General features: G+C 41.8%; 4 protein-coding genes and 1 long non-coding RNA gene across 7 annotated transcripts; 3 read left to right on the forward strand and 2 right to left on the reverse strand.

Moving 5' to 3' along the window:
• The first annotated feature begins 4088 nt into the window (after window positions 1-4088).
• LOC118939554 lies at window positions 4089-10480 on the forward strand. The gene is made up of 5 exons (XR_005036540.1): window positions 4089-4168; window positions 4763-4838; window positions 5209-5276; window positions 9898-9985; window positions 10371-10480. It is a non-coding gene; the product is annotated as an uncharacterized LOC118939554 (long non-coding RNA).
• Window positions 10481-17770: 7290 nt separating this feature from the next.
• Window positions 17771-19921, reverse strand: LOC110492214 (UDP-GlcNAc:betaGal beta-1,3-N-acetylglucosaminyltransferase 7). Its single transcript, XM_021566315.2, has one exon. It carries the CDS (start codon window positions 19543-19545, stop codon window positions 18298-18300), a length of 1248 nt encoding a protein of 415 aa, XP_021421990.1. The 5' UTR covers window positions 19546-19921; the 3' UTR covers window positions 17771-18297.
• A 6174-nt stretch (window positions 19922-26095) lies between these two features.
• On the forward strand, window positions 26096-29455 carry c16h1orf174 (chromosome 16 C1orf174 homolog). Its single transcript, XM_021566318.2, has 4 exons — window positions 26096-26522; window positions 26813-26905; window positions 27541-27912; window positions 28962-29455. The coding sequence occupies exons 2-4, from the start codon at window positions 26813-26815 to the stop codon at window positions 29094-29096; spliced, it is 600 nt and encodes a 199-aa protein (XP_021421993.2). The 5' UTR covers window positions 26096-26522; the 3' UTR covers window positions 29097-29455.
• A 123-nt stretch (window positions 29456-29578) lies between these two features.
• dffb (DNA fragmentation factor, beta polypeptide (caspase-activated DNase)) lies at window positions 29579-33838 on the reverse strand. Of its 2 annotated transcripts, XM_021566317.2 has the most exons (7): window positions 33615-33831; window positions 33338-33464; window positions 32701-32886; window positions 32468-32547; window positions 30861-31034; window positions 30658-30758; window positions 29579-30498 (listed from the first exon to the last, which is right to left on the reverse strand). In XM_021566317.2, the coding sequence occupies exons 1-7, from the start codon at window positions 33735-33737 to the stop codon at window positions 30294-30296; spliced, it is 996 nt and encodes a 331-aa protein (XP_021421992.1). In that variant the 5' UTR covers window positions 33738-33831; the 3' UTR covers window positions 29579-30293. The 2 variants fall into 2 exon arrangements, with proteins under 2 accessions (XP_021421992.1, XP_021421991.2); XM_021566316.2 differs by having other exon boundaries at window positions 32468-32886; window positions 33615-33838.
• A 1127-nt stretch (window positions 33839-34965) lies between these two features.
• On the forward strand, window positions 34966-226827 carry nphp4 (nephronophthisis 4). Of its 2 annotated transcripts, XM_036947178.1 has the most exons (30): window positions 34966-35047; window positions 35535-35702; window positions 35889-36050; window positions 71619-71788; window positions 75455-75519; window positions 82942-83091; window positions 95068-95204; window positions 107849-108039; window positions 115062-115191; window positions 142907-143098; window positions 143264-143399; window positions 151606-151661; window positions 157001-157138; window positions 163013-163194; window positions 167065-167256; window positions 170214-170401; window positions 172649-172809; window positions 174812-174980; window positions 195091-195228; window positions 197223-197446; window positions 203122-203348; window positions 205160-205349; window positions 205723-205806; window positions 207197-207353; window positions 207680-207756; window positions 208180-208265; window positions 211297-211468; window positions 211916-212095; window positions 213676-213819; window positions 225207-226827. In XM_036947178.1, the coding sequence occupies exons 2-30, from the start codon at window positions 35553-35555 to the stop codon at window positions 225345-225347; spliced, it is 4389 nt and encodes a 1462-aa protein (XP_036803073.1). In that variant the 5' UTR covers window positions 34966-35047; window positions 35535-35552; the 3' UTR covers window positions 225348-226827. The 2 variants fall into 2 exon arrangements, with proteins under 2 accessions (XP_036803073.1, XP_036803074.1); XM_036947179.1 differs by lacking the exon at window positions 34966-35047 and having other exon boundaries at window positions 35088-35702; window positions 115065-115191.
• Window positions 226828-288358: the final 61531 nt, after the last annotated feature.

The following is a 288358-nucleotide window of genomic DNA, read 5'->3' on the forward strand; positions in this document are numbered from 1 at the left end:
CACAGCAACTCGCCCAAGCCTTCCCCATTTCTCCTTCTCCCAAATCCAGTCAGCTGATGTTCTGAAAAAGCGGCAAAATCTGGATCCTTACAAATCAGCCGGGCTAGACAATCTGGACCCTTTCTTTCTAAAATTATCTGCCGAAATTGTTGCAACCCCTAATACTAGCCTGTTCAACCTCTTTCGTGTTGTCTGAGATTCCCAAAGATTGGAAAGCAGCTGCGGTCATCCCCCTCTTCAAAGGGGGGATACTCTTGGCGCAAACTGCTACCGACCTATATCTATCCTACCCTGCCATTCTAAGGTCTTCGAAAGCCAAATCAACAAACAGATTACCAACCACTTCGAATCCCATCCGCACCTTCTCCGCTATGCAATCTGGTTTCAGAGCTGGTCATGGGTGCACCTCAGCCACGCTCAAGGTCCTAAACAATATCTTAACCGCCATTGATAAAAAACAATACTGTGCAGCCGTATTCATTGACCTGGCCAAGGCTTTCGACTCTGTCACCACATCACCACATCCTCATCGGCAGACTCGATAGCCTTGGTTTCTCAAATGATTGCCTTTCCTGGTTCACCCACTACTTCTCTGATAGAGTTCAGTGTGTCAAATTGGAGGGCCTGTTGTCCTGGCCTCTGGCAGTCTCTGTGGGGGTGCCACAGGGTTCAATTCTTGGGCCAACTCTCTTCTCTGTATACATCAATGATGTCACTCTTGCTGCTGGTGATTCTCTGATCCACCTCTACGCAGACGACACGATTCTGTATACTTCTGGCCCTTTTTTGGACACTGTGTTAACAACCCTCCAGACGAGCTTCAATGCCATACAACTCTCCTTCCGTGGCCTCCAACTGCTCTTAAATACATGCCAAACTAAATGTATGCTCTTCAACCGATCACTGCCTGCACCTGCCCGCCTGTCCAGCATCACTACTCTGGACGGTTCTGACTTAGAATATGTGGACAACTACAAATACCTAGGTGTCTGGTTAGACTGTAAACTCTCCTTCCAGACTCACATCAAACATCTCCAATCCAAAGTTACATCTAGAATTGGCTTCCTATTTCGCAACAAAGCATCCTTTACCCATGCTGCCAAACATACCCTCGTAAAACTGACCAACCTACCGATCCTCGACTTTGGATGCAGTCTATCACAGTGCCATTTGTTTTGTCACCAAAGCCCCAAATACTACCCACCACTGCTACCTGTACACTCTCGTTGGCTGGCCCTCGCTTCATACTCGTCACCAAACCCACTGGCTCCAGGTCATCTACAAGACCCTGCTAGGTAAAGTCCCCCCTTATCTCAGCTCGCTGGTCACCATAGCAGCACCCACCTGTAGCACGCGCTGCAGCAGGTATATCTCTCTGGTCACCCCCAAAAACAATTCTTCCTTTGGCTGCCAATGACTGGAACGAACTACAACAATCTCTGAAACTGGAAACACTTATCTCCCTCGCTAGCTTTAAGCACCAGCTGTCAGAGCAGCTCACAGATTACTGCACCTGAACATAGCCCATCTATAATTTAGCCCAAACCACTACCTCTTCTCATACTGTATTTATTTATTTAGCTCCTTTGCACCCCATTATTTTTATTTCTACATTGCACATTCTTCCACTGCAAATCTACCATTCCAGTGTTTTACTTGCTATATTGTATTTACTTCGCCACCATGGCCTTTTTTGCCTTTACCTCCCTTATCTCACCTCATTTGCTCACATCGTATATAGACTTGTTTATACTGTATTATTGACTGTATGTTTGTTTTACTCCATGTGTAACGCCGTGTTGTATGTGTTGCACTGCTTTGCTTTATCTTGGCCAGGTCGCAATTGTAAATGAGAACTTGTTCTCGACTTGCCTACCTGGTTAAATAAAGGTGAAATGAATAAATAAAGCAACATTCTGAGAAGTGACAGCGCATCGCTCCGGCAGCTCTAACGTTACACTCCTGTAGCAGTAGCCTATGTGGTGTTCTGAAAGAGGGACTCCAAGAAGCTCTTCATTTAAACATATAGTGTTTGTAATCTTCATTTAAGGTTTTGGATGCAATTCGCTTTGGAACACACTGCCAAAATAAATGTAATTCCCCCTGGGATCTCCCCTGGGATTCGAACTTGCCGCAAACGGCATAAAGTACCAGGAGCCAGGCTCACAACACTGTAATCTAAACATCCAGTTGAAATTGTTGCCGCGTTTTAGTAACTTTGAATAGCAGATCGTGCTGTTTGACTTCTGTTAAGGACACTCTACTGAAAAAGTGTTCTATCACATCCACAAGTTGAAGATCTTTGATAGACTGATGAGAAACTTGCTACAGTAAATAATCACTGCCACCTGGGAAGTATGGTCCCCGTGTGTTCAGTCAGTGAGGTGTTGGATCAGAATCAGTGTTTCGGTCAAAAAAGGGAATTCCCAGACCCAGTTTTCCGGTTTGGTCAACACCTGATTGCTATTGTGAGGTGAAGGCTTCCTGTCCATCCTCAGGCCTATGCCGTCTCAATGAACAATGGTGTATTATGCAACTGAGCCGCAGTGCTTGAGTTTCACACCTTCCTCATTGGGCTCCCTCTTACATCGAACAAAGACTATGATGGGTACTGCAAGGCAGCTTGGGACTAGTGTAGAATCTATAACAATAGTCTATAACTAGTAGGAACAAACCTAAAGAGGTCTGGATTGTGCATCTGTTGTCGTCTGACTCAAGTCATATTTGTTTAACATAACCTATAGCATGATTTCCTAGTTTAATGCCTGCATCATTGACCACCATGACATGAGCCCTGATTTTGACTGAAATTCAAACAATGGTCCTCAATGGGAGTTGAGCCTACCATTTTCCCATTCTCTTTTGTGAGTATAATGAGCTTGCACCTAGCTTGCTCTTGGCTCAGTGCAGGGCTAGCCGGGTTAGCCCCCCTTGGTCCGAGGACTGATACATTTCTCCCTTTCCCCTCCTGTTACCTGGGAGATGGGCCGGGAGCCGGAGCAAAGAGGTGATTGAATTTCCTGTAATTAAAATGAGAAGCAGAGAGAGACAACAGAGAATAATGGATGCCTGTCCCCAGCCCATTGACTCAGGGAGAGGAGAGGTGCCCTTTGTACACAGTTTACCTTTTGAGGTAAATGCTCTCTAGCAGATATGCTATGACGGCTATTGGGCTATCAATCTCATCAGACTATAGTAATATAATACTGTTGGTTTAAACAATCACATATGCAGGCTTTTTCGGGTGCTTATACGCTATCCTCTTTCTGCCATGCAATCTCCTTTCGTATTTCATCCTCTGTGTAGAGAGGTGCATCATGCTAAATTCAGTGTGTTATAGTTTTTTTAGCAAGCTATCCTTGTTTTATTTTTTTTATTATTTCTGTTAAGGCTGTTAAAGGCGGTTTCCCAGATACAAATAAAGATTCTCCATTGAGCATGATTTTTTTTGTCCAGTATTAGAAGTAATCTGTGTCTGGTAAACCAGCCCTTAGTCTTTTTGTTTCGGTTTCAGCTCTCTAAAGGCTCTTGTTCTCTCTCTGCCTCTCTGTCAGTTCTGTACAGGTGCACTGAAGCACAGCTCGGCGGAGGTGAGAGAGGCGGCCGTGCGCATCGTCCTGGCCATTTACCGCCTGCACAAGAACGCCATCCCCTACTACCTCCTGGCCAACGACACGCGCAAGAACATCCTCCACGAGAACATCTCTGACGGCTTCGCCAGGATCGACGGGCAGCCGGTAGAATCCAAGGCGAGGCCCGCCTGTTTGAATGAGTCATGACGTAACGTTGGACATGCTCAATTGTTGAGGGATGGGTGACGAGCTGTTTCTTTTCCGTCGCTTGTGTTCCCTTACCTCATTAGAGAGCAGGGTATCCCAGTCCCATTAAGTAACGACCGTGCTGCTATTAAGTAATGTTCCACTGAGTAACGTCTGGCCATGTCTCACTGGGTGAGTTAAGGACACATTGTCATCATTGCAGTGGAGTCTATCTGCAAGGCTCCCAGACATGACTGGGCTGTTAGAGAAGGACGGACGGACGTATACCGTGGCATTAAGTGTTTCAATATGCTTCTTTCATTTTGTTTCAGAAGTCAAAGAAGGGAGGCGCACAGCAGGAGGGGAAGAAAGAGGAGATGGAACAGCTGGCTGCCTTGAAGGAGATCAGTGTAGGTGGAGCTGTCATCACTGCACCTATTACCTCATTTCCTTCAACAGGCCAGCGTGTCTGTGTCACTCCTCCTTGTTGTGCCCTCATTCCACTCCCCATATTCCACTGTACTGGATTTCCATTGTATAGGCCACTGTATAATCACACACATAATAGTCTCCATGGTTTTGATTGAATATTTTCAAAAGACAATTCATCACATGTACCATTGCTTGGTAAAATGCATTGGGATATAAGCACAGTTATATGGTGTTAGAAAACGTTTTAGACCGTATGTACTGTATTTCTGCAAGAAGTTGAATTTGCAGGGGGGTTTTGCATAAAGGAGAAGAGAAACACCAAAGGACAGGAAAAGGAGGCTGTAAAAGCTATAAAAATAGGTCTGTATGGAGGTTGAAAGAGCCCTATCCTCAACCACTGTTCAAACGTACACGAACCAGGTTTCATTTTGGCCAAAACCCATTGTGGATCACATTCTTTGTTCTTATGGTAGAATGCTGGTTGCACCACTATGTGAGGCATTCTTTTAGGGACTACAGTACACTGTCCCTTTACATTTGTAGTGACAGCTGAGAAATGTGTTGCTTTGCAGGTATCAAAAAGGCTCCCCAAAACAACCTGGCAGATGCAGGAGATGACAAGTCTTCAGTTGTCAACCACTTAGACAAGTGAGTGTTGATGCACAGCAACATCTGAAAGCTTTCAAGCTATGAAGCTGAATGAAATTCTGTTTAAATTGCCTAATGCATCTAATAATGCAAAACACCTGATGGGGAACATAGAATGCCTTTCTGTAGAATGCCTGTGTATATTCTGTATGTTTCAGCCTGAATACATTCATATTGTGTTTCAGCATGTGTACATTCTTAATATGTTTCAGCGTGTGTATATTCTGAATTGGTATCAACCTGTGTATATTATTGTTTCAGCATGTGTGTGTATATTCTCATTGTGTTTCAGCCAGTGTGTATTTCTTAATGCGTTTCAGCGTATATATATTCTAAATGTGTTTGTCTCTGTATATTCTGTGGTGTTAAGGATGAGTCCTTCACTGAAGATGGACTGGACCTGCACTATTGCTGCGCCGCTGTGGCCAATGTAGACAGGTAGGCAAATGCCAGCATGGCTCCAAACTGGATTTAAATAGGTAACTTCCAAGGCCACTTTCAAGTAACTTCTATCTATGAAATGACAAAGTGTCCCATGATTGATGAAATACCATGAGGATGATGGGGAACCAGGAGGAGCTTTGGATGGAGTGAGGATGTGACCGTGCAGTGTAGACACATTGACGTGTGGTTTTGTGTGTCCTTGTTTTGGAGGCTGAAGTGTTTATTTGTGGAGGATGTTGTGTGTCTCAGGTGGTTGAGATAATCAGCCTCACAGAGCACCTGTTGGGGGAGTGTGAGAACAGGGCTGGGTTCAGCCAGTGCCCCCGGTGCCCAGAGCTCACGGACAAGCTCACCCGCCACACCCAGAGTCCTGTCTGCAACCATGAGTCTCAACGCTCCTCTAGCACCGTCTAACTATGCTAACGGCTAACTATGCTAATAGCAAAACCTGCTAGATCCTAACCCTGCTAACAGCTTTATTTAACCTTTATTTAACTAGACAAGTCAGTTAAGAACAAATTCTTATTTACAATGATGACCTACCCCGGCCAAACCCTCCCCTAACCTGGCCATCGCTGGTCAAATTGTGCGCCGCCCTATGGAACTTCCGATCACAGCTGGTTGTGATACAGCCTGGAATCGAACCAGTAAAGAGTCTGAGTGGGGAGGGGAAAAAAGGGGTCAGCTTTGGCCTTCAGGCTCAAAGGGGGCGGGGGGATATAACTGTCAAACAAAACATCTTTCAAAGAAATCAAAGTACAAAGTACATTTTCAAACAAACAAAAAGTAAGCAAAAAGCTGTGCCCTGCTAACTATGCTAACCCTGCTAACTGCTAACCTTGCCAACAGCTAACCCTGCCAAACCCTTGATCCAGCATTAGTCCATGCTTGCCAGAATCCCTTCCCTTCTTTTAGTCTTTGTAAACAAGTGTATTCTCACAGCCAAAGGTATTGAGTCTTTTGTGCTTGACTCTTGTACGCTTTTGTTATTCTTTCATTCATGTCTGCCTATTAACCCTCAAGGGCTCTTAACAGTGAAGCCAGTTGGGGTGTCAAGTAAGCTCATTAAAACAGTACTGTGTAAAGAGAGAGCTAACATCACTCCACGGAGGTGATATTGTGGAATTCAACCTATGTGTCCAATCGCTTGAATCTACAGCTTGAATATTGCTGAATAATATGTATAGACAACATCCTTTCGGTTTGAGAGCAAATGGGAACATATAAAACAATACCATGGTAATGTTATAATAAATAGAAACCACAACATCAACTAGGAAATCAACTCTGAACATGTTTGTTTTGCCAGGCCAACTCCAGAGACATTCAACATATACTAAATGACTAAAAGTATGTGGACACCTGCTCGTCGTACATCTCATTCCAAAATCATGGGCATTAATATGGAGTTGGTCCCCCCTATGCTGCTACAACAGCCTCCACAGATGTTGGAACATTGCTGCAGGGACTTGCTTCCATTCAGCCACAAGAGCATTAGTGAGGTCAGGCACTGATGTTGGGTGATTAGACCTGGTTCACAGTTGGCGTTCTAATTCATCCCAAAGGCGTTCAATAGGGTTGAGGTTAGGGCTCTGTGCAGGCCAGTCAAGTTCTTCCACACCGATCTCGACAAACCATTTTTGTATAGACCTCACTTTGTGCACGGGGGCATTGTCATGCTGAAACAGGAAAGGGCCTTCCCCAAACTGTTGCCACAAAGTTTGAAGCACAGAATCGTCGCTGTATGCTGTAGCGTTAAGATTTCCCTTCACTGGAACAAAGGGGCCACTAATCCACAAATTTGAAGTGGTGTACACATACATTTGTGTATATATAGTGTATATCCTTACTTCTCCGTTGTACACCTGCCATGTTTCAGATGAAGCTCTTACAGGGATTTCATCTGTCATTTTCTGTGGGCATTTTGGGGTTCTGTGCTGGGCAATGCATATTTCTCTTTTCTTTCAGCCAAGGCTTTAACCATTGTCTGTTGTGTCACAACAACTTCATGCCCGGACAGGAGCTGAGATTCTGTTGCACTCCCACAGATTACACAATAAAAGGACCACTGATGCTGGCCTTGGTCCTTTTCACTGGAGCAAGTCACTGTTAGACTAACTGCATGTAAGATATGAAATGATTTATAGTACTTCTCGTCAAATCAAGAAATATGCCAGCATTACATTCAATTGTATTAAAATGATCACTTGGGACCAGTTTTCTTAATATTTAGCAATTTCCAGTAAGGCATGTTGTTTTAGGCCGGGATTCAATCCGATCGTGCTTTGTCGGCTATGCACCTTTTAAAGGCATTCGCAGAGACCACATTCACGGTAAACGCTGCATGTGGCGTTTAGTTTTGCCTGCGTCTCCATTTAAGGTGAGAAAAAAAAACTGATACAGGCCTAAGGTGAACGAGGCAGTAGGCTAAAATGCTAAGTATGTAGATAGACATAAAGGTGGTTTAGAAAATCTAAGGACATTCACAACCACTGGCACAAACCTAGGTATACCTTGCCTTTTTATTTTCCTGCCTCTGTTATTGGGCTGCCTGTCGATCTCCCACCACTCCGAGTGCTGCGAATGTTTTAGGCTTGAGGACCAAACAGCTGTGTGGAAACCATTGTCTGTCACGCCGGACTCCAAAGCCCTCGGGTCAAAAGAGCAATTTTATTCATCCAAAGCAAAAGAAAATGTGACAACTCTTTTGTATTCTGATTTATTATGGAGGGATAAAAAAAAAGAACTATTATTAAAGAGATGGCCATTTGACATAGAGATGTGAACTTAAAATGTCATATGTACTTATAATGGCCTGTGTATTCAATGTCTTAAATGTGACAACCTCCACAACCCTATCCATTTTCCAAATTCTCCCACATGGTAAAGTGACCATGAGAGTATTAAATATCAATAACAGCATTTAGAATATATGGACACTGGAGTCCCTGTACAGAAAAAACACATGGATTTCACATGATCACATGTGAAGTGTTTCAGAAATGTGAAGTTAATGTGATAAGATGTGACATGTAAAGAACATGAAACTACAGATCTGAAAACATGTGATCACTATGAAGGGTTCCAAAAACACATTTTCATGTGGTCACGTGAAGTTAATGTGATAACGTGTCAATATGTAAAGCAGCATGAAACTACACATCTTAAAAACGTGATTATTGTGAAGAGTTCTAAAAACATGATTTCATATGTTAAATTTGACATGAAATCATGTGATTTTCCACATGTGAAATCATGTGTTTTTTTCTGTAAGGGTCAGTCCGAACTAATCCGTTCAGCCCATTCACCTCCCTGTGATTGGAAAGGTCAAGATGGATTTTGGATGCACTTGACTGTTATGCTGTGAAAACGGTGATCGCGGTGTCGCCTTTCGGTTTTCTTCTCTGCTGTTTTTTGCCTTTGTTTTCCCTCGTCAATCATGCAGCTTGGTGTTACGGCCAAGCGCCTCCTTCCGTACTCAATCCCTCCATCTGATACTGACACGTTGCCTGTCCACTTAAGTAATGAAATGCCTTCGTGTTCAAGGGGCAAAATAAACACCTTCAGCTGCTGAAATAGCCCAAAGCATGGCCGACATGTACATAGTCATAGTTCACATACAAAGGGCATTTCAGATTTCAGATTGAAGTAATCATGTGTCCCTGCTGTAGTAGAAAGACCTATAAAAACAGCAACCTTAAAATAGTAAATCATTCATTTGAGAGTGTAGTATTTCCCATGTTCGATATGGTTTGACTATGAATGACCAAATTTGATTTCTTTATGAAAATTGTATTTAACTAGGCAAGTCAGTTAAGAACAAATTCTTATTTACAATGATGGCCTAACCCGGACGACGCTGAGCCAATTGTGCGCTGCCCTATGGGACTCCCAATCACAGCCAGTTGTGATGCAGTCTGAAATCGAACCAGGGTCTACAGTGACGCCTCTAGCACTGAGATGCAGTGCCTTAGACTGCTGCGCCACTCATGGTTTTCAAATAGGTAGGCAGTAGATTGTCAAGTGCATATGGACATAAAACAAAAAAAGCGTAAATAGTAAGAAAGATGCTGTTTAATGAAGGATATTTGAAAAGAACATTTGAGCTGCATGCTCAATGCATGTTCTACACTAAGCCTCCTTTTTGGGGAAATTTGACAGTGAGCGACTCTTCTCTATATAACATTTGGAACTTGTTTGGTGACATCCATCTACTGTTGTCATGTGTATCAGACAGTCAAGCAAAGATTGAAACTGTGTCTTTCAACGACGATGACTCTCTTCACACAAGGACAGTGTCCTCCTCACACACGGACATTGTCCTCAGATTTTTTAAGAAGCACTGAAGCTCTCAAGCAGCTCTGCCCCATTCATTCTCCCTCACCTCTCACACACTTCTTCTTACTTTCGGCAAGGAAAACTCTCAGTAGCAGTTTAACCTCTGCAGCCCAGGCCCTCGCCTGGTGTGCCAGATGAAAAGCCCCAGTGTTGAAGCCAAGTTGGCCATTAGGGGTCTGACACCGGCCCACAGTGCTGCTGCACAGGGGAGGGACAGAGGGAGAGAGTCAGGGGACTCGCAGGTCAACAGCAGACTGACTTGCCCTTTGTCCTCCAGGCCTGGAAGGCTCACCTCATGGGCAGAGAGGGCTGTAAACAGAACTCACGGAGGACTGTGGTATCGCAGTAAGCTCAGCAGGCACAAGGTAAGCCATTCATACACCCATTTACCCCCCCCCCCCCCCCCCCCCCCCCCCCCCCTGCTCTTCCACCCAAAAGCCTGGGCTAGTGTTAGACCCATGGAATGGGCCCATGCTACCTGTTGGTCAAATATAGAGCGGTGTTCCTGTCTCATACCAAGTGGTGCATTGAAATGGTGACTTATGTCAATTTGGAGTGTAGTCAATAATGTGTGTTTGCATTTTCGGGAGTTCATAAAAACTGGAAAGGCCAGCAATGCTTTCAAAATGCAAAACTAATGAGTGCATGTGAATGATCAGTATGTGCTCAAGTAACATGCATGCATGACTGCATTTAATCTGTTAACACTCTTTCACTGAACATTTCTGTTGTCCTTTCATGTTCTTTCAGATGTCCTTTGTGTCCAATCAAACATGCATATGTTGACCAATGGGTAAAATTGTATGTTTATTGTGTAGATCCTCCTCTAAATAAACAATGGTCAAACCTCATGTCTCTATGATAATCTGTTCAAATGTTTTTTGGAGTTTTTACCCTTGTAGGATAGCCAAAATTAGGAAGACTAAATCAATGGAGGCCAGAGGGGAAAAAAGTGGTCAAAAATAAGGGAGCATTGCTTCAGCTCGTCTGGATGCTGTGCGAGAATTAACTACCTGACGGGCTCACTTTCCTCTTGAACTCGTCATCTTTCTTATCGAATCCACAAGACATATAACAATATAGAAGTAAGATGGATATAGATTTTGAGACATGACATGTAGTATTTTAATATTTTAGTAAACACTTTTCATTTACAAAATTCCTGTTATTTTTCTAAATTCTCACAAAAACAAGTTCATCTCTGAAATGTAAACGGAACAATGAGCATACCGCAAGCTTTTTTTCAAAGACTTTTACATTGAATTCAGCTCGTTGTGCTAATTTTGCGACCCGTGGAAACAACTTTGAAGACAACCACCACAACAGGTAAAATCCTCAGTTGCTGCGAGAAAGCTGCACGCTCTGTCAACTGAGCTCTGTGCTTATTTTCGGATGTAATATATTACGAAATCGAACTTTTTCGATATACTATTCATGAAATGTTAGAGAAAGGCCTCACTGAACGATTCAGAGTGTGAGTAATCATATTTATCTTGGTCAAATGTATTTTACAACACAAGGAAGTGAAATGTCATCACCAAAGAGCATTGTCACCCACTCTGGAAAGAATGAGTGGACACCATACATATGCCCATACTCCAAACATGTGCCCACACACAGCCAGCATTCAAACACTGTACAACCTGCTTGCCTTGCAGTTTACCTGTATACAATCAAATGTATTTTATAAAGCCCTTCTTACATCAGCTGATGTCACAAAGTGCTGTACAGAAACCCAGCCTAAAACCCCAAACAGCAAGCAATGCAGGTGTAGTAGCACGGTGGCTAGGAAAAACTCCCTAGAAAGGCCGGAACCTAGGAAGAAACCTAAAGAGGAACCAGGCTCTGAGGGGTGGCCAGTCCTCTTCTGGCTGTGCTGGGTGGAGATTGTAACAGAACATGGCCAAGATGTTCAAATGTTCATAGATGACCAGCAGGGTCAAATAATAATAATCACAGTGGTTGTAGAGGGTGCAACAAGTCAGCACCTCAGGAGTAAATATCAGTTGGCTTTTCATAGCCTCTCTACCGCTCCTGCTGTCTCTAGAGAGTTGAAAACAGCAGGTCTGGGACAGGTAGCACGTCCGGTGAACATAGCCGCAGGCAGAACATTTGAAACTGGAGCAGCAGCACGACTAGGTGGACTGGGGACAGCAAGGAGTCATCATGCCAGGTAGTCCCGAGGCATGGTCATAGGGCTCAGGTCCTCTGAGAGAGTGAAAGAAAGAGAAAAAGAGAGAGCATACTTAAATTCACACAGGACACCGGATAAGACAGGAGAAATACTCCAGATATAACAGATTGACCCTAGCCCCCCGAAACAAACTATTACAGCATAAATACTAGAGGCTGAGACAGGAGGGGTCGGGAGACACTGTGGCCCCGTCCGATGATACCCCCGGACAGGGCCAAACAGGCAGGATGTAACCCCACCCACTTTGCCAAAGCACAGCCCCCACACCACTAGAGGGATATCTTCAACCACCAATTTACCATCCTGAGACAAGGCCGAGTATAGCCCACAAAGATCTCCCCCACGGCACGCGACAGGAAGATCACGTCATTGACTCAACCCACTCAAGTGACGCACCCCTCCTACGGACGGTATGGAAGAGCACCAGTAAGCCAGTGACTCAGCCCCTGTAATAGGGTTTGAGGCAGAGAATCCCATGAACACACTCAGTATTTCCTCATGGTGGTGGTGGGTCATTCTCTTCTCTTTCTCCTGTGCACTGGGAAGCCTGGCAGTGTGGCTAAGCTGAAGCAGGCGTGGTGGGTGGGGGGTAGGAGCAAGGCCATGGGCAAAGGGAGGAGGATTCCTTTGAAACTGTGAACCCACACCCAATCGTCCCTGCCCCAGTCTTCTCACACAAGGGCCTGCACAAGGGGACCCTAGATTGTCCAGGAGCCAGGAATTAGGATGGACCACAGTACCATCCCAACAGTATGAAATACCTTTCTTTCTATGTCTCCTTTCCTTTACAATCACTAATCTGAAATGACATGATAGGTTTCAATCAAATGGCTTTAACCCAAACTATGTAGTCACCCTACACCAGTAGGAGAGGAAATTAGGGAAGGAGATGTTAGAGTTTTGGGCCACAGCTCTATGTTGACATCCTGACTAGGGAGGGATGGATTCATTTCCCTTCCGTCTGTGTCTGTCAAATGGAGGGACACTGAATATTATTGCAATATATTACTACATTATTATACTCAAATATATGAGTATACTGTATACTAAATTATTATATTATAATACAAATTCTAATGTATTTATCTATTACTCCAAAGTCAATGACTACCTGAGTGTAGCATTACATTACAACTAGCTCTATGCATGGTATCTGTTTACATTTCACGTCTTATCTAATCAAATCCATTTTTGAAAACTTTGATAGTAGATTTGTCTTTTTTGTTTCATACTGCTTTTAAAAAATGTTGTCAAACTATTTATAGTCTCAAAATAAGAGTTTATATTTTAGAAGTGTCTAGAGACAATTAACACACAGCACAGATACATTTGGAAAGTATTCGGACCCCTTCACTTGTTTTTCTTTAGGAGTAATGTAAATTCAAGCCGTAATTTACCAAACAGCTAAGATTTGAGAATGGTCCCACTTGATGACACATTTTAGGCACCTAGTTCACTGTAAGACTTTCTAAATACAGGGTAAGATGCACCTTTATAGAGCCCTATAAAATCGGTTTCATGTTTTGCCTGATTTCGTAATTTTTTTCCCTAAATTCTCTGTTTTGTTTTTCAAACATTTTTATGTCTGGGATTCTCTAAATGTCGATTTTGGGGGTTTTCCCTTTAATGCAAGTGTGTACCAGGAAAATACCTTGTTTGGTTAAGTGGTGTTGATGTGGCGCTCATTTGATTGCAGAGTTTGCCAAACAACTGGCCACTGGATTGATGTAAATAATCAAGATATAATTCTGCCAGGTAGGCATAGGCTACTTTGTAGTTAACGTTTAATTAAGAAGACTTTTGGGAAAGCCTTTCCATCTCTACCTCATCGCTAACAGCTACAAAGTGTAGACTTAAGCACGCACCAGACACACACACACAGACAGGGGCATTCCTGTGTCGTTTCAAAAAGTTGCATGAAAATAGGAATCACTAGCTATGTTTCCATCCAACTGACGGCAGATTTTCATGTGAATATTCTCAAATCTGCATAAAAACAATATGCTCATTTTCTCACCGGAGATGTTTCCATCAACTGTAGGGTACTAGGGGGTAACTATTCCCCTGGGGTAACTGCCCCCCCTCAAATTCACATTAAGACCACAAGATGTCACCAAATGATTTTCCCAACACTCCTTGCTCAACAAAACATTTCCTCTGTGCCATCACAACTTTGAGATATTTCAACAAAATGATTTTGTGGTAAGTTGATCAAATGTTTTGAAAAAAAACAAAAAAACTTGTAGATATATTCCAATGAAGATCTATATATATATATATTTAAATATACAAGGAAAGCCTTAAGAAAAATATTCCACTTGTTTAGAGAGAACATTTTGATAATTTGAGTAAAGTAGTAATATGTTGTTACTAGGGGGTAACTGGACCATGGGGGCTAGTTACCCCTTCATGGTTATGTGTTTCTACCAGTCATTTAGACAATGACTAGCCCAGTTAGCACTAGTTTATGCTAACTTTCTAGCTAGCAACTTGACTTGCAGTAAATACTAGCCAGTTAGCTAGTTAGCATAAGTGCTAGCTAGCAACCTTACTAGCAGATCGTCTGAATTAAAATACATAAAAAATATAACGTAACTTAATTGAAGTTGTAAATGTTTCCAATAGTGACTGAGAGCTTAACAGTTAATGTTACTTTATAGCCTTTTAGCTATTTAACACAGCATTTTATGTCATATACAGTGCATTTGAAAAGTGCTCAGACCCCTTCACTTTTTCCAAATGTTGTTACATTACAGCCTTATTCTAAAATGGATTCAATTTTAAAAAAAATATGTTCTCAATATACACAATATATAACCCATAATGACAAAGAGAAAACAGGTTTTTAGAAATGTTTGCAAATGTTTTAAAAATAAACAGATATCACATTTACATAGGTATTCAGACCCTTTACTATGAGACTTGAAATTGAGCTCAGGTGCATCCTGTTTCCATTGATCATCATTGAGATGTTTCTACAACTTGATTGGAGTCTACCTGTGGTAAATTCAATTGATTGGACATGATTTAGAAAGGCACACGTGTCTATTTAAGGTCCCATAGTTAACAGTGCATGTCAGAGCAAAAAACCAAGCCATGAGATCGAAGGAATTGTCTGTAGAGCTGCGAGGCAGGATTGTGTCGAGGCACAGATCCAGGGAAGGGTACCAAAAAATGTCTGCAACATTGAAGGTCCCAAAGAACACAGTGGCCATCATTATTAAATGGAAGAAGTTTGGAACCACCAAGACAATTCTTAGAGCTGGCTGCCCGGCCAAACTGCGCCATCGGGGGAGAAGGTACTTGGGAGGTGACCAAGAACCCGATGGCCACTCTGACAGAGCTCCAGAGTTCCTCTGTGGAGATGGTTATTCTTCTGGAAGGTTCTCCCATCTCTGCAGCACTCTACCAATCAGGCCTTTATGGTAGAGTGGCCAGACGAAAGCCACTCCTTAGTAAAAGACACAACTCCTGCTTTTAGTTTTCCAAAAGCCACCTAAAGGACTCTCGGACCATGAGAAACAAGATTCTCTGGTTTGATGAAACCAACATTGAACTTTTTGGCCTGAATGCCAAGCGTCACGTCTGGAGGAAACTGGCACCATCCTTGGCGGTGGCAGCATCATGCTGTGGGGATGTTTTTCAGCGGCAGGGACTGGGAGACTGGTCAGGATCGAGGGAAAGATGAACAGATAGATCCTTGATGAAAACCTGCTCCAGAGTGCTCAGGACCTTAGACTGGGGTGAAAGTTCACCTTCCAACAGGACAATAACCCTAAGCACACAGCCAAGACAACGCAGGAGTGGCTTCAGGACAAGTCTCTGAATGTTCTTGAGTGGCTCAGCAGGACCCCGGACTTGAACCCGATCTAACATCTCTTTTTTTATTTTTTTATTTTACCTTTATTTAACTAGACAAGTCAGTTAAGAACAAATTCTTATTTTGAATGACGGCCAAGGGTTAACTGGGTTAACTGTCTGTTCAGGGGCAGAACAGCAGATGTGTACCTTGTCAGCTCGGGGATTTGAACTTGCAACCTTTCGGTTACTAGTCCAACACTCTAACCACTAGGCTACCCTGCCGTCACAGGAGACCTGACAATAGCTGTGCAGCGACGCTCCCCATCCAACCTGAAGAATGGGAGAAACTCCCCAAATACAGATGTGCCAAGCTTGTAGCGTCATACTCAAGAAGACTCAAGGTTGTAATTGCTGCCAAAGGTGCTTCAACAAAGTACTGAGTAAAGGGTCTGAATATTTACTTAAATGTGTTATTTCAGGGTTTAAAAAAAAATCATTTTTGAAATTTTTGAAAAACCTGTTTTTGCTTAGTCATTATGTGGTATTGTGTGGGCTCATGAGCTGTGCTCCAATTTTACTGTGGATAGATTTATTTTAGACCTAAGTACAAATTAGAATTGTGCATAAGAGTTGCCACATCAATGTTACACTGAATTAATTATTTAAGGTATTGTTATTAAATGTTCAATACCAATGTTATTAGTTATGTTACATTCCAATATTATATTGTTATTAATATTTGTTTTAATTCATTAAAAACAACTATTGAAAACCTTTTGCTCCCGAATGTCATTTCAAAGACTGCTGGGATTTAAAATCTTGCATAATTCAAATCATGTTTAGTTCAGTTGTACATAATGGATTGTATGGAAAAGGAACAACAAAGACAGAACAAAGAAAACTAATGTGCAGGTCAGTTAAAAAGGACTTTACATCAAATCTCCTCATAGTGAGGTATATTAATGGTGACGTGCTACACCTTTCCCCCCCATATTTCATTCAAATAATTAAAATAAGACAACTAGACCAAGCTTCTTAAGTATTACTTACTAAAGAATTTCTAAATAAATGTACCGGGCCAATTACCCCGGTACTTTAAAAAACGCCACTTTTCTAAAAACAACATTTCATGAAATCACTGAAGAAGTGTAGACTGTAGACATTTATTTAGCTTTAAAGTTGATGACCTTCATCCACATGCCATTTTTATTTCTCCAAACATTGCTTTTTTGGGTCAGCAATTGGACATTGTTCTTAGGGGAGCTGGTTACCCCCTCCTACCCTACTTGTTATGGATAAAGGTATGCTTTTGCGTTTACATTCCCATGTACCGAATAAAATATCCAAGTTAAATGGGGTTCCATTGCATTTTCAACTCTACTGATGGTTTTGTCACACAAAAGAAAAATGCATTATAGCGAATGTGCCCATTCTGGTCTTGGTACCGCGCTCTATCCAACAGCTCAACAGCTCACAGATATGGAAACATTTTTTATTTGTAAAATGCCAGCCAAACATCGATCATCATGTCACCCTGTGACAACAATTTTGGACCCCCTTGTGGCCCCCCTAAACGTGGAGTATTAAATAACTTTCACATAACTTTTTTTATATCCATTATAAGACAGTGGCAACGATGGTGATTATGAACATGGTCTTTTGCCTGCAATGCAGTGAAGGAAACGATGACAACAATAACGTCTAATGTAGCTGGCCCTTCTAACAGTACAACTGTCCCAGCTTGGCCCCCCCCAGTTGAAATGGTCTAGAACCGCCACTGGTTCTCCACAACACGGAATAGGGTCCTAAACCTTTATAATGTTGCATTAGTGACTTAGGTTTGTCTCTTATTTATTCAATTACGTAGGTGTATATATTGTCCTTGTGTATTTTGAGTACATATCCATCAGTATTGACTGTAGATTTACAACCATTTTGTGCACAGATTGAAACATCCATGTTTGATTAAATGAAGCTAAATGAAGCTGGACAGTGCTGATGTTGCTCTTTTTCTGGTTTGTTTGAGATGTCAAAGATGTATTTTAGAGGCACCTGTTGCAATCTTCTACACCAACACTTCTACACCAACAATTAGTGTTTGATATCCACCTAGCAGCCCTCAACTCTTACCCAGCACTACAGTAAAACACTGATATAACAAATACATATTTATTGAATCTGTTACAAACATCAAACCAAAAACAAGTTTTGACTCTTAAAATATAATTCAATGTGTTATAGATTTTGTACCTAATTCTATTTTCATGTAATCTCCACCTTTTCAGTGTTACAAACACATCCATCATCTCAAAAGCACTAAAACTGTAGCATGAAAAGGGTTTTTCAGTGTCAAAGGCTGCCATTTATTTACAGATTTGGCTGAAAAAGTGGTTCATCTTGTAGACCTAAGGAATGTGCATTTACTTTTTTGGTTTTCCTGTTGGGATTTGGGTCTACCCATCTACATTAGAAAAAACATTACAAACAGGGAGGTGAGAATGAAAGAATGTCATTCATAAACATTTGTTTAAAAAAAATCACTGCATGATTGTTCTCACATTCTTTCTTAGTTGGATATTTTTAGTGCCCTACTAGGCCTACATACAAATATTACAATTCAATTATAAAATCTTACAATATTTCTGCATAACCTTTGAGTCCTTTTGAGCTGTAGGTTGACACTCATGGTGCAGTCCTTTTGGCGCAAACCAGCTCCTTATTTTCTACTACGCTCCACATCATGAGTAGCTCCTGAGGGCTCAGTTTATGGACTACGATTAGGTTTTTGAAAAAGCACGGTTCGCTGTTCATTGGGCTCACTCTGCGTTTCATGATGCCAAAGGTCCTAAATCCCGGGTGCATCTCAGGTGCCAAGTGAAGCTTCTGGAGGCACATTCCCAAAAAGACATCATCAATCGGATAGAGCTCCAAGTCCTCTGAAACCACGAACAGTCTCCGAGCTAATTGTGAGGACATTAAAAACCCACCACCACCAACATAAGGTGGGTACGGTCTGTCAAACAGCTCTTTGGGGATGTAGTATTTACTCTGGCGGTTTCTGATGGGGATGGCTTTGGAGATGGTGTCCCCAACAAATACATTTACAACTTTGCGGTCCTCAGTCTTGAAACGAATAAGTTCCAGCAAGTTATTTGTATTCACGAAAACGTCATCATCCCCTTTGAATATAAACTTGGCACTGCAGCAGTGAATATCAAACCATTTCAGAAAATTTACCTCTTTCAAGGTGAGGTTGAAAAATGTGTCCATAAAATCCCATTGGAGAATGTCTCCATATATCATGTCCTCATACTCAATCAACTTTTGAAGGTTTTTAGTGTCTTTGCCATTTGTAGCGCTTCCAAGGAGAAACAGCGTTTTTATTCTCTTACCATCAATAGTTTGTTCCCTACCCCAGGTATTGCGCACTGCCTCTCGCCTATCGTGCTGTTCTATAACGGATTTCACCACCATAAGCAAGTGCACGTCTCCATTCCTGCACTTATCCGGATGGTTTATCAACATTGGGAAATATCGACAATGTCTATGCAACACAAACTGGTGGAACCTCGTGTCCAAACGTCGAAACCAATCGTTTTCCCTTACGGCTGAATCTTCACTGCAGTTCATAACGTGTACATCCCAAGTAGAAGCAGTAGTGTTGGAGACGGTCATCCGTGGCGCATCCAAATCATCACCAATAACTGGCGGCGAGTAGTTTCCCAAACTGCTTTTCAATATGCGTTTTCCTTTGTATAAATCACACTCAGGTCCACACCAACCGGCGTGTCCCATGCTTTTAACCTCCATATCGTCCTTGATGCTGTTATCCACAAGCTTGAACTTTGAAATCATCACTAAAGACGCAAAAACGAGAGACAAGCTCAGGAGAGTTTTCAATATCCTCTTTCTCCTGAAAAAATTATCCATAATTATAGCGCCAAACGCGTATGAATGAATGAGAAATACTTCAACTGAATAGGCACCCCTATTTTCATAGCATTTAATTACTCATTAGTGTCCATTTGAAGTCCATCATTATCCTTTGAAAAATGGAGAGCTGCGTGTAAAATATAGGCTGGCTACAGAGTCAACAGAGCAACTATTCCGTGTCCAGCTACATTGAAAATAAACTGGCTACGCCACCGTGCTATTCCCTTACAATTACTTTATTTTCGTTGAGAAAACAATCTTTGTTACATCATGCAAAAAAAAATAAAAAATATTCGATGAGAGATAGTCTACCACCTGCAGACTGGTTTGAAAAGTGACTGTCGCCTACGAGCTTCTCCCCTTACTCACTTTTAATTCTCCCCTCCCCACTACACTTTTCTGTGACCAAATGCAGGTTTCTTATTTCACATCACAGGTGGCTCACTAGACTGCGCGTCCTGTTGGTTCACCAGACTTTGAACATCGACAAGGCTAGATATCTAATGTCATAGGATACTTAAAAAAAACGAAGTCTAAGGTAGAGGCTATATTGTTCATTTGATTGCACCTATGCTATTTATTTTTCAAGCATTGTAATGTATTGTCATATTATAATGATCATAACGTTATACTGTATTATATAATATTGTGAATTGCCCATCAAAGTAGCTTCAGAAAACTTGATTAGAATCTACTGGGGAAATGTGTTTTGCGGCAATCTCCATTAACACAAATATGTATATATATAAATGTGTGTGTGTGAGAATAGCCCCCGGGGCCAAAACAGTGTAACTCCAGGGGAGGTGTGAGGAAAATCAAGCTTTTAGCACCCCTGTGTGTAGGTTTGGGGGAATTGTCTAACGTCTGTTGAGAGGTGTGTGCAGTGCGCACATTGGGTCAAACTTGTGTCTTTTTTTTTTAAATCATAAACTACCACGCTGTTTTGCCAAGTATCTTGGCCTATAAAGTGCATTCAAAGTAAGACACGATACTCAAGTAGTTAGCTAGCACAACGGTGTCGCTAACGCCTGCTGTGTACCAGACTAGCTGGCTAAAAAGTGTATTCTGTGGGGTTTATCGGCGGCTGACTTCCAGCGTCTTTAACTTCTTTATTAACTGTACTGAAGCGCCCCTGCCTCCCGCCTGTCCTAGCTTCTTCTTCCACGAGGTTTAAGGGCGGTTGGCATCCAATAAATGTTGCATTACCGCCACCTACTAGGCTGGAGTATAACTCCCTTATACCTTCCTTGATAAAATAAAATAAACACATACCCTACCATCTACTACACTCACCCTACTCCACTATTTTAATCTATTAAGTCCTTCAAAATTCAAAAGGCACTCGCACATCTGAGCAATCATTTTTACAGGTGCATGGCAACTTTTCCGATGTCAAGTCACGCACACGCAAATACCTCTTTGTAGCTGCCACCACAACCTCTATTTTCTGTGACCTACATTCCACCCCTGCAGGACTGTTGATAACCATTGCTATAAATGTTAAAACACAATCTTACTGAAACATATTACTTGTTGGCCTACCCCTCTGTACTGGTACAGATCTACTACTCACACCACTCCTCTCAGGATCCCTCCCCCTTGACCCATATTCCTCTACTTTCTTCACTGCCTCAGCATATGACAACTTCTGTTCTACTCTAACCCTGGAAACCTTTCTTCTTCTGTGGATTTTATATGGCGGTTGCCAAACAACTTTAAGTTTCAAGTTTTAATGCCACATGCACAAGTACAGTGAAATGCCTTTCTTGCAAACTAAAAACCCAACAATGGAATAATTAATAACAATGTATTACTAGAAAAAAAATAAGAAAAGGAAATATTTAAAAAGTCAGATTCAATACCAAATGTACATGTGCAGGGATACTGGACTGGTGGAGGTAGATATGTATAGGGGTAAGAGGACTAGGCAATAAGATAAACAGAGTAGCAGCAGCTTGCATGTGAGTGGGTGTACGGGTGTGTAGAGTCTGTATAAATGTATGTGCATATTATGTGTGAGTGAGAAAATAATGAAGTGTTTGTGTGTGTTGGAGTGACAATGTGTGTGGGTGGGTGGGGGGGCTGTGAGTGTGCATAGAGACAGTGCAAAGATTGAAATAAAAGGTCAATAAAGATACAAGGTAAACTCATAGTCCATGTAGTTATTTTGTTAGCTATTTGTCAGTCGTATTTCTTGGGGATAGAAGCTGTTCAAGCGCCTGTTGGTGTCAGACTTGATGCAGCGGTACCTCTTGCCATGCTGCAGCAGAGAAAATAGTCTATGGACTGGGCGCTTGGAGTCTTTGACGATTTTCCCGGGCCTTCTTTTCACACTACCTGATACAGATGTCCTGGATGGCAGGAAGCTCGGCCCCAGTGATGTACTGGGCTATCCGCACAACCATTTGTAGCGCCATGCGATCGAGTGCAGTGCTATTGCCATACCAAGCAGTAAGGTGCATTACCTCCACCAACTGGACTGGAGTGTGGACCATAGACAAGGCCTAAATCCTACCCAATATTCTCATCTCTAAGGAGAAGGAATACATCATTAAATATTACATCCTCTGAAGATTTATTTAGCAGTTCACTTAATCCTATCTTTTCAACCCCATTACTCCTCAAAACTAATAACGGTCGCTCCCTTTCCTTCACATATTCCTGGAACTGAAATAAAACATGTCCCACTGCCTCCATCTCCTCCTGACTACGATCACACCTCCCAGTCGGATGTTTCCCCACCAATTTCAATGTACTATTGAGCCTTGGGTGTCCCAGTCTCAGCCTTGTGACTACACTTTCCTCCCTTCTCTCTCGGCCTGAGGACCTCCCTGCCCCCACCTTTTCCTAGATCTTATACAGGAGTCTTCCCTTTCTCTCCCTGTTCCACAACTCTTGCCATTTGTTTTTAACCACTGTTCTTATTAACCCCTTGGCAAATTAATTCTACATTTGCAAACATTTCTAAAAATGTGTTTTGCTTTGTCATTATGGGGTATTGTGTGTAGATTGATGGGGGGGGACTATTGAATCCATTTTAGAATAAGGGTATAACTTAACAAAATGTGGGAAAAGTGAAGGGGTCTGAATACCTTCCGAAAGCACTGTACATACAGTGACTTGCTAAATTATTCAGAACCCTTGAATTTCTTAACATTTTATGTTACAAAGTGGGATTAAAATGGATTTAATTGTAATTTTTGTCAAAAATCTATGCAAAATATTAATGTCAAAGTGGAAGATTTTTTTTTATTTTAAAGATATATAAAAATTCTACTCTAAAATATATGCCTAGTCGTTGCATATGTATTCAGCCCCTTTGTTCAGTTCTGGAGTCAAATTTGGCTTAACAAATCCCATAAATGACATGGACTCACTGTGTGAAATAATAAGGGTTGAAGTGATTTTTGAATGATTAGCTCTTCCTCTGTCCCCCATACATACAATAAATGTAAGGTCAAGTATTGAATTTCAAGCACAAATTCAACTGCAAAGACCAGGGAGCCTTTCGAAAGCCTCATAAAGAAGGGCCGTGATTGGTAGATGGGTAACAATAACAAATGAGACATTTAATATATATTTAAGTACGGTCAAGTTAATAATTATGCTGTGGATTATGTATTAAACCACCCAGACACATACAAGTTACTTGTCCTTCTGAACTGCAGGACAGGAATGAAACTGCTCAGACACATTACCATGACACCATTGGTGATTTTTAAACAGCTACAGAGTTCAATGGCTGTAATGGGAGAACTGAGGATGGATCAACAACATTGTAGTGTTGACCTAAATGACAGAGTGAAAAGGAATACAAATATACATCTTGTATGGCACTAAAGTAATACTGCAAAGGAACACACTTTTTGGCCTAAATGCAAAGCCTTATGTTTGGGGTAAATCCAACACATCACTGAGCCTCTTTATTTTCAAGGATGGTGGTGGCTGCATCATGGTATGGGTATGCTTGACACTGGCAAACACTCAAGTTTTTGAGGATCAAAAGAAACAGGCAAAATACTAGAGGAAAACCAATTTTCAGCAGGACAATAACCTACAACACAAGGCCAAATCTACACTAAAGTTGCTTACCAAGAAGACAGTGAATGTCTTTGTGAAATGAAACACACCACATCCATTTATGTATATAGCGGAGATACTATTTAAAGACACCAATCACCCACCTCACTTATCCCTTACCAGTCCTTGCAGAGTGATTAGTGGCTACCAGACTTGGACAAAGTGGTTGCAATTTATGATTGTATAGTCCAATATGAATGTTCAATACGGGTGAGCAAATGTGGCTCATTTCACAGTGGTTTCAGAGGCCTGCAATAAGAGATATGACGCTAATATTGGTGTAAACTCTACATAGTTGTGTTCTGTTTGTGTCACTGGGTAGGCTGATACCCCATTTCATGGGTGCCCACTCCATAGGTAAGGCTGAACAGTGCATATACACTCAGTGGCCACCCTGTGGTTCGATCCAACAGGCAGTGAGTCACATGTCCGTGGCTTGCTATATAAAGCAGGCAGACAGGCATCGAGGCATTCAGTTATTGTTCGATTGAATGTTAGAATGTGTAAAACGAGTGATCTAAGCGACTTAGTGTGGTATGATCGTAGGTGCCAGACTCACCGGTTCCAGTATCTCAGAGACGTCCGGCCTCCTGGGCTTTTCACTCACGACAGTGTCTAGGGTTTCCCGAGAATGGTGCAACAAACAAAAAACATCCAGTCAGAGGCAGTCCTGTGGGAAAAAAACAGCTTGTTGATGAGAAAGGTTGAAGGAGAATGGCAAGAATTGTGCAAGCTAACAGACGGGCCACAAACAGACAAATAACGGACAAGTACAACAGTGGTGTGTAGAACGGCATCTCAGAACTCGTCGGTCCTTGTCACGGGTGGGCTATTACATTTTTACAATCTAGCCAATTTTGATCCTCAATAGGGTCCAGCTACGACGTCATCTCTCAGAGCAGTCATCCCTCAGGGTCTCTATGCTGCCACCTACTGATCAAATCAAATTGTATTTGTCACATGCGCCGAATATAACGAAGACCTTACTGTGAAATGCTTACTTACAAGCTCTTAACCAACAATGCAATGTAGTTCAAGAGATAGAGTTAATAAAATATTTACTAAATGAACTCCAGCTAAAAAAAAATCTATGAATCAATCAAAAAGTAACACAAGAAATGTACATAACAATAACGAGGCTATTACAGGGGTTACCGGTACCGAGTCAATGTGCGGGGGGACAGGTTAGTCAAAGTGACTTGTAAAGTGACTATGCATAGATAAACTGCTGCTACTTGCTGTTTATTATGTAAATAGGGTCAATGTAAATAGTCCAGCTGGCCACTTCAGTCCCCGTCAACTTTAATGGGGGCTTGTTTGGCCCTCCTTTTCCTATAGTCCACGATCAACTCCTTTGTCTTGCTCACATTGAGAGAGAGGTTGTTGTCCTGGTACCACACTGCCAGGTCTCTGACCTCCTCCCTATAGGGTGTCTCATCGTTGTCGGTGATCAGGCCTACAACTGCTGTGTCGTAAGCAAACTTATTGATGGTGTTGGAGTCGTACTTGGCCACGCAGTCATGAGTGAACAGGGAATACAGGAGAGGAATAATCACGCAACCCTGACGGGCCCCAGTGTTGAGGATCAGTGTGGCAGATGTGTTGTTACCTACCCTCACCACCTGGGGGCGGCCCGTCAGGAAGTCCAGGATCCAGTTACAGAGGGAGGTGTTTAGTCCCAGGGTCCTTAGCTTAGTGATGAGCTTTGAGGGCACTATGGTGTTGAACGCTGAGCTGTAATCAATGAACAGCATCCTCACATAGGTGTTCCTTTTGTCCAGGTGGGAAAGGGCAGTGTGGAGTGCGATTGAGATTCCATCATCTGTGGATCTGTTGGGGCAGTATGCAAATTGGAGTGGTTTTAGGGTTTCTGGCATGATGGTGTTGATGTGAGCCATGACCAGCCTTTCAAAGCACTTCATGGCTAACGGGCGGTAATAATTTAGGCAGGTTACCTTAGCTGCCTAATATGTTATCTCTCAGTGCAGTGCATCTCTCAGATAAAGTGGGGGTTTCGAAAGGAACCAATAAGGAGAAGTGGGGGTTTTGAAATATGCCACTCAAGACGCCGTTTGGGTTATCGGACGTCAGTCATGGTCTGCAGAAATTAAATGAAGGAATTTAATTTATGCAACAACAACAAAAAAGATGAACTCACTGTGAGTTGTCTTTGAACAATACCTACAGGTAGCCGTGTACGTAATGTTATGTTTTTCGTAAATGTAAATGCTAGCTAACGTTAGCTACATTAACTTATTTCACATTCACTTTACAATCTATGTATTATTGAATATTTGAAATAATAATCATAATAATAATAATAATAATAATTGAAATATCAAGTCATGGCGGTCCTAGTAGTATTGGAATTCCAGCGCTTCTAGTGTTAAAATACTCTTTCGAAATCCCCACTTCTCCTTTTATGGTTCATTTTGAAACCCCCCCACTATTCCTGAGTGATGCACTGCACTGAGCGTAGGTGGCAGCATAGAGACCCTGGTGGATGACTGAGATAATGTCGCAACTGGCCCCCTCTCAATTTTGACTTTGTGGCTGTGCTAACTAGTGGAAGCCAGCATATCACCTCAATCAGCATTGAGCCCGGTGTAAGGTCGAGGTAACCCTACTGACGCATATGCTGTTTTGTTCTCCAAAACTGGAAACGGAAAATAATTACTTGCACGTGACTTCTATACAGAAACATTTAGTCGGGTTCGGAAGCTTTCTCGGTTCACCACGGCGGCGCTTTATCAGAACCACGATTTTACAGTTTGCTGACTACCTGTATTTACAACACAATTACTGGATTTTATTAGCTAATTTGGCTACATCCACTGACTGAAAAAAGTGACTGTTTACAAGATTGCAAGCCAGCGACCGACATAGTTATCCAGGTAACGTTAAGCTTGTCAGAGTTGGCTAGTTACTGCAGCTACTAACGTTAAGTTAGCTAGTTAACCTCCCACAACAGTATTTATATTATTTTTAACACTTCGGGTAGTTATTTATTACATTTTCCATTGTCTTTGGGAATTGTTTATAGTCTTTTATCAGCTAGTGGGGCAGTAACATCAGTTTAGTCGGCTAAAAGTGGGGCAGTAACAGTTGGTTAGCCAGCTCGAAGTGTTAGCTAATGTCCAGTTTTCCAACTGAGTTAACAACATGTGTGAACTCCTCATTTCAGATGCCGAGTCGAGTTAGCAACTTGAAGCGGCGAAAGGGGATGTGCGCTGTTTCCTCAAGCAGGGTCCATCTCGAGGTGAAGAGTTCAGATAAGGTCGGTGAACGTTTAGTTCTTCTGTTTTCATTTTACATTATGGATTACGCAAGAGTATAAAGTACTACTTAGTTTTTTTGGGTATCCGTACTTTACTATGTAGTATTTTTACTTTACTACATTCCTAAAGAAAATAATGTACTTTTCACTTCATATATTTTCCCTGAAACCCAAAAGTACTCGTTACATTTTGAATGCTTAGCAGGACAGAAAATGGTTCAATTCAGTTACCAAGAAAACATCCCTACTGCCTATGATCTGGCGGACTAATAAGGAATTAGAAATTATCCATACTTGTACTTTTGATATTTAAGTAGATTTTAGCAATTCAAATCGAACTTTGTCACGTGTTGAATACCACAAGTGTAGACTTTACAGTGAATGCTTACTTACAAGCCCTTAACCAACAGTGCAATTAAATATACTTAAGTATCAAAAGTAAAATGTAAAACCAAATACTTTTACTCGAGTAGTATTTTACTGGGTAACTTTTATTTGAGTCATTTTCTGTTAAGATATCTTTACTTTTATACCAGTTTGACAGTTGGGTACTTTTTCCACCACTGGGATTGTCATTAATAGTGTCATGGAAGCCTGTTTATTATTTTTAATAAGTTGGTGTTTTGACTTTATAGAGTTCAGGGAAGAGGAGGCATGATAAAAAAATGAAAATTGAAGACTCAAAAACAGAAATGGCCCTGAATGACTGGATGGTTGGTGGTTGTAGGGAGTCAACAACCATTTCTGAGAGGCTCAGCTGCGATGGTTGCGAGAGGCCTGAAAAGACAAGTTGTGGAGCACCACCAGACCTGGAGGAATTGTGGGAGGGTAAAGAGAACGGTGTGCGATTAGAGTTAATTTACTGTCGAACAAACGGGTTGCCAGAGAAGACGGAGGATGACGAAACAGAAGCGGGTGTTGTGATTGACAAGAGCGTCTTCCTTGATGATGACAGTAACCAGGTTCTTCCTGTGGAAAAGTTCTTCGGAAATATGGAAGTTGTGCAGGTGAGATGAGATTTTATAACAAGTGCTAGGTGTGATAAACAAGATCCTGGTCTGATGTTGAGCACAATGGCTGCGTTTTACACAGGCAGCCAAATTATTTATTTTTCTTCAAAAATGTGTCTCTTGACCAATCAGTACAGTTCAGAAAAGCTATTTTTTGGTGGGAAAAAGATCAGAATTGGGCAGCCTGTGTAAACACAACAAATAAAGGTTTCCATCCAACCTTTTATTATGCGAGTAATTCTGCTTTCATGTACTAGTCGGAACAAGAAAGCATGTGGGAAATGTCACAGTTAACTGGTTGAATGCGGCACGTGTATCACTATAACAGGTTAGCAAGTTGGACATTTCCGACTTTCCTATTTCCGACAAGCGCGTGAAAAAGTCACAACAGGCCTGATGGAAACATTTGTCGGTAAACTTTCCAAATGTCGACAAAACTAAATACGCTAGACAAGTTGGGATCTTTTTGTCTGTAAAATGAATTGTGAGAAATGGCAGCAGAAACTAATGTGTTGTACCTACTCTGGTCTTGGCACATGAGCTCTAGCCAACAGCTCAGATACAGTGGGGGTAAGCTAGTCTATATGATGAGATTATTATGGATAAGTGCGAGAATATTTTTTTATTTGTCAAGCATCGATCATGCCACCAGAATCCGACCCATCTATATTTATTGGAAAGGAGCATCAAGATCACTGCACTTTCATCACCTTGTGACGTTCATAACTTATTTAATCTGTAGCCTAAAACTGCATGGTTTCCAGAGTTGTAGTGGGAGGATCACATACCATAACATCGTGTGACTCCCAAGTTTACTTCGATATGATAGTTATTCTATCAATATTTCCACGGGCAATTCTTGCATAATTAATTTTACTGACAAAGATCCCACCATGTCAAACGAACAAATTCTGTCTGTATTTATAAAATTGTACCAAAACGTTTCCATCACAGCTGTCGTGATTGTCTTTTTATATGATATTACTTTTTTCGCATAAAAACTGGATGGAAACATGGTTATTGACATGCTGTTATTTGCCTTGTAGGATTGTCCACGGAGATCTACGGCCACTTCGACCTTCAGCAGGAGGGAGCACAGGAGACGACAGTACTATGCCAAAGAGGACAGTGATGAAGAGGGCTACACAGAAATGCAGCAAGATGAAATAGTTGGCACTTAATTTACAGAAATAACTCATTCCTATCAATAGGATGGAATAAAACTTGTCCTTAAACGACCTTAACAAGCCTAACGTCACAGTTGAGCCCAATAAAGTGGATTCGTTCAACAGAACCAGGGTATCAAGTTAATGTTTTGCCAGCATATACCCTAAAGTTATACATCTTTGTATTAATATTTGCACTAACAAAACTTCACTTTTCAATTATCTATACTGTATATTGTTTAAATGGCACAGGTTAAGTGCTCAGATTGTTTTATTTATATTGTATCTTTTACAATATTGTTACTGAATGCCTTATGTATGCACAATATTTGTAGTCAAAGTTGCATTGCCAATACAAGAACTTAAATGTTCAATTACCTGTGTCTGCTGTTTTGTATTGTGCTATTGAAACTAAGCAGAACTTTATCACATAATTATCTAATTACACTTACAGGCCATGGAGCTGCGCTCAAATCAGCTGTAATCATCAAATCTGCTTGACTCCAACAATAGTCAAACCTTTAATATTTCAACCCCCCCACCCTATACTCTACTGGAGTTCAGAGGATTTGACAGATGTAATCAATATGGTAATAGCTCCACCGATAGGCTGGGTGGAAGTTTCACCATTTGCTTATACCAATCAAATCTCCAGGGGTGCATTCAGTAGTATAGAACAATGTTAAGCATTTCATTTCAATGGAAGCAGTATTGTTCTGAGCAAATAGTTGAACGGTGTCATTATGGTGGCCCAGAGAGCGACTGTATGGCGTGTGCGACACACATTTTGCCATTTGAAATGGTCACATCCATATTGATCACGCCACACCCACCAAACGTACCTCAAAGGCTATTGAAGACTGGTGTGTGCTGTATTGGGGGGAACGTGTTGTTCAGTACAAACTGACACGCGACGTAGCAAACGTTGAATCGAACGGAACATACCCGTGTGTAGGGCTTGGGACGATTTGCAATTGGTCCATTGACTATTACCCAAACAATAGCTCATGATGGAGTGCTTTAAAATCACTAGCACAAAATGATCAATAAATAAGCTGTACTGATAGTAGCAGAAATGTTCCCTGCCCATAATTACATTTAGTTATTTACCAGTTATCATGCATCTTGCACTTCATCCGTTAGCTAGTTAATAAAGAAATACAAAATTCAAGAATAAACAGTAGAAAAACATATACCCTTCACTTTAGAGAATCATTTTCGTTTGCCCTGTTTGTAAATTTTCCTTTTGTCACAGAGCAAGTCATGGGCACCTTTCTTATGGCATACAATATGTACCAGCTTCAGATTCTCCCGAGTAAACAGCAGTTTGTAAAAATAGTCCAGGTTTATGTTGCTGCTCTTGTGTTTCTGCAGTGCTTCCACCAGGGTAGGAATGACTGTCCTCTTCTTTTCAATCCTGGGACAGAAACAGATTTCAGTCTAGATTTGATAAAACTTGTCCTTAAACGACCTTAACAATTGCAATTGATAATCAAGCAAGCTTTTTTGTTACTGTTTACAAACAATTTTGAGCTTAACATTCTGAATATTTATAACCTTTATTCACTAAACCCACCCGTGGTCCAAGTTCCAGGTGCTAAAGAGAATCCTGCTCTCTCGGTTTCCATAGGGGTTGATTGAGTGAAGGGACTTGCATTCATCATGGTCAAAAGCACCCTGAGGAAAGGAGAGAGATGGGAAAGGACACAGGATGCTACTGAGCCAAACATAATCTGGTCCTGTTAGTTACCATTATAATATCTATGCTATCAATGTTACCTGACAGGAGAACCATCCTTCCTGGGTGCATAGTCGATTTTGTTCCTTTTCTTTCCTGTTGAAGTAGCAACCATTGTACTTGTCAGATTTCAGCTGCATCACTAAGCACTCTGCAGTCTTCTTGTATTCGTCCTTGAGTTTAGGTTTTTGGATGGTTTGAGCATAACTATGCACCTGTGAATAAGAGAATAAAGTCTGTCACGTGTATTCTTTCCTCAGAAAATAGGGCAGATTACAATTGACAGTATGTATGGAGTAGGCTTGTTATGAGGTACGGCTTTTGAGGATCACTTCTTGACAGTGCCAACCACTTTCAGCGTGAAACCAAAGCATCAGTAATATACAGTGCCACCAGAAAGTATTCACACCCTTTTTTCCACATTGTCTTACAGCCGGAATTTAAAACGGATTAAATTGAGATTGTTGCTGTCACACTGAAGCTGAAATGTCTTGAGTCAAGAATTCAACCCCTTTCTTTCGGAAAGCCTAAAGTTCAGGAGTAAAAATGTCCTTAAGTCACATGAGTTGCATGGACTAACTCTGTGCAATAAGTGTTTAACATGATTTTTGAATGACTGCCTCATCTCTACCCCACACGTAAAATGATCTAAGGTCCCTCAGCGGAGCAGTGAATTTCAAACAGATTAAACCACAAAGACCTGGGAGGTTTTCCAATGCCTCGAAAAGAAGGGCACCTACTGGTAGATATATATATTTTGAAAGCAGACATTGAATATCCCATGAGCCAGAGTTTAATGGCATAGACGACTGAGGATGGATCAACAACATTGTAGTTATTCCACAATACTAACCTAAATGACAGAGTGAAAAGGAAGCCTGTACAGAATACAAAAATATTCCAAAACATGCAACAAGGCACCAAAGTAACACTGCAAACAATGTGGCAAAACAATTAACTTTTTGTCCTGAATTCAAAGTGTTATGTTTGGGGCAAATACAATACATTCTCCATATTTTCAAGCATGGTGGTGGCTGCATCATGTGGGTATGCTTGTAAGGACTGGGGAGTTTTTCAGGATAAAAAAGAAATGGAGTTAAGCAAAGGCAAAATCCTAGAGGAAAGCCTGGTTCAGTCTGCTTTCCACCAGACACTAGGAGATTAAAAATCACCTTTCAGCAGGACAATAATGTAAAACACAAGGTCAAATCTACACGATTTGCTAACCAAAAAGCCAAATGTTCCTGAGTGGCCGAGTTACAGTTTGTACTTAAATCTATGGCAAGACCTGAAAATGGTTTTCTAGCAATGATCAACAACCAACTTGACAGAGCTTGAAGAATTTTGAAAAGAACAATGAGCAAATGCTGCACAATCCATGTGTGGAATGCTCTTAAAGACTTGCCAGCTGGAATCTCTACCAAAGGTGCTTCTACAAAGTATTGACTTAGGGGTGTGAATACTTATGTAAATTTGATATTTCTGTATTACATTTGCCAACATTTCTAAAAACATGTTTTCACTTTGTCATTATAGGGTATAGGTGTAGATGTATAAAAAAAATATTTAATCAATTTTGAATTCAAGCTGTAACACAACGTGTAATAAGTCAAGTGGTATGAATACTTTGAAGGCACTGTAGCTTCACCTCCTTCATGTATCCACGAATCCTGCTCTCACAGTTGTACTTCATGTAGGCTGATTTGGTCTTAAATCTGTCATCAATTCCTGAAAGCCCAAAAATAGAACGGTATAACCGTAAAGAGACAGTTTGTTTCAGATTAAAAAATAAAAATGTCCTTGTTTTTCTCCATCTTTCTTTTGGCTGCCACATCGTTTCCTGCAGGATTTCTATCCATCCCAAGATTGAAGACTTGTTACCTTGGAACCAGTCTTCATCGTCTTCTCTGTTTTCAGCCTCAGAGCTGTCCTTCAAGTGCAGGAGCAGGTCCCCCAGGAGTCTGCGTCTCTTTGGAGACCGCTCGTTTGAGAGAAGCCCCTTAGCCGCATCAATCAGAAGATCTGAGTTCCTGTCGGTGTCCAGCAACCGGCCTATGTCGCAGACAACTGAAATAATCACAAATCATAACAGTTATTTCAATTGGTTCACAGAACAGCCTCTGTTAACCTAAACATCAGAGTCATGGCACCCATGTAACCGACTGTATTTGAAGCCCAGACAGCCTCACTGGCAAGTATCACTGGCAGGCATGGTTAAGCTACTCAATACATGAGCCTGGTTAACCGCTCTTCCTACGAGTGAAAGCAAGGCTATATTTCTATTACTTTTACCAATGCATCCCTTTCAAATCAATCACCACAAGGTTATGCATATTTGTATAAGTGCATATTTAAGTTAGTATTGTTATCATTTATTTACCATGCACAGCTACATAAAGTAGGTCCTAAACCCTATATGAATGTGCATTGTGCATGCCACATAGTCTTAGGTTGTTAGTTGGCTAGTTACTATGTTTCTTTTTTACAGTCTTTTAGTTACTTTTAATGTTTCACTCACAGCCGCTCCATCTCTCATCCATGGCAAGAAGGACAAGTTCAGCATTGTCTGGAAGACTTCGGAAATAGTCCTCTGTCAATTCTGTTCCATCTTCATACATGGAAATATGCGAACCGACGAGTGGAACCTAGAAGAAAATTATTCACATAATAATTTAAACAAAATAATGTAACTTTCATTATCGCCACTTCCTGGTTGCAAGTCTAGACCCGCTGTTATGGTCTGGTAGTAGCAGTAGAATGTGCTAAACATAGCAAGCTACTGGACGAAATCGTACCTGTAGAAGTTTACTCCCCTTTTTGAGAAGCTCTTTCAGACTTGTTGCAGCCACCCCATATTTTTTTGTTTCATTCAGGCTTCTTATTTTGACAACTTGTTTTTTTCTTTGAAGTCCAAACATTGCGTCTTTTCTTCTATGAAGACCAATGTGCAGAAACACACAAAGAAACGATGCATGCTGCCAGCTACAGGACAGGTTGGAAAATTATCCAATATACTGCCATCTAGCGTTTTAGAACTGCACGTGCACACAGTTGACAGTGTCACTCAGCTGCTTCTAGAATATCCAGTAGCAGATGCAGATAAAAAGATGAAGAGGATCTCAATTGTTATAGTACTTATATTCTGTATGTCAGGGGCCTGATTTTATAGGTAACGGTATCCTACTTGATTCTATTGTGTGGCCACATTATCCGTCTTACAAATGTGCTCTCTAGGATGCAAGTTTTGGTCCAGAGCAAAGACATATTTAGACCAGAGTTCACAGACCATCAAGCTAAGCTTAGGCCTCACCCCCCATCTGAGATATCTACTGCAGCCCTCACCCTCCACATACAACACCCATCCTGTCAGTCATTCTGTTAAAGGTCGCTCGTCTTTTCAGTTCGCTGCAGCTAGCGACTGGAATGAGCTGCAATAAACACTCAAAGTGGACAGTTTTATCTCAATCTCTTCATTTAAAAACTCAATCATGGACACTCTTACTGACAGTTGTGGCTGCTTTGCGTGATGTATTGTTGTCTCTACCTTCTTGCCCTTTTTGCTGTTGTCTGTGCCCAATAATGTTTGTTCCATGTTGTGTTGCTACCGTGTTGTGTTGTCATGTGTTGCTGCTTTGCTATGTTGTTGTCATAGGTGTCTCTTTATGTAGTGTTGTCTCTTGTTGTGATGTGTGTTTTGTCCTATATTAAATCAAATAAAATAAAGAAATCCCAGTCCCCGTCCCCGCAGTAGGCCTTTTGCCTTTTGGTAGGCCATCATTGTACAAAATAATTTGTTCTTAACTGACTTGCCTAGTTAAATAAAGATTAAATAAAACAGCTGGTGAGTGTGCTATGCAAGTTCTCCCCATTTCTCCTAGTGGTGGCATTGGCCAATGTATTTTAACAGTCAATCCCTAGGAAGATAGAATATGATGTCCAAATTATTAGGATTTGTTATGGTCCTCCTCACCCTGACCACTACAGTATACACAAGGCTGTATTTAAATGCAAATGAATCTGTGGATGAGGATCGTTTTGCATAGAGAATATGCAATGTCCAACAGTATGTATCCTTCCCAAACCAGAGGGTGGCGATATGGACACGTGCTGGTCTCCCGCTCTCTTTAGTACATTTTGAACGAATAAGAAGAAAAGGCATAGCAACGTTAATATCACCGTAGTAACCGATGCCAAGTGACGGGAGAAACCAATTTAAAGGGAACATAGGGTAATAGAACAATTTCATTCAGGTCATTTGGTAATCCTTCATTTACATAATCCATTTTAAAATGAACATCTTTCATCTTTAAATATATCAGTCGATTTGATAAAATATATATTTTTACTATTCGTACCTTCATTTATTTATCTTTTAAATCTTTACCCCCTTTTGAAAGTCAGCTATTATTGCTTCCCCTGTTGCCAACATGCATGGATAGCTAGGATTTCAAATAAGCGAGGGTAAACAGTGATTTTTATACAACTGCGCGACATTTTACTTGCTACAATTACAAGCATAGCTAGTTTGGGTAACAATCTTATTTTCTGAGGTTTGAGAATAGTGCAAAGTTCGCTTTGGTATCTTAATGAACAAGTCCTAATGTTAGCTAACGTTACTTACTGATAGCAAACACACCAAACAAAACCCACTAACTAGCAAGCTAGGTGTTGTTGTTTTAGCTAAATATAGCTAGCGAAATTTGACTTTGCTGCAGACTCGAAATATCCTCTCAATGACCGACGACTGGAAAGGACTGTTTGAGAGAGGACGGGTGATTCCTCCACACAGCCAGACTGTTCGACTGGCACAGGACTCATCCCACACCCATTCTCAAGGCTTCCAAATCATCCTGAAGCATCTTGATGGACCTCACATTCAACAGGTAGGCCTACGCCTTATTTGCATAAACCTGGCATCCGAAGAGTTAGCTAGCTAATGCCATTCGCAAGTTTGATTTTAGCCCAGCCTGGTAGGTAGACAAACGTTAGTAGAGTTGCCAATGTTTAGCTAGGGACCCGTTTCTAATTGACTTCCAGTTACAAACATTTCTACTCCCCTCATCACTTAGGAGAAGAAGGAAGGGGAGTCAGAAGGGAATCGAAAGAGGGAACCAGTCAAGTACCAGCTGAGTGTTTCCCTGTTTGATACCAGCCACCAGCACTTCTTCGGGAGAACGTTGAAGAGCTTACCCCAACAGATGAGTGGTGTCCACAGGGCAATGTTTAATGAGGTATACAACTGTTCTAGGGAAACACACAGTTAACATTGTCAACCACATTATCCTGAGTGGTTTTAGTATTATAAAGGAGCGGTTTACGCTGATACGCCCTGTTAAGAAGCAAACAACAAGCGATTGCTGACTTCTCTGCGAATTACCAACAAAGCTGACTGCAGAACTGAAGGCATTTGGGTAACATGTCAAAAAGTTAACTTTTTGCCTCATCTCTGGTACGAGAGCCTTAGTTTTTGAGCAGTTTGTAGTTGCCAATTGTTGTTTTTGGACAGGGCTAGAATGTCCAAGGAAAATGGAAGTGTCAAAAAAGGCTTCCATTGGTCAGTATTTACACCAGTTATAAGGAGTTTGTTCAAGGGAGAGCTGGCCCACAATTAGCTGAATTGCTAATAAGAAAAATTTTCACAACTTTAGAGAAGGTTCCTTTAGGACACATATGTCAGAGTCAAGGCCCGCGGGCCACATCCGGCCCGCAAGAAGGTTTTTTACGGCCCCTGGGATGATCTTGATTTATTATTAGAACCGGCCCGCAGCAAGCCGGCAGCCCGCAGATCTTTTACACGCACCAATACTACATTTCCCACAATGCAAAGGTGACGCACCGAGCAGTAGGCTGCTTCATTTCAATATTTATTGGCACAGCAGTCGTCAGCATCACAGTAAAATTAACTTTCAGATACCCATCAAAAATGGCAAAACGGAAGGTGGATACTGAGAACCGGGGGTTTCAAACAAGGTGGGAGTCGGAGTATATGTTCACGAAGGTAGCTGGAAAACCTGTGTGTCTTCTGTGTGGAGAAAGTGTGGCGGTACTGAAAGAGTATAATCTGAGACGACATTATGAAACGAAACACGCGGACAAAAACAAGAATATGGACATGGAACAAAGGCTACAAAAGGCAGAGGAATTAAAACGAGGCCTCAAATCTCGACAGGCTCTGTTCAAAAAAGCCAAATCACAAGGCCAGGCTGCTGTCAAGGCCAGTTTTATTTTGGCAGAAGAGATCGCTAAATCAGCCCGGCCATTTACGGAGGGGGATTTCATCAAAAACTGCATGATTAAAGTTTGTGACGAAGTTTGCCCAGAAAAAAGGCAACTCTTTTTAAATGTGAGTCTGAGCAGAAACACCATTGCCGAGAGAGTAGACCAGTTGTCCATCAATCTAAAAGAGCAGCTTGTGAAAAAGGGAAAATATTTTATTGCATATTCCTTGGCTGTGGATGAGAGCACCGACATTTCTGACATTGCCCAGTTGTCAATTTTCATCCGCGGAGTGGACTCCAACCTAAGCGTGACAGAGGAGTTTTTGGCTTTACGTCCTATGCATGGCACAACTACGGGGCATGATTTGTATGAAGAGGTGTCAAGATGTGTAAATGAGATGGAGCTGCCTTGGGAAAAACTCGTGGGTTTGACAACCGACGGAGCACCTGCGATGTGTGGACACAGGAGCGGACTGGTGGCGAAGATACGGGAAAAGATGCAAGAGGAAAACGCGACAGGTGAGCTGACAGCTTATCATTGTATCATACACCAGGAAGCGTTGTGCGGTAAAGCCTTGAAAATGGAGCATGTAATGAGCATCATCACGCGCACAGTTAACTTTATCAGAGCCAAAGGTTTGAATCACCGCCAGTTCAAGGCATTTCTGACGGAGTTAGAAACGGAGCATGGTGATTTGCCTTATCACACAGAGGTGCGATGGCTAAGCCAGGGAAAGGTGCTTCAAAGATGTTTCGAGCTTCGTGAGGAGATTTGTCTGTTCTTGGACAGCAAAGGGAAAGACACAACACAACTCCGAGACGAAATGTTTCTGTGTGAAATGGCTTTTCTGTGTGACATTACGAGTCATCTGAATGCAATAAACTTGCAGCTGCAGGGTCGGGATCGTGTCATCTCTGATATGTACAGTACAGTGAAGGCATTTAAAACCAAACTGACTCTGTGGGAGACGCAGATGCGGAAAGAAAATTTGAGCCACTTTCCCAGCTGCCAGACCATGAAAGAGAAGCTCTCTACCAGTGCGTTCCCGAGCACACAGTTGGCTGATAAAATAGGTATGCTTGCCGCTGACTTTCGACGCCGATTTGCTGACTTTGAAGCACAAAAAAGCAGGTTGGAACTGCTCGGTAACCCATTTGCTGTTGACGTGGAAAGCTCACCACCAAACCTCCAAATGGAGTTGATTGACCTCCAATGCAATGATGCACTGAGGGCAAAATATGCGGCAGTGGGTGCTGCGGAGTTCGCCCGTTTCCTCCCCGGCACAATGCCCCAGCTGCGCATCCAGGCTGCTCAAACGTTGTCTATGTTTGGCAGCACATACCTGTGTGAACAACTGTTTTCTTTGATGAACCTGAACAAAACATCACACAGAAGTCGACTTACTGCTGAACACCTCCACTCAATTCTGAGGATTTCTTCAGCTCAGAGCCTTACCCCGAACATTGATGAACTTGTGGAAAAGATGGGACACCACCAAGTATCACCCTCAACCTCAAACAAGTGAACATTACTGTGCAATCACATATTTAGAGTTTTTACTCAGTTCAAGTTTAAAAGTTAAAATTTAATATTTGTTTTCACTGCATGTTACTTCTCCTTAAACAAAGTGTTGTTTTTGATTAATAGATTTTTGCACTTTATTTTTTTGTATTTCAATCCAATTATATTTTAAAAATATTTCAGTTGAGTGGATGATAGAAAATTGCTATTATTGTTTTTTCTTTGAAGTAAATTTAGCCCACTTTTGCTAAAATAGAAAATATAGTCTACTGATGGTGCCTTGAATACCGGTTTCTTTCATTTAATGTTCATGTTATGGGGATATTTATATAAAGGAAATTTGTCTTTTGTGTCTGTTGAAAATTAAAGATTACTGACAGAGCCATAAGAAAATATTGCTTTATTTATCTGATCATATTGTAATATATTTGTTAGGTTTTCAGTAGGTTCAATTAGGTTCACTAGACTATATGCGTCATTTAAAAATTTTTCAATGAACATTCGAACAGTCCGGCCCTCGTCTTGTAGCTGATTTTTTTATTTGGCCCTCCGTCCATTTGACTTTGACACCCCTGCTTTAGGAGTCTCATGTGGAGAGGCTACCCTCTTCATGTGAAATGGAGAGGCTACCCTCACGTATCTGAAAATACATGATGAATTGATGTTTACTGAAAAGCATACAGTATGTTCTCTGAATATTCAACTCTGATGATAGAGCTAAATGTGGAATATTCGGAAATGTGTAGCTCAGACTAGGCTCTTCAAGAGGTGATGATATTAAAACCAAATAGTTAAAATGTATTTAACAATCCCTTGAAAACGACAATGTTTTAGCAGAGCTGAGGGTCTCCTTGCCCCCCAGCAGCCAAATCGAACACTCTGCACCGTATTGTGATGTTTTATTGACAAGGACTGTTTCCAAGAGACCGTTCCCTTAATGTCAAACACAACTTACCCAGAACGTGTTTACCATGCTCTCAGAATATTCAATAACAATGTTCTAGACACGTTTCCTTGGAACGTTGCAAGAATATGCCAGTGTCCATTTTTCGGAGGGTTAGGAAAATATAGGTAATTATCAGAGAAATGAAAGGGGAGGCGGCCAAAGGAAGAATTGGCTTTGGGGGTGACCAGTGAGATATACCTGCTGGAGCGCGTGCTACGGGTGGGTGCTGCTATGGTGACCAGTGAGCTGAGATAAGGCGGGGCTTTATCTAGCAGAGATTTGTAGATGACCTGGAGCCAGTGGCGACGAGTATGAAGCGAGGGCCAGCCAACGAGAGCGTACAGGTCGCAGTGGTGGGTAGTATATTGGGCTTTGGTGACAAAACGGATGGCACTGTGATAGACTGCATCCAATTTGTTGAGTAGAGTGTTGGAGGCTATTTTGTAAATGACATCGTCGAGGAGCGGTAGGATGGTCAGTTTTACGAGGGTATGTTTGGCAGCGTGAGTGAAGGATGCTCTGTTGTGAAATAGGAAGCCGATTCTAGATTTAATTTTAGATTGGAGATGCTTAATGTGAGTCTGGAAGGAGAGTTTACAGTCTAACCAGACACCTAGGTATTTGTAGTTGTCCACATATTCTAAGTCAGAACCGTCCAGAGTAGTGATGCTGGACGGGCGGGCAGGTGCGGGCAGAGATCGGTTGAAGAGCATGCATTTAGTTTTACTTGCATTTAAGAGCAGTTGGAGGCCACGGAAGGAGAGTTGTATGGCATTGAAGCTCGTCTGGAGGGTTGTTAACACAGTGTCCAACGAAGGGCCAGAGGTGTACAGTATGGTGTCGTCTGCGTAAGGAAAGTTGCTAGCTAGCATTAAACTTATCTTATAAAAAACAATCAATCAATCAATCATAATCACTAGTTAACTACACATGGTTGATGATATTACTAGTTTATCTAGCGTGTCCTGCATTGCATATAATCGATGCGGTGCGTATCGTTGCTCCAATGTGTACCTAACCATAAACATCAATGCCTTTCTTAAAATCAATACACAGAAGTATATATTTTGAAACCTGCATATTTAGCGAAAAGAAATCCAGGTTAGCAGGCATTATTAACCAGGTGAAATTGTGTCACTTCTCTTGCGTTCATTGCACGCAGAGTCAGGGTATATGCAACAGTTTGGGCCGCCTAATTTGCCAGAATGTTATGTAATTATGACATAACATTGAGGGTTGTGCAATGTAACAGGAATATTTAGACTTAAGGATGCCACCCGTTAGTGAAATACGGAACCGTTCCGTATTTTATCTGAAAGAATAAATGTCTTGTTTTCGAGATGATAGTTTCCGGATTCGACCATATTAATGACCTAAGGCTCGTATTTCTGTGTGTTATTATGTTATAATTAAGTGTATGATTTGATAGAGCAGTCTGACTGAGCGATGGTAGGCAGCAGGCCGGGGATAGCAAGCTAGCATACCGGCCATAGAGGGACGTCACGATGGGGGAAAAGTCTGTTTTTGCCTCCTCGTAAGCATTCATTCAAACAGCACTTTCGTGCGTTTTGCCAGCAGCTCTTCGCTGTGCTTAAAGCATTGCACTGTTTATGACTTCAAGCCTATCAACTCCCGAGATTAGGCTGGTGTAACCGATGTGAAATGGCTAGCTAGTTAGCGGGGTGCGCGCTAATAACGTTTCAAACGTCACTCGCTCTGAGACTTGGAGTGGTTGTTTCCCTTGCTCTGCATGGGTAACGATGCTTCGAGGGTGGCTGTTGTCGATGTGTTCCTGGTTCGAGCCCAGGTAAGAGCGAGGAGAGGGATGGAAGCTATACTGTTACACTGGCAATACTAAAGTGCCTATGAGAACATCCAATAGTCAAAGGTTAATGAAATACAAATGGTAAAGAGAGAAATAGTCCTATAATAACTACAACCTAAAACTTCTTACCTGGGAATATTGAAGAGTCATGTTAAAAGGAACCACCAGCTTTCATATGTTCTCATGTTCTGAGCAAGAAACTTAAACGTTAGCTTTCTTACATGGCACATATTGCCAGGAGAGTATTTTGAAGTTGATTTTTAGGGAAAATATAAAAAAGATTGCGAAGAAAAATATATATACATGGGACAAGACAAAGACGTCTGATTGCTACGCCATCTTGGATTTAAGACTTAACGTTACAGCATACAGTAACATTCTAGATGATTCTGTGCTTCCAACTTTTTTGCAACAGTTTGGGGAAGGACCTTTCCTGTTTCAGCATGAGAATGCCCCCATGCACAGAGGGATGTCCATACAGAAATGGTTTCTCGAGATTGGTGTGGAAGAACTTGACTGGCCTGCACAGGGCCCTGACCTCAACCCCATCAAACACCATTGGGATGAATTGGAACGCTGACTGCGAGCCTAATTGCCCAACATCAGTGCCCAACCTGATGTCCCCACAGCAATGTTCCAACATCTAGTGGAAAGCCTTCCCAGAAGAGTGGATGCTGTTATAAATCAAATCAAATTTATTTATATAGCCCTTCGTACATCAGCTGATATCTCAAAGTGCTGTACAGAAACCCAGCCTAAAACCCCAAACAGCAAGCAATGCAGGTGTAGAAGCACGGTGGCTAGGAAAAACTCCCTAGAAAGGCCAAAACCTAGGAAGAAACCTAGAGGAACCAGGCTATGTAGGGTGGCCAGTCCTCTTCTGGCTATGCCGGGTGGAGATTATAACAGAACATTGCCTAAGATGTACAAATGTTCATAAATGACCAGCATGGTCGAATAATAATAAGGCAGAACAGTTATAGCAGCAAGGGGGGACTAACTCCGTATTTATGCCCATGATTTTGAAATGAGATGTTCAACGAGCAGGTGTCCACATACACTACATGACCAAAAGTATCTCAAAATCATTGTCATGTGGTTAATCAAAATGATATCCAAATCTGAATTAAAATTATAAACCTAAAAAGTAACTTCCATTGCCAACTATGTGAAAATAGCCTACATAAAACCAACAAATAAAAACATTGCAGCCTGCAGGTAGAAAATATCCTGATAAAAATAAATATCAAATGAATTACATTGGCTAGGTTGGCCTCTCTGCAATTAACTTGAAGCGTATCAACTATTAACTTGGGTCTGGCCTGAAGCTTGCATTAGCAAACTTGCAACATTGTATAACATTTTCTGGGCCCTCAAAGCTCGGGACAGACACAGCTGTAGGCTATTTGTGCAAGGGATAAGAAGTAATCAGGCAGGCCTGTTTTATGACGTTTCCACTGGATCAGAGCATTACATTTTTCCCTTTCATACTGAGTGGTAATCCTCAAGGGAGAGAGCTGGAAAGATTTTTCAAAGACATTAAGCAACTATTGTCATTCTCAATGGATGTAAAAACAGACTTTGTTTGCTTGCTGTTTGAGGTGAAGGAAAAATTACTTTGAGATGTTCAAAAGCGCATTAAGGTGGTGCGTTAAGCCAAAGAGAAATACTATCGGATCCCCAAATGGGCACATTTATTTGCCTATATTTGCGCTTAGGCCAGGTAGCCTATAGGCCTACTTCTATGCATAATCAGGTGCGTGTTCTTGCTCAACATTGACAGGTGCGCTCCAAACAAAAGACAATGACTAAATTGACAAAATTCGTAAATGGAATGAGATAAACCAAAACTTGTTTCTCAGAAGCATTGCATAGGTCGTGCACTCTGCAAACAACGTGTCCACTCAGACAATGAGAATGGTAAGAGAATGGTAAAAGACTGGAATAATAATATATTTGATGCATTAACATAAATAAATAACCTTTTTTTATTTAACTAGGCAAGTCAGTTAAGAACAAATTCTTATTTACAATGATGGCCTAGGAACAGTGGGTTAACTGCCTTGTTCAGGGGCAGAACGACCGGTTTTTAACCTTGTCAGCTCGGGGAATCAAACTAGCAACTTTTTTCGGTTACTTGCCCAATGCTCTAACCACTAGGCTACCTGTCGCCCCAACCATAACCAAACAAATATTGTAGATTAGGAATTAATGGTAAATTAACTACTGGTGATATATGTAATGGGGAATTGATATACGCAAACAATTCATAAAATTAAGTTCTAAAACAATGAATGTGCACAAATTGTCGGGAGAGGGCACACTGGAGAAAGACATCTTAGCCACACCCCCTTTCTTCTTGGACTGGTCCATCCCCTGTTCTCTGCAATGGATTAGTTCACTGAGATGGGCGTGAAATCAGACGGGTGTCTCGTGCCATCAAAAATAATAAATTTGCTACTGGTCGACAAAAAGAAAATCTCTGTCGATCAACACCCTATTGACCAAACAATCGACCAGTCATCACTAGACAATAGCAAGTCTATCGGCTCTTATTATTGAACATACTGAACTACTGGAAGCAGACAATGTAATACATACACTACATGACCAAAAGTATGTGAAGACCTGCTCGTCAAACATCTCATTCCAAAATCATGGGTATTAATATAGAGTTGGTCCCCCCATTGCTGCTATAATTACCTTGAATTTCACTGGCCTGCACAGAGGAACTTGACTGGCCTGCATCAAGGTCAGAGCTCTGTGCAGGCCAGTTAAGTTCTTCCACACCAATCTCGACAATCCATTTCTGTATAGACCTTGCTTTGGGCACGAGGGCATTGTCATGCTAAAACAGGAAAGGGCCTTCCCCAAACTGTTGCCATGAAGTTGGAAGCAGAGAATTTTCTAGAATGTCATTGTATGTTGTAGCGTTAAGATTTCCCTTCACTGGAACTAAGGGGCCAAGCCTGAACCATGAAAAACATCCCCAGACGATTATTCATCCTCCACCTAACTGTACAGTTGGCACTATGCATTGGGGCTGGTAGCGTTCTCCTGGCATCTGCCAAACCCAGATTCGCCCTGTCGGACTGCCAGATGGTGAAGCGTGATTCATCACTCCAGAGAACGTTTCCACTTCTCCAGAGTCCAATGGCGGCGAGCTTTACACCACTCCAGCTGACGCTTGGCATTGCGCATGGTGATCTTAGGCTTGTGTGCTGCTGTTCGGCCATGGAAACCCATTTCATGAAGCTTCCGACAAACAGTTCTTGTGCTGACGTTGCTTCCAGAGGCAGTTTGGAACTCAGTAGTGAGTGTTGCAAATGAGGACAGCACACTGCGGTCCCGTTCTGTGAGCTTGTGTGGCCTACCACTTCGCTGAGCAGTTGTTGCTCCTAGACGTTTCCCCTTCACAATAACAACACCTCCAGTTGACCGGGGCAGCTTTAGCAGGGCAGAAATTTGACGAAGTAACTTGTGAAAAGTGAAAGTGCCACGTTGAAAGTCACTGAGCTCTTCAGTAAGGCCATTCTACTGCCAATATTTGTCTATGGAGATTGCATGGCTGTGTGCTCGATTTTATACACCTGTCAGCAACAGGTGTAGCTGAAATAGCCGAATCCACTAATTTGAAGGGGTGTCCACATACTTTTGCAATATAGTGTAATTGTTTTACATTTGCCAAAATGCAATTTGCGGGAAAACACTGTTCTAAAAGACCCATCTGATGCGAGCTGTGTCATAAAACAGATATGAACATCTAAATATTCAACAACTACCATGGGTTGTCGATATGACTCGGATAATGCATTTAGCTTTTGGACAACGACAGAAAGTTGATATAAAAACCAATAGAACAGGAGAGAAACATTTTTTTTGGTTGCTAGCTTAGCTGTTGTTGTAGCTGCTGCATGTATGCTGCACCTCTCTGTCTCTCCCTCTGCGCTGCTGCTCCCTGTGCTACAGCCTGCATCTGAGTTGCCTAGCAACGAGTCTTCTCTGGTTTGCTCATGGCTCACTCTGACTAGAGACAGAGCCGTTATCTGGTAGACTCTTACAGTGTTCCGGTTTTATGATAAAAATCTGACTCCAATGTCATTCCACGGAATTATGCAAATTTAACCTATAGACCGATAGGCATGAAACAGTTGCATACATTAGTTTTATTGACAAATGTCAATTAAAAAATAAGTTCCGCCAAGGCAAAAGCCTGTAAAAATGAATGTGTATGAATGTTGTAAGTACAGAAATGGTTTGCTCAGTGGGAAATGAATATCCAACTAGTCAGTGACAACTGTGTGGCATTTTTAGAGTTTGACAGCAACTATGTGAGCTTATTACAGTATTATAGGCACTATGTCCTGCGATTTCCTGGGATCTTCTATGTAGAAGAACTCCTTACCTTCTAACGACTCGTGTAGCTTGTGAGCATCACAGAGCAAAGAGTCTCAGCTTTTCATAGATGGCTTGTAATTGTTTGTAGCTCAAACCTTCATACATTTTTGTAAAAGGACCTGGCCCATGGCCCCTACACCCATGTCTCACAAACACCACTCTAACTCAGCCCCTGTTAATCACACTGTTTAAAGGGTTTAAAAATCCTTAATCACGCCGATGGGACTCATTGGGTTAATGTCTTTATTCTGAGAACATGGCCACCATGTTCTGTGTATGTTTGGTGTGACATTGATGGAATATTCTCCTAACTCTCATTACTGGAGACATGAATGTTCTTGCAACGTCCTATGAAACGTGTCTAGAACATTATCCTCAATTACCTCGACTAATCGCTTCCACTGCACATCGACTCTGTACAGGTACCCCCTGTATATAGCCATGCTATTGTTATTTTACTGCTGCTGTTTAATTATTTGTTACTTTTATTTTCAATTTTATTACTTATCTATTTTTTTTTGCAAAACTTTTTCATAAAACTGCATTGTTGGTTAAGGGCTTGTAAGTAAGCAGCTCAATTTAATCTACACCTGTTATATTCAAGGCATGTGACAAATGACATTTCATTTGATTTTAAATTCAGAGAACATGGCAACCGTGTTCTGTGTTTTCTTTGGTGTGACGTTGATGGAATATTCTCCTAACTCATTACTGGGCACATGAATGTTTTTGCGATGTACCATGAAACGTGTCTAGAACATTAATATTGGGTTTTCTGAGAACATGGTAACCACGTTCTGGGTATGTTTTAGTTTGACACGAAGGAAACGTTTTCCTAACTCTAATGCCAAAACATTCTAAATAGGTTCTCAGTGTTTTTTTGTTGTAACATATTGTAAAATGTTCCCCCTAACTAAAGTAAAACTGGACACTCAAACATCAAGTGAACATTACACGTGACATTATAAAAACGTTCTCTCCCTAGAAATGTTAGCTGGGTAACTGGGCTAGCTGTTGGCCAATGCTGTTTTGACTCAATATGCCATATGTATTTCACATTAGAACCCTCAGACGACAAGCTATTAAGAATGTGACAATGTTTTAGCACTCAATGTTTTTAATCTATTTGCTCTGCTGAAGGGCTATTTTACGACTGGGCCTGTGTTCCCCTTGCAAAAACCAATCTAGAAGTTTTGCTGGTGCCATCAACGTTTATGAGTAGCCCAACCTTTGTTAGGATTGAATAGCTGGCCTTATATGATGTTAACCCTGAAGGCATGTTCACAGACTGAATTTGTCAGCTGCTTGATAATAAAACTAAACAGTCGCTTGATAATAACACGATAATAGAAGTGATGTAAATAGATTTCTTCACCAAGGTTGGGGTCAATTTAGGATGATGTGCTCATTGAATTGATGAGTTGAACGGCCATTTTCAGTTAATAAATTAAGCAAATTTTCTGTTATTCGTGAATTGAATAAAATTGAATTAACCCCATGCCTATTGTTCAAACACCAGTTAAGTGGCAAAAATACTGCATTCAACAGTCAGACACATACTTCTATAATTTCACCTTTCTTTTACATGCCTTGGTTTATGAATGTTTTGTTCATATTGTTCAAACATTTCAAGTCATGATGATAAGGAGCAAAAAACGTGCCACTTTAATGCAAAAATTGTAGAATGCACTTTGAATGTTATTTGATGAAATTTGGAATGACTTGAAAAAGGAAATCATTACTATGGATGTTGAGACATTTGACAATAGATGCTCTGAAATAATTGACCATGTTTCAGAACTCCTGGTATATTAACCAAAAATATTGTAGGTTACTCTACTGCAAAAGGCATAGTTTAGGTCTGACCTGAATGGTCAGAAACAATTAACAAATCGCATTTCAGATCACATCAGCCCCAAACAGTCGTAACACATATCACATCCTATCAGGATTATAAAGTGGCCTAGGTCTGGTTGTTTCAGGCTGCATGAGGCACTTTCATTTTCATTTGATTTGGGCTGCTGCACTGCATTCATGTTGGTGTTTATGAGTGGCAAATTGCTGTTTGATATCCAAATAAAGTCTCGGCATTCTAGCTGAGCAGCGGGGGAGCTCTGTGAAATTGCATAGGTCCTGTCAGCCATGATGGATTGGTTTTAATATCAGGCAAGGAGAATGACTCAAACAATCAGAGGGATTAAAGGCAGAAGGAAAAAGCTCCTATTAAATCTCTCCTCTCTGTCTCGCTCGCTCTTTCTCCAGACATAAGTGAGGCATTATCATCATGTCAATGAGGATGTTCATGTTTATGGACACAGAATTGACCTAAAAGGAACTTTTAATCACATAATAACTACTTTTATTTCAGTGTTTAACTTTCCATGTTTAGATTTGAGATGTAGACTATTGTTGCTAAATTGCCTATTCATGAGCAGAGAAAACAGAAATAATGTTTTGTTGAATGCTATCATTAAAAGATTGTAGTGATCATAAGGTTTGCAATTGCATTTGCAACCATAGAATACAATGATGCATACAGTGAGCTCCAAAAGTATTGGGACAGTGACACTTTTTTCCCCCTCCAATGACTGAGGTTAAAGTGCAGACTGTCAGCTTTCATTTGAGGATATTTTTTATCCATTTCAGGTGAACCGTTTCAAAATTACAACACTTTTTGTCATAGTCTCCCCATTTTAGGGGACCAAAAGTATTGGGACAAATTCATTTATGTGTATTAAAGTAGTCAAAAGTTTTAGTATTTGGCCACATATTCCTAGCACGCAATGATTACATCAAGTGACTCTCTATAAACTTGTTGGATGCATTTGCTGTTTGTTTTGGTTGCATTTCAGATTATTTTTGTGCCCAATAGAAATGAGTGGTAAATAATGTAGTGTGTCATTTTGGAGTCACTTTTAGTGTAAATGAGAATAGAATGTTTCTGAACACTTCTACATTAATGTGGATGCTGCCATGATTACAGATAATCCTGAATGAATCGGGAATAATATCATACCCCCCAAGACATACAAACCTCTCACCATTACAATAAAAGGGGAGGTTAGAATTTTTGTGGGGGTATGATATTTATACTTTTAATTCATGATTAACTGGTTCCTCAAGTGTCCCAGTTATGTAAACCAGCTCCTTCACTCATTTTGTCTGTCGGCCTTGTTAATAGTACCTGGTGAGCTTATTGGTGAAACATGACATTTTAAGTTGTTTTGGTGATATCAGAGATGCTGTATATAATGACAAGATGGTCTTGTCTCCTTCCTAACAATGTGAGTCGAAGGCTGGAAGGCAGACGGTCTGCTTATCGCAGTATTCCCACGTGGACAGATTCTGATGGGTGTGGGCTCTCTCGCTTCGCCTCTTCCTCTGGCGATATTAACAGTTTTCATTCTCCACCTCAAGTAAGTTTGAGACTATCAGTTTTGGGCAGTAGATGGCACTGTTGTGCCATAGATGGCCTGAGGATTGAGCTAGGCTAATGGAGTTGGAAGCTCTGTTCCGTAGTTCATCCTCTCATTCTGATCACTCCATTTTATTCCATCTTTTTCCAAAAACAAGCACAATTCAATAGTGTAGAAATTGTACCTGGAAGGACGCACAGCTTTGATGCACTGTACTTTATGTTTGAGTGATATAGGAGTTTTTGTTCTGAACACACACCATTACATAGCTTCAAAACGGTACGTATTGAAAGGCAGTGAGTCACTGAGAACATTTGAACATCAGTGAGTAGAATAATTTTGTTTTTGCGTTCGAGCTCTCAAAAGAGCACAGTGGTTTCTTAAGGAGAAATCCCCACTGAGCTTAGAGCACATAATAGCAGGTGTGCGGTAATGGTAGACATCACACATTTGTCCATTTAACTAAACTTAACCCCCGGACCAAAATGGATCAGATAAAACCAGTGCAACCAGTTGTCGAAAACCACCCAAATTCCTCACTTCCCAAGTTCTCGTCAACATGTTACATCCCTTTGTACTCTTCTCTCACCTCTGCTCTCCCCCAATCCAAGCAGGACGACTGATCAAAGCACACATATCTGAAATTCCATATGATTTATGTACATCAAAAAGGGAACTGGTGGGACTTTGGGTTTCTCTGGTTAACTCCTCTTCTCCCTTTTTGACTGCTGTGCTCATGAGAGATCCCACTTCAATTATACATGGAGCTGGTTGGGGCCTGTGCTTTGCCTGGCTGGGAGTGATCAATATTTCAGCTCCTGTGGGAGTAAACATCCCGTGGAGCAGCTGCTCCTTAAAGGCTTTCCACACTCCAGTGCCATGCTCCATAATCTACCGCTGTGTGACCACAGAGAGCATTTCAGACCCTGCCATCGTCACCAGAGCAGCCAGGACAGAGGGGCGATGAGAGGAGAGGTCTTTCTCGCTCTTGTTTTGTACTCTCTCTCCCTCTCACTGACATACGTGCGTACACACACACACAAACACAATGCAGTGTGCTTGGCCCATTATTCTGCTATCACTCCCCAGGGGTCTGCTCTGACTGTGTGTGGGGATAAAGGGAGACCGCGAAATAGAGATGGAACAGAGGAACGAGCGAGATTCGGGAGGGAGGGAAGATGAGACTCCTCCTAGTACAGAGTGGCTTGGGGCTTTGACATGTAAATGTCCTCCCTGGGCTGAGTTGGAGAGGTAGCATTAGTAGCCCCTTCTCATCATTGTTTCCATGCCTCTGCATGCAACAGAAGCCTGTTGTCCCTGTCAGAGATTAAGAGGGCAGTTCTTTGCCGGGGACTAAAGTGTCAGGGCCGACCCGGTGACATATTGACACCGTCATATTATCACCTCATCCATGAGTATGAGATTCTGTCATTGTGACATAGCTGCGGGCATTTAAAGTCCTAGTTGTTGTTGTTGTCTGGGAATGACAGCCAGCAGAGGAGATGTATGGGGCACAGGTGACAAGAACTTTGCTGATTGAGAGGACTAGGTTGCTTCAGTTTGTTTAATGGAATATACTGTAGGCCTACCCCACAGGATTCATTTTTGGTCATGATTTTAATTTGCAATTATGTCCTTCATTTGTCAGACTATGTGGACAGCTAGGATGTCTCCTCGAGCACAACATGAAACAAAGATGATGAAAGTCGCTTTTCTCCCCCCAAAATTATATTGTCATCTCAAGGATGAGTGTGTGTATGTATGTGTATATATGTATATATGTATACACATGTGCATGTGTGTGTCCTTTGAGTCACACGTGCCAGAACTCATGCTCTCCCAAATGAAGGTTAGCCATTTTTACAGTACATTAAACCCATCCTTGCTCCTGATACTGGACCTAAAATGCATGATTGCTTGCAATTTACGGTCACTAATAGGGCGAGCAAGACACTAAATGAGGAGATGCAACTTAAAGCAAGGCAGTAATTATGAGGTATGGGTCACCTAGGAAATCATTTAGCAGCCACTGCTTGTTAACGATGTTCTTTTGACCCATCAACACTTTAGATTCCTTCCCTAATGTAGCCTCTGATAAATAGATTTTGTTCCCATGTCTTGGGTTCAGTAGTGGTTACATGTGAGATAAGTAGGTCTAATGAACCTTTGTGTAATGCTTAAACACACAATTAAGAAATCTAATCACCATACCTGATGGTTGTACAAGTGACGGTAACATCAAACACAGCTGAGCACATGTCTTAGTGCAGGATTTCATGCACCGAGTGACAAGTTCTTGTTTTATTCACTTTAACAAGCAGCCATAGGCACAGTCTCATGGCAGGAGGTTGCCTTGAGGTACAGTGTATTCGGACCCCTTGACTTTTTTCACATTTTGTTTTGTTACAGCCTTTATAATACAATTGATTAAATAATATTTTTCTTCATCAATCTACACACAATACCCCATAATGACAAAGCAAAAAAAAACAGGTAAAAGAAAAAAAAAAAAAAACTATTTACATAAATATTCAGATCCTTTCCTATGAGACTCGAAATTGAGCTCAGGTACATCCTGTTTCCATTGAGCATCCTTGAGATTTTTCTACAACTTCATTGGAGTCCAATTGTAAATTAAATTAATTGGACATGATTTGGAAAGGCACACACCTGTCTATATAATGTCCCACATTTGACAGTGCATGTCAGAGTAAAAACCAAGCCATGAGGTCAAAGGAACTTTCCGTAGAGCTCACAGAGCTCAGATCTGAGGCACAGATCCGTGGAAGGGTACAAAAAATGTCTGCATCATTGAAGGTCCCCAGTTTGTAACCACCAAGACTCTTCCTAGAGCTGGCCGCCCAGCCAACCTGAGCAATCGGGGGAGAAGGGCCTTGGTCAAAGAGTTGACCAAGAATCCGATGGTCACTCTGACAAAGCTCCAGAGTTCCTCGGTGGAGATGGGAGGACCTTCCAGAAGGACAACCATCTCTGCAGCACTCCACAGTCAGGCCTTTATAGTGGAGTGGCCAGATGGAAGCCACTCCAAAGTAAAAAGCTCATGAAAGCTTGCTTCTGTCATGAGAAGTAAGTTCTATTGGCTGATGAAACCAAGATTGAATTTAGCCTGAATGCCAAGCTTCATGTCTGGAGGAAACCTGGCACCATCTCTACGGTGAAGCATGGTGGTGGCAGCATGGACAATGACCCTAAGAACACAGCCAAGAGAACGCAGCAGTGGCTTCGGGACAAGTCTCTGAATGTCCTTGAGTGGCCCAGCTAGAGCCCGGACTTGAACCCGATCGAACATCTCTGGAGAGACCTGACAGAGCTTGAGAAGATCTGCAGAGAAGAATGGGAGAAACTCCCCAAATGTTGGTGTGCCATGTAGAGGTCGACCGATTAATCGGAATGGCCGATTTTCAAGTTTTCATAACAATCGGAAATCTATATTTTTGGACACAGATTTTACCGATTATAAAAATAATAATAAAAATCTACACCTTTTTTATTCAATATTTTTATTTAACTAGGCAATTATTTTATTATTTTCAATGACAGCCTAGGAACGTATTTCTGTGTTATTATGTTATACTTAAGTGTATGATTTGATAGAGCAGTCTGACTGAGCGTTGGTAGGCACCAGCAGGCTTGTAAACATTAATTCAAACAGCACTTTTGTGCGTTTTGCCAGCAGCCCTTTACTGTGTTTCAAGCGTTGCGCTGTTTATGACTTCAAGCCCATCAACTCCCGAGATTAGGCTGGTATAACCGATGTGAAATGGCTAGCTAGTTAGCGGGGTGCGCGCTAATAGCGTTTCAAACATCACTCGCTCTGAGACTTGGAGTGGTTGTTCCCCTTGCTCTGCAAGGGCCGCGGCTTTTGTGGAGCGATGGGTAACGCTGCTTCGAGGGTGGCTGTTGTCGTTGTGTTCCTGGTTCGAGCCCAGGTAGGAGCGAGGAGAGGGACAGAAGCTATACTGTTACACTGGCAATACTAAAGTGCCTATAAGAACATCCAATAGTCAAAGGTTAATGAAATACAAATGGTATAGAGAGAAATAGTCCTATAATTCCTATAATAACTACAACCTAACACTTCTTACCTGGGAATATTGAAGACTCATGTTAAAAGGAACCACCAGCTTTCATATGTTCTCATGTTCTGAGCAAGGAACTTAAACGTTAGCTTTCTTACATGGCACATATTGCACTTTTACTTTCTTCTCTAACACTTTGTTTTTGCATTTTTTAAACCAAATTGAACATTTTTCATTATTTATTTGAGGCTAAATTGATTTTATTGATGTATTATATTAAGGTAAAATAGTGTTCATTCAGTATTGTTGTAATTGTCATTATTACACATAAATGAAAAAAATTGGTCGATTTAATCGGTATCAGCTTTTTTTGGTCCCCCAATAATCGGTATCGGTGTTGAAAAATCATAATCAGTCGACCTCTAGTGCCAAGCTTGTAGCTGTAATCGCTGCCAAAGGTACTTCAACAAAGTACTGAGTAAAGAGTCTGAATATTTATATAGTGTGATATCAGTAAATGTTTTATTTTTTTATGAGTTAGTAAATTCTAAACCTGTTTTTGGTTTGTTATTATGCGGTATTGATATTGATAAGGGGAAAAAACAATTGAATCCCTTTTAGAATAAGGCTGTAACGTAACAAAATGTGGAGAACGTCAAGGGGTCTGATTGCTTTCTGAACGCACTGTATAGTCTAAGCAGCAATGAGCAAGTGAATAATGTAAAACCCTATGTTACCACACAGACCGACATATGTGGACTAAATCACAGAATAAAGTATTGGTTGTATTCATTCGGGCTCACTGTACCTTAGCAAAAAAAAATTAATGGAAAACAAAAACAAGCATTTCTTATTGGACAGGTTCAGCTAGTCCCTCCCTGTTTCAGTCAATTTGCTGGCCTAATGAATATAACCCAGCTCTTGCATATTTAAATATTCTCTGGAAGCAACTGGAGCTCACTCAGGTTACATAGCAGTGTTTTAGTGCCATATGTTCAAAGGGCAGCGTGTGTACATGTTCGGCCCAAATTAACAGATGATTCCTGCTCTGCTCATTACGGCTTTGCTATTGTATGACGCTCAGGTAGCTGACTCGTGTTACCTGTGCCTGTCTCCGCATCCTGCATGTAAATGCCCTGTGTTCGCCCCATCTCCGGCTCTGTCTCTCTCTTTCACTTTCTCATGGGGAATCTCCTTGGTTTGACGACCAGCCTCTGTTAATTAGAGCGTCCTTACAAAGAACCCTCCATTCTAAAATACATTTACAAGGGCTTTGTTTACTGTATTTTGAGTATGAGTGAAGTCCCTTGTGTGCTCAGCCTAGGTTGTATTCATTTGGTACCAAATGGAACAGAATGGACTGGAACGGGGAAAGACAAAAAATATACACTACCGTTCAAAAGTTTGGGGTCACTTAGAAATGTCCTTAAAAAAAAAAAAAAAAAAACTTTTTCCCCTCCATTTAAAATAACAGCAAATTGATCAGAAATACAGTGTAGACATTGTTAATGTTGTAAATGACTATTGTAGCTGTAAACAGCAATTTTTTTTAATGGAATATCTACATAGGTGTACAGAGGCCCATTATCAGCAACCATCACTCCTGTGTTCCAATGGCATGTTGTTAGCTAATCCAAGTTTATCATTTTAAAAGGCTAATTGATCATCATAAAACCCTTTTGCAATTATGTTGGCACAGCTGAAAACTGTTGCCTTGATTAAAGAGCAATAAAACTGGCCGTCTTTATACTAGTTGTGTATCTGAAGCATCAGCATTTGTGGGTTCGATTACAGGCTCAAAATGGCCTGAAACCAAGTCCTTTCTTCTGAAACTCATCAGTCTATTCTTGTTATGAGAAATGAAGACTATTCCATGTGAGGAATAGCCAAGAAACTGAAGATCTCGTACAAGGCTGTGTACTACTTCCTTCACAGAACAGCACAAACTGTCTGTAAACAGAATAGAAAGAGGAGTGGGAGGCCCCGGTGCACAACTGAGCAAGAGGACAAGTACATTAGAGTGTCTAGTTTGAGAAACAGACGCCTCACAATTCCTCAACTGGCAGCTTCATTAAATAGTACCCGCAAAACACCAGTCTCAATGTCAACAGTGAAGAGGCGACTCCGGGATGCTGGCCTTCTAGGCAGAGTTCCTCTGTCCAGTGTCTGTGTTCTTTTGCCCATCTTAATATTTTATTTTTATTGGTCAGTCTGAGATATGGCTTTTTCTTTGCAACTCTGCTTAGAAGGCCAGCATCCCGGAGTTGCCTCTTCACTGTTGACATTGAAACTGGTGTTTTGCGGGTACTATTTAAAGAAGTGCCCAGTTGAGGACTTGTGAGGCAACTTGGCAATTTCTCGCATAGAATAGTCTTCATTTCTCAGAACAAGAATAGACTGACGAGTTTCAGAAGAAAGGTCTTTGTTTCGGGCCATTTTGACCCTGTAATCGTTCCCACATGCTGATGCTCCGGATACTCAACTAGTCTAAAAAAAGGCCCGTTTTATTCCTTCTTTAATCAGGACAACAGTTTTCAGCTGCGCTAACATAATTGCAAAAGGGTTTCCTAATGATCAATTAGCCTTTTAAAATTATAAACTTGGATTAGCTAACACAACGTGCCATTGGAACACAGGAGTGATGGTTGCTGATAATGGGCCTCTGTACGCCTATGTAGATATTCCATTAAAAGAATATGCTTCCAGCTACAATAGTCATTTACAACATTAACAATGTCTACACTGTTTTTCTGATAAATTTGATGTTATTTTAATGGACAAAATAATTGCTTTTCTTTCAAAAACAAGACATTTCTAAGTGACCCCAAACTTTTGAACGGTAGTGTACATTTTCCAATTTGTCGGTTCGGGTATTTGAACCAGCAACCTTTCAGTTACTGGCCCAAAGCTATAACCGCTACCTTAACTTGTTAGGTCTTATAATAACAATGACATTCTGAACAATAATACGAAGGGGATAGGACGTCTACCCCAAAATCCAAGAGGGAATACGCAGGTGATGAATTTGAAATGTCAGTGAGGCAGTAGTTTAGGGCCCACTCCTATCACATCCATGTTGGTCTGGGATTAATTCTCTCCAAACACTACACATTTACAACGATGGCAGTCAGATGCCATATAACATTGTCCCACAAAACAGTAAAAAGCTCTGGTTTGTTATAACACGGAGAGCCCCGATGATATGTACTCAATGTTGTATAACAAACCCCCTCTCACACATAGTTAATTTATCTGTCACCCACAACACAGCGGCTGACTATAATCCCCTATATGCTGACACTGACAGGCTACTGCTGCTGCTTCTGCCTTTGCTGGTGCTGCCTGGGCTTTAGAGCTATAGTCTAGATGATGATGTTTGAATCCAGCCCTATTACAGTTATTTTTTGCCTTTGTCATATTCACAGGAATATTTACCCCTGTGACACTCGATTAATGGTTTTGTTGACTAAGTTGCTTGAGAATAACCTCTCATTAGGTAAAACATATGTTATCCCTGGCATTGCCGGCGCGCAAGCTGTTTTCTCATTGACATCCTCGCACTCCTGTGGCGACGGGAAGGGGCAAGATGTCAAACAGCATTTCTGCAAGGTTCGGAGTGTGTGACGGTGCGGTGCTAGTAGGCCTATTTGGAATGAGTTGCCTCTGCTTGTTGCCTAGACAATGTTGGTGACATAGATCCTATCAATTTTCTGTAATGTATAAATAGCCTCTAAAATAAAGTGCCTTTACAATGTATTCACATCCCTTGACTTTTTCCACATTTTGTGGTGTTACAGCCTGAATTTAAAATGGATTAAACTGATATTTTTGGTCCCTGGCCTACACACAATAGCTCATAATGTCAGTGGAATCATGTATTTTAATAGTTTTTTTAACAATTTAATAAAACAATTTAAGCTAAAATGATTTGAGCCAATAAGTATTCAACCCCTTTTGTTATGGCAAGCCTATGTTCAGGAGTAACAAGTCCCATAATAAGTTGCATGGACTCGCTGTGTGCTATAATAGTGTTTAACATGATTTTTTTAATGACTACCTCTTCTCTGTACCCCACACAATTATCTGTAAGGTCCCTCAGTCGAGCTGTAAATTTCAAACACAGATTCAACCACAAAGACCAGGGAGGTTTTCCAATGCCTCGCAAAGTAGGGAACCTATTGGTAGAAGCAGAGATTGAATAGCCCTTTGAGCTTGGTGAAGTTATTAGTTACACTTGTATGGTGTATCAATACACCCAGTTACTACAAAGATACCTTAACTCTTAATAGCCAGTATGGCTGTGGATTGACTGCATTGTTTGAATGGTATGTTCGCATATTGGTAGTTAATTGGAAAAAATGTATTTCTCTAAAACTGTGTGGCTGCCCAGATAACAAACATGCAATGCAGATAAATTCTTTATTAATGGGGCTTGCGAAGCAGGAGTCCCCACATTTAATCTTCTGCATACTTCTTAATATTTTGAATGCTACTCCTCTACCGTTTTAAGCTAGAAACGCAGTTCAAACTTTTTAAAACGTGTAGACTGGTCTGGATTGAGTTGCTTGTATACAACTTGTTGATATCTTTTTATACTTTTTTGTGCTTATTTTTGTCTTCCATCCACATTCATGGGAGTTCTTCAGCATTCTAAAGGTCCCATTGTGACAGCTTCTCTCCCAACATTCTATTCTATTCACTGTAAACAATGCAACCTTTGCAGTTGTTTGCCAACAACCTAGACAACAAGTTAGGTGGTATGACATCTTTGACTACTTCCCTGCTATTCAAATCTGAAGTCGTAACAAAATGATCTGGTACTGATCAAACGTTACAGCTGTTTTAGTAACCGCATTGACGACATTTTCTCTGAACTTTTGGAAACAACTGCCATTTTGACCACTCCCCCAACAAGTTAGACAAGTTCGAGCATATGAAATCTTTGTCTACTTCTCTGCCATTTAAATCTCAAAATCAGAACAGAAATATCATCTACCAATCAAGTTACAGCTGTTTATCAGAGTTTAGGGTGTTGAAAAGTAACAGCTCTCATCTCTGTTACTATGTCAAATCAAATTTATTTGTCACTTACACATGGTTAGCAGATGTTAATGCGAGTGTAGCGAAATGCTTGAATACTCATTCGCAGAACCATCATTACTTTCTCTCGTTTCAACACAGACTGCACTTTTTGACAGGCCACAACAACTAGAAACAGCATGTTAGCAAAGCTTGAATGAATGAAGGAAAATGAGACAGCTACTTTTGCACCTGATTAATGTTACACTGCATAATGCCAACAAGGTGATTCCTATATAATACAATTCTAGGTTCTATTGGTATGGTCCCTCTCCATTTCATCGTATTTGTTTCCTAGTGAATAAACTGAGTACTGAGGTAAATTATCAGTATCTTTTAGCTGGATGCTTCTCAAACCTTTGGTTAGTTAGCCATCTATCACACACCTTACTTTACACATTCACTGTCGTCCAATGTAAAAGATGGAACACAACATCACATGCCCACACAGCTAAGATTCCAAGCACGCAAACAAATTCCAAACTAACTTTAGGACTACCAGGCAGGCTACCCACAGAGAGACACACAGCTGATTATAACATTAGTTGACTGCCTGCATTTGGTTATTGTAGTTAGCTAGTTGGTTAAGCAGCAACTACCAGCAGCTATCCAACGTTAGCTGGCGAGATAGCTAGCTAATAAAACACATATTCCACAGTGTCCTCCACCGTTGGTTTGATCGGTAAGACAAGTGTTACTAGCTAGTGTTAGTGTTAACTTAGTAGCTAGCTAGCTATAATAGCTAATGTTAGTTAGCTGCCTAGCTAGCTATATCTGGCTTAATGAATGTTAGCTAGCTAGCTAATGTCTGAGTGTAATGCACATGATGTAACTCATGTTCATAATTTTAGCTAGCTAGCTAGCCTGACCTGTGGGTTTATTTAGCTAACTAGCTAATGAACTTTGAGTAACGTTAGCTTGCTTGTTGTTCATGTTGTCTGTAACTAGCTAACTAAATAGATTTTACCTGTATGTTGAGTAAAACCCTTGGCTGTCATTCTTTCTACTTTTCCCTTTCATATATAGGTTAGTGTGGTTATCTTAAGCAGAGTCATCACAGTCTCTGTGTGTGTGTTTATGAACATTGACAACAGATTAGAACACAAGCAGAACACACAATTAATATCATCATTGTTTTGATTGTGTGATAATATAAACGTTTTTTAATCTTTGTAAATGGACACATTTTTATACAACTGTCTTTATCCTTAGCAGTTATCCATTCCAGACTGTTTGTTGGAGTAGTTAACCACCGGCAAGTGTAACAGTATAAATTTAGACCGTCCCCTCGCCCATACCCGGGCGCGAACCATGGATCCTCTGCACACATCAACAACAGTCACCCACAAAGCATCGTTACCCATCGCTCCACAAAAGCCGCGCCCCTTGCAGAGCAAGGGGAACCACTACTTCAAGGTCTCAGAGCAAGTGACGTCACCGATTGAAAACGCTATTTAGCGCGCACCACCGTTAACTAGCTAGCCGTTTCACATCCGTTACACTCACCCCCCTTTTGACCTCCTCCTTTTCCGCAGCAGCCAGTGATCCGGGTCACGGCACCAATGTAACAGTATACCTTTAGACCATACCCGGGCGCGAACCAGGGACCCTCTGCACACATCAACAACAGTCACCCACGAAGCATCGTTACCCATCGCTCCACAAAAGCTGCGGCCCTTGTAGAGCAAGGGGAACCACTACTTCAAGGTCTCAGAGCAAGTGACGTCACCGACTGAAACGCTATTTAGTGCGCACCACCACTAACTAGCTAGCCGTTTCACATCCGTTACACAAGGATGTTCTGTCCTTGCACATCTGCTGTAGGTCTATATCCTCGGTGAATAATCACATATCACCTCACACTACACACTGTAGCAATTAACAACAGTAATGTACCTCAACAAGCAACACTCATACATACACACACATCTGGGTACCCAACCCTTAAATCGGAACATCTTTCGTGGCTTTCACCATTCGTAAGTCAGCTAAAATGTCATAAACATTGCTAGAAAATAAATCAACAGGCTGTGATTTACAGTGATTGACATACACTAAATCCTATAGATTCAGTTAGAAATTGTAATATTTTCACTCAATCATATTCTATTCACAGTTTAGGGACACACACTCACACAGAGGTAAGCCACACAATGTAGTGTTGGAGGACATTTAGTAGCCGTTTTTACAGTTCAAAGGTAACCTGCACACAGCTGTGTAAATTTGGACTCTCTCTCTCATGGAATATTTTGCTTTTATCTAGCTCTAACCTATATGATTAAACTTAACAAGGGTTTAGTGGTGTTCTTGTGGTGAAACAAGTTGAATTATGGTTATTATTTTTCAAAACACTACATTGTTTGTTTATTTTGTTTTTTCTTACAGCTTGGGAGAGCTTAACACCACCTGCCTTGTGAGATCATCAAATGTGCTCATGTGAACACGATTATTAGGAAAATCATTCTTCTTGCACAGCATTTAAATCAAACATTATATTAATCAGCTAACTCACAATAATTAGTGGTATTATCATTGATAACACAGGTAGAATACACACATCATTGATTTGAATGTGTAATGATGATGTTTTACAATACTGGGAATAGTTAGGGCTGTTGCGGTGACCGTATGAGTCATGACCATAGTACAATTCCATGGTAATCTCCTTTTATGCTCTCTGGTCATGCATCGGTAGTACCCAACTGACTAACGACCATCAGGTCGCTAATTGCCTGGTACTCAGGGCTCTATTGTCCCTCTAACCAGTCTGATTTTAATGCAAATTATATCAAAAATCACATCTATCACTTATCATCAAAACATTATCATGCTTTAAAACTGATCTTAATGTGATTGATCAATTTGAAGAAAGAAGTTCAACAACAGGTTGAAAATGAGAGGAAAACGGGGTCGTTTTGGATGTTAGTTTCAAAGCCTAACAAAACTAAATGGACAGCAATTTCTAAGGTGACGATTCATTCAAATCAACCATACGCTTATTAGAGCTTATACATATACATAGGCCTATATATGAGCCCAAGCCCGAACCCCCCCCCGAATTCAAATAATGACTGTGCCATTATATAATGCATAGTCTACCCCATATTATGCACACAATTATTTTATTTTATTTTTTTTTTTTTAAACTATGTTTTTGGTACGTACTGTAATTGGTCTAGCCTATACTCCAAAATGTAAACAATTATAGTAATCACCTTTGTGTGGACTGTATTATTATGCATAATGGGGGACTGGTTAGCTTATGCAATGCTCCAAACGTTCTATCCATGAGTCTGCGAGAAAACATGTAGGCCTAGGCCATGCTGTTGGTTCATTGATTGTGCAGGTTAGCTTACAGAGGAAGCCCTACATTTTATAATGAATTTCTATTTGATTTTGAATAGCCAAGTAATAGCACATTTTTTATATTTTCATAATTAATAGGCTGACATATTTACCTTTTAGCTACAGAACATCTCATCACCATGTTACCATCTCCTTCTCTCTGTCCTTTATTCCCTTCTCCAGCGTGCAGAGAGAGGGGCTGCCAACAGTTTAATGAAATATGTTTCATTGTGAAAACAACATGTTACTATCGATGTTCCCGAACTCTCGCTGAGAGAACAGCGAACAGAGCGCAAGCTTTTTTAGCGACTTCCTCAAATCATCAATCGCCTATAGTCTCATCATGCAGCCCATATATATTTTGTTTTTTAAGACATTAAGGTTTGTATCATTCACAACTAAAGTTGCCAAATATCTCAATCTAGCGTACAGTGCATTCGGAAAGTATTCAGACCCCATAACCTTTTCCACATTTTGTTACGTTACAGCCTTATTCTAGAACAAATAAAATATTTTTTCCCCCCTCATCAATCTACACACAATACCCCATAATAACAAAGCGAAAAACAGGTTTTTAGAAATTTGCCAATGTAAAAAAAACACACAAAAAACGATCAAATGTACATACAGTTGAAGTCGTAAATTTACGTACACTTAGGTTGGAGTAATTTAAAACTTGTTTTTCAACCACTCCACAAATTTCTTGTTAACAAACTAGTTTTGGCAAGTCGGTAAGGACATCTACATTGTGCATGACACAAGTAATTTTTCCAACAGTTGTTTACAGACAGATAATTTCACTTATAATCCACTGTATCACAATTCCAGTTGGTCAGAAGTTTACATACACTAAATTGACTGTGCCTTTAAACAGCTTGGAACATTCCAGAAAATGATGGCATGGCTTTAGAAGCTTCTGATAGGCTAATTGACATACTTTGAGTCAATTGTAGGTGTACCTGTGAATGTATTTCAAGGCCTACCATCAAACCCAGTGCCTCTTTGCTTGACATCATGGGAAAATCAAAAGAAATCAGCCAAGACAGAAAAAAATGTGTAGTCCTCCAGAGGTCTGGTTCATCCTTGGGAGCAATTTCCAAACGCCTGAAGGTGCCAAATTCATCTGCACAGATGAATGTACTTTGGTGCAAAAAGTGCAAATCAATCCCAGAACAACAGCAAAGGACCATGCGAAGATGCTGGAGGAAACGGGTACAAAAATATCTATATCCACAGTAAACGAGTCCTATATCGACATAACTTGAAAGGCCGCTCAGCAAGGAACAAGCCACTGCTCCAAAACCGCCATAAAAAAGCCAGACTACGGTTTGCAACTGCACATGGAGACAAATATCGTACTTTTTGGAGACATTTTCTCTGGTCTGATGAAACAAAAATAGAACTGCTTGGCCATAATGACCATTGTTATGTTTTGAGGAAAAAGGGGGAGGCTTGCAAGCTGAAGAACACCATCCCAACCGTGAAGCACGAGGGTGGAAGCAACATGTTGTGGGGGTGCTTTGCTGCAGGAGGGACTGGTGCACTTCACAAAATAGATGGCATCATGAGGAGGAAACATTATGTGGATATATTGAAGCAACATCTCACGACATCAGTCAGGAAGTTAAAGCTTGGTTGCAAATGGGTCTTCCAAATGGACAATGCCTCCAAGCATATTTCCAAAGTTCTAGCAAAATGGCTTTAGGACAACAAAGTCAAGGTATTGGAGTGGCCATCACAAAGCCCTGACCTCAATCCTATAGAGAATTTGTGGGCAGATCTGAAAAAGCGTGTGCGAGCAAGGAGGCCTACAAACCTGACTCAGTTACACCAGCTCTGTCAGGAGGAATGTGCCAGAATTCACCCAACTTATTGTGGGAAGCTTGTGGAAGGCTACCCACAACCTTTGACCCAAGTTCAACAATTGAAAGGCAATGCTACCAAATGCGAATTGAGTGTATGTAAACTTCTGACCCACTGGGAATGTGATGAAAGAAATAAAAGCTTAAATAAATAATTCTCTACTATTTTTCTGACATTTCACATTCTTAAAATGAAGGGTGATCCTAACTGACCTAAGACAAGGAATTGTTACTAGGATTAAATGTCAGGAATTGTGAAAAACTGAGTTTAAATGTATTTTGCTAAGGTGTATGTAAACTTCCGACTTCAACTGTAACTATTCAGACCGTTTACTCAGTACTTTGTTGAAGCACCTTTGGCAGCGATTATAGCCTTGAGTCTTCTTGGGTATGATGCTACAAGCTCGGCACACCTGGATTTCGGGAGGTTCTCCCATTCTTATATGCAGATTCTCTCAAGCTCTGTCAGTTTGGATGGGGATGACTGCACAGCTATTTTCAGGTCATTCCAGAGATGTTAGATCGGGTTCATGTCTAGGCTATGGTTGCGTCACTCAAGGACATTCAGAGACTTGCCCCAAAGCCACTCTTGCGTTGTCTTGGCTGTGTGCTTAGGGTCGTTGTCCTGTTGGAAGGTGAACTTTGGCCCCAATCTGAGGTCCTGAGCGCTCTGGAGCAGGTTTTCATCAAGGATCTCTCTTTACTTTGCTCCGTTCATCTTTTACTCATTCCTGACTAGTCTCCCAGTCCCTGTCGCTGAAAAACATCCCCACAGCATGATGCTATCACCACCATGCTTCACTGTAGGGATGCTATTGGTCAGGTGATGAGCGGTGCTTGGTTTCCTCCAGACGTGATGCTTGGCATTCATACCAAAAATGTCCATCTTGGTTTCATCAGACTAGATAATTTTGTTTCTCATGGTCTGAGAGTCCTTTTTAGCAAACTCTAAGTGGGCTCTCATGTGCCTTTTTTCCGAGGATAGGCTTCCCTCTGGCCACTCTACCATAAAGGCCTGATTGGCGGAGTGCTGCAGAGATGGTTGTCCTTTTGGAAGGTTCTCCCATCTCCACAGAAAAACTCTGGAGCTCTGTCAGAGTGACCATCAGGTTCTTGGTCACCTTCCAGACCAAGGGCCTTCTCCCCCGTTTGTTCAGTTTGGCCGGGTGGCCAGCTCTAGGAAAAGTCTTGGTGCTTCCAAACCTCTTCCATTTAATCATGTTGGAGGCCACTGTGTTCTTGGGAACCTTCAATGCTGCAGAAATGTTTTGGTACCATCCTCAGATCTGTGCCTTGCCACATTCCTGTCTCGGAGCTCTACTGACAATCAAAGGGTCTGAATTCTTATGTAAGTAGGGTATTTCTGTTGTTTTTTGTGTGTTTTTTTCCCAATATTTTTGATGGGGTATTGTGTACATTGATGAGGTTTTATTTAATCCATTTTAGAATAAGGCTATAATATAACAAATTGGAAAAAGTGAAGGGGTCTGAATACTTTCTGAATTCAACAACTTTACTTCATGTAATGTTACCATCTAGTTATTTTTTAGCATGCTACTTTTACACTGTTTTAATTCAAAATGTCATTTTTTTTCCTGCTTCATATACATCCTCTCCAGCACCACCCCAACATCAACATATGTGAAAAGGCAGATTTCTATACTATGTTTAGTAGGAAAAAAGATAGCGGAAGATAAGTGTTTCCACATAAGGCCTACTCATAATTGGTTAAAATCACGCAATGCATACCGAAGATGTTATTGCAAACACTTCGCTTCCTGTCTTTAAAAAAAATGATTACACAACGTAGAAAAGAGGAAGAAACGTTAATGCGCGTTCTGAGTTACAGCAAACTTGTCTGGCCGCTGCAAGTTTTGAGGACACGACACACAGACACCTCCAAGCCCTTTGCTCCTAATCTACAGATTTTTTTGGACTGTAACCCTGCAGGGAGATACATATTTTGACATCTACTTAGGCATAATAAACACTTCAGTTTTTTTTTTGTCAATTTATGTATACGATTAGAAGTATAGCCAGGTTGTCACACCCCTAATAACAACACAGTATATTAATCTGAGTAAGTATGCTAAAGGGGAAAACTTATTTCAGTTTGGTTGTGTGTATGTGTGAACTTATTTCAGTTCATGGTCTGAGAGTCCTTTTAGCAAACTGTAGTTTAGACATTTCTGTAGCCTATTCCGTTCAGTCAGTTAGCATCAGTGTTTTGTATTTTCCTGCAACTTTTTGAAACGGCACAGGAGTGCCCTGTCTGTGTGTATGCAGTGCTCGCACATGAACAGCTGTTAGCGATAACCCTAATGATAAACTTATTCTGGTAGACATGGAAAGGCTTTCCCAAAAACCTACAAAAGTAGCCTATGCCTACTTGGCAGAATGATGTCATTATAAATTGCATCAAATTTGGAAAATTGTTTTGGTAACTCTGCAACCACATGAGCGCTACAGGAACATTGTTGCACTTCATTTAAAAGATCACTACACCCATAAATCCAAAAGTGTTCTATTTTTTTCTCAGACCTTAAAAGTGGTCTCCTGATGTGGTTTAAGCATTGTTGTGGACCAATCTTTATTTAATAAAAAAAAAACCTGCAATATGTAACTTTTTGTGCAACCCAACCAAATTCACAGTTCAATAGATCTGTAATTCTCATTGAAGCAAGTCTAAGAAGCGGTAGATCTGTTCTATGCTTCCTGTTATGAAGTTTCGTTTTTGCATTTTTTACTTTCAGTTTTGTACACATCCTGAAAAGTACAATATTTTGGGTTATGGAAAATATACCTTTGGCTATGTAGTGTATGTGGACACCCCTTCAATCTCCATAGACAAACATTGGCAGTAGAATGGCCTTACAGAAGAGCTCAGTGACTTTCAACATGGCACCGTCATAGGATGCCACCTTTCCAACAAGTCAGTTCGGCAAATGTGGAAGTGGAAACATCTAGGAGCAACAACGGCTCAGCCGTGAAGTGATGGGCCACACAAGCTCACAGAATGGGACCGGCGAGTGCTGAAGCGCGTAGGGAGTAAAAATAATCTGTCCTCGGTTGCATAATTCGATTTTTTTACAACCATGAAATGGCAAGCTTAGGCATTTTTAAAAGTGTGATTTTTGAGAGCGACCGCCCCCCGCCCCCCTCCCTCCCCACAAAATATGTTGTGAAATTGTGTTTTAATTATTTAAAACTTCAACAATGCCTCAGTTGTCTTCTGTGCTCTATCACTACAGTTGTCATATACTGTGGTATTCTAGCAGGAGAGTGTACAAAAGTGTAGTAGTACGAGTGTAGTTATTTCTGATGAAATTTGATTTAACTGCCCTACAGTAATAAGGTTGATATATTAGTTTATCAAAGTAATCAGAACAATTATTTTACTACATTTAACTTTGACTAAATGTAATTGCTTTGCTTTGAAAGAGCTAAATCATGCTCCACAACTTAATTCATGTAAAGTTACCATCTAGTTTTACACTATCTTACCACAGCACTGGCAAACCATGGTTGACCAACTCCCTGACCAAAATGTCTGACCTTTATTCCATCATAAGAAGGTTCATGTCCAGTCTAGTATTCTAATTCTATGGTTGGTGATTTGAAGTTTCACTGAAGTCAATTAGAATGTAATTCAAGTGTCAATATCTGCTATTTGATGGTGGATGTGTGTCCTGCCCCTCACAATAATAGCCTATAAATGTATAGTGAAGAATATTCTGACTAATGATGACGTTGGGATTGGAAAACTGCCTTTTTGTTTGAAGGGGTCAAAGTCACATGGCACCCGTTGATACCCTTCTTTTGTTTAAGATCTCAATCATGTTAGAGTTTGCCTTAGCTTGTTAAACTCTGTCCTCCAGGTATTGGAATCCCTGCAAATTGAGAAAGGCTATTTGAATAAGAGCAGTTGAATTTAGAGGAATTGGAAGGGAATCAATTTGGAGGAGAATCAAAGAGAAGCTCTCGACAAAGGAGGACTCCGTCTTTGAATTGGAAATCCATGTTCTGAACCATGTCCACCACAATTCAAATCAGTATTATCGCAGGGAAGTAAACTTGAGTAAACATTATAGAAAATATGGATTCCTAAAATATGGATTCCTACTTGGTTTGTATTTAATTCAATATCCATATATATTCATTCTTTGGGGGGGGACACACACTCTTCCATGGTGTTTTAGTAGTGGATTTCTCCATACTAATTCAGAGTCAGCCATGCAGAATTCTAAGACATTGTCAACCATCATTTTCTGGATCATTGAATTGTTCTTGACAAGGTCAAGTGCACAATGTGTTAATGATGAATCATGTACCAAGTCGAGATCTTTAAACTGCGAGGCACAATGTACTTGATGCTATCCGACGAATAGCAAAGGCCTGGCTGACAAGCCAACCTCTTTCTCTCTTTCCTTTTTTTTCTACCTCTCACTTCTCTCCATTTTTATGCAGCTGCATTTGAAAAACGTCCAGGAGGTGATTTTGAGTTAAAACATGTTGTGCACTAAATGGCGAAGATAAAAGATTGATGTGGGTAAAATGCGATGCCCCTGTGGTTTAAAATTTGAATACATCTCCGCCTACTCGGAGCAGCCGACAGAGTAAAAATGAACAGGCTGAGGCAAGGGGGGTCATCAGAAATTGCCTCTGTATTTCAAGCTTGCTTACCTCTTGTCGTCTTTCACTCAATTACATTTTTCCTGTTCTGGATGTTAGAAACAAACAGGCTTACAGGACCAATAGATCATAGAGTGTGTTGGCTAATTTACCATGCTAAACTCTCATGCTGTACATTTAAAGCAATGCAAATATAGACTGTAGGCTGTGTGTGGCATCGAAGATGGTTATTTTTACCTATATTATTATTCTCCTAGTCTAATTTGTTATGAAGGCATAGGCTAGCAATGCTCTTTCGGGAAATACAATACATGACCAAAGTATTTGGACACCTGCTCATTCCAAAATCATGGGCATTAATATGGAGTTGGTCCCCCCTTTGCTGCTGTAACAGCCTCCACTCTTCTGGGAAGGCTTTCCACTAGATGTTGGAACATTGCTGCAGGGACTTGCTTCCATTCAGCCACAAGCATTATTGAGGTCAGGCACTGATATTGAGCGATTAGGCCTGGCTCGCAGTCTGCGTTCCAATTCATCCCAACTGTGTTGATGGGGTTGAGGTCAGGGCTCTGTGCAGGCCAGTCAAGTTCTTCCACACTGATCTAGACCAACCATTTCTGTATGGACTTTGCTTTGTGCACGGGGCATTGTCATGCTGAAAGAGGAAAGGGGGATACCTAGTCATTTGTACAGCTGAATGCCTTCAAATGAAACGTGTCTTCCACATTTAACCCAACCCCTCAATCAGAGATGTGCGGGGGGCTGCCTTAATCGACATCCACGTCTTCGGCGCCCAGCGAACAGTGGGTTAACTGCCTTGTTCAGGGGCAGAACAGCAGATTTTTACCTTGTCAGCTCGGGGATTTGATCCAGCAACCTTTCAGTTACTGGCCCAACGCTTTAACCACTAGGCTGAAAGGGCCTTCCCCAAACTGTTGCCACAAAGGTGGAAGCACAGAATTGTCTAGAATGTCATTTTATTCTGTAGCGTTAAGATGTCCCTTCACACGAACTAAGGGGCCTCCTCCACCAAACTTTACAGTTGGCACTATGCATTCGGGCAGGTAGTGTCCTCCTGGCATCCGCCAAACCCAGATTCGTCCGTCGGACCGCCGGATGATGAAGCCTGATTCATCACTCCATAGAACACGTTTCCACTGCTCCAGAGTTCAATGGTGGCGAGCTTTACACCACTCTAGCCGACACTTGGCAATGAGCTTTGTGATCTTAGGCTTGTGAGCACCTGCTTGGCCATGGAAACCCATTTCATGAAGCTCTGTTCTTGTACTGACATTGCTTCCAGATGCAGTTTGAACCTCTGTAGTGAGTGTTGCAACTGAGGACAGACGATTTTTACGCACTAAGCGCTTCAGCACTCGCCGGTCCTGCTCTGTGAGCTTGTGTGCCCTACCACTTCACGGCTCCTAGATGTTTCCACTTCACAATAACAACACTGACAGTTGACCGGGGCAGCTCTAGTAGTTCAGAAATTTGACAAATTGACTTGTTTGAAAGGTGGCATCCTATTACTGTGCCATGTTGAAAGTCTACTGCCAATGTTTGTCTTTGGAGAATGCATGGCTGTGCGCTCGATTTTATACACCTGTCAGCAACGGGTGTGGCTGAAATAGCCGAATCCACTATTTTGAAGTTAAGTGAGAATTTCCAAAAAGCCCCTGCCTTCTTTATTAGGATGCTATAGTTGATGCTCTCCTCCCCCCAATGAGATAGGATCTCTGCAACCCTGGGTGTCTGTTTGGCTCTCATTTACAAACCAGGGAAATATCTGGAGACAGACTGCACTGGCATACCCAGAGAGAATTTCACCAAAAAGGACAAATATAAAAGAACACATGTTTTCATGAGAAAGAATCACCCCATACTAACTGCATTAAGCTATTGAAAACACTTGTTATTATCAAAATGAATGTGAGGACTTTGGCTACCTCTTTGCTTGAAAATAAAGGTGTGATTTTCTGATGTCTTCTTCACCCACTTCGTCCATATTCTTCACACCCACGGCTCTTTCTCTTTGAAAGTGTATGTTTCTGTTCCTTCTCATCAAGTGCAATAATACCTACATTTATCATAAGTACCTGAATGTAATATGTAGTTCATCTGTATCTCAATGCGTCAGTCATTCAGTTAACTTTGAGATGAACACTCGCTTTCTCTAGAAATAAATCAGATCAAGACAGAACTGTGCGATTGTAGTAGGGAGTTGTACTTTCCAACAGGCCAATATTCAACATAGAGTACCAGTCAAACATTTGGCCACACCTACTCATTCAAGGGTTTTTCTTTACTATTTTCTACATTGTAGAAAAATTGTGAAGACCTCAAAACTATGAAATAACACATGTGGTAACCAAAAAAGTGTCAAACAAATAAAAATATATTTTAGATCCTTCAAGCTAGCCACCTGTCTTGATGATAGCTTTACACACTCATGGCATTCTCTCAACCAGCTTCACCTAGAATGCTTTTCCAACAGTCTTGATGGAGTTCCCACATATGCTGAGCACTTGTTGGCTGCTTTTCCTTCACTCTGTGGTCCAACTCATCCCAAACCATTTCAATTGGGTTGAGGTCAGGTGATCGTCAGGTGATCATCTGATGCAGCACTCCATGACTCTCCTTCTTGGTCAAATAGCCCTTACACAGCCTGGAGGTGTGTTGGGTCATTGAAAAACAAATTATAGTCCCACTAAGAGCAAACCAGATGGGATGGCGTATCGCTGCAGAATGCTGTGGTAGCCATGCTGGTTAAGTGTGCCTTGAATTCTAAATAAATCAGACAGTGTCACCAGCAAAGCATGTCATGTCACCAGCAAAGTAGTTTAGCGCAGAAACCGAGGTAATTAATTACAATGACCATAATCCATTGCGGGCCTACTTGTCTGGTCTGTGTGTTTCTATTACGCCTGCTACGTTAGTTTAGTGTGGGGCAGACATGGAGAGGGAGACGGAAGAATGCACGATCGAGAGGGATAGAGAGCAGTTGCTTTGAGGTATCTGCCTGAAAATGCATGATCGAAGCGATTGATCGTTTGTTTTTAGCAGTCAAAAATATACCTTATTTATTTTGAAGAACTACTAAAATATTGATTTTGTCAGACAGCATAGGCAGCAGCTTTACAGAGATGAGATGATGACTTGGAATGAAATAAAGTCAGCGAATAAAGCAAATCTAATATACACAACTGAAATTATATAATAAATTATGGATAATACCATCATGGGACTTTTATTAATTGTTTTAATTTTGCATTTTATTTTATGGAAACTAAATCAAAAACCGTGATAGATTATATATTTTTTTAACCGAACTGTCCTCAAAAGGCATTTATCGCTCTGTACTAGCTCACTTTTCTTTTACCTTGTGGTGTAGAAGTTCATGATAAATTGTGACCGTCTGTTTTCTTTGCGTACCCCACTGTTTAACCTCAATACTACTGATTTTGGCACTCACTCACTCATTCAAACATGTCTTGTCCTGTGTGTGTTCCATTGAAGGTGGTGTACCTCCACACCTCTCTGCGTCTGCCAAGCGTGGTGGCCGTGGTGGAGCTGGTGGCGTTACAGCCCAGGGCAGACGGCTCCCAGCATGCACTGGGGTGTGGCTTCGCCATCCTGCACCTTTTCTCCAGCATGACAGAACCTCAGGCCACCGAGGGGGACAGAAGGTGATTATCTATGTCCCGATACACAACACACACCTTAATTACAGTCTCAGAATTTTCCCATCAAGAGCCATGTGAAGGATTATCATGGGAGATTATCAACTTGTAGTTAGTCTGTTGTCTAGACCACTACAGGGTTGAGGTCAATTCACCATCAATTTAGCACACAAAGGAAGATGAATTTAAATGTAAATTCAACAATAGAAAAATATTTGATTCCTGAATTGATTGATACTGAATCAAGACCCCTTCCGTCATTGAGGCAAGAAAAAATCCTGTGTACTTTTCCTTGTAGGAAATAGGTCTATTTAATGTTGTGTAACACTTAAAACCGACAGGTATAATACGTGTATTATTAATGTATACTTCTACCTCTATTAGCCTTAGGGAGTTTCGCAGTAAATTTGCATCAACAGCATTGGGCCAGCCATTGGTTTTCCTATGGAGGAGGAGCATAGGCTCTGAAGGGTGGCATTTATATCAGTGTCACGTGCCGAGAGTATTTGGGGGCTCCGAGTAGGGCTGAGCGATATATTTAATTCCTTCTAAATGTATGTTTTAATGAGAATCAAGGTTTTGTTATTTTTCTTTTTCATGAGTGGTTGTCTGCTTGTTCTCCTGTTGTATTTTTGGTCTCGTCTCTTTCGGTCCTCTATGCACCTTCCCATTTACAACAGAGATCTTTATATAATGACAAGATGCAAGATGTCTCCGCCCTTACAATGGGTGTTGTCCCAAAGGCGGAAAGGCAGTCAACAAGCTTAGGTCCAAAATAACCCCATAGAAACGCATTGGCCTTATTTTGGACAGATTTTAGCTCACTCTTTGCTTTGCCTCTTCCTCTGAGTTACACAGACACCAAGCCCCTCAGGCCAACAAAGTTGAGAGATCACATCTTCCTCTCTGACAAGCGGTTTCAGCTTGCTATTTGCATTTGAGGTTTGATCCAACAGAATGGGTCATATGGACACTGAAACACATTAAGACATAATTTTACTGTAAAAGAGAAATTACCTTTTCTAATGATACCCTTTTTATGTCTCAACTACTCAAATTGTGCACAGAGCAGACACCAACAAAACAGGAGTATCAATGAACATTGATTCTGGAAAATGAATGCTCAGTTTGTCGCACACGGCATTGGGGTTACCACATACCTCGAGCAGCATTTTAGCCAGGCTGTCATACTCGCTGTCTAGTCTGTTATGTATAAATGTGCAATAAGCATAAGACACAATTATATAAGGAGTTGGCAACTCATTCTCATTCTGAGAAATAAGGTAGACCACTTTATTTCAACATCTGAACAAAGTGGACAGACCAACATGCTGTTCAAACAGTTGGAGACCGACAGAAGGGTGTGTTCATAACAAATCAACTGTTCATCCTTGTTAGCTAGCAAATAGATCCAAGTTGGGCTTTGGATAAACTTGAAGCTGGATAATCACTTGCACGTGGACTTCAGAGATTGTTGGTGAGACCTGTGTTCATTTTCTGTAGTCTAATGCCTACGACAAGAAGTTAGTCATTATTAGTGAATGTGCATTATGCATGGTTCTAGTTACATTTAACAAAAAAGGGCATTTTCATAGACAACCTTAAACCAGATAATTGATTATTGCAAATAAAGCAGGTTAAACTATTTTGATAAAATAATTAAATTATTGGTGGGTCTTTATGGTTGTGGAAGGCTTATAGTTATCGCCTAGGTATAACTTCACAAGTCCTGAATTCATTAGATTATTACGGACTGTTTAAAATGCAATGCAGTGTATTTGGCCTTTTATGTGTACAACGCTTATTTTGAGCACCAGTCAAAAGTTTGGAAACACCTACTTATTCAAGGGGTTTTCTTTATTTTTTACTATTTTCTACATTGTAGAATAATAGTGAAGACATCAACACTATGAAATAACACATATGGAATCATGTAGTAACCCCCAAAAATATATATATTTGATATTTTAGATTCTTCAAGGTAGCCACCCTTTACCTTGATGCCACTTTGCACACTCTTGGCATTCTATCAACCAGCTTCAAGAGGAATGCTCTTCCAACAGTCTTGAAGGAGTTCCCACACATGCTGAGCACTTTTTGGCTGCTTTTTCTTCACTCTGCGGTCCAACTCATCCCAATTTGGGTTTAGGTCAGGTGATTATGATGCAGCACTCAATCTCTCCTTGGTCAAATAGCCCTTACACAGCCTGGAAGTGTGTTTTGGGTCATTGTCCTGTTGAAAAACAAATGACAGTCCCTCTAAGAGCAACCCAGATGGTTTGGCGTATCGCTGCAGAATGCTGTGGTACCCATGCTGTTTAAGTGTGCCTTTTTGAATTCTAAATAAATCACAAACCGTGTCACCAGCAAAGCACACCATCACACCTCCTCCTCCATGCTTCACTTTGGGAACCACACATGTGGAGATCATCCGTTCATCTACTCTGCGTCTCACATTGACACGGCGGTTGGAACCAAAAATATACATTTTGGTCTCATCAGACCAAAGGACAGATTTCCACCAGTCTAATGTCCATTGCTCGTGTTTCTTGGTCCAAGCAAGTTTTCTTCTTATTGGTGTCCTTTAGTAGTGGTTTCGTTTCAGGAATTCAACCATGAAGGCCTGTTTTACACAGTCTCCTCTGAACAGTTGATGTTGAGATGTGTCTGTTACTTGAACTCTGTGAAGCATTTATTTTGGGAGCAATCTGAGGTGCAGTTAACTCTAATGGACTTATCCTCTTCAGCAGAGGTAACTCTGGGTCTTCCTTTCCTGTGGCGGTCTTCATAAGAGCAAGTTTCATCGTAGCGCTTGATAGTTTTTGCAACTGCACTTGATGAAATGTAAAAAATTCTCGAAATTTTCCACATTGACTGACCTTTGTCTTAAAGTAATGATGGACTGTTGTTTCTCTTTGCTTATTTCAGCTGTTCTTGCCATAATATGGACTTGGTCTTTTACCAAATAGGGCTAGCTTCTGTATACCACCCCTACCTTGTCACAAACGTAATAAGAAGGAAAGAAATTCCACAAATTGACTTTGAACAAGGTACACCAGTTAATTGAAATGCATTCCAGGTGACTACCTCATGAAACTGGTTGAGAGGATGCCAAGAGTGTGCAAAGCTGCCATCAAGGCAAATGGTGGCTATTTTAAAAATCTCATATATAAATATATTTTGATTTGTTAACACTTTATTTGCTTACTACATAATTCCATATGTGTTATTTCATAGTTTTGATGTCTTCACTGTTATTCTTCAATGTAGAAAATAGTAAAAATAAAGTAAAACTCTGGAATGAGTAGGTGTGTCCAAACGTTTGACTGGTACTGTATGTCATGAATTGCAAATAAGTTTGAAAAAAAATCCAGATATGATGTTTGGGCCATACCGCCCAGCCCAAGCGCCAAGTTCAAATGATTTGAACTTTCCAATGCTCCTGCCTCCTGCACATAGCCTAACCTTATAGACAGAGAAGTGCCTTGCACTTTGTGTTTAATGAGACACCCGTCTTAGTCATCTAACATCCACAGAACACAGATAAAGCTGAAAAACGTATAATAGACACACACTATTCTAAGAAAATGTATCAGTGTCTATTGTGATTCACTCTTTGTCCATCTTGTTTTGATTGATTGTCAACGTCATTTTTGTTGTTGTTGTCCCTAGGCTAAGTATGTACCACGGAACACCAAGGACCCTACTCCATCCACTAGTGAGGGACCCTATAGAGCGTAAGTGTCTTTTTATATGCTCTCTTACAACAGCACACTGTTCACCAACCACTAAGGATGTGTCCCAAATGGCACCCTGTTCCCTTTATAGTGCACTACTTTTTATGGGGCCTGGTCCAGATGTGCACTATAAAGGGAATAGGATGCCATTTGACACACACAGGCGATACACTAAGCTAGATCTTACGACCGCCTCAGAAACGCTGCCGTCCGCTTTGCAATTTAATTCAACTAGTTGATGTCAACATTGAGTCTCCGAGGAACCCTTGCAGACACACTCTAATCCAAGTGTAGTGGGCCCCAATTGTGTTGATTATAATTACACTGTGTTTTGTCTGCTGTGTTTAATAAAGATCTCAGCGCCCGAGTGCCAATGACAAAGCTTTCTTAATTGGGAAAGGCGGTGCCACTGTCTGATTACATGTATCATATTTAGTCGGGCCGGGACAATACCACTATCGCGATACTTGTTAGTATCGTGGCAAGTAAACAAAACACAAAGCGGTTTTAACTTGTTTAGGAAAACAGCCCTAATGTTGGAAACAAACCTCGTTATGTTGTCATCCAGAGTTACATTTATTTATTTTCCAAGATATAGCACACAATAGTTTACATACAACAGGTTTTTAAAGGACCAAAGAGTTTAGTCTGCTTTGTGTTTTCATCTTTGCCATGGAAAAAATATTACGATACTGGTATCACAACCCTAACATTTAGTAAGTCTAGTGAGCCACAACCATCTCAGCCAATTCAAATGGAGTGAACACAACTTTAGCGTGTGTTAACCAAATGTTCTATTTGAACCATGTTAGAATAGGCCTACCTTATTCAGCTGTGCAATATTTAATTGTGTTAACATTTTATTCCACTGGGTGCAGTATACACTATCAACAAGAAGATGCTGTATCTTCCATATTATAGTCTACACTTAGGCTGTGGCCTGAAATGGGCTCTTTACTCCAAAAACATTCACCAGTCACTCTGTTGCTATCGAGCTCATTTCAGGCCCTTCAGGAATGTCATTCCTATGCCTTACAGTGATGGAATAATACCAATGTAATGCAAATAATTGCCAAGTACAATTTACTAATGCCGGGTTTCCCAAACCAGCGGTTGTGACCCCATGTGGAGTCACCGGATTTGAAAAGGGGGTCACAAGAGAAACTGCAAAAAATGTTTTTTTTAATGCTTGGTTCATATAACCTCGGTAGCCACTAGATGTGGTTGTAATAAACAGAGCAATTTCTGTTTTCTTACTACCAAAGTGGTTCTATCTTTTGAACGGTTTAAGCTACAGAATAGTATGACCCCATCACTGAAGGAGAATACTCGCAGGAACACGCATCTGTTTCCCTCTACAATGCCATAAGCTGCACAGAACTCATTAGAAAAGAGTGGACAAGAATAGGCACTAAATCAGACTGGGGGGATTAATAATTATTCTACCTATTGCACCCTCTAAAACCACTGTGATTATTATTTGACCCTGCTGGTCATGTATACATGTTTGGACATCTTGAAGAACAAATCTGGCCTTAACGGCCATGTACTCTTTATAATCTCCACCCGGCACAGCCAGAAGAGGACTGGCCACTCCTCAGAGCCTGGTTCCTCTCTAGGTTTCTTCCTAGCCATCGTGCTTCTAAACCTGCATTGCTTGCTGTTTTGGGTTCGAGGCTGGGTTTCTGTATAAGCACTTTGTGACATCTGATGTAGAGAATGGATTTATAAATACATTTAATTTGATTATACAGAAGATCATACAAAATGATTGCGTGATGATCTTCTGAACTTCCCAATGCCTTTCTGATGCATTTGTCACTTCAAACCATACTTCCTTCAGATTGAAATGCTGTCAAAAGTACGGTCAGGCTGATTTGTAATACTCGTAGCCTCAATGAAAAAATGAAACATTGTATTGATTACATAACTTTTTTTACATGGTGGTTGTCGCATAATTTTTAAAATCTCTAAATGAGGCCGTGGTCCAAAAAAGTTTGGAAACCCCTGTGCTCATGTATGAATAACAACATACAGATGTAGAATCTTAATTTGAGCCAGTTTGCTACAGCAGGAAAGTAATCCTGCAGCAGCAGGAAATGTTAATTATTATGTGGATTATAATTTAAAAAATGTTTAGGGATTGCTACATTTTTAGGGAAAATCTAGTCTGAAAATTGAAATCTTCAGAAGCTTTTTTTAAACCTTAAATACACTAGTTCAAGTTTGAAATATCCTGTATTGCAGGAAGGTTCTCCTGCAACAGTGTGATCAAATTAAGATCCTACATCTATAATCCCAAGAAGCAGTGTTTGCTATCTTGTCACATGAATATTGGAAAGGCATCTTTCTCTCAAATGGACTTTTGTGTACATTTAATTATTAAAATAGTGTCTGTTGGGGGGTAGGATGCCTTTTTTGTTTTCACTCAGGCCGTGTCGACGATGCGTGCTTTCATGTTCAGGCATCTCTCTTCCTCACACACACGGCAGGAGGAGGACAGCTGTTTACCTTGCTGCTTTGGATAACAAGACCAAACAAAGGAAACCCTATTAATTTTCACAATGGAGCCTTATTTCTGGAGCCGAAGGCCAGCAATCGTGTATTGTCCTGTTCTCTTGAGGAAGAGCTTCATCTGCTATTCAATGGAAGAGAGCATATTTTCTTCTTCACACTTGAAGAAAAGTGTTGTTTACCTCGATGAGGACGTGCTGTGAAATGAAGAGTTCAAAAGAGGCATTGTTTCAACATTAGTTACTTGTGGTATAATATGTGGTATTTTCTTCCCACTGAGACAGGATTTTGAGTACAATGTCCTCCAGTATACCTCTCACTTCTCCTCTAGTGTGTACTCCTCAATCTAGCCTCCACTCCTGTCTAATCATCCCGATAGAGACAGACAGACATACAGGAAGACGGGTCTGGAGTGCACAGTCTACACCTGGGTAGAGCGCTGCTACCCAGGCCGAGGCCGACGGCTCCGACATTATACATCGGGTTACGGACAGTTCTTTTCATCAATTACTAGGGTACGGGCAGGGCATCACTAAATTGATCACTAACATTTTGAATCTGAGCCATTTGCTCGTGCTCTGCTGAGCAGTAGCCTACAGTGATATCTTACTAAGACCATAACATGGTGTCAGAAGTGCTTCAACCTCATCAAATATAATACCACAACATTGTCAGAGTCGACAGGAGAAATTATTTCACAGAAAATTATCCTTTTCCGGAGTTTAGATTGGCGAAAAGTAGCTAGTTAACACTTATCTCTCGTCATTGAACAGGCCAAGGCGGGGCTGTTGCTATGGATACTCACACAGCAGCAGAGCACATGCAGTGCAGGGAGGGGGAGGACAGACCGAGACGAGTAGCTAATGGATACTAACGAAGGAAGTTATTTCAGATTTTCGGGCTGGGTCTTAAATTTGTCAAAAGAAATCGGACCTGGGTAGGGCCTGAACGTCACAGGCATTGATAGGGCTCGTGCATTAAAATTCATGCCTGTGCAGGGCTCTTCACATGGGGGCCCCTCCAGTCAGCCTGTCAAGTCAGCACTGTGTGTCTGTGTGCATGACCACGTTGCACGTGTGTGTGCCCAGCATGCCAGGTAGAGTGCCTGGGGTAGGGGTTATTCAATGCCAGGAGGAGGGGGGACAGGGACCGTGGCAACCAAGGGAGCCTCTGTGCTGCTCTGCTTGCCAGCCTCCTCAGTCTGTGTTCTCCTGCCGAGCCCCGGCCAGCCGCCACCTAAGCCCCTCTGCCGGTGCCACCTGGGGAAGCAAGAGAAGGGGGGTGGGGAAGGAAGATATGGGGTCGCTCTGGGGCCCACTGAAGCTCTTCTCCTTGACGGACCTTGGGGGGTAGAGGGATCATGGAGGAGATGGTGTTACTTCTTGGCTTACCTAAGCCCCAATCTGACCGGGAGGGAAGCAGAGTATGAGAAGGAAGGGAGAAAGAGACGGGGGAGAATGGGCTGCTCTGGGGCCCACTCAGGGAATGGGGGGCAACCAGATGGCACAGTGCTCCTTGGTGCAGTGAGACTACATTGTGTTCACATTACCGTATTGAAATCCACTGCTGCCACGGACTGGAAAGTGCCTTGGGTTTTAGCTTGTCATCATGGCGGAAACGCAATCGATGCAGGGTTGAATGTAGGGCTGAAATGTAAAATATGTTTTAATGATCACTGTACTGAAAGGATTCGGTTGAGCCATCACTGCTACTCTATCGGAATCTGCTATTTTGTTTCTCCTTTTGAATAGCCTGAATCAATGCAACAGTGTTTGACTTTGCCCGTAAAGCCCCTCTTTTCACATGGAGTCCATCTGCTATTCATCTTGATTATTACGCGGTTTCTTCCCCTTCACCCTTGGAAATCCACCAGCCCTCTGATGCTGCTGATCTACCTTTCCATTTTTACCTCCGCTTCATCTCCTGCCAAGTTTGCTCGCCTGACACTAAGGTACCAAGATGTCTGCTTGAAGAATTTCTGGAGTCCCTAATCCATGTGCTGCGTCAGAGAGGCAAGCTTGATGCATTATGAATAATATGAAATAAATGATGAAAAAGTTACCGAGATCTCAACACCTGTGCGCCCATCTGTGTTCAGCTAGCTAGATGCTTTGAACGTTTCATTTTTACGCCTCCATATTTTTCTTTTACCACTACAGCAAGAGCCAGTTTTCCATGAAAGCACTGCCGTACGCTGAAATTGCAGTGCAGCAAGTGTAGCTGTGGCTTCAACGACGTCCTCAAACCATGTTTGAGTGTTCTGTTCACTTTTTTATCACATTTGAGTGCACCATTTTGAGTTAAGCAGTTTTCCCCTGATGAAGTGAATTTGCGAGCAGCCGCCTGTCAGAGGAAGTTAAAGGTTGGGGTGAGACGGTTCGGGGAACAGGGATATACTCCTCCTCTTTTTTCACCGCTTTAACTCTGAAATCCCTATCATTGGCTTTGGAGGTTCTGAGGCCTATAGGAATGGCTTAAAGCTTCCTGCTGCTGATATAGATATTGGATTGTGGACATATATTGGAAATTAATCCTCCAAGGTTCCTACCCTCCTACAACATTGTACCAACCTTCATTTGGTGCTATGGTTGGACCCCTGGGCCCTGTTGCTGGAATTGGAAGAGACACAATTATAATATGACTGCACAGTGAGAGCACTTTAAATGAACATCCATCCAGTACAGTTTCATATTGTAAAGATGGAATTGATGGATGTGAAATTAACCCAAAAAAGCGTACCTGCACATTTGCACAACAATGGTGTCACACAGGAAACTGTAAACCAGGTTTGAGCCCTAATCAAACAAACTACACGACCAAAAGTGCTTGTTGAACATTTAATTTCAAAATCATAGGCATTAATATGGAGTTGGTCCCCCCTTTGCTGCTATAACAGCTTCCTCTCTTCTGGGAAGGCTTTCCACTAGATGTTGGAACATTGCAGCAGGGACTTGCTTCCATTCAGCCACGATCATTAGTGAGCTCGGGAACATGAGGTTGGACGATTAGGCCTGGCTCGCAGTCAGCATTCCAATTCATCCCAAAGGTGTTCAATGGGCTTGAGGTCAGGGCTCTATGCAGGCCAGTCAAGTTCTTCCACACCAATCTAGACAAACCATTTCAGTATGGACCTCGCTTTGTGCACGGGAGCATTGTCATGGTGGAACAGGAAAGGGCCTTCCCTAAACTTTTGCCACAAAATTAGAAGCACAGAATTGTCTAGAATTTCATTATATGCTTTAGCATTAAGATTTCCCTTCACTGGAACTAAGGGGCCTAGCCCGAACCATGAAAAACAACCCCGGGGCATTATTCCCCCTCCACCAAACTTTACAGTTGCCACTATGCATTGGGACAGGTAGGGTTCTCTTGGCATTCACCAAACCCAGATTTGTTTGTCAGACTGACAGATGGTGAAGCATGATTCATCACTCCAGAGAACGTGTTTCCACTGCTCCAGAGTCGGCAAGCTTTACACCACTCCAGCTGACGCTTGGCACTGGGCATGGTGATCTTAGGCTTGTGTGCGGCTGATCGGCCATGGAAACCCATTTCATGAAGCTCCTGACGAATAGTTATTGTGCCAACGTTGCTTCCAGAGGCAGTTTGGAACTCGGTAGTGAGTCTTGCATCCAAGGACGGACGATTTGTACGCGCTTATGCACTCGGCGGTCCCGTTCTGTGAGCTTGTGTGGCCTACCACTTTGCTGCTGAGCCGCTGTTGCTCCTAGACATTTTCCACTTCACAATAACAGCACTTACAGTTGAATGGGACATCTCTAGCAAGGTAGAAATTTGCTGAACTGACTTGTTGGAAAGGTGGCATCCTATGACGGTGCCATGTTGATTGAGCTCTTCAGTAAGGCCATTTTTCTTCCAATGTTTGTCTATGGAGATTACATGGCTGTGTGCATGATTTTATACACCTGTCAGCAATGGGTGTGTACTGAAATAGCCGAATCCACTAATTTGAAGGGGTGTCCACATACTTTTGGTGATGTAGTGTACCACTCAGGGGAGATGTATGATGCCATGGAGGTGTAACACACTGTCACTCCCACCTGCCCCCCCCCCCCCCCCCCCCCCCCAATGTTTACATTGATTATTGACTTGAATATAAACCAACCCGTCATCAGTTAACCCTATCAACCTTTCCAAATGTCCTATTGGGAGGCGCTTCCAAAATACATCATCACTGTCAACCTGATAAAGAGGCGGTCACTGGGAGTGAATAGAGCTTCGATTAATGATCATCACTGTCTCCTTTGAAGATGTAATTATCAGAGCTGTCAGAGTGAGCGATCACCACGCATTCCAAGGCAGAGATCTTGGGATGTACTGCTGAACACACAGAACCCATGAAATTCACTGTGCAGCCTTTCTCAGGTTGTTGCTCAACACCGTCGACTGTGTGTTGATGAAAAGCATCATGGGGCCGGGTTTTTCATTGGATGACTGTTTGAAGGATCGACGTGTCAACCCATCCCTCACATCACAGAGCCATTTCCTAAGCAGCCGCCCGCGCTCCTCTTTCATATCCTCTCCGGGGACGAGGGAATGCTTTTCCACGCTGTCATTTCGCGAATCACATGCCCAGGTTCGCCTGCAAACAGCCCCCCAATGTAATGGAGCATGGACCTGGGTCTCGGCAGCCAAATTGAATATTTAGAAATGGAACAGCAGCCTATTTAACACCGGCAGGACGAGTGACAGTTGTTTGTGGAGCGCGTGACAGGCATTACTCCATGTCCCCTATAAAGCTGATTGGAATCATATATTCATTTACAGAGTGGCGGAACATTAAGTCCTCTGGTGACATTGCCAGTAATATGAAAGTTCTTGCGATAAAAGGAATATTGATTAAAAAAATGTGCTGTGTGTTATGTTGTGTTTTTTCTGTCCGTGTAGAAAACAAGCTGTTGAGGCCCATCGATGGTGCTCATTTGGTGTGCAGCTTTAAGCCTCACCCTGCTCTAGCCCCTGCCATGCACCTCTTCCCCCAGAACATGCTGGTGTCTGGAGATGAGAACATCCCTGGGGTTACGCCCTCCCCTACAGGTAAGACTACAGTGGAAACCGCAGGCCAGTGCTTCCCTCATACAGTTAACATTGTTGTTATTTGCAGTAGCTTGACAATGGGCCGCCTATGTCATGTCTCAATATATGTGATGTTGTAACTTGGCGGGCCAATATATTTTGAGGATTTCCGCACACCAACTAACAAAACATCAAACCGGAAAACAAAAATAAAAACTGATTAATAAAAATAAAACTACCGCCAGTTCCTTTGTTAATCCAGTAATGCATTTGCTTACCTTAGTTCAAACTAATTTTAAAGGCTTTTGTAATGTAATCGTCTGCTGAATTTATATAAATATTTGACTGAAAAACACCTCAGTAAAGCCATTTGAAAGAATCCCATAGTGCAATCTGGAGGTAATCCTTCAACCACTTAGCACCGTCTCCAAATTGAAAAAAACTAATCAGAGGCGCTGGGAATGTAAACATTTAATAGACAATCAGCTGCTCTCATTTGGGCTTTAATCGAAAGTCACACTCAAAATGGAATGATTTGAAATGCGTTCTCCATTCGGGCCACTATGTTCGACAGTGGGAGGATTTCGCCACAGCGTTCTCATTTCATCTTTTGTGACGTAGGTAGTTGTCTTCACAGGATTTCTCAAGGAGGCTATCTCTCAAAACACTTTTTTTTAAATCATCCTCCAAAGTTGAAATGTTGCGTAAAACCAAGTTTATACAAGGATGTACAGTAATGCCGTTTGACAGTGTGGGGTTTATTATAAGATGAGTCCGTGGAAGGTTTCTGGTAGCTTAATCCTCTATTTCCTGTTCTGGGTCTATAAGCATACCGACCTACAGTAAGCTGCCACTGTCTGGATGTTGGACCTGCATTTAGTTCATTCACATTCGCTGCCGCTTTGTACTGCTGACGAGTATAATCACCCGAGATTTGGTGTCTGAGGTGTTTGAAAGAGGTGATTGCTGTAGTACACGGCAGCAAGCAGCTTCACTGACAATCACAGCTTATCCATTGTCCCTCATACTTTTTTTTTTTTTTTTTAAATAACTAGTGTTTTACACCCAATATGGATCCACATTCCAGACAGAATCTGAGTTGTGGGATCTTAGGCACTGATACTCAGGCCAATCTCATAAATAGTTCAGGACCGACACTGTTGGCTTAGTTCAATCGATGGGCAAGTGATTCAGCTGTAGCTGTGGTGCGTATGCAGCTATCCGTGGCAAAGTAAACTCTTTAGAAACGCATTAAAGAATGAAGCTGTGGGTCCACACTACAGCCGTGGCCAAAAGTTGAGAATGACACCAATATTAATTTTCAGTCTGCTGCGTCAGTTTGTATGATGGAAATTTGCATATACTCCAGAATGTTTTGAAGAGTGATCAGATGAATTGTAATTAATTGCAAAGTCCCTCTTTGCCATGCAAATGAACTGAATCCCCCAAAAACATTTCCACTGCATTTCAGCACTGCCGCAAAAGGACCAGCTGAAATCATGTCAGTGATTCTCTCGTTAACATACAGTGCCTTGAGAAAGTATTCGGCCCTCTTGAACTTTGCGACCTTTTGCCACATTTCAGGCTTCAAACATAAAGATATAAAACTGTATTTTTTTGTGAAGAATCAACAACAAGTGGGACAGAATCATGAAGTGGAACGACATTTATTGGATATTTCAAACTTTTTTAACAAATCAAAAACTGAAAAATTGGGCGTGCAAAATTATTCAGCCCCCTTAAGTTAATACTTTGTAGCGCCACCTTTTGCTGCGATTACAGCTGTAAGTCGCTTGGGGTATGTCTCTATCAGTTTTGCACATCGAGAGACTGACATTTTTTCCCCATTCCTCCTTGCAAAACAGCTCGAGCTCAGTGAGGTTGGATGGAGAGCATTTGTAAACAGCAGTTTTCAGTTCTTTCCACAGATTCTCGATTGGATTCAGGTCTGGACTTTGACTTGGCCATTCTAACACCTGGATATGTTTATTTTTGAACCATTCCATTGTAGATTTTGCTTTATTTTTTGGATCATTGTCTTGTTGGAAGACAAATCTCCGTCCCAGTCTCAGGTCTTTTGCAGACTCCATCAGGTTTTCTTCCAGAATGGTCCTGTATTTGGCTCCATCCATCTTCCCAACAATTTTAACCATCTTCCCTGTCCCTGCTGAAGAAAAGCAGGCCCAAACCATGATGCTGCCACCACCATGTTTGACAGTGGGGATGGTGTGTTCAGCTGTGTTGCTTTTACGCCAAACATAACGTTTTGCATTGTTGCCAAAAAGTTCAATTTTGGTTTCATCTGACCAGAGCACCTTCTTCCACATGTTTGGTGTGTCTCCCAGGTGGCTTGTGGCAAACTTTAAACAACACTTTTTATGGATATCTTTAAGAAATGGCTTTCTTGCCACTCTTCCATAAAGGCCAGATTTGTGCAATATACGACTGATTGTTGTCCTATGGACAGAGTCTCCCACCTCAGCTGTAGATCTCTGCAGTTCATCCAGAGTGATCATGGGCCTCTTGGCTGAATCTTTGATCAGTCTTCTCCTTGTATGAGCTGAAAGTTTAGCGGGACGGCCAGGTCTTGGTAGATTTGCAGTGGTCTGATACTCCTTCCATTTCAATATTATCGCTTGCACAGTGCTCCTTGGGATGTTTAAAGCTTGGGAAATCTTTTTGTATCCAAATCCGGCTTTAAACGTCTTCACAACAGTATCTCGGACCTGCCTGGTGTGTTCCTTGTTCTTCATGATGCTCTCTGCGCTTTTAACGGACCTCTGAGACTATCACAGTGCAGGTGCATTTATACGGAGACTTGATTACACACAGGTGGATTGTATTTATCATCATTAGTCATTTAGGTCAACATTGGATCATTCAGAGATCCTCACTGAACTTCTGGAGAGAGTTTGCTGCACTGAAAGTAAAGGGGCTGAATAATTTTGCACGCCCAATCTTTCAGTTTTTGATTTGTTAAAAAAGTTTGAAATATCCAATAAATGTCGTTCCACTTCATGATTGTGTCCCACTTGTTGTTGATTCTTCACAAAAAAATACAGTTTTATATCTTTATGTTTGAAGCCTGAAATGTGGCAAAAGGTCGCAAAGCTCAAGGGGGCCGAATACTTTCGCAAGGCACTGTAGGTGTGAGTGTTGACGAGGACAAGGCCGGAGATAATTCTGTCATGCTGATTGAGTTTGAATAACAGACTGGAAAGCTTCAAAAGGAGGGTGGTGCTTGGAATCATTGTTTTTCCTCTGCCAACCATGGTTACCTGCAAGGAAACACGTGCCGTCATCAAGAACTTCAAGAGAGCGGTTCAATTGTTGTGAAGAAGACTTCAGGGCACCCAAGAAAGTCCAGCAAGCGCCAGGACCATCTCCTAAAGTTGATTCAGCTGCGGATCGGGGCACCACCAGTACAGAGCTTGCTCAGGAATGGCAGCAGGCAGGTGTGAGTGCACAGTGAGGCGAAGACTTTTGGAGGATGGCCTTGTGTCAAGAAGGGCAGGAAAGAAGCCACTTCTCTTCAGGGAAAAACATCAGGGACAGACTGATATTCTGCAAAAGGTACAGGGATTGGACTGCTGAGGACTGGGGTAAAGTCATTTTCTCTGATGAATCCCCTTTCCGATTGTTTGGGGCATCCGGAAAAAAGCTTGTCCGGGGAAGACAAGGTGAGCACTACCATCAGTCCTGTGTCATGCCAACAGTAAAGCATCCTGAGACCATTCATGTATGGGGTTGCTTCTCAGCCAAGGGAGTGGGCTCACTTACAATTTTGCCTAAGAACACAGCCATGAATAAAGAATGGTACCAACACATCCCCTGAGAGCAACTTCTCCCAACCATCCAGGAACAGTTTGGTGACGAACAATGCCCTTTCCAGCATGATGGAGCACCTTGCCAAAAAAAGGCAAAAGTGGCTCGGGGAACAAAACATCGATATTTTGGGTCCATGGCCAGGAAACTCCCCAGACCTTAATGCCATTGAGAACTTGTGGTCAATCCTCAAGAGGCAGGTGGACAAACAAAAACACACAAACTCCAATCATTGATTATGCAAGAATGGGCTGCCATCAGTTAGGATGTGTCCCAGAAGTTAAATGACAGCATGCCAGGGCGGTTTGCAGAGGTCTTGAAAAAGAAGAGTCAACACTGCAAATATCGACTCTTTGCATCAACTTCATGTAATTGTCAATAAAAGCCTTTGACACTTATGAAATGCTTGTAATTATACTTCAGTATTCCATAGTAACATCTGACAAAAATATCTAAAGACACTGAAGCAGCAAACTTCGAAAATTAATATTGTGTCATTCTCAAAACTTTTGGCCACGACTGTATACTTTGCACATAGGACATCAGGGCATGCTCTGTCTTATCAATGACTCCTAGCATTGGAGTCCTTCAGACCGAGAACAAACAAGTTTCAAATAAACCCCAAACATCCATTTTGTGAACATGAGCATGAGGACCGACAGACTTAATTGTACATGAAGTCAGCTCTGGCTAACAGGAACTTCATTAAACATGATTAAAACAGATTAAAATGGAGTCACTGTTACACTTGGTTCCATGTAGCTACAGTTAACTGCCAAAATAAAGGAAACACTTGAGTTATATGTTGAAAGCAGGTGCTTCCACACAGGTGTGGTTTCTGAGTTAATTAAGCAATTAACATCCCATCATACTGTGAGTCATGTATACAAATGTTCAGTTGTCCATTATGTTGGCTACCATGAGGTATCAGTGACTTTGAAAGAGGGGTCTCAAAGGAGCATAGGAGGTTTAAAGTACCAGCAGAAATGAACTTTTTTTAAACTGAAAGACAATACCTGGAGCTTTCCCATTAATGTCGCACAATGATTTAAGTTAATAAGTCACTTTTTTTGTCAAAATATATACACTGCTCAAAAAAATAAAGGGAACACTAAAATAACACATCCTAGATCTGAATGAATGAAATATTCTTATTAAATACTTTTTTCTTTACATAGTTGAATGTGCTGACAACAAAATCACAAAAAAATTATCAATGGAAATCAAATTTATCAACCCATGGAGGTTTGGATTTGGAGTCACACTCAAAATTAATGTGGAAAACCACACTACAAGCTGATCCAACTTTGATGTAATGTCCTTAAAACAAGTCAAAATGAGGCTCAGTAGTGTGTGTGGGCTCCACGTGCCTGTATGACCTCCCTACAACGCCTGGGCATGCTCCTGATGAGGTGGCGGATGGTCTCCTAAGGGATCTCCTCCCAGACCTGGACTAAAGCATCCGCCAACTCCTGGACAGTTTGTGGTGCAACGTGGTGTTGGTGGATGGAGCGAGACATGATGTCCCAGATGTGCTCAATTGGATTCAGGTCGGGGGAACGGACGGGTCAGTCCATAGCATCAATGCCTTCCTCTTGCAGGAACTGCAACACACAAGGTCTACCATTGGTCTACCACGAGGTCTACCATTGTCTTGCATTAGGAGGAACCCAGGGCCAACCGCACCAGCATATGGTCTCACAAGGGGTCTGAGGATCTCATCTCGGTACCTAATGGCAGTCAGGCTACCTCTGGCGAGCACATGGAGAAATGCCACCCCACACCATGACTGACGCACCGCCAAACCGGTCATGCTGGAGGATGTTGCAGGCAGCAGAACGTTCTCCACGGCGTCTCCAGACTGTCACGTCTGTCACATGTGCTCAGTGTGAACCTGCTTTCATCTGTGAAGAGCACAGGGCGCCAGTGGCAAATTTGCCAATCTTAGTGTTCTCTGGCAAATGCCAAACGTCCTGCACGGTGTTGGGCTGTAAGCACAACCCCCACCTGTGGACGTCGGGCCCTCATACCACCCTCATGGAGTCTGTTTCTGACCGTTTGAGCAGACACATGCACATTTGTGGCCTGCTGGAGGTCATTTTGCAGGGCTCTGGCAGTGCTCCTCCTTCTCCTCCTTGCCCAAAGGCGGAGGTAGCGGTCCTGCTGCTGGGTTGTTGCCCTCCTACGGCCTCCTCCACGTCTCCTGATGTACTGGCCTGTCTCCTGGTAGCGCCTCCATTCTCTGGACACTACGCTGACAGACACAGCAAACCTTCTTGCCACATCTCGCATTGATGTGCCATCCTGGATGAGCTGCACTACCTGAGCCACTTCTCATGCACGTCTCATGCTACCACTAGAGTGAATGCACCGCCAGCATTCAAAAGTGACCAAAACATCAGCCAGGAAGCATAGGAACTGAGACGTGGTCCCCACCTGCAGAACCACTCCTTTATTGGGGGTGTCTTGCTAAATGCCTATAATTTCCACCTGTAGTCTTTTCCATTTGCACAACAGCATGTGGAATTTGTCAATCAGTGTTGCTTCCTAAGTGGACAGTTTGATTTCACAGAAGTGTGATTGACTTGGAGTTACATCGTGTTGTTTAAGTGTTCCCTTTATTTTTCTGAGCAGTGTATTTGAGTTTGAAGTTGGAAATCCAAAGTGGGGTATTCATGGATATCTGTGTCAATGACGTGTGTTTCCTTATGAGACAACGTTTGTTTTTGGGGCTGGATTTTATTTTAATATTACCACACACCGGCATGGCATTGTTTATTATTCAGAAACCGCTGCAGAGTTCTTCCTCTCCGCAACTGAGCTGAGACAAACAGCCCTGGGTCGAATTGGCCGCCTGAGCCATGGAGCAAATTAAAATAAAGGGTGCAAACTAATATCACCCCAAGATATGTGGGTTTGACGCTGCACTACTTTGATTGGTGCCGCTTGAAACCACAAGTGTCCATCCTATAATGAAAGAGCACCAGCAAATAAATTCAAGGAACTTGATCTATTTTGTTTAGCTGTTACATTTGTATTGGTGTTTCGTGTCCGATGCTCTCAGTGTTGTTACATGTCATTTGCTGTGTGCATCATGAGCAAAGTCATTGCAGCCTATCATTTCACTTCCCCTGTGAGAACCATGAGCGGATTTGACATTGCTGTACTGCAGCCACAGCCTAACTACCAAAGGTTGCACCGTGTCCATTACAATGTAGAACAGCGCATGTCTCTAAACCTTCCAATAGTTATCCATTAGGGATGTGCATCTCTCCTTTCATGAATGATTCAATACGCATCTAGATACAGGAACGGTATGTTTTAGTTTGAAACAATTCAGTGCGATTCAGTTTAAGGGAACGAATTGATGTGATATGATTCGATCCGCACATTTTTTGCATGAAAACATTTGTCATTTTAAATGAATATATGCTGCTGATGGGCTAAGCTGGATCTGTCTGAAATTACTTCTCTAAACTGAGTGGCCATGTTTGTGCAGGTGTGTGGACCTGAGCTGAACCAAAAGGGCAGACATAGAATCTACCACCCACTATCATGGGTGGGGGCAATTTTTATCCGAAATCACCATCACCCACTGATTAACTTGTCATTTTTGCAGATACATGTTTTTAGCTAGTACTATGTCCATTTTTGTCTTTAGAAAGTAGCATGGCATTTAAATAATTCATGTAATGCAGTTTTGGATTTGTAATCTAGTCTAAAAAGCCAATGGTTTAGACCGTTTGGAATTTCACGGAACGCTTCTCCTGCTCCGACTAATGAATGTGACCACGCACTCCTCGCAAGAAATATTTCTGTCCTTTATGAAATTACACAGTTCATGTAAAAATGACCAAATACACGGACAGTTTAAAGCAAAACTATTTATTATGGTGAACCTCAGCAATCTAAATAAAATCGGAATGATTTGAAAACCCCAATCAGCAGTTGGATGTGAGTTGCGTCCACTCCGGTATGCAACACAACTACCGTAAAACAATTTTTCTACAGCGCATTTGGTAACAATGACCAAGCAAATTCCATTTGTTGTCACTCAACTAATAAAGCCTAGGATTTGACATTACAAAAGCAATTTTAAAAGCATCAGAATGTTGAAAGTGTTTCACAGGCCTACCTCGTTGGCGCAAGCAGCTGTCTCCCGCAGTGTGCGCACTGTTATCTAACAGTCATAGGTGGTTACATGCATACACGTTGGAAAGGCTACTGAACGGAAGTAGAGGACGCATCAATTCAGTCACAGCAGATAAGCGGTATTTTCAGAATAGAACAATATGAGTAAAAAATCATTAGTGAAACCGTGATTCATAGAATTGGCTTTCTGACCAATGGACCGATGCACTCATGTCTTTTTGAACCTGGGACCGATGCGAATCCGTGAATTGTTACATCCCTATTATCCATATTACCTGAGCTTCATCTTCATTATTTCTATGTCGGATTTGAGGCCGCAATTTATGGAAAATGCCAAAACGTTGGAGATCACAATAGATGGCGAAGTGAAATATACTGTTTTCCATCTGGCAAAGTTTTCCCCAAACGCTTATGATAAATCCAGAACCAGCCATAGCTTAGCTAGCAGGATTATCTTTTGGAAACAGTGTAGTTAACAAAAACGGAAACAAACAATAATATTATCTAACTAGATGAGGTTGGCATGCAAGCTACCTACATTCTCACAGCTGTTAATGCCCTAATTGTTGATGTTTCTCCACTCCACGTGGAAATCCCTCAACGTTCCTTCCCAATCCCTTCTTTGATGAGGTTAAACAGCGGTTTGCATCCAATATATGTTGCATTACTGCCACCTACTAGACTGGAGTATAACTCCCTTATACGTTGCTTCATTTTTTTATTAAAAAAATAAAATAAACAAATACCCTACCCTCTACTACACTCACCCTACTCTACTATTTAAATCGATTTAGTCCTACTTCAGGCCAACATCCTGAAAGGATGGTACACCACCACTTAACACACCTTGTAACTTTTCTGATGTCAAGTCTTACACACCCAAATACCTCTCTGCAGCTGCCACCACAACCTCTATTTTCTGTGACTTACGTTCCATCCCTGCAGGACGGTTGATAACCATTACTATAAATTCAACTGAATAGGCACCCCTATTTTCATAGCATTTAATTACACATTAGTGTCCATTTGAAGTCCATCATTATCCTTTGAAAAATGGAGCGCTGCGTGTAAAATATAGGCTGGCTACAGAGTCAACAGAGCAACTATTCCGTGTCCAGCTACATTGAAAATAAACTGGCTACGCCACCGTGCTATTCCCTTACAATTACTTTATTTTCGTTGAGAAAACAATCTTTGTTACATCATGCAAAAAAAAATAAAAAATATTCGATGAGAGATAGTCTACCACCTGCAGACTGGTTTGAAAAGTGACTGTCGCCTACGAGCTTCTCCCCTTACTCACTTTTAATTCTCCCCTCCCCACTACACTTTTCTGTGACCAAATGCAGGTTTCTTATTTCACATCACAGGTGGCTCACTAGACTGCGCGTCCTGTTGGTTCACCAGACTTTAAACATCGACAAGGCTAGATATCTAATGTCATAGGATACTTAAAAAAACGAAGTCTAAGGTAGAGGCTATATTGTTCATTTGATTGCACCTATGCTATTTATTTTTCAAGCATTGTAATGTATTGTCATATTATAATGATCATAACGTTATACTGTATTATATAATATTGTGTATGATACAATTGCCCATCAAAGTAGCTTCAGAAAACTTGATTAGAATCTACTGGGGAAATGTGTTTTGCGGCAATCTCCATTAACACAAATATATATATGTGTGTGAGAATAGCCCCCGGGGCCAAAACAGTGTAACTCCAGGGAAGGTGTGAGGAAAATCAAGCTTTTAGCACCCCTGTGTGTAGGTTTGGGGGAATTGTCTAACGTCTGTTGAGAGGTGTGTGCAGTGCGCACATTGGGTCAAACTTGTCGTTTTCTTTTTAAATCATAAACTACCACGCTGTTTTGCCAAGTATCTTGGCCTATAAAGTGCATTCAAATAAGACACGATGCTCAAGTAGTTAGCTAGCACAACGGTGTCGCTAACGCCTGCTGTGTACCAGACTAGCTGGCTAAAAAGTGTATTCTGTGGGGTTTATCGGCGGCTGACTTCCAGCGTCTTTAACTTCTTTATTAACTGTACTGAAGCGCCCCTGCCTCCCGCCTGTCCTAGCTTCTTCTTCCACGAGGTTTAAGGGCGGTTGGCATCCAATAAATGTTGCATTACCGCCACCTACTAGGCTGGAGTATAACTCCCTTATACCTTGCTTGATAAAATAAAATAAACAAATACCCTACCATCTACTACACTCACCCTACTCCACTATTTTAATCTATTAAGTCCTTCAAAATTCAAAAGGCACTCGCACATCTGAGCAATTATTTTTACAGGTGCATGGCAACTTTTCCGATGTCAAGTCACGCACACGCAAATACCTCTTTGTAGCTGCCACCACAACCTCTATTTTCTGTGACCTACGTTCCACCCCTGCAGGACTGTTGATAACCATTACTATAAATGTTAAAACACAATCTTACTGAAACATATTACTTGTTGGCCTACCCCTCTGTACTGGTACAGATCTACTACTCACACCACTCCTCTCAGGATCCCTCCCCCTTGACCCATATTCCTCTACTTTCTTAACTGCCTCCTACTGTCAGACTCATCTTTATCCTGACCCTTGGTGCAAGCCTCGGGCTCCAGGAACTTCAACACACCTACCACCCACGATACTTTGACCTCATTCACTTCCATTTCTCATCCAGTCTTCATCTCACTCACCTTTCTACCATTCTTCTTTAACAAACCATCTCCCTTTTTCCCGCCATTTTTCACTGACTCAAGCTCACCCTATTCCTCCCTCTCTCTCTTTGACGACCTCTGCTTCTTTTTCCCTCAATTCCTCCTCTATATTCCAAGTATAACTCTCCTTTTGATAATTCTGCACTTCTCCTGACATACACCTTGTTCTTGCCTTGTCAAGGGACGCCATTCAACCAGCTGTCACAATCTCTGTACAATCAGCACTGACCCCTCGGGATGTTGCGCTCAACAGTGCATCCCCTAAGTGGGGACTTCGGTCAAAGATATCTAACTCCTTCCCAATCCCAATTTGTGAACAGGTATAAGTAGCCTGCATCATTTTTCGGAGGTGAAACCTAAACGAGCATCGCTGCTCTAGAACAGGAATTACGTTGAAATAGGGGCTGCATTGCCTTTTTAAATGGTGTGTGTGTGTGTATTGAAGTAATATTTATTATATAGGCTATATTATATACAGTATATACCTCATGTGACCTATAATAAGACTATGTATTAATATGACAAAGTCTATTAAAAATGTTTATCGGACTCCATAGAGATGTTTTAGCAATATGCAAGTAACTATAGTTGAGTTATGGAAATAGGGATGTCAAGAAGGGTCTGAGAATGGAATACTTCAAATAGATTTAATAACATTATAGAATGAATGAATAATTACATTATACAAGGCATAAAGCTTAAGTTACAAGGCATTAACAAGCATTAGTCTAGGCATGAACAGAGAGAGAGAGAGAGAAACCATAGCATTAGCAATGGCCCATAGCTCTGGGAGGAGAGAAAGAGAGACCATAGCATGACCAATGGCCAATAGCTCTGGGTGGAGAGAGGGAGGAAGATTGAGAGTGTATCTCACCACAGCATGTCAAAAACATAGAGAAGAGACAATGAATCTGAGTGCCTTTTATAACATCAGAGCTGTTTGGATTCCAACTCGGGAGTTGTTGGCCAAAAGTATTACTGTAAAAGTGAACTTCCAATCAGATATCAGACCTACAGGATGTAAAGACAACAGGAACTTCACAGAGGTGTGACAGAATGAGGGATGTGGAGAGCATCACAGAGAAGGCTGTAAAGAGTCACTTTAGGGGCTGGGCTGCCCTACAGCGGTGCCTGAGACAGCATTTTCCACCACCATTAACAAAACACAAAATTATGGAAGAATGGTGTCGCATCCCTCCAATAGAGTTCCAGACACTTGTAGAATCTATGCCAAGGCCCAATGCCCTATTTAGACACTTTATGTTGGTGTTTCCTTTATTTTGGCAGTTACCTGTACTTTGCCTCTAGGAGATTCCCTGTTGAAGCCCCACATGGTGAAGAGCCTCACCTGCTTCCTGGACAGGCTGTCCATCTCTCTGCATCCCTCCCTGGAGAAGTTTGAGAGCCAGCTGCTGCAGCATGTCAGCACGGACTGCCACAACACGGTAGGAACCATGTTACATGATCCGAGTGGAAATGATGCTACTCACATGGGGCACCGTTTGTTGTGATTGTTTACAATAATTCTTAGTTTTTCTGACGTACAGTGGGGTCCATAATTATTGGCAACATTGATAGAGATGAGAAAAAAAGACTGTGTTTAAAATAAATAATGCAAATAGTGAGCTGTTCTGTATGTTCCAAAAAATTGTGACGTTATTTTATTTTGCTCAGATAGATTTTATTTAACAAGTAATAAAAATAAAGTGCTAAAAAGATGGGGGTCAAAATGATTGGCACCCCTGTTTTCAATACTCTAGCACCCTCCCCTTACGAGGATAATGACACTGGGCCTTTTTCAAAATTGTTTTATGAGATTTGGGAGGGATCTTAGACCATTCCTCCAAACAGAATATTTTCAGATCCTAGCTACAGATTCTACTAACCTGCTCTAGAAGTAGATGACAACGCATCACACAGTGCGACCAAAACAAAGATCTACACACATGCAAGAGGCATTTCTCACTCAATACAAAACATGGATTGCCAATTACCTTCAATTTTTGCCCTTGAAAATTTGTCACAAACACAGTCCTTTTATAGCTACCAAAAACAAATCAGGGCTTGTCTATTCTCTTCGTCTAAGGAGACGTAACCATGTTTGACAGGTGCAGCCATGCGCTCGCTATTCTGTGCGCAGTGCAGTTGTGTCGGTCCTATTTATATATCTGCTCTATCTTAAGTGACGTGCGGCAGAAAATGGATAAATTGATATCATGATGCTGTCAATCCCCTTTATCTCTGTCCCATTGTTCAGCACGGCCTCTTCCCCCGCTGTTGAACCCTCCTGATGGAGCAGTATTGAGCCACGTGCAGTTTTGATAAGGCACATCTCACCGTTATGTTTTATCAAGGGCTTCACTGTAGTATCTTGGCCATTAGAGGCTGTGCTAGTGTGTGTCAGGCTTTGGAGTACACCCTCTGAGCAACTTTGGATTGTTCAGAACGTTGGCCTTTTGGTGCTGTATTATTTGCATTTATTTGCAAATTGGCAATTATTGGCATAAACCTTCTAAAGATATGTGTTTGATAGGTGGTCATTCAATCTGTTATCCTCCTTCACACATAACTCTGACACAGGCAGACATTGTCATTGGTGCGCACACTGAAATGACAGTTTAGTGGAATGTATGTCCTTTATGGATTACCAAAGCTAGTGCATCGATATGTTCATCTTTAGTGAGCACAACCTGGCTGTAACCTTCTAACTAGAGACAATTACACGGAGCAATTAATCATTTTACCTGAAGCTTTTCCACTTCATGAAGAAAGTGTTCCGTCAGTACAGTTTGAACCTGTGAACTTGAATACAGTGAGGGAGATTAAAAATCAAAGCTAGCAGGCCTATATTTTGCTCTGCTATTCATGTACTCATACATTGATCAGTTCTGACATTGCTCTCAGGTTTTTGTTATAAGTGCTTTACGCTAGTCAATGCACCAATCTGCACTGTACAGAGCAACTCATAACAAAAGACCCACTGGTACATGGATTTCTCATTAGTGTCTCATACGAAGCAAACTAACTATTGTTGTCGCTCGAAGGACGTTAACAAGGATGCCATTGGACAGGTGAGCGTGCATATATCCAGATTGATTGGACAATTGGGATTTGGGCGGCTCCGGGGTAGCCTTTTTTAACATGATTATCTACAGTACCATGTCTTCTTGAAAAATAATCTGGTGACTACCAAGCTACACATGCTGGGCCTAGCTCACTTTGAAATGAAACTATGAGAAACACGTCTCCGGTAGAGTAGAAGAGGCAGAACGGCTCAAATGAAATGCTGTTGGACAAAAATACTTCCTTTTGCCTTTTGTGAGTTAGGAAGACCGGTGTGATGAAATGAATCACTTTTATTAAAAACGAATTATCTCCCTCAGCATTGACACCTTTTTGTTCCTTTGTTGGTCTTCATAACTGGGTAATGTGGATTTTGTTAAAACAGTCAGATTGACTTCAGTTTGTGTTCTATTGTGAAACTTCAGTGGGGCTGACGCCTCTCTCCGCACCTCGTCTTGAGGAAGGTGATAATGCATGCAGCATCGAGGGTGGCGGCAGACTTTAATTAGCGATTGTGCGCGTACATACCTGTGTGCGTATGTATGTACGGGTGTGTGACCTTTTTGAGAAGTGCGACTCCTTGTGCTAGATTGTCATCATCCAGCTATCTGGGAGGTGATGCTGACACCGTACCTGCTGCATCAGCCTCAAGTGCTCAGTGAAAGGCAGACTAAAGCACAAATGGAGAACGGTGGATGTGAAGGAAGAGAAGAGTATTTGTTTTCTCTTTCCAAAATGTCTCCCTTTACAGTTGTTAAATACATTGTATTGAGAACAAAACAATATTGAAAATGCACATTTTCACTTGGCATACAGTATAAAGGCCTTGTGGATCTGTTTTTTAGGTCTTCTGTAGCTACTGTAGATGTCATGGCTTTGTTGTAGTGCAATTAGAATGCCAACACTTGCCTAACTGCTATCTTGACAGGCTATTTTGTCTATACATTCTGCAGTTTGAGCCATCCAGAATCCATAGAACTCGGTGGCTCTTACAACCCTCTGTGATAAGGTAGGGTAGAGAGTCGATCAAAGTGTTCTCTTTATTTGGTCCTCCTGCACATAGGCCCCAGGCTTGGGGACACTTAAACTGTATTTGTCTAATCTACCCCTAGATGCTTTCACAGCCAGCGGAGCTCCTAGACCTAGAACAATAAATCAGGCCAGGCCCATTGTCTCAGTCTCAGGACCCATGATGTTTGTATCCAATGTCTTGGCGAGCGATCAAAGGACCGAAATGGGAGCAGGAGAAAAAAGAAGCAAGAGGACAAACACCGTGCCGCAGGCAAAACTGCATGCCCCTAGGCAAATCTCATCAATTGCGAGAAGCAAAGCAAAAACTCAATAAAGTTTTTCATTTCCAGAATAAAAGGAAACACGCTCAAAGTAGGACTGCCCCTGCTGTTTGTGTGCCAAAGAAAATGCCCAAAAGGAAAACGTCACTCAGAAACGTTTTCTTTTTTTGGGAGAATGCTTGGACGGGTTAGGGTACGGTACACCTCTACATACGCCAACTGACTCCTGCTATCCTTAATCATTACAACTTCCAAAGCAGATTATAGAACGAGCAGTGTGATTGAATACAGTAGGCCTGCCTGTATTGGATACAGTAGGCCTGCCTGTATTGGATTCAGTAGACCTGCCTGTATTGGACGTTTATAAAGCCTATCTCCCCTCGCTATCTCTCTCTAGAAGAATAACAAAAATATTACTCCCCCCAAATATTCAGTAAGAAGAATACCTTATTGTCCGTTAACTTACAGAGAACAGAAACATATCTTCATGCTCACAACCCAAACACCTGAGACACACACACCGTAGCGGTTTGAAGTAATTGGTCAGCCACAGTGCAGCGCACCCAGAGCAATTGTAGCAAGTGCCTTGCTCAAGGGCAGTGAATAATACCCGTAAAACTCTTTGTTTGCCTGCTCACTCCGCACCTAATTTTTTTCAGTCTGAACTGGGATTCAAACCGACGATCCCTTCCTTTGCTGGCCCGCGTCTCTAATGGCTAGGCTACCTGCCACCCCCATACAAAGTCCCTGAACCTACTGTTTATTATTTCATTATTATAGCTCTTCCTTCCTCTGGGTTCTATGATGATGATGATGATGATTGAAACCTTTATTGCACCGAAGAGTATTTGTTTTACACAACATGAGCAATGGAGAAAAAAAGACATGCAAAGGGAAGACCTGAGTGTTCTAGGAAACATCTGAACCTTATAATAACCTTCTAATAATGAGCTGAGGTTAGCAGTAGAGGTGTCCAGATTCAGCATTCTGTATCAACAACTATAATGCAGAATACTCAAATCTATAATGGCATCTGAACCTATGTGGGACAGTCTGGGACCCGGCTCTTTTTAATCATCTTCAAGCGTGTGTTGTCTCACTTTAGCAGTCAAAACAAATGAGCATCAGGGAAGCGGCGTGAGTGGGCGCCATTGACCGAACCCTCCTGGCCAGGAGTGTGATCAATAGGCATTACCACCTCCTAAAAGATTTCCTTATGTTAATATGTTCTCTTGCCAGTGATTTTAGTGTCTAGTAAAGTGGAGTCGTCAGGGAACACTCAATGCTGTCCATCTCAAGTGACCTTTAACCCTATGGGCTCTGGTCAAAAGTAGTGCACTAAATCAGGGAATAGGGTACCTCCTGAAACCCCAACCACCCTAACTAAAGCAGTATACTGGTGAAAAGGGCAGCAACAAAAAAGTGGGATAATTTTATAAGCTGGTTATATTGGTCGACTTGTGACTCAATATTTTCAGATAGTGAATCGTGGGCTGCGTTTTCACCAGGAGGGCAATGCGATTCATCAGCAGAAGCGATATGCCAGTTAAAATGTGTTAAGGAGCAGAGGAGTGGGCGGATGACAACAGCATGCTAATGATTGTTCAACTGTGTTTCCTGGGAAGGATGACTCACCTCGGTGTGAGGAAGCTAACGTCCACAACTTGGGCATCTCCCTCCACCGCCACACGTACACACACACACACGCCACACAGACACACGCCACACAGACACACACATATGGTAGCATGTTTTGCGCTCACATACAAACATGTTAGCATACGTGCGCACAAGCTAGCATGCGCATACACAAACATGCTAACATGCTCGCACACACACACTAGTACAAACACCCAGGATAGCTAGCATGTCACAGTTTGTAATTAATCACAGTTTGTATTTGCTGAATTTTGCACTTGACATCAAATTAATCTCTGTGCCAAAACATAAAGACATGATTTAGGGGTGACATAAGCCTGTATGAATGGTTACGACTGGTATTATGTCATGTTATTAAATCCTCTGTACTCCAGACGCTGGACCTACTTTATAGTCTCATTCTGTCTGACTGACTAAAACCCCCGACTCAACCAATCAAATAACTTGCACACATACTTCATCTGCAGCATCAGAACACAAATAACCTTCAAAAACCAATTTATTCTCCTTAAGGATCCCATTTAATTTCTTCAAAATGAACAGCACAAGACTCTGCACACTGCCTGCTCTCTCCCTTGTTTAAATTACCTTACGTTCTAGTCATTTCCATGTTGTTCAACTGACAGTTCTTTCTGTAAAAGTACATTTTGCTTACCAAATATTTCAATTTTTGCCAAGCCAGTACATTGTACAAATTGAATCAACAAGATTCTGCACTGGCGATAAGTAACAGAGATAACGCCTTGGTCTCCTTTTTAAATGCCGGGTTGAAACAGGCTAGTAATATTCAAGATGTATGTTCAAATCCTGGATTTGTTTTTAATTGTAATCAAAATGTAAATATTGAAACCCTGAGAAAGAAAGTGCTAATATGCCTCAAGCCTCATCCCAAGGTGGGTCTGAGGTGTTACCTTTATGTGCACCACTACAGCACTCAGCATTAATGTATAGCTTGCACTTTCTTTCCTTTTTTGTCCTGTGAAAAGATAAGATATCTTATTCTAATATAATTGTCTTTGACTTGTAGGTTTATTTCTCTCGCTGATTTCTAAGGAGCATTAAGAACCTATGTCTTTTGCAGAGAAAAAGCATTTATTCTCGTGGCCCCAAGGCCATGTCTATTAAGGCATCATTTTCTTACTCTTGACACGACATAACAGACATACACAGCCATTGAAAAAGCTGGAATGTAGAAGAGTTCATTTTCTCCTCGTCTGAACTCCTGACTGAACAGAATGTTCTGGTTTCTCTGAACAACTCCCACACTGGGCTACTGCACGAATTGGAAGCTAAAAAAACAACAACAACCCTACTCTCAAGCAACCAACTACTTTGTTTACACTGTTAACAAAGCATGGCAATAAATTGCCTCCTAATATGCACAGATGAGACTCTCTTTTTTTAAACAAACTGTAATTCTGGTAGTTTAAATAACTAAGACGTTTGCGCTGTCACAGCGGCTTGATCCACTGTGCTCACGTGTCTACGACTAGTCTACCACGCTGTACGCACGCACGGTAGCATGATGAGACCGGGTCACAATTTCTACCACCACTGTTAACAAAGGTGGTGACTCTCAGAGAGCGAGCGACAGAGAGAGACCCATGGACATCTCCCGTGGATGGCCAGTTAAAGGGGAAATTCACTTTTTTCATTAGTCCACTGTTGATAAAGTCACATGTCAGCAGTAATATTTTCAAGATATTGGACTTTCATGAAGCAAAGTGTCCCGGGTTACATCATAATGATGATAAATTTGTTTATTTATTACAGATGAAACATAAAAGCTGTCTAGTGGGGAGAGAGCGAGAGGAGCTGCAGGGTGTCCTGAGCTCTGGCTCGCCTGTGCCCCACGCTATGCGCTCATCACTCGGACTACTCCCCTCTTCTGTGATAGAGGAAATGGAGTATAATTTAACTTAGGGACCATTTAATTGTTCCCTGTAAGCTTCTTAGCTTTCAAATATTGACATTTTAGGATCGGAAAACAAATCTGTGATGGCAGCAGCCAGAGGATAGACAGAGTTGGAGGGAGGAAGGGATATAGGAGGGATATAGGAGAAAGAAAGCATGTCAGATGGAGTGCGAGAGGTGGATAGACAGATATGAGAGAAGGGTGCGTGTGGAAGGGGCGACAAGAGAGGGGATGGGTTTTAACAGATGTTGCCTGTTAGAAGCTTCAGACAGCACTCTCTCTCCCTCAATCACTTCATTACAGTCCTGTCCTAGATAAAACAGTGCCATCTCCTGTCATCTCCTCACACTGGAGATGTTGAAAGAGTGAGAGAACAGATAGATTCCAGAGAAGGCATAATCATAATTGTAATCTAAATGTAGCTGAAAGCAATCATTTGTGGGGTTCTTGTAACACTTATACTGCTAGCCGCCACTCTGTTGTCAGTAGGAACTTAGAGGCAATGATTTTTTTTAATCATCACAGTGTTGAGTTGCCTCCAGCATAGATAGAATAAGAATTGTAATTAGAATGACGGCTTTTTTGTTTGTCTCTCTCTGCATTATTTTCTTGTCATGGTTGTCATACTCAAACTGTATGCTATGTTTGTGATGAGGACTGCTGGTAATTGTATTTGACTGAAAAAGGTTATGGATATTTAGAGGATGGAGCCTGTTGTTTTAACAAAGGCCATGGCTGTGAATGCAGAGTTTTCACCCCCCCCCCCCTCTGGAATCCTCTTTCTCCACGGGTTGTTTTAGGCACACACTTTTTTCTACTTCGCTGCTGTTCACACTCCACCTCTCTTCACGTTTCTCTCTTTATTTACCCTCTTCTGAACCATGATGATGTAGCCTGTGGACACGTTCGACATTGCAGCCGACTTTAAAGGCGAGTCGAGGCTGACTGCTCTACAAATCACCTTGCATCAAAAATAACGATTATTTGTAGATCAGTCAGTCAGCCACAATTTACCCATGATGCATCACAGTGTTGATGCTTTCGAACCCAGCCTATGTCTGCCTCATTTTTCTGCACAGCTAAACATTCAAGGCCATTATGAAGGCTCAAACCTTCTCTATCTGTTATAATGGATATTGCAGTTACACAAGCAGGATGCAGTCCCTACACATTGCACTGGAGCAAAAACAATCTGCGTTTTGTCTGATGATGTTGGCAGATTTTTGTATTTGCTGCCATTTCGTAGCCACTAGCCAGAGACGCTAATGAATAACACTACTACTTTGACTGCCTGTCTGCCTTCTGCATAGCCAATGTTTGCAAAGAAAAAATACATTTTCAATCGCTAATTAGACTGCGTGTCTGTGTCTTGCTCGTGTTTGATATGCTGCCTAGATGGCTGCATGTAATTCACGACTTGAGTTTTGCATTGGGGGTGGAAAAAAAATTAATCATGTTTTGTGTACAACATGTAAATAGCTGCATGTAGCCTAACTCCTCTCCTGAGAATAAGAACATGAAATCGCACTTATGCTTAATAGCCTACTGAGGCATGGAATGCCATAGTTAGTTAGAACATGGACTTTGTGTACGACATGAAGTTTGTAGGCTGCACCAGACAAAGGCGTTCATCGCCTTTCAAGGAGGGGGAAGCAGCAGCGGAGCACAGAGCAGCAGCTACATAGGCAGTGGAGGTGGGCACCAGCTATATCAACAAAATACAAATCCTGCACATGCGCAGAAATCTCATTATCGTTAGCCACGGCAAATCGGTTTTCCAGAGAATCTGGAACTGCAGCCACTCCATTTAACAAACTAGGCTCGTGTGCTTTTTTTGTAAGATTTTTAATGCCTAAAGACATACGATTTAGGTGTAGAAGAATCGTATGTGACATTTTATGGGCGTTCTATTTCAAACAGGCAATGGCCCAGAAAATGACTGCCTCTGTGCCTCGTACTGTGGCTGTCCCATAGGCCCGAGCTAGGCACAGTGAGTCAGTGTATATTTAGGGAAAGGGGATATCTAGTCAGTTGCACAACTGAATGCATTCAACTAAAATGTGTCTTCGGCATTTAACCCAACCCCTCTGAATCAGAGAGGTACGGAGTCGGCTGCCTTAATAACCTGTTATGTATGATGCGAATTTTCGCAGCTTTTTGTTAAAAATCGTGCAACATTTCAAAGTCCTGCTACTCATGCCAGGAATATAGTATATGCATATGATAAGTATGTGTGGATAGAAAACTGGTTAAATCGGGTCTGTGGCTATAACAGAACGTGTTTAGGAATAAAAATCCCTGGTAAAACTGTTTACCAAAAACAAAACAAAAATATTTGTCCGCCATTCAATGAGTTGTTTAAGACGAGAGAAAATATATGCGAACCCCCTGTAAACGCCTACAGCTTCCACACGATGTCACCATTGCTATCAATATCAGAATCATTTATCCTTGGTTACAACACGAATAGACCCCTCCCTTCTTGTGGCGCACCACAGTATGTTGTGAAACTGAAAAAATGGACGATGTTTTCCAGACTTGCTGCTATCGAATACAGATCGCCCCCTTGATCAATTTGATACATCATTAACATTTATTAATACCTAAAGTTGGTTTAGAAACGTCGTTTGAAGTGATTTGTAAAAGTTTATAGGCGACTTTTGTAATTTTAAAAAGTGACGTTGCGTCTTGTAAATGGACTTTTTGCAGCATCAGACTGGCCTTCAGGAAATGACATTTTGGGTATACAATGACGGATTTAATCGGGAAAAAGACCCAATTGTGATGTTTATGGGACATATAGGAGTGCCAACAAAGAAGCTCGTCCAAGGTAATGAATGTTTTATATTTTATTTCTGCGTTTTGGGTAGCGCCGGCTACCGCAAAATCTGTTGTTTACGTTTCGTGCTGGTATTTTGGGGGGTGCATGCTATCAGATAATAGCTTCTCATGCTTTCGCCGAAAAGCATTTTACAAATCTGACTTGGTGGCTAGATTCACAACGAGTGTAGCTTTAATTCAGTACCTTGCATGTGTGTTTTAATGAAAGTTTGAGATTTAACGAGTACTAAGTAAAGTACTATAGGTGGCGCTCTGAAATTTCCGCTGAGCGGTCCCTGTACAGGGACCACCTCCATATTAATCAACGTCCACACCAGGGGAGGAGTTGTTTTTGGGGGTTAATTGCCTTGCAGATAGGCAGATTTTCCACCTTGCCGGCCTGGGGATTCGAACCAGTGACCTTTTGGTTACTGGTCCAACACTCTTAACCTCTAGGCTACCTGCCACATCAGCCTCATTATACAGTATATTTACAAAGTATGTGGACACCCCTTCAAATTAGTAGATTTGTCGATTTCAGCCACACCTGTTGCTGACAGATTTATAGAATCGAGCGCACTGCCATGCAATCTCCATAGACAAGCATTGGTAGTAGAATGGCCTTACTGAAGAGCGTGGTGACCGTATAAGCCACACAAGCTCACAGAATGGGACCGCCAATTGCTGAAGGCCGTTATTCTCATTGAAAGCAAGTCGAAGAAGCGGTAGATCTGTTACTAAGTTTCATATTTGCGTCTTTTACTTTCAGGATTGTACAACAGCTTCAAACAACTGAAAATGCAATATTTTTGGTTATGGAAAGACACTACATAGCCAAAAGTATCTTTACATAGCTGAAAATGCAATATTTTTGGTTATGAGAATAACGGCCTTCAGTATTTTCAATGAGAATAACGGCTTTCAACAATCGTCAGTCCTGTTCTGTGAGCTTGTGTGGCCTACACGGTCACGGAGCTCGTCAGTAAGGCCATTCTACTGCCAATGCCTGTCTATGGAGATTGAAGGGGTGTCCACAATACACTACATAGCCAAAAGTATGTTGACACCCCTTCAATATCCATATACTAACATTGACAGTAGAATGGCCTTACTGGAGAGCTCAGACTTTCAACGTGGCACCATCATAGGATGCCACCTTTCCAACGAGTCAGTTCGGCAAATTTCTGCCCTCCTAGAACTGCCCTGGTCAACTGTAAGTGCTGTTATTGTGAAGTGGAAATGTCTAGGAGCAACAGCGGCTCAGCCACGAAGTGGTAGGCCACACAAGCTCACAGAATGGGACTGCCGAGTGCTGAAGTGCGTAGTGAGTGAAAATTGTCTGTCCTCGGTTGCAGTGGAAACGCGTTCTCTGGAGTGATGAATCACGCTTCACCATCTGACAGTCCGACGGACTAATCTGGGTTTGGCGGATGCCAGGAGAACGCTACCTGCCCAAACTGTAAAGTTTGGGGTTGTTTTTCATGGTTCAGGCTAGGCCCGTTAGTTCCAGTGAAGTGAAATCTTAATGCTACAGCATACAACAACATTCTAGTCATTTTTGTGCTTTCAGCCAGACCTCACTAATGCTCTTGTGGCTGAATGGAAGCAAGTCCCCACAGCTATGTTCCAACATCTAGTGGAAAGAATTCCCAGAAGAGGCTGTTATAGCAGCAACAGGGGGACCAACTCCTTATTAATGCCCATGATTTTGGAATGAGATATTCGACGAACAGGTTTCCACATACTTTTGGTCATGTAGTGTATCTCACAACTTTTCAGGGTTTGTGCCTCGGGTCTCTTATCGCAGACCCTCGAAAGGCATTGACGGATCTAAATGGGAATGTTTCAGATGTTAAACACAATTTCCCCATTGAGTATAAACAAGCCCCGACTACTGTATCTTCCCCGGCCACTTGAGAGAGATGGACGAGAGAGATGTTTACTGTTGCCGTGAAGAGAGCAGGAGAGAGAGAGAGAGGGATAGAGAGAGGGATAGAGAGAGGGATAGAGAGAGGGATAGAGAGAGGGAGAGAGAGAGGGAGAGAGGGAGGGAGAGAGGGAGGGAGAGAGGGAGTAGGAGAGGCGGAGAGAGGAAGATTGAGAGAATGATGAGGATACGTGGGCTGCACAGCGTGCAGCTGTATATAATACTGATGCTCAATTGATATGCTAATTGGATTGGGAAGGTGTGGGTGGATATGGAGACAGTTTAGGCAGAGAGAGAGAGAGGCAATGAGAAAGATAGAGGGAGGCAGAAGCTGGGGAGGCAGGCAGTAACATAGGAACAGAAGTTAGGCCCAGAACCCAGGGTTAGAGAGTTTACAGTCAATCATCTCGCTCACTGCTCTCTCCGAGTTACTTAGCAGCTGCAAGTGCCACGCTGCAGCGCAAACTCCCAAAACAGCTGACAACCAATCCGCCCGTTGATTGACTTATTTGTTAAACATATTGACTTCTTCATTCGCATTTACATTTTTCATTTCATAGGGTAGCTTGTAATGACGGTTTATCTGTGATTGATTGTCACGTTATTAGAGCGAGCGAAAAACAAAATGCAAAAAAAGAACCAATGGTTCCCCAGATGTTTGATTTGAAATAATTATTAGCTGATTAATTAGTTACAATTTGCGTAATCACAGCATTAGTATGAATCATTGCTATTATTATGATAATGTATACGCTGTAACAGGGCCGCAAGAAAGCAATTAAAAAATGTACGCTATTGTATGCCTTTGTGCACAGTGTAATCATCTTATTTTTTGTTTTCCATTTCCATTGTCACAGCTTTCTCCTCCTATTATATGCAAAGGGTCCACTCCTTTAAACATGTATGGGGCTCTGGTCTTTCCCCTTCTCCACTAAGAGGCTGAGCAGCAGATGAAATGAGCAGACAGAGTCAAAGTACTTGCAGAGCAGAGCAATCAGTGAGACCTCAGAGTGTGAGACTTTGTGAGACGGGCTGAGAAGTCGGGCTGTGAGGGTGACGTCTCGTCATGTTTCATCACACGGGGACGGTGACAGTGTCCTGGGGTGGTACCAGGAGGAATGCTGTAGAGAGGGTTCTGTACACCTAAAAATACATTTGTACTGTCTGTGAGCACTGTTTTATAGCCTAGTTGTATCCAACTTTTATAGTTTAATGGCCTCAACTGTACAACCTGACAGATGTAAGTGTCATTTAAATCCCCATCTATGCTAGATCTTATTCATTATCTATACAACATGCAATTAGGCATCTTCTCACTCCAAGTGTGTGGGTGTGTGTCTGTTCACATGTGTGTGGATGAGGAGCGACCTTGGCTCAATACATCCTGATTGGATCTCTTCTTTTCTCCTGCAGAAACACTCGGGTCCAGAGAGCTCACCGGTGGTGGTCATCCAGGAGCGGAGGCTCCACGTGGGGGTCCACAACGGCTGGGGCTTCTTGGAGCGCCCCCAGGTGGTGGTGCTGGAGACAACCGAGGCCACCGATTGGAGCAGGGGACGTACCAAAGGGGGCACGTCCCGACAGGGCACACTGACCAGAGACTGGTGAGTGGAGTGGAGCCTCACTGGGCTGGTAGCGGTAGGCTACATCCTTGAGTGCAGGGTTTGGTACATTAACCCCGTCAACTGGGTTTGATCATGCAAGGTCAGCGATAGGTTCCGTACCCTTTTCCACTCTGATCAGCACTAAAACACACATAATCAGCTTCCGACGGATGGCTTCAGCACGTCAAACCCTACAGCAAGGGTTGTTACGACACCGTGGGTTTCTGTCACTTTCTGTTCATGTATTTGTAAGCGCATGGGTTTCCTGGGTCCTATTCACTTGGCATTATAAGGAAGAAAACGGACTGAAACAGGGAGGGACTACTAATTGAAATGTTACAATAAGAAACACAGTATTTTTTTGTCTTTCGTTGGAAAATGTTTTGCTACAGTGTGCACTAATCAGTATGACCCTGCTGCCATTGACATAGTGATAGTGGCCTCCTTGTGGTGCTGAACACACAGTGTTGTGCTGGTGATGGAGTCACACTCTGGATTGACATTAGATGAGAGAGGAAAAAACCAACACACACACTGATCACCAACCCTTGTGCAGGGCTTTGTTCCAGTCCAGCACCAACACACCGTATTCAACGATTTATCTCTTGACCAATGATCTATATACTGTATCGATAGACGGTAATAGACAAATGACCAATCAAGATTTAGATGCTCACATACTACTTTGTATGACTGTGTGCTTGTATAAGGCCACATACCAACATATTAGAAATGGCAAGACACAATATTCAAATCAGCTTTCATGAGTTGGTTCAGTTATTAGTTTAGAATTAGTGAACGCACATCGAACAAAACAAATTCCATTCTAATTTGATGATCATGTGATATTCAAAGTAGGTATTTGTGAGTGGTGTCGCACAATTTACTCAACAAAAGGAAACTAAACATCAATTCATCTCATATCGCTTATAATAAAGCTGTTTGTCTGATGCCACCACATTTATAGCAACTATGTGGGCGTGTCAAGTATGCCCCCCCCCCCATCAGATAAAGTGGCCTCCCTGTTTCTATCACCTCCTTGCCTATATCCCAAATGGCACCCTATATAGTGCACTACTTTTGACTAAGGCGCATAGGGCTCTGTTGAAAAGTAGTGGATTCTATAGGGAATAGGGTGCCATTTGGGCTGCACACCATACATAATAACCATAATAATCATAATGACACTACATTATCCGACGCTACCGCCGTTTGTGTTTTAGTTCCTTTTATAAAGAGGTAGGTAGAACTCTCTTGTTCCCCCCCTTGCTGGTCACACAGAATTTGAAAGCGCTGTTATGAATAGCACAGCGTAGGCCGTAATTATTCTGGAGATTATTATTTTTTTGTCGTCGTTTCGCCTGAGAAAGAAGCCAACGCTCACACACACACACACACACACAGGGCTGCTCGTGGGCCCAGTTCAAAGGAACGCCTGTTCCAGTCTCCTGGGGGGTTCTGCCTGCGGAGAGTAGCGCAACTCGGCTGACCTTCACAACATTTCCTCACTTCGTCAATATGCTGGCAGTCAGGGCTGTATGCAAACTGTGAATGATGAAAATCTAAATAATATGAATGCGAGGATCACATGGGGCCAGTAACACATGGCGCGTGGAGTGGGCACCGCTCAACATCATTGTCATCGGCAGTGATTTTCCTTTTCTAAGAAGAAATGACGCCACTTCACTGTACCTTTTAATACAGTTGTAAGGAAGTAGGCACAACGCTCAGTTGAACAGTCCATCGTTTACTTTTGGTAGAGCCATTGTTTGACCTTCAGTCTGAACGATGATTACTTTAGTTATTTAACTTTCTTTTTTATGATGATTCTAGCAGTGGTTGAAAGAAGACTTATCGATTTAATCAAACTACATCAAATAGAAACTTTTCAATTGACAAGTGACTGTTGCAGCTATTTCTGTGCCACTACTTTCAGAATAGTTACAATACTGTTGTGTAGTGGATTCTTGGGCAATTTGGATACCTTTCTGTAGTTTGAGGTGCTGGACCGGAGTAAGACTGATTTTGTATTTAGTGTGTAAAATAGGGGTCTTCAACCTTTTTTTATTTTTTTGCTGCTGATCCAGGGACCACAATTATATGTTAGCAAAAAATGTATTTTCACATTTTGGTATTATCATCAGGTGAATGATAATGGCAAGAACAATTTTAAAATTAATAGTTTTGGTAGATACCTTTTCATTATTTTGACCTCCCCACATTATAATTGGAAGAGGAAGTGTAAACTCTAGCATAGCCTATTAGCTAGAATGGTAATTCCAAGCACATTTTAGCTAATAGCAGCTGTCTAGCTGGTTAAACAAAGGTTATAATGTGTTTTGGCAAAACATTTATTTCCAAGTCCAGAAAGCTTGCCAGCGGCACTTGCCACAACTGGTACTTGCTTTTCCTTATTCAAAGTCTATGTCAGATACTCCAGTGAGCGTAATTAGCTCAGTATTAGGAGTTGAGAAATACGGTTGACATAATTCTAAATAATTCTACTATAGGTACACTACCAGTCAAAAGTTGGAACACCTACTCATTCAAGGGGTTTTCTTTATTATACTATTTTCTACATTGTAGAATAATAGTGAAGACATCCAAAAAGTGTTCAACAAATTTATTTTATATTTCAGATTATTCAAATAGCCACCCTTTTGCCTCGATGACAGCTTTTCACACTCTTGGCATTCTTTCAACCAGCTTCACCTGGAATGTTTTTCCAACAGTCTTGAAGGAGTTCCCACATATGCCGAGCACTTGTTGCCAACCCAGACAGGATGACCACATCAGTGAATCAACCCACTCAGGTGACGCACCCCCTCCAGGGCCGGCATGAGAGAGCCCCAGTAAGCCAGTGACTCAGCCCCTGTAATAGGGTTAGAGGCAGAGAATCCCAGTGGAAAGAGGGGAACCGGCCAGGCAGAGACAGCAAGGACGGTTCGTTGCTCCAGAGCCTTTCCGTTCACCTTCCCACTCCTGGGCCAGACTACACTCAATCATATGACCCACTGAAGAGATGAGTCTTCAGTAAAGACTTAAAGGTTGAGACCGAGTTTGCGTCTCTGACATGGGTAGGCAGACCGTTCCATAAAAATGGAGCTCTATAGGAGAAAGCCCTGCCTCCAGCTGTTTGCTTAGAAATTCTAGGAACAATTAGGAGGCCTGCGTCTTGTGACCGTAGTGTACGTGTAGGTATGTACGGCAGGACCAAATCAGAGAGATAGGTAGGAGCAAGCCCATGTAATGCTTTGTAGGTTAGCAGTAAAACCTTGAAATCAGCCCTTGCTTTGACAGGAAGCCAGTGTAGAGAGGCTAGCACTGGAGTAATATGATCAAATTCTTTGGTTCTAGTCAGGATTCTAGCAGCCGTATTTAGCACTAACTGAAGTTTATTTAGTGCTTTATCCGGGTAGCCGGAAAGTAGAGCATTGCAGTAGTCTAACCTAGAAGTGACAAAAGCATGGAGGAATTTTTCTGCATAATTTTTGGACAGAAAGTTTCTGATTTTTGCAATGTTACGTAGATGGAAAAAAGCTGTCTTTGAAATGGTCTTGATATGTTCTTCAAAAGAGAGATCAGGGTCCAGAGTAACGCCGAGGTCCTTCACAGTTTTATTTGAGACGACTGTACAACCATTAAGATTAATTGTCAGATTCAACAGAAGATCTCTTTGTTTCTTGGGACCTAGAACAAGCATCTCTGTTTTGTCCGAGTTTAAAAGTAGAAAGTTTGCAGCCATCCACTTCCTTATGTCTGAAACGCATGCTTCTAGCAAGGGCAATTTTGGAGCTTCACCATGTTTCATTGAAATGTACCGCTGTGTGTCATCCGCATAGCAGTGAAAGATAACATTATGTTTTCGAATAACATCCCCAAGAGGTAAAATATATAGTGAAAACAATAGTGGTCCTAAAACGGAACCTTGAGGAACACCGAATTTTACAGTTGATTTGTCAGAGGACAAACCATTCACAGAGACAAACTGATATCTTTCCGACAGATAAGATCTAAACCAGGCCAGAACTTGTCCGTGTAGACCAATTTGGGTTTCCAATCTCTCCAAAAGAATGTGGTGATCGGTGGTATCAAAAGCAGCACTAAGGTCTTGGAGCACGAGGACAGATGCAGAGCCTCGGTCCGATGCCATTAAAATGTAATTTACCACCTTCACAAGTGCCGTCTCAGTGCTATGATGGGGTCTAAAACCAGACTGAAGCATTTCGTATACATTGTTTGTCTTCAGGAAGGCAGTGAGTTGCTGCGCAACAGCCTTTTCTAAAATTTTTGAGAGGAATGGAAGATTGGATATAGGCCGATAGTTTTTTATATTTTCTGGGTCAAGGTTTGGCTTTTTCAAGAGAGGTTTTATTACTGCCACTTTTAGTGAGTTTGGTACACATCCGGTGGATAGAGAGCCGTTTATTATGTTCAACATAGGAGGGCCAAGCACAGGAAGCAGCTCTTTCAGTAGTTTAGTTGGAATAGGGTCCAGTGTGCAGCCATGATTATTTTCATCATTGTGTCAAGAGATATAGTACTAAAACACTTGAGCGTCTCTCTTGATCCTAGGTCCTGGCAGAGTTGTGCAGACTCAGGACAACTGAGCTTTGAAGGAATACGCAGATTTAAAGAGGAGTCCGTAATTTGCTTTCTAATAATCATAATATTTTCCTCAAAGAAGTTCATGAATTTATCACTGCTAAAGTGAAAGTCATCCTCTCTTGGGGAATGCTGCTTTTTAGTTAGCTTTGCGACAGTATCAAAAAGGAATTTCGGATTGTTCTCATTTTCCTCAATTAAGTTAGAAAAATAGGATGATCGAGCAGCAGTAAGGGCTCTTCGGTACTGCACAGTACTGTCTTTCCAAGCTAGTCGGAAGACTTCCAGTTTGGTGTGGCGCCATTTCCGTTCCAATTTTCTGAAAGCTTGCTTCAGAGCTAGGGTATTTTCTGTGTACCAGGGAGCTAGTTTCTTATGAGAAATGTTTTTAATTTTTAGGGGTGCAACTGCATCTAGGGTATTGCACAAGGTTACATTGAGTTCCTCAGTTAGGTGGTTAACTGATTTTTGTCCTCTGGCGTCCTTGGGTAGACAGAGGGAATCTGGAAGGACATCAAGGAATCTTTGTGTTGTCTGTGAATTTATAGCACGACTTTTGATGTTCCTTGGTTGGGGTCTGAGCAGATTATTTGTTGCAATTGCAAACGTAATAAAATGGTGGTCCGATAGTCCAGGATTATGAGGAAAAACATTAAGATCCACAACATTTATTCCATGGGACAAAACTAGGTCCAGAGTATGACTGTGACAGTGAGTGGGTCCAGAGACATGTTGGACAAAACCCACTGAGTCGATGATGGCTCCGAAAGCCTTTTGGAGTGGGTCTGTGGACTTTTCCATATGAATATTAAAGTCACCAAAGATTAGAGTATTATCTGCTATGACTACAAGGTCCGATAGGAATTCAGGGAACTCAGTGAGGAACGCTGTATATGGCCCAGGAGGCCTGTAAACAGTAGCTATAAAAAGTGATTGAGTAGGTTGCATAGATTTCATGACTAGAAGCTCAAAAGACGAAAACGTCATTTTTTTTTTTGTAAATAGAAATTTGCTATCGTAAATGTTAGCAACACCTCCGCCTTTGCGGGATGCACGGGGGATATGGTCACTAGTGTAGCCAGGAGGTGAGGCCTCATTTAACACAGTAAATTCATCAGGCTTAAGCCATGTTTCAGTCAGGCCAATCACATCAAGATTATGATCAGTGATTAGTTCATTGACTATAATTGCCTTTGAAGTAAGGGATCTAACATTAAGTAGCCCTATTTTAAGATGTGAGGTATCATGATCTCTTTCAATAATGACAGGAATGGAGGTGGTCTTTATCCTAGTGAGATTGCTAAGGCGAACACCGCCATGTTTAGTTTTGCCCAACCTAGGTCGAGGCACAGACACGGTCTGGTGATAGCTGAGCTGACTACACTGACTGTGCTAGTGGCAGACTCCACTATGCTGGCAGGTTTGCTAACAGCCTGCTGCCTGGCCTGCACCCTATTTCATTGTGGAGCTAGAGGAGTTAGAGCCCTGTCTATGTTGGTAGATAAAATGAGAGCACCCCTCCAGCTAGGATGGAGTCCGTCACTCCTCAGCAGGTCAGGCTTGGTCCTGTTTGTGGGTGAGTCCCAGAAAGAGGGCCAATTATCTACAAATTATATATTTTGGGAGGGGCAGAAAACAGTTTTCAACCAGCGATTGAGTTGTGAGACTCTGCTGTAGAGCTCATCACTCCCCCTAACTGGGAGGGGGCCAGAGACAATTACTCGATGCCGACACATCTTTCTAGCTGATTTACACGCAGAAGCTATGTTGCGTGTGCCTCCTGCACATAGCCTAACCTTACAGACAGAGAAGTGCCTTGCACTTTGTGTTTAATTTGATTTTGATTTGATTTGATGTGACACCCGTCTTAGTCATCTAACATCCACAGAACACAGATAAAGCTGTATAATAGACACACCAGAAGCTATTCTAAGAAAATGTATCAGTGTCTATTGTGATTCACTCTTTGTCCATCTTGTCTTGATTGATTCTTGTAGAAAATAGTACAAATAAAGAAAAACCCTTGAACGAGTAAGTGTTCTAAATCTTGTTGCTTGCGATATTCATAAACTTTCTAATAAAATCCAAATTCCATGTTTTTATTTTGTATATTTTTGCGAACCCCCTGCAGTACCTCTGTTATGCCCCTAGAGGACCCCAGGTTGAACACCTGGTGTAGAGCGATTTTTTTTTATTTTATTTTTTTATTTTTTTAAATGTTTTTTTTCTGTTAGCAAGACAAGCTGTCATGTACTGTATGGTGACTGCCACATGGATCACTTGTCCACTCGCAACCCTTGTCACATCTATCTCCTTTCTTTCTCTCTCTCTCTCTCTCTCCCGCCCCTCTCTTTCTTTCTCTCTCCCTCTTTCTTTTAATGTCTCCCTCTCTTTCTCCCTGTGTGCTATCTTTCCAGCAGCTCCAGTCCTAGTCAGAGCCTGGCTCTACGTAGCAGTCTGGAGCTCAAGCTGCCCAGTCACCAGGCTGTGGGGATCGCCCTCCAGCTTGAGTATGTCTTCTCCTCGTCGCTCATTGGTGACGGAAAGGTAAGAGGGTGGTGTGTTCCGGTTCCTCTGTCTGCTCTGTTAAGAAATCCCCCAGTCAGAGGAACAACAGATCCAAGCACCTTGGACTGAACATCTTTCCCTGCTGAACCCCCCCCCCCCCCCCCCCCCCCCCCACTGCCGCCTGTCCTGCCAGCCATCCTCTCCTGTCCTTGGAGCATGGATCCATCTCCCCTGGTCTCCTCCCTGAGGAAATTAAAGAGGCATCCTTGGCCAGACAACCTTAGTAAAAGAACAAACACAACACTGGCAGAGAAAAGGAGGGGGAAGAGAGGATAGGTTTCAAGGCAAGCAGCTGAGGAGAACAGAGCCAAGGTAGCCTCTCATCCTCGCTGCCTAGCTCATACACGTGTACACACACACACGCATGGCCTGAGAGCATGGGAAAGATTATCCCCTCCCAATTGAAACAGGGAGGAACCAGGACAAGGGTAGGAAACCATTATCTACAAAAAGGCTAACTGGAAGAGAAAGAGTCTGTTGGAGAGACATCATCAACTCAGAAAGAGAGAGAAAAATCAACAATCCAAGAATCAAAATGTCCCTAGGGAAGTCATTTACAATACGGGTGGTTTAGTTAGCTAGACGCAGACGGTATGGCAACACCAAATATTTGGCCAATTATGTGCGTTGGTGGGCTTTAGCCTTGATGCAGTGTGCTAGGGGTGGGCGCTCTTAGTGTCTGTGAATGTGCTGTCCCTTGCAAACTCCTGGGCTAATGAGCCACCAATTAAAACCGAAACAATAACAAGCATTCCACTCCATGTACACAGTATACTGTAGGCCTGCTTTCACTCATTCACTGTCTGTGTCCCAAATGGCATCATATTCTCTACATATAGTGCACATAGTGCAATAGTTTTGACCAGGGCACATAGGACTCTGGTCATAAGTAGTGCACTATATAGGGAATAGAAGGTAATTTAGGACGCAGCCACTTACTGACGCCCATCCTCACAATCTCACCACTCGAGAGCCAGTCAGACTTTTACTGTTGATGTAAACAGGTTCTCTGTTGACTTGCCTGATTGGATAATGCTTAATGGTTCGAAAACTGATTTAAAAAAACGAACATTTGCTACACACACACACACACACACACACACACACACACACAGAGAGAGAGATGCAAAGAGAGAGAGAGATGCAAAGAGTGAGAGAGAGAGATGCAAAGAGTGAGAGAGAGATGCAAAGAGTGAGAGAGAGAGATGCAAAGATGGCGAGAGAGAGAGATGCAAAGATGGCGAGAGAGAGAGATGCAAAGATGGCGAGAGAGAGAGATGCAAAGATGGCGAGAGAGAGAGATGCAAAGATGGCAAGAGAGAGAGATGCAAAGATGGCAAGAGAGAGAGATGCAAAGATGGCGAGAGAGAGATGCAAAGATGGCGAGAGAGAGAGATGCAAAGATGGCGAGAGAGAGAGATGCAAAGATGGCGAGAGAGAGAGATGCAAAGATGGCGAGAGAGAGAGAGATGCAAAGAGTGCGAGAGAGAGAGAGATGCAAAGAGTGCGAGAGAGAGAGATGCAAAGAGTGCGAGAGAGAGATGCAAAGATTGGCCTGTATACCCTACCCTGTATCGATCCTATCCCCTATCTCTTGCACACTGCACAAAGTCACATATGTCACTCAGCGGAGAAGATAGACAAGTGTTGGTGACATGTCAAACCCCCTCACCCAACAGCACCACACCTCATGAATATTCCATGAGGTGAGAGCTATTTTGCGAGAGGAAGGCAGGGAGCTTAATTGCAGTCAGCGGTGCATAGGTATATTTAGAGCTCTGTCATGATCTGCCTGAGGGTGAGTGATGAGGGGAGCGGGTAGGTATCGCCACCTGAGGATGGGGGAAGGCGCGCGTGCGGGGGGGGGGGGTGTATGGGGGACTGTGACCCGCTCCAAAGTTCAGGGAGGTCTGGAATATTGATGGGGTCTATTATCTCTCCATCGATGGGGAGTGGAGGAGAGGAGTGAGCTCAACAACGACCCTGTGCATCGATGTCAAACTCCTCAGATAACACATCTTTTGATACTCTGTCTCTGTGCTGCAAGTGGCAAGCTGCCTTCTAGCTTTGTTCAGCTGTCATGTAGATGAGATCTCATATTTGATGGTGTCATTCGTAACTTATACAGTTTATGTGTTCATAGTACCACAGTTTCTGTCATTTAGGACATTTCAGCCTTTTGGCAGCGTGGTTTCGAGCCCCACTTCCATCCATCAAGTTAATTCGCTGTTCTACCATATTCAAGTATTCCTTGTGCACTGTCTATGTTTGTACTCTTTGGCCAAATTGCCAAAACCCCAATTATCCTGTATATATAAGTTGGTTCCTGTTATGACCGTGTATGTGTATGTGTTCTGCTTACTTTGGTGATTATACACTGGCTATACCAAACATTAGGAACACCTTCCTCATATTGAGCAAGGTGGTGGTAGAGTAAACAACTTTTAAAATGCTTTCACTCAGATGGTAACACAATGCAGTCGGGTACCAATCGCTCAACAGTGACTCGATGGCCAGACTGCCACAGTTCACACGCTCTGATCACCTCCAACACTGCATCACTCACCAACTGCAGATTGAAAAGTGAGACAAAGTTTTGACTCGTCCTGAGGGTGTGGATGACGTCCTTCATTTTGCAAGAACTTATTTGGCCCCTCAGCCTCCCCCCAGCACCCCCAAAAGGAAAACCTTGCTGTGTCATTGTTCTCCTCATTTGATTTTTAATTGCAGAGTTTCCTCTGCTGGCTGGCTGCCCCCCCCCCCCCCCCCCCAGTTCTCTATTTTCTTCCCCTTTTCCCTGAGAATGTTTGAACCCACATTTTGTATGTTTCCATCAGTGGAGGGAACGAGTGAGACAGAGAGAGCGAGAGAGGAAGGGAGGGAAAGAGCGAGACGGAGAGAAAGGGGGAGAAGAGAGGCATGGGAGCTGGTTGAGCCCGGAGGAGCCTAGCCACTGAGGTTGACGAACTTCAAACAAGCAATTTTGCCTGCAGTCAAACGTATTGACTGCCCACTCTCTCTCTGCTCCTCAAGGGCCTGCATTACTCAGCAATCTTCAGTCAGCTTACTAGGTCTTCATAGCCTTCATAGGGGCCTTCGTAGGGGGCTTCATAGGCTTCAGACAGACAGAGGGAGGGTCCCCCCACCTCTACTTTACTTAAAGGAAAACTATACTCAAAAACTGGTGCAGTATCACTCAACAGTGGAGTAATGAAAAGGGGGATTTTATTTTTAAATATATATTTATATCATTTTGTATTACTCTACTGTTGATACAGTCCCAAAATGTCATGATGATGTGGCAAGTGACACTTTGCTTCTTGAAAGTCCAATATCTTGAAAACTTGACTGCTGACATGCAAAACATTTTGGGACTGTATCAACAATGGACTAATTAAAAATAAGTACAAAAATATAGTTTTGGGGTGGATTTTTCCTTTAACCGCACAGGAGGAAGGTCTGAGACACAGAATGTTGACGAGCAAGGAAAACGTGTGCAGAAAACGTGCAATTACCCGCCCTGGTACACTCTGTAATTACCGTCTGCCACAATGTGTTATATTATAGTGATAGTGCAGTGGTAATTCTCGGTCTCTGGTACCATAGTATTATTGTAATTACTTCGCTGTCTGAGGAAAGCCTCGTAACAACATTTTTGCCCATTTTTATATTTTAATTATTATTATTTATTTTTTTACAATTATTGAAAGTAAAAACTCTCCTCAGGACTCTAGGACCAGGAAAATGTGGTCAAACTAAGCTTTTTATCCGTGGCAAATCATTTGAAAGTTGCATATCTCCCCCTACATACATCATTTTTGTGTTAAGTATTTGTTAATGATGACGATCGGGACCTTTTTAATGGTCGTTTTGTGATAACTGCACTGTGATTTTAATTCGGTAAAAAAAGGATAATAATTCTAAACTAACGATCCCAAATTTGTTTAAACGTTCAAACATCTCTCCCATAAATTATACACAATATTATGTTACCCTAATGTGCAATATCAAAGTGGGGCAATTTTTAAGTATGCAGTGCCTTCAGAAAGTTTTCACACCCCTTGACTTTTTTTCACATTTTGTTACATTACAGCCTTGTTCTAAAATTGATTCAGTTGCTTTTTTTTCATCAAACTACACACAATACCCCATAATGACAAAGAAAAACAGGTTTTTAGATATTTTGGCAAATTTATAAAAAATAAGATCTGAAATATCAGCATTGATTCTTCTTGGGTATGACACTACAAGCTTGACACATCAGTATTTGGGGAGTTTCTCCCATTCTTCTCTGCAGATCCTCTCAAGCTCCGTCAGGTTGGATGGGGAGTTTCTCCCATTCTTCTCTGCAGATCCCCTCAAGCTCTGTCAGGTTGGATGGGGAGTATTGTTGTTGCATTTTCAGGTCTCTCCAGAGATGTTCGATCGGGTTCAAGTCTGGGCTCTGGCTGGGCCACTCAAGGACATTCAGAGACTTGTCCCGAAGTCTCTCCTGCGTTGTCTTGGCTGTGTGCTTAGGGTCGTTGTCCTGTTGGAAGGTGAACCTTCGCCCCAGTCTGATGTCCCGAGCACTCTGGAGCAGGGTTTCATCAAGGTTCTCTCTATACTTTGCTCCGTTCGTCTTTCCCTCGATCCTGACTAGTCTCCCAGTCCCTGTCGTTGAAAAACATCCCCACATCGTGATGCTGCCACCACCATGCATCACCATAGGGATGGTGCCAGGTTTCCTCCAGATGTGACGCTTGGCATTCAGGCCCAAGAGTTCAATCTTGGTTTCATCAAACCAGAGAATCTTTAGTTGCCTTTTGGCAAACTCCATGCAGGCTGTGATGTGACTTTTACTAAGGAGTAGCTTCCCTCTGGCCACTCTACCATCAAGGCCTTATTGGTAGAGTGTTGCAGAGATGGTTGTCCTTCTGGAAGAATCTCCCATCTCCACAGAGGAAATCTAGAGCTCTGTCAGAGTGACCATCGGGTTCTTGGTCACCTCCCTGACCAAGGCCCTTCTCCCCCGATTGCTCAGTTTGGCCAGGCGGCCAGCTCTAGGAAGTGTGGTACCAAACTTCTTCCATTCAATATTCTTGGGGACCTTCAATGCTGCAGACATTTTTTGGTACCCTTCCCCAGATCTGTGCCTTGACACAATGCTGTCTTGGAGCACTACGGTCAATTCCTTCAACTTCATGGCTGGGTTTTTGTTCTGACATCAACTGTGGGACCTTATATAGACAGGTGTGTGCCTTTCCAAATCATGTCCAATCAATTGAATTTACCACAGGTGGATTCCAATCAAGTTGTAGAAGCATCTCAAGGATGATCAATGGAAACAGGATGCCAAATGAGCTCAATTTCCAATCTCATAGCAAAGGGTCTGAATATTTATGTAAATAAGGTATTTCAGTTATTTTTTGCAAACATTTTAAAAACATATTTTCGCCTTGTCATTATGGGGTATTGTGTGTCGATTGCTGTGGATTTAGTTAATAAATGTTAGAATAAGGCTGTAACGTAACAAAATGTGAAAAAAGTCAAGGGGTCTGAATACTTTCCGAATACACTGTAGATGTATAATCTCTTTTCTTTTATTTAGCTGTTGTTAATTTGACTTATTTGCTCAGTATTTGCCTTTGAAAAAAAATGGGAGAAGTTCTATGCCGTTTCTAGATGTTCCCCAATAATGAAAGGGAGGCATGAGTGAAAAAGTTTAGGAAGCACTGATTTAGATGCTGTATTTTAATATGCTCCCTTTCTTGGACATCATGAACTTTAATGTCACGAGGGGGAAATTGTCTTAGACTGCTGTATAGATAATATAAACTTCATATTACATACTCAACATAATACGTACATTGCACGTTACCCATGTCATACACATTGTGCACGTTTCATGTAGCCACATACAGTGCCTTCAGTAAGTTTTCAGACCTCTTGACTTATTTCACATTTTGTTGTTACAGCCTGAATTTAAAATGGATTAAATAAATACAAAATCACACACACAAAACCCCATAATGATAAAGTGAAAACATGTTTTTATAAATGTATTGCAAATTAAATACAGAAATGTCTCATTTACATAAGTATTCACACCCCTGAGTCAATACATGTTAGAATCACCTTTGTTAGTGATTAAAGCTCAAAGTCTTTCTGGGTAAGACTCTAAGAGCTTTGCACACCTGGATTGTGCAATATTTGCACATTTTATTATTTTTCAAATTCTTCAAGCTCTTGACAAATTTGTTGTTGATTATTGCTAGACCACCATTTCAAGTCTTGCCATTGTTTTGTTTTTAAGCCCATTTAAGTAAAAAAAACTGTAACTAGGCTTTTCAGGAACATCCAATGTTGTCTTGGTAAGCAATGCCAGTATATATTTGGCTTTTAGGTTATTGTCCTGCTGAAAGGTGGATTTGTCTCCCAGTGTCTGTTGGAAAGAAGACTGAACCAGGTTTCCTCTAGGATTTTTCCTGTGCTTCGCTCTATCCTGTTTCCCTAGTCCTTGCCAATGACATGCATACCCATAACATGATGCAGCCACTACCATGCTTGAAAATATGAAGAGTGGTACTGTACTCAGTGATGTGCTTTGATGGATTTGCCCCAAACATAACGCTTTGTATTCAGGACTTAAAGGTCATTACTTTGCCACATTGTTTGCAGTTTTACTTTAGTGCCTTATTGCAAACAGGATGCATGTTTTGGAATATATTAATTCTGTATAGTCTTTCCTTTTTTCACTGTCATTTAGGTTAGTATTGTGGAGTAAATAAAATGTTGTTGATCCGTCCTCAGTGTTCTCCTATCACAGCCATTACACTCTGTAACTGTTTTAAGTCACCATTGGCCTCATGGTTGAATACTCTCATACTTATTGACTCTAGACATTTCAGCTTTTTATTTTTAATTAACCAGTAAATATGTATAAAAACACAATTCCGCTTTTACATGAATGGGAATTGTGTGTAGGCCAGTGACAAATCGCAATTTAATCAATTTTAAATTCTGGATGTAACACAACAGCATTAAAGTCAAGCGGTGTGAATACTTTCTGAAGACTCTGTAAATACACATCAACCTTGAGAATGAGATTAAAAACTTAATATGGAAATATTTTAGTAAGTAGTGGTAAAAAGACTAAATTTAATTTTAAAAAATCATGCATTTGAAGTGAACCCTACATCTTCACCAATAGAATCAAAGCATTTCACTTCCAATCAGCCATGAAAAGTGCATGAAAATACCCAGCACAGTACATCACATATGTATGTGGGCTAATCATAGATGTCATCCTTGGACTACTGTACTGTAGGTTTCCATCTACAGTATAGCTATATGACTAGAACGGGGGACTGACACGCGGCCGCGTCGACGGCTCCTAATTTCATTCTGTCAACACCAATTTAGCCCTGCTGTCTTTCCCCACCCTTGCTCTGCTCCCTTCAATCACCGCCTTTATCAAACGCAGTTAGCTGTTGAGCCATGTAACACAGTCATATAAAGCCTAATGTAAGACGATGGCGCTTATTGTTGTCTGCCTCCCTCTGACAGGCACTAGCTCATTTCTAATGGAGGTCGGTCTGGGAGAAGGCAGGCGCGCTGGCCATGTGTTCCTGTCCTTTTGCCTCCAAGCAATTTGTTGGAGAAGCGTGACAGCTGCAGTTATCCAGGACGTTGACACGAGGAACGAGTGACTGCGCCAGGTCACAGACTGAGAAGCTGAAGCAGAATGGCGGTGGTGGCGTCTGTCATGAGGGCCCGTTTCATCCTCCCCTCCTCGTCTCTCATCCTTGTCGTTGTCTCACTTGCTGAGGCACACACCCAAATCAGTAATTAATCGCCAAGACTGTTACACTGCAGTAAACTAGGTGTCAAGGAATAGAAGGGGGCCTGACAGTTGTGACACGCAGGCTGTTGAGGAACTGCTTTGTGTTGAGGAGGCTGAGAGAAGCTGAAAGCTAGCTTCTGGTAATGAATGTGCCACTAGTCACGTCTGATTTCAGGTGCCCTTTGACCCTGGCTGGGTGACTGGCACGCTTGATTAGAGCGTCTGAGGAAGTGTAACCATTAACGTGTGACCTTTCTGATTCCTCCAAAAGTGATTTAAACATGAGCACTGATGTGCCCTTTACCGAGCACCCGGCTACACACACATACACACACACACGCATACACATACACAAGGGTGCACAGTGACACAGGGTGGTTATGTGTCTGCAGCTCATTTTAGACAGCCACCACCCAGCTCACTCAGTGTTAACTATGCGGTTAACTTTGCGAGCACCACAAGCACACACACTCAGTTGGAGGCCTCCTAAGGAAAGTGACATCTACATCAACTCAAAGTCCAGGAAATGAGAGTGAAAGTAGTAATCTTCTGCTTGTTTTGGGAATGGTTGATTGTAACCGGCTGAATATATACAGTATGTGGATGGTTTCCTCTTGACTGTGGCTTAGTAATTAAAGCTCAGATTTAATATTTTCATTAGTTTAGTTTGTGTATTTCTTTCTGTATCTATTCATGTATTTGTATCTATATTTCTAATATGATTGCAAAGGGTTAGGATGTTAACAACAACATCAGATCAGGAACCACTGACATGGGTGCCAGTGGTTGTTAAAGTTGTTTGGTATGGCTGCTCCTCTGTGCCTTAGAGACTCTTTTTTGGATTTTAATTGGATTGCAGTGCAGGTAGACTTTGTATGGATCGTTGTGTGTGTTTTCTGTGACTTCTCTTAAGAAGACGCGTGTCCCTGCAGGCTTTAATGATGTTTGCAGAATGAAAACCTCTTTAAATCTCTCCATTCACATGCTCATTAAAAAATTGCCACTTACAATAACCCCCCCTCTTGCCCTAACCCCGGTTGTCTGGCTGCCTGGCTTTCTGGATGAGATGCATGTCAAGACTCAAGAGTCTTCAGGTTAGCGTGGGCCCTAGCTTGGAAAAAAAACAAAAAACTGATTGTTTTGTTCCGCCTCTCAAATGTCACATAAATGTTAATTAAATGTTAATCAAACATCATACACATAGTAATGTCATCAGGATTTTGAAAGGATGTATTTAGCTGATTCTGCTGATGCTGGAGGTAATTTCTCCCTGGGGTTTTATCTCCACGCTGAGGGAAGCGGCTGGAAGAGAGCAGTAGAGACCACGATGCTGGAGACACAATGCTTGGCCTAATTAAAATGAATGTCAGCTTTCCCCACTGAGAAGTGCATCAATCTCCCCTGATGGGCCCAGAGTGAGTCTTACCCTGTGAGAGCGTGCCAGCGAAGCCATCCTTTTCCAGACGGGTACATGCCGCCTTGGCAGCGAGCAAGAGGGGACCGATGTTTGTGTGCCTAATGGACGCCATGTGGCCGGGCCCTAGTTCTGAAGCCTGCTGCCAGTGTAGAAAAGCTATGCCCTGGCTGGCCCATTTGCTTACTCCACATGGAAGGCGTCAGAATTGCTAACTGCCCTGTAGAGACGTTCACTGCCTATCACGACTGACAATGAACCCGGTGAGAACAAACATTGTCCACATGGAAGATTTTATTGTCTTGTGCACTATTACATTGAAATGCATTTCTGGCTTACCCTTTCCCAACAATGCAGTACTACTATAATATATACACTACCGTTCAAAAGTTTGGGGTCACTTTAGAAATGTATTGTTTTGGAAATATATATATTAAAAAAATATATATATATATATATATATATATTTTTGGTCCATTTAAAAGAACATCAAATTGATCAGAAATACAGTGTAGACATTGTTAATGTTGTAAATGACTATTGTAGCTGGAAACGGCAGATTTAAAATTAAAATAAATAAAAGGAATATCTACATAGTTGTACAGAGGCCCAATATCAGGAACCATCAAGCCTGTGTTCCAATGGCACGTTGTGTTTGCTAAGTGTATCATTTTAAAAGGCTAATAGACAACTATTTTGCAATTATGTTAGCACAGCTGAAAACTGTTATCCGAATTAAAGAAGCAATAAAACGGTCCTTCTTTAGACTAGTTGAGTATCTGGAGTATCAGCATTTGTGGGTTCGATTACAGGCTCAAAATGGCCAGAAACAAAGGACTTTCTAATGAAACTCGTCAGTCTATTCTTGTTCTGAGAAATGAAGGCTATTCCATGCGAGAAATTGCTAAGAAACTGAAGAACTCATACAATGCTGTGTACTACTCCAGTCACAGAACAGCGCAAACTGGCTCTAACCAGAATAGAAAGAGGAGTGGGAGCAAGAGGAAAAGTACAGTGCCTTGCGAAAGTATTCGGCCCCCTTGAACTTTGCGACCTTTTGCCACATTTCAGGCTTCAAACATAAAGCTATAAAACTGTATTTTTTTGTGAAGAATCGACAACAAGTGGGACACAATCATGAAGTGGAACGACATTTATTGGATATTTCAAACTTTTTTAACAAATCAAAAACTGAAACATTGGGCGTGCAAAATTATTCAGCCCCCTTAAGTTAATACTTTGTAGCGCCACCTTTTGCTGCGATTACAGCTGTAAGTCGCTTGGGGTATGTCTCTATCAGTTTTGCACATCGAGAGACTGACATTTTTTCCCATTCCTCCTTGCAAAACAGCTCGAGCTCAGTGAGGTTGGATGGAGAGCATTTGTGAACAGCAGTTTTCAGTTCTTTCCACAGATTCTCGATTGGATTCAGGTCTGGACTTTGACTTGGCCATTCTAACACCTGGATATGTTTATTTTTGAACCATTCCATTGTAGATTTTGCTTTATGTTTTGGATCATTGTCTTGTTGGAAGACAAATCTCCGTCCCAGTCTCAGGTCTTTTGCAGACTCCATCAGGTTTTCTTCCAGAATGGTCCTGTATTTGGCTCCATCCATCTTCCCATCAATTTTAACCATCTTCCCTGTCCCTGCTGAATAAAAGCAGGCCCAAACCATGATGCTGCCACCACCATGTTTGACAGTGGGGATGATGTGTTCAGCTGTGTTGCTTTTACGCCAAACATAACGTTTTGCAATTTTTCCAAAAAGTTCAATTTTGGTTTCATCTGACCAGAGCACCTTCTTCCACATGTTTGGTGTGTCTCCCAGGTGGCTTGTGGCAAACTTTAAACAACACTTTTTATGGATATCTTTAAGAAATGGCTTTCTTCTTGCCACTCTTCCATAAAGGCCAGATTTGTGCAATATATGACTGATTGTTGTCCTATGGACAGAGTCTCCCACCTCAGCTGTAGATCTCTGCAGTTCATCCAGAGTGATCATGGGCCTCTTGGCTGCATCTCTGATCAGTCTTCTCCTTGTATGAGCTGAAAGTTTAGAGGGACGGCCAGGTCTTGGTAGATTTGCAGTGGTCTGATACTCCTTCCATTTCAATATTATCGCTTGCACAGTGCTCCTTGGGATGTTTAAAGCTTGGGAAATCTTTTTGTATCCAAATCCGGCTTTAAACTTCTTCACAACAGTATCTCGGACCTGCCTGGTGTGTTCCTTGTTCTTCATGATGCTCTCTGCGCTTTTGACGGACCTCTGAGACTATCACAGTGCAGGTTCATTTATACGGAGACTTGATTACACACAGGTGGATTGTATTTATCATCATTAGTCATTTAGGTCAACATTGGATCATTCAGAGATCCTCACTGAACTTCTGGAGAGAGTTTGCTGCACTGAAAGTAAAGGGGCTGAATAATTTTGCACGCCCAATTTTTCAGTTTTTGATTTGTTAAAAAAGTTTGAAATATCCAATAAATGTCGTTCCACTTCATGATTGTGTCCCACTTGTTGTTGATTCTTCACAAAAAAATACAGTTTTATATCTTTATGTTTGAAGCCTGAAATGTGGCAAAAGGTCGCAAAGTTCAAGGGGGCCGAATACTTTCGCAAGGCACTGTATATTTGAGTGTCTAGTTTGAGAAACAGACGCCTCACAACTGGCAGCTTCATTAAATAGTACCCGCAAAACACCAGTCTCAACATCAACAGTGAAGAGGCGACTCCGGGATGCTGGCCTTGTAGGCAGAGTTGCAAAGAAAAATCCATATCTCAGACTGGCCAATAAAAAGATTAGATTAAGATTGGCAAAAGAACACAGACACTAGAGGAACTCTGCCTAGGAGGCCAGCATCCCGGAGTCGTCTCTTCACTGCTGACATTGAGACTGGTGTTTTGCGGATTGATTTTATTAGCACTCTCAGCGCCCTCTTGATTTTAGTGCTACAGGGCGGTAGTCATTGTGGCAGGTAGCCTCATAGTTCTTGGTGAGCTTCAGATGTGGGGATAACGGACTGTGACAAGAGGTTGCCTGCCAGTGAATATGCCAACCGCAGCGTTACGAGTGTTGACCTGATTTTAAAAACCTTACTCATGGCCTCTGAGAGCGAGATCACTCAGTCCCCTGGGTCAGCGTTGTGGTGTGCAAGTGTTACTCGTTTCTGTATATCTTATCAAATTGTATTGGTCACATACAGATGGTTAGCAGATGTTAATGCGAGTGTAGCGAAATTCTTGTGCTTCTAGTTCAGACCATGCAGTAATATCTAACAATTTCACAACAACTACATTATACACACAAGTGTAAAGGAATGAATAATATGTACATAAAAATATATGGTTGAGCGATGGCCGAACGGCATAGGCAAGATGCAGTATATGGTATAGAGTACAGTATATACAGTGGGGCAAAAAACTATTTAGTCAGCCACCAATTGTGCAAGTACTCCCACTTAAAAAGATGAGAGAGGCCTGTATCATAGGTACACTTCAACTATGACAGACAAAATTAGAAAAAAAAATCCAGAAAATCACATTGTAGGATTTTTAATGAATTAATTTGCAAATTATGGTGGGAAATAAGTATTTGGTCAATAAAAGTTTATCTCAATACTTTGTTATATACCCTTTGTTGGCAATGACAGAGGTCAAATGTTTTCTGTAAGTCTTCACAAGGTTTTCACACACTGTTGCTGGTATTTTGGCCCATTCCTCCATGCAGATCTCCTCTAGAGCAGTGATGTTTTTGGGGCTGTTGCTGGGCAACACAGACTTTCAACTCCCTCCAAAGATTTTCTATGGGGTTGAGATCTGGAGACTGGCTAGGCCACTCCAGGACCTTGAAATGCGTCTTACGAAGCCACTCCTTCGTTGCCCGGGCGGTGTGTTTGGGATCATTGTCATGCTGAAAGATCCAGCCACGTTTCATCTTCAATGCCCTTGCTGATGGAAGGAGGGTTTCACTCAAAATCTCACGATACATGGCCCCATTCATTCTTTCCTTTACACGGATCAGTCGTCCTGGTCCCTTTGCAGAAAAACAGCCCCAAAGCATTATGTTTCCACCCCCATGCTTCACAGTAGGTATGGTGTTCTTTGGATGCAACTCAGCATTCTTTGTCCTCCAAACACGACGAGTTGAGTTTTTACCAAAAAAGTTATATTTTGGTGTCATCTGACCATATGACATTCTCCCAATATTCTTCTGGATCATCCAAATGCTCTCTAGCAAACTTCAGATGGGCCTGGACATGTACTGGCTTAAGCAGGGGGACACGTCTGGCACTGCAGGATTTGAGTCCCTGGCGGCGTAGTGTGTTACTGATGGTATGCTTTGTTACTTTGGTCCCAGCTCTCTGCAGGTCATTCACTAGGTGTGGTTCTGGGATTTTTTCTCACCATTCTTGTGATCATTTTGACCCCACGGGGTGAGATCTTGCGTGGAGCCCCAGATCGAGGGAGATTATCAGTGTCTTGTATGTCTTCCATTTCCTAATAATTGCTCCCACAGCTGATTTCTTCAAACCAAGCTGCTTACCTATTGCAGATTCAGTCTTCCCAGCCTGGTGCAGGTCTACAATTGTGTTTCTGGTGTCCTTTGACAGCTCTTTGGTCTTGGCCATAGTGGAGTTTGGAGTGTGACTGTTTGAGGTTGTGGACAGGTGTCTTTTATACTGATAACAAGTTCAAACAGGTGCCATTAATACAGGTAACGAGTGGAGGACAGAGGAGCCTCTTAAAGAAGAAGTTACAGGTCTGTGAGAGCCAGAAATCTTGCTTGTTTGTAGGTGACCAAATACTTATTTTCCACCATCATTTGCAAATAAATTCATTAAAAATCCTACAATGTGATTTTCTGGATTTTTTTTGTCATAGTTGAAGTGTACCTATGATGAAAATTACAGGCCTCATCTTTTTAAGTGGGAGAACTTGCACAATTGGTGGCTGACTAAATACTTTTTTGCCCCACTGTACATATGAGATGAGTAATGTAGGGTATGTAAACATTATATATAAAGTGGCATTGTTTTAAGTGACTAGTGATTACATTTATTACATCCAACTTTTAATTATTAAAGTGGCTTGAGATTTGAGTCAGTATTTTGGCAGCAGCCACTCAATGTTAGTGATGGCTGTTTAACAGTCTGATGGCCTTGAGATAGAAGCTGTTTTTCAGTCTCTCGGTCCTAGCTTTGATGCACCTGTACTGACCTCGCCTTCTGGATGATAGCGCGGTGAACAGGCAGTGGCTCGGGTGGTTGTTGCCCTTGATGATCTTTTTGGCCCTCCTGTGACATCGGGTGGTATAGGTGTCTTGGAGGGCAGGTAGTTAGATGCATTGTGCAGACCTCACTACCCTCTGGAGAGCCTTGCGGTTGTGGGCTGTATCACCGCACCAGGGGGTGATACAACCTGACAGGATGCTCTCAATTGTGCATCTGTAAAAGTTTGAGAGTTTTTGGTGACAAGACATATTTCTTCATCCTCCTGAGGTTGAAGAGGTGCTGTTGCGCCGCCTTCACCACGCTGTCTGTGTGGGTGGACCATTTCAGTTTGTCCGTGTTGTGTAGGCCTAGGAACTTAAAACTTTCCACATTCTCCACTACTGTCCCGTCGATGTGGATAGTGAGGTGCTCTCTCTGCTGTTTCCTGAAGTCCACGATCATCTCCTTTGTTTTGTTGACGTTAAGTGTGAGGTTATTTTCCTGACACCACACTCCGAGTGCCCTCACCTCCTCCCTGTAGGCCGTCTCATCGCTGTTGGTAATCAAGCCCACTACTGTTGTGTCGTCTGCAAACTTGATGATTGAGTTGGAGGCATGCATGGCCACGGAGTCGTGGGTGAACAGGGAGTACAGGAGAGGGCTGAGAAGGCACCCTTGTGGGGCCCCAGTGTTGAGGATCAGCGGGGTGGAGATGTTGTTTCCTACCCTCACCACCTGGGGGTGGCCCGTAAAAAAGTCCAGGACCCAGTTGCACAGCTTAATGACGGGTTTGGAGGGTACTATGGTGTTAAATGCTGAGCTTTAGTCGATGACCAGCATTCTTACATAGGTATTCCTCTTGTCCAGATGGGTTAGGGTTATACAGATGGGTTAGGGTTATACAGATGGGTTAGGGTTATACAGTGCATTCGGAAAGTATTCAGACCCCTTGACTTTTTCCAGCCTATTCTAAGGTGGATAAAATAAAATGCTCATCAATCTACACACAATACCACATAATGACAAAGCGAAAATAGGTTTGTAGAAATTGTTACGCATTTATTAAATATAAAAAACAGATACCTTATGTACGTAAGTATTCAGACCCTTTGCTATGAGACTCGAAATTGAGCTCAGGCGCATCCTGTTTCCATTGATCATCCTTGAGATGTTTCTACAACTTAATTGGGGTCCACCTGTGGTAAATTCAATTGATTGGACATGATTTGGAAAGGCACACACTTGTCTATATAAGATCCAACAGTTGACAGTGCATGTCAGAGCAAAAACCAAGCCATGAGGTCAAATTAATTGTCCGTAGAGCTCTGAGACAGGATTGTGTCGAGGCACAGATCTGGGGAAGGTTACCAAAAAATGTATGCGTCATTGAAAGTCCCCAAGAACACATTGGTCTCCGTCATTCTTAAATGGAAGTAGTTTGGAACCACCAAGACTCTTCCTAGAGCTGGCCACCCAGCCACAATAAGCTATCGAGGGAGCAGGGCCTTGGTCAGGGAGGTGACCAAGAACCCGATGGTCACTGTGACAGTGCTCCAGAGTTCCTCTGTGGAGTTGGGAGAACCTTCCAGAAGGACCGTCATCTCTGCAGTAAGCCACCAATCAGGCCTTTATGGTAGAGTGGCCACAGGGAAGTCACTCCTCGATAAAAGGCATGTGACAGCCTGCTTGGAGTTTGCCAAAAGGCACCTAAAGACTCTCAGACCATGAGAAACAAGATTCTCTGGTCTGATGAAACCAATATTGAACTTTTGGCCTGAATGCCAAGCGTAATTTCTGTATGAAACTTGGTACCATCCCTATGGTGAAGCATGGTGGTGGCAGCATCATGCTGTGTGGATGTTTTTCAGCTGCAGGGACTGGGAGACTAGTCAGGATCGAGGGAAAGATGAACGGATCAAAGTACAGAGAGATCCTTGTTGAAAACCTGCTCAGGATCTGACTGGAGCGAAGGTTCACCTTCCAACAGGATAACGACCCTAAGCACACAGCCAAGACAACACAGGAGTGGTTTCAGGATTTCATTGAGTGGCCCAGTCAGAGCCCGGACTTGAACCCAATCAAACATCTCTGGAGAGATCTGAAAATAGCTGTGTAGCAACGCTCCCCATCCAACCTGACAGAGCTTGAGAGGATCTGCAGAGAAGAATGGGAGAAACTCCCTAAATACAGGTGTGCCAGGCTTGTAGAGTCATACCCAAGAAGACTCAAGGCTGTAATTGCTGCCAAAGGTGCTTCAAGAAAGTACTGCGTAAAGGGTCTGAATATTTAAGTAAATGTTATATTTTGCAAAAATGTCTAACAAGCTGTTTTTCCTTTGTCATTATGGAGTATTATGTGTAGATTGATGGGGGGAATTTTTTTTAAATCAATTATAGAATAAGACTGTAGCATAACAAAATGTGGAAAAATTAAAGGATTCTGTACAGTCGTGGCCAAAAGTTTTGAGAATGACACATATTAATTTCCACAGAGTTTGCTGCTTCAGTGTCTTTAGATATTTTGTCAGATGTTGCTATCTAATACTGAAGTATAGTTACAAGCCTTTCATAAGTGTCAAAGGCTTTTATTGACAATTACATGAAGTTGATGCAAAGAGTCAATATTTGCAGTGTTGACCCTTCTTTTTCAAGACCTCTGCAAACCGCCCTGGCATGCTGTCATTTAATTTCTGGGCCACATCCTGACTGATGGCAGCCCATTCTTGCATAATCAATGCTTGGAGTTTGTCAGAATTTGTGGGGTTTTGTTTGTCTACCCGCCTCTTGAGAATTGACCACAAGTTCTCAATGGGATTAAGGTCTGGGGAGTTTCCTGGCCATGGACCCAAAATATCGATGTTTTGTTCCCCGAGCCACTTAGTTATCACCTTTGCCTTATGGCAAGGTGCTCCATCATGCTGGAAAAAACATTGTTCGTAACCAAACTGTTCCTGGATGGTTGGGAGAAGTTGCTCTCTGAGGATGTGTTGGTACCATTCTTTATTCATGGCTGTGTTCTTAGGCAAAATTGTGAGTGAGCCTACTCTCTTGGCTGAGAAGCAACCCCACACATGAATGGTCTCAGGATGCTTTACTGTTGGCATGACACAGGACTGTTGGTAGTGCTCACCTTGTCTTCTCCGGACAAGCTTTTTTCCAGATGCCCCTAACAATCGGGGAGGGGATTCATCAGAGAAAATGACTTTACCCCAGTCCTCAGCAGTCCAATCCATGTACCTTTTGCAGAATATCAGTCTTTCCCTGATGTTTTTCGTGGAGAGAAGTGGCTTCTTTGCTGCCCTTCTTGACACTTGGCTATTCTCCAAAGGTCTTCGCCTCACTGTGCACTCACACCTGCCTGCTGCCATTCCTGAACAAGCTCTGTACTGGTGGTGCTCCGATCCCACAGCTGAATCAACTTTAGGAGGTCCTGGCGTTTGCTGGACTTTCTTGGGTGCCCTGAGGCCTTCTTCACAACAATTGAACTGCTCTCCTTGAAGTTCTTGATGATCCGATAAATTATTGATTTAGGTGCAATCTTACTGATAGCAATATCCTTGCTTGTGAAGCCCTTTTTTTGCAAAGCAATGATGACGGAACCTGTTTCCTTGCAGGCAACCATGGTTGACAGAGGAAGAACAATGATTCCAAGCACCACCCTCCTTTTGAAGCTTTCCAGTCTGTTATTCAAACTCAATCAGCATGACAGAAGGATCTCCAGCTTTGTCCTCGTCACCACTCACATCTGTGTTAACGAGAGAATCACTGACATGATATCAGCTGGTCCTTTTGTGGCAGGGCTGAAATGCAGTGGAAATGTTTTTTGGGGGATTCAGTTCATTTGCATGGCAAAGAAGGACTTTGCAATTAACTGCAATTCATCTGATCACTCTTCATAACATTCTGGAGTATATGCAAATTGCCATCATACAAACTGAGGCAGCAGACTTTGTAAAAATGTATATTTGTGTCATTCTCAAAACTTTTGGCCACGACTGTATACTTTCCGACTACACTGTATAGACACACCCTATGTGTTTTAATGAAATGAACTATACGCATTGCGCTAGTCTGACACTAAGCTTACTTTTAACCTGACCCAACTATTTTCCTCCCGCTCCAGCTGGCTTTGTCAGATTCTGCCATTACTCCTGAAGTTCCCGTTAATAGGCTACATTGGTACTCGGCAACCTTTCTCAGGTGGAATGCCAATTTATCTTACAATTTCTACCATTCTGCTTACCAGTTATGGTTTTCATATGCAAATTTCCGTGAAATAGTTTCATTTAATTTATAATAACGTCTTCATATCTCAGTCATTGTCATGTAGTTAATAAACATATCCAAACCTAAATGAAAATGATACAAACCTAAAAAGTAACTGATATTGCCATTACCAACCATGTAAAAATAGCCTACATAAAGCCAACAAATAAAAACAAGGGCTTGGGTTTACAGTAGTTGATGGAACAGTACAGTTAATGGAATGGATACGCTCCAGTACTTTGCTACAGTACACGTGTACCCTTACACAAATTACAGACTACCCTTTACATAATCATTTGCTGGTTTTTCAGTTTGATTTGAAGTGCAGAAATGGCCAGAGGTAGTTATAATTACTTTTTCTCACATACTTGACAATTCAACCCTCCGAACGACATCTTATTCAATCATATGCTGGGCTAAATGAAAAGTTAGATTGTGCCCACTGACTGCTTTGAAGGGACGTGGTTGATATACTAATATTTGCTTTGGCGCAGAAGAGGTGATCCCCTTCTTTATGCTATGGCAAAGCCTTCACCCACCGTTATTAAATTCCTGTGTTGCTTTTGGATGTTTGTATTCTTTGCACTTATGTTCACTTCACAAGGTAGACAAATAAATAGACTACATGCATGTTCACTCCACAGGCCTGCACTGGAATCCCCAGAAAATAACAATGACTGTCTATTCCACAATAAATTGGTTTCAGCAAAAGTCCCAGCTCTCATGAACTCTCCTTGAGGATTCTGCAATCAGCGAAGGCTGAATCTGACACCCGACTCAGCTCTTCTAAGCATTATTTGGTCTTGGTGGGGCTGAGTTGAAAAGAACACAGAATCCGAGTGACTGAGTCTTCTAGCAGATGGATGAAAATGTTAAGTTAATGATCTCGGTGCATGTTTCTTCACTTTCTGCTGGGCTGCTCATTGTGGAGAATAAGTAGTAGAAAGCTCTGGGCCTCTTCCTGTCACAGGGTTTTGGCTGAAATAATGACTCCAACCGCCCAGCAGACTGCACTAATAGTAATAACTATCAGACTCAGTCTCCCATCAATGCTCTTTCCTCTAATTTAGGAATAATTCCCAATCTCCCACTGCTTGCGAAAAAGCCTGAGTCGTTGAAAGTCGGGCTACTTTTTGGGAATCTCAAAGGCTGCATACATTAATGCATAATTGTTTTTATCTTTCCATAGATTCGACTACTTAACATGCTGACGACACTGCTCGTGTTGAGTGTTTGAGCGTTGCAAAATACATTTACACATACATTTACACATTTACACTGTACATGTTATTCAACAATTCTACAGAGATCCAAAGTGCATTTCAGGTAAAATAACAACCCAATGTTTATATCCCAGGACAAATGAGCTAGCAACAGCAAGCTAGCTAGCTAAATGTCAATGATTGTTTCATGTGTTTTCGACTTGTCCCCAAATTAATATAGTTGGTTAGAGGTTGTTTTGATATTTCAACCTGCGCGTCTCAATCACTTCTTGAGTGGATATACAAAATCAACATGAGCGTGATGGTGAACTCACCCACGTGGCCGGTCTAGTCAGCATGTGCTTAACTCAGGCAAAGTTAATAAATTAATCTTTGTATTAGAGGTCCTGAATTGGTCACTGTCTGTAATTTAGGTGGTCTCTCTTTCAAAGTTTGAAGATTTTGTGGCCCCAGGTTACAGACATGAGATCTATATTTTCCCCCAATTTCACATTTGACAATGAAATACTTGTTTTGTCTGCGGATCCCAAAACATTGCATTTTACTCGACTAAACACGCTTGATGGATTCTTCTCCCAGAAAAATTCTTTGCCATTTTCAGCAATGAGGCCTATGTGTGCAGTGACATCGCTTGCTGTTATTGTTTTCTGTATAACTTTCTGAAAAAGTTTCCCTCTCGCTCGTCTTTGCCTCAGGCGACCCTTTCTCTTTTTCTCTCTCATCTCCACTGTTGTTGCATTACCATATGCGTGTTTGCTTCCAAAATGCAATTTAATGACACTTTTTTTTTTTTTTTTTTATTTTTTTTAAATATACACCCAATTTCTTGACTAAATATTTTCAAAATATCTGAAGGGATTTCTTGACCCTAGTTAGTTTCTGAAAGGATTGTTTTTCAAACCAATGACTGTCACATAACATTTACACATTTGCATAGCTAAAGGCAAGCTTTTTTTTTATTAGTTCATCTGAATATGGTAGTTGAGGGCATAGACCAACATTCAGTATTATCACCCTGGAATCTGATGGCATGGAGACAACATCGCTCTGTTGTCACGACAGGTCGTTCATTGTATTGTAGCTGAACATGACTCACTGAGTAAGATTACAGAATGAGTCAGTGCCCCTGATCTTGGAGGTGTCACCTACTCATTTGCACTGTGTTGATCCAAGGAGGGGGGCTTGAGCTTACTAAGACCAATGGCCAAATGTCCCCCCTCAAGCCATCACAATTAAACCGCCTACATCCACTCCTTGGCATAGTGTTGAGCTCCCTCTACTAGATGATTGCAATATTCACTCAGTGAGAGAACACAATGCTAGAGCTTACTTCTGCCATTGAACGATGTTGACTGTCTGTATACAGTATGTTCGTGTTCAAAGATTAGCCGCATAATAAATGTTGCATTTCCCACCCGGCTTCAGCCGTACAGTACCTATTTATAATGTCCCTGTTTGTTTGTTTGTTTGTTTGTTTACTCAGAAGATGATTGAAGAGCCGTATTGAGAATCTCCACAAGATGCTTTTGTCTGCCCAGTTGAGTTGCTGCTCTATGCAGTTTGTGTAGATCACACCACGTTGATGCCTATACGGAGTGTTCTTTCAAAACCTCACACAGAAAATGGTGTTAGGGAGTTAACTGTCCCCTGAATGGGTTCCTTTTGTTCCATTGCTTGTATACTATCCATGGGTTGTGTTTGGTGGTGGTAAACTGTGTAATAAAGATTTCTTGGAATGTATCTTGTTGAAAGAACCCTCTCTGTGCCAGTTAATAAGAGTGTTTGGGTTCATGTTGATGCTATCGTGGCAGTTCTGAATTCTGAAGGCTGTGCTGAAGAGCTATCTATGCAGAAACATGCCCAGTTTCAAAGGGTTGTTCGCCTCCAGCTCGTGTGGATATAAAATGCACTAACAGTAATTTTGAGTTTGAGCAGTTTTCTACAGTTGGAAGACTTTGGAAGTTTGTGATAAGAGGCGAACGCTGGGCTGATAAGAGCATTCTCTGCACTGTAGAAGACGCCTGTAATTGGTGCTTTGTTTCCCCTCACATTTGCTCCTCAGATATCCAACCAGCATTTCTTCCCACAGGTCAAACCCAAACCGAGAATATTCATTAAACATTGCAGAACAAAGTGTTAGACCATGTGCTAGACACGACAGTCTGCTCTGAGCGAGAGCTCAAAAGAGAGGGTGTAGAAAACAGACACATTAGATAAATTGCCTTATATTTTTTTACTGGCTACTTCCACCACACAAACTTATCTCTCCCTAGTTAAGTAATTTTTACATAATCATCACTTTCAAATGGACTCGCTTGAATTAATGTTTCTCATGAAACATCTTATTAATTCGACCTCGTGAAATGGAAAAACAGGCAGTGCCTCCTGGGAATATATATGGCTATCTTTTTTACGGCCCCCATTTTCGAGTTTCAATTCAGTGAAGTAGCAGTTAATGTCTGCACTTGCGGGGGATAATACAGTGCATTCGGAAAGTATTCAGACCCCTTCACTGTTTCCACGTTTTGTTATGTTACAGCCTTATTCTAAAACGGATTAAATAGTTCCCCCCTCATCAATCTACACACAATACCCCATAATGACAAAGCAAAAACAGGTTTTTGGAAATGTTTCCAAATATACTAAAAATAAGAACTGAAATATCACATTTACATAATTATTCCGACCCTTTACTCAGTACTTTGTTGAAGCACCTTTGGCAGCAATTACATCCTCAAGTCTTCTTGGGTATGATGTTACAAGCTTGGCACAGCTGTATTTGGGGAGTTTATCCCATTCTTCTCTGCAGATCCTCTCAAGCTCTGCCAGGTTGAAATGGGGAGCATCGCTGCAAAGCTATTTTCAGGTCTCTAGAGATGTTCCACATAGGAACTCTGGAGCTCTGTCAGAGTGACCACCTGGTTCTTGGTCACCTCCCTGACCAATGCCCTTCTCCCCTGATTGATCAGTTTGGCCAGCAGCCAGTTCTAGGAAGAGTCTTGGTTGTTCCAAACATATTCCATTTAAGAATGATGGAGGCCACTGTGTTCTTGGGGATCTTCAATGCTGCATAAATGTTTTGGTACCCTTCCCCAGATCTGTGCCTCGACACAATCCTGTCTCGGAGCTCTACAGACAATTAATTTGACTTTATGGCTTGGTTTTTGCTCTGACATGCACTGTCAACTGTGGGACCTTTTTGTTTTGCAAAAATTTCTCAACCTGTTTTTGCTTGGTCATTGAGGTATTGTGTGATGATTGATAAGGACATTTTTTTATTTAATCCATTTGAGAAATGAAGCTGTAACGTAACAAAATGTGGGAAAAGGGTATGAGTACTTTTTGAATGCACTTTATGGCATGAAAAAGTTTTTGCCCCTTTATGATTTTCTAAATTTTTGCATATTTTTGATTCTGAATGTTATCAGATCTTCAACCAAAACCTAATATTAGATAAAGGGAATCTGATTTTACAAATAACAAAAAAATATATATTTAATTAACAAAGTTATGCAACACTCAATTCCCCTGTGTGAAAAAGTAATTGCCCCCACTAAGTAGCTGTATTGACTGCAACCAAATGCTTCCTGTAGTTGTTGATCAGTCTCTCATCGCTCCCACCCTTGCATGCAGAACTGCTTTAACTCAGTTAGGATTAGGTCTGGACTTTGACTAGGCTATTCCAAAACTTAAAATGTTTTTTTTTTGTTGCCATTTTCATGTAGACTTGATTGTGTGTTTTGTATTATTGTCTTGCTGTATGACCCAGCTGCGCTTCAGCTCACAAACGGATGGCCTGACATTCTTCTGTAGAATTCTCTTATAGATAGCAGAATTAATTATTCATTCTATTAAGGCAAGTTGTCCAGGTCCTGAGGCAGCAAAGCATCCCAAAACCATCATTTTCGGCAGGCATAATGGGACTCATGTCATCCAAAAAGTTATGCTTTTGATGTATCTGTCTATAGGCCATTCTTCCAAGAGTCTTGATCATCCAGTTGCTTTTAGGTGCTTTTTGGTCAACTTTTTGCACGATACTGTATGGGTCCCATTAAAAGCCATTGCACCTTCATCTTGACACTCCCCCACCATTGTAACATTTTTGGGGAACCTATAGAAATGCATTTATTAATGTCTACATTTGTTTTTGCCACATTTATTCTATTACAGACATCCTAATGAATCATTTTTAATTATATTGTGTGCTAAACATTTTTTTTAAATTAAGATAGATATATAAACAATTTCCTTTAAGTGTAATTCTAATGTTACTGTCCCCACTTGAAACATTTCATTGAAATACTGTAGAATTTCATTTATTCTTATGAAAGGCCTGCTTCTTCTGGGGAGTGCCAAATGAGAGCAATAGTAACAGTGTCTTTTTGTAGGCACTAACTCCTCAATGGCTTGTTGACCAAAGCCTTTGGGGAAATTAATGGAGTTTTTGTAGTGTTATTGGATGAAAGCCCAAAATAATGTATACTAAGCCTGTGTTAACCTCAGACCTTATTTTCGGCGTTTATCCCAAAACCCTATTCTTTCCCAATTCATTTTCCACATTGGAATTGCTGAACGAATCTGATGTAACTCATTTCCATTTTTTAAGACTACAAGCTGGCGAGCTCTGTATGGCGGACCGGTGGCTTCAAAGCCTCTCATTGGCCAATACATAGCATCAGCAATCCAGGGTTTATTTATGCTGTATACAAAATTGGTCAGGATGCAACCTTGAGGGGCTTTATTCATCTGTTGTTGAACGGAACACATTCAGAATGATTTTATTTCTCTAGAATACTGTATCTGACGTGGCCTTGGCACATGCAGGGTTTCTTATGTATTTCGTCCTCCCTACCTGTGATTGATTACTTTGGTCTGAGGCTGACCGGCTTATTAATCGATTCTGCGAAACTGCTCGCGGGAATTAAATGTTTTCCATGAATGGCTGTCTTCAGAGTGAAGTAGAGGCGCCACGGGACTCATTGTAAATCATGTTTAAGCACAACAAATCTGCTCCTAAAGTACACGTGTGACTGTTCTCAGGTGATGGGGGAGATGTATCACTTGTATTAAGGCCTACTGTAGAACGGGGCTAGCTAGGAAGTGCGCGTGCGTGCATTCGTTCAAACATAGAAGGCTCATGATATTTGAGGAGCTGTGCAATATCAGTAATTAATATGACGCAAATATCAATGACTATTACAAGTGCTGTACATCACAACATGAACATTAAAGGGATACTTCAGTATTTTGGCAAAGAAGCCCTTTATCTACTTCCCCAGAGTCCAATGAACTCGTGGATACCATTTTTATGTCTCTGGTGCAGTTTGAAGGAAGTTGCTAACTAGCATTAGAGCAAGGACTAGAAGTCCATTGTAACTGCTAGCATGCTAGAAGATACCATAGACTTCCAGTAATCCTGAAGTATACCTTTAAATGGTGTAAATTGCCGAAATCCTGAAGTATACCTTTAAATGGTGTAAAAAAAATTCTACATAGTCCTCTTTCCCCCTCAGTTTGCCTTCAAAGATGTTTTTCCCCTTTCAGTTTACTTACTTCATTTGAAACACCAAAACTATCCCTGAATTCGAGGTAAACAAGCGAAATGCCAGGAGATTGACATCTAATTGTACCTACACACTGAAGAAGGCTGTAAATCTGAAACGTCTGTGTACACTATCACTGAAGCAGTAAAAAATGTAAAATAGAGAATAATGAAGTAAGCTTTATGCAACATATTTTTGAGTGCGAACCCATTACACCTCTTTGTTCCTCTAGTTTCTATCGACCCCCAGTTACAGAACCCCTGATCATGTCCACATTGCTCATACTATGGCCTATAGACCAATGTCCTATAGACTGAACATGCTTTAGTAACATTCCTCTGGGACTCCAGCAAGGTTATTATAGTAAATGAAAACTAAAATGGGAAAACAATTTAGTAAACTGAAATAAAATAATTAAGAAAAACATTTGAAAAACGAGAACAATACTGAAACTATATTTGACTGCAAAACTAACTAAAATGAAAAACTCATTGTTCAGTTATAGTTTTTTTTTCCTTCTAAACTTCAAAATGAAAGGGGGGGGGTTTTCAATCTTATTTTTTTTACGGAGTTTTCAAGCTTCTGAATCTGGTGGGTAAATGCTGCCAGTATATGCCGACATTTCAAATAGGCTAGCTTGTGCATCACTATAGCTATCAGTAGAGTTAGTGATCATTCTAATAGGGAAGAAATCAGAGGGCGTGCTGTGTGTGAGTGTGAACCATAGGTGTGAACAATGGTGGCAGCAAAAAGTAAAGCAATGCTGGAAAGGACAAAAGCAAATGTGTTGTAGTATCAGCAGCGTGTGTGGAACTGGGAAAAGCCAACCAACCTCAAAGTTAATCTGAACAGCGCCCACAAAGAAATACAAACCATTTCAGGATAAAGACAAGGTGAGAGCGCCACCAGCTCTTAGTAGCTGCACATCAACCGTAACGTTAGGACAACGCACATTAGCCATTTGCCTGAAAATAGCAGAAACCTAATTCAAAATGAGTTAAAAAAAATAAGAAGAAGCACTCATTCATGTATTCATCCAGTCTGGCAAGTCCACAATACTGTGCTATTAGCCAGACTTCAGAAAATTCAACCAAACACTTGATCCCAAATGTAATACTCCTGGCAATTCTAGAGTAAACGAGGTGATTGCTTTGCAAATGGATACAGCAACCCAGAAAGTTCAGGAGATTCTGAAAGAGACATTGAAATAACCATGTGTGTAGACGGATGGAGCAAGAAAGGACGGAGTGCTTCGTTTATGGGCATATCAGCCTGCTTCAACGAGGCACAGCATCTGTGTTGCTCAACCTACAAGAGAAGGTCTTACTCGTCGTAACTGACAACTGGGCAACATAGTCAAGTCTCATTAAGATTGATTTATAATTTAAACATAACCAAACCTATGACCTGACTCATCACCTTGTGTATTACGGCCCCCCAGTGGGAAAATTTGATATCCCCCAAAACACAAGCTATAGGCCTACAACACATAAATGGCTCCTAGCCTACCTACTTTCTTTCCCTAACACTAAAACTGAAACTAAATAATATAATAAGTTATAAAACTGAAACTAAAACAAAAGTAGTAAATCAAGAATGAACTAACTGAAACTAAACTAGAAATAAACAAACTAATAGAAATAAAAAAACGAATAGAAAATCACAACTATAATAACCTTGGACTCCAGACTTGCCTGGAGCGAAAGGACAATGCCCTCAAATTGGAATTGCTGCACCACTATTGTTTTTCCTCAGCCATTTAATTTTCACCTCTTTCAACCATGATACAATATTTGCTGAGAAAGCCATTGGAGCAAATTGAACTTTTTTCGACTGTCGAGAAGACCGTTGACTGATAAGGACCTCTGACGGTATACTGACTTCGAAACAATTTCCACTGCTCCTGATCGGAATACTAACAGGAATGGTATAAACTCCCACAAATAAAGATAGCTAGTATTCACAAACTGTTATTTTTCTACGTTGAATTATTGTGTAGCATGAGTTATAACATATAACAGACTACACATGCTTGCTTACTTACTTTATGAATCCTCTTCATCCCCTTCGGGAACATAAGGTCACAAGGAGCTCTCTACACTTCTTCCTGTCTGGCAACGTGTTGTGCCTCACACTACATATAAGGCTTGAAGTATTTCTTTACCGCTAAAGGTTCTACTGACTTTGGGTGTTTTTGGGTTCCAAAGCTCTCCTCGACCTCCACAATCTCCCGGACAGCCTTCATGCAGTGCCTGCGCTGGGGGGTGTGGTGCCCCTTCCAGGAGTGGGGTGCCCTGAGGGCCGAAGAAGTGAAGCTTAGTCTGCAGGGCGGCTCTACGCCCAACCCCTATGGAATCATGGCCTATACCTCTTCCTCCAACAGCCAAAGTCCTGCCCAGGTAACATATTTCTCATAATGTGTGATATTAACCAATTCATTAGATGAGTTGATGGATCAGCTGATCATTTGGAAGTCCCACACTGACTTCTCTTTCTATCTCCCTTTCTGTCTTTCTCTCGCTCTGCCTCTCTCGCTTTCTGTCTTTCTCTCTGGTCCTCTCTAGGAGGTGGTCGATGAGAGGGACATGGTCAGGTTCCGTCTGTCTTCCAGCTCAGTGCAGAAGGCCTCGTCCAGCACAGCTGTGTCTCTGAGGAGGAGCAGGACAGGACAGCAGAGGAAACCTCCCTCACCCTCACCAGGTACATATCATCACGGGGGGATATCTCCATCTGTATCAGTCATGGATGGGACTCTTCCTGATTCATCAGGAATTCCTGCTTTTCTGGACATTATCCTTATTAACATTTTTATTTGAACTGAAGTATCCAATAGCCAACATCCAGCTTTTTCTGCTTTTCTATGTTGTCTTAATCACATAGCTGACATGTATCAGCAGCATCAGTCACAATGTCCTTTTATTTCTCATAATGGCTTTAGTCTTCTAAAGGAAAAAAAATATACATTGTTTTTTTCCCCAAACGACTGACACATTCTGAACTCCTAAGTAGTGAAGAGATTCCCTTTGAAAATGGCTGACATAGAAAAGGTTATTTCTAGTTTGAATTGGACTTTGAAATCACTTCAAACGTCACTGCCTGTGTTTGTTTCCTCACCATAACAGGTTTTGTTTATCGTAACAGGGAAAGCATGGAATGACAGAAAGGCTGCTCGCAGACCAACATACTTTTCAGGCTCACACACTGCTGCAGTTAGTCACCCCTGGAGAAGGGCTTCAAAGTTCTGACTACCATCCATCAGAAGCAATATGCATAATGGGACTCCCAACCACTGTAGTGTTATCTCATTGGCACCACCTGCTCTCTCCAGGATTAGAATGCTCCGACAAAGAAGTAGAGTACCCGGAAGAGACTTTGGCCAGGGCCCGATATGGCCCCTTGATTTTGAACAAGCCTGACATCGGTATCTCACGCTAGCTTCTGCTCCGGAAAAGAGTTGAGTTGCGATCCGAACTCATCAGACTTGAGCCTTTTTGGTAGGCTATGTATGCAGCAGAACCGGAGACATATTTTGTTATCATATGTGAAAACACTGATATGTTACTGTCTATGTATGGCACTCATAACAACAAAGGCTAATGATATGACACTATTGTATTAGGGTACAGTTGCAACCTATATTGAAGGCACAGTTATTAGATCTCTTGTTCTATTAGTTATATTATTTCAGGTCTTTCCCAGAAAAGAGGTTGAAACCTCGAGAGATTTCCTGGTAAAAGAAAGGTTAGATGAATTGCATTATTTAAATCCCATACTGAGCTTTAGAAAGATAAAGCGATTTATTTATTTCATTTCATTTTATTTGAACATAAAAAGAAAGAAAATAATAATAACTTACAAGTGTCACGTATTGGAAATCCGAGCAGTTGTCTGTCACGGAATTGATTTATAAAATCCTGGTAAACACTTGGCACACAGACACTCAGTCCATTGTCGTTGACAGAGGGTATATCTTGACTCTGAGTGGACTCTACATAGCCAATGATTTCCATCCTAATGTTGTCGCTAGCCAGCTTATCTTCCTACACGGAGAATGGAGTTGATTGAGGTTCATTTGGGGTGGCTGCTTCTTTGCAAAGTCTGTTTAATGACAGTTGAATCAGCGGTTGAAGTGTCCTCGAAAGTCTTCTCTGAACATGTCGCCTAAATGATTTTGTGTTGGCTGCTGTTAAGGATGTACAATATCATGAATCTCTGTCATTATTTTGATTTGGTGGTTTGAACAGTGCTGACTGTTCTCTGATTAGACAGAGGGGTGTATGTGTCGGTGTGTACAGTACGTGCGCTCATGTGTATTTGTTTGTTTTGTGCATTCTTGGCCATGTGTACGTGTGTGCGTGTGTGTGCTTGTGTATAAGTGTGTGTGTTTGTATGTTTGTGTTTTCATCTGTATGTTTCTCTGGAAGGCTGATAGAAACAACAGCTCATTTACAAGCCGAGATGTGTAATTTATGTCTTTGTCGCCCCATGGCTGCATCCGACAAGCAAGGAGGATCAAAGGAGGATCAAACATTCCACATTGCATTCCTACCCCTTCAGCCAGTAATTTTGAAATAAGGAAAGTAAGACACTTATCGATTCATACCGTTTTAGATGTTTCCGTGAGAAATGTATGATGGGCATTAAACCAAGTTCAGTATTTGTGTTTATTATAGATCCCCGTTAGCTGCTGCCATGGCAGCAACTACTCTTCCTGGAGTCTCGCAAAATTAATGCCGTTATACAATTTTAAAAACATTACGACACATTCATTTCAGAATTCACAACAAACTAAGTGTGTGCCCTCAGGCCCATACTCCACTACCACATATCAACAACGCAAAATCCATGTGTGTGTATAGTGCGTATGTTAGTGTGTGTGTGTGTGTGTGTGTGTGTGTGTGTGTGTGTGTGTGTGTGTGTGTGTGTGTGTGTGTGTGTGTGTGCATGTGTCTATGTTTGTTACTTCACAGTCCCCGCTCTTCCATAAGGTGTATTTTTATCTACTTTATAAATCTGATTCTACTGTTTGCATCAGTTACCTGATGTGGAATGTAGTTCCATGTTGTCATGGCTCTATGTAGTGCTGTGTGCCTCCCGTAGTCTGTTTTGGACTTGGGGACTGTGAAGAGACCTCTGGTGGCATGTCTTGTGGGGTGTGACTTATGCATTCTCACACAGTCCATGCACTCCCATTAATCAGGGAAGTAGCTACAGAACACGCACTGTTTGCTTGACCGCCATCGTGTACAACTTGGCTAATGATAAGCAAAACGGGGAAAAAACATCTAGCTGTGTCCTCTTAGATTATTAAATAATTCATTCCAATGGCTCATACTTGCATTATTCACAATTCCCTGATTTCTCAGCTGTCAACATCTGTTTATCACTGATAAATCCACTTAATGATTTGAAAAGTAGAGTCTGCAGTGCCACTTAAAAGCACTTCAAACAAAATGGATGCCATAGAGTAGGTTGGTGCCATGGTAGTGTCATGGTACTAGTTCATCATCCAGCACTACTGTGTCCTCCTGTCCACACTTACTGTAGTCTGAGCAGATGGATGCTACAGCAAGGCTCCTGCACCCCAGGCTACTCTAGCCATTTCCAAAAGGCCAGTCTGAGCCAACCGAGAAAGAATGAGAGAGAGAGAGTCACAGAGAAGGGGGGTGAGTGAGAGAGGAGAAACTGAGCTGTGAGAGAGTTATAGAAAGAGATAGAGGAAAACGGACAGAGGTAGAACAAGAGAGAGAGAGAGAAAAAAGCGAGAGTGAAATGGGGAGTCTTACATTTCACCATCACTATGGCTACCGGTGCAGTTCACCCAGCGTTGCATCAGACATTTGAATCAGACTGTGACTGTGTCTAAAAGACAACACTGTCACAGATTGTCTGAGTGATGTTCCACTGTGTGCTTACTATCTAGTCTACAATAGGACAATTCTAGTGGTTCATAGAAGTTGACTGTAGAGAAACATGTAACTGCTAAAATAATGGAAACACTTGAGTAAATGAGGGTTCTGGCAGCTCGGTTCTGGCAGCTCTTATGGTGTGGGGTGCATTTTCCTGGTATGGTTTAGGTTCACTTAACCCTTTTAGAGGGCAAGGTAAACGGCAATAAATACATAGCCAATTTGAGTGATTACTTTCAACCTATAGTATGGTGAATAATTTCTATCCTGATTGGAGTGGATGACAATCCCTCCATCCACAGGGCACGAGTCGAGTAGTCACTGAGTGGTTTGATGAGCATTGAAGCTGTTCTGGCGGCTCGTGGTGCCCAACATCCTATTAAAACACTTTATGTTGGTGTTTGCATTATTTTGGCAGTTACTTGTAACTCCGGGGTGATATTATAGATTCAGATCTAGGATCAATTTCCCAATTCCAACCTTAGCAGTTGGTTAGGAAAATGCTAAACTGATCCATGATCAGCATCTAGGTCCAACTTCACCTTACACTGTAGGGTAGGTAACTGCCAAAATAAAGGAAACACCAACATAAAGTGTTAATAAAATAGAACAGCTTCAATGCACCTTGGCATAGATTCTATAAGATTCTGGAACTCTATTGGAGGGATGAAACAGCATTCTTCCATGAGAAATACCATCATTTGGTGTTTTGTTGATGGTGGTGGAAAAACGCTGTCTCACACAATGCCCAAACTGGAGGCACATGTGCGTTGTGCGCAAATTGATTTTGTTCCCCCCACACCAAACGCGATCACGACACACAGGTTGAATATCAAAACAAACTTTGAACCAATTATATTAATTTGGGGACAGGTCGAAAAGCATTAAACATTTATGGCAATTTAGCTAGCTAGCTTGCTGTTGCTATCTAATTTGTCCTGGGATATAAACGTTAAGTTGTTATTTTACCTGAAATGCACTCAAACAATTAATCCACACATGAAACGGTCAACCGAATTGTTTCTAGTCATCTTCTCCTTCCAAGCTTTTTCTTCTTTGGACTTTATATGGCGATTGGCATCTAACTTTCAAAAGAAGGTGTATTATCACGACCGAGCGGCTTCAGTTCGTCTTTCAATCACCCACGTGGGTATAACCAATAAGGAGATGGCACGTGGGAATATGCTTTTATAAACCGATGAGGACATGGGAGAGGCAGGACTTGCACCGTGTTCAGCGTCACAAATAGAACTAACTTCTATTTTAGCACTTGGCAACGCAGACGCTCGCTGGTACATGCGAGCAGTGTGGGTGCAATGATTGAATAACATGTATGTGTCCAGTTATTTTTGCAATGCGAGCGGTGTGGTCAGCATGTTAGGCGCCGCTCCAGAATCTCCCATAAGTGTTCAATTGGGTTGTGATCTGGTGACTGACACACAAACACACACACTTTAAACCCCCTATACACCTTTGAGAACCCTCTTTCAAAGTCAATGAGAACTCATCTAGCCATGGTTTTCAAAATAATGTGTAACTGGTCTTCTTTTTTTTACATGACCCTAAACATGATAAAATGTTAATTACTTAATTAACTCAGCAACCACACCTGTGTGACCAGCACCTGATTTGAATATACAGTACCAGTCAAATGTTTGGACACACCTACTCATTCAAGTGTTTTTCTTTATTTTTACTATGGTCTACATTGTAGAATAATAGTGAAGACATCAACACTATGAAATAAGACATATGGAATATCATGTACTTATCAAAAAAGTGTTAAACAAATCAAAATACTTTTTATATTTGAGTTTCTTCTGAGTAGCCACCCTTTGCCTTGATGACAGCTTTGGCATATTCTCAACCTGCTTCATGAGGAATGCTTTTCCAACAGATTTGAAGGAGTTCCCACATATACTGAGCACTTGTTGGCTGCTTTTCCTTCACTCTGCGGTCCAACTCATCTCAAACCATCTCAATTGGGTTGAGGTTGGGTGATTGTGGAGGCCAGGTCATCTGATGCAGCACTCCATCACTCTCCTTGGTCAAATAGCCCTTACACAGCCTGGAGGTGTGTTTTGGGTCATTGTCCTGTTGAAATACAAATGATAGTACCACTAAGCGCAAACCAGATGGGATGGCGTATTGCTGCAGAATGCTGTGGTAGCCATGCTGGTTATGTGTGCCTTGAATTCTAAATAAATCATAGACAGTGTCACCAGCAAAGCACCATCACACCACCTCCTCCATACTTCACGGTGGGAACCACACATGCAGAGATCATCCATTCACCTACTCTGCGTCTCACAAAGGCATGGCGATTGAAACCAAAACCTCAATTTTGGACTCATCAGACCAGAGGACAGATTTCCACCGGTCTATGTCCATTGCTTGTGTTTCTTGGCCCAAACAAGTCTCTTCTTCTTATTGGTGTCCTTTTAGTAGTGGTTTATTTGCAGCAATTCGACCATGAAGGCCTGATTCAGCAGTCTCCTCTGAACAGTTGATGTTGAGATGTGTATGTTACTTGAAATCTGTGAAGCATTTATTTGTGCTGCAATTTCTAAGGCTGGTAACTCTAATGAACTTACAGTATCCTCTGCAGCAGAGGTAACTTTGGGTATTCCTTTCCTGTGGCGGTCCTCATAAGAGCCAGTTTCATCATAGCGCTTGATGATTTTTGCAACTTGAAGAAACTTTCAAAGTTCTTGAAATTTTCCACATTGTGTGACCTTTGTCTTAAACTAATAATGGACTGTCGTTTCTCTTTGCTTATTTGAGCTGTTCTTGCCATAATATGGACTTGGTCTTTTACTTAATAGGGCTGTCTTCTGTATACCACCCCTACCTTGTCACAACACAACTGATTGGCTCAAACGCATTAAGAAGGAACAAAATTAATTGATTGAAATGCTTCCAGTTGACTACCTCATGAAGCTGGTTGAGAGAATGCCAAGAGTATGCAAAGCTGTTATCAAGGCAAATGGTGGCTACTTTGAGTAATCTCATATAAAATATATTTTGATTTGTTTAACACTTTTTTGGTTACTGAATGATTCCATATGTGTTATTTCATAGTTTTGATGTCCTCAGTATTATTCTACAATGTAGAACATAGTAAAACTAAAGAAAAACCCTTGAATGAGTAGGTGTGTCCAAACTTTTGACTGTACATTGTATCCCTCATTAAGTGTTTCCTTTATTTTGGCAGATCTGTAGATCTCTGTAGTGATCCAGTGCATTCGTAAAAGTATTCAGACCCCTTGACCTTTTTCACATTTTGTTACTTTACAGCTTTGTTCTAAAATTGATTGAATTATTTTTTTTCCCTCATCAAACTACACACGACCCCATAATGGCAAAACCAAATACAGGTTTTTAATTTTTTGTGACTCTATTAAAAATAATAAAACATCACACGTTTTCTGACCCTTTACCCAGTCTTTGTTCAAGCACCTTTGGCAGCGATAACAGCCTTGCGTATTCTTGGGTTTGACGCTACAAGTTTGGCACACCTATATTTGGGGAGTTTTTTCCGTTCTTCTCAGTAGACCTTGTCAAGGTCTGTCAGCTTGGATGGGGAGCGTTGCTGCACAGCTTTTTTCAGGTCTCCAGAGATGTTCGAGCCAGGCTCTGGCTTGGCCACTCAAGGACATTGAGACTTGTTCTGAAGCTTCTCCTGCATTGCCTTGGCTGTGTTTTTTTTTGGAAGGTGAACCTTGGCCCAAGTCTGAGGTCCTGAGGACTCTGGAGCAGGTTTTCATCAAGGATCTCTCCTCCAGACGTGACACTTGGCATTCACGCCAAAGAGTTCAATCTTGGTTTCATCAGACCAGAGAATCTGGTTTTGTCATGGTCTGAGAGTCTTTAGGTGCCTTTTGTCAAACTCCAAGCAGGCCTTCATGTGCATTTTATTGAGGGGTGGCTTCCATCTCTCCACTCTACCTTAAAGGCCTGATTGGTGTATTGCTGCAGAGATGGTTGTCCTTCTGTAAGTTTCTCCCATCTCTACCTAGCAACCATCAGGTTCTTGGTCACCTCCCTGGCCAAGGCCGTTCTCCCCCGATTGCTCAGTTTGGCTGGGTGGCCAGCTCTAGGAAGAGTCTTGGTGGTTACCAAACTTCTTCCATTTAAGAATGATGGAGGCCACTGTGTTCTTGCAGACCTTCAATGCTGCATGTTTTGGTACCCTTCCCCAGATCTGTGCCTCTACACAATCCTGTCTCGGAGCTCCACGGACAATTCCTTCGATTTCATGGCTTGGTTTTTGCTCTGACATGCAGTATCAACTGTGGGACCTTATAAAGACAGGTGTCCCTTCCAAATCAAGTTCAATCAATTGAATTTACCACAGTTGGACTCCAATCAAGGTAGAGAAACATCTCAAGGATGATCAATGGAAACAGGATGCACCTGAGCTCAATTTCGAGTCTCACAGTAAAGGGTCTGAATACTTATGTAAATAAGGTATTTCTGTTTGTTGTTTTTTTTACACATTTGCAAACATTTCTAAAAACCCGTTTTCACTTTGTTATTATGGGGTATTGTGTGTAGATTGATGAGGAACATTTTTTATTTAATCCATTTTAGAATAAGGCTGTAACATAACAAGTTTATAATGTACTACTTTTGACCAGAGCCCTGTGTAGGGAATAGAGTGCCGTTTGGGACGTAGTCCTGGTTATGTTCTATTATTGGACCGCGGGGAGGAAATGACTCAATGTTATTAACTTTGGATCGTAGGAATAATGAAGAAGTGTTTGTATTTAGTGGAGTGAACAGAAGTCACGGCAGAAGGAAGGCCATGCAGGCTGAATGAGAATAGTTATGTGAGAAGGTTGCCATAGAATTCCGTATTGAGTCTACCCATACGTTTCAGTCAATTTGATATGGTCAGAGGCTCTATTTCCCTTCTAGGATTTATATTTCTATGGAACTAAAAGGAACAGTAAATAAGAGCTGTGTTTTTGAACTGTTTTTCTCTTTCTCTTTAGGTCAAAGTCGGCGTGCCTCTCAAGCATCTCCTCCGGGATCGCCACAAGGCCCAGGGGTAAGTAAGACTGTCTCAAAGATCAGTTGCCGCTAACATGGTCAGACATGATCAGTCATGGATAGACCGTTCCCTGAAGCCATGGTCAACTCCACTCTGTTTTGAAGCATAGGTCTCCATACTGTCATAGTGGCTCCCGAGCATTTATTAAGTGCTGATCTAAGATCAGATCCCACCTGTCCATGTAATCATATTCATTGTGATCTTAAAGGAAAACTGATCATATCTGAGAGTCTTCATGAATACCAGCCTTCACTAGTAAACTAATATAGGACTTAGTGTTAGTTGCTACCACAATAATACTACATAATAATACTACATAATAATACATAATGTATATTAATGGCTCTGTTTGCTACCTAATGCTAAGAAAGTCAGTTAGACAAATAGCATTCTGTGCCCCAGTTCTACATGATTATCTCTTGAAAGAAACATGGTCATCTCTGTTCTAACGGGCTGTTTAAGTAAGGTTGTTTGGTACATAAGTGTTAGGGATCAGGTCTATAAAAAAATCCTGCAGCATATGATGTGGTACTATGGAGCAGAGAGCTTCATCCACTTAATATTTGTGGGGAGGGTTTTTAATGACGAGTGTGTGTTATGTGCATGGGCACATGTTTTTCAGTTTTGTGTTCTGGTACATATGCACTTGTGTGTGTGTTTCTGCACATGTGAATGTGAGTACATGTTTGCTGTGTGCGTCTCTGCATGTTTGTAAATGTATGTACATTAATGTGTCTGAGTTTGCATAAGGTGTGTGTGTGTGTGTGTGTGTGTGTGTGTGTGTGTGTGTGTGTGTGTGTGTGTGTGTCTGGGGCATGGTGGGGTGTGAGTGATGTCTCTCAGGCTGAGTGGGGCTGTCAAGTGAGGGGCCGGGCCCTGTGATGGATGCAGCTCTCTCACAGAGATAAGGCCCCACAGACACAGTAGAGGAGAAGGATTAGCTCTGTCTCAGTGCTGGATCTATGGGCCATAATGAGGGCCTGGGTCTGCTCTCCTGCCTCTTAGATTAAGTTTGCAGCTAAACATATCGGGTTGGAACAGGTAAAGGGAACAGAACCAAAAAATGGAAAATAACAATGTTTCAAGGAACAGAATTAGAACCGGGAACAAAAGGGATCTATACGGTTGAACATTATTTTAAAAGCACGGAAACTGCTTAATATAGTTATTTTCTGTAGTTAGAAACTCACCCCACAGCAATCCCAACCCAACAACGAGTGTTTAGTATCAGTATTATATTGTTTCTTCATCCTATGTAATGTATTCTCAGTGAATTTGGTGATATTTTTTCCCCCGTTCATAGAAATTAGTCATTGAAGCTGTTAGGTTTATGTCCCATCCTACGTCCTGATATTACCAAGTTCTGACCGCTAGATGGTGCTGTTCCTGCTATTAATGGATATTTCACCCTAATTACAAATTGGTTTAAGCAGTCTATTGACAATTTATGACATAAACCCATGCTTTGGTTTTGTTTACCTGGCCAACGTTTCAAATGCTACATGTTTTGCATTTGTGGCACAAATCCAATGCATGTCAGTGGTATTTATTTTAGCATTTCTGTGCTTCATATCCAAATAATCTATAAGTACCATCATTGAGTTACACAATACATTTTTTGATACTTTAGGATGATTTGAACATGAAGCATGAAAATGATAATATAGGTACCATTGAATTGCATTGGATTTCTGCCACAAATGCAAAAAATATAGCATTGGCCAACAAAACCTAAGCACGGGTTGCTGTCATACCTTGTCAATAGTGTGTTTACAGGGTAAGGAAACCAACAGCATTTTGTAATTTGGGTGAACTATCCCTTTAACATTGGGGCACTGGGGATTCTTCACTTTTTCAGAAACAGCATCATCTAGTAGTCAGAACCTGGTAATATCAGGATGTAGGATGGAACATATATCTAACAACTTTTGTGTAGGGTGCCGTCTTTCGGGTGGGACGTTAAACGAGTGTCCTGACTCTCTGTGGTCACTAAAGATCCCATGGCACTTATCCTGGCTAAATTCCCAAGCTGTCCCTCATACCACCACGGTCACCTAATTATCCCCAGCTTACAATTGGCTCATTCATCCCCCTCCTGTCCCCTGTAATTCCCCATGTCGTTGCTGTCAATGAGAATTTGTTCTCAGTCATTTTACCTGTTAAAATAATGGTAAATAAAATGACAAATCTACCTGAACAGGAAAAAATGAATAAAAATCACTGGAGATACATTACATAGGATGAAGAAATAATACTCAGAGCCGCAGCTCCCTACTACTTGTCAGACAAAGAGAACTGATACTAGATTCTCGTTGTTGGGGTGGGATTGGCGGGGGGTGTGGAGGGACCGTTTGGTTTGGTCCAAATCAAATGTTAGGTACTATATTTATTGACTATTATATTAATCCTTTAAATTAAAATGGCCAATTTGGATGCAATCAATTATCTTAATTTCTCAGATATCAGATTATATTTCAACAAAATATGCTATTGTCATCTGTTTATTATAACTGTGCCCAATAATGTTTGTACCATCTTTTGTGCTGCTACCATGTTGTGTCGCTACCATGTTGTTATGTTGTGTTGCTACCATGCTGTGTTGTCATGTTTTGCTGCCTTGCTAGGTTGTTGTCTTCGGTCTCTCTTTATGTAGCGTTGTGTTGTCGTCTATTGTTGTGATGTCTGTTTTGTCATATGTTTATATTGTATTTAATTTGTATTTTTAATCCCAGGCCTTTTGGTAGGCTGTCGTTGTAAATAAGAATTTGTTCTTAACTGACTTGCCTAGTTAAATAAAGGTTAAATAACAAATAAATAACAAATAAACTATATCAGAACAATCTGAGATGGTGGGTGTCGAAATCCTCTTATGTGCTTTTTAAGGTTGGAACGACCCATCTGTAGCCTACCGACGTTACACGCGTGATTCAGAAGATGGGTAGAGAAATTTGTAGCTAGAGAAGAATGGATTCACTTTTTCAATGCTAGTTAGGGATACTATAGTTCACATTCTATTTATTAACTACAAAAATTCTGGTGCTGCTCTGCACACACAAGCCTGTTAGCTAGCTAACGTTTAGTCAACTCTGAAGTTCAAAGACATTCAAAGTTCCTTTATAGAAGCCACTCCTCCGTAGGTATAATTCTGTGGGCCTAATGAAGATAATGCATTTCATCACAACAAGATGCCCAGCGCTTCAAGGTTCTCTCACTCTCTCCCCACCCACAAAATTTCAGTTGCATCTTGCGCACTACACTTGTCTTTCCATCAGGCATGTAAACAACTCACTGAGCTGCTTGCTATACCTTGCCCGCTCCACAGCAATCTTCTCTATCTGCACAGCATTATTGATGAAGTAATTTAATATTGTGTTAAATACACTTGAAAAAATATTTCAGAGGTTTACAAAGGAACAGAAAGGAACGATATAAACCTGTACTTTTTTTGTTGGTTCAAACCAGTTCAGAACTTTATTTTGGAGGTCGGAACAGTGGAACGAAACGATTGGAAAATAATTTTGGTTCCAATGCCTGAAACATATTCTAGTAGCCTTGTACCTGCAGCTCCCAAGTTCTTATTGTCAAACGTACTCACGGACATACAGAAATGCAATAAATACACAGTTTTTTTAAATAAAAATTATAATAGCCTATTATCTTGCAGGAAAGAACAGAAATGTTTGTATTTGCTTACAACCCGGAGCTGGTATTTGGACCAGCGAGCCTCCGCTTGCTGGTCCATTTCTCTAACCTTAGGCTAACTGCCACCCCCACAAGCACCAGGCACCAACCAACTGAGCCATCAGAACAACAGACATGCTACATGTATTCATGTCAGATCAAAGTCGAGTATTCAACAATGGGGGGAATAAATAAACAAAAGCTACAGTATAACTCATGGTTTTGGCACAACTCTCCCTGATCCACAGTTCCAATTTATGTCGATAGAAATAACCCTCTTCATCAGCCATATCTGTGTCTCAAATGGCACCCTATTTCCCATTTAGTGCACTACTTTGGAACACAGTTGGTAGGGCTCTGTTCAAAAGTAATGCACTATATAGGGAATAGGGTGCAATTTGGGAATCAACCTCGGTCTCCTACCCTGCATTACTGTCAAACACCATTTAATCAATGCCACCCGGCACAGAAATAGGACTGTAAACAATATGTATTCACTGCTATATCTGCAAGCATTGTAGGATCTGACAACTTTGTTTTTCTGCATAAATTATTGATTCCTGACACTTTTGGTTCACTTTGAGCAGAATGCTAAGGCTCTATAAGACTATTTTTATCTAATATATAGAGCACTGTGTGTGTGTGTATTGCCTGGGATGCCCCCTTCCATCATAGGCCGGTCTTGGGTTATGTTATTGTTGTTACCTGTGTTGGCAGTCAACAGTGTTGCCGAGGTGATGCTCTCTGTCTCTCTCTGTCTCGCTCTCTGTGTGTCTCTCTTTCTTCTTTCTGTATCTCTCCATTTCTCGCCCTCTCTTTCCCTAACTCTGTTCTCCAATTTTCATCTCACTCTTTGTGACAAATGTATATTTTCTTCTCCCCCCTCAGTCAATCTTCAAATATTTTTTCCCTCTCCATATCTTTTTCCTTCTGTCTCCCACCTCCTCTCGTTTTCTCACTTACTAAGAGACATATGATGACAACCGCCAGCTGAGAGGTCGACTCCACAACGGCGACACACACACACACACACACACACACACACACACACACACACACACACACACACACACACACACAATCTCACATCGCAAGTCACCACAGCCTGCCACTGTGGGTGTGAAACACACCAGACACGAGCGAGGCGCCTCTGTGTGTGAGAACACACACACAGGAGCAGGGGAACAGGCAGAGAAGAAGGCAATTAATGGTGGCGTTAGGCTTGAGCGCGAGCGGTACTGCCAACACTCTCTACCCAGCCTGTTTGCCCTGACACATAATGGGAGAGAAGACAACAACAGAGCAGTCAGCTGCTCACTGAGATGGTTATGGCTCATATCACTGTTCTACTGAAATTGGCCCTGTTTGTCATCACTGTTATTTAAATATTGTCCCTTTTTATTAGAACTTGTTTGTTTGATGTCTGGTCTAGTTCAGTCTCATTGGAAACTGAAATGATCCCATCGTGTTATAATATGCTGCAGCTATAGAAGCCTATATATGGCAATGCTGTTATGCTAGCCATAGAGAACGCTCCCCACATAGTGCTCTTCATAAGACTCTAATCTTGCTTTATTTTGCAGCATTGATATGCATTGTCATATTGTTTTAATAAAGTCTAAATAGTTCATGTGAATTCCTGTTGTTTCTCCTAGCTCTCTATGTCTCAGCTGGCAGCTACTTCACGCTACCCGACCATGAGCCACTCCACTGCCGTGTCGCCATGGCAACAGCCGTTTTCCTCTCAGCTCTATCCTTCCCCATTGGCATCGGCCCACCAGCTGTCACATGTCGTAAGATTCCACCCCCGTACCCTCTCCCACGCGCACACCGACACAAACACGCATGGGGATACACACAGTGCTACTCACACGCAGACACACGGATACATAAACACATAGACACACTGCTACATAAACACATATGGGCACTTTGTAGGTCTCTGACACACTCACGTATAAGTGTGCGCACACACACTCATGTATAATTTCCATGGATACGCAGACAGCCACAGCGATTTGAATTCAAAGGCTCACTCACCTTTCTAACACAAAGCTATGTACAGACACATACCTACGGACACAAAGGCACACGCGCGCACACACACAACCTTGAGAGTACAGTTTTTGCTGAACTCTGGCATGCTCTTTGTCTTTGGGACTACACAAGGTTTTTCATCTTCTAAATCAAAAGAAACACTCTCTGACTCTGCACTCACATCATTGTGCAAAGGCTGATCCAATTTACTCAAGGTATCCAGTTTTTTACAAGCTGTGATTTTCCATTTAACACTACCTGGACACACTACAAATGCATTCCATTCCAAGTTTGATGCAAAGTCCATTTAATGCAAAGTCCCTGTCCTAGATAATTTGATGTCTTTTCATGTTGAGTATACTGATTACAGAATAAGACCCAGTTCTCACTGATTTTGTTAAAATGTTTTTGTGGCTTAAAGTAACTGACCAGTCAAAATCATACTTGTAAAATGTCATATTCTGATAATTCATATCCAAATAATGTTGTTGAGTAGTCCTATTCTCGTAATTATGGCCAAAGCATAAATTGAATAAAACAAAACACTTCTAAAAAAAAAAATACATCTCAAACTTGTACCTCTAACAGTTAAAAAATGCTTGCTATTTCCTCATAGAACAGGATGTCATCTCCCTGAGGAGGATGAGCTAGCCAATCAGTGATCTACTTGCATAAATATTTGTAATGACCGGTATAATCCCACATCATTCTGTTGTTGGGGTACGCCCACACCATTCTGTTGTTGGGGTACGCCCACACCATTCGGTCGTTGGGGTACGCCCACACCATTCGGTCGTTGGGGTACGCCCACACCATTCGGTCGTTGGGGTACGCCCACACCATTCGGTTGTTGCGGTACGCCCACACCATTCGGTTGTTGGGGAACGCCCACACCATTCTGTTGTTGGGGTACGCCCACACCATTCGGTTGTTGGGGTACGCCCACACCATTCGGTTGTTGGGGTACGCCCACACCATTCGGTTGTTGGGGTACGCCCACACCATTCTGTTGTTGGGGTACGCCCACACCATTCTGTAGTTGGGGTACGCCCACACCATTCTGTCGTTGGGGTACGCCCACACCATTCGGTCGTTGGGGTACGCCCACACCCTTCTGTCGTTGGGGTATTCCCACACCCTTCTGTCGTTGGGGTACTCCCACACCCTTCTGTCGTTGGGGGTACGCCCACACCATTCTGTCGTTGGGGTACGCCCACACCATTCTGTCGTTGGGGTACGCCCACACCCTTCTGTCGTTGGGGTACTCCCACACCGTTCTGTCGTTGGGGAACGCCCACACCGTTCTGTCGTTGGGGTACACCCACACCGTTCTGTTGTTGGGGTACGCCCACACCGTTCTGTTGTTGGGGTACGCCCACACTGTTCTGTTGTTGGGGTACGCCCACACCGTTCGGTTGTTGGGGTACGCCCACACCGTTCGGTTGTTGGGGTACGCCCACACCGTTCGGTTGTTGGGGTACGCCCACACCGTTCGGTTGTTGGGGTACGCCCACACCGTTCGGTTGTTGGGGTACGCCCACACCGTTCGGTTGTTGGGGTACGCCCACACCGTTCGGTTGTTGGGGTACGCCCACACCGTTCGGTTGTTGGGGTACGCCCACACCGTTCGGTTGTTGGGGTACGCCCACACCGTTCGGTTGTTGGGGTACGCCCACACCGTTCGGTTGTTGGGGTACGCCCACACCGTTCGGTCGTTGGGGTATGCCCACACCCTTGTGTCGTTGGGGTACGCCCACACCCTTCTGTCGTTGGGGTACGCCCACACCCTTCTGTCGTTGGGGTACGCCCACACCATTCTGTCGTTGAGGTACGCCCACACCCTTCTGTTGTTGGGGTACGCCCACACCATTCCAACACAGAAAAGCTGCTTTTTAACATATTTAAATAAATAAAAATTAATGGAAAACTATTTCACTCATATTGTAAGTAATTATAGGTCATATTTCAAAGAAATCTGGAAACACTGGGCAGTTTTGCTTTAAAGAAGACATTGTAAAGCTGAGGGTGCAGGAACAGGAACTGTGGTACTAATCGTGTTGAGTAACTTCTCGCAAAATAGGAACGGTAATCATTTTTCCTGTTACAACCATGTTGCTTTTTGATTTCCTCACACACTCACAAGGATGCGTACATTTGGCGGCCATTCAATGTGTTTTTTTCTTCTTAAAATGAATGGTGTGAAAATAGTACATTATGAGTTTAATCTCGGGGTGTCTTGAGTTCAACTGTTGGATATGTGTTTCATTCTCATTACAATCCGTTTAAACCGACTCAAATGTGCTCCAATATGTCTCTTTAATTTAGATGCCAACAAGAACATCCTTCTTCTCACAGACTTAAAGATATGCATAGCTGCAAGTGTTACCGCTTGTATTGCCAAATCAATGTCATTATTATTCTTGTATCCAGAACAGTAGAGACACACAGAACTAGTACACATCATATTTATATTACAGATAGCATAACACACAACACAGATTGCAGATAGCATAACACAAACAGGGTTTGAGCCTGGGTCTCCTGCATGCCACAAGACAATGTTAGCCTGCTGAGCTAAAGCTTAGGCATTTGCTCAGGGAACTAACACAAATATGTAGATGTGCTTCAAGGGAAATGTTTTGTGAATGTTCATCTAATGTAAGCAAACATTTCAATTGTTTTGTGTCAGCAGCGAACATTCGCAACCGCTAGCTAACCTAAGTGTCTGTTTAGGGTCTAAACTGCTGCTACAAATAGAAGTGGCCTTTCTATTAAATGTAGTAAGAATAGCGAAGTTTGAATATTGTTGATAAAAAGCCACAGTAAAACAGTAGAAATTAGCTATTTGCGGCTTCACCGTAACATTATGGGATGTCAATTCAAATCGTTCAATTGAAATTGTTACTTAGAAATATGTTCTCTGCAAACGAAAGCCTTGTTAAACCCACCTCAGGTCTCTGGCAGTAGGCCTTTTTCAAGACAAATTGTTCGAAAGGACAATCAATCTTACAGAATGTGTTTGGCTCTAACAGGTGGCATGCATTTTTTAGTGTGGGAATGTCACTGCAACATTCTGCCCACACCTCTACAGAAATGTGATCAAATTTGCCATTGTGCTTTCTTTTAGGAACTAGTTCCAATCATTCCAACCGACCCAGAACCACATCTAGATCGCAGGTTGACGTTTATTGGGATGAGTCTTGTCCTAGATGGGCCATCTGCAAAGTGGAAATTGGCTATATTGAAAAAATATGCCTTTTGGTCTTAATTTAACATTACGGTTAGGCATTAGGTTTAGCAGTGTGGTTAGGTTTAGAATCAGATTTTAGGGCTTTGCTAGCTAGTGACCACTCTGCATAGCTGCCTCCAGAACAAGATTCCTGACGAAAAACTCTAACCTGCGTGTACAGTGCATTCGGAAAGTATTCAGACTCTTGACTTTGAGAGTTTACCTTAAAACCTTATTCTCAAATGGATTTTTTAAAAAAATAATGTTTTCCCCCTCATCAATCTACACACAACACCCCATAATTATGATAATTACAATGCAAGAATAGGTTTTTAGACATTTTAGCAAATTGATAAAAAAAACATGAGTACATAAGTATTCATACCCTTTACTCAGTACTTAGTTGAAGCACATTTGGCAGTGATTACAGCCTCAAGTCTTCTTGGGTATGACGCTATATGCTTGGCACACCTGTATTGAGGAGTTTCTCCCATTCTTCTCTGCAGATCCTCTCAAGCTCTGTCAGGTCTCTCCGGAGATGTTCGAGTTCAAGTCCGGCTCTGGCTGGGCCATCAAGGACATTTAGAGAGTCATCCAGAAGCACTCCTGCGTTGTCTTGGCTGTGTGCTTACGGTCGTTATCCTGTTGGATGGTGAATCTTCGCCCCAGTCTAAGGTTCTGAGCGCTCTGGAGCAGGTTTTCATCAAGGATCTCTCTGTATTTTGCTCCGTTCATCTTTACCTCGATCCTGACCAGTCTCCCAGTCCCTGCCATACTTAACCGTAGGGATGGTGCCAGGTTTCCTCCAGATGTGACACTTGGTATTCAGGCCAAAAAGTTCAATCTCGGTTTTGTCAGACCAGTGAATCTTGTTTCTCATGGTCTGAGAGTCCTTTAGGTGCCTTTTGGCAAACTCCAAGCAGGCTGTCATGTGCCTTTTACTGATGAGTAGCTTCCGTCTGGCCACTCTACCATAAAGGCCTGATTGTTGTAGTGCTGCAGAGATGGTTGTCCTCCTGAAAGGTTCTCCACAGAGGAACTCTGAAGCTCTGTCAGAGTGACCATCGGGTTCTTGTTCACCTCCCTGACCAAGGCCCTTCTCACCCAATTGCTCAGTGCCTCGACACAATCCTGTCTCGGAGCTCTACGGACAATTCCTTTGACTTCATGGCTTGTTTTTTTTTCTGACACATGCACTGTCAATTGTGGGACCTTATATAGACAGGTGTGTGCCTTTCCAAATCATGTCCAATCAATTGAATTTACCACAGGTAGACTCCAATGAAGTTGTAGAAACATCTCAAGGATGATCAATGGAAACAGGATGCACCTGAGCTAAATTTCGGGCTCATACATCAAAGGGTCTGAATACTTTTATGTAAATAAGGTATTTCTGTTTTTTATTTTTAATACATTTGCACACACAAAAATAATCCTGTTTTTAATTTGTCATTATGGGGTATTGTGTGTAGATTGACGAGTAAACATTTTTATTTAATTCATTTTAGAATAAGGCTGTAACGTAACAAAATGTGGAAAAAGTCAAGGGGTCTGAATACTTTCCAAATGTATATCAAACAGACAGAGGACATAATAATCTAACATCAATGTAGTAGGCATTCAAGTAAAGTGTCAGCCATTTTTAAATTTACTTGAATCCCCCTCGACTGCAGTGCCTAGTGCTTTTCTGTGGGCCTAACTAACTACTATAGGTCATTGTATACGTTGCCATCATGGCGGTGTGTGTTACGGGCGTCACAGTGGGACTTTGATGGAAGTCATTAAGGAGGAGGGTGATGGAAGGTCTTGTAATGTCCTGGCAGGTGTTTTCTTCCACCAATCACCACTAGGACAGGAGAGTGAGGACTGAACTGGAAAATTACGTCATTACCTCTACACAGCTAATTAGCAGCAAGGTTGTGTTCATTAGCCACTAAACAAAATAAAATTGACAAACGGGGAGGGACTATCTGATCTTTTTCCATTGCAAACCGTTTTGCTCGGGTGTGCGCTAATGACTACAACCCTGATACATCATTCTCAGTGATGCATGTGTCAATGATTCAGGGGAGTCATATTCGGGGAAACATTTTACATTAAGTTCTCCATATAAATTGTCATTACTTGAACTACATATGTTCCATTAACGTAGTAAGGGAAACTGGCCAATCTGTTTGTTTAGTACAATAATAGTTTAGTACAATTTGTTTATTCAATTTGTTTCATTACATTCCCTGTAATTAGGTCATTTTATGGTGACTTTATGTCAAGTTTGACCTAATGTTAGTTTTTATGTCAACCGCTATACATTGATAAGGCTCTCTCTCTTTCTCTCCTTTTTTTCTCTAATTTCTTCTTTCTCTCTCTTTCTCACTTTTCTCTCTCTCTCTCTTTGTGACAGGAGCTCCCAGCTGCCAGCAACATCACCCACCTTGAGGTGGACCTAAACGTGTCCCCTAGGGACCGCCTCCCTGCATACCAATCTGCCGCGCTGGCCAACGAGGGCCACCTGGAGCTCCAAGAGCTGCCGTTCACCCCCATCCATGCCCCCATCATCACCATGGGAACACATGCTGCGCCCAGGTGAGCACCAGAGGCCAGGGTCCTTGTCACAGCCAGCGGTTTCACACATCGGTCCCTCGCCTGCTTTGGGTGCCTCGCAGAATGCCTGCATGTTAATGGAAGGATAGGGTCCTCAAGGTCCTTTATATCGATGTTACAAGGAGGTGTTCTGGGAAGAATTGCATAAACGGCAGGACAAAATGAATTAGTTAACCGTGACCCTTCAAAGCTAACTACAGCTGGATTACTAGTACTGTATCTCAAGTGGTGTTGTCATGTAAAGGGCTTTATCGCCGGCGCTAATGCAGTTCTACACTAGTCTCGACCCTGGTATTTTACAACCATGATAAGTCACTCGCATCTGATCGGTCAGGCTTGAGTAGCATTCACGGTCCACACTTGCGGCTGTTACTGAAGTGTGATTAAAAGGCTATTGAATGCTAACCGGCCTCGCACCGTGGCTTTGAACATGCCTTGTTTTAGCTGCCGTGTTATCTCCGTCCAAAGATTTGGGCATCGGTCCATTACACCACAATTCTCTCCTGTCTTGCTATCTACCGAGAGATCTATGGGTCAGCTAATTTGTCTAATGTGCAGTGGGTAGTATACAGTAGGTGGAACATTCAGTTAGGAGACAATTTAGAGGAGTAGGATTCTACCCTGTTCTAAAATAGCATCTCAAGTGACTGTTTACGATAAAAGACGGTGTGCAGTAGTCATTTTTAAAGGGGGGCCATTCTTTAAATAACCTATGAGTACTAACAGCATATCTGTTTACTAAATAGATAATATAGAGCTAATATAATGTAGGCGGTAGGCTATTATAGTAGAAGTCATAATATAGTACAGTCATGGTGTAACAGAGGAATACCACATGAGAAATTACACCGTGCAAATAACAGACACGGCGGCCGGCACTCAAACAAACATTTTACATTTACATTTGAGTTATTTTGCAGACGCTCCTATCCGGAGTGCATACACTCTGGATAGGAACATATTGAACATATTGTTTGTACTTGTCCCCCGTGGGAATCGAACCCACAACCCTGGCGTTGCAAGTGCCATGCTCTACCAACTGAGCAAACAATTGCATTAGCACGGAATCAGATGAAAACAATTGGCTGGCATGGAAACCAGTCTTACAGGCTGTGTCCCAAATTACACACATTATCTTTGACCAGGGACCATACGGTGCATTCGGAAAGTATTCCGACCCCTTGAGTTTTTCCACATTTTGTTACATTACAGCCTTATTTTCTAAAATGTATTAAATCATTTTTTTACATCATCAATCTACACACTTTAGCCCATAATGACACAGCAAAAACAGGTTTTAATATTTTTTTTCATTTACATAAGTATTCAGACCCTTTACTCAGTACTTTGTTGAAGGCCCTTTGGCAGCGATTACAGCCTCGAGTCTTCTTGGGTATGACGTTACAAGCTTGGCACAACTGTATTTGGGGATTTTCTCCCATTGTTATCTGCAAATCCTCTCAAGCTCTGTCAGGTTGGATGGGGAGTGTCGCTGCACAGCTGTTTTCAGGTTTCTACAGAGATGTTCGATCAGGTTCAAGTCCGGGCTCTGGCTGCACCACTCAAGGACATTCAGAGACTTGTCCCGAAGCCACTCCTGCGTTGTCTTGGCTGTGTGCTTAGAGTTATTGTTCTGTTCGAAGGTAAACCTTAGCACCAGTCTGGGGTCCTGAGTGCTCTGAAGCAGGTTTTCATCAAGGATCTCTCTGTACTTTGCTCTGTTCATCTTTCCCTCGATCCTGACTAGTCTCCCAGTCCCTGACGCTGAAAAACATCCACACAGCATGATGCTGCCACCACCATGCTTCACCGTAGGGATGGTGCCAGGTTTCCTCCAGATGTGACGCTTGGCATTCAGGTCAAAGAGTTCAATCTTGGTTTCGTCAAACCAGAGAATCTTGTTTCTCATGGTCTGAGAGTCCTTAGGGTGCCTTTTGTAAACTCCAAGCACGCTGCCGTGTGCCTTTTTACTGATGAGTATCTTCCTGGCCACTCTACCATAAAGGCCTGATTGGTGGAGTGCTGCAGAGATGGTTGTCTTTCTGGAAGGTTCTCCCATCTTCACAGAGGAACTGGAGCTTTGTCAGAGTGAGCATCGGGTTATTTGACACCTCTCTGACCAAGGCCCTTCTCCCCCAATTGCTCAGTGTGGCCGGGCGGCCAGCTCTACAAAGAGTCTTGGTGGTTCCAAACTTCTTTCATTTAAGAATGATGGAGGCCACTGTGTTCTTGGGGATCTTTAATGTTGCAGACATTGTTGGCTACCCTTCCCCAGATCTGTGCCTCGACACAATCCTATCTCGGAGCTCTACGGACAATTCCTTCGACCTCATGGCTTGGTTTTTGCTCTGACATGCACTGTCATGCACTGTCAACTGTGGGACCTTATATAGACAGGTGTGTGCCTTTCCAAATCATGTCCAATCAATTGAATTTACCACAGGTGGACTCCAATTACATTGTAGAAACATCTCAAGGATGATCAATGGATTCTCATAGCTGATTCTCATAGCAAAGGGTCTGAATACTTATGTAGAGAAGGTATTTCAGTTTTCTCTTTTTAATACATTTGCAAAAAGTTCTATAGACCTGTTTTTGCTTTGTTATTATGTGGTATTGTGTGTAGATTGACGAGAATTTTTTATTTTTTTTATCCATTTTATAATTAGGCTTTAACCTAACAAAATGGGGAAAAAGTCAAGTGGTCTGAGTACTTTCCGAATGCACTGTAAGGGGCACAGTGTCTGGAACACAGACAGGCGTAGTGCTGTTCGCTGGGATGTAACTTATGGGACTGTGTCTTTAAAAAAAATATCTTATGAGCGGAATGACCCACTTATTTGAGGAGGATCACAATGAACTTAAAATAACTTTATTAATTTCATTTCAATAATCACAACTGTGTGTCAGATTGAACCCCTTTGAAATTAAGACAGTGGCTCAAATATTAATCCAATCGGGGTGAATTAAGATGGGGAGACAGAAGTGTGAAATGTGTGTATATAGCCATGGCAAACTCGCCCATTTGATAAGGTCTTTGGCATTCCCCTCTGAATAAGCCCAAAACGTAATTAGTTATGAGTCTGTTTTTTCGTATTACTTTTGAAGTAAATTGTATTTACTGATATGATTTGTCACATTCGTCTTACTGACATTCTCGTGGTAAACAACAGATTGTTCATTTTCCTTTCCCTGAATGTGCACTTTAACCAACCATCTGTGTCTGCTGCTCTGCTACTTATCATGCACGGAGTAGTCCATGTCAATATCAAAAATATAAGTTATGGATGTTACCATGGTTTCCTAAAAACTGTGATTAGAGATATCTACAGATTATGGTTGAAATCCTGAGGGAGTGTTTTGACACTGGTCCTCCTCTCCCCCCAGATGGGGTTCTCTCTGTGTGTTATCGATGAACAGGGTGTGAATGCCAACATCCTCTAACCATCTTAATCATTCTCCCTCCATGTTTCGATTTCCAACCTGAGTATTAGGGTTGGGGTCAATTGCTCTCTTCGTGAATTGAAAACAAACCCTCTTTGAATACAGTATAATGACTATAGAGTATAGTATTAAGACTATTTCACTGGAATTGAACCCAACCCATGTCACTGCGTTTTTCCATTAAGTTTGGTTGCTAATACAAATAGCTTTGTACTCTCTAGGGCTGTGTCTGAAATGAGACCATTTTCCCTAGTATATATAGTGCACTACTTTTGGCCAGAGCCTCATGGGCTTCCTAACGGGCTCTGGCCAGAAGTAGTGTGCTATATAGGGAATAGGATCGATGCCATTTCAGACGAAGCCTAGATTCTTCTTTTTGTTTGAGGATTGTTTCCTCTTTTTTTGCAGCTCTTCCTTTGTGAGTTCCAGGAGCTCCCTGGCCCACCTCTACTCAGCCGGCTTCCCCAACATCACAGACCCCAGTGGGCTGGTGGCTGAAGTGCAGGACCCGACAGAACCAGTCAACTTTGACCCCCAGAGAGAGGAGGCGGATCCCCTGCAGGGCAATGTGCTCCTGCTGCAGTTTCTGGCATTTTCCAGGTGAACCCACAGCCGTCTGGTCATGTTTGTGGCTCTACGGCACCATGCATAAACATCACCCACGTAGTGTAGGCTGAGATTGATTCTAATCAGCATGTTATGTACTCTGTTGAACTGTACATTGTCTTCCAATATTCATATAGGATGGATTTGCCCTGTGCCTCCAGAATGCAATGCAAGTATAAGGGTGTATCATAACTTCAGTCAAATGTTCACTTTGTTATGCATTGATCTCACTGGGCAAATAAGTGAACATTTGACTTAAGTGAAAGCTAGGATTCGCCCCATAGTGATGAAACCACATATGAGGATTTGAGCTTGACTATTTTTGTCTGCAAATAAGAATAATGGGCTTGAAAAAAATGACATTTTATATGAGCCTCCACACCACTTAGTATGAAAATATAAGAAGAGACATTTCCTGTGTGCACTTGGTCTCCAGCCAAGGACACACGGTGCTTTGTGATGTTGACGTCCAGCCAAGATTACTTCAGTGCACTTACACACACTTACTTTTGGCGATTTAAGGCTCACACGCACGCATGAAAACATACGCACAAAAACACACACACACACACAAAGCCTTGTCAAATACATCCCAGGTCCTGCAGCTGTCCCCTCTGCCAAAGCCTGACTTGTATTTTGTCATCAGCTCTGTCATCCCCAAGATAAAAGCATCAGGCATTTGTCATATGCATCACCGACGGCCCTGCGAGCAAGGTACAGCCACTTCTTTTGTGGCTGCAGCTTTGAGGCTTCAGCGCAGTTTGAAACATAATGGTAGCTTTTATGTTTTGACGATTACCTCTCTGACTGAATTGCAGGCTGGCAATTTACAGTAGTCTACCTCACATAAAAGGAATCAACAGATACGCTCAAAGTGCCATAAGTGGGGGGAAATTAAGGATGAGACATTTTTTAATAGAAAAAAGGGTATTTAATTTTATAAAGCTCGACGTTATCCTTTTTCCTGCCATCTCAGCTGCTCACTACTGTCAGGCTTGTAGGCCTTTCAGCATTTTCACTAAAACAATTTCAACCACCTCACAATACATACTTCATGCCAACTTGAAGGCTCTCCAAGAGTCCTCGGTATTTGCGGCTCGCTCTGAAACAATGGGCACGACACACTTTGTTTCCCTAACAAAATGACCTAATAAACATGATGAACGGGTACAGCGGGCAAGGGGGAATGACTGTGAACCAACGAGTCTCCGGAATGACTGATATAATTTCTGCGTCTCTCTCTACAATGCTGTAATTATCAATCTTGTCTGTTTACTGGAAGAATATTAATGTCCGGCTGTGTCAGAAATGGCACCCTATTTCCTATACTGTGCACTGTGCCCTATATAGGGAATAGTGTGCCATTTGGGACACAACCCCAATCTCTGTAGCCACATAGAGACATTAGCTTGCGCCGGCCTTTTTATCACGGGAATCTCTGCCTGTGTGTCTCCGGGGTCAGACTTCGCTCTTATTAAATTCCACTTCAACGTGGTGGTTTTGATACCGTTCGTGCTCGGTGAGCCTCACAGTGACTGCCTCACCCTAAACGCTTCTCCTCCCATTTATATAATGCCCAATGATTGATTGCTAATCTTCTCGCGGGGAAATAGAGAAGTAATCGTTTCCGTCCCTAATCTCACTCGCAGCTCATTTATTCCAAGCACCGAGACTGAGGGGACGGCGGGCGAGAGTTTGGGCCCACCCACGGTTTGGAGAGTATGTGTGTGGAGATTGTGTGTGTTTAGTGCTAATACGCTCACAGGGTGGTCGTTTTAAGTCGTGTGAAATAGAAGAAAGTTGAGGACTGATTTAGATTCAATCACTCTACCACCTATAGTTGATTTCCAGACTAGGACAAAAGCTACATTCCTCTTGCTCTGAAAGCAAGTAATTTGGTCCCATCATTACAACGAAGAAAATAATACTTCTCACTGCCAATCAGAACAAGCATGCTTTCTCATTGTACAAAAAATTGAACTAAAATAGTATTTTACCCCCAGATACAGGGTTACAACAGGTTTTGATAGAGGAGGGCCATTGATTTTATCACCGAAAATGAATCCATCTATGGTTGTAAAAGGTGTGATGCTGTAGGCCTATAGCTGTGGAGAGGGCACCTTTTCTATCAGTCTCTGATTTATGGGGGTTTCATTAAGTGATTTAGCCCTCCTAATCTCAGAACACTATTGGTTTTGTCGTTTTAAGGAACTGTAAAAAGGACACGTCTGTAGGGATGGGGATGTGGGGGAAAAGTGTTGATTTTTGTTTCCAGGAAACCGACGAAGCTGAATGATTGACTGATCTGACTCTCTGATTCAATTTGATTTAATGACATTTTTAAATGGGTGTTATTAAATCCTAAATGTGCTTCTCCCACTGCACATGGATTGGTTCGATAAAAAAAAATATCATACTTGGCAGAAGCTCAGCGATGGTATTCCAAGTAGATTGTAATATTAAAGTGAATATAACAAATGCCTATGTACTGTGTTGAGTAGCAGACTTTATTATCCCCCAAGGGGCAATTTGCTATACGGAAAATAGACAAATTCTGTACATTGACAACATATAGAATATATACAACATAAAGACTAAATATAGCAAAGCAAAAGTGTAATCAATTCATAAAAAATCAAGATGGCCTACTTTAACTGATATAGCTTTTAGCGTAATATGAATAGTGTAGTTTGATAATGGTGAATGTGGTATACATTGTAGACTAAGTCAGGGTTAAAAACTGTGAATAGCACCTACTGTATGTTGGAGTACATGAAGTCAACGTCATATAACATTAGGATTTAGTGTATGAAGCTATGTTGTAGTGTATGAAGTAATGCTCAGTGTGAATAGTGTGTACTACAGTACATGCAGGTTACATCATGTAATGTAAGGGTTTAGCATAAATAAACTGTGTAACCTTTGTTTCCTCTCTTCCTGTTTGCCCAAAGGATACCACAGCAAGGGGGTAGCAGCAACTGGCCAGACTCTGTTCATTTCACCTTCCAGCTCTACCGCTTCCCACCAGTGACCACACAGCGCCTGAAACTACTGGGCATCGACAAGCTGCCGAAGAAATCCAGCGAGACGCCACCCTGTGTCCTGGCCGTCATTAACAAGGATGGAACAGTCAACTCTGGTAAGTGGACCAGAGGAAACATTTTGAACTGTACCAACCAGATGTGAATTCAAATACTATTTGAAATAATTTCAAATATTTTAGCTGGGCTTGATTGAGTTTGCCTGGCTCAAAGGAACCAGTAGAATAGTTGCGCTAACTTACAAACCCTGCTGATCTGGTATTCCAAGCAGGCTAAAGAAAACACAAAGTATTTCAAATAGTATTTGAACCCGTGTCTGTTGAATATTTGCAAACACTCCTATTCAATCATAGAGCTCATGCATAGGGCCTAAGGAAACGGCCTAGATATTAGTACCGCTACTGTGTGTTCATCCCAAATAGCACCCTTTCCCTATATAGTGCACTATTTCTGACTAGGGCCTATAGGGCTCTGATCAAAGGAATTGCACTATATAGGGAATAGGGCGCCATTTGGAATGCAATCCCTGAGCGGTATTGAATGACACCCCTGCTCCTGTCCCACGCCCACCTCCTTCTCTGCACCCACCCATGATGTGTGCCCAGAACATATTGTACATGATCATGAACACATTTACATATGTATGCAAGCTCCAAGTCTCTCTCTCTCTCTCTCTCTCTCTCTCTCTCTCTCTCTGTCTGTCTCTCTCTCTGTCTCTCTCTGTCTCTCTCTCTCTGTCTCTCTGTCTCTGTGTGTGTATAACTGTATTACAGACTTAGGATCTTAATTTGACCACTCATTTGTTGCTGAGAATTTTCCTGCACATCAGGAAATCCAAACCTGTAGTGTATTTGAGTTTTAAAAAGGCTTCTGGAGTCTATGATTTCCACTTTGAAATTTTACTTGATTTACCATAACAAAAAAATGCATGAACCCCGACAAAAATGGACATTAATTATAATCCACATAATAATTCACATTTCCTGTTGCGGCAAGATTTTTTTTCCTGCTGTAGCAAACTTTCTCAAATTAAGAGCAGAATGGAATTGTCTTTAGCATGCAAGATGTGTCTTCAAGCATGAGATATTGTAAAAGCTGCTTCTCTCAGAAGCTCTTAGACCAGACATGATGTACTGTACCATGGCAGCATGAAAGATATACGGCAAGGTGACGTCAGGGGTGACACGGCTGCACGGAGGTGGCTAGGGACACGGGGCTGAGGACATGCGTCATAGGGATCCCAAATAACACCCTATTCCCTATAGAGCCCAGATCAAAAGTAATGCTTGCACTACATAGGGAATAGGGGGCCATGGCTTTTCTTTTTCCGTTCCCCATCTTTTTTTTTCTTCCTTTTTCTCCCCAATTTCAATCTTGTCTCATCGCTTCAACGTCAAGTCATGCGTCCTCCAAAACATGATCAGCCAACTGATGGCCAGGTCCGCCTGCAGGCACCCAACCTGCCACAAGGAGTCGCTAGTGCGTGATGAGCCAAGTATAGCGTCCCCGGCCAAACCCTCCCCTAACCCGGACGATGCTGGGCCAATTGTGCGCCGCCCTATGGAATTCCCGATCACGGCCGGTAGTGATACAGCCTGGGATCGAACCCGGGTCTGTAGTGACGCCTCTAGCACTGCGATGCAGTGTCTTAGACCACTGCGCCAAGACCGCTGTGTCTGGTCTTTTGATAAGTCTTTGTTTTAAACCCTCAATTAAACATTGGTGTAACCTTGGTATAACATCGATTGTCGATGGGGGGGTTGAAGGGTTGCTTTGGTGTTTGATGTGTTATGTACTAACGAGGCACTGTTTACGAGACGTTCGCACGTTGCTTTCAAATACACACCTTCCATCAGCAAGGGCATTGAAGATGAAACGTGGCTGGGTCTTTCAGCATGACAATGATCCCAAACACAATGCCTGGGCAACGAAGGAATGTGCAAATAAATTCATTAAAAATCCTACAATGTGATTTCCTGGATTTTCTTCCCTCATTTTGTCTGTCATATTTGAAGTGTACCTATGATGAAAATTACAGGCCTCTCTCATCTTTTTAAGTGGGAGAACTTGCACAATTGGTGGCTGACTAAATACTTTTTTGCCCCACTGTAACTGTCATATAGTATGACTCCATATGAGTGTGTATGCTTTCTCTGTGTTTTAAATATGTGAATGTGTACGTATCCGTGTCCCTCCCTCTTCAATGTGCTATATCTTTCATAGAAATAGAATTACTACGGGTACATTCAAAATGGCTGCCGGTCCACTCATTACAGAGCCATTGACTTGAATGGGGATGCAGTTCTTGTAATTGTATCTCTATGGTATCATCTCCCTCTTTCCAGGCTCCCCGGGGCTCCAGCTGCAGTTCCGTGTGGACGGGGCATTCTTGCAGCCGGGTGAGAGACGCTGGTTCCTGCGCTACCTGGCCCTGCACACTCTGCAGGTGGATGTGTGGGACAGCCAATCCCTCCTGCTTATCGGCTCCACAGCCCTGGGGCTCAAGGTACAGTAAGACAGGCCTATTAGCCTCACCTCACATGGTCAGACGGCACACTCTGACTGGCAGTTGTCCTTGTTTTTTTCTACCACACATGACACCCTATGTTTCACTATATCTAGCCTGGGAAACAGACTGGCACTCTGGCTATCCTATTCACACTACTTTTGACCAGGCTCACCCAATTCACCATAAAGTGCTCTACTTTTGGCCAGACTCAGCCAATTTGTTTTAGTATATACAGTGCATTCGGAAAGTGTTCAGACCCCTTGACTTTTTGGTGTTCTTCGGCTTGCCTTCCTCCCTTTTTTCCTCCAAATATAACAATGGTCATTATGGCCAAACAATTCCATTTTTGTTTCATCAGACCAGAGGACATTTCTCCAAAAAGTACGATCTTTGTCCCCATGTGCCGTAGCAAACCGTAGTCTGTTTTTTTATGGCGGTTTAGGAGCAGTGGCTTCTTCCTTGCTGAGCGGTCTTTCAGGTTATGTCAATATAGGACTCGTTTTAGTGTGGATATTGACACTTCGTGCCTGTTTCCTCCAGCATCTTCACAAGGTCCTTTGCTGTTGTTCTGGGATTGATTTGCACTTTTCGTACCAAAGTACGTTCATCTCTAGGAGGCAGAATGCGTCTCCTTCCTGAGCGGTATGACGGCTGCGTGGTCCCATGGTGTTTATACTTGCGTACTATTGTTTGTACAGATGAACGTGGTATTGCTCCCAAAGATGAACCAGACTTGTGGAGGTCTACAATTGTTTTTCTGAGGTCTTGGCTGATTTCTTTTGATTTTCCCATGATGTCAAGCAAAGAGGCACTGAGTTTGAAGGTAGGCCTTGAAATACTTAAAAAGGTACACCTCCAATTGACTCAAATTATGTCAATTAGCCTATCACAAGCTTCTAAAGCCATGACATCATTTTCTGGAATGTTCTAAGCTGTTTAAAGACACAGTCAACTTAGTGTATGTAAACTTCTGACCCACTGGAATTGTGATACATTGAATTATAAGTGAAATAATCTGTCTGTAAACAATTGTTGGAAAAATTACTGGTGTCATGCACAAAGTAAATGTCCTAACCGACTTGCCAAAACTATAGTTTGTTAACAAGAAATTTGTGGAATCGTTGAAAAACTAGTTTTAATGACTCCAACCTAAGTGTATGTAAACTTCTGACTTCAACTGTATATAAATATAACCACTTTTTTGGGGTAGGCACAAAACTACCTTCATACTTAAATAAATCGTAAATTGTTTCTTAAATCCGGCACCGGAGAACACCATCTTGTCTGTAAGAATCTCCCCTATCCACAGTGGGGTCCCATTAGTTTGTAGGCCAATCGGTTCGGACGCTTCCAAATAGAAGTTGGCACATCGACGGTACCGACTTCAGCCAAGTCTCCTGACACGGAGAGTGCCATCATGTTCGTGAGAGTCTTCCCTTTCTGTAGAGGGGTCATAATAGTTTGTAGGTCAAACTGTTCGGACTCTACAGACGTTTTCGTGAGAAGACCGATTTTCAGGATTTAAAATATTTGGGGTCTCATGGTCTGACAAACACCGCTCTAGCTCTGCCGCTGACTCCTCATGTAGCCTATTACCGGCAACTTCAGGAGAGTAATGGCAGAACCTGCAAAAGCCAGTAGGAGCAGAAGATGGATGGTCAGGTTATGTTTTTTTTCCATCTGGTTATCTTGATCTGTCTCTGTGCAGCATATGTTGCGTCAGTAGTTTGTCTGGTGTTGTGTCTCCGGGCAGCATATGTTGTGTCAGGGCCGTCCTGGCTGTTTATTTATTTGGATCTGAATGCGCCCCAATCTCTGCCCCTGATCTCTGAACGCTCCCCTATCTTGACGTGTCTCCGAAACGCTGATCTGTGTCTCCGCACAGCATATGTTGTGTCAGAGCCCTCCTGCTTGCTTGTTTGTTTGTTTGTGTTGTGTCTCTAAACACGCCCCTAACTTGTTGTGTCTCTGAATGCACCCCTGCATCTCTGTCATTCAGCATATGTTGCGGCAGGGCCGTCCAGCTGTACAGGCCACTCATGAGCTGGAGGTCATCACCACAGAGTACATGGGTGAAGGTGTGCCGGTGAGCCTGCACCGGGCCCCCAACCCGATCAGTGTCTTCACCACCATCAAAGGTCGGCTCCATCTGCGCCTGGGTAACGTGGGTAAGGACAAGAGCACTGCATTTATTACTGAAGTATATTAATCTACTATTCAATGCCGATTTAATTGGGTTACAATTGTAACCAGGTATCAATAACAGGAAACTTAAACTGGAACAGTGAAATGGTACGGTTGGTGAGGCATTGCGCTCCACAAAGAGTGAAGGTAGAAATGAAGTAGCCTAAGGAAGGAAGTAAGTATTAAGAAAAGTACACCTACTCTATTTACCCTCAATAGATGGTTGGCTGAAGTTTAGGAAGAGCACACTCATACTGTCTACCAGGACAATATGGATAGGGATAAGGAGTCTAGAGAGCACACATACTGTCTACCAGGACAATATGGATAGGGATAAGGAGTCTGGAGAGCACACTCATACTGTCTACCAGGACAATATGGATAGGGATAAGGAGTCTGGAGAGCACACTCACTGTCTACCAGGACAATATGGATAGGGATTATGAGTCTGGAGAGCACACTCATACTGTCTACCAGGACAATATGGATAGGGATAAGGAGTCTGGAGAGCACACTCATACTGTCTACCAGGACAATATGGATAGGGATAAGGAGTCTGGAGAGCACAATCATACTGTCTACCAGGACAATATGGATTGGGATAAGGAGTCTGGAGAGCACACTCATACTGTCTACCAGGACAATATGGATAGGGATAAGGAGTCTGGAGAGCACACTCATACTGTCTACCAGGACAATATGGATAGGGATAAGGAGTCTGGAGAGCACACTCACTGTCTACCAGGACAATATGGATAGGGATAAGGAGTCTGGAGAACACACTCACTGTCTACCAGGACAATATGGATAGGGATAAGGAGTCTGGAGAGCACACTCATACTGTCTACCAGGACAATATGGATTGGGATAAGGAGTCTAGAGAGCACACTCATACTGTCTACCAGGACAATATGGATAAGGAGTCTGGAGAGCACACTCATACTGTCTACCAGGACAATATGGATAGGGATAAGGAGTCTGGAGAGCACACTCATACTGTCTACCAGGACAATATGGATAGGGATAAGGAGTCTGGAGAGCACACTCACTGTCTACCAGGACAATATGGATAGGGATAAAGAGTCTGGAGAGCACACTCATACTGTCTACCAGGACAATATGGATAGGGATAAGGAGTCTGGAGAGCACACTCATACTGTCTACCAGGACAATATGGATAGGGATAAGGAGTCTGGAGAGCACACTCATACTGTCTACCAGGACAATATGGATAGGGATAAGGAGTCTGGAGAGCACACTCATACTGTCTACCAGGACAATATGGATTGGGATAAGGAGTATGGAGAGCACACTCATACTGTCTACCAGGACAATATGGATAGGGATAAGGAGTCTGGAGAGCACACTCACTGTCTACCAGGACAATATGGATAGGGATAAGGAGTCTGGAGAACACACTCACTGTCTACCAGGACAATATGGATAGGGATAAGGAGTCTGGAGAGCACACTCATACTGTCTACCAGGACAATATGGATTGGGATAAGGAGTCTAGAGAGCACACTCACTGTCTACCAGGACAATATGGATAGGGATAAGGAGTCTGGAGAGCACACTCATACTGTCTACCAGGACAATATGGATAGGGATAAGGAGTCTGGAGAGCACACTCATACTGTCTACCAGGACAATATGGATAGGGATAAGGAGTCTGGAGAGCACACTCACTGTCTACCAGGACAATATGGATAGGGATAAAGAGTCTGGAGAGCACACTCATACTGTCTACCAGGACAATATGGATAGGGATAAGGAGTCTGGAGAGCACACTCACTGTCTACCAGGACAATATGGATAGGGATAAAGAGTCTGGAGAGCACACTCATACTGTCTACCAGGACAATATGGATAGGGATAAGGAGTCTGGAGAGCACACTCATACTGTCTACCAGGACAATATGGATAGGGATAAGGAGTCTGGAGAGCACACTCATACTGTCTACCAGGACAATATGGATAGGGATAAGGAGTCTGGAGAGCACACTCATACTGTCTACCAGGACAATATGGATTGGGATAAGGAGTCTGGAGAGCACACTCATACTGTCTACCAGGACAATATGGATAGGGATAAGGAGTCTGGAGAGCACACTCACTGTCTACCAGGACAATATGGATAGGGATAAGGAGTCTGGAGAGCACACTCACTGTCTACCAGGACAATATGGATAGGGATAAGGAGTCTGGAGAGCACACTCATACTGTCTACCAGGACAATATGGATTGGGATAAGGAGTCTGGAGAGCACACTCACTGTCTACCAGGACAATATGGATAGGGATAAGGAGTCTGGAGAGCACACATACTGTAACGAAGTACAGACTTGGATGGGAGCACACAGTAGTAAAGCTTGATTGAATTTCACATACGTTACACTGTGTGCTTGGGTGACATTGGATTGTAGTCTATGTGCTGGACTTTCGGGACACGACGCCCACTTTTCAAGCAGTCATCCAATTGAAGTGTTTTAGCCCCACAGTGTCACGGCAGCTGTCGATAGTTTCGCCGTTCGTTGTCGGAATAAATAATACCCACTCATAAACAGTACATATCACCGTTGGGCCTCGAAAAGCCCAATTTTCCGACAGAGTAATTGTGGTTCTAATACGACTCGCTTCCTCCCTGCTTATCTCCTAAAGCAGGGTAAGAGCGCGGTGAGAAATTGGAAACGTCTGGCATGTAATTTCCAATCAAGACTTAGATATCCATCAGGCCTGGCTTTGTCTCCCAGCAGCCGACAGTTGGAATCAATTAACAGACGAGGATGCCCATGAATCAGCCCTGTGCACACCGAGCACCTCCATCTCTCTCTGTAGCGCTCTCTCCTTCTATCCATCCATCCATCTTTCTCTCTCTCTCTCTCTCTCTCTCTCTCTCTCTCTCTCTCTCTCTCTCTCTCTCTCTCTCTCTCTCTCTCTCTCTCTCTCTCTCTCGCGCGCGCTCTCTCTTTAGCTACCTCTCTATCACTTCCTCTCTCCCCGTCTCTGAAGCTCTCTTTCTAGCTCTATTTCACTCCATCCCTACCTTACTCACTCTCTCTCGCTCGCTTCCACTCTCTATCTCACTCCATCTCTCTTTCTCTCTCTTGCTAACTCCAATTCTCTCTCCAACCCCCCCGTCCCCCGTCCCCCGTCTTCCTCTGTTGGCTCTCATCAAGCCTTAATGAATCTCTCATCTTATTTGTTCCTCTGTGAGAGATGGTCATTAGCGTGTTTGAAGGAGAGCTGGAATTTACCTACTGCCAAGACAGATGGAGGTGGTGGAGAGATTATGTTCTGTTAGTGAAGCTCACCAGGGCCCCTATCTCTCGGCACAGTACCCCAACAACAATGGGGTTGCGAGAGAGAGGGGTGGGAAGAGTGAGCTAAAGAAAGAGAAGAAAAGAGCGAGACTGAGAGAGATCGAGGAGGTGGTGGGAGAGAAGACAAAAAAAGTAAAGAGAAAATAGTGGGGAGTGTTTGACGGTTGGGCTAACGTGCGCTAATGTGATTTGCATGATGTTGTAAGTAACTAGAACATTTCCCAGGACATAGACATGTCTTATATGGGCAGAAAGCTTAAATTCTTAGTAATCTAACTGCACTGTCCAATTTACAGTAGTTATTACAGTGAAAAAAATACCATGCTATTGTTTGAGGAGAGTGCACAAGAACAAAAAAATGTATCACGGCAACTGGTTTGTTACATTCACCTCTGAAGGTAAATAATGTACTTACATTCAGTAATCTTGCTCTGATTTGTCATCCTGAGGTTCCCAGAGATAAATGTAGCATAGTTTTGTTTGATAAAATCTATTTTTATATGCAAAACTAGATGTGTGAAGGTTAGTGTCTTTTCAGTAGGGAAGCTAATCCATTAACTATCCATTATTTATGACATTCCTGGGAGTGTGTAAACTAAAAACAATTATTACCATATCATATTTGTATGTTCTCTATAGTTATGTACTTGAGAATGTATAAATTGACCAATTTGGCACATTTGGGCAGACTTGATACAACATTTTGAAAAGTAATGCAATGGTTCATTGGATCAGTCTAAAACTTTATGTAAAACATACTGTGTCCATAAAACGTTTATAGGTTAAGAACTTTTGTAAAAGAGCACAGTTTGAAAGAAATGACAAATAGAAATCAAATTGGATGGACATCAGAAATAGATGGGAGAAGTTGACGGTAGAGGAAGGACATGAGTAAAAACAAACATAAGAGAACTATTGTAAAATAGACTGTGTCCATAAAATGTATGTATAAGCTGGAAGTAGAGGCTTAAGCGGTGTTGTTCAGCAGTTTACACCAATTAGGGGAGGGGTGGTAGGGTTAGAAAGTAAGATGGAAAATATATAAATTTTTGAATATGTATTTATATGCGTCTGTGGGTGGGTGGATGTACAGTTCACATCAAAATTCTTAAATAACAAATATGGAATCATATTTTAGATCCTTCAAAGTAGCCACCCTTTAAAGTAGAGTGATGGAGTGCTGCATCAGATGACCTGGCCTCCACAATCACCCGACTTCAACCCAATTGAGATGGTTTTGGCCGCAGAGTGAAGGAAAAGCAGCCAACAAGTGCTCAGCATATGTGGGAACTACTTCTAGACGGTTGGAAAAGCGTTCCAGGTGAAGCTGGTTGAGAGAATGCCAAATGTGTGCAAAGCTGTCATCAAGGCAAAGGGTGGCTACTTTGAAGAATACATGATTCCATATAGGTAAGTTCATAGTTTTGATGTCTTCACTATTATTCTACAATGTAGAAAATAGTAAAAAATCAAAACCCTGGAATGAGTAGGTGTGTCCAAACTTTTGACTAGTACTGTATATATTGGAAGTGACGGAAGTGATGCAGTTGATGAAAGCTACAATCTATCAGCAATATTAAAGCAATCAACCCCCCCCTCCAAAAAAAATAAAAAATAATATATTAAAAAAATAAAATACAGCACTTACAGTTGACTGGGGCAACTCTAGCATGGCAGAAATTTGACAAACTAACTTGTTGGAAAGGTGGCATCCTATGACGGTGCCACGTTGAAAGTCAATGAGCTCTTTAGTACAGTCCTTTCTACTGCCAATGTGTGTCTATTGAGATGTCATGGCTATGGGCCCAATTCTATACACCAGTCAGCAACGAGTGTTGCTGAAATAATCAAATGCACTAATTTGAAGGTGTGTCCACATACTTTTGCCATGTTGTGTACATTCGAATGAGCTACAGTATGTAAAGAATACAGTATATGGAAACAGTGTGTGTATACACAGAGTGTCTGGAAGACTTTCATTATCCAAGGAAAATATATCAAACATCAAATGATATCCGTTTTAATTATCACGAGCATGGATTTGTATTTATTTTGGATCCCCATTAGCTGCTGCCAAAGCAGAATTAAGGCAGTTTTATACACTTTTGAAAACATTACAATACTTTCATATATTTCACAAAACACTGTGTGCCCTCAGGCCCCTACTCTACCACTACCACATATCTACAGTACAAAATCCATGTTTATGTGTGTGTGTATGCATGCATGCATCTGTGCCTATGTTTGTGTTGCTTCACAGTCCCCACTGTTCCATAAGGTGTATTTTTATATATATTTTTTTAAATCAAATTTTACTGCTTGCATCAGTTACTTGATGTGGAATAGAGTTCCATGTAGTCATGGCTCTATGTAGTGCTGTGCGCCTCCCGTAGTCTGTTCTGGACTTGGGGACTGTAAAGAGCCTAAAGGTCGACCGATTAATTGGAATGGCTGATTAATTAGGGCCGATTTCAAGTTTCCATAACAATCGGAAATCTGTGTTTTTGGACCTTTATTTAACTAGGCAAGTCAGTTAAGAACACGTTCTTATTTTCAATGACGGCCTAGGAACGTTGGGTTAACTGCCTTGTTCAGGGGGTGAACGACAGATTTTTACCTTGTCAGCTCAGGGATTCAATCTTGCAACCTTACGGTAAACTAGTCCAATGCTCTAACCACCTGCCTCACGAGGATCCTGCCTGTTACGCGAATGCAGTAAGAAGCCAAGGTAAGTTGCTAGTTAGCATTAAATTTATCTTGTAAAAAAACAATCAATCAATCAATCATAATCACTAGTTATAACTACACATGGTTGACGATATTACTAGTTTATCTAGCGTGTCCTGCGTTGCATATAATCGATGCAGTGCGCATTCTCGAAAAAGGACTGTCGTTGCTCCAAAGTGTACCTAACCATAAACATCAATGCCTTTCTTAAAATCAATACACAGAAGTATATATTTTTAAACCTGCATATTTAGCTAAAAGAAATCCAAGTTAGCTGGCGATATTAACCAGGTGAAATTGTGTCACTTCTCTTGCATGCATTGCACGCAGAGTCAGTGTATATGCAAAAGTTTGGGCTGTCTGGCTCATTGCGAACTAATTTGCTAGAATTTTACGTAATTATGACATAACGTTGAAGGTTGTGCAATGTAACAGCAATATTTAGACTTAGGGATGCCATCCGTTAGATAAAATACGGAACGGTTCCGTATTTCACTGAAAGAATAAACATATTTTTTTCTCGAAATGATAGTTTCCCGGATTCGACCATCTTAATGACATAAGGCTCGTAATTCTGTGTGTTATTATGTTATAATTAAGTCTATGATTTGATAGAGCAGTCTGACTGAGCGATGTTAAGCACCAGCAGGCTCGTAAGCATTCATTCAAACAGCACTTTCGTGCGTTTTGCCTGCAGCTCTTCGCTGTGCTTCAAGCATTGCGCTGTTTATGACTTCAAGCCTATCAACTCCCGAGATTAGGCTGGTGTAACCGATGTGAAATGGCTAGCTAGTTAGCGGGGTGCGCGCTAATAGCGTTTCAAACGTCACTCGCTCTGAGACTTGGAGTGGTTGTTCCCCTTGCTCTGCATGGGTAACGCTGCTTCGAGGGTGGCTGTTGTCGTTGTGTTCCTGGTTCGAGCCCAGGTAGGAGCGAGGAGAGGGACGGAAGCTATACTGTTACACTGGCAATACTAAAGTGCTTATAAGAACATCCAATAGTCAAAGGTATATGAAATACAAATCGTATAGAGAGAAATAGTCCTATAATTCCTATAATAACTACAACCTAAAACTTCTTACCTGGGAATATTGAAGACTCATGTTAAAAGGAACCACCAGCTTTCATATGTTCTCATGTTCTGAGCAAGGAACTTAAACGTTAGATTTCTTACATGGCACATATTGCACTTTTACTTTCTTCTCGAACACTTTGTTTTTGTATTATTTAAACCAAATTGAACATGTTTCATTATTTATCTGTGGCTAAATTGATTTTATTGATGTATTATATTAAATTAAAATAAGTGTTCAATCAGTATTGTTGAAATTGTCATTATTACACATAAATAAATAAAATCTTCAGATTAATCGGTATCAGCTTTTTTGGTCCTCCAATAATCGGTATCAGGATCAGCGTTGAAAAATCATAATCGGTCGACCTCTAAAAGAGACCTCTTGTGGCATGTCTTGTGGGGTATGCATGGGTGTCAGTCGCCATTTTGAATCCAAAATAAGTGACCTACGTGATTCGTATAGATCTGATGAGAAAAGTTTTTTGGGGGGGCTTTGGATACCTCCTGGCTGTAAGCGAACAAATGATACACGTTTTGAGAAATACTGGCTGAATCCAAGGCTCAGCCAATCGTTCACATAACAGAATGCAGTGCAGCACGCGACTGAAGAGAGAAGAGACAACCAACTTGCTAGTTACAGCATCAGCGTGCGCTCGAGGGACAGCGGAGAGTAGATAGGCAGCTTGCCAGTTACAGCAGCATGTCCAATGAACTATAACGAAGAGGTAACGTTTGGTGAGAAGCCTGACCACAGAGACCGGGTGAGAAGGTGATGAAGCGTACTTCATCAGCTGTAAATAAAAAACAACTGGCATTTGGAAAGTTTGAGGTGAGGGAGAAAGTGTGGTGGAACAAGTATTGTTAGCATTGTTAAGTATCTTGCTAACTGGATTTAACTCTCCATTAGCAAGCCAGAGAAATGTTGAGCAACATTAGCGAACTTATCTGATCAAATAATTGAGTTCATGGTGTGAAATTTAGCTTATTAATAAAGTCAGCTAACGTTACATCAGATGAGCTAACATTAGTAACCTAACCAATTCGCTATAGTGTTAACTGGTATACGACTCCTTGCCGTTCCTCACGTTATAACGCATTCGTTGCTTACGGTACTCTGGCAATCTGTGTGAAATGTTAACTAGTTAACTAGCCAATGAACTAACTACTATCTGTGAACTAATGTTTTCCCTCTATAATTTGTGGTTAATTTTCAGAATGAGAGAATTAGGTGAAAAGTAGGCGTTGCTTGTTACTAAACAAGTGTATCTGGAGCTGGGCCTGGCTTAAGATGGATGCCACCATAGAGGTGAAAGGAACACCATAGACTTTCCCTCTTTCTCACTTTTTTACAGTGGATAAGAAGGGGTATGCCAGCTGTACTCTCTGCCTGAAAGAGATCAATTATTCCAACAAAGGGTGTCATGCTCTGCTGGCACATTGTAGAACAGATGTCCATAGGCAGAAAGTGTATAATGTGCAGTGTAGCCCAAAGATGATGCTTTTGTTGTGTTGCATTTGATAGTAACACGTGTGTGAGTGAGGGGGGATTATAAAAGGTTTTACTCAGTGAACGTTATTTTTAAACACACGTAGCATTGTGCACTTGATCGATGTCTACTATAGTGGCCACTATAATGGAGCAAAAATAGAATGCATGTTTGTTTCATTCGATTTCTTCTTCAAGATGTGCAATATTTAGATGTGTGTGGTCATAAGCGTTCTATTATAAAGGCTGTCATGGCTAACTGAAATATTTAGTGGATTGTTTTTTCTCAAGACTTGTAAAGTCTAGGCTAGAAATTACATTGGATTGCTTTCTTTACATTTTTTACCTGTGAGTTAGGTTTACATTAACCACTTTATTTTACACACAGATTCTGATCATGTAGATAATATTTTTTGTTGTTTAATTAGTTAATCTGCATTTCCCCCAAGCAGGGATGAATGTTTTTTGCATATTTCACCAGTTGTCATCCCTGAATTTAGTTTAGTGAATGGTTTGTCCCAAATACAGTGCTTTTAGTTTTAGAAATATTTAGGACTAACTTATTCCTTGCCACCCACTCTGAAACTAACTGTCAACTTAAGTGTTGCAGTCATTTCAGTCGCTGTAGTACTGACATGTATAGTGTTGAGTCATCTGCATACATAGACACTCTGGCTTTACTCAAAGCCAGTGTCATCTCATTAGTAAAGATTTAAAAAAGTAAGGGGCCTAGTCAGCTGCCCTGGGGAACTCCTGATTCTACCTGGATTATGTTTGAGAGGCTTTCATTAAAGAACACTCTGTGTTATTATAGAGAGTGAACACTTTATCCATAATATGGCAGGGGGTGTAAAGAAAGAACACATACGTTTTCCCAGCAGCAGACTATGATCGATAATGTCAAAAGCTGTACTGAAGTCTAACAAAACAGCCTCCACAATCTTTTTATCATCAATTTCTCTCAGCCATTCATCAGTCATTTATGTAAGTGCTGTGCTTGTTGAATGCCCTTCCCTACAAGCATGCTGAAAGTTTGTTGTCAATTTGTTTACTGTAAAATAGCATTGTAACTGGCTGATTGGTTGGCTATTTGAGCCAGTAAAGGGGGCTCTACTATTCTTAGGTAGCGGAATTACTTTTGCTTCCCTCCTGGCCTGGGGGCACACAAATTCTTGTAGGCTTAAATTGAAAATATGGCAAATAGGAGTGGCAATATCGTCCGCTATAATCCTCAGTAATTTTCCATCCAAGTTGTTAGACCCCGGTGGCTTGTCATTGTAGATAGACAACAATCATTTCCCACCTCTTCCACACTCACTTTACGTAATTCAAAATTACAATGCTTGTCTTTCATAATTTGGTCAGATATACTTGGATGTGTAGTGTTGGTGTTTGTTACTGGCATGTCATGCCTACTGCCTACTTTCTACTTCTTTTTATTCAGTTTAGTCACATGATTTCTCAATTTGCAATACGTTTGCCAATCTGTTATGCAGGCAGACATTTTTGGCATTCCTTTTGCCTCATTCTTCTCAACCATAACATTTTTTAATTCCTCATCAATCCACGGTGATTTAACAGTTTTTACAGTCATTTTCTTAATGGGTGCATGCTTACTAGTAACTGAAATAAGCAATTTCATAAATCTTTCAAGTGCAGTGTATGTTTGCTCCTCATTATACACCACGGACCAACAAATATTCTTTACAACAACAAACTTCTTGTATGACCTCTTATATACTATATTTGGCTCAGCTTTTGGAACTTTGCTTTTCCTAGATATGGCTACTGTATTTTGATCACTACATCAGATTAGATTTGGATACAGCTTTCAAGCAAAACATTTTTTGAGAAGTGAGAACTTAGATATGGTCATTTTCACTTTTTTATACTTTCACTTTTTTTCATAGAATGTTTGTGGATGACGTAGAGTAAGCAATCTGTGAAAATTCTATTGTAATATAGAGTGTGAAAGTGGCTGTGTGTTTGGACAATTAATAGACACTGCAGTAAATTAAACCTAATAAAAACATCTGTCTTGTCCAGGATCGGACTATACAACGACCGGTGTGCAATATCCAATCAGAGCTACAGTAGGCCTATATGCATATAAGCCATTTGTCACATGGGCCTGCCATAATTAATTTTGAACTGGACTTAAGGCAGTAGCAACAGCTACTGAAAGCATTCACCAAAAGCCACAAAATACTCCTGAATGGATATCTGCAACTATGTAAATACCAAGGCAGTCCTCATACATTTGTTAACTTTACAGTCCTATTGATCAAACAACCATGAACACGTAGGCCATCTCTCCTTCAGTTGCGTATGCACATCAACAACAAGATCAACAACTTATGTTAGCCAGAGCGAGGTGAGCTACAATCTTAACAAGGGAACCATAGATAAATCCTCTCAAAGTTTTTCAGCTTGTGAAGAAACGTCCCCCTTTCAGGACTCTGTCTTTCAATGATAATTCGTAAAAATCCAAATAACTTCACAGATCTTCATTGTAAAGGGTTAAAAACACTGTTTCCCATGCTTGTTCAATGAACCATGAACAATTAATGAACATGCACCTGTGGAACAGTCGTTAAGACACTAACAGCTTACAGAGGCAAATAAGGTCACAGTTATGAACACATAGGACACTAAATAGGCCTTTCTAGTGACTCTGAAAAACACAAAAAGAAAGATGCCCAGGGTCCCTGCTCATCTGCATGAAAGTGCCTTAGGCATGCTGCAAGGAGGCATGAGGACTGCCAATGTGGCCAGGGCAATAAATTGCAATGTCTGTACTGTGAGATGCCTAAGACAGCGCTACAGGGAGACAGGACGGACAGCTGATCGTCCTCGCAGTGGCAGACCACTTGTTGCAACACCTGCACAGGATCGGTACATCCGAATATCACACATGCGGGACAGATACAGGATGGCAACAACAACTGCCCGAGTTACACCAGGAACGCACAATCCCTGCATCAGTGCTCAGACTGTCTGCAATAGGTTGAGAGAGGCTGAACTGAGGGCTTGTAGACAGTTGTAAGGCAGATCCTCACCAGACATCACCGGTAACAATGTCGCCTATGCGGACAAACCCACCGTCGCTGGACCAGACAGGACTGGCAAGAAGTGCTCTTCACTGACGAGTCGCAGTTTTATCTCACCAGGGGTGATGGTCGGATTTGCGTTTATCGTCGAAGGAATGAACGTTACACCGAGGCCTGTACTCTGGAGGGGGATCGAGGTGGAGGGTACGTCATGGTCTGGGGCGGTGTGTCACAGCATCATCGTACTGAGCTTGTTGTCATTGCAAGCAATCTCAATGCTGTGCGTTACAGGGAAGACATCCTCCTCCCTCATGTGGTACCCTTCCTGCAGGCTCATCCTGACATGACCCTCCAGCATGACAATGCCACCAGCCATACTGCTCGTTCTGTGCGTGATTTCCTGCAAGACAGGAATGTCAGTGTTTTGCCATGGCCAGCGAAGAGCCCGGATCTCAATCCCATTGAGCACGTCTGGGACCTGTTGGATCCGGGGGGTCGGGCTTGGGCCATTCCCCCCAGAAATGTCCTGGAACTTGCAGGTGCCTTGCTGGAAGAGTGGGGTAACATCTCACAGCAAGAACTGGAAAATCTGGGGCAGTCCATGAGGAGGAGATGCACTGCAGTACTTAGTATCTGGTGTGGCCAACAGCTGCATTCTATCAACACATCTCCTGTGCCACACACGCATCACGGACTCTAGATCATTGCTACTCTCCCTTCCAGGACGGCTACAAGGCCCTCCCCTGCCCTCCATTCGGCAAATCCGATCCCACCTCCTTTCTGCTCCTCCCCACCTATAGGCAGAAACTTAAGTAGGAAGCATCCGTGGTGAGGACTGTTCAGCATTGGTCTGACCAATCTGAATCTGTGCTTCAAGATTGTTTTGATCACGCGGACTGGAACATTTTCCGTGTCGCCTCTGAGAAAAATGTCTGACTTGGTGACTGGGTTCATCAGGAAGTGCATAGAGGATGTTGTTCCCACTGTGACGATTATCCAAACCAAAAACCGTGTATAGATAACAGCATTCGCGCAAGATTGAAAGTGCGAACCACTGCATTTAACCATGGCAAGGTGACTGGAAATATGGACGTGTAGAAACAGACCAGCTATGACCTCTGTAAGGCAATCCGAGGCAAAACGACAGTATAGGGTTGAGTTGCAATTCATCGACTCGGACGCAATAATTATGTGGCAGAAATTCCAGACAATCACGGATTATAAAGGGAAATCCAGCCACATCACATAACCCTAAGTCTCGCTTTGAGGAAAATAACATCGAACCGCCAACGCGAGCCCCCGTTACTAACAGGGACTATGTGCGCTCTCATTCTCCGTGGCCAACGTGAGTAAGTTGTTTAAGCCCGTTAACCCTCGCAAGGCTGCAGGCCCAGACGGCATCCCAAGCCGCATCCTCAGAGCATGTGCAGAGCAGCTGCAAGTCTGTTGTCCACACTTGCATAAAGATGTCCACCGTTGTTCCTGTACCCAAGAATGGGAGGGTAACTGAACTAAATTACTCTCCACCTGTAGCACTCACTTCTGTCATCTTAAAGTGCTTTGAAAGGCTAATTAAGGACCATATCACATCCACCTTAACCAACACCCTAGAGCCACTACAATTTGCATACCGACCCAACAGATCCACATATGACGCAATCATCATTGCACTGCACACTGCCCTATCCCAACTGGACAAGAGATGACAAATGCTGTTTATCAGCTACAGCTCAAAACCATAGTGCCCTCCAAACTCATCACTAAGCTCAGGACCCTGGGTCTGAACCCCGCCCTGGTCAATTGTTTTGTGTGATGACGATGGAGGCGGCTTATTGTAGAGAAATTAACATTCAATTCTCTGGCAGCAGCTCTGGTGGACATTCCTGCAGAGATCTGTGGCATTGTGTTGTGTGACAAAACTGGACATTTTAGAGCTGCCTGTTATTGTCCGCAGCACAAGGTGAACCTGTGTAATGAACATGCGGTTTAATCAGCTTCTTGATATGCCACACCTGTTAGCTGTAAACAAATTTGTGCCCAAAATTTGAGCGAAATAAGCTTTTTGTGCATATGGGAAATTTCTGGGATGATTTATTTCACCTCATGAAACATCGGACCACCACTTTACATGTTGCATTTATATTTTTTGTTCAGTGTATTATTAATGAACTCACTCACACACACACACAGACATTCACACACAGGGGGAAAAGTATGTGGCCACATTGAGAGAGAAGAGCGATTAGGTCCATCTCCAGGCCTTTTCAACACTCCTCATCTGCAGCAGACCGATAAGCCCTGGCAGGACTGCAGCATGAGCGAGAGAGAGGAACTAATCGCATGAACTCCTCCTGAAACCAACAAATTGGAGCAAACACAGAGAGGACATTTGTCCTCCACCAAATATTTGTAAGGTGAATTAAGTGCTTTGTGCGCTTTGCCTAAAGGGCACAGATCAGATACAAATGTTTCAGAGTGATGTAGTATGCTACCACTGCCCGTCTAAGGTTAAAGATATCAAAACCACTCACATGCCCCCTTCATCCAGATGAGAATAAAGTGGTTTATTTTTAAAAGGTTGCCTGCATGGAACCACAGAATCTAGAGAGATGGATCTGTAAATGCAGACTATTTCTAGTAAGTAAGAAATGGAATAAGTAAATGCAGGACCCCCCTTTCTTTGCATAGAAATATAATTACCCATATTGAGTATACACCTGATTCAACTTGTCAACTAATCATCAAGCCCTCAATGAGTTGAAAGAAGTGTGTTTGTCCAGGGCTACAACCAAAATGTGTGCTGTTGGGGTACTGGAGGACCAAGGTTGTCAAAATCATTCCACGGAGGGCCGAGTGTCTGCACGTTTTTGGTTTTTCCTTTCAATTAAGACCTAGACAACCAGATAAGGATAGTTCCTTAATGATTAGTGACCTTCATTCATCAATCAAGTACAAGGGTGGAGCGAAAACCCGCAGACACTCGGCCCGCCGTGGAATGAGTTTGACACGTGCCTTAGATCCACTACAACTTGCATACCGCCCCAACAGACCCACAGATCCACTGCACACTGCATTGCACATTGCCCTATCCCGTTTGGAAAAGAGGAATACCTATGTAAGAATGCTGTTAATCGACTACAGCCCAGCCTTCAACACCATAGTGCCCTCCAAGCTCATCACTAATCTCAAGGCCCTTGGTCTGAACTGAACCCCGCTCTGTGCAACTGGGTCCTAGACTTCCTGACAGGCCAACCCCAAGTGATGAAGGTAGGCAACAACATCTCCGCCATGCTGATCCTCAACACAGGGGCCCCACAATGGTGCATGCTCAGCCCCCTCCTGTACGCCATGTTAACCCTTGACTGCATGGCCATGCACATCTCAAACTCAATCATCAAGTTTGGTGACCTACACAACAGTGGTAGGCCTGATTATCAACAATGACGAGACCGCCTACAGGGAGGAAATGAGTGCCCTGGTGGAGTGGTGCCAGGAAAATAACGTCAACAAAACAAAGGAGTTGATTTTGGCCTTCAGGAGACAGCAGAGAGCGCATGCCCCTATCCACATAGTCAGCACTACAGTGGAGAGGGTGAAAAGCTACAAGTTCCTCGACGTGCACATCACTGATAAACTGAAATGATCCATCCGCAAAGTGTTGTGAAGGCGCAACAGCGCCTCTTCAACCTTAGGAGGCTGAAGAAATTCGGCTTGGCCCCTAAGACCCTCACAAACTTCTACAGATGCACCATTGAGCATCTTGTCGGGCTGTATCACCGCCTGCTACGTTAATTGCACTGTCCGTAATCTCACTTGTAAACTTTGTGAGAATATTATTTCTGCGTAACAGAGATTACACCGTCCACAACCGCAGGGCTCTCCAGAGGGTGGTGCGGTCAGCCTAACGCATCACCGGGGGCATGCTGCCTGCCCTCCAGGATATCTACAGCACCTGGTGTCACAAGAAGGACAAGAAGATCATCAAGGACCATCCATCTAGAAGGCAGAGACAGTAAAGGTGCATCAAAGCTGCTGGGACCAGCAGACTGTTAAATACCGTAAAACTTAAATTAATAGCCTGAGTGTTCATTTGCTTAAATCACTGGACACAACAGACATTTATTAGAGACAGGCTTTGATTTGAGCCAGGCGTCTATTAATACTCACATTTTGCTCATTTGCATACTTAATTGTTTAATTCCAGCATTCACTTCCAGTATTTTAAGCAATTTCTTATTTTCCTGCACTGTGTTATAATTTACTCACAGGGTCACGTTTATTTAGTCTTAATATACCTCTATTTTATTTTTTGGAGTCTGAATTATTTTATGTGACATCAAACATTAAACCTTGTAAACATTTCAAGGTAAACTTGTAAACAATTCATTTAGAGCGGGCGTTTATATAAACTTGTAAACAATTAATTTAGAGCGGGCGTTTATATAAACTTGTAAACAATTCATTTAGAGCGGGCGTTTATATAAACTTGTAAACAATTCATTTAGAGCGGGCGTTTATATAAACTTGTAAACAATTCATTTAGAGCGGGCGTTTATTTGAAACAGGTGTTTATTTTCTGAAATGTGTGCCATTGCCCGGATATTAAAAGGGACTGGCGGTTCATCTTCCAGCAGGACAATGACCCTAAGCATAGTGCTAAAGTAACACTTGAGTGGTTTAAGGGGAAACATTTAAATGTCTTGGAATGGCCTAGTCAAATCCCAGACCTCAATCCAATTGAACATTTGTAGTGCGACTTAAAGATTTCTGTACACCAGCAGAACCCATCCAACTTGAAGGAGCTGGAGCAGTTTTGCCTTGAAGAATGGGCAAAAATCCTAGTGGCTAGATGTGCCAAGCTTATAGCGACATACCCCAAGAGACTTGCAGCTGTAATTGATGCTAAAGGTGGCTCTACAAAGTATTGACTTTGGGGGCGTGAATAGTTATGCACGCACAAGCTCTGTTTTTTTGTCTTATTTCCTTATTGTTTCACAATAAAAAATATCTTGCGTCTTCAAAGTGGTAGGCATGTTGTGTAAATCAAATTATATAAACCCTCCCCAAATATATTTTAATTCCAGGTTGTAAGGCAACAAAATAGTAAAAATGCCACGGGGGTTAACACTTTCGCAAGCCACTGTATTTTGACAATGTTGTCGGAGTCGAAGATATTGCAGTTTACTCTAATCTTCTGCGTTGGTCATCAATTTTATTTTCCAAAGATTGCACGTTTGCTAGCAAAATGGAAGGTTTATTTTATTGCCTACGAATTCTCAGGCAGCCCGCCCTCTGGCCCCTTTTTCTCCGCCTTCTCTTCACTCAAATGACGGGGATCTGGGCCTGTTCCTGGGGAAGCAGTATATCACGTCAGGCTCATCGGACTCGTTAAAAGAAAAAAAGGATTCTGCCAGTCCGTGGTGAGTAATCGCAGTTCTGATGCCCAGAAGTTATTTTTGGTCATAAGAGACGGTAACAGGAACATTATTTACAAAATAAGTTACAAAAAACACAAAGAAACAAACAAAAAATTACAATTGGTTAGGAATATGTAAAACATCAGCCTTGTTCTCCGGCGCCATCTTGTCATGAAGTGTTCAATGACTAATGTTTACATACTGTTTTTCCCATTTGATATGTACTGTACCAAACATTAGGAACATCTTCCTAATATTGAGTCGCACACCCCCGTGCCCCCTTTTGCCCTCAGAACAGCCTAAATTTGTCGGGGCATGGGCTCTACAAGGTGTCGAAAGCGTGCCACAGGGTTGCTGGCCCACGTTGACTCCAATGCTTCCCACAGTTGTGTCAAGTTGGCGTGTGGTGGACCATTCTTGATACACACGGGAAACTGTTGAGCATGAAAAACCCAGCAGTGTTACAGTTTTTGACACAAACCAGTGCGCCTGGCCCCTACTACCATCCCCCTTTCAAAGGCACTTAAATCTTTTGTCTTGCCCATTCAACCTCTGAATGGTTTACATACAGAATCCATGTCTCAATTGTCTCAAGGCTTAAAAATCCTTCTTTAACCCATCTCCTCCCCTTAATCTACACCAATTTGAAGTGGATTTAACAAGTGACATCAGTATGGGATCATAGCTTTCACCTGGATTCACCTGGTCAGTCTGTCATTGAAAGAACAGAGTGTTCTTAATGTGTTGCATACTCCGTGTTCATATGAAGTGGCTAAAACAATATGTAAACATTATTAAAGTGACAGGGGAATGAATACTTTCTGAACGCACTATATATATGTATATATTATATACATACAGTACTAGTCAAACGTTTGGACACCTACTCATTCAAGGGTTTTTCTTTATTTTTTACTATTTTCTAAATTGTAGAATAGTAGTGAAGACATCAAAACTATGAAATAACACATATATATTTGCTCTGTTGGATCTTGAAACAAGCATTTTGCTGCACCTGCGATAACATCTGCAAAATGTGTGTACGCGACCAATAACATTTGATTTGATTTTAATAGAATTGAGCCCTCTGGCACTCTCTTTACAATTAGTCTCATCTCAACAGACGGCTTATAGCAGTTGCCCAACACAAGACATGCCTGAGCCTCCTCCAGAACAGAACGTTCAGAAAGAAATTTATTTGTGTAGAACAGATATTATTGTCTGTAATGTAGAATAGGGAATCATGTTCACGCTATTCATTCTATTTCTATCTGTAACGTGTAGTTTTCACATCACTAAATACATCCCTGCATTCCATTTCACAGGGACGACCCAACACTGTTTGCACTGCGAGGATGATTTTAAATTGTGTGGAATGAAAAATGACTCGGGAGGGTGAAAAGTACTGTTGTCGATGTCACCCAAAATTATTTCATTGGTCATAATTTGATGATAATCATGGTTATAGTTCATGAATAAGCATGATTAAACTGTTTGCCATTAGTTCACCACCCAGTCGTTTGTTGTGACAGTGATTACTCATTTGTACATGTAGGCTAGCCTACGTCTCAGGCCCTAGTGAGGACTATTATCAATAAAAGGAGAATTGGCTAGCGGGAATGCACTGAAAGAATGTAACGAATGTTTCGTGGAATGGCCATCCGGATAGCATTTATTACCAATCCAAGACATTTACCCAATATGTCTTTACTATATAATATCTGTGGAATTATAACTTATACAAAATGTGACGTTTATATTTATAATTCGGTCGGATTCCATTGTGGCAGTGGCGACATAACAAGATGGATTTCGGAGGAATCACAGAGGAGAAGGCAGAGACACCTCGGCCATTAATCTGCGCAATTGCGTCTGTCGGTGTCTGTTTGCATGGCAACCCTATCTCTTCGTTACTCACTGGGCCTCCCTATTATCAGCTGTTGATGAAAGAGTTGGAGCTCTGAAGGATGCCGAGCCGCGGAGAGTGGTTTTAATTCCCACTAAAAACTCCACAAGCCCACGGAGATGTGTCGTACTGTGATAAAGCCACTTAATTGCAATGCTCACACTTTATGAAGTACGCCACGGCCGCGGTGCATCATTTCCGAGCTCCACAGTAAAAAAGTGTCTGTAAAATTTAGACATTAGAAAAGTCACTTTCCCCAAAGTGGATGTTGCCAAACTCGAGTGAAATGCTCGAATTGTAGCAGAGAAAGACTGCATGCAACAATTTCATTAATTCTAACCTTTAGTTTTAATTAGAGCCTCAGTCATCTTCCTGTAATTCTACCTGGAATCTGCCAGACAGCATAACCGCCAATTACAAAACAATCTCTCTTTGAGGCCATTTTTGGGGGGGAAATGCGCTCTCTGCTATTGGCAGCGAATAGAAGGTCCGGCGAACCCTGCTTGGCATTGGCACTCACACTACTCCTCACAGTGAGCAATTGCTTCTCCCACTCTCCCATTACCAGGTGTGAAGCTTTGCTCGACAGCCCGGGCGACTCGACTGCCACACACAACTGCTGTAGCTCGGCACTAAATGAATTAATGTCTGCTCTCCACCAGAGGAGACCCTGGAATCAATCAACGTTCACCGTTGAGCACAACTCACCCTTTATCCGCCATGAGTGGGAAGCGAACATGGATTCCACTAGTTAAGCTCTCAAATTGGTGTCCGAGGAGGCAAAGTGTACTGAATGTTACCTGGAGGTAACCTGGAAGCTTGTGTTGACCGATTGGATCAACACAACATAAAGCTATTGTATTTAGTGAATATATTTTTCTAAATGAAATTAATGTTAGCTAAATTAATGTTAGCTAATAACACAGAAACAGCCAATAACACAGTCCGACAACACGGACATCAAAAACACGAGGTAAATAAATAAGTGAAGTAACACATGTTATATCAAAGTCCAGATCCCGTATCCCAAAATACAGCCCTTTTGAGAAATTGTTCAAATAAAGAGAACTGTGTTTACTCTTTCAAAATGGCGTCCTTTGGTTTTCTCTAGGATGTCCTGTAGACCAGAACAAACCCAACAAGCCCCAGTGTCTTCCTCCGTCACGCTCCCACATCATCTCACCGCCGGATGCCACAAGTGGCTTCACCGGGGGCAGCTTGTCCTCCAAGAGCATCCAACGACTCAGCGGTAGGACCCCCACACCTTTGTTTGTGTATGTGAACTTGTGTTTTTATCTGTGTGTGCTGTTGGTTGATTTACAGGGCGACGGTGGCGGTGTTATTCATGACTGTCTCATCCAGATCCATTATACATTCTGCCCTTTCTCTTCAGCTCTGAGACACTCAATTTGCAGCCTAATTGAGCCTGCCCAAGCATATCTGGTGGCTGGTCACACAGTGTTCAGCGCCTCACACACACCACAACAGAGGTGTGAAGAAGAATAATAATAACAGTTGAAAATAATAATACATTTCATTTTTATAACACTTTTCATTACAGTGTTATTCCAAAGCTCTACAAAATTTCAAACAATGATAAGAAAAACCACAAAAAAACAATAAACATCAAACATTTAGAATCAAGGCAGGAAATAGCAGTAGGAAGCTAGGAACTAAAGTAACTTTGCAGATTAGGACTGTAAGAAATACAGGCTGTGTTTTAAGACCTGTTTTAAAAGTTCTGATTGATGGAGTGGCTCTCAGATGATCAGGGAGAGCATTCCGTAGGCGAGGGGCAAGGGAGCAGAAAGCTCGGACCCCCATAGTGCAGCGACGTGTCTGAGGACTTGAAGCCATGGTGAGTTGCTGAAGCAGAGCTTGTGAGGTGGCTCATAGAAATTAGGTAGGCGGGACTCAATCCATTAAATGAATGTCCAACAAAACCGAAGAAATCCAGTCTACAAACACTGTATGAAAACAACTACACATACCTGATTCACACTAAAGGATTGACCTGACTCGTACTGTCCCGGCTTTTCTTTTCACATTGTTCTATGGTGGATGTGTAACCACGCCAGTATAGTACAGCTTGGCTTGGCTCGGTTTGCCCTATAGTGTGAATCAGGCCATGGTGTGTGCTTACGATAAGAAATGCACTTTATTTTATAGATGAATGTTATTGCAAATGACTTCCCAACAGAATGACTGTAGATCTGTTCAGTTAGTCGCTGAAGTACTACAGTTCCATTACTGTACCATTCTCTCCAAGCCTGTAGTGAATACCTACTACCCGGGGACTATCCAGCAAAGTGATTGGCAGATCGCTGACGCCATTCTGATAAGGAGGAATGCGAAGAAGTGCCGGGAGAGATGGAGATTGTGTGGGAAGTGGTAGAGAGACTTGGAGAGAGACAGAAGGGGGAGAGGGATGGAGAGGTAACGATAACAATGGAGAGGCGTGTAGAGAGAGAAGGGGAGAGGGAAAGAGAGAGGGTAAGAGAGACCGAGAGGGAGAGATGGATAAGAGAGGGAGAGGCCAAGAGAGAGATAGAGGGGGAGATATCCCCCTGGTGAGTTATCAGTGAGTGGGAGCAGAGCCTCCACTATTCTAGAAGGGCTTTAGATGAGAAACAGTACTTGAGGCCCCCTTCCTTTGATCCTCCACTTACTTTATCTCTCTCTTTTATATTATTGGGCTGCTCCCCTCCTCCCCTTCCTTGGTTCCCAGATTATTTGTGGGCTGATATCAGTCAGATGTTTATCTTCCAATTGGTTCAGGGTGCTGTCTTAATGCATACTCAATCCCATCAGCATCATTACAGTAAGTGCTGTGTTGGCAACATCTGACAAAACAAATAAATACGGTATGTATGGCTCGTGGTTCTCATGGTCGTTACTAGGTCTCTTCTCTGTCTACGGCTGATGGCTACAAAGATACTTTTCATTACAACAGTGGTCACTATAACTCTGGAGAGCCACAGGGTGTGTACACTGATGTTTCAGCCTAGCACTAAAAAGCTGACGGACACCAAAAAATGTTGGTAGAGGTGCTGACTAACGGAGTAGTAAACTAAAGAATGCTCCCAACAAGTTAATGGGTCAATGCAGATCAAAATAATTGTTTGTTGATGTGTTCCAGTAAGGTTGTGATTGCATTGCGGTAAGGTTGTTAATATTGTGAGTGCGTTGCAGTAAGGCTGTTAATGCGTTGCTGTAAGATTGCCTGTTGTGAATGTGTTGCAGTGCGTAACGCAGCGCGGGCCCAGAGGCTGGTGGAGCTGGACGGGGACCTGGTGCCGTTGCTCCAGAGCCATATGAAGGAGGGCGGTGGGACGCCCTGCACTAACACCCCCTGGTGGGGCGAGACCGACGACGTACGCCAGCGCAAACTCAATCGCATGGTGGCCGTGCGGCAGCACGAGGGGGGACAAGATGGCACCGGCAGCGAGGTCAAGACGAAGGTCACGGTAAAGTCAACAACATGGCCACCTGGCTCTCTACTAAGAAGCCCACTTGGCCTTCTCCCCTTCCCCCAAAGTCATTTTAAAGACATCAATGTACAGCAAAACTTTAGACGTCACTGCAGAACACACGCCATACAAATATGGCCACATGCAGCTGTAGGGACTTACAGGGCCAAAATTCTTCTAACATTCACATCAATGTAGCAGCAGAACACTCATATCCCAATACCCGAACATATAAGTACAAAAGTTGGCAAACAACGTAGCAATGCAACAGACAGATCAAACAGCCAGGTAGCCTATAGCCTACTATCTATGGTGCTGAAATGGACAAGGGGATGGTTAACTCAAAGCATTTTAGACGTCACTGTTTAACACTCACCATACGCATATGCCCATACTCAGCTGTAGGGTTGCACTTTTTGGGGAATATTCAGAGGTGGAAACGTTCTGTGGGAATTAATGGAAATATATGCAAATTAATATTAATACCATTTAAATTTAGATGTTTTTTGCATTGTATATATTTACCATATCATGTGGAGACAGAACCATAAACCTTTTACCTTATCATAAGTAGACATCATTGCAAATGATTAAATCATTCCAATGGAAATCAAAAAAACGATTTCGTTACGACTTGAACTCCAATTAAATTAGTTGACTCTTCACATGGGATGATTTCACTGAACAACAAAAGAAAGGGAATATTGAATGATCCCCAATGAGCCATCGCATCTCCCAAAAAAACATTTTCAACATAAATCTCTAAAATGATAGTCTAGAAACTAAAGATTTGGTTGTCTTCCTCTCAGGCTTCCATGTCTTCTTCCTGGACCTTCTCAATGTCCACCTCTTGAACATCAGACTCTGAGGCCTCATCTTCACAGTCACTTTCCAACCTTGTTGAGGATGGCTCGTTGTCAGGGTCAAAAAGCCTCAAATTTGCCCGGATGGCCACCAATTTTTCAACCCTTGTATTGGTCAGCCTGTTGCGTGCTTTGGTGTGTATGTTCTCAAATAAGGACCCGTTGCGCTCCGAGGCGACTGATGTTGGTGGGATTTGGAGGATGATGAAGGAAATAGGGGAAAAGAGCCTCAGATCCACAGTCCCTTCCACCAGATCAAATCAAAATGTATTTGTCACATACACATGGTTAGCAGATGTTAATGCGAGTGTAGTGAAATGCTTGTGCTTCCAGTTCCGACCATGCAGTTATATCTAACAAGTAATCTAACAATTTCACAACAACTACCTTATACACACAAGTTGTAAATGAATGAATAAGAATATGTACATAAAAATATATGAATGAGCGATGGCCAAACGGCATAGGCAAGATGCAGTAGATGGTATAGAGTACAGTATATACACTGCTCAAAAAAATAAAGGGAACACTTAAACAACACAATGTAACTCCAAGTCAATCACACTTCTGTGAAATCAAACTGTCCACTTAGGAAGCAACACTGATTGACAATAAATTTCACATGCTGTTGTGCAAATGGAAAAGACTACAGGTGGAAATTATAGGCATTTAGCAATACACCCCCAATAAAGGAAAGTTTGTGTAAATGTGAATTGAATGTAGGAGAATATAACACAATAGATCTGGTTTAGATAATACAATAGTCTTTTTTAATCTTTTTATGGTTGTATCATCTTTAAAATTAACAAGATAAAACATACATTCAGATAGGATGGTGTGGACAATTTCAGTGAAAAACATGAGGGCAACAGTACTTATGCAAAGTTTCAGAATGATAACTTCCAAAATGAGTGTGCTACATGACACGTATCATGAAGTCACCCAGGTGTCCCACACAAGTAGCCCAAATGTGGCCAAATTGGTGAAGTTATACATTTTGAATGGAATAACTATATACAAAATACCAAAATGGTATTCTAACACCCCCCCCCCCCAAAAAAATGGAGAAAAACATGAAAAAAATAACAAACAAAATAACACTTTCAATATTTGGAAGACCCTCAGTCCTCTACACAATATTATGCTGCTGATGCCAGGTGCCATAGCACATCCATGCCTGCAGAAATACATTTGGGCAGATGAACACCACTCGTGGCAGGAGCTGGATGAACCAGCTTCAGTGGGGGATGGACACCTTGGCAATGGGGGCTCCCATTTGGAGTCAGTGTCACTGTGAAAGAAAATGTTCAGTTAGAATAGTTTCACATATGAGCCCTGTATCAACAGGTATAATAAACAGATATATGCGCAGAGAGGTTAAGCAGTTAAACAATTCCTTTGTAAGACAAATGTTTTACAATGAAACATGTATGGAAACAGGTGTATTAACACTCCTCATTTAGAAGGCTCAAGCAAGCTAAAACCCACATGGTAGCAAAAACTAACTTGCAGCAATTGTTAACAAGTTAGAAATGATTTAAACACACTTTGCTGTAGGCTACTATTTACTACTAACAAAAAAATAATGTATGTCGTATAAAAAAGTTTCACCCCACCCTGTATTGTAATCAAAACAGAAAGCATGTACTCCTTGGCTCAGACAGTGTATTAATGTGGGCTCAATAGCATCTCATTAGTTTGCAAGATCTTGAGAATCAGCTGTAAATGTGATGGAGGAAATGCACTGTGCATGTGATGGAAGAATGCACTGTTCATGCAAAGGGTTGCAATTCCATTGAATTTGGGATAGTTTAACCAAAATATGCCACAAGACCTAGAATTGCCTTGTGTATCCCACAAAAAAGGTTCACTGTTATAAGCTAACTTTATTGATTCAATTCTGCAAAATTCCCAGGCTTAACTTCCCATGGAATATTTACTGGAAATTTACCGGAAAGTTTCCGACCCTTTGCAACCCTACTCAGCTTTGGGGCTTACCCAAACTTCGTATATCTTCAAATAAAATACATCAGAACACACATCAGAATGTATAGGTTTCCTGCCTTTGTGATAATATCAAGAGCATATTCAGATTAACTTCACAGAACCAGTTCATAGAAAATATTTGCCTACCTTAGTTTTCCAAAACCTCCCACAAGACAGCCATTCCCTCATGCGTCTTCTCCCCCATTCGTATTTTGCTCTTGGTGTCTGTGCCACATCTGTGTCCTTTAGCAATCCATGACCTCACTTAGGGGACTGGGTTGAATTTAGTCAGGGGGGGCAATAAGTAGTCCTGATATGGTGGAGGTGTACAGGGAGGCACGGGTTGAGGTACAAATCAGGTTGTTTTAAAAAAATCCCCACTCGCGTTCTTCACTGCTGACCGCCACCAACAGGTATTTCAGTCCACCTGGAATATCTCCTTTACCATTGGTGTCCCTGTACTGTCTGTATGCCTGTATGACTGTGCATGAACTGTCAATGCCAAACCGCTGGCAGAGAGATTCTGAGGACTTAGTTTATTTGTCATGTCTGAGGCAGAGGTGGTTACTGTACACTCCACCTGGTCTTTTGCAAGTTTCATCCCTCCAGTCTTTTCCAGACCCAAGCTCCCTACTTTATTGCATGTTGCACAGCCCAGCCTCGTATTTTACACGACAAGCCAAGTTGCTTGCTTGGTTTGCTTGCGCTTGAACTGAGCCTCCAAATTGAACCTGCTCCGGGCACTTCGTCCTCCCCTCCCCCTCTCGCGCCAAATCTGTCTCGCTAGTAGGTCTACTAGCTAGTGGAGGTGCCAGTGGTGATGCAGAATTAGCAGCGATGTTAGCTATCTAAAGAATGGCGCCATCATGAACAGCTTCCTCACTCCTCTCTGACAGTTCTCTGGCTCGTTTCAGGTTAGATGCTTCACCATCTTTCTCTGGATTTTTGGACTTGACAAATGTCATCAACCTAGATTGCCTTTTCTTATCCTTTTTTATTCTTACCAAGGTGACTATCACACGTTTCAAATTCAGAATTATCAGTAGATAAGGGAGACAGCTAGCTAGCCTAGGCTACGCGATGTGACCACCACTTAACCTTTTTGGGATAGGGGGCAGCATTTCACTTTTGGATGAATAACGTGCCCAGAGTGAACTGCCTCCTACTCTGTCCCAGATGCTAATATATGCATATTATTAGTATTGGATAGAAAAGACTCCGAAGTTTCTAAATCTGTTTGAATTATGTCTGTGAGAATAACATAACTCATATGGCAGGCAAAAACCTGAGAAGAAGTCCAAACAGGAAGTGAGGTTGGTCGATTTTCAACCCAGTCCCTATTGAATTCACAGTGAGATGTGGATGCAGTTGCACTTCCTAGGGCTTCCACTAGATGTCAACCGTCTTTAGAAACTGGTTTGAGGATTCTAGTATAAAGGAGTCAGTGGTCTGGCAGGGTGTCTCAGGCTTGTGACGCGCGCTCCTGACAGAGTTTGCTCTCGTTCCAGTGCTTTTCTTCAGACAATGAAATTCTCCGGTTGGAACCTTATTGATGATTTATGTTAAAAACATCCTAAAGATTGATTCCATACATTGTTTGGCTTGTTTCTACGACCTGTAACGGAACTTTTTGAGTTTTTGTCTGGACGAAGTGCTCGCGCCTCATGAAGATGGATTACTGGGCTGAACACGCTAACAACAAGTGGCTAAATGATGGACTTTATGGAACTTTATGGAACAAATCAGTCATTTATTGTCGAACTGGGAGTGCCTTCTGATGAAGATCAACAAAGGTACGTGAATATTTATAGTGTCTGTTGACTCCAAAATGGCGGATATTTCTTTGGCTGGATTGGGCTCTGAGCACCGTTCTCAGATGATGCTTTTTCTGTAAAGGTTTTTTTGAAATCTGACACAGTGGTTGCATTAAGGAGAAGTCTATCTTTAATTCTGTGAATAACACTTGTATCTTTAATCAATGTTTATTATGAGTATTTCTGCAAAATCACCAGATGTTTTGGAATCAAAACATTACTGCATGTAACGCGCCAATGTAAACTGAGATTTTTGGATATAAATATGCACATTATCGAACAAAACATACATGTATTGTGTAACATGATGTCCTATGAGTGTCATCTGATGAAGATCATCAAAGGTTAGTGATTGATTTTATCTATATTTCTGCTTTTTGTGACTCCTATCTTTGGCTGGAAAAATGGCTGTGTTTTTTTCACTTGGCTATGACCTAACATAATCATATGTTGTGCTTTCGCTGTAAAGCATTTTCGAAATCGGAGACGATGGGTAGATTAACAAGATGTTTATCTTTAATTTGCTGTATTGGACTTGTTAATGTGTGAAAGTTACATATTTCTAAAAAATATTTTAGAATTTTGCGCGCTGCCTTTTCACCGGAATGTTGTCGAGGGGTTTTGCTAGGTTAAACCTGTTTCAAGATCAGTTACTTACCAGGCCGGCCTACCCCATAACCTGTATGTACAAAGAAGAGATCATGTCTGAAATCAGTGTGGCAGGATAGGATGATTACACAGTAGTATCATCACACTTTTACGTGAAGGTTTTCTTGGGGGGGCTGGAGAAATAATGAATAGACAATTGATTTAACTCTGATCGCTTGTATTATAATGTTTACAGTACAAACAGTGAGACAATAAATTAATCATGCTGCGAGAGGTACCGGATCTGGGCAAATGAGTGCCAGTACAAACAAAGTCAAATATGAGAGGTGCCGGCGGTGCCGGCAGATCCAGCTCAAATAAAGCACTAATTCTATGGTCTCTCCACTTCTTTTACCTTCAGGGCCGCCGAGCAGAGCGTGCCCAGTTGGCGCGGGACCTGCGCCTGATGCATGCCTACAGGGAACGCAGTAAGGCAGAAGGGATCACCCACATCCTGAGCCAGGCCATCACCATACACCACACCCTCTACGCCACGCTGGGCACCGCCGAGTACCTGGAGTACGTTCTCCGCAACCCCTTCAACACCCCACAGACTGTCACCATCTATAGCGAAGACCCCGAGCTCAGGTATGCAGGGGAAGGGATGCTGGGGGGAGTGGAGTGTGTGTGTGGGGTGTGGTGTTTGTTAGAGTTTGTGTGTGCCTGGTGTTATATTGGGGGGGGGGTTGAGAGAGAGAAATAATATTGTAAACAATTGTATTTAAGCATGCTGCAAAATACCATCAGACTTCGTTTATATTCAGTTTATATTAGTTTATATTCAGAATCAGACTTTGTTTATATTCCACAGCACGTTTAACCAGGAGAGAACAGGTGAAGTCTTACACTGGCTATCAGTTGCCCTTGAACCAGATACATAGATAATGCTGGAGAAATACAGTCTCTCTCTCCCTCCTCCCCATAACCCATTATTTCACACGCAGACACACTAACCACCACCCACACATATCCCACTACACACACCCCACACTCCCCCACCATAGTCTCCCATTATGGATTCTTCTCAGATCTGCATGGTGTTGGATGGATAAGCGTTCTTCATGTTGATAAACAGAAGAGGGAGAACTGGAGGAGAGTAGCGGTGTGATGGGGGAATGAATCATTATAGCATTAGCACCGGCCAGTAGGCTCTCCGGATCTAATTGGGGATCAGGAAACACCAGAGCTGTGCTACGGATCTGCAAGCTTTCCTATCCCTGGCCGCTTAAAGGGCTGCGTGCCAACGTTAACCACCAGATATGACACACTGCCGCTGCCGACATGTTTAACACAGAACCGGCTGCCGTCTCTCGAAGAGGCATTAGAGAGTAAACAGTGAGACATTGAGGTCTTTTCTATCAAATCATAGATGCTTACTATTATACTATTACCATTTTCACACGACTGAGCCAAACTGAGATGTGTTGGCCTGGTTACACATCTACAATAGTTGGAACGGAAAAAAATATATCTTAGCCAGCACAGGGTTGACCCTGTATTATTAACCATCTGTGTCATCTTTCTCTCTTCTCTTTCTCTCTCTTTCTCTTTGTGTGTCTCTCTCTCTCTCTCTTCTCTTTCTCTCTCTGTGTGTGTCTCTCTCCCTCTCTCTTCTCTATCTCTCTCTGTGTGTGTCTCTCGCTCTTTCTCTCTCTGTGTGTGTCTCTCGCTCTCTCTCTCCTCTTTCTCTCTCTGTGTGTGTGTGTGTGTCTTGTTCTCTCTTTCTCCACTCCTGATGCCCTTTCATTCCCTACTGAAACACGCATACACATACATTTTTTAAAATACTTTTTGAAAAGGTGTGTGTGCGTGTGAAGTTTTGTTCTCTAATTAGCTACCAGACTGGAGAATGGGAAATTGTAGTAGTAAGAGCTCATTGAAATGGTCGACTAGCTCCAGCCTTTATTTAGAAGGTGGGGTTTTGGAGAAAATTCATACATTTTTCGTCGTCTATTGAGAAATGTCCCTTCTCCATGCCTGGAGGTTGAGCCTTTGAAGTTAAAAGGAGCCCCCTTTTCCTTTATGTATTTGCACATTAAATTTGTGTACTCAAAGAAAATAACTTCTCTATACCGCCCAGTCTGTTACTTTTTTGTTCCCCAAGATCTCTCCCCGGGAATCCATTTCGTGAAGAGGTTTGAAGATTTACAATGACTTGCCTACCGTTTACCAATCAGGCCGTATGTAATTGAAAGAAGAGCAGTGTACCGATAAACGGTTGGCCTTTGGAGGTGTGACCCGACTGCTGACCAGCGAGGATGCTCCTCTCTTTTTTCTTCTTCTCATCTCTCTGTCTCTCCTTTATCTTACCTTTCCATCTCTCTCTCCCTATATTCTCCCCCCCCCCCATCCCTTTCTCTTTTAACAGTGTTCTCTCTCACTCCCCTTTGTCTGTTCAGTGTCATAACGGACTGTGACGAGTGGAGGTATTTCAAGACACTGACCAAAACCTTAACCCCCCTGGAGGAGGGCATGTTCCACCTCAAAGAGGGCACGCTTGCCCCCCAGGTGTACCTGCGGCCCAAGGAGAGTGTGCACGTCCCCCTCAAATACCAGACCTTCGTCTCAGACAACTCTGTGGTTCCCCAGGTAACCTAATGTGTCGCCATGACAACCCTGACAGTCAGACGTTAGAACACAGGCTTTAGTTCATCAGTTCGCCCAGGGATATTAGCCAGAGCCTGACTTCTATTACTAGGGTGAGAAAATGCAAATATAGGGTAAATATAATAGGATTAATGCCATGTGATTGGGTTAACGTCATTGAGCGTTTAGGTTAACAATACCAAGTTAGAGTTTCTTGTCCGCACATCTTATCGGCTGCTACGTCTTTCTCTGTCCCTACAGATTGTACACTGGTGCTTTACAGTTTTATAACCTGCTGTACATTCCCAGTTGTCTTGGTCGATTTAAAAGATGTATACATGTATTATTTATGTGATTGTTTATCTACGTCTTGCAGGGGCCGAGTCTCATACCCAGTGGCAGAAGTACTCAGGTGGCCAAGAAACATCTGTCCAATACTGTGCTGGCCAAGTCAATCAAGGTATACATGGACAACCCAACCTCTGGATAAAAACATGTCCAGGGGTTGTTTTTTTGCATTGGGATGAATGCGGTCTCTGTTTTAAAGGATTTCCAGTGTGCCGTGTGAGGGAATATTGTGTGTGCCTTAGAGTACCATATGATAATTATTTATATTCACTGTTTATTTCCTTTTGTATAGTTGAAGAATCCTATTTTGTGTCTCTGGAGGCTGGGAATATGCTAGCTAGTGTTTGTATTTGTGATACGTCACAGATGTTCGCTTCCCATGATTATAAATAAACCTCTCACAAACTAGATTATTTATAAACCTTGTCAATCTTAAGTTTGAACTTGTTTTAGAGATACATCTCCGACTTTACCTGTATTCCTGCCTTCCTCAATTAAGTTTAGTTAAGCCTGGTTTAGTGTTTACCACATGGTGTCCATCAAATGTTTATTTGGTCTCACTTTAAAGTACTGTAAGTGTCTCAAATACCTATATGTTTACATGGTACTGTAGTTCCATAGACACTTGCATTGTTATAACAGTTTGGGACAAGTAGGTTTTGCTGCACTTGATTGCCTGACGCATTGGAATAAATGGAATAGTGCAAACCCTGTCATTGGGCACTCCATGCACACTCAACCAAATGCTCAACGTTTTTGGATAAGAACTAAGGTAACACTACCTAAAGCCTGCAGGTATATAATGCTTTATAACTTGTGCCAACAACCCTCTTTTGACCTACACTATCAATTCTGGAATCGGCTGGACTTATGCCCAATAGTACCTGCTAAACACGTTATGATAACATATGCCAACCCAATCTATCATCACATTCAGTATATTGTTAAAGCGAGACTCTCAAACACAGTCAAGCCTGACTTTAAACACCATTGTGTGCCCCCGATTACCTACAGGCCCAAGTTTCTGTCCCCCTTTGATGATGCGTCTGAAAGTGCTGTGGGTTGTGTTAGTGTTGGCCTGCTGACAGCTGTTGGGGTTGTGTGTCAGTTTCACTGGGACAGTGGGTTAAATGGAAACTGACCTCTGACAGACAGAAATCCTTCTCACAGCAGCAGTACTGTGTGTGTGCATGCATGTGTGATAACGCAAATGAGAGGTCCTGTCTTTGCATTCTATAACAATGTGTATCAATACCAGACTTGGGTTCAAATAGTATATGTTTTAAGTTTATTGTAACTGTATCAAGACTGCTATACATAAAGCATCCTCCTCTACCTTAAATTGTTACCTTGAGTTGTCTATGTGGGCCAGTAGTGACAGCATCCACGATAATCCGTTGTTTACTATCGCTACAGGCAACAGTAAGCATTATTATTTTTCAATATGAAATCTCCACTTTCCTTTGTCGTCCACCCTTCCCTCTCCCCAACCCTACTCGCAGGTGACATTCAGGGCAGAGGATGGTAAGCCGCTGGCCATCTGCCAGGTGAGCGTGGAGCCCACCCCTCACGTCATTGACCAGACATTCCGCTTCTACCAGCCAGAGTTGTCCTTTCTGAAGAAGGCCCTGCGCCTTCCCTCCTGGGAGAGAATGCCAGGTGCCCACTATTAGCCCCATTAGCCTAGCTACACACACACACACACAAACACACACAAATAGACAGACATGCTAACACACACACAATGCAATTGCAGACACTCACACATACTGTACATACACACACACACACACAAACACAGAGAAAGATGCAGTCACAGACATACACACAAACACACACAAACGCACACACACACACTCGTCACCAGTTGTCCACTAAATGCTCAGTTTGTTCTCTCTCCCTCTCTTTTATCCCCCTCTATCTCTCTCCCTCTACAATGTTCTCTCTCTCTCTGTCTGGCGTGTTGGCCCGGCCGGGGCCACCAGTTGGAGACACAGATGCTGGGTCTCAGATCTCAGTGCGCTGCAGTGACCCCAACGTCATCTGTGAAACAAAGATGTTGGTAAGAGAATGAATGGAATAATTTGCTCTGATAATCGGGCCAGCACTGAAACTGGGGTGTGTGAGTTAATTACGGCGGCAGCTCTCACTCCATTTCCCGGGGGCAACCTCAGGGGGTTCACATTTCTATCTATCCCAGCACTAATCATCTGTTCACCGAGCCCTTGATTAGTTTAATCTAAATTGTTAGTGCTGGGATGAAACGGAAAGGTGTTCCCCGAGGAATGGATACTAAATTATGGAACTGATTTGCTAAGGAAAACTAAAATGTGCAAGGTTTCAGAATTCAAAAAGAGGCTAACTGCTGTGTTTCGAAGACATTTGTAATTGCATAACATGGGTATCGGCCACTGAAAACATTCCACGAAAGAGTGGATTTCCACTAAATGCTTCAATAAACCTCAATGTGATTTCTCTTTGACAGGCACAAGGGGAGCCTCAAGATGTGTATTTAAAAGTGCCGGGCAGTCCGAGCCCTCAAATCCGAAAGTTCTTCGTCACAGTGTTCACGTATGTATCCTACATAAGCACACACACACACGACACATGCACACATAGATGCACTACATGTCGACACCTGCTCGTTGAACATCTCATTACAAAAATTATGGGCATTAGTATGGAGTTGGTCCCCCCTTTGCTGCTATAACAGCCTCCGTTCTTCTGGGAAGGCTTTCCACTAGATGTCGGAACATTGCTGCGGAGACTTGTTTCCATTCAGCCACGAGCATTAGTGAGGTCGGGCACTGATGTTGGACGATTAGGCCTGGCTTGCAGTTGGCGTTCCAATTCATCCCAATGTGTTCGATGCGGTTGAGGTCAGGGCTCTGTGCAGGTCAGTCAAGTTCTTCCACACCGGTCTCAACAAACCATTTCTGTATGGACCTCGCTTTGTGCACAGGGGCATTGTCATGCTGAAACAAGAAAGGGCCTTCCCCAAACTGTTTCCACAAACGTAGAAGCACAGAATTGTCTAGAATGTCATTGTATGCTGAAGATGGCCCTTCAATGGAACTAAGGGGCCTAGCCCGAACCATGAAAAACAGTCCACGACCATTATTCCTCCCCCACCATACACTATATATACAAAAGCATGTGGACACCCCTTCAAATGAGTGGATTTGTCTATTTCAGAACAGATCTCACATCTCATAACAGATTTGTAATGTTGTTCTTCTTGGTAATGTTGGGTTTTTGAGCTAGTGCCCAATAGATTCTCATTCACTCCTTGAAGGAGAGCGTTCTTTGTCCCAGAATCGCCCAGAATGCACCGCGCGGCCCATTGACGTAGGATGGGCAACATTTATTTCCTTTTATCCTGACTTGTCCTTTAGTAGTAGTTTCTTTGCAGCTAATTCGACCATGAATGCCCGATTCACGCAGTCTGCTCTGAACAGTTGATGTTGAGATGTGTCTGTTACTTGAACTCTGTGCAGCATTTATTTGGGCTTCGATCTGTGTTGCAGTTAACTCTAATGAACTTATCCTCATGAGAGCCAGTTTCATCATAGCACTTAGTGGTTATTGTGTTTGCACTTGAAGAAACTTTCAAAGTCCTTGAAATGTTCCGTATTGACTGACCTTCATGTCTTAAAGTAATGATGGACTGTCGTTTCTCTTTGCTTATTTGAGTTGTATAATATGGACTTGGTCTGTTACCAAATAGGGTTATCTTCTTTATACCACCCATAACTTGTCATAACACAACTGATTGGCTCAAACGCATTAAGAAGGAAAGAAATTCCACAAATTAACACAAATTAACTTTTAACAAGGCACACCTGTTAACTGAAATGCATTCCACCTCATGAGCTGGTTAAGAGAATGCCAAGAGTGTGCAAATTTGTCATCAAGGCAAAGTTTAAATACTCACTTTTTTGGTTACTACATGATTCCATGTGTTATTTCATAGTTTTGATGTCTTCACTATTATTATTCAATGTAGAAAATAGTAAAAATAAAGAAAAGCCCTGGACTGGGTAGGTATGTCCTAACTTTTGACTGGTACTGTATCTGTCATTCTCATTGAAAGCAAGTCTAAGGAGCTGTATATATGTTCTATGTGCACTATTTCTATGCTTCCCATGAAGTTTCATTTTTGCGTCTCTTAATTTCATTTTTTTTACACCAGCTTCAAACAGCTGAAAATAAAATATTTTTGGTTATAGAAAATATATTTAACAGCGGTTTAGATGGTACAATGATTCTTTACTCTATACTTCCTTGTTTTGTCAAATAAACTGAAATGAGGCAAACCATTTAGAATTTTTCAACCAGGAAATGGTAGAGTGATTTCTACATTTCTACACTGGCATGCGAGACAGCAAACTACCGGTAGCTAGTTACTGTAGCTGGCTAATTAAGTTGATCATGCTTTGTGACACACCCAGTTTTATTTTGTTTTGGTCCACACAACATGTCGCCACTAGTAAGCATCTGATGAACAGCAGTGTTGCTGACAGCCATAGAGCTGGGCTTTTTTTGTCCTACCAGGTCTGTGAGAAAGTTCTAGCTTGTGCATCCCTGTATCCTTCGACTGTTGTCCGTTTACATTGTGCATTGACTTGAAACCCCCCCCCCCCCCCCCCCCCCCCAGCCACATAACAAGCAATGTAAAAGCTGGCAATGCAATCCGAGCACTGGGCACCAGGCTGCTGCTGGCAGAGTAGTACTGAACAGCTTATTTTGAACAATATATTTTTGAAACAGTAAAATGTACACACATTTACCACACATTTACCACACTTTTATGAGCATTTTAAGCATAATCCATATAAATTGTGCACAAAAGAATTGGATCCATATAAATTGTACAAATAATACTATTGTACTATTTGTTTTATACATTTTTGGACCAATCGCGTCGCCGCCCCTAATGCCCTAATAAACGGTTCGCTACTAACACACACACACACACACACCCCATCCTACCCTTCCCAGTGTGGATGAAACTGATGGCCATTGGTTCCGGCGATGATCCTCTGATTAGATTGCTCATGCGTGGCCTTAATCTCATTGATTTAATCAGTATGTCGGATTCACCGGGCTGATTGCTTCACATGGCAGAATCCATTTTCCTCATCAATCTCCGAACAGGCTGACTTCTGTCTTCTCCCCGGCCTGTAATCTCAGGGGAGGGATGATTAGGCTTAAGGGGCATCCTTTGACCTCCATAGCCACAGCTCATTCTAGAATCACCATTATTAGAGTCAACTGGAACTCGACGCAATGAAAATGATTCCTATGATATCTCCTAGCCCGGGGCTGCGTCACAAATCACACCCCGTTCCTTATATAGTTCACCACTTTTCGACCAAGGCCCATAGAGCTCTGGTTAAAAGTAGTGCACTTTATAGGGAATAGGGTGCCATTTGGGATGTAACCCCCGCTATCAGACGAGGTGCTCAAAAATGAATAAAATGTTGATGTCTCTTATCGCCACAGAGATAAATCACCTCCTCATTAGTTCCGCCCCTCCTTCTCTCATTATAAGTTGATTCGCTCTGAGACCTAATTGTTTTCTCGTCTGATGTCTCCATAGTGATAAGTGGCTGGCGGTGCCCGCCCAAGTCTGGCAAGTATATGTGCACTTCCTGCAACGGGTGGATATCAGCTGTGTGACTGGCCAGCGGACCTGTCAATCACTGCTGATACGGGGCACCCAAGCCACCCGGAAGGTCCGGTGTTACACCTCGCACCCACAGGAGCTCAAGGTACAACTGGCTGTCCTGTGTCTCTCTGCCACCCTGGTTGATAAAAGTTAGGCTGTGTGTCCAAAATTGCACCCTATTCACTCCATAGTGCCCTACTTTTGACTAGAACCCTATGGGCTGTTGTCAGAATGGAATACAGTCATGCTCACTGTAGAGAACGATATGTATGTTTTATATGTTTTCACCAAAGATAAATATTTAATGAATAACTGATTTAGAGGCTGGCTCTAGTCTATATTTCAAAGACTATATTTCAATGGATTATTTTGTTGCTCTTAGCAGGTAATCTGACTGTAGTATGTATTGTTACATGAGAGAGAGTCCTACAAAGGCTGTTGAACCCATCGAGCAGGTTCTGTGTTTTGAGCGGGTTGAATGGGAGCAATGTTCCTCTCTCTCCCCATCTCACCCCCCCCCCCCTTTTCCCTCCTTCTCTCTCCCTCCCAGGTGGACCCAGCGGAGGTGTTTGTCCTCCTCCCGGGTGTGGTACAGGACCTGCAGCTGTGTGTGTGTCCGTTGCGGGCGGGCAGCCGCTTCTGCTACCTCACCGTGGTGGACGTGGAGCAACACACGCTGGTGGCCTGCTGGCTCCTCAGCCTCACCTGTCGCCTGCCCATCGTCTCCAAGGTGAAACCACCCACTGAAGCTCTGTCTTTCTCTGCCTCTCTCTCTCTCTCTCGCTCTCTCTCTGCCTGTCTCTCACTCTCTCTCAGTATCTATCCATCTCTCTATATTTTTCTCTCTCTCTCTTGCTCTCTTTGTCTTTGGCTCTTTCTCCCATACACAGTCTTTCATTCTGTCTTTCTCACATAGACACTTATTCACACTCACACACACCGACATATGGACCTATTACACACACACACTCACTCAGACGCTTGCACTGCGGCTCAAAGCAGGATAATGTGTCCCCAAAAAATGCTCAATAGAGGACACCTGCAGTTTAAGGAGAGCGAGATAAAGAGAGGGAGGGAGAGAGAGGAAGAGGGAGCGAGAGGGATTCCTGGCAACGGAGATGTCTGGGTGAAGACATGGACTGCGTCCCAAATGGCAACCCTATATTCTACTACATAGTGCACTACTTTTAACCAGAGCACCATGGGTCCTGGCCAAAAGTAGTGCACACCTGGCCGAAAGTAGTGCACTATATAGGGAATACGGTGCCATTTGGAATTTGTGCCATGCTCTTTAAAGGTGTCTCCTGTAGTTTGGCTGTAATAACCTTAGCATACAGTATCTCCTAGATGGGTAGTGAAACTGTCTGAACGATTGAATGGCGCAGTGCAGTCTCACAAAGACGTGTGCAATGCAGTGGAACCCTTATTCCCCTTATGATGTCACGATGACAAGAAACACACCCAAAATAACATTATTTGGTTTCTCTCCACTGTTATGATCCTCTGCTAAATTATGAATGAAGAGACTGTTTATGTGAAATCTTTGTGGAGCTCACAATAACAGTATCATATGTTTTTGGTGCGTCTGTGAGATTGTACGAATTTATATGCACATAATGTTATGTGACTTTGATCCTCAATGGTTCTGACAGTGTTTTATCTCTCTGTATTGTCAATCTGGGCACCTTCTTCTAAACATTGATATAATCACCTAAGTGATTTTAGATTCACAATCTGATAGTGTGCCCCGTCTCCTTTATCTCTCAGGGGCGAAAGATGAACAGATAAGGTTTCATATTCATTAGTGCACGCGTAGAAAAAAGGTTTAGCAACGGAAAAGGAAAACGAGCGTTTCTTATTGGTTATGTTCAGGTAGTAGTCCATCCCTGTTTCAGTCCATTTTGTTCAGTTCGGTGCCTAATGAATAAGACTCTGTTTCATCCATACCAGCTATTTGCTTCAAATGTCATGTGTCTTTCTGTTGCATTCTACACTGATATTAATTATTTTGCACCATTTGGATTTGTCTCTTGTCTCGTATTTCATTTTTTTTCTTCTTTACAGACAGATCTAAAGTCATTTTACCCCCGTTTTTTTCCCCCTAATGGTTGAGTTTAGGATCTGATCAAAACTAAACTGATCCTAGACCTGTTTCTCAGGGCTTGTTTCTACTAGGAGTGTTGTGTGTTTCTATCATTTAGTTTCTCCCACAGACTTGATCTAAGGTCTGTTTTTTATTCCCCCTTAATGGTTAAGGATACAATTCTGAGGAGGCTTAACTGATCTTAACTGATATCTCTCTTCTGGCAGGCTTTTGAAATGTGTGCACCTGTGGGAGGGGGTCGGGGGAGCACACGGAAGATCACTTACACCAACCCCTACCCCACCAGCCGTGTCCTCTTGCTACGGTCAGACCACCCTGACCTGCTCCAGTTTAAAGAGGACAGTTTTGAGGTGAGCACCACTACAAAGCACAACACTGCCCTCTGGTCATGTCTCTGTTCAAACTGACATTTAATGAGGAACGGAGGGAGGGAGAGCAACAGGGAGAGAGAGGAAAAGAGAGTGAGAGAGAATGGGATGGAGAGGGGGGGGAGACCATCCTTTTCTATTTTCAAACATGAATCGGGTGTTGTATTGTACCTGGACCGTATTCATTACTGACACTGGAAAGAACTTCTGCCTCTCTGTAGTTATTGGCTCTGGAACAGACCAGTGACACTAACAAGTCGTTAGTTTATGTGTTTACGGACATATTTCATCTCTCCATATCCCAATCTGTTGTCCCCACTTTCTTCAAGATGTCCACTATTGTTCCTGTACCCAAGAAAGCGAAAGTAACTGAACTAAATGATTATCGCCTCTTAGCACTCACTTCTGTCATTATGAAGTGCTACAATTCGCCCCAACAGATCCACGGACGACGCAATCCCCATTGTTCTTTACACTGCCCTATCCCACCTGGAAAAGAGAAATATGTACAGTATGTAAGAATGCTGTTCATCAACTACAGCTCACCCTGCAAGCTCATCACTAAGCTCAGGGCCCTGGGTCTGAACCCCTCCCTGTGCAACTGGGTCCTGGACTTCCTGACGTGCCGACCCCAAGTGGTGAAGGTAGGCAACAACACCTCCGCCACTGATCCTCAACACGGGGGCCACTGAAGGGTGCGTACTCAGCCCCCTCCTGTACTCCCTGTTCACCAATGACTGCATGGCCATCTCCAACTCATGAACTTGGACAGATGGACCATTAAGGCACCTCCTGTCGGGCTGTATCACCGCCTGGTACACAATTGCACCGTCCGGAACCGCAGGGCTCTCCAGAGGGTGGTGCGGTCAATGCATCACTGGGGAACACTGCCTTCCCTCCAGGACATCTACAGCAACCGGTGTCACAGGAAAGACAAGAAGTTCAGGAAGGCCAAGAAGTTCATCAAGGACCTCCGCCATCAGAGCCACGGCCTGTTCGCCCCACTACCATCGAGAAGGCATTACAGGTGCATCAAAACCGGGATCGAGAGAGTGACACAGCTCTTTCCTCCACGTTATCAGACTGTTAAACAGGCACCATTCTAGCCAGCTACCACCCAGTACTCTACCCTGCACCTTAGAGACTGCTGCCCTATGTACAGAGTCACTTTAATAATATTTACATACAAAACAGACTATTATATTTATATGCACTGAATTTACAAAACATGAGGAACACCTTCCTAATATTGAGTTGGACTGCTTTTTATCAGAATAGTCTCAATTCATTGGGGCATGGACTCGACAAGGTGTTGAAAGTGTTCCACTGGGAGGCTGTCCCATGTGACTACAATGCTTCCCACAGTTGTCAAGTTGGCTGCTTGTCCTTGGGGTGGTGGAACATTCTTGATACACACGAGAAACTGTTGAGCATAAAAAATCCAGCAGCGTTGCAGTTCTTGACACACTGAAACCGATGTGCCTGGCACCTACAGGACTACCATGCCCCAATTAAAGGCACTTAAATCTTTTGTCTTGCCCATTCACCCTTTGAATGGCATACATACACAATCCATGTCTAAATTGTCTATTTTTTTTTACCAGTTTTCTCCCCTAGAATGATTGGAGTGGATTTAACGTGACATCAATAAGGGATCCTAGCTTTCACCTGGTCAGTCTATGTCATGGAAAGAGCAGGTGTTCTTAATGTTTTGTTTACTCAGTGTACATGATATATATACTGAAAAAATATATAAACGCAACATGTAACAATTTCAATGATTTTACTTAGTTACAGTTCATATAAGGCAATCGGTCAATTAAAAAAAAATCTATGGATTTCACGACTGGGCAGGGTCGCAGCCATGGGTGGGCCTGGCTCCCAAGTGGGTGGACCTTTGTCCTCCCGGGCCCACCCATGGCTGCGACCCTGCCCAGTCATGTGAAATCCATAGATTTCTTTTTAATTGACCGATGGGTAGCCAAGCGCAGCCAATCAGAATGAGGTTTTCCCCACAAAGGGCTTTATTACAGACAGAAATACTCCTCAGTTTCAGCAGCTGTCCAGGTGGCTGGTCTGTCGATCCCGCAGGTAAAGAAAAAAGATGTAGAGGTCCTGGGCTGATGTGGTTACACCTGGTCTGCGGTTGTGAGGCCGGTTGCCAAATTCTCTAAAATGGCATTGAGGCAGCTAATGGTAGAGAAATGAACATTCAATTCTCTGGCAACAGCGCTGGTGGACATTCCTGCATTCAGCTTGCCAATTGCACGCTCCCTCAAAGCTTGAGACATCTGTGGCATTGTGTTGTATGACAACTGCACATTTTAGTGGCCTTTTATTGTCCCCAGCACAAGGTGCACCTGTGTACTGATCTTGCCGTTCAATCAGCTTTTTGATATTCAACACCTGTCAGGTGGATGGAATATGGCCATTACGTGCAAACGAGAAATGCTCACAAACTGGGATGTAAAGAAATTCATGCACAAAATTGTAGAGAAATACATTTTTGTGCGTATGAAACATTTCTGGGATGTTTTATTTCTTCTCATCAAACATGGGACCAACACTTTACATGTTGCATTTATATTTTTGTTCAGTGTATATATTTATATATATATATATATATATATATATATATATATATATATATTCTGGTCTCTGATGTTACTCGTCCTGATATTTCTTAATTTCTTTATTTTTATGGATTATGTGTATTGTTATTTTGTTATTGCTAGGTATTACTGTACTGTTGGAGAGAGAAACACAAGCATTTCGCTGCACCTGCGATAACGTTTACGTAATATGAATAGCACGTCCAATATAGCTGTTTATTTTTTTCCATGTTCCGTCATTAGCCCCAGTGTCTCATAGGAGATTCATTGACTTCATAAGCATCTCGACATAAACAAGTCGTCTCAACATCATTGGCTTTCGTTCGCTGTCATTTGCAAGACGGTCTCCTAGAGCAAGCAGCGGTGTAAATGGAAAATGAACTCCTCTGTTTATGTGTCTACGACTTGCATACAGATATGATGCTTAACCAAATAGAGAGAGACAGAGGGAGAGAGAGGGGCAAGGAAAATAACCAACTGTGTTTTCCATTTAGTCAACATAGCTTCAGGCTCAATGCTCTCTAAACAATTTATGGGGTTTATATCTTAACTTTGAATAGAGTAATTTTCCCTATGCCAAAAACTAACTACGCTGCCATAATAAAAACATTTGGGAAGCAAAAAAAGCAGAGCAAGGATCGATATTATAGTTTTCCAGAAATTTACCGGATAAATCTCACACATTGAACCATATATTTTAGCTGGCCATTACGTGGAATGCAACCATTGGAAATTAGTTTTTCCTAAAATGTCCAAATAAGACCTTATGAACAGAGTGGCGAGCCGCAAACAAACGATAACCATATGAATTCCGCTAATAATCAAAGCACAACACAACACACTGGCTGTAGTTAATTTGGAGGAAGAAAACAACAATGCAAGAGCATGTAGTTTCACGAGCTTTCAATTTATGGTGGGAACACCAGGTGTTGTAGAAAACAATTTCCCTTTTTTACAAAATGACTCTAATTCTGGTTGACTTTTCTCTAATGAGCCAATTATAGTGGCAAACCGTTTTGTTGATTTGAGGTTTTACACAAATCTATTGTTGTCGTATCGCCACACATCCCTAGACGTTATGTGTTGTAATCACAGTCAAGTGGCGTAAATATAGGCAGAAGATTATAAACAATGTACTCTAGTGAAATACACCTAAAAAGCAATGTTCAAAAAACGCATCACACATGCTTCTTTTAAATGTCATTTAGAATATAAGGGTTGCAGTGCATTCAGAAAGTTTTCATACCCCTTGACTTATTGGACATTTTGTTGTGTAACAGCCTGAATTCAAAAAAAAAAAAAAATTAAATAAGAACTTCACCCATCTACACACCATAACCCATAATGACAAAGTGAAAACATGCTTTTCAGAAATTTCCTAGTCCTTGCCGATGACAAGCATAACCATAACATGATGCAGCCACCACCATGCTTGAAAATATATTGTGTTGGATTTGCCCCAAACATAATGCTTTGTATTCAGGACAAAAATATAATTTGTTTCCCACATTTCTAGCAGTTTTACTTTAGTGCCTTATTGCATATTTTGGTGCATGTTTTGGAATATTTTTTATCCTGTACAGGCTTCTTTCTTTTCACCCTGTCAGTTAAGTTAGTTTTGTGGAGTAACTACAATGTTGTTGATCCATCCTCAGTGTTCTCCTATCACAACCATTAAACTATAACGGTTTTAAAGTCACTATTGACCTCATGGTGAAATCCCTGATCATTTTACTTCCTCTCTGGAAACTAGTTAGGAAGGATGCCTGTATCTTTGTGGTGACTGGGTGTTTTCATACACCATCCAACGTGTAATTAATAACTTCACCATACTCGAAGTAGCTTCAATGTCTGCCTTTTTTTTTAAAGATGCCCTTCTATGTGATGCATTGGAAAACCTCCCTGGTTTCTGTGGTTGAGACTGAGACTATGTTTAAAATTCACTGCTTGACTGAGGGGCCTTACAATTATCTGTATGTGTGGGGTACAGAAATTAGCTAGTCATTGAAAAACAATGTTAAACACTATTATTGCATACAGAGTCCATGCAACTTATTATGTGACTTGTTAAGCACATTTTTAATCCTGAACTTATTTAGGCTCGCCATAACAAAGGGGTTGAATACTTGACAAGACATTTCAGCTTTCCAATTTTACTTTGACATTATTGGGTATTGTGTGTAGGCCAGTGATACAAAGTCTCAATTTAATCCATTTTAGATTCAGGCTGTAAGAAAACAACATTTGGAAATAGTTAAGGGGTGTGAATACTTTCTGAAGACACAGTATAAAAGAAGAGATATGTCCAGGGTCGGGTTCAGTAATTGAATGTGTCTTGTTTGTCTATCTTTATAATGTATTTGTCTTCCAAGTTTATACATGTTTACAACAAGAAAAGGGAAGATATCAGTATTGGGGAATAATAACATATTGTACGGAATACATTTGTACTGTAGTGAAGCCGTCTCTAGAGTAATGCAAGGTCTCTTTCATGATCATGTGAAACGTCACTTGCTATGGAAATGCTGGGATGTGTTTTTCGATGACGTTAAAGATAATTATGACGCAACTATGACGGTGATACAATATGGATTACAATTATCATCATGAATATTAAGTTTATACGCACTAAATGTTATACACATAGACACTCAACCATGCAAATTGGCAGAGTTATTATTTGCTTGGACATCACACATTATAGTCTTACTCTTATACAGACATTGTACACACTCTCACCAAATCACATCCAATATCGTACACATCAACCTACTCAGATTTACTACACACATAATATCTTGTCTCAATTTTCTAACATCTGTGGCATTGGCTCACAGGCAAACAGGCAAGGGAATAAAACAAATATTGCAATAACCTATTTCTACCTATTCTACCTATTCTACCTATCCACCTATAACCTATAACCTATAACCTATTTCTTGAATTCTAAATAACAGACAATGTCTGTATAAGAGTAAGACTATAATGTGTGATGTCCAAGCAAAAGCTCAAATTTTGACTGTCATATTACCTCTGATGGCAGTAACTTCACAAACACTAATTATGGTCAATTTAGACTGAGAATAGTATCTAGTTATGGTAAGGGGTGAAATAAGTATAGCCAGTTATAATTGTAACGGTTTAGCAGATTGTAAAAAAAGATCCGTCTTTACGTGGCTAAAAGAAAAGGAATATAGCATATACTGTTTACAGGAAACTCACTCAATACATCCTTAGATGAAGTTGTGTGGAAAAAGGAATGGGGTGGTGGAATCATTTTCTGTCATGGACAAAGTAACTCAAAAGGTGTGATGATATTAATTAACAACAATTTCGATCTGAATGTGCAAATAGTCAGGAATGATTCACAAGGAAGGTGGATCCTTTTGAATATGCAAGTGGACAAAAAAGAGATTTGGCTCATTAATCTATATGGTCCAAATCAGGATGATCCATACTTCTTTGAAAACATTTATACCAATTTATTGAACTTACAGGCAAACAGTCATTATGGTAGAAGACTATAACACAGTGTTAAGTATCTTAACTCTACAAACTAGCATCACCGTGCCCTTAAGGAAATCACAATTATTATGGACACATTATAAATAGTGGATATTTGGAGACTAAAAAAACCCAACCTAGTGAGATATACGTGGAGGAGACTTAATCAAGCTAGTCATCTTGACTACTTTCTTGTCTCTTTCTCTCTTGCATCAAAGGTTAAAAAAGTTTTAATAGGAGTCAGAATGCGATCGGCTCATCATCTAATTTGCATTCACATAACTATTTCCACGAGGACGGAGATATTGGAAGTTTAATCAAAGTTTACTGGAGGTCAACTTAGTTAAAAATAAGACAAAATAATTTATAACTCAATTTTTCCAGGATAATATAGGTGCAGCAAATCCCCTTATTGTTTGGGATACCTAAATGTATCTTCAGAGGTCATTCAATTCAATATTCATCAATAATAAAAATAATAAAAAAGCAGTTTCTGGCTAAAGAGACAAGACTAACAAGGGAAATCCGTGAACTAATAGTACAGGTAGTTAGCAATAAAAACGATACTACAGAGATACAAAATACAGTGCCTTGCGAAAGTATTCGGCCCCCTTGAACTTTGCGACCTTTTGCCACATTTCAGGCTTCAAACATAAAGATATCAAACTGTATTTTTTTGTGAAGAATCAACAACAAGTGGGACACAATCATGAAGTGGAACGACATTTATTGGATATTTCAAACTTTTTTAACAAATCAAAAACTGAAAAATTGGGCGTGCAAAATTATTCAGCCCCTTTACTTTCAGTGCAGCAAACTCTCTCCAGAAGTTCAGTGAGGATCTCTGAATGATCCAATGTTGACCTAAATGACTAATGATGATAAATACAATCCACCTGTGTGTAATCAAGTCTCCGTATAAATGCACCTGCACTGTGATAGTCTCAGAGGTCCGTTAAAAGCGCAGAGAGCATCATGAAGAACAAGGAACACACCAGGAAGGTCCGAGATACTGTTGTGAAGAAGTTTAAAGTCGGATTTGGATACAAAAAGATTTCCCAAGCTTTAAACATCCCAAGGAGCACTGTGCAAGCGATAATATTGAAATGGAAGGAGTATCAGACCACTGCAAATCTACCAAGACCTGGCCGTCCCTCTAAACTTTCAGCTCATACAAGGAGAAGACTGATCAGAGATGCAGCCAAGAGGCCCATGATCACTCTGGATGAACTGCAGAGATCTACAGCTGAGGTGGGAGACTCTGTCCATAGGACAACAATCAGTCGTATATTGCACAAATCTGGCCTTTATGGAAGAGTGGCAAGAAGAAAGCCATTTCTTAAAGATATCCATAAAAAGTGTTGTTTAAAGTTTGCCACAAGCCACCTGGGAGACACACCAAACATGTGGAAGAAGGTGCTCTGGTCAGATGAAACCAAAATTGAACTTTTTGGCAACAATGCAAAACGTTATGTTTGGCGTAAAAGCAACACAGCTGAACACACCATCCCCACTGTCAAACATGGTGGTGGCAGCATCATGGTTTGGGCCTGCTTTTCTTCAGCAGGGACAGGGAAGATGGTTAAAACCTGTTAAGGATATGGCAGACATATGCCCCCTTTGGAGAGATTGGGTACCCCTAGTAAACTGAAAAGAAAATCTGTCAAAAATTGCTAATATATGCAAATAAATTATTTTTGGATAGAAAACACTCTAAAGATTCTAAAACCGTTGGAATTATGTCTGTAAGTATAGCAGAACTCACAGGGCAGGCATTCTTCCAAACTAGTTTTTGTGGCCATGAAAGTTGGAGCAACTTTGACGTCATGGCCCCCACCCTTCCCAACCAGTTATGATTCTGGGGAGACTTTCTATCTCTTCCGCTAGATGTCCTCTTTCAGTAGAGCTTTGAATCGTTCAAATCCCGCGAGAAAATAGGCTGTGCGTAGGGGCGCGAATTGGTCCCAGCCATTCCTTTGTTCCAGCACTCAAGAGAAGGGCAGACGATGGCCGATTGAATTGAAGTTTGTTTTGCGTGTCTAAAACATCATAAAGCTTGCTTCTGCACTTAGTTTGACCTGTTTAGTCGACATATAATATGTAATTTTGAAGTTTTGATGCGCAACTTTTCCGGACCAGAGGACGTTTTGGGTGCATTTCAGCTGATGTTATTAGCAGTAGCTAATACAAAGACGCAAGACTTGAAACCAAACGATGTATTGGGTAAGTATGAAGCCTTCCAGAACATTCTGAACGAAGACCATCGAAGGTAAGGGAATATTTATGCTTAAATCTGTGTTTCTGTTGACTCCAACATTACGTAGAAATGTAGCTTGGAACTGAGCGCCGTCTCAGCATATTGAATAGTGTGCGATTTCTGTAACGTTAAAAATAAATCTAACAAAGCGGTTGCATAAAGAAGCAGTGTATCTTTCTAACTATATGTAGAACATGTATATTTAGTCAAAGTTTATGATGTCTATTTACGTTATCTTGCCACGCTACATAGATTTCCTGCGGGCATTTTTGAGTAATTTCTGAACGTGAACTCACTGTAAATGGACATTTATGGATATAAATGGCATATTATTGAGAAAAAAAAAATATGTACTGTGTAACATGTCATATTACTGTCATCTGATGAAGATTTTCAAAAGGTTAGTGAGCGATTTATTTTTTAATCCTGCGTTTGTTGATTGCATGTTTTGGCTATTCAAATGAGCTGTGTCTGGTGGTGGTTTTACATATATATGTGCTATGTTTTCGCTGTAAAACATTTTAGAAATCTGACTTGCTGGCTAGATGAACAAGGTGTTTATCTTTCATTTGAGCTATTGGACTTGTTAATGTGTGGAGGTTAAATATTTTTAAGAATATTTTTGCGTTCCATGCGCCGCCGTTTCAGCTGAACGTGGAGAGTAGGTTCCCAGCTGGGAACCAATATCGTAGACAGGTTAAAATTGATGGGAAGATGGATGGAGCCAAATACAGGACCATTCTGGAAGAAAACCTGATGGAGTCTGCAAAAGACCTGAGACTGCGACGGAGATTTGTCTTCCAACAAGACAATGATCCAAAACATAAAGCAAAATCTACAATGGAATGGTTCAAAAATAAACATATCCAGGTGTTAGAATGGCCAAGTCAAAGTCCAGACCTGAATCCAATCGAGAATCTGTGGAAAGAACTGAAAACTGCTGTTCACAAATGCTCTCCATCCAACCTCACTGAGCTCGAGCTGTTTTGCAAGGAGGAATGGGAAAACATTTCAGTCTCTCGATGTGCAAAACTGATAGAGACATACCCCAAGCGACTTACAGCTGTAATCGCAGCAAAAGGTGGCGCTACAAAGTATTAACTTAAGGGGGCTGAATAATTTTGCACGCCCAATTTTCAGTTTTTGATTTGTTAAAAAAGTTTGAAATATCCAATAAATGTCGTTCCACTTCATGATTGTGTCCCACTTGTTGTTGATTCTTCACAAAAAAATACAGTTTTATATCTTTATGTTTGAAGCCTGAAATGTGGCAAAAGGTCGCAAAGTTCAAAGGGGCCGAATACTTTCGCAAGGCACTGTAAGTTGGAAGAAAACCAAAAGAACTTGAGGATTTTATTGAAGAACGATCTAAAGTAATTTATTACAAAAATAAAGCAAACTGGATGGAATATGGAGAAAAAAATAATAATTTGCAGAAACTCGTTACTGAAGACGGAGTCCTCTATGATTCTCTGAATTGTATTTTAAAATAGGAACCTAAATATTTTAGGCAGATATTCTCTTTTTCGTCTCATCCTCTCCCACTGAATGAAGATTACGGTAAGGAATTCTTTCCAAATAATATAAAAAATGGAAAATTAACAAATTTACAGAAAGATCAGTGCAAACTTTTTGAGGCTATTAAATCCTTTGTCTGTAAAAAAAAAACCCAGGGGTTGATGACATACCGGTAGAGGCATATCAAGGCTTTTTTGATCTACTAAAAGCTGCGTTGTTAGATTGTTTTAACCACTTCTATAGAAATTGTAGTCTGTCAGGTACTCAGCAGGAAGGTCTGATATCTCTATTATTAAAACAAGACCCAGATGGCAAATATAAAGACCCATTCTATCTAAAAAAAAAAAACTGGAGGCCCCTTACACGTCAAATACTAGCTAAATGCATAGCACTCAGAATTTAAAGGGTTTTTACCAGGTATTGTTCATCCTGATCAGACAGTTTTTTTTTTACATGGACGATACATTGGAGATAATATACGACAACTACTAGAAATAATAGAAGATCATGAAACATATAAGAAGCCAGGCATGGTATTTAAAGTGGATTTTGAAAAGGCATTTGATAAAGTAAGACTGGATTTTATTTGTAAATGCCTCGATTTTTTCAATTTCTGTGATTCTCTAATAAAATGGGTACAAAATAATGTATAGCAACCCCAGGTGTAATATAGTAAATAATGGCTACTTCTCAGAGTTTTGAATTGTCAAGAGCAGTTAAACAAGGGTGTCTGCTGTCACCATATCTATTCATTATGGCCATTGAAATGCTAGCTATTAAAATCAGATCCAATAACAACATTAGAGGATTAGAAATCCAAGGTTTAAAAACAAAGGTGTCCATGTATGCCAATGACTCATATCACAAAATATATAAATAAGCCCTCGAGATTAATTTCAATAGAAAACTTGTAAAAATAGACAAGATCCTGCAACCCTGGAGAGGTAAATACCTGTCTATTTATGGAAAAATTGCCCTGATTAACTCCTTAGTCATATCTCCGTTTACTCACTTACTTATGGTGCTGCCTACTCCTGATGATTAGTTTTTCAAATCATATGAGCAAAAAATATTTCATAAATAAAATATAATAGATAAAATACCTGTATTTATGGAAAAGATGTTTGAAAAGTGTATTTTGTTCTTAAATTATATTGTAAATTGTAATGGTAGAGTTATGTCCTTCATGGAGTCATCAGAATTGTACAGGAAGTTCTGCTCAATCCAAGAGTACAACCAATTGACTACAGCATTACCCCAAAAATGGAGGAGGGAGGTGGCAGCAGGAGGAAGTAGGGAACTGGTCTGTCTGCCCAATATAATTGTCACACTGTAGCTAAACTTAACAAAACATTGTGCAACAGAAAACCAAACATTTTAGTTTCTTATTGAACGAGTTCAGGTAATCCGTCCCTGTTTTTGTCCTTTTTTTCTTCAATTTGGTACCTAATGAACACAACCCTGTTCTTTCCCTGTAGATTGGGGGAGGGGAGACCTACCGCATCGGGCTGCGGTTCGCTCCCAGCCAAAGTCCTGGTGCTCAGGAGATCCTCATCTACATCAACAACCAGGAGGAGACCACGGAGGAGACCTTCTGTGTGAAAGTGAAATACACCTGAACACACGGCAACTCAATGCAGTACTGTACACATAAACTACTACCGTACAGAACAATGCTGTTTGCTAAGAAAGACAGCTCAACAATGTTCTCATCAACTACTGTATAGAACTCAACACTTTGCTACTTATGAAAGACGGCTCAATTCAGTACTCATCAACTTCTGTATAGATATATATTGTTACACGATGGCTTGATGCATATGAATGACTGTAGAATATTTAGTATAGATGAGTTACTTTATAACTGAAAGGTCCGGGACATATGACTGTAGGCTAATTGAAATATTATTACATATAAACAACTGTATAATTCAAACATGCAGTCTAGATTAAGTACTCTATCACTGAAAGTCTTACTACACATGACTATATTTTTGATAGACAATCTTTTCCTTGTATATGTTAAAGTTGAAGTGATGCTTCAGTGCGACCGTGTTGATTGAGTTATCTGTAAGTAAGATATTTATGTCTAGGAATACATGTATGAGGAAAAACAACTTTATAATGCACCGTGTGGTGTGATGGGAAGCCATGCTGTTGTGTTTGCTTAGCATTCCACCTAAATAGGTCATGTTTCAAGAATCAAACGCAAATACAGTATAGGATGCCAAAAGAAAAGCTCCTAAAGAGAGAGCCTGTTATCTCTTGCAGCAGCCAGAGGTAAACACACACCCAATAGTTCACGAATCATATTCAGGGTCAGATATGTCTTTATTTGGGTGGTGGTGTACTGTACGTAATCTTTTCTAACATCAGAAGACCCCCAGACATTTACTTTTTCTTTCTATAATGTTTGTCATTTAGCAGACACTCTTATCACTCTTTAGCAGACACTCTTAACGATTTACAGTAGTGAGTGGAAACATTTTCATTTGTACTGGTCCCCCATGGGAATCGAACCCACAACCCTGGCGTTGCAAGTGCCATGCTCTACAGTTGTTGCTTACGACCCCACCCCCCTTTTTTCCCGACAAGGCTTGCGTTTCTCCAGATAGCTCTTATTAGCAAGGGCAGCACCCCTCTTCTTCCTCTCTCTTTCACTGTCTCTCTCCTTTTCCACATGCCTCCCTTTCCCTATCAGAGCCCAGGTCCTGCACATTCTGTCAACAACCCCCGTCTTATATAAGCATACCGCCTCGTTACACAACCTCGCTCTCTCTTCCTCATTAGAATGCAGGCTGCCAAAAGCCAGTACTGCTTGTACTCAGAAGAGGAGGAGAAAGGAGAAAAAAGCGATTAAATTGAAGATACAAAATGGGAAGTTAACATTGCATCAAATATTTACGGGGCTGGAGGGCTGTCCATTTCTTATTCTCCTTTTATAAAAATAAAAAAAATGTAATAGCTATTCTAAGACTTCTCACATAGACAGTGTAATTAATATAATATCCAGACTCCTTCCTTAGGCTTAGGACCATCTACCACCACTATCCTTTAGTTCGTTTTCACATTTTCCACCCTCTAAGGCTTTAACTGGCACCCTATTCCCTATATAGTGTAATCTTAATATACTACTTGGTACATGATATTGGGAATGGAGTGCTAATTCGGAAAGAGACATATATATTTTTTTTATAAAATCATGATTATCACTTTGTTTCTCCCCCATGAGGGCACTGCTATACTGAACCTCATTAGCTTCTGGTCCAGTAGTTGTCTGTTCCTCTTGTCAGAACACTGACACCTGCATTCAGCAAGGTCAGCGCATCTGTGCTTTCCAAGCAATTCTCAAGTATACTGTTGAGCTGTAGCTAGCAAATTGGTCTCTCTCACCATCCCTCTCCTCCCCTATCCCCCTCCTCTCTCCTCTGAATGACGTTTGAGCTTTGACCTCAAATTGGATGAGGAACTCTTCAATATCTCGTGCTTCTACGGAGATTGGATGCATGTTTGACTGCTTTCTGTGTACTTCAGATTGAGCTACATTTTTGTGCCCATGATTTTTGTATTTTATTTTGGTTAATGTATTTATACTTTTGATAATCTACTTGATAATCCTGCGTGCGCTATGTAATACACTTAATATTGTTTCAAACTCTGCTCTGTTGATGTCCATGCATGGTGTGCCACTAGCTTGTGCTCAGTCAGATCCTAAATATAGTCAGCCAATATGCACCACTTTAATTCACTTCCAGTGCGGTAAGGATGGGACCATAGAAAGAGGTGGGACATCTATGAAAACTGATTTATAATTCTAAATGCAATATGTTTTTGTTATGTAACTGTGTATCTCAGTTTACTGCTGAGAAATGATCATACTTTACTTACTGTGCTGCTGCAGTGAAAGTGTACCACAGACACACACAAACACACACACACACCTTTAACCCAGTGCCCTTTAGTGATAGTCCTGGAGCTAAAGTTTGGCTTGAGGGTCTTTCTACATAAGCCACTGTCTGGACCTACAATAAAAATGCCTCAAGTCATGAATGTTATTTGTTATACCTTTCTGAAGAATCAGAATCAATAGACCATTTGTTTTGGTATTTCCCTCAGATAGCCTGTTTCTGGTCTCAGGTTCAGGAATGACGGAAAATGCATAGCATTGATCTAAAATTGACCCTAGAAATAGTACTGTTAGGAGATTTGGAGAGACCGGGTTAGTCAATTACTAATGCTCTTAGTAAAAGTATTTATCTTCAACTCGCAATCTGTGGATTCTATTTGATTGAAATTGTACGTTAAACATCACAGCATAGTTGAAAGGTATGTGTTGCGTAGAAATCTGAAGAAGGTGGCCAGCAGAGATAGGTGGGATGGGCTGAGGGTTGGGATGTGGAATTGGAGACAAGTGGGAGTGGAGTTGCTGTGCGGGAGATAGAATGATGTTAAAAGTAAAAAATAAATTCCAAATAAAACATAATAAAAAGTACGTTTGAATGACACTGAGGGGCAGTGTTTTTACAGCTAATGCCGGTTTGCCTGAGGCTAATGCCTTTGTACACATGAATATACACACACTCTCATTCAAATAAACGCATACAAGAACTCACACATACATGTAATATTGCCAGACATGCACACAAACATATAGAGTTGGCATTGCTGTTATGAATTTGATGTCCTTATTATTTATTTTTTTTATGTTTTTTTTTGCTTTGTTGTTTTCTGTTTTCTTCTGTCTTCCTTTTTTCTCTGTAGATCATTCTCTTGGTTGTTGGTGCATTGGTGAGTTCTTGGGGGTGGGGAATGGAATTCATTTTATTTTTATTTTTATTCTTGAGGGGGACTGTGGGATGGGTCTAGAATGGTTGAGGGACAGCTATTGGGGAACTGTGGGGGGATCTTGGAGGGTTCAGGTTCATGTTTTTTGGCCTGGTGGGAGATGTCAACGTGTCCTTGAGCAGGGCATAGACCCTGGATGCGTCTGTGTGTCGCTCTGAATGGGAGTCTGTTGGATGACTGGTATGGTGTAGTTTTTGAGCAGCTTCACTGCAAGTATATTGTATGTTTCGGATATTCAATAAAAAAAATGTTTTTTAAACCCGTCTTATTGGACAAGATCAGGTCTTACCTCCCCGTTTCAAAACTGCAGTGAAAGTGTACCACAGACACACACAAACACACACACACCTTTAAACCAGTGTCCTTTAGTGATAGTCCTGGAGCTAAAGTTTGGCTTGAGGGTCTCTCTACATAAGCCACTGTCTGGACCTACAATAAAAATGCCTCAAGTCATGAATGTTATTTCTTATACCTTTCTGAAGAAGTTTTGACATTGTTGCTCTCTGTGAGCAGTGTCTCGCCGAACAACAAACTGTCACTGTGTGCCTTTCTCAAGAACAAATACACATGGCATTTTCCTATTGAACAAACCGTACAATAGAACATACTATTCAGCACAATACATGTATCTTGCTTTTCATTTCATGGACTGTTTCATGGCCATGTTCTCACTTTGTCAAATAAATCATGCGGATATTGTCCATCGCCATCAGTAGTTGTTCTGTCTTCTATGTGCTCATGTTTATGCACTTTATGGAACTGGATATTTATTCAACCTTTCTCTGTAACAGCTGCAAATATAGTGTTTTGCCTGAATTCCCTGTTGCCAATTTGATTGAATAGTATTGACTGATGGGTCAACATGATTGATGAGTCATGACATGATTTGACATATAAGCCATAGGTGCAACCATAAAACGTAGAGCCATAACACCCATCGACACATACAGCCATAACAACCACAAATAGACAAATAACACCCATCGATACAGCCATAACAACCACAAATAGACTCATGACACCCATCAATACAGCCATAACCACAAATAGACTCATGACACCCAGATATAACCACAGCCAATCGAATTGTTGTTGCCATTCAAAAATTCAGCGGGCAACTCTGTGAGCAACTCCGCTTCAATCAGCTTGGATGGCGACCGATGGAAATAACCCTTTTTGTCCTTTCTGTCCACTAGTCTTTCTTGAGAGAATACTGCACATGTAAGGATACATAAGGAGAGCACACTACTTACTAAAGCAAATGCAGGTTTACAGAAGGACTATTTGATTGGCCCCTAGCATGGCCCCTATCCAATCATGTGGTTGTTGCAATTCAAATCCTCAGTGAGCTACTATTGTCTTGGCTTCAGATAGCTTTGATTGAGGCATTTGTGTTTACTCTATTCACACTCTTTTCCATCAGTAAATACTGAACATGTACTGTATGTTCCACATAAGGACAGCACTTTACTGAGTACAGCAGCTTTAGGTTCATGAAAGGACACCTGTATGGAACTGCAATGTGAAATATGAAAGCATGACTGTCATTGTGCCCAGAAGATTGAGGATGTAATTCAGGTTGCACAGACAGACAGGCACAATAGGCTCAGGACATTCTTAACAGTAATGGAGTATACACACAAGCAGCCCACCAATATATTTATTCTGTCTTTAATAAAAATCAACCCGAATGGGAATGGCTACATCAACTGAATTATACACAGTACTATAAAGTGTTGCAGTATGATTAGTATTTTGATTGGCAAATATTTTGCAAAGAAAGAATACTGAATGCTCTGTATATAATGAGGTTGGTTGCATCAACTTGTTTGACGGAATGAAAATGAAATGGAATGTCGTAATGTTAAAATGAAATTATTCAATCTGTTGTAGATATCAACTGCTCAAACAGTGGAAAGGGATTTAAATGACTTAAGTTTTTCCCCATTATGAATTTTAAATGGGAAAATCATGTCCCATTTCCTGGATTTCATCAAGGGGGGCTTTGAAAACTGGCCACCGGAGATGTGTTTTAATATACAGCCGGTCCAAACGGTAGTGAAAGGAAATGAAATATGAAGTCCTGATTGGGGTATAGCGGCCGACGGTACACCTTCTGTCAGCAGAATGTTCTGGCATAATTAGGATAGCGGGTACAATAGTTCCCCATGTTCAAAGTGAGAGGTGCTTTGATGTTGCTCCAGCTTGCAGCTCCCCTCCCTGCTCTGTTGCGGGGCTGTTAAGGATCCCACCTCTGACCCCCTGCCCGTTCTAACAGGTGCTACTGTAGCTACGGCGACTGGGGCCCCATTCAGTAGGAACTGGATGCTTCCCAAATGGCACCCTTTTCACTATTTAATGCACTATTTTTGAAGCTCTGGTAGTGCACTTTATAGGGAATAGAGTGTCATTTTTGATACATAGAATCACACATCAGCGTCAAAGTACAAAGTATCTTGCTGCCAGTCACTCTTTTTTTATATGTCTTATTTTCTATTCTATTCATTCACTCAAAGACTGCATTCAAATTCAGCCTGACAACAAAGGCAGCATTGATCATAGAGAGACAAGCGTGCCGGCATACGTGTACCAAAGTCTGTCTTGTGATTGATGTGTCACAGTGTCGGCATGATTATATTTTGACTTGTCATCCTAACAGCCTGAACAGAGGCCCTTTAACACGGAAGTAACCCACTAGATTATAGTGTTATAGAGCCCCACAGCAGAGCTGTCATAATACCCATTATTCCTAGCGGTCAAACAGGGAAATTTTCTAAAATAAATGGTGGAAAAACGATTGGAACCATTTCCTTGTTTGACTATTAGGTTTCATGGGTATTATGACTCATACTGTGGTACTCTATAGAATACACATTTACGCCCTCCTCTTAACCAATCACCTTGCTAAACATCAATTAGGCCATATACATTTAATTAAATGTATTACAAATGCCCCTCTTCTGTTTTCTCAAAAATGTTATACAATTCAAATAATTGTTTGGCCTCCCCAAGAGGCTCAAGTCTTTTGATTACTTCGCTAGGTGTGAACAAAGCTCGCTATAGTATTTTAAAAAGTATGTCCACTTAAAAAAATAAAAAAAATCTTTATTCGCTCGCTTGCCTCAGAAAAATATCTGCCAAACATTTAATTACTTTTGTTGTATGGCCTTAGAAGGTATAGTCATATCCTGACCTATGTTCCTTATAAATATTCACAAATGACAGAGCACTCCTATGGCCCATAGAGATAATGTGGCCCTCTGATCTCTCCCTTATTCAATGTGACATCCCATCAGGCTTGGGGTCCAAGGTCAGATAATTTTGTGGTCACGGCACAGTCTGCCAGTATGTGCTAGTTCCACGGGTAATCGAAGGCTTCTACTTTACATCACTTCCCTATTTTCGACTGTCATTGAAGAGTCATTACAGCGAGAAATGTGGTCAGGCAAAATCTCTCACCCACACACATTTGTAGACACACATACACACATTTGTAGACACACATACATTTTATTTATTTAACCAGGTAGGCCAGTTGAAAACAAGTTCTCATTTACAACTGCGACCTGGCCAAGATAAAGCAAAGCAGTGCGACAAAAATAACACAGAGTTACACATGTGTAGATGATGATGTGCAAGTAGAGATACTGGGGTGCAAAAGAGCAAAAATAATAACAATATGGGGATGAGGTAGTTGGGTGGGCAATTTACAGATGGGCTGTGTACAGGTGCAATGATCGGTAAGCTGCTCTGACAGCTGATGCTTAAAGTTAGTGAGAGAGATATAAGACTCCAGCTTCAGTGATTTTTGCAATTTGTTCCAGTCATTGGCAGCAGAGAACTGGAAGGAAAGGCGGCCAAAGGAGGTGTTGGCTTTGGGGATGACTAGTGAAATATACCTGCTGGAGCGCGTGCTACGGGTGGGTGTTGCTATGGTGACCAGTGAGCTGAGATAAGGCGGGGTTTTACCTAGCAAAGACTTATAGATGACCTGGAGCCAGTTGGTTTGGCGACAAAAATGAAGCGAGGGCCAGCCAACAAGAGCATACAGGTCACAGTGGTGGGTAGTATAGGGATCTTTGGTGACAAAACGGATGGCACTGTGATAGACTACATCCAATTTGCTGAGTAGAGTGTTGGAGGTTATTTTGTAAATGACATCGCCGAAGTTGAGAATCGGTAGGATAGTCAGTTTTACGAGGGTATGTTTGGCAGCATGAGTGAAGGAGGCTTTGTTGCGAAATAGGAAGCCGGTTCTAGATTTATTTTTGGATTGGAGATGATTAATGTGAGTCTGGATGGGGAGTTTACAGTCTAACCAGACACCTAGGATTTTGTAACACACTATTGCACTACCTGCTTGAGATCCACGGGTCAATAGGTCCGTTATCTACCGATATGTTATAGTATTGCAATTTATTTGAACACTTTGTATTTTAGAAGGCTATTGGCTTTCATATCATGCTATGATAGAGTAATGCAGTCGTCTCAACATGTATGTTAACCTTATTGACCCATGTTGACGATTGCTGATCTGCTGTGAAATGGTTACCATTCCTATGGTTACCATCATGTTATCATGTTAGTTCTTCTAGTGCGTCATTTTGTATGTCTTCAGCTGTCTTGTTGATTCAACAGGTGTCCACATTCCTTTTAGCAGACCAACATTTCACCAAATCACATTTTATTGGTCACAATACAACAGGTGTACTAGACCTTACAGTGAAATGCTTACTTACAAGCCCTTAACCAACAATTTACTTTTAAGAAAATACCTACAAAAAGGAAGAAATTAAAGTAACAAATAATTAAAGAGCAGCAGTAAAATAACAATAGCGAGGCTATATACAGGGGGTACCGGTACAGAGTCAATGTGCGGTGGCAAGGTAGTCAAGGTAATGTAGGTAGAGTTCTTAAAGTGACTATGCATAGAAAATAACAGAGTAGCAGCAGCGTAGAAGGTGGGCGCGGGGGGGGGGGGGGGGGGGGCAATGCAAAAAGTCTGGGTAGCCTCACCAATATCAGTTATATTAAGTAAGTTCATTTTCAATTCAGTTTCCAGTTCAGTTCTTATGAGAAAGATGAACAAACAAAATAGTTGCGTACACTTCCTGTATTGCCAACCGCTGTAGTGTTGTGCGCCCACGTTGTCCAGTTCCCCCAGAGCTTTCTGCATCCTGACGGCCTCTTTAGAGAGATTGTTGCTGTGCTCCCGGTTAGAGGGCCAAGCATCACCAAATGCTCAGGGCCAAATCCACCGCCCCTGTTTCACCTCCGGAGCTCAGAGTTAATGGAGGCCTTTCTCCCCTCTAGCCATCTTATGATCAGATGTGTGTGGACATGCACCCAGTTAGGAAAACACTGCATGTTTTAAGACTTCAAACGGGAGAGTTTACGTTCTCTTATGTTCTATTATTATGGACATGAGGAAAAGATGTTCAGATTAACGTCCATCCACGTTCAAAGACGATTTACAAATTGTAATCTTGATGAAGTAGATACTTGTTGTATCCCCCCCCCACCCCCCACCCCACATACACACACACACACACACACACACACAGGAACACGCTCTACACACAACTACAGAGAACCACTGCAACAACACTTATTCAACATGTCCGTACAACACCTACGCGTTTACACAACTCTGGAAGTCAACAGACTATACACACAACCACAGCAGACGTGATCTTTCTTTCAGACTCTTTTCTCAACAGCTCCCTGTAGCTTTACAATGCCCTCAGAGAGAGAGAGTCAGAGTGGGAAAGCTTTTATTCCAGCACTTTCCCTTCACTCTGTTTTGAGCTTCAACAATAATTGTATAATCATTAATAAAAGCTAAAGCATGTTCTTCTAGCTCGGGAACAGAGGTAATTTGAATGTCCTGTGCCGCGCGTGTCGGTGGTACACACAGTGAGAGTCCAATCACATTAGACTTGTTTTTTCCTGGCATGCCTCTGATGCTGTTCAACATAATTTGAGAACAATTGGTTTAGCTTGAACTCATCACACTCCCGAGGCCTTCACCAACACGGAATTTCACATTTCTTCTGCTTTTATACAGGGACGATGTCTTATAGTTGTACCCCTGTCATTTTAGAGCAGTAACACCAACGCAAGGAATGAATTTGGGAAAAGGGGGTACCCAGTCAGTTGTACAACTGAATGCCATCAACTGAAATGTGTCTTCCGCATTTAACCCAACCCCTCTGGATCAATGAGGTGCGGGGGCTTCCTTAATCGAACAGTGGGTTAACTGCCTTGCTCGGGCAGAACGACAATTATTATTTTATTTTTTTTACCTTGTCAGCTCGGGGATTAGATCCATCACCCTTTTATAAATAACTTTGAATTAAAAATGGAGGGAGAGACCATGTTACCATACAGCAAAATAACGAGCTGGGAAGAGATCATTGTTAGTCAGGCTGCTTTATACATACAGTGCCTTGCGAAAGTATTCGGCCCCCTTGAACTTTGCGACCTTTTGCCACATTTCAGGCTTCAAACATAAAGATATAAAACTGTATTTTTTTGTGAAGAATCAACAACAAGTGGGACACAATCATGAAGTGGAACGACATTTATTGGATATTTCAAACTTTTTTAACAAATCAAAAACTGAAAAATTGGGCGTGCAAAATTATTCAGCCCCTTTACTTTCAGTGGAGCAAACTCTCTCCAGAAGTTCAGTGAGGATCTCTGAATGATCCAATGTTGACCTAAATGACTAATGATGATAAATACAATCCACCTGTGTGTAATCAGGTCTCCGTATAAATGCACCTGCACTGTGATAGTCTCAGAGGTCCGTTAAAAGCGCAGAGAGCATCATGAAGAACAAGGAACACACCAGGCGGGTCCGAGATACTGTTGTGAAAAAGTTTAAAGCCGGATTTGGATACAAAAAGATTTCCCAAGCTTTAAACATCCCAAGGAGCACTGTGCAAGCGATAATATTGAAATGGAAAGAGTATCAGACCACTGCAAATCTACCAAGACCTGGCCGTCCCTCTAAACTTTCAGCTCATACAAGGAGAAGACTGATCAGAGATGCAGCCAAGAGGCCCATGATCACTCTGGATGAACTGCAGAGATCTACAGCTGAGGTGGGAGACTCTGTCCATAGGACAACAATCAGTCGTATATTGCACAAATCTGGCCTTTATGGAAGAGTGGCAAGAAGAAAGCCATTTCTTAAAGATATAAAAAGTGTTGTTTAAAGTTTGCCACAAGACACACCAAACATGTGGAAGAAGGTGCTCTGGTCAGATGAAACCAAAATTGAACTTTTTGGCAACAATGCAAAACGTTATGTTTGGCGTAAAAGCAACACAGCTGAACACACCATCCCCACTGTCAAACATGGTGGTGGCAGCATCATGGTTTGGGCCTGCTTTTCTTCAGCAGGGACAGAGAAGATGGTTAAAATTGATGGGAAGATGGATGGAGCCAAATACCGGACCATTCTGGAAGAAAACCAGATGGAGTCTGCAAAAGACCTGAGACTGGGACGGAGATTTGTCTTCCAACAAGACAATGATCCATAAGATAAAGCAAAATCTACAATGGAATGGTTCAAAAATAAACATATCCAGGTGTTAGAATGGCCAAGTCAAAGTCCAGACCTGAATCCAATCGAGAATCTGTGGAAAGAACTGAAAACTGCTGTTCACAAATGCTCTCCATCCAACCTCACTGAGCTCGAGCTGTTTTGCAAGGAGGAATGGGAAAAAATGTCAGTCTCTCGATGTGCAAAACTGATAGAGACATACCCCAAGCGACTTACAGCTGTAATCGCAGCAAAAGGTGGCGCTACAAAGTATTAACTTAAGGGGGCTGAATAATTTTGCACGCCCAATTTTTCATTTTTTGATTTGTTAAAAAAGTTTGAAATATCCAATAAATGTCGTTCCACTTCATGATTGTGTCCCACTTGTTGTTGATTCTTCACAAAAAAATACAGTTTTATATCTTTATGTTTGAAGCCTGAAATGTGGCAAAAGGTTGCAAAGTTCAAGGGGGCCGAATACTTTCGCAAGGCACTGTAGCATACTGTAAACACAACTCATATGTTTTATGATATGACTGTATATTATTATTCCAACAATAACACGTTTTCAATGTAAAGTGTGTTCTACTGTGATTCTAGTTCTGTTCAAATAGTGAAATCCATACAGTATAGCTGTCCGCATGAATTTTCCTCTTTGATAAGATGACTGGCAAGTCATTCAACTCCATTGAATCAGTTCAAAGTTACATCTTGATCTCGAACACAAATAACTATTCAATCGGTCTTAAACGGATCGCACGAGACCCACAGCCTCCAGTGTTAATTTCTAAGTGCTTTGCAGTGAAATTGAATCCCACTTTTAAATATGGCATTAATCAAATTTCCTTGATACATAATGCATGAGACCAGGGACGTCATGCACCCATTATTTTTGGGGGAACGAAGCACGTCAGGATGGAGGAGGGTGTGGTCTGGAATGTGGAGAATTGCATTTTTTTTCAAACACCTGAAACAGCTTTTTCCTGCAATCCAGAGACATAATCATTATACCTAAATCTATGACCAAAACTATGTATTTTCTGCTTATGTTATCTAAGCATATTTCTTTACCTGTTCCATTGTCATTTTAATTAATGATGCACATTGATTCTTTAAACTTTTAAGCCTTAGGACTTTAGTGCAACTGCCACATTGATATACAGTTGAAGTTGAACGTTTACATACACTTAGGTTGGAGTCATTAAAACTCATGTTTCAACCACTCAACAAATTTCTTGTTAACAAACTATAGTTTTGGCAAGTCGGTTGGGACATCGTAATTTTTCCAACAATTGTTAACAGACAGAATAGTTCACTTATTCAATGTTTCACAATTCCAGTGGGTCAGAAGTTTACATACACTGAGTTGGCTGTGCCTTTAAACAGCTTGAAAAATTCCAGAAAATTATGTCATGGCTTTAGAAGCTTCTGATAGGCTAATTGACATCATTTGAGTCAATTGGCGGTGTGGATGTATTTCAAGGCCTACCTTCAAACTCGGTGCCTCTGCTTGACATCATGGGAAAATCATAAGAAATCAGCCAAGACCTCAGAAAAAAATTGTAGACACCCACAAGTCTGGTTCATCCTTGGGAGCAATTTCCAAATGCCTGAAGGTACCATGTTCATCTGTACAAACAATAGTATGCAAGTATAAACACCATGGGACCACGCAGCCGTCATACCACTCAGGAAGGAGACGTGTTCTGTCTCCTAGAGAAAAGTGCAAATCAATCCCAGAACAACAGCAAAGGACCTTGTGAAGATGCTGGAGGAAACGGGTACAAAAGTATCTATATCCACAGTAAAACAAGTCCTATATCGATATAACCTAAGTTGTAAGAAATACAAGCTGAAATAAATAATTATTTCTGCTATTATTCTGACATTTCACATTCTTACAATAAAGCGGTGATCCTAACTGACTTAAGACAGGGTATTTCTACTAGGATTAAATGTCAGTTCAAATGTATTTGTCTAAGGTGTATGTAAACTTCTGACTTCAACTGTATAAACTCAGCAAAAAAAGAAATGTCCTCTCACTGTCAACTGTGTTTATTTTCAGCAAACTTAACATGTGTAAATATTTGTATGAACATATCAAGATTCAACAACTGAGACATAAACTGAACAAGTTCCACAGACATGTGAATAACAGAAATTGAATAATGTGACTGTGAACAAAGGGGGGGATCAAAATCAAAAGTAACAGTCAGTATCTGGTGTGGCCACCAGCTGCATTAAGTACTGCAGTGCATCTCCTCATGGACTGCCCCAGATTTGCCAGTTCTTGCTGTGAGATGTTACACCACTCTTCCAACAAGGAACCTGCAAGTTCCCGGACATTTCTGGGGGGAATGGCCTTAGCCCTCACCCTCTGATCCAACAGGGCCCAGACTTTCTCAATGGGATTGAGATCCTGGCTCTTCGCTGGCCATGGCAGAACACTGACATTCCTGTCTTGCCGGAAATCACGCACAGAACAAGCAGTATGGCTGGTGGCATTGTCATGCTGGAGGTTCATGTCAGGATGAGCCTGCAGGAAGGGTACCACATGTGACGCATGGCTTGGAGATTCCCTGCAATGACAACAAGCTCAGTCCGATGATGCTGTGACACACCACCCCAGACCATAACGGACCCTCCACCTCGAATCAATCCCGCTCCAGAGTACAGGCCTCGGTGTAACACTCATTCCTTCGACAATAAGCGCGAATCCGACCATCACCCCTGGTGAGATAAAACCGCGACTCCTCAGTGAAGAACACTTTTTGCCAGTCCTATCTGGTCCAGTGACGGTAGGTTTGTGCCCATAGGCGACGTTGTTGTCGATGATGTCTGGTGAGGACAGGCCTACAAGCCCTCAGTCCAGCCTCTCTCAGCACATTGCGGACAGTCTGAGCACTGTTGGAGGGATTGTGGTGTAACTCGGGCAGTTGTTGTTGCCATCCTGTATCTGTCCCATAGGTGTGATGTTCGGATGTACCGATCCTGTGCAGGTGTTGCAACAGGTGATCTACCACTGCGAGGACGACCAGCTGTCCGTCCTGTCTCCCTGTAGCGCTGTCTTAGGCGTCTCACAGTACAGACATTGCAATTTATTGCCCTGGCCATATCTGCAGTCCTCATGCCTCCTTACAGCATGCCTAAGGCACGTTCACACAGATGAGCAGGGACCCTGGGCATCTTTCTTTGCTGTATTTCAGAGTCAGTAGAAATGTCTTTTTAATGTCCTAAGTTTTCATAACTGTGGCCTTAATTGCCTACTGTCTGAAGCTGTGTCTTGACGACCGTTCCACAGGTGCATGTTCATTAATTGTTTATGGTTCATTGAACAAGCATGGGAAACAGTGTTTAAACTCTTTACAATGAAGATCTGTGAAGTTATTTAGATTTTTACGAATTATCTTTGAAAGACAGGGTCCTGGAAAAGGGATGTTTGTTTAGTAACATAATCAAAAAATTAAAGCAATTTTTGTCAATTGTGTATCGATTTATTTTCATTTGAGTTTTGAAAATAACAATCTAAATATCTTTGCATGCATAGCTCTGTCTCAGATCCTCTCAAGCACTGTCAGGTTGGATGGGGAGTGTTGCTGCACAGCTATTTTCAGGTCTCCCCAGAGATGTTTGATCGGGTTCAAGTCCAGTCCGGCCTCTGGCTGGGCAACTCAAGGACATTCAGAGACTTGTCCCGAAACCACTCATGCTTTGTCTTGGTGGTGTGCTGCCATGACGTGGCCCACTTTGGGTACATTGAGCACCATCCCCCTCTCTCTCTCTCACCGCCTCTCTCTTCCCCCTACACCCTGGCTCTGTTATCGCAGGTCATAAATTCCTAGAGGAGTCTCTCCTCATGGCCATGCAGTATAGAGAGAGTGAGTTTCACAGGAGAACAAAGGAACCTCTTCCACATCACAGAACTTGAGAGCTGAACAATGTCCATGTTTTGGAGAATGTGTACACGGTCGGGGGAGAATCCAGCTAGGACCGGTCCATTTTGTTTAATGTTTGTGAAACCCATGAGAGACAATACAGCCACATTACCACAACTCTGTTTATACAAGAGTCTCAGTTGTGAGGCTTGCATCTAATTGTTGTATAAAATGAATGAGTTAAGATGAAACTATTTGTGAAATTATGTAATGTAATTTTAGACTGTATAATGAAGGAAACTCCAATTCCCTTTGGAGTTTAACTATGTCATAGGCCCGCCCCATGAGCACAGACATGGCCACCCGGGAGGCCCGATAACCAACAATTTAAAACGTTTGGAATGAGACTAACGTGAGGTAAAGAACAATTAGTCTTCTAATTAATGAATTAATCAGATATTAAAATATCTGAAAAGTTGTTTTAGGAAAATTATAACTTTGTAATCTGAATATTTTCCTTGGTGCCCCGACTTCCTAGTTAATTACATATACACGATTAGAATAATCACGTAATAATAATTACAGAGAATTGATTTGATAAAATAACAGTCTTAATTTGAATGATGCCAAAAACACGACAGTGCTTAGGGTCGTTGTCCTGTTGGAAGGTGAACCTTCGCCCTAGTCTTAGGTCCTGGAACATATTTTCATCAAGGATCTCTCAGTATTTTACTACATTCATCTTTACCTTGATCCTGACTAGTCTCCTAGTCCCTGCTGCTGAAAAACATCCCCACAGCATGATGATGCTACCACCATGCTTCACCGTAAGGATGGTGCCAGGTTTCCTCCAGACATGACCCTTGGCATTTAGGCCAATGAGTTCAATCTTGGTTTCATCAGACCAGAGAATTTTGTTTCTGCTGCAGAGATGGTTGTTCTTCTGGAAGGTTCTCCCATCTCCACCGTGGAACTCTAGAGCTCTGTCAGAGAGACCGTCTGGTTCTTGTTCACCTCCCTTCTCCCCCGATTGCTCAGTTTGGACAGGCTGCGTGCTCTAGGAAGAGTCTTGGTGGTTCCAAACTTCTTCCATTTAAGAATGATGGAGGGTGGCCACTGTGTTCTTGGGGACCTTCAATGCTGCATAAATGTTTTAGTACCCTTCCCCAGATGTGTGCCTCGACACAATCCTGTCTCTGAGCTCTACGAACAATTCCTTTGACCTCCTTGCTTGGTTTTTGCTCTGACTTGCACTGTCAACTGTGAGACCTTATATCAAATCATGTCCAATCAATTGAATTTACCACAGGTGGATTCCAATCAAGCTGAATAAACATCTCAAGGATGATTTATGGAAACAGGATGCTTTTTCTCCCCAATTTCGTGGTATCCAATTGTTTTTAGTAGCTACTATCTTGTCTCATCGATACAACTCCCGTACGGGCTCGGGAGAGACGAAGATTGAAAGTCATGCGTGATTTATGGAAACAGGATGCACCTGAGCTCAATTTCGAGTCTCATAGCAAAGGTCTGAATACTTATTTCAATAAGGTATTTTTTATTTTTTTGTAATTCTAAAAACCTGTTCACTTTATCATTACGGGGTATTGTGTGTAGATTGCTGAGGAAGTGTTTTTATTTAATCCATTTTAGAATAAAGCTGTAACATAACAAAATATGGATGAATTCAAGGAGTCTGAACACTAAGGCACTGTATAGGCACATACCAACATGTAACTTTTTTCTTGGCATGACCCCGGAAGGCCAAGAACATTTAATCATCAGAAATTATGCGACCAGTGGCAATTTTAGCATGTCAATCTTGGTGGGACAAAGCCCCTACACAACACTAAACAACATATTAATTGCGCTATAACGGTGACAAACGGTGCACACAAACTGTTAGGGCCAACATAAAACTGTCCCAACAGCGGAGCTTTCTTTCCAGAACCATGGAGTGAATCCTTACCACCCCTACACCTGGCTTTCAGCGGAGCCTTGTCTGGCAGTGAAACAGTTCATTCACCCTCATTTACTACCTTTTTAAAAAACATAGCTGATATGGCTGACTTGCGAGCTAAGATGGACATGGTCAATAACAATTTTTTTCAGCACTTTTGAAATGTACAGTGACAGAATTCAGAATATTCAGAATTCAGAATATGGGCTATTTTTACAGTATTCTCCCTGTTCACCAAGTTAGAACCATAGGATAAATAAAGGGGGCATATAAGCAGACAATGAAAGCTCTTACAATATTCGATTTGACATTTTTTTATAGCAGGCTATAGGCTACATTTACACAACCAAGTCAGAACAGTAGGCTAAGTTATGAGGGGGAAAGGTACCAAATTATTAGGGTAAGACACATGGGCTACTAACAGCATTCTTCACAACATACACTTATGTATACTGTAGCTAAGAAAGTAATACTATCTCCCTGCCATATTACATAATTTATGCAACAGCATACAAGACATTTTTGGACTCACCGTTGTGCTGTGCTCACTCGAACAGGTGGTGCAACGGTCCTTGTGGGCAAATTTTGTCATGAAACTTTGTTATCAAATTTATGGTGCTTTCAAGACAACTGGGAACTCGGGGAGTAACAAGATCGAATCATGACACCAGTGATCTTCAGGTCAGAGCTCGAGAAAGAGGCCCGTGTTCCTGACTTGGAATTCCGAGTTGGATGACCATTCAAAACGTATTTTCCCAGTCGGAGCTAGTTTTTTCCGAGTTTGCAGTTGTCTTGACCTCACTGAAGTCTGAGGTTTCTCAGTTTCCAGTTTCCAGTTTCCAGTTGTTTTGAACCCGGCAGAAGTCATGCTGGATTGAAAGCAAGGCCAATGTATTGAACATTTTCTGGTCCATGGTGTTACGTGTAAATGTTTATCCTTTTAAGCTTGGAAAAGAGACCCTTAAACCCAGACTTGGACCACGCACCCTTTCCACCAAATAGCAGGGAAGCAAAATAGTTATTGCTTTGCAACCCTTGCAGTTAGCCACTGATTCCTTCAAACCACTCATTGTTGAATTTGCGATTTCCAAGTTGTGTATTGTTTATTGCCAATGAGCACCGATACGTTTTATCTATAATTTCTCTTCATGTGACAAGGATTGAAAACAATTTGCCGGTAGATTTTTATTTAACCAGGCAAGTCAGTTAAGAACAAATTCTTATTTTCAATGACGGCCTAGGAACAGTGGGTTAACTGCCTGTTCAGGGGCAGAACAACAGATTTGTACCTTGTCAGCTCAGGGATTTGAACTTGCAACCTTTCGGTTACTAGTCCAACGCTCTAACCACCAGGCTACCCTGCCGCTCCGCTAGGCTCCCCTGCCGTCGACGTGAATTATGAAGATGACTGCTTGTCTAGCTTGCTAGCAAAGATTTTGAAAGTATGATGTTGACATGATCAGTCCAATCAAAGCTACTGTAGATATAACGTAATTTGACGTCATTTTATCTGTTGCCAATGACCTTGTGCTTTCTTGGATGGGCACTTCTAATGTAACTGCATGGCAGCACCCAAGGGGTTGAACTTTTTAGCTCTCCCTGTAGATTTTGCGGCGATGTAGTTTTCCCATGAGTGACAGAACACTGAGCCAATCACGGCGCAACTAGAGAAGATTACCAACCCCTACGCTCTGTATTTTCTAATGGCTGCCCCTCTACTACAGAAAGCACTGAGCTGGGCTGAAAGGCCTGCATTTTGGAGCTGTCTTACTCAAGAGAATGTTTGTATGCAGCTTTATTAACTCTATACATATTTTTTTTTACGTTGTTTGCAAACTGATATGTGACACTTATTAATGCCAAAATAACATGCAAAACATATGGGGCTCCGCCCTACCTGCCCTGAATGACAGGTCGCCACTGGATTCGACAGACATTTGTGGACAGTTCCCACTGTTGTGACAGTGTTCATACTGCCCATGTTCCCTTGAGCAAGGAACTTAACCCCCTTAACTGCTCATTGGGTGCTGCTCTCTGCTCCATCCTCTCCAACCTAATGTGTGTTGGTGTACTGTATGTATAAATCAGAGGGGTTGGGTACAGCAGAAGACACATTTCTGTCTCAAATGGATTCATAAATTCTTTGTCTTCAGTTCAGTGCTGGAGTGTTTTAGTGTAGGCTGAAAGGGTAAACCGTAACAGTGGTAAGTGTATTATCAGCTTGGTCTCAGAGCCATACAAAACATACTTTACGTATTTCTGAGCACCTACAGGACGTATGATACCTACTAATGGTCTAGTTACTTTAGACAGAAATGAAAGTAGGCAGGATGGTCGGGTGTAGCATTTTAGCTAAGCTTAACCCAATTCAACTAACCTACTACATAAACTCACATGACCTTTGTTGTTAGTTCCCCTAACCATCAATGTAAATTCTTCCTGTATTTATTCTTTGTTGTTACATCGCAACAAGTAACAGGTTCTCCGAGAAAGAGGTATAGTACTATCCATCATCCAATTCGTACGACTGGGTAAGACGTATGATGCTGTACATCCTATAATTTGTTTGATATTGTACGACCGATATTCCATTCATAATGTAACTTAATGTAATATATCCCTGAGACAACATTGGTATTCAATAAAGTGCTAATAAGTCAAATATTTTCTTCAAGTCTGGCTAGGTGAGAGAGAATACTGTTAAGATTAATTTGAATGTTCATTTTACTTAGACTTTAGAATGTTAATGATGACATTAAAGCGTGACCAACCACTGTGCTGGAATTTCCAAGTGGAAAGGCCTTGAGAATCAGCAGCACATTCATCTGCATGTGTTTGATATAGTAGAACAGCATGAAACTGACTATCGGATTCATAGTTGTCTAGTTTTGAGAGGAAAACCACGAAAACATCAATCCAAGCGTTTGTGTAAATGCATGGTGTCTGAACACAACACACCATGCCTAACAAATCGGATCATTGCGACACGTACATGGATGTCTTGAGGCAGCAAGTCTGCTCATAGGAGCTAGCTTTCATTGAGACAGAGTCATAACAACAAGTCCTCCACTGATGCACCACTATCTTCCTTCTCCTACGGGATTGAGTTGAGCCCTCGTGACGTCGCAGCAGGTGTGTGTCCGTGGATGTGTCACCCTCCTGTTGCCACCAGCCCAGGGGGCTAAACACTGAGATGCTACCAAACTGAGCGCCAGCCCCCCTTCTCTCCACTTCTGTGGAAGAGTAATGCCTTTAATAACAACAGGGAGCTGGGCTACATCACCGCTGGTAGTGTTCTTGGCTTGTTTCAAACACAGTCCCTTAGCTGCCATTAAGGCCTAATCCACCTGCGGGGGAATTGTCTGTCGGAGGGAGAGAGGGAGTGGAGAATGCTTACACACTGTCAGTTGCTGGCTAGATGGGATAATTGACTCCATCATCGCCATGGATGGCTGTTCATTCCCCAAACGCTCGCCTCGGCCGCCAATAATGGTCCCTGTATTGTGTGAATCTTAACAATTGCTCTGGAACTCCGAGGTATTCAGACACTGCTAGGTATGCTGCCATCACCATGCTTCACCGTAGGGATGGTGCCAGGTTTCCTCCAGACGTGACGCTTGGCATTCAGGCCAACGAGCTCAACCTTGGTTTCATCAAACCAGAGAATCTTGTTTCTCATAGTCTAAGAGACCTTTAGGCAAACTCCAAGCTGAGTTTTCCTTTCCTTTGGCTTCCGTCTGGCCACTCTACCATAAAGGCCTGATTGGTGAAGTGCTGCAGAGATGGGTTTCCTTGTGGAATGTTCTCCCATCTCCACAGAGGAACTTTGGAGTTCTGTCAAAGTGACCATCAAGTTCTTGGTCACCTCCCTGATGAAGGCGGTTCTCCCTCGATTGCTCAGTTTGGCAGGGCGACCAGCTTTAGGAAGAGTCTTGGTGGTTCCAAACTTCTTCCATTTAAGAATGATGGAGGCCACTGTATTCTTGGACCTTCAATGCTGCAGACATTTTTTGGTACTCTTCCTCATACCTGGGGCGGCAGGAAGCCTAGTGGTTAGAGCGTTGGGCCAGTATCCGAAAGGTTGCTGGATCGAATCCCCGAGCTGACAAGGTAAAAATCTGTAATTTTGCCAGTTAACAGTTAACCCACTGTTCCCCGGTAGGCTGTCATTGTAAATAAGAATTTGTTCTTAAGTGGCTTGCCTAGTTAAATAAATAAATCATCTGTGCCACGATACAATCCTGTCTCGGAGCTCTATGGACGTTTCCTTCGACCATATGGCTTGGTTTTTGTTCTGACATGAACTGTCAACTGGTTTTCCTTGTGGAAGGTGTGTGCCTCTCCAAATCATGTCCAATCAATTGAATTTACCACAGGTGGACTCCAATCAAGTTGTAGAAACATCTCAAGGATGATCAATGGAAACAGGATGCACCTGAGCTCAATTTCGAGTATCATAGCAGAGGGTCTGAATACTTATGTAAATAATGTAATAAATTTGCAAACATTTCTAAGAACCTGTTTTCGCTTTGTCATTATGGGCTATTTTGTGTAGATTCATGAGGAATTTATTTTTATTTAATACATTTTAGAATAAGGCTGTAACGTAACAGAATTTATAAAAAGACAAGGGGTCTGAATACTTTCCCAATGCACTGTAGCTGCCTCGCAGTGGGCTAGAGTGCGAGGGGGGCTTAGGTATGACATTATCAAAGGGAACTAAAGACACTCTGCCTGTCAATTTAGCCATGACTGCAGAGGCACCTGTAGGCTGCCCACGGGCCAGGGCCTTTCCTCTGACTGCTCCCCAGGGCCTTCCTCTCCACCACCTGCTTCCCCAGATGTGCACTGGACGCCTTCCAAACCCTTCTTAGTGTTCTACCAAGCAAGACGAAGGGAGGCTTTTGTCTGATGCTGTCATCTATGCTTGTATTTGACAGGTACACCAGTGAGAGGGAGGAATAGAGATGATACTAGCGATGATCCTAGGGTCTAGGGAACTGAACATGTAAGCTAGCTGTCTGCCCCTGCTGCTGCTACTGATTAAACTTGCACATATTTTGTTTGGAAGACATTTTGGTGAGGACTTTGTGGAATTCATTGACTTGCATAATCCGTTTAAAAATAACCTTATTGAGCCGTACTGTACTTGATTTTCATTTTGCCCGCAGTCATTAGTTCCCTCTATTGCGATGCTCTTCGCAGGAGGGACTTCAGCTCTCTGAGACGCTGACATTTGACATGACATTGTTCATTATGTTGAGAAAATGGCATGACTATTCAAACACATACCTCCATCAATCCGTGACGACAGTGATCGGCAGTTCCATTTCTCTTGTGTGTTTATTCTCAACCAAGGGCCTGCTGGTATAACACTGTCAAACTTTGTGCTCCCGCATTACACGTCCCTGACCATGAGATTCCAGCCATGTCTCTGTGAAAACGTGACACTGGCTGCTCAGATGCACCTTCAGATAAGCTAGTGAAACAAACTAGAGGCTGAGTTTTAGGATAATGAGAGAATGCTTTGAGTAATCAACATAATATCTAATTTGCACAAAAATGATTGAAGAAAAAGTTATTTGACTTAAACACAATTGTACAGGGTTTACCAGCTGACATGTTTGTGATTCACTGGAGTACAATTCACCGGAGTAGAAGTTTTTTAGTTTGAAACTATCTCTTTAACTCTAAAAACTATAAATTGACTCTTACTGGTCATCAAGCCAACCAACTGTCATGGCACAGGTCATTTACCATTTACCAGTCATTTCCCATTTTCTGTTGTTGTCAATCGACAGGATATACAGTGCATTCGGAAAGTATTCAGACCCATTCCCTTTTTCTACATTTTGTTACATTACAGCCTTATTCTAAAATTGATTAAATTAAATGTTTTTCTCCTCAATCTACACACAATACCCCATAATGACAAAGTGAGAACAGGTTTTTTGACATTTTTGCTAATTTATAAAATAAAAATTAAAAACTGATACCATATTTACATAAGTATTCAGACCCTTTGCTAGGAGACTCGGAATTGAGATTAGGTGCCTCCTGTTTCCATTAATCATCCTTGATGTTTCTACAACTTGATTGGAGTCCACCTGTGGTAAATTCAATCGATTGCTTCATCATTATGGGGTGTTGTGTGAAGATTGATGAGGGGGGAAAACGATTTAATACATTTTAGAGTAAGGTTGTAAAGTAACAAAGTGGAAAAGTAAAGGGGTCTGAATACTTTCAGAATGCACTTTATATACTAAATGCCTCAGTGGGGACAGAAGCCCAAGCTTTTCTGAATACATTCCCCTCCAAAAAGTTACACTTTTCTGAAGTGAAAATAGTGACTTTTATTGGGTTCCGAATATATGTTTATTTTGAGAAATATTTTTTGCCAGGCTATCAAAGGTAAAGACATATGCCTACCACTGAGAAGTAAAAAACAAACAAACAAAAAAACAGATAAAGTATAGTATACTGTACTTTCTGATTTATTTTGTGAATAAACATGGCTCCTTGGTTTGAGTGGCATTTCAGTGACAGCTATCGAAGCCGTTCTCTCGCTACTTCCCTTGACAGTAATCAAAGTCTTTGGAGCGCTTTAAAACAGTTGAGGTACAGGACTGAAAAAAAAATGATGCACAATGTTGAATTGTAAACCACATTTTGGATTTTTCTCACATCACACAGTCACAGACAGGCTCTTTTAAAGTCTAACACAACTTTAACCAAATCACCATCACTGTATAACCTGAGATGTCTTGAACATTTTAAAGTGTCTGCATTGTCTCAACTATATTTATTTGTAGCCTCCTACTGGGCAAAAACTGGTTGCATTAACATTGTTTCCATGTTCTTTCAACAAAAAATGTAATCTGATGACATTGAATCAGTGTGGGAAACTGATTGGATTTGCAAAAAGTCATAGACTAAATTCCATTACATTTATTTGTCACCCAACTAGACTTTGAAATTATGTTTGTGCCCAGTGGGATGTGTCAAAATCTACAGCAGGAAGCATTTGTAAAAAAAAAAACAATTTCACCATAAGGACATAAATATATCTGCTACAATAATCTGCAAAAGCCCTCATCCCAGGCCCTATCAACCTGTTTCCAGGAGTGAAAATATTAACACAGACCTTGAGAATAATCCTTGACCTACCTATGAAAACAAAGGCTCTTAGAGACAAAGTGACTTCTAGAAAACTCTCTTTTCCACTATCTTCCAAGTAAATGTATTTATACCGTTATTTGATGATGCCCTTTCATGGGCCGAGATTCAATCAAGGCGCATTGTCGACAAGCAAACTGCTCTCTTGACAACCTTTTATTGAATCCCGTCCATGGATTGTTTCTTCATTCGTCATGTACCATTTTCTACTTGTAATTGTTACTCTACATATCAATTTTATGGGTAAGAATATTAATTTATTCACAGTAAAACAATCGCCTTGTCCTAAATCTGGCTTGCCTACTACTTACTTAAACTGCATACTACGTACTATTTAGCGCATACCGTTTAGTAAAACCTATGTAGTATGCCGCAACGTACTACTTTTGGTGCGTTCAAGACAATTGGGAACACAGAAAAAACGAGCTCAGTGTCAGTCATCTTCAGGATGGAGAAGTCGGAGCTCTAGGATGATGCCCACGTTCCGACTTGTATTTGCGAGTTGGATGACCGTTCAAAACGATTTTCCCAGTGGGACCATGTTTTTTTCCCCAGAGTTCTTTGTTGTCTTGAACACACCACCAGCTATGGCTTCGCATATGAAGCGGGAAGGATCGACTGTAGCCCCATCCAATGACCTTTCACTACAGCGGAGCACCGGAATGTTGTTGTTTTGGGCTAACGTTAGCTAAGTAGTTTACGTATTTGGAGTAAACTTGAGTTAACCGTAGGCCTAAGCTTGTATCAATTGGAGAGTCACCTGAAGCTCAAGAGGAATGAGAGATGCAGTAAAGGAATGCAATGCTGAGGCAGAGGGCTCGTAATGAGGACGACTAGCTAGCTACTACTCTGAATTGTCTGTGGTGAGTTTTCTGGCGCCAAAAGCTGCTGAGGCATCACCTAAGTGGGTGCCATATACTGTGAAGTTATACACGAATCAGGCTGGTTCCGACCCTTTACAAGATAATCACCAGACTCCATCTTCATCAACCATCTCCCTGACCACCTTTCTCTGATCAAGCCATGAACTCCATCTTTGGACGGATGCATGCACTCAGACTTGGCCTCTTATTGGTTATCCTAGCCAACTATTTCCAGTTTACACATGAGGAGGTATTGCTTGTTTTTTTGCTTTTGATGAACATTGAGATTATGAAAAGCACTATCGAAATGTAATAAATTATTATTATACCAAAGCTGGTTTATTTAGTTTAGTAAAGCAAAAAGCTCTGATTAAAGGCCAAGACGTAAGCTTCAATAAGCTAACTATTTTTACAAAATACATAAAACTACTTCTTAATAATCATGGCTTCAAATGTCCATAAGTCATGCTTCCCTGGCAGTCACCTCCCACTCCTTTTCCAGCATCCACATCGGACCCTTCCGGAAGGGAGTGGCAGCGCCTCATCCATCAGCATATATCACTTCCAGGATATGGCTGTGGCCTCCCATCCCACCGTGCTGACTGAAGGGAGCTTTTAACTCCTGAAAAATATTGGAAATTATCATCTTTCAGCATCAAACATACTACATTTAAAGCCCTGTAAAATGTATTATGCCAATTGCAGTACATTTCTATTGAATACTTGCACCTTTCTAACATGTACACTGAGTATTGAGTTGTACCCCTTTTTGCCTTTAGAACAGCCTCAATTCGTCGTGGCCATGGATTCTACAAGGTGTCAAGCCTCCACAGGAATGCTGGCCCATGTTGACTCCAATGCCTCCCACAGTCATGTCAAGTTGGCTGGATGCCTGGGGAGCGTGAAAAACACCTATCATACCCTGTTCAAAGGGACGTACAGTGTCTTGCGAAAGTATTCGGCCCCCTTGAACTTTGCGACCTTTTGCCACATTTCAGGCTTCAAGCATAAAGATATAAAACTGTATTTTTTTGTGAAGAAACAACAACAAGTGGGACACAATCATGAAGTGGAACGACATTTATTGGATATTTCAAACTTTTTTAACAAATCAAAAACTGAAAAAAGCCATTTCTTAAAGATATCCATAAAAAGTGTTGTTTAAAGTTTGCCACAAGCCACCTGGGAGACACACCAAACATGTGGAAGAAGGTGCTCTGGTCAGATGAAACCAAAATTGAACTTTTTGGCAACAATGCAAAACGTTATGTTTGGCGTAAAAGCAACACTCTGAACACACCATCCCCACTGTCAAACATGGTGGTGGCAGCATCATGGTTTGGGCCTGCTTTTCTTCAGCAGGGACAGGGAAGATGGTTAAAATTGATGGGAAGATGGATGGAGCCAAATACAGGACCATTCTGGAAGAAAACCTGATGGAGTCTGCAAAAGACCTGAGACTGGGACGGAGATTTGTCTTCCAACAAGACAATGATCCAAAACATAAAGCAAAATCTACAATGGAATGGTTCAAAAATAAACATATCCAGGTGTTAGAATGGCCAAGTCAAAGTCCAGACCTGAATCCAATTGAGAATCTGTGGAAAGAACTGAAAACTGCTGTTCACAAATGCTCTCCATCCAACCTCACTGAGCTCGAGCTGTTTTGCAAGGAGGAATGGGAAAAAATTTCAGTCTCTCGATGTGCAAAACTGATAGAGACATACCCCAAGCGACTTACAGCTGTAATCGCAGCAAAAGGTGGCGCTACAAAGTATTAACTTAAGGGGGCTGAATAATTTTGCACCCCCAATTTTTCAGTTTTTGATTTGTTAAAAAAGTTTGAAATATCCAATAAATGTCGTTCCACTTCATGATTGTGTCCCACTTGTTGTTGATTCTTCACAAAAAAATACAGTTTTATATCTTTATGTTTGAAGGTCGCAAGGTCGCAAAGTTCAAGGGGGCCGAATACTTTCTCAAGGCACTGTAACCTTCATTTAACTAGGCAAGTCAGTTAAGAAAAATGTATTATTTACAATGATGGCCTAATTGTAAAGGCCCCCCCAGCCATACCCTCCCCTAACCCAGACTACGCTGGGCCGATTGTGCGCCGCCCTATTGGACTCCCGATCACGGCCGGTTGTGATACTGCCTGGGATCGAACCCGGGTCTGTAGTGATGCTTCTAGCAATGCAGTGCCTTAGACTGCTGCGCCACTCGGGAGCAAAATGCATTGTGGATATGTGCAGCTAATTCTACTCGATGAAAAGCCGAATTGAGTATAACGTTGTGGCATTTAAACCATACTATAAAATGTTATGTTTTCGCCATGCACGTTTGCGTTGTTTCCTGCTATTCGTTGCTTTCGGTAACGCATCTCCATATATAATTAATAAGCTGTTGTCAAAGCATAAATGAGTATGACATCAGTGTGTTTAAAGTATACTTGATTTTCAAATGTCACATACAAAAAAACGTATTTTTTTCGCTTACTTAAACGGCCTACTATTTAGGTCCTATTTAGGTCCAGTGTTTTCACACAAATACCTGAACCAGAATTTGGGTTTACAGGAGAACATGAATATGGAATGTTCCTTTAAACCCAGGAAGCAGCCATTCAACTTGCTATTCACCAGCTTTTCAAGCTCAATAATGTCAAAATATGTTTTCTACTTAATAAAGAATGGAGTTTCGCTGAGCAACTATCTTCATTACTGTCATTACTACAGTTACGGCACCTCTTCTGCACCTCCAATAAAATGTGTCATTACTGCCATGCACAGGTCGGCTTATCCAGCAGCAGGAAAGGTCACTGATTTTATCACCTACAACAGCGTATGAACGTCATATCAATCTGTTGTTTCTCCCACGCTACATGGAAAGCAATACTATTTCATGTAAGTAGATTAAGTAGACAAGACAGTCGCTTCAGAAAGTATTCACACCCCTTGACCTTTTCCACATTTTGTTGTGTTACATAGTGTGATTCAAATGGATTTCATTTGAATTGTTTTGTCTACAATCTACACAAAAATACTCTGCCAAATTGGAAGAAACATTTTAACTTTTGTAAAAGATTTATGAAAAATTAAACACTAATATAGCTTGATTGGATAACTATTCAACCCCCTGAGTCAATACATGTTAGAATCACCTTTGACAGTGATTTTCAGCTGTGAGTCTTTCTGGGTTAGTCTCTAAGAGCTTTCTATACCTGGATTGTGAAACATTTGCCCATTATTCATTTCAAAAATTATTTTCAAGCCACTCAGGAACATTCAACTCCAGTATAGTTTCGGCCTTGTGTTTTAGGTTATTGTCCCGCTGAATTCATCACCCAGTGTCTGGTGGAAAGCAGGCTGAAGCAGGTTTTCCTCTAGGATTTTGCCTGTGCTTAACTCCATTCAGTTAATTTTTTTATCCTGGAAAAACTTCCCAGTCCTTAACCCTTGGCCTACAATGGTTGCGCCCCCGCGGAAATCGAATTGACATAATTAAAAAAGAAAATCCCTATCAAAATCCTTCTGCTTGAACTGGAGATGTTTTTTGCATGGGCTACATCTCAATCCACCGTATCTGCTGATATCACTGATATCTGCAGTGAAAGGTGGCAGATCTAGAGTGGTGTTTGTCAGAACATGAGACTATTATTACCACTATATTGAAAGCTGAGACTCTCGTGAACACAAAAGTGTTCTCTGTTTTGCTCTAGGACACCCACAAGCCTCATAAGACTCATCTGAAGGTCTCCAGAACCATTTAAAAAAAAATGAAGTACATTGTATGTATGGAGATATTTTAGGCACTAAACTAAGGGGACAAATAAACTCAGCAAAAAAAGAAACGTCCCTTTTTCAGGGCCCTGTCTTTCAAAGATTATTCGTAAATATTCAAATAACTTCACAGATCTTCATTGTAAAGAGTTTAAACACTGTTTCCCATGCTTGTTCAATGAACCATAAACAATTAATGAACATGCACCTGTGGAACCGTCGTTAAGACACTAACAGCACAAACCCACAGTCGCACGACCAGACAGGACTGGCAAAAAGTGCTCTTCACCGACGAGTCGCAGTTTTGTCTCACCTGGTGTGATGGTCGGATTCACATTTATCGTTGAAGGAATGAGCGTTACTCCAAGGCCTGTACTCTTGAGCGGGATCGATTTGGAGGTGGAGGGTCCATCATGGTCTGGGGTGGTGTGTCACAGCATCATCGGACTGAGGTTGTTGTCATTGCAGGCAATCTCAAAGCTGTGCGTTACAGGGAAGACATCCTCCTCCCTCATGTGGTACCCTTCCTGCTGGCTCATGCTGACATGACCCTCCAGCATGACAATGCCACCAGCCATACTGTGCGTGATTTCCTGCAAGACAGACAAGCGAAGAGCCCGGATCTCAATCCCGTTGAGCACGTCTGGGACCTGTTGGATCTGAGGGTGAGGGCTAGGGCCATTCCCCCCAGAAATGTCTGGTAACTTGCAGGTGCCTTGCTGGAAGAGTGCGGTAACATCTCACAGCAAGAACTGCAAGAACTGCTCTTTTCCATGCCCATGTGTCCAGCATGAATCTTTGTCAAAATCTCTTCTCTGAGACTGGTAGGAATGATGATTTTCTCCATTCCATTGATCTGTGAAAGTTCACCATGATGGTTCCAGAACTCAGATGCTCAGAGGGCATTTTCTCCTCTCCTTAGGCCATCCATCCTGTAAGACATTCCTCAGCTGTGTGAGTTGTGTCCTTTTCTGTTTCCGCTCAGATCTCCTTCAGATTGTGAAGTTGTATTTTTGAAGTTGAAGGATCATTCTCTGTAGCCTTGGCGGGGCTGCGGGTAGCGGTTTCGTAATGATTGACTCGAGCGGCTTGTGGTCGGATTCCACAATGACTTGTTGTCCATAGATGTACTGATGAAAACGCTTACATCCAAACAAAATGCCGTTTTGATTTGAGCATATTTGATTGCATTTTGAAGCGTAGCTGATGGGCTTTCCTTCTTACAGTAGCACTGCACCTAGTCCAAACTTCGACGCGTCCACTTTGTTGGGGTCATTGTATTCAAGGATTGGTCCAAGTCTTTCACTTTCTGGAAAGCAATGTCGTGTTGCTTGACCCAGAGGGACTCACCGGACTGCTTTAGCATCTGATGCAGGGGTACGTTTACAGTGCCTTGCGAAAGTATTCGGCCCCCTTGAACTTTGCGACCTTTTGCCACATTTCAGGCTTCAAACATAAAGATATAAAACTGTATTTTTTTGTGAAGAATCAACAACAAGTGGGACCCAATCATGAAATGGAACGACATTTATTGGATATTTCAAACTTTTTTAACAAATCAAAAACTGAAAAATTGGGCGTGCAAAATGATTCAGCCCCTTTACTTTCAGTGCAGCAAATTCTCTCCAGAAGTTCAGTGAGGATCTCTGAATGATCCAATGTTGACCTAAATGACTAATGATGATAAATACAATCCACCTGTGTGTAATCAAGTCTCCGTATAAATGCACCTGCACTGTGATAGTCTCAGAGGTCCATTAAAAGCGCAGAGAGCATCATGAAGAACAAGGAACACACCAGGCAGGTCCGAGATACTGTTGTGAAGAAGTTTAAAGCCGGATTTGGATACAAAAAGATTTCCCAAGCTTTAAACATCCCAAGGAGCACTGTGCAAGCGATAATATTGAAATGGAAGGAGTATCAGACCACTGCAAATCTACCAAGACCTGGCCGTCCCTCTAAACTTTCAGCTCATACAAGGAGAAGACTGATCAGAGATGCAGCCAAGAGGCCCATGATCACTCTGGATGAACTGCAGAGATCTACAGCTGAGGTGGGAGACTCTGTCCATAGGACAACAATCAGTCGTATATTGCACAAATCTGGCCTTTATGGAAGAGTGGCAAGAAGAAAGCCATTTCTTAAAGATATCCATAAAAAGTGTTGTTTAAAGTTTGCCACAAGCCACCTGGGAGACACACCAAACATGTGGAAGAAGGTGCTCTGGTCAGATGAAACCAAAATTGAACTTTTTGGCAACAATGTAAAACGTTATGTTTGGCGTAAAAGCAACACAGGTCATCACCCTGACCACACCATCCCCACTGTCAAACGTGGTGGTGGCAGCATCATGGTTTGGGCCTGCTTTTCTTCAGCAGGGACAGGGAAGATGGTTAAAATTGATGGGAAGATGGATGGAGCCAAATACAGGACCATTCTGGAAGAAAACCTGATGGAGTCTGCAAAAGACCTGAGACTGGGACGGAGATTTGTCTTCCAACAAGACAATGATCCAAAACATAAAGCAAGATCTACAATGGAATGGTTCAAAAATAAACATATCCAGGTGTTAGAATGGCCAAGTCAAAGTCCAGACCTGAATCCAATAGAGAATCTGTGGAAAGAACTGAAAACTGCTGTTCACAAATGCTCTCCATCCAACCTCACTGAGCTCGAGCTGTTTTGCAAGGAGGAATGGGAAAAAATGTCAGTCTCTCGATGTGCAAAACTGATAGAGACATACCCCAAGCGACTTACAGCTGTAATCACAGCAAAAGGTGGCGCTACAAAGTATTAACTTAATAATTTTTCATTTTTTGATTTGTTAAAAAAGTTTGAAATATCCAATAAATGTCGTTCCACTTCATGATTGTGTCCCACTTGTTGTTGATTCTTCACAAAAAAATACAGTTTTATATCTTTATGTTTGAAGCCTGAAATGTGGCAAAAGGTCGCAAAGTTCAAGGGGGCCGAATACTTTCTCAAGGCACTGTACATTGGAGAGGCTGGGTGCAGATTTGGCTAAGTAGTTGACCATGCCAAGCACAGTTTCCATCTCTGCTTGGTTCTTTGGTGGCTCCATTTTCCTTTATGGCTGAGATCTTCCGTGGATCTGGCTTGATTCCTTTCACCATTATTAGATGTCCGAAGTAGCTGACCTCTGTAGCACCGACTTCTCAGGTTTGAGCCGGATTCCTCTCTCACGGGACCTTTGCAGCATCTCACGGAGGTTTCTGTCATGGTCTTCTGTGGTTCAACCATAGACGAGGATGTCATCCATAATTGCCACAACTCCGTCAAGGCCTTCATACATCTTGTCGATCTTTCACTGAAACTCATCTTGGGTTGAGACAATCCCAAAAGGCAGGTGACAAAACCTGTAGCATCCGTTGTGAGCTTAGATGACTCTTCTGTGAGCTTAATAGCCCAGTAGTCTGATTTGGAGTCCATGACACTGAAGTAGTCTGCTCCCGCTAGCTTGTGTGTGATGTCATCTAGCGTCGGTAAGAGATAATGGGGGTGTTTGATAGCCTTGTTCAAGTCTCTTGGGTTGAGATATACTCTTTCTTGGTGGGTAGACCACAGCGGTTGCATCTGGGTTAAGGTGAATGGTACATTCTCCTGGGAATAGTCCTCTTCCTGTGAAAACACCAGCAAAATCATCCATGACATTCTCTGTCGCTTCTGGTGTTGTCACTGATAAAACTATTTTGATGAGGTCCATGTCTAAACATGCATTAAGACCTAGCACTGCAGGTCCTCGAATGTCAACAATGTAGAAGTCCAACATCATGTCACTTTGCTTATATTTGCATTTGCATGTGCCTTTCACTAGGAGCTGTTCACCACCATGACTATTCAGTCTGCACGTGGTGGGATGTAGCTCGCACTCAGATGTCAAGCTGCGGTACTTTTTCAGAGGAATACTGTTTACTTGTGCACCAGTGTCTAATTTGAACTTTAGCTCTGTGCCTTCTGTTCCTATCTCAATGTCTGCAAAGGCTTGCTCTGTCTCTGATATCCGACTTTTCTGTGCCACTGAATCAGTAAACAGTTCATCAGCATTTTACTCTTTGATTGACTCTTTGATTTCATCTTCACTCACTGTGTGTACTATTTTCCCACGGTAAGATTTGCACGCTTTTGCAAAGTGTTTCCATTTTCCACATTTAATACACTGTTTGCCTTTAGCTGGGCAATTTTCTTGTTCGCCATGCACTTTGTATCCACAATATCCACATGTTTTGGGGCGTTTTGAGTCTGTGTCGCTCTATTTTGTAGTTCTGTCACTCTCCATTCTGAGCAAGCTCTCTGGGCACTGGAGGTGTGCTTTGATGTCTGCCTGACTGGGTGCACTGCTTAATAATGCACTCATGCTGTAGCCCGAAATGGATTTCATCTGAGCCTGTGCTAGCTCATGAGATCTGGCTATGTTGATAGCTTTGTCCAGCGTTAGCTCAGACCCAATAATTCTAAAGTTTCTCTCTAACCCGTGGTGAGTGCATTCCAAATACAATACAGTCCCTGACCATCTCATCCTTGTTTGCGTAATCACAGTCTTTCACAAGCCGATGCAGCTCAGTCAAAACTGTTCAAACAATTGCTAGCTCCCTGTACTTTCTCATGGAATTTGTACCAACAAAAAAATCATATTGGTCTTTGGCACAACATATGCTTCAAAATGGTCGTAGTATGTTGTCAGTACTTTTGATTCAGCCTTGGTAAATGTACATTTTCACCAATCCACAGGAGCAGGTAGCTGCATTTTCCCTCTTCTCCGCTTTCCTTCAGAGGACCCGTGAACATTAGCTCCACATGCTGTTTGAACTTACGCCATGCATCGGGTAAGTGCATTTGAGGTAAAGGAACTCCAGCAAAATCCCTCTTTTAGTCCTTTTACTCTGACACCATGTCTTGTTTTGCATGCTTTGCACAAAATAATACAATGCAGTACGACAGGATCTTTATAAAACGTAGCTCTTTATTAGCTAGCTATAACTAGCTTGTTCATGTGCCTACGGCCATGATCAACAGAAATTGACCTCACAACCTGGGTGGTCTCAACCAATTTACAATTCAGTATGTTGACACATAAGAATATTGCACATGTTAAACACTATTATTGCACTCAGAGTGAAACCATGCTTTTAGAAATGTTTGCAAATGTGTTGAAAATTAAATACAGAAATGTATATAATTTACATAAGTATTCACATAAGTAATCAATACATGTTAGAATCACCTTTAGTAGCAATGTAATCTGTAAGTCTGCTGGGTAAGTCTCTAAAAGCTTTGCACTCCTGGATTGTACAATATTGATACATTATTCTTACAAAAAATTATTCAAGCTCTGTGAAGATGGTTGTTGATCATTGTTAGACAGCCATTTTCAAGTATTGCCATAGATGTTCAAGCCTATTTAGGTCAAAACTAACTAGGCCACTCAGGAACATTCAATGTTGTCTTTGTAAAGTCCAGTGTATGTTTGGCCTTGTGTTTTAGGTTATTGTACTGCTGAATGTGAATTTGTCTCCCAGTGTCGGTTGGAAAGCAGCGGATTATGCCTGTGCTTAGCTCTATTGTTTTTTTTTGGTCCTAAAAAACTCCCTAGTCCTTGCCGGTGACATGTATACCCATAACATGACGCAGCCACCACCATGCTTGAAAATATGAAGATTGGTACTCTGTGATGTGTTGTTGGATTTGCCCCAAACGTAATGCTTTGTATTCAGGACAGTTAATTTGTTTGCCACTGCAAAGCTTCCTTAGTATTGTGGAGTAACTACAATGTTGTTGATCCATCCTCAGTGTACTCCTATCACAGACATTAAACATTTTTATGTCACCATTGGCCTCATGGTGAAATCCCTGAGCGGTTTCCTTCCTCTCTGCCAAATGAGTTAGGAAGGACGCCTGTATCTTTGTAGTGAATGGGTGTTTTGATACACCATCTAAAGTGTAATTAATAACTTCACCATGCTCAAAGGTGCTTCAATGTCTGCTTTTTTTCAGTGCCCTTCTTTGCGAGTCATTGGAAAAACCTCCCCGGTTTCTGTAGTTGATTCTATGTTTAAAATTCACTGCTCGACTGAGGGGCCTTACATATAATTGTATGTGTGGGGTACAGAAAGGAGGTAGTCATTGAAAAACACTATTATTACACACGAAGTGAGTTCTTGCAACGTATTATGTGACTTGTTAGGCACATTTTTACTCCTGAACTTATTTAGGCTTGCCATTACAAAGGGGTTGAATAGTTATTGACTCAACACATTTGAGCTTTTCATTTTTAATTCATTTGTAAAATAAATTCTAGAAACATAATTCCACTTTGACATGATGGGGTATTGTGTGTAGGCCAGTGTAAAACAATCGCATTTGAATCCATTTTAAATTCCGGCTGTAACACAAGAAAATGTGGAAAAAGTCAAGGGGTGTGAATACTTTCTGAACACTGTATAGGGTAAGTTTTTACAGTGATTGTATATTTCTAGATAAGCTTTATGTAGGTTATTTTAATTCCATTACTTATATTGCATTTTAATGATGGATTTTATTGGAGGTGCCCAAGAGGTGGATTTGGCGCATGCGTACTTGATCAAAAACAATACTTAGAGGCATTTTTTAAGTATTGGCATTTTTTCAGAGCATGTAACTTTTTGGAGGGAAGTACATACCGACTGTAACGGCAGTAAGGACAATAGTTGCTCAGCGAAACTCCATTCCGAATGTATTTTGACATTATTAAGCTTGAAAAGCTGGTGAATGACAAGTTGAATGGCTGCTTCCTGGGCTTAAAGGAGAATCGCCATATTCAACATCTCCTGTAAATCCAAATTCTGGTTCCAAAAACACCATGCATAATAAATAAAAATGCATCCTCTGGTGACACTGCATGAATTATAGCCCTGCAGCGCACAAAGCCATATGATTGTTTTGCACGCTCACTTCATCATAATCAACAAAAACCCAACAGGTGTTGCGGCTCCCGAAATCACGATAATCTCGATCATGATTATCTATCACTGTTGTTGTACGTTTCGCGGCAGAACAACCCTTCTTTTCTCAGTTGACAGCAAAGGAACGACCATTGTGGGTTGGATCAGAGACGCTGTGTGATTAAACCAATCATGCAGGACACTGGTGGGGTTCTGTGTATTATCATTTGCACTCCTGCTGATGCTTTTATATTACAGTGGCACCACTATTACTGGCATAATTGCATCTTCAAACCGCCCAGTGATACACCCTTGATCCAAAATCCATTAGCACAGTGCAAGTCCGGGCCCATGGGACAGATGAGGGCTTGGTTCCAACAGGGCTTGATATTACTCCACCTTAGTGAATAAAATATTTAGGTTTTTTCTTTGTTTGCTCTTCATTGATTGGCACAGCAAGATAAGAGAGTGTACCATGGCCTCGTAAAATTACATTTTACACTTTTATTTTTACTCGATTATTTGTTTGTGCCAAAACCCACAATCTGTTGCTTTGTCTACTATAATTATTAAAGGGCCACAGGATATTTTTTTTAAATTCTACAACATTTTAACTTTTACAGCCACCCCCTCTGTGTATTATTGTCTATCAAATTACATGCCTGTAATTCCGGTCTTTCAATACTAGACTGTCTAGCTGTCAAACAACGACTTCAGGTTTCCTCTCACAGTGAGATGAAGATTTTATGGCTTCCTTCTCTGCCTCATGGATCGTATCTCTTGAGAAAGGTAAAGTTTTCTTTCCTCCAGTCTTTTCCAGTTCAGTCCCACAATGCTCTATATTGGCTGTTACATAATGGCAACTCAGCACCTCAGGGCAATAGTTCTTACTCAGCGACAGGTGGAAATCTGATAAACAAACTCTGTTATTTTCATTGTGGAAAGGCTTGATCAAATTATACTTTTACACAGTTTGAACATATTGAGAATGGGAGCCACAGCTCTCTTTCAGGGGAGAAATTAATGTCTCAGAACATTTCAATGGTCTCCTGGACAATAGGAAAGTTCCCAATGAATTATGTAACCTAGTATACAGTGGTGCATTTTTGTGCATATTTTTTGTTAATATTGTGTTGTGACGTTGCCCTGTTGGGTGAGGTTTATGACCCCCCCCATAAATACATTTTCCCCTTTTCTCTCCACTCTACAGAATGGACTCTTGGAAAGCCCTTCATACCACAGAGAGAGTATGGTAACATCAAAAGGTTTGGGAATGGAACAATAGTTCCCTTTCTCAACCAGTTGAAAGTGTCCGTTGGTACTTGAAGAATATGATGTCAGATCAGTTGTTGTCTGGGACATTATATCTGATGATAGGACGACATAAATTGTATCTTGGAAAGTCTACACATTCTAGTTATCAGATTCACATGGAATTGTTGTGCAATTTAAATGTTTAAATTTGAAACTATTTGTGAGAAGATTAAATGAGTAATAAGTAAACTATGCTCACTCAGTGGCCACGCCCAAGTGAACAGAAATTGGTTGAGAACTATGAAACGCCCTTCTCTCCCACAGTACAAAAGCCTGTTGATGGAAGTCAACCTTAGTTCCCGATGACATGAGGACTGGTGTCCATACGTTTAAAAGGGCTAATTTCAACTACAACCTAACAAAATTAGCATTTAGTTCCAGAAATATTAGGACTGCTGTCCTAACGTTTAAAAGGGCAAATTTCAACGTGGAGGTGACGATCACCACACTGGAATGGTGAATTTCGACTAGACCAGCCAGAATACAGCGCGTGCTGATTATGGCAACTTGGTATGAACTTTGAACGATTATTCACTAAAGAAGGAGTAATACCTCCTCGACGTTGAGTTATCAGCTGCAGCTGAAAGTGTACTTGGCCTAGGAAAGGACAGACAATCTCCGAGGAACGACAGGGTACTTTAACGTATTCACTGTACAACACTACGACCAGAAAGATTATTCAAAGGACAATGGCGATCTCTGCTGGGTAAACCAGTTTTCCATCTTCAACCCATCTATCGAAGTGCAGCTCAGAGTAATTATATATATCTTGCATTTTCCTCTTCCGAATGGGAGGTTATTAGAATGCATATGATTCTGTATTTACTGTAGCATAGCTTCTCAAGATCCGATAGATTCAATCCCTTTGTCCCTCATTCTTCCCGCTCTTTCATTCAAACCCAAACCCATTCCTTTGTGTAACCAGCCGTCATACCAGGTTAGCCCGCTAGTGGCTTTTCATGTCATGATTAGTAATCGATCTGTGAGCTATCCCCTGTGTATATATGTGTAATTATGTGTGATTATTTAGGTATTTAGTAAATAAATAATTAAGCCAATTTGTGCATTGCTGATTCAACTTATTAGCTAGGGTTTGTGCAGACAACCAAGTACTTACGACAATCAGAATTAGGCCGATCGAGGTGCCGATTAATAATTGACTGCTATTGATATAAAAGATCTTCAGATCTTTAAGAGAGTGGATTGGAGAGATAACCGCTCTATATAAATTAATGCTTCTGTCATGCCCAAGGTTTATTAATGGTTTAATTGTTGCATGGTTTAATGCAATCACGTAATCAATTGAACGTTAGGTAATCGATTTGATAAAATTGCATGTCATATCATTTAATCATAGTCAGACACGACAATTGTTTACCTATCAATAATATAGTAGTGTCATATGGATACAATTTCCAAGTATACTGTACCTGTTACACTCTTGCATGGCATTCAGAAAATAATATTAGTACTGACTCATTGGTCTTGGCAGCTCAGTTGCTCATCCTGAGGGCACATCACAAGGGTTAGAAAATCACGTTTGATACGGTTTAATTTATTCCATTCCTGACGTTACAATGAACCCATCCTCCTATAGCTCCTCCCACCAGCCTTGTCTGATTTCAAGTGCTCTTTTCTACAATTACAGAACACTCGCGTGGTAAACCCAACAAACAACTCACCCGTGCTGTCTGTCGCACTGATTACAGACATTAAATGTTGATTGAGTTGCTGGATATGGTAATTATGTATATTTGTATGGGTGGAGGCTATGTATTGCAGTATAACATAATTTAATTTGGTCTTAGATGGAGATAACACAGTCTAAGGAAGATGTGAGTAATAGCTTTCCAAAAAATTCACAAAATCTAGCCAGCGACTTATTAAACATACCGTTTGACTTGGGATTGACTTCAAACTGAAATTTCTCTGATAAAACATGTGAAAGGGGATTGTGTTCAACCTTCAAAGGAACATATGGTATACTTGTTTACTTGTTGCATTAACTTAACTTCTGGAAAATCCAGAGAACAATAAAGATAGATCATAAAAGGTAACAATCCATACTTAGTGAATTCAACTCGCAGGGATTGAATCAAAGACCTTATTTGAAGCATGTTTTCTTTGTCTCAAACATAGCCTTTAGTAGGGATGATATACAGACTGGCAAAATAAAGGAAACATCAACAATATGTCTTAGGGTGTTGGGCCACCACGAGCTGCCAGAACAGCTTACTGGAGGGATGAGCCACCATTCTTTCACAAGAAAGTCCATAATTTGGTGTTTTGTTGATGGTGGTGGAAAACGCTGTCTCAGGCACCACTCCAGAATCTCCCGTAAGTGTTCAATTGGGTTGAGATCTGGTGACTGAGACACACACACACACACACCCTTAAAACCCCTATGCTCCTTTGAGACCCCTCTTTCAAAGTCACTGAGATCTCTTCTTCTAGCCGTGGTAGACAAAATAATGGGCAATGGGCATTTCTATACGACCCTAAGTACGATGGAATGTTAATCTCTTAATTAACTCAGGAACCACACGTTTGGAAGCACCTGCTTTCAATATACTTTGCATCCCTCATTTACTCAAATGTTTCCTTTATTTTGGCAGTTACCTATAGAATCATTAGTAGTAGCAACCAGGAAATGGATTAAAATTTACCTATGGACTGATTTGCCCCCAGCCTCACTTAAATGATTAATTCTCCCTACGAAGAGTTGAGCTGCTTTCACTTCTCTCACATGTCTGCGTCATTCATTTGTAATGCTGTGACATGCTATTTTAATGCAGTGTGAAGTTTGGTGTTGAATTACAAAACGGTTGTGTGCGAACTCTTGTGGTGGCCTGTATTTGCTCTAGTTCTGTCAAACCGTATAACGCTGCTCTACAAAATTTGGTATGCAAACATAATATGAAGTCGGGGGGTGGTGTGTGTGTGTTTGTTTATAAATTAAAATCACCTGTGTGGGCTGGGCTGCCCGCCGGCCTCCCATCTTTGATTGACCTCTGTCACGAGTCAAGTGTCTCAAGCACTTCAACTGCTCTGTGCTGTCATCCTCACCCCTGGACTGGAGAAGTCAATTAGACATCGTCTGTCCACCCGAAACACACCAGCCGCCTGCGCCCGCATTACAAAACAAGGCAAAGCATCTTATTTACAACCCAAGGATATTGACAATGAATTCAGAATGTCAAGGACCCACGCATCAGTGTGCTAAAACACATTTACAATTCCAGCTTGCCCATCCCAGTGCAGCTTGAGTGTGCACTCTCATTACTTACGGAATTAAATACAGCGGCAATTGTGTTTGGCCCCTCTTTTTCTCTTATAGCATCAGGGAAGGGTTTTGAGAGGAATACAGCAACAGCACTTTGGGTGAGCTGAGGAATGAGGTTTTTGAATTTTTCCACTTTAACAATCATATTGTTTTAAGGTGATAATTCGCTCACCCCAAAATGCATTGAAAAGATGCCTGATTATTTCAGGAATTGAATGCGCTGAAGAATTCCGTCTGAGACTAATTAGTAGGTGCAGCACTGAGACAGCATAATGATTACAGGGTGGAGAAACAATGCGCTGCCGTGATCACATTCCCTTCACTTTCTCAGCTCTCGTCTAATGTGAATGTACACAGAGTGCCTCTGCCAAAAAGTGCAATGCTATGTGAATATTCCCCCTTCCCTTCCCCCCAGCCAATCCCTTAAGCCCCTGCCCTCCTGTACTGAAACCGGTGATTCCTTCTGCTTGGGAGAGCCTACCTCCTCAGAAACAGATGTTGCCCCCCCCCCCCCCCCCCCCCCCACCATAAATATGTCTGTCAGCCGACTAACTGACAAACTTACCCAGCCTGGAGAGAGAGGCGTGTAGGCTGCATGCTCAAATGGGTTAATAAATGAAACGAGGAAGTGTATTCAACACTTAATACACTTCCCCGGAGCAAAGAGCCCTTAATACGTTTAACGAGATGGTGTGTGTGTGTGTGTGTGTGTGTGTGTACATTTGTGTCTCTATCTGTGTGTGTCGGTCTCTCCCTCTGTGTGTGTGTGTGGTCTTTCTCACACAAACACAGAGAGAGAGGATACCTCTTCATGAATACCATCCCTGTAAACATGGGTGAAAACAATGGATTATGAGGAAATGAGCTTCTTCACTTGGTAGCATAAATCAGTAGGGAGCCATTCTTCTCTAATGGAAACCCGAGGCCCACGCCCCCAAGACTTATCAATCATGGAGATAGAGCTGCCACCATATTGACTAGGCACCAAACAAGCAATATCTGAGATGAGGGTTAAGTGCTATTCCCCATGGTGGTCACATTGTATATCATTTCACTGCCAATATCTCATGGAACTATTATTGAATTGCTGGTGTGTATAGTTACACTACAATGTACATGGAACAGCAGACCATTAGTGTGTTTGCTTCTTCATTTCATACATAGGCAATCAATGCATTTCTATAAATCTCAGTAAAGGTCGAGAGGTTCATGGTAATTGAAGGTTCTTGTTATTTTAAGGTGTTGGAGACTGATATAGTCGATAGGCCTACATGTTTGTTTTTGCAATTGTGTGTATTCAACGTTGTTGCAGTAAACCTGTTTCAGTAAATGTCCATGGCTGAATTCAATAACCCCTCCTTCATCCTATGAGATGAGACTTATGGAATGGAATGACTATACTGCACAGCATGAATTTAACACACTGCACATCATCAAGGCAACATTCCGTAGAAAGCCTACCTTTATTAATATCCACTTTGTATTCTCCCCCAATCACACGTTAGCCATCCCAGCAAAGGATGCTTTGGGAATGTGGCGCAAAACATGAAATTCTGTTCTTAACGTCTGACCTGTTTCAGTGGCAGTCATCTGCACCACAAAGCATGTCGGTTGCTGCTTAATTTAGCAATCACAGTACTCCGGCTTCAGCCTCCTCTGAGCTCCAACCAACGGCAGCGACAAGCTCACTGGTTTTAGATCAACGTCAGGGTAATGTTATTCACATTTCGTACACTGCCCAGTGGTGTCCCCCCTCATTAGGAAGCACAACAAAGGGAGAATCTCAATTGGATTTCCTTGATTCCTCTTATCCTCTCCTCAGTCCTTTCCTCGCCTCCTATTGGAAAAGGTAAAAGATAATTGAGGAGTGGATGAGAGGAAATGTGGAAACAAATTAGCTTGAATGAAATGAGACTCCTTCTCTAGCACGTCATCAGGCAAATTATGTTCACAGAGGTGGAATCCCAAAATACATGTGTAAAGTGGTAAAAAGTGGTATCGTTTTTAAACGTGTGCATGCTTTCTCATCTGAGAACAACATCTGTTTTAAAGGGTGGTGTGGTTGATTTCCTAACTCTTCCAGGCAGGATACACCTGAGCATTCTCAACAGGAGGAGGCAATCGAGAAGAGGAGCAATTGACGCTCTCCTATGGCGACCACGGAGGAGAGGAATACGGAGAAGTCGAGGAGAGGACAGACTTTTGCTCCATTGAGAATCTCCCAAGGGATATACTGCAGAAGAAAATTGAAATCCCAAGGAACAATGCAGAACATGTGATGTCACACTGATATCTACGGTTTCCAGTACTAGTGTTTGGGGGGGGGGGGCTATAAAGTTGGTTCTGTACTGCGATAAACATCAGGAAAAACAGCAGTATAGACCCTTAGGCTTGATATACTCTGGGGAACTCAAGGCTGTCAAGATAAGTTGCATGTTCCAAAATTTGAAGAAAAAAAAGTTGTCAGAGGATTTTTTTACAAGAACTTTGACAAGTACAGTAAGATGCAACCGTTCCCTACAATACAAATACTGATTTTCAAAAGCAAACACTGAAAAAAAGTTGGTCTGCCTTATTTGCCCTATGCTAAGAATGGATCCTTGCCAATCTCAGCTGCAGCCAATCAGACTTCTCCTAGACTTTTGTCTGGTGTTGTCATTGGGTCAGGAGGTTAATGGTTTCTTGTTTTGTCAAATCAGATTTATTATCCAAGCACTGATTAATTTGTCTGTATTGTGTGCCCATTCAGGCACCAGGAAGCTAATCTTTAATTAGCTGGCTGCTAATTGTAGTGATTATCAACATCCTCTTCAGGCTTTGTAAACGGGAGTAAAAACAGAAATCACTCACTTTTGGGAATGGCAACAGAGATGAGACTTTTTCCAATTCTTCTTTCCTCGATTCATCTCATGCTCTCTTCTCACCTCCTTCTCCAATGCCTCTTCCCGTTCAGGAGGCTGAAAAGATTCAGCGTGGGCCCTTGAATCCTCAAAAAGTTCTACAGCTGCACCAATGAAAATCTTTAACTGGCTGCATTCCCGCTTGGTATGGCAACTGCTTGGCATCGAACTGCACGGCGCTATAGAGGGTAGGTCATACAGTACATCAGTACATCACTGGGGCCGAGCTCCTTGACATCCAGGACCTCTATACCAGGCGGTGTCAGAGGAAGGCCCTACGAATTGTCAAAGACTCCTGCCACCCAAGTAATGGACTGTTCTCTCTGCCATCTCACAGCTATTGCTACTGATGCAAGTCTGGAACCAACATGGCCCTGAACAGCTTCTACTTGTATGCCCAAGCCACAAGACTGCTAAATAGTTAGTCCGGGTAGCCATTTGTAACTATTTAACTATTAGCTAACTGGACTATCTTTGTTGACCTTTTTTGCACTAACTCTTTTGACTCAACACTTCTGCTGCTGCTACTATTTGTTATCTATGCTGTTACCTAGTCATTTTATCCCTACCTATATATACATATCTACCTTTAATTAGCTTGTACCCTGCACATCTGTACTGGTACTCCCTATATCGTTACTCATTGTGTATTTATTCCTGGTGTTATTATTATTTATATATTTTCATCTCTGGATTGTTGAGAAGGGCCCATGAGTAATCAATTCACTGTTAGTCTACACATGTTGTTTATGAAGCATGTGACAAATACAATTTCCCATGTGACTCAGTTGGTAGAGCATGGCACTTGCAACGCCAGGGTTGTGGGTTTGACTCCCACGGGAGACCAGTATTTAAAAAAAGTATAAAATCCCAACAACAACAAAAATGTTGTCACATCCACTGAATGCAACAGTGAAATGCTTACTAACAAGCCATTAACCAACAATGCAGTTGTAAGAAAAAGACCTACAAAAAAATGCAAAATAAAAGTTGAGTTATTAAACTGACTATGCATAGATGACATAGAGTAACAGCGGCGTAAAAGGGGGGGGGGGGGGGGGGGGGGGCAATGCAAAAAGTCTGGGTAGCCATTTGATTAGATGTTCAGGAGTCTTATGGCTGGGGGTATAAGCTGTTTAGAAGCCTCTTGGACCTAGACTTGGTGCTCTGGTACCACTTGCCGTGTGGTAGCAGAGAGAACAGTCTATGACTAGGGTGGCTGGAGACTTTTAAAATTTTTAGGGCCTTCTTCTGACACCGCCTGGTATAGAGGTTGGCCCCAGTGATGTACTGGGCCGTACGCACTACTCTCTGTAGTGCCTTGCGGTTGAAGGCCGAGCAGTTGCCATACCAGGTTGGTTGCAGTAATGCTCAAAAATGCTCTCGATGATGCAGCTGTAGAACCTTTTGAGGATCTGAGGACCCATGACCCATGTCTCCTGAGGGGGAATAGGTTTTGTCGTGCCCTCTTCACGACTGTCTTGGTGTGCTTGGACCATGTTAGTTTGTTGGTGATGTGGACACCAAGGAACTTAAAGCTCTCAAAAATGTATGCACTTACTACTACTGTAAGTCAATCTGGATAAAATAAGTAGAAGGCCTGAGGGGAAGGACCTTGGACTTTCTGCCACATGGTTGAGAAGGATCAGATAGAGCTCAAAAGTCATGAAAGTATTTATATTTTGCTTAGGCAATGTTTGAATTGTGAGAAAATGTCATTATTTTCAGTTGTAACAGGTGCTGTAGCCTATGTTGTGCTCAAATGGATTGCGGCAAAAATATTACAGGGGAGAAGCACAATTGCTCTTTGCAGACATTGACTGTGACATTGGAATCCACTAGCAATCATATGGTTGTTAGCAACTTTGATAACCTAACTTCAAGATGGCCTTTAAAAGCCCAATCCCAAATCGACCCCTTTTACCCAACCCCATATGCACTTCAACTTCCAGAAGATCTGAGAGGGTTGGATAGCAAGGTATCTTATAGCCTCATCAAATCAAAGTTTACTTGTCACGTGAGCCGAATACAACAGGTACATTATTAAAAAAGAAAACAGTAAAAAATAACAGTAGCGAGGCTACTGGGGGGGGGGGGGGGGGGGGGGGGGGGGGAATGCATAGTCCGTGTAGCCATTTAATTAGCTGTTCAGGAGTCTTACGGCTTGGGGGGTAAAGGCTGTTGAGAAGCCTTTTGGTCCTAGACTTGGCGCTCCGGTACAGCTTGCCATGCAGTAGCAGAGAGAACAGTCTATGACTAGGGTGGCTGGAGTCTTTGACAATGTTTAGGGCCTTCCTCTGACACCGCCTGGTATAGAGGTCCTGGATGGCATGCAGCTTAGCCCCAGTGATGTACTGGGCTGTACGCACTACCCTCTGTAGTGCCTTGTGGCCAGAGGCTGAGCAGTTGCCATACCAGGCAGGGATGCAACCATGCTCTCGATGTTGCAGCTGTAGAACCTTTTGAGGATCTGACAACCTATTCCAAATCTTTTTAAGTTCCTGAGGGGGAATAGGCTTTGTCGTGCCCTGTTTGGACCATTCTAGTTTGTTGGTGATGTGGACACCTAGGAACTTGAATCTCTCAACCTGTTCCACTACAGCCCTGTTGATGAGAATGGGGGCCTGCTCGGTCCTCCTTTTCCTGTAGTCCACAATCATTTAATTTTTTCTTGAATATGTTGAGGGATAGGTTGTTATTCTGGCACCACCCGTACAGATCTCTGACCTCCTCCCTATAGGCTGTCTCGTCTTTATCAGTGATCAGGCAAACCTAATAATGGTGTTGGAGTCGTGCCCGGCCATGCAGTCATGGGTGAACAGGGAGTACAGGAAGGGACTGAGCACGCACCCCTGAGGGGCTCCAGTGTTGAGGTTCAGCGTGGCAGATGTGTTGTTACTTACTCTTACCACCACGTCAAGAAGTCCAGGATCCAGTTGCAGGGGGAGGTGTTTAGTCCCAAGATCCTTAGCTTAATGATGAGCTTTGAGGGCACTATAGTGTTGAACGCTGAGCTGTAGTCAATGAATAACATTCTCACATAGGTGTTCCTTTTGTCCAGGTTGGAAGGGGCAGTGTGGAGTGCAATAGAGATTGCATCATCTGTGGATCTGTTTGAGTGGTGTTGGAGTGGATCTAGGGTTTCTGGGATAATGGTGTAATGTGCCATGACCAGCCTTTTCTAAGCACTTCATGGCTATGGAACGTGAGCGCTAAAGGGTCTGTAGTCATTTAGACAGGTTACCTTAGTGTTCTTGGGCACAGGGACTATGGTGGTCTGCTTGAAACATGTTGGTATTACAGACTCAATCAGGGACATGTTGAAAATGTCAGTGAAGACCCCTGCCAGTTGGTCAGCACATGCCCGGAGCACACGTCCTGGTAATCTGTCTGTGAATGTTGACCTGTTTAAAGATCTTACTCACGTCGGCTACGGAGAGCATTTTTATTTTTTATTTCACCTTTATTTAACCAGGTAGGCTAGTTGAGAACAAGTTCTCATTTACAACTGCGACCTGGCCAAGATAAAGCATAGCAGTGTGAACAGACAACACTGTCATGCGTAGATGTAATAGGTGGCAGGGAAGTCAGGCGCAGGAGAGTCAAATGGAGTGTAAAATGGAGTCTTTTAATAAAGTCCACTGAGTATGCTCCATAACACTAAATGTACATAAACATGGGTACGAGGACCCGACGCACACCTATACAACAATCACACTACACTGACAATAAAACAATCTCTGACAAAGACATGAGGGGAAACAGAGGGTTAAATACACAACAGGTAATGAATGGGATTGAAAACAGGTGCATGGGAAGACAAGACAAAACCAATGGAAAATGAAAAAAGGATCAATGATGGCTAGAAGACCGGTGACGTCGAACGCCGAGCACCGCCCGAACAAGGAGAGGCAACGACTTCGGCAGCAGTCGTGACAAACACAGAGTTCCACATGGACTAAACAATTAACAAGTCAATAACACAGTAGGAAAAAAAGAGAGTCTATATACATTGTGTGCAAAAGGCATGAGTAGGTAGGCGAATAATTACAATAATTACAATTTTGCTAACACTGGAGTGATAAATGATCAGATGGTCGTGTACAGGTAGAGATACTGGTGTGCAAAAGAGCAGAAAAGTAAATAAATATAAACAGTATGGGGATGAGGTAGGTAAATTTGGGTGGGCTATTTACCGATAGACTATGTACAGCCGCAGCGATCGGTTAGCTGCTCAGATAGCAGATGTTTGAAGTTGGTGAGGGAGATAAAAGTCTCCAACTTCAGCGATTTTTGCAATTCGTTCCAGTCACAGGCAGCAGAGAACTGGAACGAAAGGCGGCCAAATTAAGTGTTGGCTTTAGGGATGATCAGTGAGATACACCTGCTGGAGCGCGTGCTACGGGTGGGTGTTGCCATCGTGATCAGTGAACTGAGATAAGGCGGAGCTTTACCTAGCATGGACTTGTAGATGACCTGGAGCCAGTGGGTCTGGCGACGAATATGTAGCGAGGGCCAGCCGACTAGAGCATACAGGTCGCAGTGGTGGGTGGTATAAGGTGCTTTAGTAACAAAACGGATGGCACTGTGATAAACTGCATCCAGTTTGCTGAGTAGAGTATTGGAAGCTATTTTGTAGATGACATCGCCGAAGTCGAGGATCAGTAGGATAGTCAGTTTTACTAGGGTAAGTTTGGCGGCGTGAGTGAAGGAGGCTCTGTTGCGGAATAGAAAGCCGACTCTAGATTTGATTTTAGATTGGAGATGTTTGATATGAGTCTGGAAGGAGAGTTTACAGTCTAGCCAGACACCTAGGTACTTATAGATGTCTTATAGCAAAATCTAGAGACTTCATTAGATTTCGTGCACCAGCTGTTGTTTACAAATATACACAGACCGCCCCCCCTCGTCTTACCGGGGTGTGCTGTTCTATCTAGCCGGTGCAGCGTATATCCCGCCAGCTGAATGTTATCCATGTCGTCATTCATCCACGATTTGGTGAAACATAAGACATTACAGTTTTTGATGTCCTGTTGGTAGGATATTTGTGATCGTACCTCGTCTAATTTATTGTCCAATGATTATATGTTGGCAAGTAATATTGATGGTCAAGGCAGATTTCCCACTCGCCGTCGGCGGGTCCTTACAGGGTCCTTACAGGGCACCCCGCCCTGTGTCCTCTATATCTGTGTCTCTTCCTCTTGCCAATAACTGTGATGTTGGCCTTGTCGGGTGTTTGGAGTATTATGTACAAAATAAGTTACAAATTACACGAAAAAAACCCACATAATAGCACAATTGGTTAGGCGCCCGTAAAACGCCTGCCATTTCTTCATCTTGCCCTCTGATGATAGGCTGTACACTTATGCGTTGTTTTGAAACAGCAGGTGCATTAATTATATTTGTTTTTGTGTTTCTCTTTTCAGTGATCAGTTTCACATCCTACAGTATGTGTACATGGCTCCTGTTCTGTTGAAGATGTCTCAAAGAAATTCTGTCTTTTATCTGAAAGAAATCCACAGTCAGAGCTTGAAGTTGCTCCAAGCACACTGACCACAACATTATCCATCTGATTCATTTAAAGCCAGCTCAGTTTGAGCAGTTGCTTGATTCTCGGCATGTGCTGGATACATATTGATTTACACTGGGTGGAGCCATCCATCTCAGCTGATAGGGTTGTTGTGTGCTCTCCACTTCTGGACTTGCTGCTTGTATTTAAGTAGTTGATAGATATTGCATGAGATGTAACTAATCGATTTATGCCCTTGTCATGAAAAGTAATTTATGGCTTTGGGCACAGCCAATAGTTTCCTCTAATTAAGCTGGCTTATTTTCAAATCACAAGCTAGTGTGCATGGTATCCCCTGAGAAGTGTCTGAGTGTGTGTCCACAAGTATAGTAAAACATGGAACATTTTCCTTCGTGGGGATATTTCCCAGGTTCTACTAGGGGTTACAGTTAGGGTTAAGGTTAGGTGTCAGGTTTAGGGAAAATTGGATTTTGAATGGAAATCAATGTTAGGTCCCCACAAGGATAGTAATATATAAAGTGTGTGTGGGGGGAATACATTGATTCTTGTATTGATTCTTGTTTATTTTAGTATGTTCTCTCTCTGTCTGTCTGGCTGTGTCTGTCTGTCTTGTGGCAGACAGGCAGAGAATTGCCCTTTATTTCAAGCTCCAGCCACTCCCAACCACAAGCTGCTTCCCCTAGCAAGCTAGGCTGCAGCGCTGCATTCACACCTGATGCCACTCAGGCTCGTTAGGGCAGCCACACCAGAGCCAACCAAGAAATAAACCTGTAGTTTCAATAGCTGCTACAGTAGTCCCGGCGCCAGTATAAAGTGACTAAAGGGGCAGTTGAAATCGGCGAGGGGGCACAATCTTGGGGGATTCTTGCATTGGAATTATATTGAATTCTGATTATATTACGCAATACCACAATACACCTAAAGGTTTAAATGAAGAGACTCCGAGACCCTTGACTGCTTTTGAAGTGACAGGTTGGAAATCTGTATCCCATCTCTGCTGTGCAATGGACAGTGCCCTACACACTAAAGCAGGGATGGGCAACTTTGATGGTGGTGGGGGCCACAAAATCTGAACTCATCATGAGGGGCCGCAGTTTCTCCACCCATTTCTCAAAGTGGAAAATTAGTTATTGCATGTAGCTGTGGACGCTCCAAAAGTCAATCCATGTTTCAGTGCAGTAAGCACGATCGGCACAGCCGAGAGAGTCCCAGAGAATCATTGAAGGATATCAAGTGGGGTCCATTTGTACTCATTAGACCGGGAGATTTCAGTCTGCAAAACCTGGCAAGCGACACTAAACTCCGCTTCCACCAAATCTGTTTTGCTTAGATCCAGCAGTGGTTTCACCTTTTTCACATCTAGAAAGTCAAGGCTCTCTGGGTCAAGGGCACACACTTGTTGGCTGTTGCGTTCGCTGAATTCTTCAGACATTTCACCAATGACAGCATTCAAAGTACTTAAGAAGAGTATTTTACAATCAGTGTCTTTTCCTCTTTCCTGGTGGCCAACTGTACTTTCCACCACGTATTGCTGGAGATTTGTACTTGCATACGTCTAGTTTGAGAAACAGACTCCTCACAAGTCCTCGACTGGCAGCTTCATTATATAGTACCCGCAAAACACCAGTCTCAACATGAAAAGTGAAGAGGCGACTCCGGGATGCTGGTCTTCTAGGCAGAGTTGCAAAGACAAAGCCGTATCTCAGACTGGCCAGTAAAAATAAAAGATTAAGATGGGCAAAAGAACACAGACACTGGGCAGAGGAGCTCTGCCTAGAAGGTCAGCATCCCAGAGTCGCCTCTTCACTGTTGACGTTGAGACTGGTGTTTTGTGGGTACTATTTATTGAAGCTGCTAGTTGAGGACTTGTGATGTGTTCATTTCTCAAACTAGACACTCTAATGTACTTGTCCTCTTGCTCAGTTGTGCACCGGGGCCTCCCACTCCTCTTTCTATTCCGGTTAGTTTGCGCTGTTCTGTGAACAGCGTTGTACAAGATCTTCAGATTCTTGGCAATTTTTTGCATGGAAAAGCATTCATTTCTCAGAACAAGAATTGACTGACGAGTTTCAGAAGAGAGTTCTTTGTTTCTGGCCATTTTGAGCCTGTAATCAAACCCCAAAAGTCTAAAGAAGGCCAGTTTCATTGCTTCTTTAACCAGCAGTTTTCAGCTGTGCTAACATATTTGCAAAATGGTTTTCTAATGATCAATTGGCCTTTTGAAAGGATAAACTTGGATTAGCTAACAATATGCCAGTGGGACACAGGAGTGATGATTGCTGCTGATGGGCATCTGTACGCCTATGTATATATTCCATTTTAAAAAATGGCCGTTTCCAGCTACAATAGTCATTTACAACATTAACAATGTCTACACTGTATTTCTGATAAATTTGATGTTATTTTAATGGTCAAAAACAAGGACATTTCTAAGTGACCTCACACTTTTGAACGGTGTGTAAGTATATATACGGGCTGCAGGGTAGCGTAGTGGTTAGAGCGTTGGACTAACCAGAAGGTTGCATGTTCAAACCCCCGAGCTGACAAGGTACAAATCTGTCGTTCTGCCCCTGAACAGGCAGTTAACCCACTGTTCCTAGGCTGTCATTGAAAATAAGAATTTGTTCTTAACTGACTTGCCTAGTTAAATAAAGGTAAAAAAAATATATATATATATACAGTTCAAGTCAGAAGTTTACATACACCTATGTTGGAGTCATTAAGACACATTTTTCAACCACTCCACACATTTCTTGTTAACAAACTATAGTTTTGGCAAGTCGGTTAGGACATCTACTTTGTGCATGACACAAGTTATTTTTCCAACAATTGTTTACAGACAGATTATTTCACTTATAACTCACTGTATCACAATTCCAGTGGGCCAGAAGTTTACATACACAAAGTTGTCTGTGACTTTAAACAGCTTGGAAAATTCCAGAAAATTAATTCATGGCTTTAGAAGATTCTGATTGACATCATTTGAGTCAATTGGAGGTGTACCTGTGGATGTATTTCAAAGCCTGCCTTCAAATGCAGCAAGCTTTGCTTGACATCATGGGAAAATCAAAAGAAATCTGCCAAGACCTCAGAAAATTAAATTGTAGATCTCCACAAGTCTGGTTCATCCTTGGGAGCAATATCCAAACGCCTGTAGGTACCATGTTCATCTGTACGAACAATAGTACGCAAGTATAAACACCATGGGACCAAGCAGCTGTCATACCACTCATGAAGCAGATGCGTTCTGTCTCCTAGAGATGAACGTACTTTGGATGAAAAGTGCAAATCAATCCCAGAACAACAGCAAAGAACCTTGTGAAGATGCTGGAGGAAATAGGTACAAAAGTAACTATATCCACAGTAAAACGAGTCCTATATAGACATAACCTGAAAGGCCGCTCAACAAGGAAGAAGCCACTGCTCCTAAACCGCCATAAAAACCCAGACTACGGTTTGCAACTGCACATGGGGACAAAGATCGTACTTTTTAGAGAAATGTCCTCTGGTTTGATGAAGCAAAAATAGAACTGTTTGGCCATAATGGCCATCATTATGTTTGGAGGAAAAAGGGGGAGGCTTGCAAGCCAAAGAACACCATCCCAACCATGAAGTACGGGGGTGGCAGCATCATGCTGTGAGGGTGCTTTGCAGCAGGAGGGACTGGTGCATTTCACAAAATAGATGGCATCATGAGGAAAGACAATTATGTGGATATATTGAAGCAACATCTCAAGACATCAGTCAGGAAGTTAAAGCTTGGTCGCAAATGGGTCTTCCAAATGGACAATGACCTCAAGCATACTTCCAAAGTTGTGCCAAAATGGCTTAAGGACAACAAAGTCAAGGTATTGGAGTGGCCATCACAAAGACCTGACCTCATTCCTATAGAAAATTTGTGGGCAGAACTGAAAAAGCGTGTGTGAGCAAGGAGGCCTACAAACCTGACTGAGTTACACCAGCTCTGTCCGGAGGAATGAGCCAAAATTCACCCAACTCATTGTGGGGAAGCTTGTGGAAGGCTACCCAAAATGTTTGACCCAAGTTAAACAATTTAAAGGCAATGCGACCAAATACTAATTGAGTGTATGTAAACGTCTGACCCACTGGGAATGTGATGAAAGAAATACAAGCTGAAATAAATCATTCTCTCTGCTATTATTCTGACATGTCACATTCTTAAAATAAAGTGGTAATCCTAATTGACCTAAAACAGGGAATTTTTCCTGGGATTAAATGTCAGGAATTGTGAAATACTGAGTTTAAATGTATTTGGCTAAGGTATATGTAAACTTCCGACTTCAACTGTATATACATATACAGTGTGTGTGTGTGTGTGTGTGTGTATGGAAATATATATAAAACACAGAAAAACATACGTTGTTGACTGCACTGGATCTTTAGAGTGTTGTTAATCAAGTGAAGTTTCTCCTGTGGATCTTGTGGAACTGTTTGGACTTGAGGCTATTTCTAAAGCCTACTGGATTACAATAATTACTTTCCTTTGGCTTACTGAACACATATTGAGCATAACTGAACTGGTAAGTGTTATGCTTTTTTTATTCTTTGCTGTTCGATTTATTGGATTGTGGCTATGTTTGGGATTCTGTTGCCTGCCTTGGCTTATGTGCATCAGTGGTATTTACGATGCTTATTGAATATGAAGTGTTTTTGTGCAGAAGGTCCCTGGTTCAAGCTTAGGTCAGAACCCATTCTGTTACTGTATGCACTGTATACATACACCTACTTTTTCAAGAAGGCCAGTTCAGATAAAAATGTATTGTGTTCAGCAGATTGTCTGTTATGTAGAATACAGAATCGAATCAGCTTTATCTGCTACGTTCTGAATGTTTCAGCTTCCTGAACATCCCCCTGTTAGCGTGTCAATGTCAGGACGGGCTCCTCTTCCTTTGGAAAGACTTTCTCCCCGGGGTCAGACCAAACAACAACTCTACAAAAGCACACAGTGGCGTGCTGTCATGGCTTGAGTCTGGTCTTGCGTTTCCTTACATTACTATCTGTCTCTCTGACATCACTCAACAGTTTCTAATGAATGCAGTCCAACCTCCTGGAGTCAGCCATGTCACTCAGCCAATAGTGATGGGACGTTCGGCTCTTTTTACTGTCTCTAATCTTTCTACTCATTTGGTTCATTTGAGTCAGTCATGCCCAGAGCACGCAGGACCCCCTACCGGCGAACAATGAACTGAAAACTCTAAAGAGTCATTATTCTACAAGCCTCTCGTTCACGTCGTTCACCATAGGTGGCTTTTTGGAGCTTTCATTTTTAACTGAGATTTATAAACGTGTGCTTTAAACGATGTACATTTGTGATTGCTAGGCATACAAATAAGATTATGTTTGGATACATTTTAAACGAGGTCTAGTTGTGGCCGCAACCGGACTATAATGTGAACGACTCTTGGCAGAATGCATTGATTGACTGCGGTGAGGGTGATAAGTGCAATGTCTATTCATTCTTGAGTTTGAGTCTGTTGAGCAGAGGCTGTGTATGTTATGGTTCTACAAAGCTGTGTCCATCATAACATCCAATAACTAATTCATTGCAGTCACTCTTGCACCATGCACGAACAATTAACAGTCATGTGAAATCCATGGATTAGGGCCTAATAAATGTATTCCAATTTCCTTATATGAACTGTAACTCAGTAAAATCTTTTAAATTGTTGCATTTTGCGTTTACATTTTTGTTCAGTGTATATACAGGTCCAACAACTCTCTGTCCTGTGTAAATTCCCTGCGTGATTTAAGCATCACAAGGTCAAGTGTTCTTTGCCCGGAGAGGTCATTCACATACCTGACGGAAGATTGTGGCATGGAGGGAAGATATGTAAAAGACCTCAGAGTTCATTGAGTAAAGACGGATTTCATGTGCCTGCAAAATTGGGAATGGAATTAACTGATTATCAATTTAATCAAATTACAGAGGATACAACTCCAACAGATAAGTGGCCTTAGCCAGATGACATGTACAAAGAGGCTCTAGGAAATGGCCCTATGTATCTACATCAGTTATTAGCCTGCTTGCCTACCCAATTAAGTAGCAAGAGCAGTAATCAATCAAACATAAATGAGATTTGCCATCGGAGTCTCCGCACCCGTACATGTCAGATTGGCCTGAGCTCGGGTTTGACATTGGCTTTAACATTCATTGCGTGTGGGTTTTCTGGATGACCCATCTTTCCTCATATTCTCATTACACTTACTCAATAGCACATAATATTGTTCATTTATCATTTTTCCCTGTTGTAGACATATTATCGCTCAGTCTTTTATTTCTCTGATGAATGTTGCTTTTATGCTCTACTGTAATCTCACAGCCACTGAAATACAGTAAAATGTGCTTAATGTTTGGGTGGTGTAGTAGGATCTATGGTATTAGGATGAGTTCAATAATACCCTTCGGCCAGGATGTTACACCTAACATAGTGGTCAATACCAGGTTCCAAATAACACTTTTCCCAAAAGCCTTTTTCATTTTTCCTACCGTAACAAAAAATAAATAAAATTAACATCTTACTTGGCAATGTTTAATGTATTGCATATTGATTTTGAATCTCTTTGCTAATAAGAGTCTTTCAAATGTGGTTATGTAAAAGGCTGTTTATATTTGTAATCTTTTATGAAACTAAAAGGACATGAAAACCTGCACAAAATGTTATCAATAGAATTATGGGTTTGAATGATGGGGGATTCCCATAACAAATAAGTGCATGCTTCTCTACAGTATGGGCAAGTTTCCCAGACACAGATTAAGCCTAGTTCTGGACTAAAAAGCATACTGAATGTAAAATCTCCATTGAAAGTGCTTTTTTGTCAAAGACTACAGTAAACTTAACCTGTCTCCGGGAAACCAGCCCTATGTATTAGAACAATAACATGGGCACTCCCAAGAGTGGGTATTTAAACCCTGATCTGATTGGATAACACAAACACTTACAGAATTATCAACCAAGGTCAGAATTCATGACCTTGTGAACAATTGCAACAACAAAAAATATATCAACAATGTAATCTTCCCACATTCTATTACAATTTAGCATTTCCAACTAATTATTATGGCTACATTTCCAAAAGGACATTGTTATTGTCCCATTATAGAATAATTGTAGGAGTAGAGTAAAGCAGGCCACTTACAATTCCTCTACAACTCTGACAAGTTGACTTTGGCAACATACAGATTTATGTCTGTATTTCAGGTACTGTAGCAGCATGGAAATCATAGCTCAAGATTCATCAAACTGTTTACTGATTGAGTCCCTAAAGGTGTGAGCTCTATGCTTCACAATATGCAGCAGTTGGATGATATGAGAAACATAAAACAGTCTCGCAATTTGTTAGAATAAAAGGCAAATATTTAGAGGCACACTTGAACCAATTTACCAAAACAGCAATTGGTGATGAATTTGAACCGGTAGAATTCATTTGAACCGGTAGAATTAGCAACCGTAACAGCAACAGACAGGCAGACCAACGAGCTCAGAGCAGGCGCACACACAGTGAATATTGACTTTGCTGTGTCAGTCTTCATTTTCCATGCCTCACTCGATGTTGTGCTCGGGTCTCATATGTCACTCACAAGGCATCTCCCTCTCATGCTTTGACCCATATCTGTGACAGGTGCCACTCACATTCCCTCTCATGCTTTGTTAGGTTTTCCTTTCTGGGATGTTTGCGGAACATCAAGTAAACTCAGTCTGTGTGTGATGTGCCTAGTCTACCTACTCCTAAGCTTCAGGGGGAAAAAAGACAATAACAAAGTATTGGTTTATATTGAAGGGGATGAAGCATGCCTGTTACCTTTCATGGGAAGAATCTGGCAGACTGAATGAAATGATCTTGCATCAAGGAGAAGTGTATTGGGTCCATATTAATGATCTGCGTATGTCCTGCCTATGATGTTGAGTGTAACATCTAACCTTTTGAATATGCATTGTGGACAGATGACTTTTAGTGCTTGGAATATAGTGTTGGCCACAATTTTTTTTATTCAAAGCAACCTCTGATCAAGGCAACATTGAGTCAAAGGTTTGGTCATGATAAGCCGGTCTGTTAAATGGATGTTAACATCAAACGAGATCAGGGTCATGATCCTGCAAAGCAAGAGGCCAGGCAAACATAGACACTGTTTTCTTTTGTTCTGCTGTTGTTTGATAGGAGCAACCTTCAAACATATAGTCCACTCGGCATGTGAATTTCAATTGAACAGCAAGGGTTGCACTCTTTCACTCAAGGTTACCTTCTTGGAAATACAAAAAATACAGATTCCTTTTCCAACATTTTGTGGTACAGATTTTTAGAAGGCAAATAAATCAAAATGATAAACCATAAACATCCTCCAAGCTGTTATGTTACTTGTTTGAGTATTATCGATCAATGTTTTGTCAACCATAACAGCCACCCAGCTTGAAACATGAACTTTGCCATTTCTTTGTAATGTTGTTAACAAAGCTGTTTACAGAGTGGAAGCATCAGTCATACACGCAGGCTTGTTGAGCTATTGTGCTACAGTGCTTATAAGTTATTCCAGCCATGCGTCACTTGACATGTTAATTGCACTATACTGTATGCTGGAGTCAAGATGATCTAGTGTCCTCTTATTGCACATAGCATTCAACCGGAATATAATACATATCCACACATTTCCCATTCCATATTAACAACGACTAACAAGTTTCTTTTCATATCACATTCTCTATTTCGTTCCTTGCCAGCGTGGCTGACACGCTGGAGGGAATATTTGTTCCTTTGCGTCTTGACAAACTGATAGAATGTCAAATAATACGCGCTTCAACAGTTACGGGACAAATATTCACTGCTAGTCTACCAAGGAGGTTGTTTGCATCATGCTTACTGAAACACAAAATGTATAGAATCTGGCAGGATGATTACTGTATAGACGCTCTCATCCAATTCAATTTCCTAACACGAGATAACAAGATAATAGATGGAACTGTCTCCCCCCCCAAGGTCTTTGGCTACAGGGCTTTCATTGACACTGCAAAGGTGCAGCTGTCATCAAATGTGTTATTTTGGCTGTCAGACTAGAGAGAGCACACAAAAGATGTGGAAAACAGAGCACACAGTGGAAGGAAACAGTGGAGGAGGGAGAAAAAAAGAGGGGGCCACAGAACGTTGGGTCTGATGAAAAAAGCCTGGTTAGTGGGCCAATGACCTTCAGATCGTTTGCTGCTGTTTCATCTGTTGGCTAATGTTTCATTAAAAGTATAACATGGTATGTTTTTATAGTGCAAAGGAGTGAAACAAATGAGAGTAAATGTTTGTACATTTTTTAAAGGGAAACTAGAGGATATTCTCAAAGCATTGTAGTTCTGGCAAAGGTTTACTGGAGGCTACTGTAACTTCGCAGTTACAGTAGCTGTGTTTTGGGCTATATAACTAGGTCTTAATAAAATAGAAAACACATTTGAGACCAGTTTAGTGTCAGGCCGCCACTAGCCTCAATCCGCATATGCAATGAGGTTAATTAGAAAACCTACTTTACTGATGTGTTTCAAAGGATAAATACAACATTTACCGAAACACCATCCATGACAGTGGGAAACCATTGTGCATAAAAAATAACATCTCTTCCTGATTTGAAACTAATGTGGGGAAGAAATGGGACAAAACACTACAAACGTATTATGAAGGTGGCTTTGGTCAAGCATGATAAAGAGCACAGAGTAGGGATTAAGCATAATCGGGAATAATAAAATAAAAAAACGGAAGTGGCCATTTAAAGCATTTAAAACCAAGATATGGTCAATAATAAAATTGTCGCTGGACCACATTGCCGGTGTTGTGCCGAAAATCTCCACCTGCCAGAATCCCCCCCCCCCCCCCCCCCCCCTTCGCGTTCTTCATTGCTGCGAATTGCTTGCTAGTTTAGCTTACATTTCACTGATCTTAGTAGCAGAAAGCATTTTTGTCTGCAGTTGTCAGTTTGGCTATTTGTTTCATGTGTATGTGGTGGTTCTAGCTTGTATGGCGCGCTGGGCGAACACCCCCTTAAGGTCCCGCCTGCCCACGGGGGCGGCAAGATGCCACCCGGGGTGGCTGTCCATGTCGCCCATACCTAAATCCGCTACTGATTTGTATTAGTCTATAAATAAATCTCTTTGCCAAAATTCATAATCTTTCCCATGTCTTATTCTACTAGTATTTTTGAGAGTGTAAGGATAATAATTTAGCCATAGTTGTTCTGAAATGTTTATAGCCACAAAATGAAGGAAATTAGAAGGGGGGATTTTCGGCATAACACCGGCTTTGCTGCGGCACTATTTAAAGGCTTCACAGCAAGTGAAACTGATATTTAGTAATGATAGAGTCATTTTGATCGCCAATGACATGGTTGTGAATTGCGAAACAGGACGTTCATAAATTCCGAGCATTATCATGCTCCTCAATTAATTCAAAGCATTTCAGGAGTAGGCCTATGCTACTGTATCTCGAAACAGCACGCTCAGACACACAGAGTGCACCTGGAGTAGGCTATAGGGTTGTCGATTCATACAACCTTTGTAACCGCAGTCAAACAAAAGTTGTGATAAAAGTTTATTTCCTTAATGCATTTGAGCCAATCGGTTGTGTTGTGACAAGGTAGGGGTGGTGTACGGAGAAGATAGTCCTATTTGGTGAAAGATCAAGTCCACATTATGGCAAGAACAGCTCGAATAAGCAAAGAGAAACGACAGTCCATCATTACTTAAAGATATGAAGGTCATTCAATCAGAAAAATCTTCAAGTGCAGTTGCAAAAACCATCAAGCGCTATGATGGAACTGCCTCTCATGAGGAACGCCACAGGAAAGGAAGACCCAGAGTTACCTCTGCTGCAGAGGATAAGTTCATTAGAGTTAACTGCACCTCAGAAATTTAAGCCCAAATAAATGTTTCAGAGTTCAAGTAACAGACATCTCTCAACATCAACTGTTCAGAGGAGACTGCATGAATCAGGTCTTCATGGTCGAATTACTGCAAAGAAATCACTAATAAAGGACACCAATAATAAGAAGAGACTTACTTGGGCCAAGAAACACGTGCAATGGACATTAGACCGGTGGAAATCTGTCCTTTCGTCTGATGAGCCCAAATTTGAGATTTTGGGTTCCAACCGACGTGTCTTTGTGAGACGCAAAGTAGTTGAACGGATGATCTCCGCATGTGTGGTTCCCACCGCGAAGTGTGGAGGAGGAGGAGGTGGTGTGATGGTGTGGGGTGCTTTGCTGGTGACACTGTCTGTGATTTATTTAGAATTCAAGGCACACTCAACCAGCATGGCTACCACAGCATTCTGCTGTGATACGCCATCCCATCTGGTTTGTGCTTTGTGGGACTATCATTTGTTTTTCAATAGGACAATGACCCAACCACCTCCAGGCTGTGTAAGGGCTATTTGACCAAGAAGGAGAGTGATGGAATGCTACATAAGATGACCTAGCTTTCCCAATCACCCAACCTCAACCAAATTGTGATGGTTTGGGATGAGTTGGACCACAGCGTGAAGGAAAAGCAACCAACAAGTGCTCAGCATATGTGAAAACTCCCTCAAGATTGTTGGAAAATAATTCCAGGTGAAGCTGGTTGAGAGAATGTTGAGAGTGTGCAAAGCTGTCATCAAGGCAAAGGTGGCTATTTTTAAGAATCACTTTTTTGGTTACTACATGATTCCATATGTGTTATTTCATAGTTTTTATGTCTTCACCATTATTCTACAATGTAGAAAATAGTAAAAATGAAGAAAAACCCTTGAATGAGTAGGTTTGTCCAAACCTACTTTGTCAGATTGAACCCGATGGTCAATCTGACAAAGCTTCAGAGTTCCTCTGTGAAGATGGGAGAACATTCCAGAAGGACAAACATCTCTGCAGCAATCCACCAATCAGGCCTTTATAGCAGAGTGGCCTGACAGAAGCCACTCCTCATTAAAAGGCACATGACAGCTAATTAGAGTTTGCCAAAAGGCACCTAAATACTCTGACCATGACAAACAAGATTCTCTGGTCTGAATGCCAAGTGCTACTTAGAAGACTATAAAATATATTTTGATTTGTTTAACACTTTTTTGGTTACTACATGATTCCATATTTGTTGTTTAATAGTTTTGATGTCTTCACTATTATTCTACAATGTAGGAAATAGTAAAAATAAAGAAAACCCCTTGAATGAGTAGGTGTGTTCAAACTTTTGACTGGTACTGTACATTGCAAACCATTTAATAATTTCATAAATGTTTCACTTTTGGGGGGGTCAATCTGTCATTTAATTTTTGATTTTCATTGTAGCACGTTACATGTTATTCCGACAAGTGTACATCCTTAGAAGTCACTCAAACATATTTATTTTCTCATTCAAATTAGCCTCCCTAAAAACTGCAGGTTTGCTTACACGTAATTTAAAGTGTGAACTACAGCCTTCAGCTTGCGGAGAAAGTCCATTCGAAAGTCCATTCGTTCGTCATTAACCTTCAACCTTCCCCACCAACCGCAGTGCCTACCTGATGGACATTAGCCAAGTGATCTTAGTCACAGCAGTTTTAATGTCATAGGTCAGGACTTCTAACCTGCTGCCTTTGTACACACAGTGTCACACTCCCTCTCCACAGGACACTACACACATACCAGGCTGAAGACAAATTTATCAGAGAAATATGGTTTCTTGCTATGCACAGCACAATCTCTGCCCGTTTGAGGATGATCATTTTAAAGTAAAAAAGTACTTGAAACTCTACCTCAAAGTGTGGAATCTAGAATCGAAAAGATAACATCGATATGAAGAATGGATTGGTTGGGTTTCAAAAGAGATATGGTTTTGTGGCAGCTGTTGTCTTTATATATATATTTTTTTTACACTCTCCTTGGAATAAAGTGATTCCTCGGTCGGAGATACTGTACACAAACAGGGTGTTGTGGTAAACTCAGAGACTGTGTGAAATTGCGTTGAAGGGCTCAGAAAACTATCATCTCCACCTCGCAAATCTCCCTTGCCTTTCCCTAGAGAGAAAAATGAATTTACGGTGTCATTTTCCTATTTGTTTTGGGGCCAATTTCAGGTTTTACCTTTACATCCTCTTTTACATGATTCAATTTTAAACGCACTATAATTCAGTGTCTCAAGCCATGGAAATATCACATCCTAACATGTACTTATGATACATTTTTTTTCTTGTTTTCTTCTCCCCTGTGTCATTTGAACGGTTGCCAAGGCGATGCTTTTGGATGCAGAGTATGGCCAGATCAGCTTACATTTTTCCCAGTTACCAGTAATTGTGGCCCTGCATCCTGCCCCCCCTGCTTATCTCCCGCGTTTCCAACAGTAGTTTGAACTGTGACCAGTGAAGGGCCTCAGATTTTACACTTCTGTCAGCCCGCGTTACAGCATTTCTAATAATTGTCCTGCTTGCCGCAACCCCTGCTGTATATTTTAGAGGTGAAGCGGGCTCTCGCAGGGGCTAGCATCGATTAAATTAATTGGAAGGGTTGGCCAAGGGCCAAGCCAGAGCCTCTGTGGCACTGGGAGAGCCACGTGTGATAGCCAGCACAGCAGTGTCTTGGACTTATATCTTTTATAGCCCTTCATAGACTGAAAGCAGAGCAGAACAGAGAGTTAAAAAGCAATGGTGTACTATTGACATTGAGGTTATACCCCTGTAACATTGAGAAGATTGCTCTAATATGATTTAAAATCCTCTTTACATATTGAAATACACAAGATCCTATCTAGCTCTCATATAGACTAAAAGCATAGCAGACCATTTGTAAAATGTTATAATAGTACAATATTTGTATTCATTTTCATGGAGAGACCCCCTTGAGTTATTCCACATTTAGTTGTGTTACAAAGTGGGAGTAAAATTGATTTAATTATTTTATGTTAATGATCTACACAAAATACTCTAATGTCAAAGTAGAAGAACTATTTTAACAATTATTTTTATGAAAAACAAAACACTAATATATCTTGATTAGATTCAACAAAGTATTCAACTCCCTCAGTCAATACATGTTATGTCAAGTTGGTTGTTGATTATTGCATGGCAGCTATTTTAAAATCTTGCCATAGATTTTCAAGACAATTTAAGTCAATACTGTAACTAGATTTGGCCTATTGTGTTAGGTTATTGTCTTGCTGAAAGGTGAATTTGTGTTCCAGTGTCTGTTGAAAAGCAGACTGAACCAGGTTTTCGTGTCGGATTAAGAGCCAACTCGCTCTTAAAGGGTAAAGAGATGGGGCTAGGCAAATTTTGAACTTATTTAGGCTTGCCCTAACAAAGGGGTTGAATGCTTATTGACTAAAGGTATTTCAGCTTTAAATTTTGGATTAATAAAAATATATATAATAAAATTCCACTTTGACATTATGGGATTGTCATGACGTTGGCCTGAGGGTAGGTTTATGACAGTCATAAATACCTCTTCCCCACTTTTTCCTCTCTCTACCCTACTGATGTTACATTTGCAAAACCCTTGGTTAACATAGAGATTCTGGTAACATCAGAAGGTGGGGGGAAATTAACAATATTCTGGTAATCTGACCAACCGAACATATGTGGTGGTACTTAATGAATATGATGTCGGTTCGGTTGTCATCTGAGAC

The sequence above is a fragment of the Oncorhynchus mykiss genome, chromosome 16 (assembly GCF_013265735.2).
Source record: "Oncorhynchus mykiss isolate Arlee chromosome 16, USDA_OmykA_1.1, whole genome shotgun sequence".
Taxonomy (NCBI): Eukaryota; Metazoa; Chordata; class Actinopteri; order Salmoniformes; family Salmonidae; genus Oncorhynchus; species Oncorhynchus mykiss.

Coding starts and splice junctions, on each gene's coding strand:
- nphp4 (XM_036947178.1), top strand. CDS start 35,553: ATGACCGACGACTGGAAAGGACTGTTTGAGAGAGGACGGGTGATTCCT. Junction 157,139..163,012: donor CCCACCAGCTGTCACATGTC/GTAAGATTCCAC, acceptor TCTTTGTGACAG/GAGCTCCCAGCTGCCAGCAA. Junction 163,195..167,064: donor GGAACACATGCTGCGCCCAG/GTGAGCACCAGA, acceptor CTTTTTTTGCAG/CTCTTCCTTTGTGAGTTCCA.
- dffb (XM_021566316.2), bottom strand. CDS start 33,737: ATGTTTGGACTTCAAAGAAAAAAACAAGTTGTCAAAATAAGAAGCCTG. Junction 30,759..30,860: donor AAGGATGGTTCTCCTGTCAG/GTAACATTGATA, acceptor TCCTTTCCTCAG/GGTGCTTTTGACCATGATGA. Junction 30,499..30,657: donor ACCTGGAACTTGGACCACGG/GTGGGTTTAGTG, acceptor TTTCTGTCCCAG/GATTGAAAAGAAGAGGACAG.
- LOC110492214 (XM_021566315.2), bottom strand. CDS start 19,545: ATGGATAATTTTTTCAGGAGAAAGAGGATATTGAAAACTCTCCTGAGC.
- c16h1orf174 (XM_021566318.2), top strand. CDS start 26,813: ATGCCGAGTCGAGTTAGCAACTTGAAGCGGCGAAAGGGGATGTGCGCT. Junction 26,906..27,540: donor AGGTGAAGAGTTCAGATAAG/GTCGGTGAACGT, acceptor TTGACTTTATAG/AGTTCAGGGAAGAGGAGGCA. Junction 27,913..28,961: donor GAAATATGGAAGTTGTGCAG/GTGAGATGAGAT, acceptor TTTGCCTTGTAG/GATTGTCCACGGAGATCTAC.